The sequence below is a fragment of the Rhinatrema bivittatum genome, chromosome 2 (genome assembly GCF_901001135.1).
Source record: "Rhinatrema bivittatum chromosome 2, aRhiBiv1.1, whole genome shotgun sequence".
In the NCBI taxonomy this organism is placed as follows: domain Eukaryota; kingdom Metazoa; phylum Chordata; class Amphibia; order Gymnophiona; family Rhinatrematidae; genus Rhinatrema; species Rhinatrema bivittatum.
In genome coordinates this window covers 571,397,236-571,619,637 of record NC_042616.1, presented here as the reverse complement: position 1 = coordinate 571,619,637, position 222,402 = coordinate 571,397,236, and the positions used below count along the sequence as shown (strand labels likewise).

The following is a 222,402-nucleotide window of genomic DNA, read 5'->3' as shown; positions in this document are numbered from 1 at the left end:
TCTCTGCATTTGTTTGTGATGCATTATAGACTGGCTGTGTTTGCAAGTCTATAATGAAGGTACAGCTCCTGGCAAGACAGAAATTTGATGCGCAGAACATATAGCTACCAGGTACACCATTTTCAAGGTTAATAACTGCAAAGAAAGGCCATGCAGCGGTTGGAATGTAGGGCCTGCCAAGAAATCCAGCACCAAATAAAGACTCCACAATGGAACCGGTGGGCTGAAGATGCTTCACTCCCTTCAAAAAATGGGCCACATCCAGATGAGACAATAATCACCATTCACTGGGCCTCTGAAACAGACAAGAGCCACCACCTGTACCTTCAAGGAATTAAGGGCCAATCCTTTATTCAACCCATCCTGCAAAAAGTCCAGAATGAGCAGGATCTTAACTGAACAAGGAAGAATACTGTGCTCCTCGCTCCAGGCCTCAAACACTCTCCAAACCCGCACACAGGTTAAGGAAGTGGAGAACTTTTGAGCGCGGAGTAAGGTGGTAATCACTGCAGAAGAATATCCACGCTTCAACAGGTGAGCCCTCTCAAGAGCCAAACCATAAGACAGAACCGATTCAGATCCTTGTGAAGAACCAGTCCCTGCTGCAACAGATCCATGTGCAGCGGAAGACAAATGGGGAGTCCCCACTAGGAGTCTTCGCAGATCTGCATACCACGGATGCCTGGGCCAGTCCGGTGCCACCAGGAGCACTAAACCTCTGTGGTCTTTGATCTTGAAAATTATCTTGCCCAACAAGGGCCACAAAGGAAAGGCATAAAGCAACCTGTCGTCCGGCCAGACCTGTACAAGAGCATCTATATCCAGGGACCACGGATGTCGCCTGTGACTAAAGAATCAAGGAACCTTCACATTATGAGAAGTTGCCAGCAGGTCTAGAAATGGAAGGCCCCAGTGATCCACTATCAGCTGACACTCCTCGGCTGACAACACCAATTCTCCTGGGTCCAGACTCTCCCTGCTGAGAAAGTCTGTTCTTACATTGTCTTTTCCTGCAATGTGAGAGGCCAAGATCTTTTGTAGATGTTCTTCCACCCATTCCATAAGTTGGTCCATCTCCTGTGACACTTGCTTGATTTTGGTTCCTCCCTGGCAATTGATGTAGACCACCGTCGTCGTGTTGTCTGATATCACGTGGACCGCTTGACCCTGCATTTTTGCGGAGGTGGACTCTTGGCCCGAGGTGGAGTTGACGCTACCTGTGGGGAACCCCCCATGGGTCCCCACCATCGGGAGGTGGAGCAGAACAGGAAGTGGAGGCCGACTGGAGCTTCACCAATACCAGCCCTCATTCCCTGCAGGTTGAGCCCTTGGGTACCAGGGCCGGCTGATCTTAGACAAGCCTCCGCGTGGTTGATTCCGAGGAAGATGTTCAAGGTAGGGAGCCAGGAAGCAACGGAGACACAGGGTCCGAAGGAACTGAGTTCAAGACAGGGCCTGGATCCAGAAGCCCGGACAGACTGAGGCAGGCTAGAGAACAGGAACAGATTAAGTCCTGGCTTATAAGTAGGCAGGAGCCTAAGAAAGTCCAAATAGTCAGCTGGAGGCAAAGTCAGGTTCAAGCTGGAGTCAGGGCAGGTGGCTAGAGACAAGGTCAGATGCAGGCTGCTGGAGACAAGGTCAGGTGCGAGCAAGGGTCAGAGCCAAAGAATCCGTCCAAGGTGATATCAGGAACAAGCAAGGGTCAAAGCCAGGAATCCTTCCAAAGCATGGACAGGAACAAGCGAGGGTCAAAGCCAGGAATCCGTCCAAAGCGTGGTCAGGAACAAGCGAGGGTCACAGCCAGGAATCCGTCCAAAGCGTGGTCAGGAACAAGCGAGGGTCACAGCCAGGAATCCGTCCAAAGTGTGGTCAGGAACAAGTGAGGGTCAGAGCCAGGAATCTGTCCAAAGCGTGGTCAGGAACAAGCGAGGGTCAGAGCCAGGAATCTGTCCAAAGTGTGCTCAGGAACAAACGAGGGTCAGAGCCAGGAATCCATCCAAAGTGTGCTCAGGAACAAGTGAGGGTCAGAGCCAGGAATCCGTCCAAAGCATGGTCAGGAACAAGCGAGGGTCAGAGCCAGGAATCCGTCCAAAATGTGGTCAGGAACAAGCGAGGGTCAGAGCCAGGAATCCGTCCAAAATGTGGTCAGGAACAAGCAAGGTTCAAAGCCAGGAATCCATCCAAAGTGCGGTCAGAAACAAGCGAGGGTCAAAGCCAGGAATCTGTCCAAAAGGTAATCAGGAACAAGCAAAGGTCAGGAACAGGAAACTGGTACTGGAACTCAGGAATTGGAAACAGGAACACAGGACTGGAACGAACAAGCACAGAAGCAGGAACAGGAACAAAGGAGTAGCAACTAAGCACATGACAGAAGCATGGAGACCTGTTGCCAAGGCAAAGACCAAATGGTGGGGCCTGCCTTAAATAGCAGGGCCCAGCGACGTCATCATTCAGGGCCGCGGGAAGGTTTCCTGACGCGGCCCCTTAAAATTCGGGGAAGGCACGCGAGCCTAAGGCAAAGTAACTGGAACTATGTGATGGAAGTGTCTCCCCTCCGCGCATATGGGGAGACCCGACTGGGACCGGAGGAGGCCACAGAGCAGCCGGAGGAACCTGGAGAAGTGGTAGGAGTGCGAGCGCGTAGGTGGCTGCCTACCGCTGCCAAAGAGAAAGGGCCAGGTCTGGGACCCGAGCACCAGGGGGGAGTAGGGCCAGTCGCAGGCCTGCCGCAGCCGGGATATGCAACATGCATCCTCTGGCTGAACTGCAAGCATGCTAACCGGGCTTCCAGGCGATTGCTATTCCAGAAGGACTCTTCGGCATTCCAATGTCCTTGGACCATCAGCTCCTGTCAGTGAGCTCCCCAACCCTAGAGACTCACATCTGTCGTGAGTACCAACCAGGTCAGGGAGAACAAGGAAACTCCCTTTCTCAGATGAGCCTCCTGCAACCACCACTGGAGGCGAAAGCAGATTTCCATTGGCAAGTGGAGCCGAACCGAATAGTTCTGAGACTACGGGTTCCAATGAGACAGCAGTGAGCGCTGAAGAGGATGCATACGCACCCTCACCCAGAGCACCCCTTCCAGGGTTGCCACCATCAAACAGTGCACATAATAGATAGGACCACACTGACGAATGTATAGTGTTCACCAACTGACGCAACTGACACATCTCGGAATCCAAACTTCCAGAAGGAAAACTTTGCCCTGCCTCATGTCAAACCGAACACCCAAATGCTCCAAGGACTGAGATAGCTGAAGACTGATCTTGGCCAGGTTCTCCACCCAACCGAGCTCCTGCAATTCAGAGATCACCTAGTGAGTCACCAAGCAGCTTTCTGCCTGAGACTTAGCTCAAATCAGCCAGTCGTCCAAGTATGGGTGCACCAGGATCCCTTCTCAACGCCACTGCTACCACTACCATAACTTTGGAAAATGTTCTGGGGATGGTGGCTAGAACAAAAGGCAGTGCCCAAAACTGATAATGGTGCCCTAACACAGCAAAACACAGGAAAATTTGGTCTTCCAAACAGACGGGAATATGAAGGTAGGCCTCAAATAGATCCAGGGAGGTCAGAAATTCCCCCAACTGCAAGTCCATTATCACAGAGCGTAAGGTTTCCATGCAAAAATGAGACACCATTAAATGATGGTTGACACTTTTGAGATCCAGGATGGGACGAAAGGAACCCTCCTTCTTGGGCATAACAAAATAAATGGAATATCGCCCCATACTTTCTTGAGATGTAAGCATAGGAACCACAGCCCTCAGCCTGAGGAACCTTAGCAGTGTAGATTCCACTCCTGCCTCTTCTGAGGGGAGTGGCAAGGAGATGCCATGAACACATCCCAAGGAATACTGTGAAATTCCAGTGCATATCCTTCTCGTATCACCTCCAGGACCCACTGATCTGATGTGATCTCGACCCACCTCTAATAAGAGAGAGAGGCGTCTGTTGGTGTTCGTGGTAGTTGTCGGTGGATCCTTGGGCCGGTGGCAGATGACCACGCCCCTTGGGGAAGATCACGAGAGGGACCACCGGTCAGGCTCAGAGTATGGAGACAGACACACACCAGTTCTTTCATTAAACTGTATATTGAACCACCAGAGGTGGCAGTAGTGAGCTGGAAGTGCCCAGCTGGGCTGTAGTCCCTCAGATTCTGGAACAGCAATCCTGGATAACTGATCTGTAGAGAAACTGAATATAGTGAGTAGGTAGGGTATGCAGAGTTCAGGAACAGAACCTTGATGGTAACACTCACACAATAGTCTCTTAGAAGCAGCCCAGGAGCTAGAATGAAGTAGGCCCTCGAGGAGCGAGTACCTGGATCCAGGGAACACTCTCAGAGAGAGATGGTAACTCACTGGTGTTGTAGGCAGCGATGACTTCCTGGCAGAAGTGGTATTCAGTAGCAAGTCCGGGAACGTGGGCCCTCAAGGAGCGAGTACCGGTTCCAGACTGCGATCTGAAAAGCAAAAGAGAAAGCGAGGCCCCCAAGGAACGGGTACCCCTGGTAAGTCTGAGGAGGCAGAGTAACAAGGTATGCGGAGAGCGAATCCCATCCGCCGATACCTGGAGGAAAGCCCTTGCTAACTCAATTTGTTAGCGATTTCAGAGACCTTAAATATCTGGTGAGGATGATATCACCTCAGAGGGATGCCCCTGAGGTTCGCGCCACTGCTGGTACTTGAGTTGGGGCCACGTGCACACCCTTAGGCTGCTGTGAAACATGGCGGAGTGCAGCGTCTATCCGGTCCGGGGACGCCGGAGGGGAATGGCATGATGATGCTGCGGCAGCCAAACTTCCAACAGGCAAATAGGGAGTCGCCAAAGAGGTAAGGTGGGCGTAGTGGAGACATCGGGCAGAGACAGTCGCAACAGTACCCCCCTTCAAAGGGCGATTTCCTCTTTGGGATGCGCAATTTCCTCTTCGGGTACGCGATTTCCTCTTCGGGATGCGAGAGGTAGCACTGACGAAGCATCTCTTTGTCCAGAATATTGGTCTGAGGCTCCCAAGAGTTTTCTTCGGGGCCAAAACCTTCCCACTTTAGAAGGTATTCAAAAGTATTGCCTCTTTTACGAACATCCAGGACCTCTTCGACTTTGAATTCTAAGTCGTCTTCTGCATTGATGACAGGTGGATCTTGAGGTTTGGAAGAAAATTTGCTGAGTATGAGTGGTTTCAGAAGTGAAACGTGGAAAGCGTTATGAATATCAGCAGCAGTGGATTGAGCTGCTGGGACGTCACTGAGCTTCAGTGGAAGTGGCGGTGTTGGGAAACGTCCATAGCCCACTTCAAATGATGACACAGTAGTGGATCTTTCAGCTTCATGAGGGGACTCCTCAAGTCTTCCACTAGATGTCTGAGAATGAAGTTGCCTTCTGCCCTTGAGTCCACCGGGGCAGGAGTCTGAACCGTGACCGATCCGTAAGCCAAAGAGACTGGAAGAGAAAGCAGAGGCGAGGACCCAGTATAGCCTAAGAACAGTCCTCCTGCAGGACTTAGGCCTGTCCGTTTTCTGGACGAATGGAGCATGTAGAGACATTATGGTCGGGCTGACCACAGTACATGCAAAGGCCGCGCTTTTTCCGAAGTCTTCTTTCTTTGGAAATTAAACGTCCATAACCAAGTTGCATTGGTTCATCTTTATCAGTAGCAAGAATTACTGAAACCATCCAAGGTGCAGATATATAACTAGCCTGTTTCAACCCAGGTAACACTTTAGGCTGGAGTTCCTTCACCTTGTCCCGGAGCTGGTGATCAATCCGAGTGGCCAAGGCTACTAATTCGTCCAGCGAGTCAGGTGTTTCGCGAGCAGCCAACTCGTCCTTTAAACAGGTATCCAGGCCTCTGCAAAAGAGTGTCTTGAGACATTTAGGGTCCCAGCAAAGTTCTGCCGCCAGAGTTTTGAACTTAATGGCAAATTCAGCCAATGATCTGTTGCCTTGCTTCAATTCCACCAAAGCAGAACCAGCTACAGCAGTTCGAGCAGGGTCATTGAAAATGGATTTAAACAAGTCCATAAATCCTTCTATGTCCTGCAAAATGGGGTCCTTGTGCTCCCACAAGGTAGATGCCCAAGACAAGGCCCTAACATCCAAGTATGAAAGGATGTAGGTAGTCTTGGAAAGAGCCGTAGGAAATAAAGATGGCTGCAAGGCAAAATGCATGCAGCACTGGTTTAAGAAGCCCCGGGCCTTCTGGATTTCACCGGAAAAGCGGATTGGAGCCGAGAGTGGTACAGCAGTTTTTAAAGTTATCTCCTGTAACTGACCTTCATGGTTGGAAGCTGTGCCTTGAAACTTCTGTGTGTGTAGCTGATGAAACGCTGAAGTAAGTTTCTCCAAGGCATCTTGCTGCTCCACAATGCGCTGGGCCAGGCCTGGTATGGCCTGCAAGGCATTGAGTTGTGCCAGATCCATGGAGTTAGCAATCTGTTAGTGTTCGTGGTAGTTGTGGGTGGATCCTTGGGCCGGTGGCAGATGACCACACCCCCGGGGGAAGATCCCGAGAGGGACCACCGGTCAGGCTCAGAGTATGGAGACAGATACACACTAGTTATTTTATTAAACAGTATATAGAACCACCAGAGGTGGCAGTAGTGAGCTGGAAGTGCCCGGCTGGGCTGTAGTCCCTCAGATACTGGAACAGCGATCCTGGATAACTGAGCTGTAGAGAAACTGAATATAGTGAGTAGGCAAGGTATGCAGAGATCAGGAACAGAACCTTGATGGTAACACTCACACAATAGTCTCTTAGAAGCAGCCCAGGAGCTGGAATGAAGTAGGCCCTCGAGGAGCGAGTACCTAGTTCCAGGGAAGGCTCTGAGAGAGAGATGGTAACTCACTGGTGTTGTAGGCAGCAATGACTTCCTGGCAGAAGTGGTATTCAGTAGCAAGTCCTGGAACGTGGGCCCTCGAGGTGCAAGTACCGGTTCCAGTCTGCGATCTAAAAAGCAAAAGAGAAAGCGAGGCCCCCGAGGAGCGAGTACCCCTGGTAAAGTCCGAGGAGGCAGAGTAGCAAGGTATGCGGAGAGCGAATCCCATCCGCCGATACCTGGAGGAAAGCCCTTGCTAACTCGATTCATTAGTGATTTCAGAGACCTTAAATATCCGGTGAGGATGACATCACCCCAGGGGGATGCCCCTGAGGTTCGCGTCAATGCTGGTACTTGAGTCGGGGCCGTGCCGCGCGCACGCCCTTAGGCTGCTGGGAAACATGGTGGAGTGCAGTGTCTAGCCGGTCTGGGGATGCTGGAGGGGAACAGCATGATGACGCCGCGGCAGCCAAACTTCCAACAGGCAAAGAGGGAGTCGCCAAAGAGGTAAGGTGGGCATAGTGGAGACGTCGGGCAGCGACGGTCGCAACAGCGTCCCCCTATCTCTTGTTCCTGAAGGTGGGTTGGCAAACCTTCATTAGGAAGCTTGGGAAGATCTACCACCTGAGTCTGCTCCTCTCTTAAGCTGTCTGGGATGAGGCCGAGTCCTCTGAAAGGTTAATCCTTTGTAGGTTCGAAATCACTTGGAACCCTGGAGATGACTCCTCATACCAAAGGGGCGCTGCAATTGCTTCTTATCCTCTGACAACTGAGGAACTGGGGATTCGCCCCACTTACTGGCCAGTTTCTCCAACTCGCTCCCAAACAAGAGCAAGCCTTTAAAAGGCATTTTCGTAAGATTAGCTTTGGAGACTGCGTCAGCTGACCAATTTTGCAACCATAGTTGATGCCTGGCTGCTACCATCGAAGCCCTCCTCTGGTCGAGGTAGGGACAAAATCACAGCTCATATCTGCTAAAAAGGCAGCAGTGGGTTCCATAACCGCTCTGGAATTCATTCCAGAATCATCAACTTCCTGAGAGTGAAGCAGACAAGAGCATTCTACAAGGGCACAACAGGAAGCTATCTGAAACTAATTGCTATTGCCTCAAAGGCTTGATTAAGGATAGCCTCAATCCTCCTATCATGCATATCCTTCAAGGCTGCTCCTCCTTCCACAGGGATAGTTGTCTGCATAGAGACAGCACAGACCAGTGCATCCACTTTGGGAAAATGCAATGTTTGACCCCCTTTGAAATTTGCCTCTGGGGCATCCCATTCAAGGTCAGTCAATTCCTGAATGGCTTCCATAACGGAAAAAAAAAAAAGTTTTATGCAAGAAACCAAAATGGGATTCTTCTTCAGCTCTGACATGGAATCCATACCAGGAACATCCAGCATCTTCAAAGTCTGGGAAATCAGGGCCGGCAGTTCAACTTTATGAAAGAACCGTAACATGGTCCAATACAGTTCCAGTCCCGGAGGAATTTCCCCATCTTCCAGGGAAAAAGGATCTGCCTCATCCTCAATGCCATCCGGGTTCCGGTCAGGATTACCTGCAGCAAACTAAGGTGTGTCCTGGTGCTTAACTATAGGACTGGAAGAGGGAGGAGCCACCGTCTGAGGGTCTAGCCTGACAGGATTGGGTGAAGCTGAGGACTGCACCTGCAGAAAGGCTTGTAAACACTGAAAAAACTCCACCCAAGAAAAAGCAGCTGGATCCAGGCCAAACCCAGAAGGAACTGGAGCGGAGCCAACTGAACTGCCATTAAGAACATAAGAAAATGCCATACTGGGTCAGACCAAGGGTCCATCAAGCCCAGCATCCTGTTTCCAACAGTGGCCAATCCAGGCCATAAGAACCTGGCAAGTACCCAAAAACTAAGTCTATTCCATGTTACCATTGCTAATGGCAGTGGCTATTCTCTAAGTGAACTTAATAGCAGGTAATGGACTTCTCCTCCAAGAACTTATCCAATCCTTTTTTAAACACAGCTATACTAACTTCACTAACCACATCCTCTAGCAACAAATTCCAGAGTTTAATTGTGCGTTGAGTAAAAAGAACTTTCTCCGATTAGTTTTAAATGTGCCCCATGCTAACTTCATGGAGTGTCCCCTAGTCTTTCTACTATCCGAACGAGTAAATAACCGATTCACATCTACCCGTTCTAGACCTCTCATGATTTTAAACACCTCTATCATATCCCCCCTCTGTCTTCTCTTCTCCAAGCAGCGAAGCCAGCAGCGAAGCCAGTCAGAGGAGTACCAAGGTCTGGCGTACCTCCAGACAAAGCCGAAACTAGACAATCAGGATGGAAGATCCAGGCTTAGCAAAATCCAAGGAAGACAACTCTCCCTGAGCATCCAAATAGTGCTGACACATGTTAGAATATATATTCAGGCTTCTCAGCTTCACCTGACAGGCAACACAAAGAGAAAGGCGCTTAGGCTTCTTGCTCACTGGTGCCATCAGCGGCAGTGAATGTGCATCCAAATGGCTCGCACTCAAAAATTTATGTGCACAAAAAATTAAGTGCCCCAAAAATAAGCGCCGCCAAAACACACACAGAACTTGTGTGCCAAGGCTTAAACGTATCGCCACGCTAAAAACCAGTGCACAAAAGGCGCTCCCAACACTGAGCATACAAAGCATGTGCAGAGCTGACGCACTATGGGGCGGATTTTAAGAGCCCTGCTCGCCGGTGAGCCTATTTTACATAGGCCTACCGGCGCGCGCAGAGCCCCGGGACTCGCGTAAGTCCCGGGGTTTTCTGAGGGGGGCGTGTCGGGGGCGGGCCCGAACCGCGCGGCATTTTTGGGGCGTGTCGGGAGCGTTCCGGGGGCGGGCCCGGGGGCGTGGCCGCGCCCTCTGGACCCACCCCCAGGTCGCATCCCGGCGCGCTAGCGGCCCGCTGGCGTGCGGGGATTTACGCCTCCCTCTGGGAGGCGTAAATCCTCCGACAAAGGTAAGGATGGGGTTTAGACAGGGCCGGGTGGGTGGGTTAGGTAGGGGAAGGGAGGGGAAGGGAGGGGACGGTGAGGGGAGGGCAAAAGAAAGTTCCCTCCGAGGCCGCTCCGATTTCGGAGCGGCCTTGGAGGGAATGGAGGTAGGCTGCGCGGCTCGGCGCGCGCCGGCTATACAGAATCCATAGCCTTGCGCGCGCCGATCCCGGATTTTAGCGGATACGCGCGGCTCCGCGCGTATCTACTAAAATCCAGCGTACTTTTGCTTGCACCTGATGCGCCAGCAAAAGTAGGCCAAATCGCGCGGTTTGAAAATCTACCCCTATGCGCGCTGACATCCTGCAGAGGGCAGTAGAGCATGCACAGAAGCGCATGAAAATGCTGCCGTGGCCTACCATGTGGCACACAGGCAAAAGCCTAACTGCAGGGCCTAGCCCACTGGGCCGCTGCTGCCCGCTTACCCTAACCTCCACGGTAATGGGAACAAACTTCGTAACGGCACACCAAGCACGGAGACCGGAGGAAGTCCTAAAAAAGCCCCCTGTTTGTTTCTGAAGGTAAAACTTCCTTTTTTTTTTTTTTAAACTTACCTGAGCTCAGCTCTTCCCAGCTGAGTACAGAGATGGTCTCCAGCTGTGGGGCGAGAAGGCTTCTGCCATCACTGCTACACTCAGTCTTCTGCACCCGCTGCTTTTAAGCTGTACAATCAGCTAAGTCCACGCCGGGAAACCCAGCTACTGGACCAAGGCACGCATCTGAGGGACCACAGAAATCACCTCAGAAATTCTCAACTGGGGAGGGATCACTAGGTATCACCGCAGGAGAGCAGGGCTTTTCTTTATTTAATTTAAAATTCTCCTTCCAAAATCTGTAGCAATTCACATCCACCATCTGCTGGAGACGGAGAATACTGGCAGGCTGGGGGTCACTGCAGGAATATATATACTGTGACATCAGCTTGCTCCGTCTCCATCTGCTGGCAGGGGAGCATAACTCACTGGTCCTAAGTCCATCTGTCTACACACTAAGAAATTGTTGATGGAATGGTGTCAAATGATATTAAAGGTATTTTTGCTAGGAGGCTAAAACTGGCCAGGGATTTCTTTATTGTATATTGGTCCCTTATGAGTTTTTCCTGTAATGTCTCATAGCTAAGCTGCAAAATACAGGTATTGGCAGGCCAAGCTATGCATAGTCTTAAGGGTGTGTTCTACGTTTTGGTTATTTAGGAAAAATGTTGTTATTTGAGATAAACTTTCTAGATTACTAATCTATTTTTAGTTTTGCATTTCATTTCAACTACGAGATTTGGATGTAGGCCAATCATGAAAAACATCATCTTCAAGACTATCTGCAAACTTGACAGGAAAAGCATTGAAGGCAAGCTATGTTATGGTGTTTCAAGGCTTTTTTTCCATGCTATATACGTATGTGAAAAAAAGCAATAGTAAAGCAAGCCCTTAGGGTAAAACACTTGCAGCTGGCAGTTGCTGGATCGTTGCTAGCAAATTCTCTGCTGTTAGCTCTCTGTATTTCTATAACATCTCTGTATTTCTATAACATCTCTGTATTTCTATAACATCAGCAGATCTCGTCAAGAACCACTTCCAGAGTTCTTTATTATTAAAGGGGGATTGTTAGCAAGGTCACAGAGAGCTTGGACTGTTGTTATTGCCGCTACTGGCAGAGGTTGGTGCCTTTGCCCTCCCCACCCCCCCGAGTTGCCAACTTTCAACTGTGAAAATTCCAAACATCCCTCACAAGAATGATGGAGGCACAGCAGCCCCAACAACACACATTTGTTGTTGCTGTTTATAATAAACTGCTTTGAACTTACAATGGATTTGTGTAAAATAACCTTCTACCACAGCCCTTGTACATCTTTCCCCCTCTCTATCCCCACTCTAGGCACAGTATTAGTATCCTCCCCCACTCCATCCTGCATTTACAGAACAAAAGCAAACATTTTTTTCATTTTCTATCGCGTATCACTGGATCACACACCATCAATATAAATGAGCCCAAAAATCTCCAACACAAACCACATTTTACGTGCTTTCTGAAATAAAGATAATCCGATAAATATGAAGGTAACTGGGCAGGTAGCCCCACAAATTGTAAGCTACCCATGAGAATGCTTTTTTCCAGGTTTCATCTTTTTAAAAGAAGGAGCTACCAATAAACCTTCTTGAGAAGACCCAAGTGGCTAAACTGGAACATGAGGAGACAAATACTCTGGGTCACCATTCTTTAAAGCCCAAAAGGTGCTCATAAAAGTCTTAAACATGGAGTGGAATCCCACTGGGAGCCACCATCACCTATTCAGTGCTGGAGTAACATGATTATGCAGACAAAAGTTCAATAGTTCGTTTACCACTATTAAGAACTGAGAAAGTTTAAGATAATTTTGAGGGCTTGTATAATTAACTATTTGTTTGTAAGTATTAGAATTGTGAGTTTGTAAAGGTCACTTACTTCATCTGAAAACGTGAAAGTACTGTTTTTTCAGCAACTAGTCGCTAGTTTGATTCCCACCTGCCCCAGGCTCTTTTTCTGTTAAACATATAACTTCCACCCCCACCCCCATCCAGTGAGGAGAAAAATCTTCAAAATAGGATTCAATTAGCAATTTTGAATAATATACAATTAACCCTGCATTAAGTGATTGGCTAATTTTAGTCTTGTTCTTGGTCATTCATGAACTAGCATAAGTCACTTAGGGCCTCATTTTCCAATATCGCATTGGTATCGCATGCAATACCAAAAAGGGGTGTACCTTATGCTAATAAGCATGTGTGTCGCAAATTGCGATATCAGCTATGCGATACATGAGACGTACGAACAGAACAGTGGTCTCTTGTGAAGATTTGATGACCTACGGAGTGAGGAAACTCACTCCAAGATGAGATTTGGGCAATGTTCTCTCCACCTAGCTTGTTGTTACCCAGGTAGAGAGTCCATCAAGCTAGGTGGAGAGAACATTGCCCAAATCTCATCTTGGAGTGAGTTTCCTCACTCCGTAGGTCATCAAATCTTCACAAGAGACCACTGTTCTGTTCGTACGTTAGCAAAGCAGATTAGGAGTTCTGGGAAATTTTCCCTCACTTTTTTCCTCAGGGAAGAAAACTTTTTCAGTCACAAATTAATTATCATTGGGTCTCCCTTCAACATAGTTTCGGTGAGTACATTTTTTTAAATCAATTTTCGGTCGATTCTGGTCACCCTCACTATTGGTACCCACCGGTCATCGACTGTTATTCAGCCTAGAGTTTTATCATGGCCTCCGGATTCAAGAAATGTCCAGATTGTAACCGGACTATGTCGATTACCGACCCCCACAATGTTTGTGTTTTGTGCCTGGGATCAGGTTACGATGTCTGGGCTTGTCCAACCTGTGCCCACATGACACCAAAGGGCAGGCGTGCCCGTTTGGACAAGATGGAGAAATTGTTTAAGAAAACCCCATCGTCCACATTGTCTCCAAGAATAACACCTCCCTCGGTGGCAAAACATCGAGGAGAAAAAAGGACCGGTGACCGTCCGTCACCGACTCCATCGGCGTCCTCTATAGCGCCTTCCTCGGCATCAAAGGAACATTGGGAAAAAAGACGCCATTGACATCGGTCCATCAATCCATCAGATGGAAAGACACAGCCATTGATGTGAAGGACAACGAACCGATGCCAAAACGAGTCCGGGTACTGGAACCAACATTTCCTACCGTACCCAAGGAACCGAGGTGCTCTCCACCAGGCTCAGTGTTAGAGAATGTGCCACCACGCTTAGTTGTGGAAGTGCCAGTAGCACCAGTCTTACCTTCCCCGGTGACAGTGGACCCAGTCCCAGTTTCCAGGGAAGAGGTGACTACCATGGTCCAGCCAACTTATACATGTCCGAGTTTGAGGAAAGTGGGTATATCATAACAGTTATGAAAGTCATATTAAACTTTGGAAAAGATTTATAGATGACATCTTTGTCATATGGCAAGGAGAAGAGGAGGAACTGAAACATTTTGTACAATGGCTAAACAGTTGTAATCCACATTTACATTTCACAAGTCAGTATCACAAGAATAGCATTCCATTTCTGGACATTCAAATTAGGCTCACAGAAGAAGGATTTCAATTTACCATATACCGAAAACCTACAGACAGAAACACACTGTTACACTACTCGTCTTTTCATCCAAATCACCTCAGAAACAACTTACCAGTAGGGCAATTTCTTAGACTGAGGAGATTGTGCTCAACCCTTACAGAGTTCAAGATACAAGCAGAAGACATGACAAGAAGATTCTTGCAGAGAGGATACCCAGCAGCAACAGTAAAAAAGGCATACAAGCGGGCTAGATGGGCCAACAGAGAGCTGCTCCTCCAACCCAAAATCAGCACTGAAAATAAGAAATTGATTTGTGTGTTACCACACACACCACAAACGCACATATTAAAAAAAAGCATTTTAAAACACTGGTCTATTTTACAAGTTCATCCGAATCTGAAGGAGAAACCCACATTCGCCCTCACCAAAGCACAAAATCTGAAGGATTTGATTGTACATTCCAATTTACTACCCGAACAAATTCGAAGTCAAGACACGCAAAGAGGTCAAAAAATATGCGGGAAATGCAGTGCGTGCCAATTCATGCATGAGGGCACAGAGTTAATCTTCCCGGGACGGAGGAAATACACCTACAGAGGTTTCTATACCTGCAACTCAACAAGAGTTATTTATGCGCTCTGGTGCACCTGCCACAAGGTATATATTGGCAAGACAATGCGTAAGGTTAAAAACAGGCTTCAAGAACATGTCAGCCGACTGAGACACAAAACTGAAGGGGCTCCTTTAACAGATCACTGGCAACAAATGGGGCATCCACCTGAAGAGTTTAAAGTGGCGGTCCTTTTTCAATTACAGGAACATCCGAGGGGAGGCGACCTGAACTCGAAATTAATACAGATGGAACAGAAATACATATACACATGGGACACAGTGGCTCCGAAGGGACTTAATCGGGAAATCGACTGGTCAGTCTTTTGGTGAGATTATCAGGTCACCATTAACAGTGAAGATGGAGGATAACATCGTGGAAAAAGACCTCCACCACGATTTTGAGCCAGGGACACCAGTGGGCCATGAAGGTCTAGCCATTAGAATGTAGCACAGCTTTAAGAAGAAGGATCACATTTTTAATAATCATAAATTCAAGAGAGGACAGCAGCAGTTGATTCCTCACATTAAATATTGGATTCATGCATCATCATTATCCAGGATCACTTCTAGGAACAGGGGGCATGCGTTCCCCAATAGGTTAGCCAAACGTTGAATAAATGCAGTAGTAGCCACACAGGCTCTATGGTAGCCACACAGGCACCATGGTAGATGTCTTCAGGCAAAAAATACATTATAAGCCGTACAGATACTATGGAAGATGATCTTAGGCTAAAAAGAGCACTATAAGCCTTAATATTTGCACAGGTGGACACAACAATCTTTGCAGAAATTGTACATCTTGTAGAAATTGAACATCTAGCATACCAGAAAAGTAGCTAACCTACAGATCGGCGCGGCTTTTAGCCCCGCCTGGGAAACGCCCTCTGCCCAATTTACGACGCCCTCTAAAAGAAAAAAAACCTCAGCAGCATTAGCGGACGTGGCAAACACTAGTTTTCCACCAGGTCCGCCTCATACGGAGAAACACAAGATTCATCAGAAGTAGTTCACCACAGGTCCACTAGCGCCGGCAAGCAAAAAACAGATAGGATCTGGCAGTAGTTATAAGAGCGGCTCAGCAGATAATAACAAGTTTCAAAATATTATCACGATTTGAACACATATAAGGACATACATTTAGAAGAGGCAGAGCATTGAGAGAAATGGAAAGGTTTTTTAAATTCATAGACAGGCGCGGCTGTCAGCCCCGCCTGGGAAACGCCCCCCACCAAATTTGACACGCCCCTCAATAGAAAAAATTATAAGCGGCTAGCCCCGCCCGGAAAACGCCCTTAGTCTAATTTATGCCGCCCTCTGAAAAAACAAATAAAAAACAAATGAAGCATCAGCGGACGTGGTAGGCACTAGTTCCCTATCAGGTCCGCTCCATCAGGCAGAAACTCATTGTTGATTAAATGCAGTCCTCAGTCAGGTCCGTTATTGCCTAAATACAAAGAATTTATTTAATTACAAGCATCTGAGACAGCCTCGGTCTGACAAAGAGGAGGAGGTGGCCCCCTAGGCAGGCTTATATAAAGAGTCAGAACAGTTCCGACGCCCAGACAAGCACAACAGGCGTCGCTCGTAAGACAAAAGAAGCTGAACACAAGTAAGTTATTAAAGGCAAGGTGGGTCTTTATTCAAGTATTATTAATGACTGTGAAACAAAGTATGCAGAAGACTTTGCTGTTTAAGATTAAACTTCTTTATACATTGAAGGTTTACTACACGCTGTGAACCCTTTATTGGACACGGCATACTCTCCCATAGTCCCTGAAGCAGGCACATCGTGCCGAAACATGGCCCGTGTCGGACAAACAGCTCCATACCCATAAGACACTACAGAGGCGACGTCCCGATAAGTATGAAATAGGACACCAGTGGGGCGGAAAAGCAGCAGGGGAGACGGGATTTTTAGAAAAATTGAAAATTAATAAAAAGAGTTCGTGAGATGTTGTTCAACTTAATAAAAGAATAATAGACGGAGGTTCACCAGAGGATAACTGCAAATCGGTTACCCTCATTGAATAACCCCCGTACAAGATTACCACCAAGCAAATATTCCCTTGCATGTTTATGTTGGAGTATTAATTGCATCAGTAGCATGGGATCTTCTTAGTGTTTGGGTAATTTCCAGGTTCTTGTGGCCTGGTTTGGCCTCTGTTGGAAACAGGATGCTGGGCTTGATGGACCCTTGGTCTGACCCAGCATGGCAATTTCTTATGTTCTTATGGTCCATCCAGTCTGCCCAGCTGGTGGTAACTGTTGCGCCATGCAGGTTACCCCCATGCTTATCAGTTTTCCAAACCGTAAATGTCAGGGCTGTCGGTTTCTGTTTGAATCCAATTCCCTGTTACCCCCATGCTTATCAATTTCCTAAACCATAAAATTCAGGGCCCTCATTGGTTGCTGTTGAAATCCAGTTCCCCATTACTTCTTGCTGTTGAAGCAGACAGCAATGTTGGAGTTGAACCACAGCATCAGGCTTATCGGTTGAGGGTAATAACTGCCGCATCAGCAACTTACTCCCATACTTGTTTCCCCAGACCATAAAAGTCTGGGGTCTCTTTGGTTGCTGTTCAAATCAATTCCCCTTTTCCCCCTGCCATTGAAGCAGAGAGCCATGATGGAGTTGCATCAACAGCATGAAGACTTATTGGTTAAGGGCAGAAACCGCAGCACCATCAAGTTAGCCCCATGCATTCTTTTCTTTATTTCCATTCTCTAGCCTTTAGGGATCCACAGTGCTTATCCCATGCCCGATCAAGGCATCTAGTTTGTTCAGCAAAGGCTGAAAAATCGACGGATCCGATATCGATGCCGGGGTCGGCGTCAGTACCAATGGTACTGTAGGAGGCTGGAAATTTTGAAAAGCTTCGACGATGGCCTGCTGGACCATGGTAGTCACCTCTTCCCTGGAAACTGGGACTGGGTCCACTGTCACCGGGGAAGGTAAGACTGGTGCTACTGGCACTTCCACAACTAAGCGTGGTGGCACATTCTCTAACACTGAGCCTGGTGGAGAGCACCTCGGTTCCTTGGGTACGGTAGGAAATGTTGGTTCCAGTACCCGGACTCGTTTTGGCATCGGTTCGTTGTCCTTCACATCAATAGCTGTGTCTTTCCATCTGATGGATTGATGGACCGATGTCAATGGCGTCTTTTTTCCCAATGTTCCTTTGATGCCGAGGAAGGCGCTATAGAGGACGCCGATGGAGTCGGTGACGGACGGTCACCGGTCCTTTTTCTCCTCGATGTTTTGCCACCGAGGGAGGTGTTATTCTTGGAGACAATGTGGACGATGGGGTTTTCTTAAACAATTTCTCCATCTTGTCCAAACAGGCACGCCTGCCCTTTGGTGTCATGTGGGCACAGGTTGGACAAGCCCAGACATCGTAACCTGATCCCAGGCACAAAACACAAACATTGTGGGGGTCGGTAATCGACATAGTCCGGTTACAATCTGGACATTTCTTGAATCCGGAGGCCATGATAAAAATCTAGGCTGAATAACAGTCGATGACCGGTGGGTACCAATAGTGAGGGTGACCAGAATCGACCGAAAATTGATTTAAAAAAATGTACTCACCGAAACTATGTTGAAGGGAGACCCGATGATAATTAATTTGTGACTGAAAAAGTTTTCTTCCCTGAGGAAAAAAGTGAGGGAAAATTTCCCAGAACTCCTAATCTGCTTTGCTAACAGCAAGGCAGAAAAAAAGAGACTGAAGGGAGACCCCTGTGGCTGAGAATATCATGGCATGCTGGGCTTGCTCAGTAGGCTCAGTGTGCCAGCCAAAAGTTTCTAGAAACATTTGACAGAAGTTTTCCGTACCAGGGCTCCATCTGATGATGTCACCCATATGTGAGGACTATCATCCTGCTTGTCCTGGGATAAAATTTGTACCAGGTATAGTACTGTCCCATTGGTTATCCTCTTTCCACCATGTCTCTGAGATGCCAATTAAGTCTGTCATCATTCACTGCTGTACATTCTAATTCTCCCATCTTACTTCTTAGGCTTCTGGCATTAGCATACAAACATTTTAAAGTGTGTTTTTTGTTTGTATTTTCATTCTGCTTTTTAATTGATAGGGATAAGGTAGTATTTTTTAGCTCATGTGAGTTTTTAGTTACAGGCACTTGGACTACTTTTCTTATTATTGGAACCTCACTGTTGGGATGCCCTAATTCTAATGCGTCATTAGTGTCCGTTGAAGATACCTCCCTCTGAACCTTGCGCTGCTGAGCGACTGTTGGCTTTCCCCTTTGTTCTAGTTTAAAAGCTGCTCTAGCTCCTTTTTTTTTTTTGAAACTTTCTTTATTCAGATTTTTCAAACGTTAAGCAACAAGCATTTAGACAACAAGGAAATACTTCTTCCCAAACGCCCTTGGACAGTGAACAAGAAATATAATAAAAACAAGGAAACAAATAAAAGAAATATTATAAGAAGAACGGTGCCCCCCCCCCCCCCCCATATGGAGTTCAAAGGTTATATCGCTGTTCTCCACGGAATTCCCGTAATAAAAGTCCAGGGTGGAAAAATGTCGTTGCTTCCCCGTCCTCGACAAGAAGAGTGGCAGCTCGTCACCCAGGTCCGTGTGTTAGGGAGAATCAGGTTCGTACAGTCTAGTGTATCAAGCCGGTGAGGTCCCAGGCCAGGGATCCCAAGTAGTCCCTGTCTTCGGAGTCAAATATTTTGTAAAAGCAGCCCAAATATGATTTATGAGTACAGATCTCTTTGGCATCGCCACAGTGAGAAGGGCATGCTCCATTGAGCATAATCTAACCATTTTTTGAAACCAGCGCTCATAACAGGGGGCAGAAACCTCCAACCACGTAGCCAGTATTATTTGCTTTCCCACCAACCCCGCTCGGCATATCAGAAGTCTCTCAGGGTCTGAGAGAGGCACCGGTAGGCAATGCACCGACCCAAACAACCACAGATTAGGGTCTGGGGGCAAGAAACGCCCCATACAGGACGAACAGGCTTTACACACCTGGTTCCAGAAATGCGAGATTTTGGAGCAATCCCAGAAACAATGGAAAAAAGTACCGTTGTCCTGTCCACATCGACGACAGTGGGAGGATGGCGCTATCTTCATTTGATAAGCCCTGTGGGGGTAATGTAACTAAGCCATAGAAATCTGTACTGGGTTTCTTGCAATAGTACATTTTCAGATAACAAAGGTATATCCTTAAAACAGGCCACAAATTCCTCATAGGTTAAGGAAAACAAAGCCCATTCTCCCCATCTCTTATGAAGCGTGGCAATCACATCTACTTCCGAATATACAAGCAAGTCTTTGTAAAGTTGGGAGACTCTACTTTTGTGTCTGGTCCCCATTTGCACCAAATCTCCCAATCCTTGGACAGCTGGGGCATCCTCCAACCGGGGCACCCTTGTACGGAGGAAGTGGGCAATCTGTAAATAAGCAAAATAATCACTGCTAGGCACGAGGAATCGTTGTTGAATAGTGAAGAAGGAGAGGATAGTTCCCGTCTGACTATCATATAGATCGGAGAAATAATTGAGCCCTAAGCCTTTCCAACGTTGAAAAGCTCCGCCCCCAGACCCCGGCGGGAAGAGTTCATGCCCTGTAATCGTTAAAAACATTGGTTGGACCGCAGATAGTCCCCCCAAGGTACATAATAGATTCCATGACTTCCTGCACAATCGTAAGAGAGGCTGTGACGTCAAATAATGGGGGACCATATGAGGAGGTATTTGGACTAAAGGATTTAGTGTCCGGACTCCATACCATTCCAGCAAATGAGTGTGGGGGGTCCAGGAGGATAATCCCGATATCCAGTCTCTAATATGGCGTACCCCGCAAGCTAGATTGTAAAGTGCCAAATTAGGGCACCCCAGACCCCCCTTCACTCTGGGGCGCATGAGAACCTCTAATGGAATTCTAGCCTTCTTATCCCTCCAGAGAAAGGAGCGCAAGGCCCTATGGAATCGGAGGAGATCGACTTTTAGAATCCAGAGAGGGGCCAACTGTAGAATATAAAGCCATTTCGGGAGGATTATCATTTGAAATAAGTGAATACGTCCCAGGAGAGACAAAGGCAAAGAGGTCCAGCGTTTGAAGGTGGCCAGGGTGTTGGTAAGCAGAGGGTGAATATTGGCATGATAAAATTTGTCCAGACTATGGGGTATATAGATACCTAGATATTTTAAAGTGTCTGCCGCCCATTGGAAGGGAAAAACACCTGGCCAAGTATCCCGCAAAGTGCCTGTAACATCCAGGGCCTCGGATTTACCATAGTTTATTTTGAGGCCCGAAAACAGACTATATTGAGCTAATAGATCCAGCATGTGGGGAAGCGAATACCGGGGTTGTGTGAGGTACACCAACAGGTCATCGGCAAAGGCAGCAACCTTAAATATATATTGAGGCCCACCAAACCCTTTTACCTCTCTACTCCCATCAATCTTTCGCAGCAGGGGGTCCAGTGCCAGAATATACAGTAGAGGGGATAAGGGACACCCCTGCTGGACTCCCCGCTGTATGGGAATTTCCTCCGATCGACAGTGATTGGCTAGAATGCTGGAAGTCGGGGTCTTGTAAAGTAAGGTTATATAAGTCAGAAAATCTCCCCCAATACCAAACCTCTGTAAAACAGTGAAAAGATACGACCAGTTAACGCGGTCAAAAGCCTTTTCAGAATCCAGGCCCACTACTATTGCTGGTATCTGTTGAGTGCGACAGATGGTCATGGCAGTGAGCAATTTCGTAAGTGTCCCGTTCGGTTTCCGGCCCCTTACGAAACCTGTCTGATGTTGGGAAATTAAACATGGGAGGAAAACCTTTAGGCGTTCCGCTAAAATTTTTGCAAGAATCTTAAAATCACAATTTAAAAGAGTGATGGGCCGGTAAGAAGATGGGCATGTTGTGTCCTTGCCCGGTTTCGATATAAGGGTAATATGTGCATGATTAAAAGCGGCTGGGAAGCTATCCTGTGCCAGGCCTTCTATAAAGTACTTAGTTAAGGTCTCACTAATGTAAGGCGACAGGATTTTATAGAAATCATAGGAAAACCCGTCAGGGCCAGGGGATTTCCTCGGCTGAGCAGCAGAAATAACCTGGGAGACTTCATATACCTGAATAGGCTTATTCAAAAATTCTCGTTGGGCTGCTGACAATGTGGGTAAGCGGACATCCCGAAAAAAGGCTTCCTCCCCCCCATCACCATCTCCCAACTCTGGGCTATAGAGGGTTGCATAATAGTGTTGGAATGAGGCACAGATTTCCTGCTCCTTTACCGTATCCTGCCCGGATGGAGTCTTTAATCTCGCTATAAACGAGCGGGGCGTTTGATTTTTAGTTAATCTGGCTAACAACCGACCCGTTTTATTACCAAATTTGAAAAGTGACTTCTGTCCTCCCCACAAATAGAGGCGGGCTCGGGCGTCGAGTAAGGTGTTTAAACGTCCCAGAATACCATAAAACTCCACTCTATGCTCACCAGTGTTATGAGAGGAAAGGAGCCGCTTCGCTCTCTTCAACTTGGTCTCAAGATCTAAGATGGACTGGTTAATACGTTTACTTCGAGAATGAACATAGGAAATAATCTCTCCACGGAGTACCGCTTTGGCTGTATCCCAAAAGAGAAGAGGAGTAGTGGCGTGTTGTTGGTTATCTGTAGCAAAAGTCTTCCACTTTTCCTTCAGAAAGACTTTAAAAGCAGCCTCGTCTTTCAGAAAAGATGGAAACCGCCAGAGCCTCACCCGATGTTCCAATCCCGGGGATCGTATATGAATGGAAATAGGGGCATGGTCAGAGATTGCCAAGCTTTCTATATTTGCCTGGGAAATCGTAAAAAAATCGTGTTGAGATACCAATATGTAATCAATTCGGGACATCGTATGATGAGACCGGGATATATGCGTATAGTCTCTCTCACTTGGGTGTAGTGTGCGCCAGACATCAAGTAAGAGGAGCTGGCGGCACAAATAGGCCACTCCCTGCTTCTGCTCTCCCGCTTGGCGGGGCTGTGGAGTATTTCTATCCAATATGGCCTCATGAACACAATTAAAATCACCTGCGACATATAGTGTACCTTGACTGTGCTGTTGTAATAGGTTGCCCAGTTCCACAAAAAATGCGTGACTATAAGCAGTCGGGGCGTAGATATTACAAACTGTGACCGGTTTGTTGTTCCAGACACCCATTATGATAACATAGCGACCTTCCTCGTCAGCAAGAGTATTATGAACCTGAAAATTAGCATTCTTATGTATTAAAATGGCAACTCCACCCTTCCTGCGCACTGCTGCTGCGAAGATACAGGTGCCCACCCAGTCTCGCCTGAGTTTGCGGCTTTCCAACTCAGTAAGGTGGGTCTCTTGAAGACAGGCAAGGTCCGCCCGCAGTCGCTTCAGATGAGCCAACACCTTGGTTCTCTTTACCGGTGTACCGAGACCATTTACATTCCAAGATATCAAATGAGCCATGATAATTGAAAACCCTTAGGCTCCCCATACAAATGTACATCATATAGAAAACATGGGTGGGCACCCAGCCTTGCCCTCCCACGATAACCTCCCCTCCAAGCATGTAGTCTCCCACAAAACCGTATGACTCCCATTAGCCATATTATATGCCACCCATAGCCGTGGACTAAGAAACTCATTCCCCATAACAACGGCAATACCAGTGCTACTCCATCATTTCCCAAAACCCCCTGCCCCCTCCCCGCTTCCCATCCCCCCCTTATCCCTCCCGTCCCCATCCCCTCAATACCACAGTTGAGAAGTAAACCCCCATCCAACTCCATGGAGGTTTAGAGATCCCGTTGATGTGTCCGGGCACATCCACTCCGCATCAACATTATGGTCCGAAAATCCACAAGGGCAAACTATATACAGAGCCAAGCCAGATTTACCAGCCATGAACAGAAGTGAAGTGATTCAAAGGAAGCGGTCCACGCAGAGCAAATAATGGTGAGGAGGTCAGAAGAACAGCAGCACGCCATATCACATCGCCGCACCTGAGCGAGGCGGGCATGCCACACAAGGCCTCATACGCGGGTCAAAACACAAAATAAAACCCCGAATGTAGGGTACTAGACACCGGTGGTTGCTATTTGGCTAGGCACACCGCTGCCATAACTTCGCCGTCCCATGCTCTCGTCGAGGGGAAAAGTTGTTGGGCCCGCTGCGATCCGAGCCGGCGCGGCAGTTGACGGGTCCCTAATCACTGGTTTAGTCATATTTGGGAAGTCCACCCTCCACCAAGCAGGCCGTCTCCGTTCCTGTAGAGTTAACATCATGTCTTTTGTAGTGTGGCGTGTTATGGGGTGTAATTTAGGGTAGCGGATAATTTTTTTTTTTTTTTTTTCTATTTCATGTTAATCTGCATACTGTCCCTCACGGTGAGGCGTCAGCCAATTTAGCAAGAAAGGCTTTCGCTGCCGCCGGGGTCTCAAACATATGCACCCGATCCCCTTGCCACACTTTGAGGCGCGCAGGGAAGAGCAGTGAGAATTTAACCTCCTGATTATGTAGGGAGGTACAAATGGAGGAGAATCCCCGCCGGGCCTCCGAAACTGTCGCGGAAAAGTCTTGAAAAAGACGAATCGGCTGACTCTGGTACTGAAGATCGCGTTTGGACCTGGAGGCGCGCCAAATCTCCGATTTATGCGAGGAATTAAGAATCTTCGCGATGACCAAGCGGGGTCTCGCATTGGCCTCCCTCCGAACCCCTAAACGGTGGGCTCTCTCCACCACCAGTTTATCCCGGAGGTGAGGCAAGCCCAGCGCCTCAGGGATCCAGGCTTCCAGTAAGCCACAAAGCGTTTTCTCTTCAATATGCTCAGGAAATCCCAGAAAGCGGATGTTGTCCCTCTGGGCCCTATTTTCCAGTTCATCGATTTTTGCCTGCAGGAGTTTCAGCTGCTTGTTTGTGTCCTCCATTTTCCGTTCGGTCTGCAGCGCCTCGTCTTCCACATTTGAAAGTCGTGCTTCTGCCTGATCAATACGGGGAAGAAGCTCATGTAGCGTTTCTTTGACTTCCCCCAATTGCTGGGTGATATGATCCAACTTGTCGTCAAGGGCCTCTCGGATAGCATCTTTGATATCAGTAATTGTAAGCCCCGGGGAGCCAGAATCGGGCCCTCCTTCTCCCGCGGCAGCCATTTTGGGTGTCGCCTTCGGTTTTTCTTTTTCTCGGCGCCCGGCTTTGGTAGTCATCGGAGGTGTTAGTTTATTCATATATTTGATGATGGACATAAGCCCCGTCACAAGCTGATGTTTTCGCCGGATTAGAGGCTGAATTTGAGTAAGATTTCCTCGCGTTAGGCGGAGTGGGTCCCGGAGCTGATGAGGAACACAGCCTCTCAGCTCACCACATCACGTGATCTCCTCTAGCTCCTTTTTAAAGGTTAGCGCCAGCAGTCTGGTTCTACCCTGGTTAAGGTGGAGCCCATCCCTTCGAAAGAGACTCCCCTTCACCAAAAGGTTGCCCAGTTCCATACAAAACTGAATCCTTCTTCCTTGCACCATCGTCTCATCCATGCATTGAAACTCTGGAGCTCTGCCTACTTTTGGGTTCATGCACGTGGAACAGGGAGCATTTCAGAGAATGCTACCCTGGAGGTTCTGGATTTAAGCTTTCTACCTAAGAGCCCAAATTTGGCTTCCAGAACATCCCTTCCATATTTTCCTATGTCGTTGGTGCCCACATGTACCACGACAGCCGGCTCCTCCCCAGCACTGTCTAAAATCCTATCTAGGTGACGCGAGAGGTCCGCCACCTTCGCACCAGGTAGGCATGTTACCAGGCGATCCTCATGCCCCTTAGCCACCCAGCTGTTTACATTTCTAATAATCGAATCACCAACTATGACGGCCGACCTAACACTTCCCTCCTGGGCAGTAGCCCTTGGAGACACATCCTCTGTGCGAAAGGACAATGCATCACCTGGAGAGCAGGTCCTTGCTACAGGATCCTTTCCTGCTGCAGCAGGTTGATGCTCTCCGATCATGAGACCTTCTTCCTCCAAGGCAGCACCAGTGCTGCCAGTCTGAAGTTGGGACTTGGCTACTATGTCCCTGAAGGTCTCATCTATATACCTCTCTGTCTGCCTCAGCTCCTCCAGATCTGCCACTCTAGCCTCCAGCGATCAGACTCTTTCTGAGAGACAGGAGCTCTTTGCATCTGATGCACACATACAACTTTTCACCGGTGGATAAAAAAATCATACATGTGATACTCTATGCAAAAGACCTGGAGGCCCCCACTCTTACTGTTGGACTGCTGCCTTCATCTCAAATTTGTTCAGTTCCTAGTTAAGTTTTAGGTTGCTATGGGAGTAGGAATGTGTCCAATTGACGACCTTTAAATGTATTAGTGTATTCACTATATGTCTGGTAGTGGCCTACAGGGGAATGATCAAACTCTCAATAAGGTGTGGGGAACAGCTTTCAAGAACTAGAGAAGGGATCCGAATGAAGAAAACAGGAAATGGCACCAGCACTGGCAAGATAGATACAAAGCATTGATAAGGGAGGCAAAGACAGAATTTGAAAAGAAGCTTGTTGTGGAAACAAAAACCCATAATAAAAACCTTTTCAGGCCCATTTGAATTAAAAAGCCTGCAAGAGAGTCAGTTTGACCATTAGATGATCAACGGCTAAAAGGGGCACTAAGTGTTACGCTTGGGCTCCGGTCAGGAGTCGTGAACACCACCCAGCAAGGTGGCTCCAGGTGGAGAGAGACAGGAAAGGCTATAAACAGTGTCTGGGTCCAGGCTGGGTCAGGGCAGGCGGCAAGTAACAGTGTCTGGGTCCAGGCTGGGTCAGGGCAGGCGGCAAGTAGCAGTGTCTGGGTCCAGGCTGGGTCAGGGCAGGCGGCAAGTAGCAGTGTCTGGGTCCAGGCTGGGTCAGGGCAGGCGGCAAGTAGCAGTGTCTGGGTCCAGGCTGGGTCAGGGCAGGCGGCAAGTAACAGTGTCTGGGTCCAGGCTGGGTCAGGGCAAGGCAGGTCAGAAGGCCCGTGGGCCACACACACACACAGAAGGCCCGTAGGCCACACACAGTAAGCAGGGCAAGGCAGATCAGAAGGCCCGTAGGCCACACACAGTAAGCAGGGCAAGGCAGATCAGAAGGCCCGTAGGCCACACACACACAGAAGGCCCGTAGGCCACACACAGTAAGCAGGGCAAGGCAGGTCAGAAGGCCGGTAGGCCACACACACACACAGAAGGCCCGTAGGCCACACACAGTAAGCAGGGCAAGGCAGATCAGAAGGCCCGTAGGCCACACACACACAGAAGGCCCATAGGCCACACACACACAGAAGGCCCGTAGGCCACACACAGTAAGCAGGGCAAGGCAGATCAGAAGGCCCGTAGGCCACACACACACAGAAGGCCTGTAGGCCACGCAAGGCAAGGCAAGGAATAAGGCCCGAAGGCCACGCAAGGCAACGCAAGGCAAGGCAAGGAATAAGGCCCGAAGGCCACGCAAGGCAAGACAAGGAATAAGGCCCGAAGGCCGCGCAAGGCAAGGCAAGGAATAAGGCCCGAAGGCCGCGCAAGGCAAGGGAAGGTCCAGGGACCAAATGCACAGCAAGCAAGGAAGGCTAGAGCAGGGAGCCCAGGTGAGCTCGATGCCGAAGCCCTGAGGGAACTGTCAGGCAGGGTTATAAGGGACAGCCCAGAACATAGAGAGGAGAAGGGAGATGGACTGGGCCTGTCAGGAGAGCCAGCACTAGAGGGACCCCTGGTGGTGAGGCGGTTGCACAGCAGCCATAGCCGTAACACTAAGGGAGAACAAGGCAATAGCAGAGAGATTAAATGTATGCTTTGCTTCAGTCTTTACTTGTTGTGTTTTGGACATTGAAGCGTGGGCCCTTGGTCGCTGTAAGAGATGGCACCTCCCATAGGGTGGGGCCCTGTGGGGACTTGCAGCGATGGGCTAGCTCAAGGCAGAGATGGACACACAGAATTAGCTTTATTGTACTGCAACGTAAATGGTAACCTGAGGAACGGGTGATGACTCCAGGCAAGAGAGGAGGAACCAGATGATAATGTACCGTTAGTAGATTGCAGGGTGGAAAAGGCAGTTCCACAGTCTCACCAGGTCCCAAGAGGGAGAAGGGTCCGGTAGTGGTCCATGAAGCGGGGTAGGCCGAGAACCCAAGCTTAGATGGAGAAGTCAATAGATCCGGTAGTGGTCCGTGGTAGGCCGAGGATCTATGGAGAGAGGTGAGACAATGCAGAGATAGAACAGGTGTGGCAGTAAACACTCTGATGCTGGTAGTTGAAGTGGAAAGGAACCCCCGAGGAGCGAAGGTCCCAGACTAACAAGGCCCCCGAGGAGCGGGTACCGTAGGCGTCCTGGTATTGAGTAGGCAACCCCGAAGGGTAGGTAGGAGCCCGGCAAGACCCCCGAGGAGCGGGTACCTTAGGCGACCTAGTTGGTAGGAGGTAACCCCACAGGGAAAGAAGGAGCGAGTAAGGCCCCCGTGAAGTGGGTACCTAAGTCATACTGGAGCGAGAGTACACAGAGCAGGAGTGTCTGGTAACGTGGAGAGATCAGCATAGAGGATTCATTGCTAACTCGTAGAAGGAATCGTGAGCAGAGATTAAATACCAGAGCTAGTGACGTCATGCGGTGGGGCCGCCCCCGAGGTTCCCGCCATGATGCACGTAAAGGACGGGGCTGCGCACGCCCAGGTAACTACTGGAGAAAGGTGGTGAATGCAATCGCCCATGCCGGACTGGGGACGACGGAGGGTATGGTGAGGAGAAGCGGAGGCAGCCATCTTCCCGAAATGAACTGAGTCAGGTAGAAAAAAGGTGAGTAATAGAGGGTGCAGCAGTCTGCGACTGACAGGCGCAACATTACTGAGAAAATTATAAAGGCAGATACCCATGTCAGAAATGATATTTAAAGGTGATTTTTCAGTGGAATTGAAACAAATTTCTGTGAACCTGGGAGATGTACTAGGGCAAATTGACAAACTAAAGAGTAGTAAATCACCTGGACTAGAATGCTGAAAGAACTGAAAAATAAATTGCAGACTTATTATTAGTAACCTGTAAACTATCATTAAAATCAGCTACAGCTACTTAAGACTGGAGGGTGGCCAACTTAACACCAGTTTTTAAAAAGAGTTCCAGGGGGTGATACAGGAAACTATAGACTGGTGAAGTCATTGCTGGGAAAAATGGTTGAAACTATTGTAAAGAAGAAAATTACTGATCATATAGATAGTCATAGTTTAATGGGACAAAGCCAACATGTATTTAGCCAAGGGAAGCCTTGCCTCGACAATTTGCTATATTTTTTTGAAGGCATGAATAACACATGTGCATAAAGGAAAGCCAGTTGATATAGTATATCTGGATTTTCTGAAAGTGTTTGACAAAGTACCTCATGAGAGACTCTTCATGTAATTAAAAAGCTATGGATAGGAGGCAATGGTCTATTGTGGATTGGTTAAAAGGTACAAAGCAATTTTATCAATGGAGAAAGAAGAATAGTGAAGTGCCCCAGGGATCTGTACTGGCACTGCTGCTTTTTAACATATTTATAAATTACCTAGAGATGGGAACAATGAGTGAGGTGATCAAATTTGCTGATATAAAATTATTCAGTTGTTAAATCACAAGAGGATTGCAAGAGAAATTACAAGAGGACTTTGGGCATCCAAATAGAAGATGACAAGTGATACACATAGGGAATAGCAACCCAAATTCTAGCTTCACAATGCAAGGTTCCACACTGGATGTCACCACCTAGGAAAAAGATATAAACGTCATTGTGGATAATATATTGAAATTCTCTGCTCAGTGTGTGGAGGTGGGCAAGAGTGCAAATAGAATGCTAGGAATTATTATGAAAGGCATGGAGAATTAAAACAGAGATATCTCAATATCTCTGTATCGCTTCATGGTGAGACCCCACCTTGAGTATTGTGTGCAATTCTAGTCACTGCTACTCAAAAAAGATATAGTGGAATTAGAAAAGGTACAGAGAAGGGTGACCAAAATGATAAAGGGATGGAATGATTCCCCTATGAGGAAGAGCTAAAGGGGTTAGGGCTTTTCAACATGGAGAAGAGGCAGCTGAGAGGAGATATAATCGAGTTCTGCAAAATAATGAATGGAGTGGAAAGGGTAAACAAGAATCGGTCATTTACTCTTTCAAAAAGTACAAAGATTAGGGACATGCAATGAAATTACTAGGTAATATGTTTAAGACAAATAGGACAAATATTTTTTACTCATAATTCAGCTCTGAAATTCATTGCAGGAGGATGTGGTAAAAGTTGTTAGTGTAGCTAGGTTTAAAAAAGGTTTTGACAAATTCCTGGAAGAAAAGTCCATAAACCATTATTAAGGCTAACTGGTAGAAATCCACTGCTTATTTTATGTGCCCTTGAGTGGGGTTTTATAAGGTTTTTAAACTGAATCTCCCAGCTCATGGTGGTGTTTATTGGGTAAGGGTATGCTTTTTTTTTTTTTGTTGCCATAGATGCCAAATTGCTTAGCTTAGGCTTGCCTTGTCTCTCTTCCCCAACATATATATTCCCCCAATTTTCTCCAGAGGTTTGCTACTAGAGCCAACTTCAGAAAAGCTATCCACTTTTCTTCTGGCGCCCTGTAGTTCTCAGTGGGTTTTGAGTTGCATGGTGCCCGAACTCCAGTGTTATTCTCAAAAGGCTGAGAACTGTATGGGAGTTCAGACACCGCACAGCTCAAACTCATTGAGAGTCATGCAGTATCAGAAGAAAATAGAACAGCTGCTCTTTAGGTAGCAACTGCAGCAAGTGTATGGAAGTGGAGAGAGATGGCAGGGAGACGCTGCGGCAGCCAACCGTCCTTCAGACCTGGAGGGAGTCACCACAGAGGTAAAGAGGGCAGAGTGGAGACGTCGGGCAGCGACGGTCGCAACAGATGGGGACAGGATGATGGAGACTAACTGGTGTGAGTTGAGACTGGCTGGAATGGGGTTGGTAGAGAGAATGTGTTGGGAGAGATGAACTAGAGAAGAGTGTGTGTAGGAATGAGACAGGCTTGAGACACTGTGGGGAAACAGATTTTAGTTATATGAGATACTCCAAATGCACCTGAGCAAAAAGGGTAGCCATCTCACCAGTATGGAGGGGAATGAGTGGAATAGACTATCTCTATGCTCCACCACTAGGAAAATAGTGAAGATCACTGCTCTAGGGCATGTTGCCGATGTCCCTGTAGATGTCTAGGAAGTGTAGCTTGGTGGCTCTGATAGAACCAGGGCTAGGATCTGGTGCCATAAGCCTTCATTCACAATGATCTGGGGATTTTCTGTTAAAAATGGGTGGGTAAGAATGGGTGAACAAAGTGAATAGTGGGATGGGAGTAGGTAAGAAGATGTGAATGCTAGTTAACTATCTGAGTAGACATTTAAACTTATTTTATTTCCTACGTTCCCTAAGTGCTAGATAGTCACACTTGAAAGGAATCTTCAGACTTGCCCTTGTATGTCACATATAACTCAGAAGGAATACTAAAACGTTACGAGTCAGAATGGCATTGTTTCACATGACAAAGTAAAAACATGCAGGGTTTGGACTGGGAAAAGGGACGGCTTATCTTAACATATGGGTAGGGCTACAAAATCTACTGTCTATGGAGTGGGCATGGCATGGGTGTGGCCCGCTTTGAGAGCTCAGTTCTACTTCTTGATATATCACTTTTAGAATAACTTTGCCATTGATTATTATAAACCAAGTATTTAATTTAATATAATAAAATATACACTCTTAATTTATTCACACTTTTTACATAAGCATTTGTGTTCCTTAATTGTTGTTTTAAATAACACATTTCAAAATATTACAATGATGCTTACTTTAGAGTAACACAAAACAATATGGGCCTTCAAGAACAGTGGTGTCCATTCACATAAAATGGTCACACGAAACACATAGCTAGTGTGCAGGAAGCAAGCATCACCTCATACACTGCCACATGTATCTGAAGTGCTGAGTACGAGGTGACAATAACTCTTCTTAATTTAACACCCATCTAAACGTCAAAATGATAAAATCTATTTAGATAAAATTTTTAAAAAATCATTGTGCTCTTTGGTGGTTTCTTCTGTGGAATCCATTTCTCCGGTCTCTCAAATGCCTCATAAGGCTCTGCACTTGCATTATAGAACAGAGCGGTATTTGCAGGCAAACATGATCCATACGGCACAAGCAGACTCTGGATATGCAAATGCTCGCACACGAACTGCAAGACGCATTTGATCTCCACGACAACATATGATCTCTTCACAGAAAGAAGACCTAAGGAGAGAACAAATACATTAAAACATCATTAAGAATTTCTATCTAGTTTTTATTATTAATTTTGTATTAACATAAATGCAAATCAAACATTTCAATAAAATCTAATGGAGTGCACCAGGAATCTGTTCTGGATTTTTAATATATTTATAAATGACCTGGAAATGGGAACAAGTGAGGTGATCAAATTTGCCAATGACACAAAATTATTCAAAGTTGTTAAATCACAAGAGGATTTTGAGAAATTGCAAGAGGACCTTGCAAAACTTGGAGACTGGGCATGCAAATGGCAAATTAAATTTAATGTGGACAAGTACAAAGTGACGCACTTAATGAAGAGTAACCCAAATTATGGCTATACAATGCAAGGTTCCACATTAGGAGTCACCATTCAGAAAAAGAATCTAGATGTCATCATTGAAAATACGTTGAAATCTTCTGCTCAGTGTGCAGCGGCAGCCAAGAAAGCAAATAGAATGCTAGGGATTATAAGGAAAGGAACAGAATGCTAGGGATTATAAGGAAAAGAATGGAGAATAAAACAGAGAATATCATAATGCTTCTGTATCGTTCCATGGTGCGATCTCATCTTGAGTACTATGTGCAGTTCTAGTCACCACATCTCAAAAAAGATATGGCAGAATTAGAAAAGATACAGAGAAGGGTGACCAAAATGATAAAGAGGATGGAACGATTCCCTTATGAGGAAAGGCTAAAGAGGTTAGGACTCTTCAGCCTGCAGAAGAGATGGCTGAGGGGAGATATGATATAGGTTTATAAAATAATGAGTGGAATGGAACAAGTAAAGGTTAATTAGTTTAATTTTTCAAAAAGTACAAAGACTAGGGGACCCACATTGACATTACCAGATAATACATTTAAAACTAATAAGAGACAATATTTTTTTACTCAATGCATAATTGCCAGAGGATGTGGTGAAAGCTATTAGTGTAGCTGCGTTTAAAAATGGTTTGGACAAGTTCCTGGGGAAAAGTCCATAAACCATTATTAAAGTGGAGTTACAGATATCCACTTCTTATTTTTGAGGTAAGCAGCTTGGAATCTATCTACCTCATGGGATCCTGCCAGGTACTTGTGACCTGAATTGGTCACTGTTGTTAACAGGATACTGGGCTTGATGGACCCTTGGTCTGACCCAGTATGGCAAGTCTTATGTTCTATTAAAAGGAACTTTTTCCCACCCCAGCAATTAACTCCTGCTGCTTTGGGCTTCCAGCTCAATCGTATCTAGGGCTGGGAGCTAGTGACAGGAGCCTTCATTTACAACTAGCAGTGGCTTTCTCACCTTATAAACATCACTTGCCCAACCATGAGGCACAGACACTAGTTTTCTCCAAAGACAAGCAAGATGGCAGTCCTCATACATGGGTGACATAATCTGATGGAGCCCAGCACGGAAAACTTATGTCAAAGTTTCTAGAACTTTGACTTAGTCTCAGTGAACATGCCCAAGCAAACATTATGCCACGTGGGGGTCCCTTCAGTCTTTTTCTACAGAGCCCAGTGGTCATGGTCTCTCTCTCTCATTCAAGTCTCACTCTTTTTTGAGGTTTTTTTTTATGCTTCTTTTGCTGGTTTTTCCAGGGTCCTGCTCTTCTCATAGAATCACTAGGTAAGTTATTCAGTCTTTTTTTTTTTACAAATTTCCTTTCAATGTCAGTACCCGCTGGCCATCGGTAGGTTGCCACCCTCAAGTTCAATTCAGCATCCCTTTTGTTTTGAACTGACATGTCATCCGGGTTCCAGCGATTCCCCCTATGTACGAGGAACATGTCTATCACAGATCCCCAATAATAGATGTGTCTTCTGCTTGGGGGCATCAGATGACTTCCGGAGTTGCCGCAAATGTGCTCAGATGACCCCCCCTGTCTGGAGATCATGGACTGTCTCTTCGGGCACCAGAAGACTGATTCATTGACATTGACATCTGAGGCATTGATGCTGCACCAATAGCCACTGGGTCATTGGCATCAGGCAGCCTTCGGTTCCCTCGGCATCAGTGGCTGGTGGGGATACTGGAGACAGAGCATCATCCAGCTCTTCCTGGTCTAAGAAGACGTCGGATTCCTCCTCTTTGACCTTGGCACTGGGGAAAACTCATGACGAACACTGAGGGAAGCTGAAGAATTGGCATTGGTCTCCATGGATGCATGTTTCTGAGCACAGGGAGGGTCTAGCTTTGGCTGAGAAACCCCAAAGCGATTCCACAGTGAGGATTGCTCATCCTCTAAGTGACTTGGGAGTTTGCCATGATCTCCATCAGTCCTGGTGTCAGCCACCCATCCTCCTTTTGGTTCCAAAGAGAACGTGGTCACTCCTTCTGCCTCCCAGTCTGTGTTGGCATTGACAATGTTTGAGGAGGAGTTGGAGAGAGTACAGCTTGCCATGGAGAAATCACTGCAGGGTCTAGGTGCTGAAGCACTGATGGCACCAGCCTTCATCTAACTGCTAATCAACTTCTTGCAGGTGGTCATCTTTGCCTGTGAAGGAGCCAATGCCCAGAGGGGCATTGGAGTTGGTGCCAGCCATCCTGATGGTTATCCAGGATTCCTCAGAGGAGGAAGGTTCCCTGATGGAGCAGGAGGCCTCGGGATCCAGGCTCCATCAGCCAGCCACTCTGGTGTCATACTGCTAGCCAAGGACCAAGCACCCAGTGATCCTTCCCCCACTGGTTGCACTGGGGAGAAATCTTAATATTCCTGGGGTTATGGATGCTCCGATGGTGGATTGGATGATGATGCATTGGACAGTGTCCCATCCAAACCTCTCCTCCACCTGGCAGAAGGAAGTCCCTACCTGTGGACCTCTCTTTTGAAGGGTTTGTTAGGATGATGGCAGAAGCCTTTCCATTTAATTTGGAGAAAGAGGAAGATACCTGGCACAAGATGCTCGATATCCTACAGTACATGGAGACTCCTAAGGTGATCCCAGTCCCAGTTCATTAAATCCTTTAGGAGTTGTTGTTGTTGAGGATGTGGGAGAACCTCCTCATAGTGGCTTCTGACAATAGGAAGGCGGAAGTGGTATACCTCATCTAAAAGGCTCGCAGATTCGAAAAGCATCAACTCCCACACCAATTGGCGGTGGCTGAATCCGTTCTCAAGAAGACCAAGCATTCTCAGACCCATTCCTCGTTGCCCCTGGGAGGGATCCTAGGGCAATGGACACTCTTGAGAGAAAAGCTTTTCAGGGACTCCTTAAAACAGGAAAGTCCCGCTCTACTGTTCCATGTACAGGGCATGTGGCAAGCTAGCCTCGGATGCCTTTGCCTTTCATTGGGGCCAGGAGCTGCTGTATATGTCTCTTCCAATTTCAGTGATAGGGAAATCTTTACTGAAGCTCAAGGAGGACAAGGGGTCTATGATTCTCACAGGCCCCAGTTGGCTAAGACAAATTTGGTTTCTGCTCCTTCAGGAGATATCTATCCGGAAACCGATCAAATTGGGGACTTTCCAAACTCTCATCTCTCAGGAACAAGACTGGTTGCGGTAGCCCAACCTCCAAGCCCTAACACTCACAGCTTGGATGTTGAGAGGCTGATTTTGCAACCCCTTAATATTTCCAAGGATGTGTCTTGGATCCTCTTCGCTTCTCAAAAGCCTTCCACCAGAAGGTCCTACAGCCTAAAGTGGAGGAGGTTTGCTGTGTGGTATGAGCAGAAGACCCTAGACCCTTTTTCCTGCTCAACATAGAAGCTGCTTGACTACCTTCTACATCTCTCTGATGCTGATCTTAAGACCAACTCAGTAAGGGACCATCTTAGTGCGAGTGGTGATATCATCACCATGTAGAAGGTAAGCCCATCTCTGTACAGCCTTTATGCGGGGTCCGCTTCATTTGAAGCTTCCAGTGAGACCTCCCACTGTGTCATAGGACCTCAATGTGGTCTTGACCCAACTGAAGAAAGCTTTCTTTGAGCCACTACATTCTTCTGATCTGAAATACCTAACCTGGAAGGTCGTGTTTTTGGTGGCAGTCATGTCAGAGCGCAGGGTCAGTGAACTTCAGACCTCAGTAACTTATCCACTTTAAACTAAGTTTTTCCATGATAGAGTGCTCTTGTGTATACACCCTAAGTTTCTGCCTGAAGTTGTGTTGGAATTCCATCTTAACCAGGCTATTGTCTTTCCAACATTTTTTTCCAGGTCTCATGCTCACCAAGGTGAACAAGCCCTGCACAGTTTGGACTGCAAGAGAGCTTAGCTTTCTGTCTGGAATGGACAGAATTTCATAGAAAGTCCACCCAGCCTGTTTCCTTTGATCAGAACAAACTGGAATTTGCCATTGCCAAACAGGCTACCCCCCCCCCCCCCGTTGGTATTTGTTTTGTTGTTCCCTTTTTGTTGGTGAGCCTCCTGTAGCTAGGGATTCACCCATGTGAGAGAACTGCCATCCTGCTTGTCCTCAGAGAAAGTAGAGTTGCTTACCTGAAACAGGTATCCTCTGACGACAGCAGGGTATTTAGCCTGCCCTTCGTTTGCTAGCAAATCGAGTTAGCAAGGATTGGACTTGCCTCCGGTCTAAGCTACTCTGCTGCTTCCGTGCTGCCACTGGAAGCTCTCTCTGCCCTTCGGGGTATTTCATCTAACCTGGGTACCCGCTCCTCGGGGGGCCCTTCCTTTCTTTCAGGTGCCTATCTGGGATACCAGGTACTCGCTCCTCGAGGGCCTGCTCTCCCTGCCTTGCTGCCTGCAATCCAACTACTTCTGCCTGCTGGGATCTACATCTATACAGCTACCAACTTAGTGAGTAATTTAACCTTTCTCAGTCTGTCTCATCCACAGCTCAGCACTGGGAACCTGCAACCGGAACTTCCTATACTACAGTGTGCTGCTAACATCTACCATTGTGAGACGGGTCTCCTCTGCCAAGGGACCCTGGACTGCTATCACTGGATCACCTCACTACTGCCACCTCTGGTGGTATCATCCAGCTGTATAATTAAAGACAAATCTCTGTGTTTGCATGTCTCGAGTCTAGCCTAGTACTGCGGATCCTCACGGGGCTTCTCCCCATGGGAGTGGCCATAACCACAGTACCCAAGAATCCACTCCAACACCTCAAAACCATAACACTTCACAGTGCACATCAAAATGGATTACATTCAGGTGCTATAGGTATTTCCCTATCCCCACAGGGCTTACACTCTAATTTTGTACCTGAGGCAAAGTGACTTGCCCAAGGTCAGAAGGAGCGACAGGAAACAGAAGACTGATAAAAAGAATAGAGCTACAAGCAGCAACTTAAAAGGAAATAATCCAGAAAAAAGCAGACAGCTATTGAAACAGAAGATGGACTATTTTTCTATCAATGTGTTATTCCAGAAACCCACTGCTCTATAGCAGACCAATTAATTGTGCCTCTCATTTGAAGCAGCAAAAAGACAATTATTCTTCCCTAGTCACAAAATAAGTTTTTTTCCAGTCTATAGCAGGGGTTCTCAACTTAGTCCTCAGGACACACCTAGCCAATCTGGTTTTCAGGATGTCCACAATGAATATGCATGATATAAATTTGCATGTAATGGAAGACATGTATGCAAATCTCTCTCGTGTATATTCTCTTGGTGGATATCCTGAAAACCAGACTGGCTAAGTGTGTCCCGAGGACTGAGTTGAGAACCAAATGTCTATATATAGTATGAATAAAATTCTCAGCAGTCCATATCTTGAAGAGTAATGATTTAAGATTTGTGGACCCTTGTGCTGAGGTAAGGTTGGCTCAACATACAGGGAAGTTCCTGTAGATCCTTACCGACAGCTGGCAGAACTATGTTGGGAAGAGACAGATCAGGAGCTACACCTATACCAACTCCTTTCCCTTTAGGTTGAGCCATAGTTCAGGGGGCCGGCAGATCTTAGGCAAGAGTCTCTAAGGATGAGGCAAGGGCATAGATCCAGTATTAGACTAGAATCAGAGGAAGGTAGCCAAATAGGAGAGTCAGTGTTCAGGCTAGGGTTGGTGGCAGCCAGCAGGCAGTAATGGTCAATATCTAGGTGAGGGTCAGAAGCAGGCTGCAGGCAAGAGTGGTCAAGGTCCAGGCTAAGGTCATTTCCAGTTTGATAGTAGGTGGAGGAGACAAGGAGAATGACTGACACACAAGGATAGGAAGGAGGCAAGGACTGGATAAGGACAAGATAGGCTGGGCTGGGGAGATGAGGCAGGCACAGGATCAGAAGGCAGGAGAAGCAACTCACACAACATACAAGATATAACCGACCTGTTGCTGAGCTGTCTAGTCGTTGCATGGCTGGGGTCTAAATACCCATTCATGTGACATCATTTCCACGAACTGACAGCAGAGGTTCCCACCGTGGGTCCTGTAAGAGTAGGTGCGCACCGCATGCATATGGAAAGTCCTAGAGAAAGCATGGCGGCGGTGTCCTGGCCACCAAAAAGAAAAGAGCCTTGTCGGCAGGTCACGGGGTGAATGTGCCGGCTTACAGGGATGTCCCGCGAGCTGGCAAACGTAACAAATGGCTAACAAATTTGAAGAGTAGATTTGAGACCAATTAGTTTAAACAGGGCCCCTCCCCCAATAATATCAAATCTAAAGAAGACTTCTGCAAACGTTCCATACTCTAGGAGAGATGGTCTAGGATTAACGTATTGTAAAAAAGCAGAATATATGAATTCCACTAAGAAGAATAACAGAACTAGGAAGCTGGAATACAGACACAAAGTAAGTGCTGTAAGGAAGTCAGATATTGATCATATTACTCATTGATAGAATTTATTTGACCAACTGGTTAGCAAAAATATGTTTTAACTAACACACAAAAAGTGTAAAAAACCAGTACTGATGTTATCAACACACTTTAAGAACATTTTCACTACAGCTCCAAAAGAGGCCATGTAGGCAAACCAGGAATATAGGGCCAGATTTTAATACCTACGCGCGCAGGGTACATTTGTGCGCACTACCCGTCGTGCACAAATGTACGCCCGATTTTATAACATGCGCGCGCAAGGGGGTGCACACTAGTGCACCTTGCGCGCGCCGAGCCCTAGGGGAGCCCCAATAGCTTTCCCCGTTCCCTCCAGCCCCCCTCCTTCCCCTCCCTTCCCCTATCTAACTTGCCCCCCAGCCCTACCTAAATCCCCCCCTACCTTTATTTTGTAAGTTACTCCTACCGGTCGGCTGCCAGCGCGCGAGCCCCTGGCACGGCCGCTGTGCCGGAGGCCTCGGTCCCGCCCCCACCTGCCCCTTTCACAAAGCCCCGGGACATACGCGCGTCCCGGGACTTTTGCACGTTGCCGGGCCTATGCAAAATAGGCTCGCCGTGCATAACCCTTTTAAAATCTGCCCCATAATGATTTCTGCATTTTGTCAGAAGAGCAGTGCTTTATATTTTCATGGAAACATTTTCCATTATGGCCAGACCCCCTTATGCTTAAGCTCTCCTTCCCAAAGTCCAGGCTCTAGCTGTATGTGCTCTAGTCCTGCTTCAGGTGATACTGCGATACCGCAAAAGCTTCTGATTGGGGTAAGCTCTGCAGTTCTGGATTTACTTCACCTTGCACAATGGTAGCTGAGGAGGAGGAGGTACTTTCAGATTAAAACACTTTTCAGGAATTAAAGTAAAAGTAGTACAGAAGAGGAAATGTTATTTTAACAGCAAACGGAATTATCTAAAAAATGTTTTCACTTTCAAAGTAGATATTCACAAAAATTGAAAAAAAAAAAATCAAACTTTGAAACTCTTTATTATATTTGAAAAAAAGGTACTTCCAAATGTTTACTTCGGTGTTGCTTCCTTCAGAACATTTTTAACATGTAGCTTACTTAACATTATACCACTTAACTCACTAGTGTAGTCATGCAATTGGTTGGATGAAAAGGAGATGACTAGTCCATAGTCTAAACTTCTTATTGTCTAAAAGTTAACTTTAAGGCAGAGGAAGGCAAAAATCAAAACCACTCTACATCTGTAGCCATGTCTGAACCACTGTGAAAAACAGAATGCCTTGCCAACTTCAAACAGGATGACCTTCTCAATCTGAATAACAAGTTTACCAAAAAAGTAGTTAAAACTGAACAACATGAAATTTTATATCTAATTTTCAATTAAAATGGAAGCTTAATCTAGAACTAGGTTTTATTCAGGCTTAACTAAATGTGAGACTTCAGGAAAAGTCCTGTAACCCAGTAAAGCATATGCTAAATTTTAAGATTTTTGAAAAATGTGTTCAATTACCTCAGACAGGTAGCAAATGCTCTCCTTGCATTTCTATGTAGAAAATGGATGGGGAACCCTTTAAAGGTGTGGCCATCAGGTACTGCTCTCCTGATAGCATCTTGAAACTCTTCGTTCCCTGCAGAGATGCCAGTTGTGCGTTCAGTCTCATACGCTGCCAAAGCTGGTGACAAGAGATAGGAAAGGTGGTCTTCCCAAACGGTGGTGAGGCCCAGGTCCTTTAGAACAAAGCAGAGGGAGAAGAACTGCATGAAGAACAAAGAAGTTTACCTGGAACAGGGGTTCGCTGAAGACAGCAGTTCACCAGTCAGATATAGGTGACATCACTACTGATTGAGAGGTCTAGAACGGGTAGATGTGAATCGGTTATTTACTCTTTTGGATAATAGAAAGACTAGGAGGCACTCCATGAAGTTAGCATGTGGCACATTTAAAACTAATCGGAGAAAGTTCTTTTTCACTCAATGCACAATTAAACTCTGGAATTTGTTGCCAGAGGATGTGGTTAGTGTAGTTAGTATAGCTGTGTTTAAAAAGGGATTGGATAAGTTCTTGGAGGAGAAGTCCATTACCTGCTATTAATTAAGTTGACTTAGAAAATAGCCACTGCTATTACTAGCAACGGTAACATGGAATAGACTTAGTTTTTGGGTACTTGCCAGGTTCTTATGGCCCGGATTGGCCACTGTTGGAAACAGGATGCTGGGCTTGATGGACCCTTGGTCTGACCCAGTATGGCATGTTCTTATGTACCTTTCAAATTATTTGTAAATCGATGTGATATGTAAATCGAACACCGGTATATAAAAACAAACAAACAAATAAATAAATAAATTGACATTTCCAGAGATTTCCAGGAATCTTCAAACTCTCTTTAGGCATGCTGCATCAGTTCTGTAATCAAGCTGAGCTTAACTCCAGAAGAGGAGGGAGAGTTCATATGACTGGTGAACTGCTCTCTTCAAAGGGCACTTGTTATAGGGTAAGCACCTTTATTTTATCTGAAAACAAGTGGTTCATAAGAAAAGCAGAGTTGCTTACCTGTAACAGGTGTTCTCCCAGGATAGCAGAATGTTAGTCCTCACATATGGGTGACATCATCAGGATGGAGCCCATCACAGAACACTTTTGTCAAAGTTTCTAGAACTTTGACTTGGCACACTGAGCATGCCCAGCATGCCACCAACCCTGCATCCAGCAGGGGTCCCCCTTCAGTCTCGTTTATAATAAAAGTACGAGCGAAAAATAAAATAATAAAGCATAAGCGAACCCAACTCCGCGGGGTGGCGGGCGGTTTCGTGAGGACTAACATCCTGCTGTCCTGGGCGAACACCTGTTACAGGTAAGCAACTCTTCTTTCTCCCAGGACAAGCAGGATGGTAGTCCTCACATATGGGTGAATAGCGAGCTGAGGATGCCCGAGTAAATGTACCAAAAGCACCCAGTGACATGCAACAGGCACAACAACAGGGGTGGGTTTGGTTAAGAGGGCAGCCTGAAATTCCCAGTGGGCTGCTGGAAGGAAGTTGGTTATTAAGCTGAGAATAAATTGCGCAGAACAGACTGGCCAAAAATGGAATCTTGCCTGCCAGCCTTGTCCAGACAATAATGAGCTGCAAAAGTATGGAGAGAACTCCATGTAGCAGCCCTACAGATGTCAGTAAGAGGCACCGAACAGGGTGCGCTACTGATGTTGCCATGGCTCGTATAGAGTGCGCTTTTACGCGTTCTTGTAGTGGAAGGCCTGCTTGCTGGTAGCAGAAGGAAATACAGTCCGCCAGCCAGGAGGATAGGGTTTGCTTGCCCACTGGAACTCCCAGTTTGGTTTTATCGAAGGAGACAAACAGCTGGGTGGACTTCCTATGGGCTGCAGTGCATTCCAGATAAAAGGCTAGCGCATGTTTGCAGTCCAAGTAATGCAGCGCTCGCTCACCTGGATGTGAGTGGGGTTTTGGAAAGAAAGTAGGTAGTACAATGGATTGATTTAAATGAAATTCAGATACTACCTTTGGTAAAAATTTGGGATGAGTGCAAAGCACCACACGATCATGGAGAAATTTTGTGTAAAGTGGGTATGTAACTAGCGCTTGTATCTCACTGACTCTGCGAGTGAGATAATGCAGCTCGCAGGAGTGTAGAGGCTCAAACGGAGGTTTCATGAGCTGTGATAATACCACACTGAGGTCCCAAGCAGGGGCCAGAGGACAAAGTAGGGGCTTTAGATGTAGTAAATCTCTCATGATGCACGCTACGAGGGGTTTATTTATTTTATTTATTTAAAAGTTTTTATATACCGCACAATAAGGCATTTATATGTCTGTCTAGGCGGGTTGTGTCGATATCGAGACATCCCCTATGCCCTTGTGGTAAGCGGCTATGGCACTGACATGGACTCTGATGAAAGAAGTTTGTAGACCAGACTCCGATAGGTACCAGAGGTAGTCTAGGAACATCATTGTGGGGCAAGTAAAGGGATCCTTTGACGTGCACCATAAAGAAAACATTTTCCATTTGGAATGATAAGATTTCCTAGTAGAAGGTTTTTGTGAAGCTACCAGGACTTGGGATATAGTGTCCGAGAGGTTTAGAGATTGTAGAATCAACCTTTCAACATCCATGCTATCAGAGACAGGGCCTGGAGGTTTGGATGATGCAGTTGTCCGTTGTTCTGCATTATAAAGACGGATCTGCTCCCAGGTGAATTTGTTGCTGGACTGAGAGGTCGCGAAGGATCGGAAACCACACCTGACGCAGCCAATAAGGGGCTATGAGAATCATTAAGACCTTGTCTTGTCGTCACTTCATGAGAGTCTTGCTGATGAGTGGAAGTGGAGGGTAAGCATAAAGGAGACCCTTTGACCATGAGAGGGCGAAAGCATCCCTTGGGGGTGTCCTGTAACTGCAATTTAATGAGCAGAAGTTTTCCACTTTGTGGTTGTGAATTGATGCAAAGAGATATGTATGTGGATAGCCCCTCTGCTGGAAGATTTTCTCTGCTACAGTGGGATTTAGGGACCATTCGTGGTGATGAAAGGTCAGACTCAACTTGTCCGCAATCACATTGCCCATGCCTGCCAGGTAGATTGCTCTCAGGAACATGGAGTGAGAGAGAGCCCAGGCCCATATCTGTTCTACTTCCTGTTTGTTCCACCCTGTTTGTTGATGTACCACATTGCTACCTGGTTGTCTGTTTGGACTAGGATTGTCTTGTTGGATAGGCAATCCCGGAAGGCCATTAGGGCATACCTTATTGCCCTGAACTCCAGAAAATTTATCTGCAGTTGTGATTCCACTGCAGACCAGGTTCCCTGAGTTTGCAGGTTGTTGACATGGGCTCCCCAACTGAGGTTGGAAGCATCTGTTGTCAGGGTTATTTGAGGTTCTAGAGATTGAAAAGGTAGTCCTCTGAGAAGATTGGACTCCTGAATCCACCAAGCTAGCAAGAGACGATGATGCCTGGTGATGTGAACAATGCTGGACATTGGATGGTGGGCCTGAGACCACTGGCACTTTTGGGTCCATTGTGTTACTCTCATGGCCAGACGAGCCATTGGAGTAGCATGAACCAAGGATGCCATGTGACCCAACAAGGTTAGTAAATGACAAGCTGTTGTGGATCGACGAGTGTGTACTAGTTTTGCAAGGGTTGCAAGAGTGTGCGCGCGATCCCTTGGGAGAAAGGCTTTTGCCTGTATGGTGTTTAAGTCTGCTCCAATGAAGGAGAGGATCTGTGATGGAGTCAGATTGGATTTCGGATAGTTGATAAGAAATCCCAATGACAGTAGTAGCTGTAGAGTTAGATGAAGGGAGTTTAGAACTGCCTTCTCGGATGGAGCCCTTAGCAACCAATCATCTAGGTAGGGGTAGACGTGGATGCTCTGTCATCTTAGGTATACTGCTTCTACTGCCAGGCATTTCGTAAAGACTTGAGGTGCTGATGCTAGGCCAAACGGTAGTACCCGATACTGGAAATGTCAGTGTCCGACTAGGAAACGGAGGTATTTTCGGTGAGACGGGTTTATCGCTATATGCGTATATGCATCTTATAGGTCTAGAGAGCAAAGCCAATCCCCCTTTTGGAGAAGAGGGAGTAGGAAGCCTAAGGTTATCATTCTGAACTTTTCCTTTTGCAGACGTTTGTTTAAGGCGCGAAGATCCAGGATTGATCGAATGCCCCGTGATTTTTTTGATATTAGGAAATATCGAGAATAGAACCCTTTCCCCCTCTATAGAGTGGGCACTGGTTCTACGGCATTGGATTGGAGGAGGGTTGTTAGTTCCTCCTCCAGAAGCAGTGAGTAATCGGTTAAACCCCACCCCGGACGAAGTGGGGAGTCCAATGGTATTGAAAGGAAGTTGAGATGGTAACCTTGAGCCACTACAGAGAGGACCCATTGATCTGTAGTGATTGTGTGCCATGATTTGGTAAAGTGGCACAAGCGGCTGCCCACTGGCAGAGATGATAGAGGTGGAAGTTGACACTTGCTCTCTAGCAGGGAGTCAAAACCCCAAAGCAGGGCCAGGCTGCGGAGCTGGCTGGGTTTTTTTGAGGTCTGGATTGACGGGCTTGACCCTTCTGGTATGGCGTGGCTGGGCGAGAGCGAGACAGGGGAGGATAATACCTACAAGCTTTATAGGTTGTCCTCTTGGACTCTCTTCTGAACAGCCGTTTAGAAGTAGAGGAAAAATCAGAAGGTACAGCAGAGAGCTGGCGCAATGTCTCATGGTGGTCCTTGAGTTGTGCGACAGTCTCTTGTATCTTATCCCCAAATAAATTATCGCCTGTACAGGGGAGGTCCGCCAACCTCTCCTGAACTTCCGGTCGTAAATCTGATGACTTCAGGCATTCCCATCTTCTGTCACTTATTCCTGCTGCAGACACTCTAGAAGTAGTGTCAAAGATGTCATATGCAGCTCGGACCTCGTGCTTACCAGCATCGAGGCCCTTCTTGAGGATGGAGTTTAGCTGTTCCTGAAATTCTTCTGGAAGGGACTCAGAAAAGTCTTGCAGCAGCTTGAAAAGGTTTCTTGTGTACTGCGTCTTGTATAGCTGGTAGGCCGCTATACACGAAATCAGCATGGAGCCATGGAATACCCTACGTCCCAAGGCGTCAAGAAATCTCTGTTCTTTCCCTGGAGGTGTAGAAGAATGGGGCAGAGGCCTTCTTGCCTTCTTCTGAGCAGACTCCACTACTACAGAATGGTGAGACAGCTGGGTCTTTTGGAACCCAGGAGCTGACTGAACCAAGTAGGCAGCGTCAGTCTTCCAGTTCACTGGTGGTACGGTGCCTGGATGCTCCCAGGTATGTTGTAGAAGTTCAAGGAGGACTTCGTGAACTGGTATAGACATAACCTCCTTGGGGCATCCACAAATTGGAGGACTTCAAGCATCTTGTGCCTGGAGTCTTCTTCTGTTTGTAGCTTAAAAGGAATGGTTTCTGACATTTCCTTTATAAAGCTAATGAAGGACAGATCCTCTGGAGGGGAGCGTCTTCGCTCATCAAGAGGAGATGGCTCCGAGGGGATGTCATCAGTGTCCTGAGTGTCTGAGGTATCATCACTCCAGGGCTGGTATAGTTGATCACCAGCATCAGGTGGGCCTCCTGATAGAAGGAAGAGGCCTATTCCCGCTGGATCAGGTCGTGGTACCGATGGTATCAGAGGAGGCACCGATAAGAGTCGATGCGGTACCGAAGACGGGGGAGGCACCGATGGAATCGGTGACTTCGGTGGATGTTTCAGTGGAAAAATCCCCGATGGTCCTGGAACTGGGTCTGGCATAGATGATTCCTCATCCTCAGATGACAGGGGAATTGGTGTTGATGGTTGTGGACATATCAGCATTTTCGGAGGAACCGGTGGAAGCAAGCCGATGAGCGCATCCAGCCTGTCCAGTAATGGAGCCAGCACCGTGGGCATTGGATCCGTGTTTGCGATCGGAGTCGGTGCCAGTGCCGATGGAAGCAGAAGTCCTTGAAGTGCTTGGATGACTGCCTCTTAAACCATCCGGTTTAATTCCTCGCGGAAAGCTGGTGTTTGAAAGACCAGTTCCGGAGTTGGAGGCTGCACGGGCGTCGCCGGAGGGTCCACCGGTGAGAGTGGAGTCTCAGTTCCCGGCACCACTGAAGGGGTGCCTCGGTGTCCCGGGCATGGAGGAGGCCTTCTTCCTCGGTGGCTCTGTTGATGCCAACGTCGAGGCTTTGCCTGGACCAGCGGACGGAGCTTTCCTATGTTGATGTCGGTGCTTCTCCCAGTGTTCGGCCCGGTCTTTCTCCGGCACCGAGGACAAAGAGGTGGAAGTCTTCAAGGGGGATCCAGCCGACTGAGAATCGCCGGTGTCCAGCCGGTGCCGAGGAGTTGAAAGCGACGGCGCCGATGACGTTGAGGTCTTCGGTGGAGCAGGCTGCTTAGTTTGGAACAGAAGCTCCATTTTCTGTAAGCAGGCCCGGCGGCCCTTAGGGGTCATTTGGGCACAGTTGGTACACGTCACGACGTCATGGGTAGCCCCCAAGCATAGGACACATACCTGATGCGGGTCTGTGATGGACATTGTCCTTGGACAATCGGGGCACCTTCGAAAACCCGTCACCATACTGGTTAAAGACAATGTAACCGCGGTGCGGTCGGTGGCCATCGGGCCTAGAAGTAGAAACGTTGGTAACCGACCGCGAAAACAAGGTAAAGCCTTACCTAATGTTAGCGGATATCGATAGAGGGACCCTGGATGGGGTGAAATTTGTCAAATTTTTTAGAAAAAATTTTGTGAGGAAATTCCTGTCAGGAATATTTGCAAGAGCTCCTCAACCTGCGTGGCTATTGCCACGTGGAAAAAAAAAAGAGACTGAAGGGGCACCCCTGCTGGATGCAGGGTTGGTGGCATGCTGAGCATGCTCAGTGTGCCAAGTCAAAGTTCTAGAAACTTTGACAAAAGTGTTCCGTGATGGGCTCCATCCTAATGATGTCACCCATATGTGAGGACTCCCATCCTGTTTATCCTGGGAGAATATTTCTTCACTGAGAGGTGGTGGATGCCTGAAATGCCCTTCTAGAGGAAGTGGTGAAGACTAAAACTGTGAAGGATTTCAAAGGGGCATGGGATAAACACTGTGGATCCCTAAAAGGCTAGAGGATGGGAATAAATAAAAAAGCTTAACCAGCACGGAGCGGCAGTTACTACCGTTAAGAGAAACATAGGGGTAACCTGCATGGAGCAGCAGTGACTGCCTTGGGAAGCTTGCTGGGCAGACTAGATGGACCATTTTGTTCTTTTTCTGCCGCCATTACTATGTTACATACATGAGACTTTCTAGCTATGGGTTGTCTTCTAATAAAGCAAGGGAAGCAGGAGTAGCCTAATGGTTAGAACAGCAGACTGTGAACCAGGGAAACTAGGGTTCAAATCCAACTACCAATCCAACCAGGGAAACTAGGGTTCAAATCCAACTACCAATCCTTGAGAGCACCAACCAGGTGCATCAGGAAAGGATCCTGTAGCAAGGACATGCTCTCCAGGTGATGCATTGTCCTTTCGCACTGAGGATATCTCCCCAAGGCCTACTGCCCAGGAGGGAAGGGTTAGGTCGGCCGTCATAGTTGGTGATTCGATTATTAGGAATGTAGATAGCTGGGTGGCTGGTGGGCGTGAGGATCGCCTGGTAACATGCCTACCTGGTGCGAAGGTGGTGGACCTCACGCGTCACCTAGATAGGATTTTAGACAGTGCTGGGGAGGAGCCGGCTGTTGTGGTACATGTGGGCACCAACGACATAGGAAAATGTGGGAGGAAGGTTCTGGAAGCCAAATTTAGGCTCTTAGGTAGATAGCTTAAATCCAGAATCTCCAGGGTAGCATTCTCTGAAATGCTCCCTGTACCACACGCAGGTCACCAGAGGCAGGCAGAGCTCCGGAGTCTCAATGCGTGAATGAGACGATGGTGCAAGGAAGAGGGATTCAGTTTTGTTAGGAACTGGGGAACCTTTTGGGGAAGGGGGAGTCTCTTCCAAAGGGATGGGCTCCACCTTAACCAGGGTGGAACCAGACTGCTGGCACTAACCTTTAAAAAGGAGATAGAGCAGCTTTTAAACTAGAACAAAGGGGAAAGCCGACAGTCGCTCAGCAGCGCATGGTTCGGAGAGAGGTATCTTTGAAGGATACTAATGATGCATTAGAATTAGGGCATCCCGGCAGTGAGGTTCCAATAATTAGAAAAGTAGTCCAAGTGCCTGTAACTAAAAACTCACCTGAGCTAAAAAATTCTAACTTATCCCTATCAATTAAAAAGCAGAATGAAAATACAAACAAAAAACAAACTTTGAAATGTTTATATGCTAATGCCAGAAGTCTAAGAAGTAAGATGGAAGAATTAGAATGTATAGCGGTGAATGATGACATAGACTTAATTGGCATCTCAGAGACATGGTGGAAAGAGGATAACTAATGGGACAGTGCCATACCGGGGTACAAATTATATCGCAATGACAGAAAGGAGCACCCGGGAGGAGGTGTGGCGCTTTATGTCCGGGATGGCATAGAGTCCAACAGGATAAACATCCTGCATGAGACTAAATACAAAATTGAATCTTTATGGGTAGAAATCCCTTGTGTGTCAGGGAAGACTATAGTCTTTCACCTGGTCAAGATGGTGAGACGGACAGTGAAATACTAAGAGAAATTAGGGAAGCTAACCAAATTGGTAGTGCAGTAATAATGGGAGACTTCAATTACCCACACAAAATAATGACAGTTAGTCTCAAAACACAACGAGCACAATTCTCACTATAAAACGTCATGAAACTCCAATCTTTCCTTATTCAATGTGCTGTATGCAAATATATAGGATTTTAATATATATTACTTTATAGGTAGGACCATCATAACACCTGCGGGCATACCAGCAGTATTCGCTTGAGGTTTTGCCACATCAGGTCGTTTTTAATCATAGGTCCGAGTCCTTTATTATTTCCTATTTTTTTGCTTTTTAGTATTTTTGTTAAAATAAATTGTGGGGTGATACCTCCCTTGTGCGTTACTCAAGGCTTATCGCACTTCTTGCGACCAATATTTTCAGAAGACCATTATTTTCAGAGTCCAGTCCGACGCGCGTTTCGCATTGCTGCTTCAGGGACTGTAACAAATCAGGTAGCTTCTGTGTTAGTCACTGACAGGTAAGTTCATCACTGCCACACTTGCTTTTTAAATTATTTCGAACCTTGCCGCCTTTTCCTCTTGTCGGCGTCGGATACCAAATCATTGCCAGGATCTGCCAAGTACACAGCTCCTGGCTCCAAAGGTGGAGAATTTTCTCCAACTCTCCCTGAGCATCTTGCGCTAGACACAGCCCAGATCTTGCCACACTACAAAAGCATATGGAAATTTGAAGAGCCATGCTCACAACTTCAAAAGCCTGTTAAGCACAGACTCTATATCTTTCTGTCCTGCATATCCTTAAGAGCCACCCCATCTTCCACCATAGTCACTGAGCATACCAATACATTCACCCTGGGAAAACAAATTTTTCTTTCCTCTGAAGATCCAGCAGAGACAGCTCGGCAATGGAGTACCTCCCTTTAAAATTAGTCTCTGGAACTGCCTATTCCAAATCAATTAAATCTCATCTGTCTGGTGAAGCGGGAAGAACTTCCAAGACTTTCTTAAACTGACCATAATAGGATCCTACTTGAATGTGGAGGTCTCTTCTTTTTGTCATCTGTAGCCTGTAATGTGCGCAGCAACTGAGAAATCAGAGACATCAATTCATCCCTATGAAAGAGACACAGCACAGAATTGTGATCCTCTTCCTCAGCAAGAACCTCATCTTCCTCCAGTTCCCCCTCTCTATCCATCTGAGAGAGATCTCTTAAAATCTTCCAGGGAGTCGTCTAAGGCAGACATTTCTTCCTCTATGACTCCCTTTCCCATGACCAACCTGGTTTTCTCTTTTCCCAGGGACTCTACATGTGTAGAGGGCACTGGGAGCGCAGGCATAGAGGATGCTGGGAGGGCAGAGGTAGTCCTGTCAGCTGTACCTTGCCCCATGCAAAAGGCCTGCAAACCTTCTAAAAATTCCTGCGAGATCAGTACCCAGGATAAAGAGGAAATATCCAGTGCAAGGGAAACAGACACTGCTGCACCAGAAGCAGCCACTGACTTCTGACCTGATGTAGGGCTGCCCATTGAGCAAAATAGTGGCACTAGGGTTATTATAAAGCACTTTTAGCCATTGAAGAAAAGCATCTGAAATCCCATATCTCTGCAACGCCCAAAACAAATAGTCCCATGACAGGGAGTCAAAAGCCTTCTCGGCATCCAGACTGAGAACCAATGCTTCTGCCTCTGCTTTATAGCTAAGCGCCGCCAGGAGACGACGCACGTTACAGTCCCCCTGTCTTCCTTTGACAAAGCCAGTCTCATCCTCATGAAGAAGAGAAGGTAGGACCTTATTAAGTCTGGCCGCAAGAAGAGCAGCTAGGATCTTTACATCTACATTTAACAGTGATATTGGCCGATAAGAGCTCACCTCCAATGGGTCCTTTCCCGGTTTGGGAAGAACTACGATAACTGATTGATTGGATGCCGCAGAGATACCCCCCGATACCAGCAAACTGTCATAATGGGTACGCAGTGGGGACAAAATCAGAAACTTTAATATCTTATAAAACTCCGAGCCCAGTCCATCTTGACCCGCTGCCTTACCCAATTTAAGTGTCTGGATCACAGCATAAATTTCACGCTCAGTAACAGGATTATTAAGGGAAGCAGTTTGCTTCGGTATCATTTTAGGCCACGGAAGGTCACAGAAGAGAGTCTCCGCAGCCTCCACACCCATAGGTTTAGGCCCATACAAGAACCTATTTGCGATGGCTGCGGGCGTAGTGTGTTGCGTCCCCTGACTGTCCCAAATACCCACCACCGCTGTTCGCCGACCTCTAGGTCTGATAAGATGTGTCATAAGTCGACTCGCTCTATTACCGTGTTTATACAACTGGTAGCAGTAATACTCCAGTGACTTGGACGCCCTTTGATGAAGCAAAGTATTTAAAGCTTCTCGGGCTCGATCCATATGAAGCTTAGCCTCGGCCATCATCCCCACCAGATGCTGCTGTTGAGCCATCTTAAGCACCGCGGTCAACCGTAGTATTTCTACATTACGCATTTTATTTTGCCTAGCGGTATAGGCAATGATGGCTCCCCTCATAACCGCTTTTCCTGCCTCCCATACTGTCGTGGGAGTGACATCTTTAGTAACATTAAGCTCAACATATTCTTTCCAGCGTTCCTGTAAATAGGTATGAAATGCTTTGTCTTAATAAAGGTCAGGTCGCATGCGCCATGAGTACGGGGGTCGGGCTTGTAGACCACATTGCAACGTCATCGTCACTGGGGCATGGTTGGACACTGAAATAAGACCAATGCTCGCGTCTGCCACCTTGGAAAAACATTGATCTGACACAAGTAGGTAATCTATTCTAGAGTAAGTCTGGTGACGATTTGAGAAAAATGTGTATTCAGAGTCGCCCGGATGTAAAACCCTCCATATATCCATAAGCTGCAGTTCTTGACAAAGCAAGTTTATGCCCCTCGTTTGATCCCTCAGAGAAAATGCCTTGGAAGGGCGGTTGTCCAGTTCCTTTAATGGCAACCAAATTAAAGTCCCCTCCCACCACCAATCCACAGTCGGAAAATTCCGCCATACGATTTATCAAGTCAGTGAAAAATACTGGGGAATACACATTAGGTGCGTAAATATTGCAAAGAGCCAATTTCTGCTGATTTAACTGACCCACCACAATAACACACCGTCCCTCAGGATCTTGAAAAGTCTGCGCAGGCTGAAATGGCAAATTCTTGTGAATGAGAATGGCCACACCCCGCTTCCTAGCATTATAGGATGAGTAAAAACATTGGCCCACCCATTCCCGCTGCAGCTTAGCATGCTCGCTGTCCCCCAAATGGGTTTCTTGGAGAAACACTAGTTGGGAGTGCATATGCCTAAACATAGTAAGTAACTTAAGAACATAAGAACATAAGAACTTCTTCCGTTTAATAGGGGAATGTAGGCCATCCATGTTTAATGAAGTGATTTTAACCTGCGCCATAACATACCAGTAAGGTGTGAATTATTGCAGTAGTACCATAATGTGAACACTCCTCCGGGGCCCCCCAGCCTGGGCTCTGGAGACAGCAAATTCAAGTTATAGTGACATCCAGACACATCCAACCTCGATCCCTAGAGAAATCTCTGACATTCACCCCCACCCCCTCCCCACAACACACATACCACACCTGCCTACATACATACCACACATCCAACCCCCACACACCCAAAACACTACTACACACCACCACTCCCAGAGGTTCAGGGCCCACCGCAGACCACCTAACGCCATCGTGGTCTTAGGACGCCCTCCTCCAGTCCCGCTCCCTTCCTTCATTCCTAGATCCGTCCCCTGGTTTTAGTGCAAGGATCATACATTCAAAGTCCTGAACATGCTCAGTATGGCGCTTAGAGCTCCCTGTAGATGAGCCAGTCTCGTGTAAAGCCTGGGACCCCCGGATAACACAGGGGTAAAGGACTTCACAAAATTACTTCAAATGTTAACACTCTCCAAGCCTCTTCCCCTCTGCAATAAACAATAAACAAAGGGGCAGTACTTCCTCTCTCGCCAGCCACCAGGCCCCAACACGCCATTTCATGGCTTAGAGTTAAATAGAAGAATACTCAGTGAGTCTTGCTGTCTACCGTTCCGTAAACGACCGGGTGCCATATGTAAAGCAGCTGATTGCCGTCTACCGTTCTGTAAACGACCGGGTGCCATATGTAAAGCAGCTGATTGCCAAATGAAAAAACAACTGAGCCCTTCGAACTGAACCAAACCCAACATCGTGCGCCAGAGATCATGGATTCAACGTCTTCGAGCTCACACTTCGCCGTGTCTCGGCAGGTTCATTATAAAGCGATCAGCTTCCTCCTTAGAGGTTAAGAAGAGGACTTTATTATCGTGATGAATACACAATTTAGCTGGGTAGAGCAAAGCGAATTGGATGCCTCGTTTGTGTAGCTCCGTACAGGCCGGGGCGAGAAATTTCCTCTGGGCCACAGTACTCGCCGAGAAATCGTTGAATAACAAAATCTTGCTGCCACTGTACTCCACCTCAGATTTCTTACGGTAAGCTCGAAGCAATTGGGTTTTATGCTCCCAATTCAAGATGTGGGCCAGCACGGGCCATGGCCGACCACCGCCTTCCCGCACCGGGCCCACCCGATGCACCCATTCACATTGTAGCTTCTCATTACCCAATTCCAGGCCCACCTGCTTCGGGAGCCACACTTCCACAAAATCCTTCAGTTCTCCCTCCTTCAGCGTTTCAGGTAGGCTGATGATTTTTAAATTGTTTCGCCATCCCCGATCCTCTTGTTCCTCAAGTTTATTCAGAAGCTCTCGCTGCTGGCTCCTTAAATCCGCCACATGGAGCTCTGACTCCACTAATCTGTCCCACAGGTCCGACAAGATAGCTTCCGCCGTGTCTAATCGCTTGGAGTGGCCCTCCACGGCTGACTTTATGTCCTCCATCGCAGTTTGAAGTTTGATAAGCCTGCCGTCTAACGCCTCACTAACCCTCTGGGAAAATTGTTGCAGCGCATCTTCTGTGAATGAAGCTAGTACCTTGTCTCCTGCAGGTACCTCTGCCATCTTGGAAACATGTGGCCGTCGGGTACTGCGGTCTGGGACACAGCGGGAGCCCTGATTTCTCATGCCCTTCGTCCCAGCCGCGAAGCAGCGCAAATGAGCAACTCTTCTGCCTACATGGTCCCAGCTCAAATCCCGGCTGCTCCCGTCTGGCGCACGCAATGAGTAATGGGCCGCCATGCTCTTCAGCAGCAGCCGCGGCAGCCAGAGTCGCGGGGGGGGGGGGGGGGGACGACACACAGCGGCTTATTTTCGTGTGGTTTTGCCGGCTCAGCGTCGGGCAGCCACTGATCCCGGAGCCGGCGGCAAGTGCCAGGACCCGGTGCGAGCGTCGAAAATGTATATTTTAATCACTTTTCGGGAGCGGGGCCGCGGAGCTCTATCCCGGCACTTCCGTCTCCCCTACGTCATCGCCGGAAGTCCAACCATAAGGTTTTCATCCTGAAATTGTTAACTTGTTTCAGGTCCAAAATGGGGTGAAAGGATCCCTCTTTCTTCAGAAACACAAAATAAATGGCATAACGGCCTAAACATTCCTGGTGCTTCAGCACCAAAATTATCACTCTTAAATTGAGAAGTCTCTGTAGCCCCTTTTCCAGATCAAACAACAAGAACAAAACATAAAAGCGTCAGAAACTAGGTAAGCACAGTCTATAGCATAACCATTTTTTTTTTTACAATTTCCAGCACTCACTGAGTCATCGTGATTTAGGCTCATCTCTGATAAAATAGAGACAGATAGCACCGGAGATAGGGCCCCCAAATACTCACTATGTCACCCTAAAGGCACTGGATCCTGCAGATCCATCCTTGCCTCCCTTTCCTCGAATAAAAGGACTGGAACCCAGAATAAGGCCTAGACCTCTGTCCCAAAGAGCTCCAGACCTTGTCTGAACCTTCTGGAGTCTCCGAGCAATGGTGATTGCCATCAGGCACCATCGACCATGAGCGCCACTGGGCACCATCTGGTGACATCAGATGCCTGGTGCCATAGGGCACCAGGCATGGAGGGAATCAACATGGGTGAATCAACATGGGTGAAATACACAATGGACCCTGCCAGCATCATCACAGGGCAGCATCACAAGCTGACATTGAACTAATGTCTGGTTCTGCTTTGTTGGGTGCACCTGTGTCACCTGCAAGGTTAAGCACCGCTGCATTGATGCAAAGCAATACAGACACCATATTATTTATTTAGCCAATTTATATTTCGCTGATCTATAAATCTTGGTGGATTACAACTCACATACATTATCTTACAAATAACCATCAATTAACTTAACATACAAATTAAGACAAATTAACATATAAAATATAATAAAAGCGTTGATGTTGAGTGTAGCTGCACTATGGACAAGCAATATCACTAGTGCACTGACATCACCGATGCACTGGGATAGCTTTGCGGTGAGTCTCTTACATACATGAGTGAGTTCCTACTCACTCCTAGCTGAACCACCCAGTTGGGGTGGGTAGCGGGAGAGTAGAACTAGGAATTGGAGCCATTTTTTTATCTCCCCCATGAGGAGAAGAAAGGCCTCCAATTAATCTCTCCTATGATAGCTTGCGACCTGTATTCCCTGTCACTGAGGAATTGCCAGGGTTTATACTATCTGTTCTCTTGCAGGGGCTATGGCTGATAATTGTTGTGATGGGCCTCGAAAGGCCTTGCATTCTGTTATGTTCGGCCTCGAAAGACCTTGCATTCTGTTGCAAATCGGTGGTTTGAGTGTACCCTTGGGCCTCAGCCCGACCCAGGCCATCCAGGGTCGAACCAAGGGTTGACGGTGGTCCCGCATGGCTGAACACTCTACCCTCTGCCAGGCCGGCAAGCTCCCATGGCCAAACATCCGAGGATGTTGGAAGATGAATGGTCCTCCGACCATTCCAGGCCCTTTCGGACCTGCTGCGAGCAGCATGGAGCAGCAGGCCTGGCCTGAGGTTGAGGGCAGACGGGCCTTGACACGAAGACACTGTGGTTGATGCAACGGCATCACATGGAACAAAGACACTTGGCTGAAGATATGACACCAGGGCTATGAAGACATAACTGTGGATTGATGCAACGGCATCCAGGAACAAGACACATGGCTGATGCGACGGCATCCAGGAACAAGACACATGGCTGATGCAACGGCATCCAGGAACAAGACACCCAAGGGAGGCAAGACAAGGCATGGACATTGGCACTGTCTCTCAGGGCGCCCTACTCAGGCCACCCGCGGGACTGAGTCGCGGACCACCCTGTCCGTTACGCGCCCTACACAGCCCCAAGGCTGGTCGCGGACCACGACGGGAGCGGGACAGCACAGGAAGACACATCAGGACCAGACGGCTCAGGAGCACAGGACCACAGTCCACCGGCAGGCAGCCCACCCAGGAATACTGCATCTGAGGGACTCCTGGCCTACCGGTACCAGAAGGCTCAAGAACAGAGATGAGGCATGGCGTAGGAAGGAAACATCCAGGAAGGCAGGAACACCAAGACGAAGGCTGAAGAAACCTGGACATGGACCTCAGGCGAAGACATGGAACATGGAACGAGACATCAGGGTGCGGAGCTCCGAGAAGAAGACCTTACAAGGGCCCTGGCAGGCAGGAGCCTCCAGGGTGAAGACCAACGACAATGCAAGGCAAGGAACAATGAGCGAAGCAGCCCTTTATAGGGCTCAAGCAGGAAGTAGTCCACAAGGTGGGGCCCAGACACTTCCTGTGTCTGGCCCTTTAAGTATTGAAGAGAGACGCGGCCGCGCGTCTAAGGAGCAGGAGCAGGGCTGTACAGGACCCTGGACAGTGGCCTGCACAGCGTCTGCACGCCGGCAGCGTCAGACGCTGCAGAGAAGACAGGGGAGAGCCTGAACGCAGGCTCCAGCGTCAGCAGCGGCTCCAGCCGCTGCAGGAGGCCCCGTGGGCAGCTCCTGCCGCTAATCGAGCCCGGGGCTGCGGCCTGGACGCCGCGAAGATGGCGATCGCGTCGGGGGCGTCCGTGCCCCATGGGAGGCCGCGGCTCCGACCGCGGAGCGAAGAAGCAAGCAGGGCGGCCTCCTGACCGCGTGGGCGGGCCGATGGCGGCGTCCTGCCGCATCGGCGAAGAAAGCTGCGTGGTGAGTCCGTGCCTGCTCGCGGGGGAACCCGCAGGCAGGGCAATTCCTAACAATAATGGTGCAGCCTTTGTCAATCCTGGGAATACAGCAGCTTCTTACAGGTCACCTATATGGAGCTGGGGAGCAAAAAAGTAGGGGGCCTCCCTCTTCCATCTATCCACCTGTTAGCAGCTGCTTCCCACTCTTGTGAAGGGATTCATTGCCCAGATCCTAATATCATCGCTGTATTACATCCTGGTATTTGGGGTGCTGAGAGTTTTTAACTCAGGTTGTCAAAAGCAGAGTATCCCTTTTCGATACTCTTCCCATTGCTTCTCAGTTTCGACGGCCATATCGAACAACTTACATCACACGTAGGGAGGGGATCTGATTGTAGCTGACCCTCTAAAAGTTGAGAACTTAGTCCCATCCTGAATTTAGGTGCATTATTTAAGACCTGGTTTTTCCCTCTGCATCTTACTTCCTTCTTAGGGAAGGGCGTATTTTATTCTCCCTTCTCCTGGTGAATTTGCTTCTGGGTAATTGCTTTCTACCCCAATTATCCTCAGTATCCTGCTAGATTCAGGGAACTGTCTGGGGAGAATTCACACCATTGCTTCATGCTGGCATATAGTCCAGATATTGCAAGACATGCGGGAGGTTGTCGCAATATGTGGCATCTTGCAATATTGGTAACAGATTTCTCTAGCATTAGGTAAGGATTTTTTTCCAAAGTAAGGGGAGTGCATTTCAAATAGCTGCTGTGAAAAATGATGAATATGCTGCTCTGCGACCATTCCAGACAAGTCACTATCATGTTTGAGTTGTGCACAGTCTCTAAAGGAAGGGTAGCCCATCCACTCTGTATTGTAACTGACATCTACCCATTCATCCACAAGACACTTACTGTCCTGTTGGCTGATTCATTCTAAAGTTGTCTACTACAACTTACACTAATCATGGCAACATGCATCCTGGATTTGGAATCTTGCATAAGAGGCTCCACACCCAAGGTGGAGTCACTTAGGGATTTTCATTTTCCTCCTTCAGTGGTGAGCAATAAGAGTAAACCTGAAAGTGAAGAGGGTTCATTGGCTGGCTAAGTGGTCCTTGTCCATACAGATATTAATTCTACCTCGTTTAACAGGAGGTTGTTCTATTGAAGAACGAGGCTATCTTTAGCAGTAGGACTTCGAGTCCTATGCCAAGTGGGCGAGGAGTCTATCCTGATGATCAGATTGAACTTGGGTATAACTCTATCTGATCTGAGTCAGGGGCGGAATCCAGATTTCCACAAGTGCAACATTCTATAAATTACTGTTTTCCATTTCTTTACAGAGAAGTTTCTAGACTTCTGCCTCACGATATTGTTTCCTAGAGTGGAGCCTGTTTTTTTTTATTAGATTTTATTTGTATCACTCAGTTTACATGCCCCGATGTGACACTGCGTTTGTACTGCAAGGAGGCATTGGAGTCTGCTCCTGATACACTTCCAGCAAAGAGACATGAAAAAGCTTCCAATACACTAAGAAGACATTGGAAATTCACAGATGATCATGCTACATTTAGCAAGCTGTTAATTAACAACAGTTGAAGTCTTGAGACACTGAATTGGCAAATCGACATATAAAGGTTAGACAAATGTTTGCTTAAAAAGATTGGTTTGAAAATTCTTTTATACAATAACCAGATGCAGGCATTAATACCAATATTGTGTACAATATTTAATTTTTCTAGTAGAATCAACAATAAGAGATCAAATTCTCTTCACAAAATATAGTCCATGGTATAAAGGCAAGAATAGTTATGAACCATATTTTCCTCTGAAGAAGCCTGAATGGTGAAACAGAGGCCTTTGTAGGGACAGAGAGAATACAGGATACAGCAGAAGTATAACAGAGACGACAAGGGATATAGAAACATCATTGGGATAACATTCCTGTGAAACAATTACAAAATATCCTTTCTTGTGCACTGTGGTTCAACTGTATCTCCTTTTTAATGAAAGTGTCATTCATGTGACTCATTTGAAATTCACAAACTATCTTTCTTGAGTCCAGCTCTATTGCAAGCACTCTGTATATATTTTGACAATGTTTTATGTGGATATTTATACATGCTATAAATGTGTAACACTAAGAGAGTTTAGAAGTGGTGTGAATGAGGAATGATTGACTAAGGCAGGAGTTAAGTATATGTGTGTGTTATTGTGCCAATTTTATCTTTTGAATAGTTTTGAAATTCATTCCCTGTACGTACCAGGATCAGTCCAGGACACCTGGGTTGTGACTCCGCACCAGTAGATGGAGACAGACTAAAACTTGTGGGCGGAGCCATATATGCTCCTGTGCCAGTCACAGCCCCTCAGTCTTACTCTGTCTCCAGTAGATGGTGCAGGTCCAGTCACAGCCCTGCCTGACCTGATTCTGGTGGTTAGTCAGGTTTGGTTTTTTGGGTTAGTTTTGTTAGGCCTAATGGTTTGTATACTAAATTGGGTTACCATGCGTCCCATGCGTCTCCAGGGGGTCGCGGGGGCCCTTCCATCAGGGCCCCGTCTGGTTGCAGGATGCGGATCCCTACTGTCTCGCGGCATGGCGTTTTGAGTGGCCTCGGCTCCAGAGGAAAGGTTACTCTGACGCGGTGGTGGCTATGCTGCGGCGGTCCAGGAAGCAGTCTATGTCCTTGGCGTACGGCCGGGTCTGGGTAGTCTTTGGGGAATGGTGCGTGTAGCGGAGTGTGGCTCCCACTGCCGTTTCGGTATCTGGTCTTCTGGTTTTCTCCAGGCTGGTCTGGCCAAAGGCTTGGCATGCAGTTCCTGCGGGTCCAAGTGGTGGCGCTTGGTTGCTGGCGAGTCCTGATGTCTCCCGTTTTCTCCGGGGGGGCTAAGCTTTTCCGTTCTCCGTTGCGTTTCCTCTGCCCGTCCTGGAACCTTATTGGGTTCTTCCCACCCTGTGCACGGCACCGTTTGACCCTTGAAGCATACAACTCTTAGGGTCTTCGCATTAAAGACTGTATCCCTGGTGGCGATTGCCTCGGCGCGGCCCTTCTCAGAGTTGCAGGCTCTTTCCTGTAGAGATACGCCTCGGGGTATCCTTGCGGATGATCCCTTCCTCTCTACCTAAGGTCGTTTCGTTTTTCATCGGCATCAGTTAGTTGAGCTGTCCGCTTTGCGGCCGGGAGCTCCTCTGTTCCTTAAGCGAGGGACTTAAAGAGGCTTGCTGTGCGAAGATCCCTTCTACGCTACCTGGAGGTCACGAATTTCTTTCCGATAGCGGATCATTTGTTTTCCTTTTCGGGTCCAAAGAACGGGACCGCAGCATCCCACACGACGATTGCCCGTTGGCTAGAAGAAACCATTGGTTCGGCATACCTCGTGTGGGGAAAACCGATTCCTGGGGGCCTCAGGGCTCACTCGCCACGGTCTCCAGCGACTTCTTGGGTGGCGTCTTCGCAGGTGTCGCCTCCAGTGATTTGCAGGGCGGCTACCTGGAGGTCGTTACATACCTTCATTAGTCATTACCGGTTGGAGGTTCAGGCTACTGATTCCGGGAGTTTTGGAAAGTAGGTGCTCTGAGCGGGACTCTCTGCTTCCCACCCTCGGTAATTTAGCTCTGGTACATCCCAGGTGTCCTGGACTGATCCTGGTACGTACAGGGAAAGGAAAATTAGTTTCTTACCTGATAATTTTCGTTCCTGTAGTACCAAGGATCAGTCCAGGATCCCGCCCGCAGTGCTACGCTGTAGTAACGAAGAGTCCGCTCATTGTTGTGTTTCAGTACGCTGACCCCTTATTTAGTCACTCTCCCGGTTGGGGTGCCTGGTTCCTGTAGGGGTGTTGGAATTTTTTTCCGTTTAAATAGCAAGTTTGTTTGGTTAGCTATGGTTACCTTATGGAATTTTTCTACTTTGACATTACGTATGACTGAGGGGCTGTGACTGGCACAGGAGCATATATGGCTCCGCCCACAAGTTTTAGTCTGTCTCCATCTACTGGTGCGGAGTCACAACCCAGGTGTCCTGGACTGATCCTTGGTACTACAGGAACGAAAATTATCAGGTAAGAAACTAATTTTCCTTTGCCATTGTGTAATAAAGCTTGCAACATTAAGCATCTTTCAAATAATTTAAAACATTAGTGGTGTTACTTACTCTGAGGCCGATGCAATATAAAGCCCACAAGGGCGCCATGCAATACCTAAATTAGGGGGTCGCACTAACAAGGAGGCACTAAGGTCGCAATCCCATTGTGGCTGCCGGTTATGAAGACCGATGCCGGTAAACTCGGTGTCTGTTTTCATAACTGGCCGTCTGCCAGTAATAAAAACAGACAGCGAGTTTACCAGCGTCCGTCTTCATAACTTGGCGGTCTGCCAAGTTATTATTTTTTTTATTTTTTACTTAAGAAAAGAGATGCACGTTTATCTTTTTGCATGCAAAGTGAATGAGTAATAGCCTCATTCACATGCATTTGCATGTGATGAGTGCTATTACATTCACTCCGCGTTCGACACGGGTTAAATAGGCACTAATCCCCCTATTGCATTAGGGGGTGGATTAGCGCTTATTTAACCCACGTTGGAGTGTGGGTTATACAGTGCGTGCGGCTGAGTGCACTGTATTGCATCGGCCCCTCTATTTTAGGATTCTCTGACGGATATACCATTTTAGGTACCCACATGTCATTTTTATTTAAAGCCTAGATCCAATATATTATATTATATATATATATATATAGCAAGAAGAAACTAGATCCTATTGGTTTATATGGATTCTGTAAAAGTTAGGTTGGAGAATTGTACTTAATCTACAATTTAGGGGCTGCTTCTCTAACTCTGCAGCCCAGAAATCTGTCTACCAATATGTCTTCTATTTCTCTGGCATCCAGAAAGGATTTTGGGCGGGGAACAGGAGAGGAAGGAGGAGCAAGCTGTGAAAAGAAACGGTCTAAACGTATGGCTTTGGGAAAAGGTCCATAAACCTGTTCAAAATGCTTTCTTCATTTTCATGTGTCAATAGATTAACCAATGCATTTCACTTTTACTTGGGTGAAACTGGTGTTTATCCTACCATGTGGTAGATAAGTCTTTCAAAGAACGACCTTACATGTGCTTTAGTCAAAGCTCACTATTGAGCCTTCTGCTGTGTCGTGGGATCTCAGCACATTGCTTCCCAATGGAGAAAAGTTCATTCGTGCCTTGGCACTCTTGCTAGCATAATATCTTTCCTGGGAGGTCACTTGGCAGGTGGGGGTCTACCTCACCTTCTTCAAAGTTTTTTCCAAGTATATTGTTTTATGCATTTTGCTAGTCATTAGCTAATATCATGCATAACCATGTGAAGGCAATCTTTTGTTACTCTTTTGATACTAGTTAACCCGAGCCTTTCCAAAGGAAAAGCCAAGAGCTCACTTCACCATGAGGTGAAAGCTCTGTGGAAAAAAAAGAGACCAAAGAGGGACCCTGCGTGGATGTGTGGTGTAGGCCATGCTGGGCATGCTCAGTGTGTCAAGTCAAATTTCCAGAAACTCTGACATAAGTTTTTCGTGCTAGGCTCCATCCGATGATGTCACCATGTGTGAGGACTACCATCCTGCTTGTCCTAGGAGAATGCCCTTTCTGTCACCCAGTAGTGCCTGGGTCTAGTGGGGCATGTCAAAGCTCACTCTGTTGGAGCTCTGATTGCATCAGTTTCTAAGTGGCAAAGTGGGATTTTTACCACACTTTTACAATGCACTCCTGTTTTGGCAGGAGCTCCAGACATGAAACTCAATATTTAAACACTCTGTCCCTAAGGAGTCTCTTTGAGAAGAGATCCCAACTCCATTCCTTCCAAGAATCCGCTACTGGTCAAACTGCCTCAAAAAAAAAATGGGGCAGGGGAAAAAATATTTTATATGAGGTTGGTCTTTCACCACCCAAAGCAATAGTGCTTTGGGTGGTGAAACTTTTGTTTGAGGCACTTTTGTTTGAGGCAGCATATAGTTTGGGAGTCCCCACTTGTGAGGGCTGCCATCCTGTTTGTCCTCGGAGACAATGAAGTTACTTACCTGTAACAGTGGTTCTCCAATGGACAGCAGGATGTCAGTCCTCATGATACCCTCCCACTTCACCTTGGAGTTGGTTTCTTTTTCCATATCTTAGCTTTGTCATGGACTGAGGGGCCCTGCCTGGGAGGCAGGGAGATGACTAAGGCTGCACATACTCAGTAGAGCACACTCAAAACTTCTAGAAGCTTTGAAATCAAAATTCCATGCTGGGCTCCATCAGATAACGTAACCAACTTATGACTATTGCCATCCTGCTGTCCATTGGAGAACCACTGTTACAGGTAAATTCACTTTTTCAGGAAATTCTTTACATTCAAAATTTTATGTAATTTTGTATTTAGAAAACCAACTTAAATACAAAAAGAAAAAAATAAGAAATTACACCAGTATACTGTTTAAACTTTTACCATCCTGTGCACACTGAGGAGAAAGATTCATTTCCAAGTTTCTAAATGGTGAGGGGAGACCCACTCCACCCAGAAATTATTTTTGAATGTCATTCTGGATTATTTCATCATAAAAAGCTCTGGACAAAAAGGCTTTTCTCATTTCTTAGCTAATACTTTTTTTTAAATCAAATAATTTTTTTTATACAATGATTTTCCATGGCAATTGGCAAAGTGAATTTAATCCTTTGCATTACTGGTGCACATTGTTTAATAAGGCTTGTCTCAAAAGTACAATCACGAAAATGACTCGGAGTAGTTTCACAATGAAGCAGAATATATATTCTTACCTTCCTGTGCTCGGACACCAGAATCCTGAGCTGCAGTTCCATTTCGTTGCTCACAGCTGCCGCGTCAATCATGGCAGCACAGAGAGGAGGAAAAGGTGGAAGGGATGTGGTGGAGCCTGGGCTGCACACGGATTTAATCGCCTCTTCACTCATGGGCTTCCACTTAGACTCATTGTTCAAGTCAAATGTGCAGAGCTCTACTGCATCTGAGGGCTGGCAGTTACCCAGGAACCTCTGATGGTTGAAGACACAGCCAATTGTGCGATAGGGATACAGCGGCTTGGGCTGTTCAATCAGTGGGGGATCATCGGGATTTATGGGTTTGTGGATATACCTGGAAAAGCATAAGAGCTTTAAAAGTAAGATGGCACAATCTCTGAGCACTGCAAAATAAAGTGGCTCAAAATCAAACTTCCATGGGAAACCCTGCTCATTGGTGGCTGCTGAGAGGATAAACTAGGGAGCCTTCAATTAGTGAACAGCTACCAGGGGACAAAGACACAAAAATGGCCATTTACTTTATTAGACACTTTGCAAAAATAGTTGGCACAATATACCGGTAAGTTATCAAAAAATGTAAATTTAAATAGCCTACAAAATACATCAACCAAATTGTAGTCCTATTTTCAGGAGTTGAAATGTTGATGACTCATCTTGTGAGCTAATCAAATTCAATTTTACTTTAATAATATTTGGTGTGCCAGTTATTTTTGCCCTATCTTGAAACAGTGATTTTGGTGGATTGGGGACTCTGGGATTCTGAGTGCTTGTTTTGATGAAAGAGCAAAGCAATATTTGATGTCTGTTATCTGCAGTCACAGCTCTATCTCATTCACTCTGTTAGCCCAGCACAGCCCAGACTCAGCTCTAAAGTTTCTTCCCCGTCACCTCTTACACTTGCAAACATGGACGACAACAGAGAAACTGCTTCATTTCAAAAAGTGCCAAGTTAGCAGAAAAATGTTTAATGGATAAAAAGTGGAGATTATGGCAGGCAACACGTACTTCATAATCATCATCATGTATATATCTCAAGATAGTTCAAAGTGTGTAACAATAGGTTAAGTAAGTTACAGACACAGTACTGTATATGGAAAACTAGTTTATACAATACATAACAGCAGGAAGCTACAGTGCAACATCAAATTAAAGCAATTTCAGAGCGAGTGGAGTAGTACTGGATTGTAGTGGGATTTGAGAATGTGTTATGCTCTGCTGGTGGTCCAGGGATTACCACATATACAAAGGAGTTATTTACAAGCTCTGCACATGGTCACATACTTTAAAAGAATGGTAATTTCATCCAACTTTTTAATGACTGCACATTTTACACATGGAGGGACTTTAACGAGAAATTTGAATTTAAGGGTTTTCCTTTCTTTACAGTCTTTCACATTTGGGCCTTTGAGACTAATTTGGTGCTATTGAGGCCACCCCCTTCAACCCCCAATGGATAAAGTTATCTTCTCATCAACAAGTAATAACAAAGGTGTATCTACAAAGCAATTCAGCCAGCGCTGGATTTAAAAATCCCTTCACTCTTCAACATACGGAATCAGGAAATTGGTTGTTTCATTGAGGTAGAAGAGTGGAAGCCAATTCTAAGCAAATTGTGAACATATTTCTTATCAGCTGGATCAGCAATTTAGGGTCTTGATGGGAGCTTCTCTTATCCCAGCAAGGATAAACGCAATTGATAACACATCTGAAATGCGCTGGAGGGACTGTAAGGAGGCCACCTACCCATATCAAATATTCAGATCCTGTAATTGCAGAATATTGAAGGAAATTGTTCTTGCACAATGAATGTGTGGAACACATTCATTGTGTAGATCAGTGAAACAAACTCCTACTTTAATTCATTTTGATTTGTAAATGTTAGACAGCAGAATGTGAAAATGTACAAAGAAGGCTTTTGCAAGGCACTCTATCTTGTCCAATCTATGAAAGGGACTTTACTGATTAATTAAAAAGACGTTTTTGGTGGAACATAAAGTGTTATTAGTAAACTAAAGAAACAGTAATGCACCATCTATGGAGCAGTGGTACACAATGTTTAGAGATGATGGAGATGGAGGTTTTCTCAGCGGTTATTAGAACGACACTCAAAAATGTCAAATGGCTATAGGAACCTGCATTGTATCTTATAGGAGGTCATCTTTAATATTATAAAGTTGGAGTGTGGTGGAAGAGAATGTTTAGTGCACTGTCCATTCAGCAGTTGGGATGGGGTGGGAGGAGGAAGAGGATTAAGGGACTGGAGATAAGGGGTATTGGGTTTTGACTGTATTTATCTACTTAAAGCTAGATGTTGCAGCCTCGAGGCCTTGCATTCTGTTTTGTTGAATGGCCTCGAAGGCCTTGCATTCTGTTACACTCCGGTGTTTTAGTGTGCCCTTGGGCCTCAGCCCGACCCCAGGCACACCCAGGGCCGACCCGAGGGTTGACGGCGTATTCCAGCGTGACTGGCGGGCTACCCTCCACCAGGCCTGCAAGCTCCCACGGCCAACAACAAGAAGATGTTGGAATGTGAATGGTCCTCCGACAATTCCGAGCCCTTTCGGACCTGCTGCGAGGAACAGCATGGAGCAGCAGGCCTGGCCTGAGGTTGAGGGCAGGAGCTGGACTGAGAACTGGAACCAGACTAGAACTGTAGCAAGACTCGGGTACTGGAACCGGTGGGGATGCAACGGCATCACAGACGAGGGCTAGTACGAAGACATCACAGAAGACACATTGCACAGTCTCTCAGGGTGCCCTACTCAGCCCACCCGCGGGACTGAGTCGCGGACCACCCTGTCCCACTGCGCGCCCTACACAGCCCGAAGGCTGGTCACGGACCACGGGAAGAGCAGACATGCGCAGGGAAGATCCAGGTGAGGAGGAACTCCGATGTCGGGACCAATGACATCCGAAGCTCCAGAGCGCAGGGACGGATCTCACCTGTTGGCCACTCCAAGGCCCAGCAGGTCAGAAGGCCAGGAGCAGATACGAAGACGCAGGGAAGAACATCCGGGAAGGCAGGAACATCAAGACGAAGATCAGGACAAGAACATCAGGATGCCTGGACGGGACATCTAGACAGGGACCTCAAGCACAAAGACAAGACTTGACATGGCGAAACAACAGGAACTCCATGGAGAAGACAAGAAGGCCTGATGGAGCTCTGGCAGGCAGGAGCCTCCAGAAAGAAGACACTCCAATGCAAGGCAATGAACAGACTGACGGGCCAGCCCCTTATAGGGCTAAAGCAGGAAGTCCACTTAAAGGTGGGGCCAGCACACTTCCTGTGCCTGGCCCTTTAAATCTGGCAGAGAGGTGCGAGCCGGCGCCTAAGAAGCAAGCAGGAAGCTGTGCAGGACGGCGGACAGCGGCCTGCACCGACATAGAGACGCTGAGAAGGCAGGGCTGGCCTGAACGCAGGCCCTGACATCGCCAGCAGCTCCAGCAGCTGCGAGGAGCCCCGGGGGCGGCTCCAGCCGCCAGACCAGCCCGGGGATGCAGCCTTAGCGCCGCGAAGATGCCAGTGACGGGGGCAGTCTCGGCCCGCGTGAGGGGCAGGAAGGCCGCAGTTCCGACCGCGGGGGAGAAGAAGATCCAGGGCGGCCTCCAGGCCGCGTGGGGCAACCGACAGACCGTGGCTCCAGCCGCGCAAAAGGCCCGACGGCGGCGTCCTGCCGCGTCGGGTGAAGAAGGGCAGCATGGGTGAGTAGTTCTGTTCGCGGGGGCCCTGCGGGCAGTAGGTCATAACACTAGACTCTTACTAGGGACAAGGAAATTTGACATTACCCCCTCACTGATAGCAGCGCACTGGCTTCCTGTACAATCCAGAATTCATTGCAAAGTATTAACTCTAATTTTCAATATCATCAACAATAAAATCCATGCTTATTAGGAGTGTCACTTCAACATTACACACCATACCTTAAGATCACAAAAAAGGACTTCTAAAGGTGCAGTCTATTCGGAACACACACCAAATGCAAATAAAAGAACAAATGTTCTCAAAGCGAGCCCCAAGTTATAGAACTGTCTTCCAGAGTCATTTCGTCGAATTACAAATTTAAAGAGTTTCAAGCATGAGCTAAAAACATAGCTCTTTAGAAATGAATATGATTTAATGTAAATTCCCAAAATGCTGATAACTGCAATGCCAGTACCAGAGACTATGTTTGCGGAGCGAGCAATAAGGACCAAACAACGTAAAATGTATTGTTATTAGATTCAGAATCTGTAGTTACTGTTATGTCAATCTAGAAAATGTATGAATATATACTAGATTATATATTTGCTGATGCGTTGACCTAGAATACGTATGGACATGAATGAGAATATAATTTTGCTGTTGTGATGACCTAGAATATGAAAGCCGACAAAATGTGAATGCTGACCAAGAATTCTAAAGCTGACTTTGTAAACCGCTGTGATCTTCTTTTTGCACAACGGTGTATAAAACACCTAAATAAATAAATAAAATACATACTTATGAAGCTGAATTAGCCAAATATATTGCCTGATTGGTCATTTGTTCTGATTATAAATTTAATAAGAACACATTAAAAAAAAAAGAATGGTCATATCCAGTCTATCTATAAAAAGGCTGAGTGAGAGGGCAAAAGCAGGCCGACAGTTACCAACAAGGGCCCTGAACTTGGTGGTCGGTGAAACAGAGAAGTATGGGAAAGTGTGGGAGCTTGCTGGGCAGACTGGATGGGCCGATTGGTCTTTTTCTGCCGTCATTTCTATGTTTCTATGATCCCAAGCATTTTTTTTCTACACCCAAAATGTTGGAGAAGACGCAGTACGTGGGGCCACAAAGTCTGGCACTTTCTTCTTGGTGACAAAGCCTGAGGAACGCCAATTCTTTTTTATATGATCATAAAAAATGTCATGCTGAGAGGGTCAATCAAGTCCAGCATTCAATCTCTGAACGGTGGCCAGGCTGGCTTGCTTGGAAGTACCCAGCAGATCCCAAATAGGAAAGTCCGTTTCATGCTGAAAATTCCCAGCTGTCAGAGTTGGAAATTCTTACATTATCTGGTTAAATAATGGATAATGAACTTTTCCTAATATCTAATATCTGATTCTAATATCCAAATCTTTTTTAAACTCTGCTAAATGATTAGTCTTGACCACATTCTTTGACAACAAATACCATTGTTTAAATATGCACCGACTGAAAAAATAATTACTAGAATTTGTTTTAAATTTGCTACTAGTTAGGTTCACAGAGTGTCCTCTAGCCCTAGTACTATAGGAAAGAGTAAATGACCATTCCCTATGAACTTGTTCCTCACCATTCATGAATTTGTAAACCTCTCTCATGTCTCCTCTCAATTGTTTCTTTTCCAAGCTAAAGAGCCCTAACCTTCGTATGCCTCACTTTACTTAAATCTTTCATTACAGCTAATTATGTTGCACTTCCTGGCATCTATATGCCCATTTATTATTTCCTGTACAGAATGGGGGTGGCAGGGGAGGGAAATATTTCCTAAGGATTATACCATCAGCCTCTCCCTTGACTGCTATTGCTCTGGGAAAGCCCCCAATCTTTGTGTTTTACTGTATGCACTGGATTTTTCTTGCTGTTAAGTTTTGTAACTGTTAATATTAAATTCTTCTATACTTTACGTGCCTAAGGGCTATAATTTTACACTAACAGAGCATGCACAGGGAAATGAGTGAAACAAGTCACATTACTCTGCTTTGGACACTATCCCCACAAGCACATTTGCTTCCCATACACCGGGGCTCATTTTTACCTGTGGCCTGTTAAACTCTCCCAAAAGGTAATCGTTCCATCTGTGCCACAGGTCATCACCCACGTGTGAGGAACACCTTTAGCCTTTGTCCCTACACACACAAACGCATCCAGCCCGTATCCAAGGAGAAGGCTGCACAAAAGGTTACTATGGTCTTCACAGTCCCCCTAGAAAGGAACACATACTGTGACAGGGTCTAGTCAGTAAAAGACATAACATGTTGCATAGGGTTTTCCATTCAACAAGTTCCTTCCAGGGCCACAACCTTAAATAATTGTCAGGAAACCAAAATGTGCAATTTACCTTGATCACTAGAATACATGTGGCCCTTGAGGACTGGACAGAACCCCAGATTTCCTGCAGCAGATTTGTCAAGATTCTGCAGACAGAGTTAGCAAATTCTGTTCAATTCTGTGGCAAATTTGCATAATTTTGCATATATTTGAAATCTAAATAATGCATTTTTTTCTTTATGAAAATAAAAGTAATTTTCTAACATTTCTGTGGCCAATTAATTTAGTTGGTTCTTTATTACAGGAAAAGGGATCTTAGTGCTGAGGCCTGCGAGGAAGGAGGGGAAGGGACTGGGAAAGAGGAGAGAGGAGATATCAGACAAGGGCAAGGAGATGTCAGAGGATGGAAATGAAGAAAGAATCTTAGGCAGGAGGGATAAAGGGATAAGGGATGGAGGAGGATAGAGGCACACATAGGGAGGAGAGGATGGGGGAATCAGGGGGGATAAGGAAAGGAAATAAAAGGAGGGGAGAGAAGAGGAATCAGGAATGGGGAAGAGGTTGTGGGAAGAAAGGGAGTACAGTGAATGGGGGTAGAAGAGAAGGAGAACTGAAGATAGGGAGGATTGGGATGAAGTGGGGAAGATAGGAACCACAGCCCTTCAGATTACATCCCATCCCCTTTCCCTTATGCCCCGCTTCAAAGCCTCTGATTCATTTACACCTCAATAGCCCCTCCAATTCTCTCATTCACATCTTACACCCCCTCCAGTCCAGTCTCCTCACACATGGTGATCCCCTCATTCACTCTCCACACCCATTTCAATCTCCTCACACTCTCCGCATTTCCTCCCTCACTTTCACAATGGCATGCTCTCCCATGCCCCCACAATTTCTCTGTTCCCTTCTTCTCTCACCCACGCTTCCCCTCAGTCATTCTTTCATCTAGCTCCAAGATACCCTCACTCATTTTCCCTCATTTACTTTCTCCTGTCCCCTCATATTCCCTTATTCACTCTCTCCCCTCATTCGCTCCCCTTCCACCATCACTCATTCCTGCTTGTTCACTTCCTTTCTCCACCTCCTCAATGTCTGTCATTTACTTCTCCCCACCTGATCCCCTTCCTGGTTTACTTCTGTTATCCCAATCTCTTCCTTCTCCCTTGTTCACTCCCCCTCCTTCCCTCCCCTACGATCCTCCTGCTTACTCTCATTCACTCCTACCCCATGACGATCCCCTCACTCACTGTTTCACTCCTATTATCCCCCACTCACACTCCTTTACTTCCCTGATTCATTCACATTTTCCCTTCCCCCTCCTTCACACCAACCCTCCCACTCACCCTCCTTCACTCCCTCCCCACCCATGATCCTCTCATTCACCCTCCTGTCAGGAAAGAGGAAGAGGATGGCAGCCTTGCAGTGCATCAGGCCACTTCCTCCTTCTTCACTACCGGGTTCAAAGCACAACTCAGGCCCCAGCAGCAGAGGAAGAGGCCGCCGTCCTCTTTCGCTTTCCCAACAGGAGGGTGAATGAGGGCAGTGGCAGCAGCTGGGATGGGTGGGACTAGGAATAAGTGTGCTATCCCACTGCCACCAATGACACTTCTTTTCAGGGGGGAGGTTGTTTGTGGACAGGACGGAAGAGGAATGCGCCATGTCCCGCTGTTGCATATGCCAGTTTTCTTCCAAGTAGGATTGGGCCCCTGGTCTCCTGCATCAATTTGGCCAGGACTGGCCAATTCCGCAGGAAAGGCCAAATTTTGCAGCCCTTACTGTGGCTGCGGGATCACAGGAGACCAGGGGCCTTGGGACTGGAAATGAATGCCCTTGGATGGTCACAGAATGACTATAGATCTTACAGCAAGAACAAGAAATAAAAAAGGCTCAAATTGCAAGTGAAAGCCTGACAATATTGGAAAAAACAGCATAACCTACAACATCTGAACAACTAAACAAACATTAAACCAATAAATGATAAAATATCAGTTGTGAACCATTCGTAAGAGTTAGCTCATGAATATTAAAAGGAACAATGATAATGATACTGTCATCATAGACCAGGGGTGGCCAACTCCAATCCTCGAGAGCCACAAACAGGCCAGGTTTTCAGGATAACCACAATGAATATGCATGACATAGATTTGCATACAATGGAGGCAGTGCATTCAAATCTGTTTCATGCATATTCATTGTGAATATCCAGAAAACCTGGCCAATTTGTGGCTCTCAAGGACTGGAGTTGGCCATCCCTGCCATAAAAAGTTTTGTTTTGTTTTTTTTTACTTGTGTTGAAAAGATGTGAAACAGAAAATTTGTTAAAAATAAACTGAATACTAAGCCCACAAACCAATAAAACATCTGAAATGGAGCACTAGCTCAGCAAAGCCAGAAAACCTTGCTGGTACTGGTTATCCCATAATCAGACCAGGTGGTAAAAGGTATCAAGGAGAATCCAAACCTGTATTGATGCTGGGAAACCACTGGCATTTACCTTTTCTAAATTTTTTTGCACCCCTGTAGTCAATGAGTTGGGTTAGCAAGCTTTTAGAAGGCTAAAACAGAGGCTGGGAATGGGCAGATCGGGGAGGAGTCGAGTTGGCTGGATAAATGATCCAGCTAACTTGATATTCAGAATTAGTTGGCTGATTTATCTGGATAAATCTGGTCAGGTCAAAGATTGCTGCGTATATTCGGAGAAGTGACTGCGTCATGGAATATATATAGCATCAGTCAGCCGGTTACGTATAACTGGCTGGCTAATGCTAACAAACAGCCCAGTTATACATAACCGGCTAACTAGCAGAGCCAATTGACAGCTGAATATTGTTTTATTGTATGAAAGACAGCTATACAAATTTATACAATATGGACCTCTAAATAATTATACTATCACAAAATATTCACAAATTGGACTAAAAAGGATTCATGGAGAAGATGGTTTTTGAAAGAAAAGTCTCACAAACCATAAAGCATACAAATTCTTCTTAATGTTAGATTTTGGCTTTTTTGATCATTTTCTGATGCTTTGACTGGTTTACCTGTAAAGTACAATATAATGGGAACAAGAAGATGACTATCTCAGAGGCTGACATATTAAACTGTCAATAGCTTTGCATACAAGACTGTGTATGGAAAAACAGCAAATACCACACAATCGTGTTTGTGAATTTTTATGGGCACTAGTTTCTGGTTTTCTACATGTAATTTTGCATTTGAGAAGCTGTTAGCAAAAATTATACAAAATTGCTAATGCATAGAAAAATCATATATACCAGCTCAGCAATTTCGCTATAACAAAATTACACGAGCAAAGTTGTGGAAAATGATTTTCGTGATGACTTTATCCTAAATATAATCACCATGAAACCCTCTGAATATTATTTAAAAATGAGCCAGTACTAAGAAAAAAACATGTGTGGTACTGGCTCATTCTTGCAAACCTGTGCACGGGTTTACTACATTGGCCTTTTACTTTGCAAACCCCTCAAACTCCCATAATGCATTATAAATGATGCTGCTGCTCAAAAATGTAGGAGATGTATATGAATGTTGTGATCTGAAGAGACACAAAATTCCAATACACGTGACATACATGTAGGGTAAAAAAGAAAATTGGTTCTTACCTGCTAATTTTCGTTCCTGAATACCACAGATCAGTCCAGATCAGTGGGTTATGCATCGCCATCAGCAGATGGAGTCAGAGAAACAAAACTTTGAGGTTCTGCTACTTAACTGAGAGCGCCACCTGTAGCCTCTCAGTACTGACCTGTACCTAAACCAAGATAAATCTACTGGGCCAAAAGGCTAGAAAACCCCAACAACAAACTGTAAACGTTCACATCCACAATGAAAAAACCAAAACCAAAGGATAACCAGAACATCACAGATACTCTTCTTCTCGGAGTCCAAAGAGTTGGCAGGCAAGATCAGGCTTTCAGAGTCAATGGGGGTGGGCCTCTGGACTGATCTGTGGTATTACAGGAACGAAAATTAGCAAGTAAGAACCAATTTTTCTTTCCTGCACATACCCAGATCAGTTCAGACCAGTGGGATGTACCCAAGCACCCCTACACTAGATGGGAATCTGAAAGACCAGTGCTCAGGACACTCTCACCAAAAGATGACTTATCCTGCGCCCTCACATCCAATTGATAATGTCTGGTGAAAGTGTGAATTGAGGACCACACTGCAGCCCTACAAATCTCCTGTGGTGAAAGAAGCTGATATTCAGCCCAGGACGTGGCCTGCGCCCTTGTAGAGTGAGCCCACAAACCCACAGGAATTGGTCGACCTTTACAAATATATGCTGAATAAATCACCTCTCTGAGCCAATGAGAAATGGTAGCCTTAGAGGCCTTGTCTCATTTCTTCACTTCGCCATACAACTCAAAAAGATGATCAGGATTGGTGACTTCCAAATAGCGTAAGAGTCCTATGCACATCCAAAAGATGCAAATCCCTATCCCTAGGGGAATCTTCCAACCACTCCAGAAACCCCGGCAAATCCACTGTCTGACATGAAAAGAAGACACACCTTTGGCACAAAGGAGGGCACTGTTCGCAACAAAACCCTATCGCTGTAAATCCACAAAAATGGATCCCTACAAGACAGGGCCTGCAGCTCTGAAATCCGCTTGGCTGAACAAATGGCCACGAGAAAAACCGCCTTCAGTATCAAATCTTTTATGGTCACCCTCCTCAAAGGCTCAAACAGAGGTCCATAAAAGACACGAAGAACCAAGTTTAGGCTCCAATTTGGACAAACCTTTCTTACTGGAGAACACAAATGCTTCACCCCTTTCAGGAACCTGGTTACATTCGGATGAGCGGCCAAAGCTTGACCACGGTACTTGCCCCTGAGCATCCCCAAGGCGGCGACTTGTACTTGCAGCAAGTTGTATGTCAACCTTGAAGACAGTCCTTGCTGCAGGAACCTCTGCCACCAGGGGGTTCAATGCCTGCTGAAGGCACCAGTTCTCAAAAACCTTCCAGAGCCTGACACACACCATGGACGTAGCCGGTCTCCTAGCCTGAAGAAGAGTGAAAATAACTGGTTTAGAGTAACCCTTCAAACGGAGTCCATGCCTCTCAAAAGCCAAGCCGCAAGACAGAAGTGATCCTCCCGATCTGAGAACATAGGTCCCTGATGCAGCAATCCTGAACATGCCCCAGTAAGGTGTACCAGATCCGCAAAGCACAGCCGCTATGGCCACTCCAGTGCTACCAGCACCAAAGAGCTGGGATGCGTCTCTATGTGTCAGATGACCCGTCTTATGAGGGGCCACGCAGGGAAGACGTACAGAAGGATTCCTGTCGGCTATGGACACACCAGAGCATCTAGTCCCACTGAGCTGACCTCCTTCCTGCAGCTGAAGAATCTCTCTGTCTTTGCGTTGACACACGTTTCCATCAGATCAAGTTGGGGAACACCTCATCTGGCACAGATGTGATTCCATGCCTCGGGAGATAATTCCTATTCTCCTGGATCCAGCTGTAGCTTGCTGAGGAACTCCGCCTGCACATTGTCCACCCCTGCTACATTTATTTTATTTATTTATTTAAGTTTTTTATATACCAACATTCAAGACAAAAGTCCCATCATGCTGGTTCACATGAAACAGGAGTGCAAAATAAACTTAAACTTGAACAATAGTGCGGAAAAGCAGTTACATGTAACAAGGAAAAATAGAACTTGGAGTGAGAAGGAAAAAGGAAAGGAAAACCAGCTAATTACATATAATTACATTGTAAGAGGTAGCTAATAGTGATATTGATGGTGATGTGTGTTGATTGTTAGGAGTTAAATAATATTGGCGTTAGGAAAAGCCTGCATGAACAGCCAGGTCTTGAGTCTTTTCTTGAAGGTTGAGAGGCTGGGTTCCATGAGATGCTGTGAGACCCTCGAGATATCGCTCTACCCAAACAGCCAGCCTCCGAGCTTCCAGTGCCATGACATGGCTCCTCTTACTGCCCTGATGACTGATATATGCCACCATTGTTGCGTTGTCCGAAAACACACTAACCATCTGGCCCCTGACCAGAGGCAGGAAAACCTGCAGAGCTCGACAGACTGCCTGCGTCTCGAGCCGATTGATGGACCTGGCTTTTTCTTCCGGAAGCCAGAGCCCTTGCGCCAGCCGGCCCAAGCACCCTGCCCCCCCCCCCACCCTAAGAGACTGGCATCTGTGGAAACCACCACCCAGTCCAGGGGCTCCAGATCCACCAGGACAGACTGAATCTGGACTCTTGGAGAAGGGGCAAGGGAAGATGGTTCTGCTCTGACAATAGACTCCACCTGGACCACAGCAAGCATTGCAGAGGTCTCATGTGACTAAAGGCCCAGGGAACCAAATCTAACATGGAAGCCATGGACTCCAGAACTTGCAGATAGTCCCACACTCTCGGCACCACCAACCAAATGAGACACTTCACTTGGGACTGCAACTTCACTACCCTGTCCACTGCCAGGAAGACTTTGCCCTTCCGGTTGTCAAAATGGGCTCCCAAGTACACTAAGGACGGGGTGTGCTCCAAGTGACTCTTCTGTAGATTTATGATCCAGCATAGCACGCGCAAGGTGAACAACACTGTCTGCAGAGACTGATCGCATTCCTCTTTTGACTTTGCTCGAATCAGCCAATTGTCCAGGTATGGATGTACTAGAATCCCGTCCTTGCGAAGAGCACCTTGGTGAATGTGCGAGATGGTGTCGCCAAACCAAAGGGAAGGGCCTGGAACTGGAAATGCTGGCCGATCACCATGAAACGAAGAAATGTTTGGTGGTCCTGTTGAATGGGAATGTGCAGATATACCTCCATGAGATCCAGGGAGGCCAAGAACCTCTCCTTTGAGAACTGCGGCTACCACTGTGTGCAGTGTTTCCATATGAAAGCGCGGGACCCAAAGGAAGTGATTCACCTTCTGCAGATCGAGAATGGGCCGAAAGGTGCCTTTCTTCTTGGGTACCATGAAATACACGGAGTATCTTCCCTGCCCCCGCTCTGCCAAAGGAACGGGAACTATGGCCTTTAAATCGAGCAACCTCTGAAGAGCCCCCGATACCGCTTCCTACTCGTTGCTAGAGGATACATGGGACTCCACAAAGGCCTTCCTTATGGAGCAGGAAAATTCTAGTGTGTAGCCCTCTCTTACTACCTCTAGGACCCAAAGGTCCGAGGTAATCCGCTCCCACTCCTCGTGAAAGCTGAACAATCTACTTCCTACAGCTTCTACTCAGGAGTGGGGAACACTGGCTTCAATGGGCCGTCTTTCTGCCTCCGGAGCCCTGACCAGTTCCATCTCTGACCGACCGGCAGGATCCATGAAAGGACTGCTGGCGTCTCGAACCCTGCTTTGCTGAGGAAGGAGTAGTGGACTTGCTGGCCTGAAACCTGCGAGAATCTCAAAAACGAGCTCGAGCTGGGAACACCTTCCTACTGGGTTTCCTATCCTCAGGCAGCCTGTTGCTCTTCGACTCCCCCAACAGTTTCATCAGCTGATCCAAGTCCTCCCTGAACAGGAGCTTCCCCTTAAAGGGGAGTTTACAAAGCTGGGCCTTGGAAGATAAATCCGCCTACCAATTGAGGAGCCACAGGACGCCACAGATGAAACCATGCTACATGCCTTCATTCACACTAAGTTATACAGCGCGTCAGCCACATAAGCGATACCTGCCTCCAGACGAGCTGCTTGTAAGGAATCGCTGTTTCCGGAAGACGCTGCATCCGGGGCCTTCTGAACCCAACACAGACAGGCCCTCTGCATCAATCTGGCACAAACCGCCACACGCAGACTCAACGTGGAGACCTCAAACATCCGCTTCAGCTGAATCTCTAGCTTGCTGTCCTGCACATCCTTCAAAGTTGCAGCCCCAGCCACAGGGATCGTTGTGTTCTTGGTGACCGCCGAAACATCTGCATCCACCTTCAGGACCTTCAGGAGATCTAGGGTCTCCTCCATCAAGGGGTAAAGTTTAGCCATTGCTCTGCCCACCTTCAGACTCGCATCCGGGGAATCCCACTTCCGGGTAACATACTTCCGGATCTTCATTGGCAAAGGAAACGCGATTGTTGGTCCCCGAAGACCATCAAGGACCAGATGCACCCCTTTACTATCAGACTCCTCCTGAGAGACCTTCACACCCAATTCCTTCAGGACCTGGGGAATTAAGGGCCATAACTCCTCCCGCTTGAATAGACGCACTACGTGCGGGACGTTCCCCTCTAGAACCGGAAATTCGTCCAGATTGGGGTCATCCCTGGGCCCATCCACCGAATCGGGGTTCGGAACCACCCCCGGCTCCGCTGTATCTAGATCCGTCCCACAGGGATCAGAAGGATCCCCCTGTGGCTCATCCAAATCGTCCCCCTTCCCGGAGGACAACGCATTCGCTCGCTGGAGACCCAGGTGCTGCAGGATATTCCCAGCTCTCTGCGAAATCATTTTTGGCTTTGTAGCAGTGGGATCCAGCAGTCTCTCAGTGGGCCATTTGGCCCTGGCAGCTCTCCTGGCCAAAAAAGGCCTTGTGTAGCAGAAGCATTAATTGTGGGGAAAAATCCTCCGGATCCTCCTTTCCCAAGATAGGGGGACTATCACAGAAATCCCCCTCTCCACTAAGGGCACCCATCCCCATAGGAGAAAGGGGGGGGGGGGAATCGCGAGCTCTCCCTGCACTCTCACATGGGTCCACTTCAGCGGGAGCAGTCACCGGCCCTGCCGATCAGAAAGCTCGAGTGCTAGGCTGTGCAGAAGTCCCTTTGTGTCCTGATCTGAACGCCAGGCAGAGCGAGCATCCAGTTGGCCCACCGCTGTACACGCAGCGCACAAGACACCGGATCTGCTGCCCGGCAAGAGCGGTCAATACAGTTCCCCTCACTGGAGTGTGGGGCAGACGGCCCCGCAGCCTCCTTCCCGGGTCTGTGCCTGCACCCCACGCCACCCTGAGCCACAGCCCCGGACTGCCGAAGGGGAAATAACTTGCTCCTTCCCTGCACACTGGTCCACAGCCCCCGCTACCCAGACCCACCAGAGAGGAAGACCCCAATTGCCTTCCTATCGCTCTGACTGCCTTTGGACTTGAGCTTCTTTTTTTTTTTTTTAACACAAAAAAACTTTATTTCCTGCCCAAGAACTTCCCTGCAGGAACAGTGGTGTCTGGGAGAGCAGCCTCGGAGGGCCGAGGGAACAAGATCCCTTGGCTATCGGGCCCTCCGGAATGTTGCGGGCGAAACTCAGTCAGGGGCATTCAACCCCCAGTCTCCCGGCTCCAGTTGAGGGATGGCCCACGAAGGTGCCTAACGCCTCAGGGAGCTCCTCTGTCGTCCACAAAACTACAGCGAAGTTAAACAATCCCTTTGTTCTTTTTTTTTTTTTTTAACTGCCAACTAGACTGCAGGTTTGCACCTCTACCATCTGCTGGAGTCAGAGAAATACTGAGAGGCTGCAGGTGGCATTCTCAGTTAAGTAGCAGTGCCTCAAAGTTTTGTTTCTCTGACTCCATTTGCTGGTGGGGATGCATAACCCACTGGTCTGGACTGATCTGGGTATGTGCAGGAAAGGATAACAAGAGTTCATCTTTACTTCACTTTTTTTTTTTTTTTTTAAAGCAGAAACCACCAGTGCTGCCACTAAGAGATCAAGACTAGATATGGACCTTCAGGAGTGAAATGAAGGTGATTATGATCAGAATATGGCCTAAGCAGATTACAAAGAACAGTAGGAAAATAACGGGAAAAAAAACTATAATCAATGCTAGATGCTACTCAAGTATATAAAGCAAAAAAAACCAAACCCATTTAGGTGAAACCTTCCCTTTAAGCATCAAAGATCTGAACACTAAAAGCAGGCCCACTTATTAGAACAAGGGAAACTGTACGTTATCATTCTATGAAAGTAATGCTAGACATCACAAAATAAAGATTTCAGCATTCATTAAACTACTGGAAGTAAATGGCTTTCTTGTTAATAAGATGTACAGTAATCTCCTCAATTTTAATTACCAGTAGTAGAAATCCCTGGAAACCTGGTAGCCAAATTCATAAACACTGCAAATTAAGTTAGTGTGGTCAGCAATGGTCACAGTGATTTTCTATCACATTGGCTTTGTAGCATGGTAACATGTAGCCACCTACTGAGAAGAAATATTTGCTACATTGGTTTCTATGGTTGCCCCCAGGTTTCAAAGTGAAAAAAAAATGAAGTGTGGCATTCTTTCCTTCCATGTACACTGTAATCCTATTGATTATATAAGCATAATCCCCTTGTACCTTATTTCGACACAAAAAGGCCAGCAATGTGCACCACTGTTCCTGTTTCCCACCGCCACCAACCACGGGGGCTCGTTCATAGCCCAGGACATTGACAAAGCGTGCAGCTTGCCGTGGAGTGTCTAGGAGCCGACCTGCCCGAAGAGGTCTGACATAGGAACACACTGGTCGATTTATGCAGTTCTCATCCTGAAAATAAAATGATCATTGTCACGTGAGTATCTTATCTTCTGCTTGCATATCACACCAAATATAATCCTAATTTCAATCACAGATCGTCAAGCACAGTAAAAGCGACAGAATGAGAAGTTTCATAGCTGTGAGCATCACTGAAGCACAAGACAGCCAATCACTGTCCACACTATGACTATTAACAGTCAGTGGGATCTGCATCACAAATTGCTTTGGTGTGAAATAGATCCTGTTCTCTAAACCACAAGGTACTGCAGCAGTATTTCGCCTATACACAGGAGAAAATGGAAAGTATAGAAGATCATTCAAGATGGTGCTTTGATAAAAGATGAGCAATTCTTTTACTACCCTGCAGTGAAAAGCAGAAAACTCCGTTGAGATTTTCAATTACAGTGCAATTCTATTATAACAAATGTCTAATTTTCATTCTAAAGCCTCAGTTCCTTCTTGTGAATTTCCACAGCACAAAACTTTTATCTCAACTCAAAGTTCTGTTCTAGTAACCTGTTGTTGCGGAGCGCACCCTCAGGCCCTGTTAGGAGCGCGGAGGCGCAGTCCATCTCTAGGGAGGATGTGAGCTCTTGGATCATGGCATGGCTCAGGGAGGAGCCCCAAGACACACCGCGAGAGGTGAGCAGATACGAGCACGGGTGGAGCAAGAGCAAGGCTGGACTGAAAACAAGGCGAGGATTAACCGGAACAGGAAAAAGGCATGCTCAGCCCTCCACTGGACCTAGACGCACCAATGAGACCCAGCAACACAATGCTGTTCTCAAGAGTAGCCCTTCGGCCACTCGATAGCCCTTCCAGACCTGTCACTGTGGAACAACGAGTGTGTGAGGCCAGATGGAGGCTGACGGCAGGAACATGAAGATTCAGATGAAGACTCAGGATACTCAGAGGAATCAGACATAGACGTGGATACTCAGAAGATTCAGACGAAGACTTGGACACTCAGGAGACTTGAAGGACTCAGATAAGGACTCAGGTTACTCAGAAGACTCAGACAAGGATTCAGGTTGCTCAGATGTTTCAGATAAGGATTCAGGAGTCAGGCGAAAGTACTGGGTGAGAACTGCATCGCAGCGCACCCTACATAGCCACCCATGGCTGGTCGCGGACCACACTGAACGTGAAGCAGACTCCAGGCGAAGAAGTGGAACTTGAGACTGGAACATGACGAAGATTCAGAAGAGGCCTGCACCGGGGTGCGCCCTACACAGCTGCCTGTGGCTGGTCGCGGACCACGCTGGAGTGGAGCAAGTTCTGGCAGAGTCTTAGGCATGGACGGATGCAGGCACAAGGAAATCCGAAGACCGGGACAGGATTCTCAGAAGTAAAGCATTAGAGACAGAAGTCTTCCGGAGGCTTGCGCTGCAGACAAGAAGGAGGCCTTGTACCATGAGGCGCCCTACACAGCCCTACACGCCAGGAGAGGTGGACAGACAAGGGACCTGGGACCTGGACAAAGAGCTGAAGATGAGACGGACGAAGTCAAGACAGGAACATCAGACATCAGGAACATGGCACATCAGGACACGGGACATCTGGACACAGAACATCTGGAACATGAGACAGGCGACGAGGGAGCTCTGATGAGGGACAAGACCAGAAACATCAAGGAGACGAAGTTCAGGAACATGAAAAACACGGAACGAAGATCCATCAAGGCACAGGAAGACCACGGAAGACCTGGATCCACAGAAGACCACAGATGCTGTGAAGACTGGATCCAAAGGCCCTGAGGAAGAGCAGCAAGGCCCTTTTATAGGGCTGATCCAGGAACAGGTTGATATCATCGACGAGGGCTTTTCCAGCTCTGGCTCTTTAAATGTACAGGAGAGGCGCGCACCTGCGCCTAAGAGGAGCTGGAAGAAACAGACACGTCGGTGGCATCCCTGCCGCGTGGGAAGCTCAAGGAGAAGCAGCTCCCTGCCACGAAACGGGAGAAGAGGAAGGCACCGGCAGAGACGGCTTCCATGCCGCTCAAGGACCCCAGCAGCGGCTCAACCTGCCGCGAAGAGCAGAAGACAGCTGTGGCCTCTGGGCCGCGGAGGATGGCATCTGAGGCGGCCTGCTGCGAAGAAGGTAAGAGACTGTCTGCGGGACCACCGCGGGCAGGCTCACAACACCTGTATTGTCCAGCAATTTTCAGTTTAAGAACAAAACTATCTTGTGAGAGAAAATAATTTTGGGCGGGGGAGGTGTTTAGATTATAGCTGTGGTCTTGCTAGATTTCATGTCTATGTAAATGTTTTGTGATTTTATTCTTTATAAGTTTCCACGATTTTTCCCGGCACTGAAATCATCAGTCGATAGTTTCCCAGATCACCCCTGGAGCCCTTTTTAAATATCGTGGTTACATTGGCCACCTTCCCATCTTCAGGTACAATGGATGATTTTAATGATAGGTTAAAATTAATTGTAATAGGTTTGAAATTTCATTTTTCAGTTCTTTCAGAAACCTGGGGTTTATATCATCTGGTCCAGGTGATTTACTACTTTCCAGTTTGTCAGTCTGGCCTACTACATCTTCAGGTTTACCGTGATTTGGTTCAGTTCATCTGAATTGTCACCCTTAAAAACAGTCTCCGAAATGGGTATGGTTATGAAGGCGATAGATTACCACCAGCAAAAGGGGAGCAAGGAGCTGTTTCCATGCCTTTGCCAATTCACATCGCGGAGCTAGGTATTCCCAGAGACAGAAGCGCTGAATGTGTTTATTAAGCCCATCCACTGGTAAGTTCAGTAGGATGGGGTGCGGGTCCAAAACCACGCTCTCACCCACTGTACAATTTGTTTCCAAAAAGAAACGTCCACTGGGCAGTGCCACCAGATGTGATAATAGGTTCCCATCTGACCACAATTTCTCCAGCATTTATCTGATAAAGAAGGAAAAATACTATGGAGTTTTACTGGGGTCAAGTGCCACCAGTATAGCACCTTGTAGCATTGTTCTTACAGACTGGCGGAAATAGAGTATTTTGCCTTGTGGCTGAACAACCCAGTCTTCATCACTTAACGGTTCTCCTATGTCCACTCTCTGATGTGGTGATAATTCTCACTAGAGTGTTTATTAAGGATATCATATATTTTGGAAATTAAGCCCCACATCTTCTCAGATTGTTCACAAAAATTTTCAAATAAGGATTTAGTTAGGTGAATAGTTCTGGCTCTTAATAAGGAATTTTAAAAATGCTGAATCTGAGCACACACTAAGAAATTCCCGGAGTCTATACCATATCTTTCCGTTAAATCTCCAAGACTTAAGAGGATGACCAAAGCATATAATGCCCTGAGCAGCCCAAGATGAGAACATCTGTGACAACATGCCGGCAGGAAATGTAGAATTATGGAACAAATGTGAAAGGTAAAAGTAAGTGGTGCTACCAACAAGACAGGATTTCCATTGAAACTAGGTTCGCAGAGTGTTCTGGAGGGAAACAGGGAAGTATGAGAGAGACCGCCATGTGGATTTAGCCTGCCATGGTAATGCTTGAAGAGGCATTATACCCAGTAAGGCTTGCTCCAACAGAACCCATTGTTTCAATTCAACCTTTCTATGTAACTCCACCAGGGCCCGAAGTTGGGCAGCCGCAAATTACCACAACAGCAGTCAAAAAAGCAAACAGAATGTTAGGAATTATTAGGAAGGGAATGGTTAATAAAATGGAAAATGTCATAATGCCTCTGTATCGCTCCATGGTGAGACCACACCTTGAATACTGTGTACAATTCTGGTCGCCGCATCTCAAAAAAGATATAGCTGCGATGGAGAAGGTACAGAGAAGGACTACCAAAATGATAAAGGGGATGGAACAGCTCCCCTATGAGCAAAGGCTGAAGGGGTTAGGGCTATTCAGCTTGGAGAAGAGACGGCTGAGGGGGGATATGATAGAGGTCTTTAAAATCATGAGAGGTCTTGAACGAGTAGATGTGAATCGGTTATTTACACTTTCGAATAATGGAAGGACTAGGGGGCATTCCATGAAGTTAGCAAGAAGCACATTTAAGACTAATCAGAGAAAATTCTTTTTCACTCAATGCACAATAAAGCTCTGGAAATTGTGCCAGAGGATGTGGTTAGTGCAGTTAGTGTAGCTGGGTTCAAAAAAGGCTTGGATAAGTTCTTGGAGGAGAAGTCCATTAACGGCTATTAATCAAGTTTACTTAGGGAATAGCCACTGATATTAATTGCATCAGTAGCATGGGATATTCTTAGTGTTTGAGTAATTGCCAGGTTCTTGTGGCCTGGTTTGGCCTCTGTTGGAAACAGGATACTGGACTTGATGGACCCTTGGTCTGACCCAGCATGGCAATTTCTTATGTTCTTATGACTCACTCTATCTCTGATCTTCTTCCTCCCTCCACCACTAAGGTTTCTATCTATCCCATGCATCACCTTTGCTAGAAGTCTGTTCCACTGATATCTGGCCTTTGGATTTCTGTATCTCAAATGCATAAGTTTGTATTTTTGCATTAAAGTATAGCTGCCATACCTTTGACCATTTTTCAAATCATCTTTCATATTAGATACCTCTTCTGTCATGTCTATTTTGTTGAAAATTTTCATATCAGCAACAAGCAGGGGAATTTTGTCACTCTTAAACTCATTGAGGAGGACTGAGCACAGCAGCGATTCCTTTAGCATCCCACTGGCCACTTTCCCTTCACCAAAGTGGACTCAAATGCCCACTATGCTCTGAGTCCTGTTGCTCATCCAAATTTTCACCTGTTTTTCATTTTTTTCTAACTCCCAGAATGGCTAGTTTACTCCAGTGTTCTATGTAGAGTTCTGTCAAATGTTTTACTCAGATCTAGATAGGACATATCTGCTAAAGCTCCCTGAGCTACTGCTCTGGTCACTTCAACAAAATCAATCAAGTCTATCTGGCAACATTTTACCCTTGTGAAAAACAGTAGTTCCAAGGGAGAAATTCAAAGCCTAGGTCACCCACAGGTATGCTAAAATAAAGTTCTATTCCTTTTCACAGGAGAATTTGGGGCATCACTGAAACAACTGTGACCACTGACCCTATCGATAGAGCTCCCCATGTCATGGAAATGGCAGAAGTGTCTGGTACTGTATCACAATGCTTCTATTTTAGTGTGAGCTCAAGAAAAGTATAGATGATAAAACGAGGCAAAAGATGAAAGGATTTTTTCAAGTAACAGGCACAATCAACAAACCTGTGCAAAGATCTTTACCAGCCTGGTATTGTGTGAAGGTCGGATCTGCAGGTATTCTCTCCACCATTGCTTAGCATATACCAGAAACAATCGCTCCTTCTCTGCTGTTCTCTGGCGTTCTAAAGAAAACTAGCAATTAAAATGTTGTTTACTTCACTTTAAATTCCTGATGCAAGTCACAGCATTTTCTGTTCTAAGGTGGTCCCCATTTTACGGCAGTGACTTTACAAGAAGTATTAGAAGGAGATGAGAGCAATAGAGGACCCACTCCGAGTTCCAATATCATTTAACAGGAATCACCTATAGCACCAATAAGACTAATGTGCTGTCCTCTTTACCATGTAGATGTGAATCCTGCAGCAAGCAGAAGACTACTTACAAATTTCTATACCAAGATCTGCATTTCTGAAACTTGTGCCACAGTTTGAATCTCATAGATTCCACATCGCAAAGAATTCGAGTTTGTCATTTTTTTAAGATGACTTCAAGGAGAAAAGCCAGGCCACGTGTTTTATTTCAGTGATGTGCAGCTGACTGCTGGGCTCCTTGTGTGCTCTGTACCTTATTCCACCCACAGCTTGGACACAGGCACTAGGGATTTGGTGCAAACTGGAACACACTTGCAATACAAATTACACTGTAGACATCCCTCTATTTCTATCAAATTATTTTTGCTACTTAAAATTAAAAAAAAAATAGTCAGTGGGAAGACTGCATGAAAGTATTTACACCATGCAGTCACAACCATTTTTCAATTTACAGCTTTATTTTCTAAAATTATTGATAAGGTAGTATAAAATGAATTTAAGAATCACTTACTTGTGTCCTAACAACTTCTTGGGAGAGAGTCTGATTGACCCGTGGATATAGCTCTAGTTTAATGTTCAGGATTCCAACAGACACTTTGCATTCTGAACCTGGGAACCAGAATATGGTGCATTATTAGTCTGCAATGAATTTATTTTATTTTATTTATATATTTAGAGCTTTTTTTATACCGGCATTCATGATACAATCATATCATGCCGGTTTACAGGTAACAGGGGGTGCAATAACCTTGTACATTTAACAAGTGCATAGGAAACAAAAAAGTTACAATAAAACAGGGTTGCTGGAACTGGGGGAGGAAGGAGACAAGAGTAGAAGTATCTTTACAGAAGTAATTATTTACATTGTGCAGAAAGGTCTCTTAATGGATATTAGTGACTCAGTTAGACTTGGGAAAGGCTTGTTTAAATAACCAAGTCTTAAGCCTTTTTCTGAATGTTAATAAGCATGGTTCCAGTCTGAGATCAGGTGGTAAGGTATTCCAAAGAGAGGGTCCCGTTGTAGAAAAGGCCCGCTCTCTGAGTGCTAGATAGTGTGTGGATTTGGTTGGGGGAACTAGTAGGGAACCTCTGTAGGCTTCTCTGATGGGTCTAGATGACATGTGTAGTCTGAGGGGGATTTGGAGGTTAAGAGGGGCTTGGGTATGAATGGATTTATGGATGATGGTGAAGGACTTGTGTAGAATTCTAAAATGTATTGGTAGCCAGTGTAAATTTTTGAGAATGGGAGAGATGTGGTCTCTTCTTCTGGAATTTGTCAGGATTCTGGCTGCCGCTGAATGACAGAGCTTGGCCTTTCTCTTCCTTTGTGTTGCATCCCCCACAGAATGCAGCAGTTCAGCATATTTCAGCTTCCTCATGGGTGTGCAGTAGTGCTTTATATCATATGATAATGAGAAATTACTACTTACCTGATAATTTCCTTTTCTTTAGGACAGACAAATGAATTTAGAACCAATGAGTTATGCACCTCTACCAGCAGATCGAGATGGAGCAAAGTTGACATCACAGTATATATACTCCTGCAGTGACATCAGCCTGGCAGTATTCTCTTCAAACGCCAACTGTGGACAGAAGCAAAAATTTGATTACTAACAGATAATCATTTCAATACTTAGCCAACAGGAAACACTGAGTTCAGACAAAGAATGTATCAGCACTAGTCTAGAGACTGGACTAATAATTACCAGTAACCCCTGGAATACGTAGCTATGTAGGAGGACCATAGCACAATCATTCAGCAGCCAAGGGCGGGAAGCTGAATTCATCTGTCTGTCCTATAGAAAAGGAAATTAGCAGGTAAGAAGTAATTTGTCATTTCTTAGCGTCCAGACAGGTGAATTCAGAACCGGTGGGATGTACCCAAACTCCTCCCGAATAGGGCCGGAGGCTGCCAACGGTTCTGTCAAAATCGCATTTGCAAAGGCTGCGAGCTCCCAGGACTGCACATCCAGACAATAATATTTAGAAAAGGTGTGTAAGGAGGACTATGTTGCAGCTAGCAAATATCAACGGGAGGCAACAATCTAATTTCCACCCATGACACTGCCTGAGCCCTAGCGGAATGCACCCTAACCTGACTAGGTAACGGCTTTCTAGCATCCACATATGTGGCCATGATTACCTCCTTAATCCAGCGAGCTAGTGTAGCCTGTGAAGCCAGCTCGCCCTGTTTTCCTCCACCATGGAGGACAAACAGGCGATCCATCTTCCGGAAAGTTTTAGAAACCTCCAGATACCTCACGATATGTCTCTTGACATCCAAGGATCGCAATAGGCAATATTCCTTCGCATCTCTTTCCCTATCCAGAGATGGCAGGGAAATGGACTGATTCAAGTGAAAATCTGAGACCACTTTTAGCAAAAAGGAAGGATCAGTACGCAGCTGAATCACCTCTGGAGTCACTCGGAGGAACGGGTCCCGGCAAAACAAGGCCTGCAGCTCGGATATTCTACGTGCCGAACAAATCGCTACAAGAAACACTGTTTCCAAGGTCATTAACCTCAAGGAGAGGTTATGCATAGGTTGAAACGCAGGGCCCGCTAAGAAATCCAAAACCAGATTAAGACCGGTAACCGCAAGGGAGGACGAAAATGTTTCACTCCTTTCAAAAAACAAACCACATCTGGATGAGCCAATAAGGATCCACAATTCACCTAATCCCTGAAACAGGCAAGAGTTGCCAACTGCACCTTTAAGGAATTAAAGGCCAACTCTTTATTCAATTCATCCTGCAAAAATTCCAAAATGAGCGGGAACTTAACCAAACGAAGAACACTTCGATCTTCACACCAAGCCTCAAACACACACCAAACCTGCACATAAGCTAAGGAAGTGGAGAACTTTTTCACTTGCAGCAAGGTGACCATCACTTGAGTAGGATATCCATGCTTCAGCAAGCAATCCCTCTCAAGGGCAATACCATAAGACAAAATTGAGTCGGATCTTTGTAAAGAACAGGCCCCTGCCACAACAGATTCCTGAGTGCCAGAAGCCAGAGTCTACCAGGAGCCTTCGCAGATCCACATACCATTGTCTCCTGGGTCAATCTGGTGCCACCAGAAGCATCATCCCTCTGTGACCCTCGACCTTCCGAACCATTCTGCCCAACATGGGCCATGGGGGAATGGCATACAGCAACTTGTCCTCCAGTCATTCCTGCATGAAAGCATCAATGCCCAATGACTTTGGATCTCTCCTGCGACTGAAGAATCCTGGAACCTTCGCATTGCAAGAAGTCACCAGCAGGTCTAGAAACAGAAGGCCCCAGCAACCCACTAGCAGCTGAAATGCCTCATCTGACAACACCCATTCTCCTGGGTCCAGACTCTACCTGATGAGAAAGTCTGCTCTTACATTGTCTTTTCCTGCAATGTGCGAGGCTGAGATCTCCTGAAGATGCACTTCCGCCCATCCCATAACTTGGTCTATCTCCTGCGATACTTGCTAGCTCTTGGTTCCTCATTGCCGATTGATTCAGTTTGGCTCTGCTCATTATTACGAATATATAAGCCAACAAGACAACTTCGATCAATGGACTAATGTATCCTGGAAGTACCATCCATAAAAACAGCAAGTTTAGCATTAACACGCAAACGAGCATTCTCTGTTGCAGGACCCATCCTCTGGAACTCTATTCCTGAAGAACTTTGATTGACAGCCAATAAGAAAGAGTTCAAAAAATCCCTAAAAATGTATCTCTTTACCTTGGCTTACTTTAAAATTCAACTGATTTTGTATCACTCCTGTTCCTCCAACAGTCCCTCATTAGTCAATGTTGGAAACGTAGTATATGTTATGTTTTATTTTATTGTTATTTTAATTATGTATGTTAATTGTAAACTGTCTAGACGGTCAGAATTCTGACCAATTCACGGTATATAAAAACTTTTAAATAAATAAATAAGCAAATAAATAAATGTAGGCCACTGTCGTTGCACTGTCTAACATTCTCTGGACCGTTCGACCCTGCAACCTGTCACCAAACTGCAAGCATGCCAACCAGACTGCCCGAGTTTCTAGCCAATTGATGTTCCAGAGAGACTCTTCTGTACTCCAGCACCCTTGCACTGTCAGTTCCTGACAGTGAGCTCCCCAACCCTGGAAGCTCGCATCTGTCATGAGTACTAGGGAGATTTTAGGGAAACCCCCTTTCTTAGGTAATCCGCTTGTAACCACCACTGTAGTTGAGAGCAGACCTCCATCAGCAAGTGGAGCTGAATTGAATAGCCCTGAGACTGAAGGCTCCAACGAGACAGCAGGGAGCGCTGAAGAGGACACATATGCGCCCTCGCCCATGGCACCATTTCCAGGGTCGCCGCCATCAATCCGAGCACCTGTATGTAGGACCACACTGTCGGGCGTATTGTGTTCATCAACAGACGCACCTGTGCTGACAACTTCTGAATATGACCGTTCAGTAGGAAAACTCTGCCCTGCTTCGTGTCAAACCAAACACCAAGATACTCTAACAACTGAGAAGGCTGAAGACTACTCTTGGTTAGGTTCATCACTCATCCGATGGATCATCTTGCGGGTCACCAGGCAGCTCTCTTTCATAGAATGGCCCGAATCAACCAGTCATCCAAGTACAGGTGTACCAGGATTCCATCCTTTCTCAACTTTGCTGCTGCCATCACCATAACCTTGAAAAGATTTCTGGGCACAGTGGCCAGACCAAAAGGTATGCTCAGAATTGATAATGACGACCCAAGATCATGAATCGCAGAAATCGTTGGTGCTCTAGCCGGATGGGAATATACAGGTACGGCTCAGACAGATCCAAGGAGGTCAGAAACTTCCCCGACTGCACGGCCATTATCACTGAGCGCAAAGTTTCCATGCAAAAATGAGTCACCCGCAAATGACAGTTGACCCTTTTGAGATCCAAGATGGAACAAAAGGAGCCCTCCTTCTTGGGCACAACAAAATTAATGGAATATCGGCCCATATTTTCTTGAGATGAGAGCATTGGAATAACAGCCCTCAGACTGAGGAGACTTGACAATGTACACTCTTCTGTAGGGAGTGGCAAGGAGACACCATAAACACGACCCGAGGAACACTGAAACTCCAGCACATATCCATCTCGTATCACCTCCAAGACTCACTGGTCTGACATGATTTCGACCCACCTCTGATAAAAGAGAGAGAGGTGACTCCCTATTTCTTTTTCCTAGCATTGGGTCAGTATACCTTCATTGGAAGGGTCGGGAAGTTCCACTACCCGAGCCTGTGCCTCACTTGGGCTGTCTGGGACAAAAGGACTGAGACCTACTGAAAGGCTGAGTTCTCTAAAAGGTTGCTCCTCTGTGAGGTCGAAAATGCTTGGATCCACTAGCATGACCTCTCATGCTAAAAGAGTGCTGGGTCTACTTCTTATCTTCCAGCAATCGAGGAATCGGAGACTTGTCCCACTTTTTGGCCATTTTTTCCAACTTGCTCCCAAACAAGAGCGAGCCTTCAAAGAGCTTCGTAAGTTAGCCTTGGAGGTTGCATTGGCCAACCAATTACTCATCCATAACTGATGCCTGGCTGCTATTATCAAAGTGACCCCTCTGGCTGAGATGTGGACCAAATTGCAGCCCTCATCTGTCAAAAAAGGCAGCTCCTGGCTCCATAACTGCCCTGGAATTCAGTCTAGATTCATCAACCTTCTGAGAGAGAAGTAAACAGGAGTGAGCCACCAGGGAACAACAAGAAGATGTCTGCAAGGTCATCGCCACCGCTTCAAATGCTTGCTTAAGGATGGCCTCAATCCTTCTATCGTGCGCATCCTTCAAAGCCTCTCCTCCCTCCACAGAGATAGTCGTCCGCTTAGAGATGGCACACACAAGTGCATCCAGTTTCGGAAAATTTAACTGCTCTCTCTCACCACTGGATCCAGGGCTTTCCAAGTCTCAACCTCCTTTAAAATTAGCCTCCGGGTCACCCCACTTAAGATCAACTAATTCTTGAATGTCCTCCATAACTTGGAAAAAACAAGAGGCTTTATGCAAAAAACCAAAATGGGATTCTTCTTTGCCTCAGACATGGAATCAGCCCCAGGTACCCCCAGCATCTTTAATGTCTGGGAAATCAGAGCCGGTAACTCATCTCTATGAAAGAACCGTAACATAGTCCTAAACAGTTTCAGTCCTGGAGGAATTTCCCCATCCTCCAGAGAGTAAGGATCAGCTTCATCATCCGTGCCATTTGGATTCCTATCAGGAAGACCGGCTGCCGATCTAGAAGTACTTCGGTGCTTAACCACAGCGTCCTGCGTGCAGGAGGTCACCACCTGAGACTGTGACCTGGCAAGATTGGTTGGGGCCAAGGAATGTTCCTGAAGAAAGGATTGCAATCCTTGAAAAAATTCCACCCAAGAAAAGGCAGAAAGATCCATGCCAAAACCAGGAGGCACCTGTCCTATGTCCCCTGAGCTATCTTCCCCTGCTGACGAACCAATTAAGGGAATTCCAACGACAGGCGTCCCTTCTGACACGTCTTTACCCAGGTCCTAATCAGACTGGGAAGAACCGGGATTAGTAAAATTAGACAAAGGCAATTCACCCTGAGCCTCTAAGCAGCGCTGCACAAGTTAGAGGGAACGCCAGACTGAAATGCCCAAATATGACAGGCAGTACAAAGGGAAAGGTGCTTAGGTTTCTTAGCTACAGGCACCATCAGTCTGTTAGTACGCTTAACAGGCAACTGAAAAAGTGTGCGTCCAGCTGAATTCGTGCTGTAAAAATATGCATCCAAAATTTAGGCATCCCAAAATTTAAGCGCACAACCCTGTGTGTGATGAGAGCCCAAAATGAGAGCACCCTAGCCCAGATCGTGCGGACAGGCAAGCTCGCGCTGAAATCAGACACTGCTACCAACTGGTTGCCTAAGCAGGCATCCAACTAAGCGTACCAAAAATGGGTGCAGAATTTGGATGCACAGCCAGACGCACTTGCACAAACCGACAGTCCTGAAGAGGGCAGCCTAACGCGCAGGAATAATGCACGAAAACGGCCACCGCAACCTACCACGTGGTGCACAGAGAAAAGCCTAGGATCAGGGTCTAGTCCAAAAGGGCTGCTCAACCGGCCAGGTTGTCCACATCCCTTAGACTCTCTCAGGGGCGGGAACAAACAGTGGATCGGCGCGCCGAGCACGGAAACCGGAGCAACAAGGAGGCCCTACAAAAAACCCCGCCTTCTCGTTTTTGGTTTGTTTTTTTTAAACTTTACCTGAGCTCAGCCCATCCCAGCTGAGTACAGAATCAGTCTCTGGCTGCAAGGGGAGAGGGCATATACCATCACTGCCACACTTGGCTTCCTGCACCTGGTGCTTCTCAGCTGTTCAACAGTTAAGTACATGCCAGCTGAAAAACCAGCTACTGGACCAAAGCACTCATCTGTGGGACAACAGAAATCACTTCAACTGGGGGAGGGACCATTTGATATCATCGCAGGAGAGCGGGGCAAATTAAATTTCCTTCTTTTTCTTCTTCTAAAACTTAAAGCAATTCCCAGTAGGGAGATGCATGTTCACCATCTGCTGGACACAGAGAATACCAGCAGGATGATGTCACTGCAGGAGTATATATATACTCTGATGTCAGTTTTGCTCCATCTCATCTGCTGGAGGAGGTGCATAACCCACTGTTTCTGAATTCATCTGTCTGGATGCTAGGAAACTTTTTTGCCTTTTTGTTACCTATACTGTCTCTCTCCTGTACGACTCTGCTGAGAGCTGGTAAGTAAATTCTTCCCTGAAACTCAACCTACCAGCCCTTCCATTAAGCCTGTAAATGTGCCAAAAGAGCAGAAATCATTCTTGGGTTATTTGGAACCCATCACCTCAACGACATACCTACATCCTACTGACCCTGGAAAGCAGGCAAACTGGAAATGTGTGGTGCTATAGGACTGGCCCAGCAATAATGGTTTAATAAAAATGGAGCTCCTTTTTAATGCTGGGCCTTCCTTCCAAATGCTGAGCAGCTGGCTGTCTTTTAACTCCCAACTAATCATAAAGAGTTGTTGGGAAAGATTGAAAAATTACTACTTACCTGATAATTTCCTTTTCTCTAGTGAACATAGGCTAAAGAAGTGGAGAACTTCTGAGCTCGAAGCAAGGTGAAAATCACAGCAGTATAGTATCATGCTTCAGCAACCAAGTCCTTTCAAGGGCCATACTGTAGGACAAAATCAAATTGGATCTTCCTGAAGAATAGGTCCCTATCATAACAGCTATCATTAGACCGGTAACTGAAGAGGAGAGTCCAATAAGAGTCTCTGCAGATCTGCATACCACGGCCTTCTGGGCCAGTCGGGAACCAACAAAAGTACCATCTCCGTATGCCTCTTGATCCTCTGAATCAACCTGCCCAATAAGGGCCATGGGGGAAAGGCATACAGATGTTTTCCCTTCAGCTACTCCTGTACTAAAGCATCGATGCCCAGAGACTTTGGATCTCGCCTGCGACTGAAGAAACGAAGAACCTTCGCATTGTGTGATGTCGCTAGCAAGTCTAGATAAGGTAGGCCCCAGCGTTCGACTATGAGCTGGAACGCTTCGTCCTACAATTCCTATTCTCCTGGATCCAGACTCTGTCTTCTGAGAAAATAGACTTTCACATTATCTTTTCCCGCAATGTGGGAGGCAGAGATCTCCTGGAGATGTACCTCCGCCCATACCAAGAGCTGGTCTATTTCCTGCGACACTTGTTGACTCTTGGTGTCTCCCTGGCGATTTATGTAAGCCACTGTTGTCTCATTGTCTGACATTACTTGGACCGCTTGACCCTGCAAGCAGTCGATGAACGCAAGTATGCCAACCAAATGGCAAGTGCTTCCAGACGATTGATGCTCCTCTGCACTTCAGCATCACTGCACCATCAACTCCTGACAGTGAACCCCTCAACCCTTGAGGCGTGCATCCAATGTGAGCACTAGCCAGTCTGGAGCTTGCAAGGAAACGCCTTTTCTTAGATGATCCGCTTACAACCACCATTTCAGTTGGATGCCCAATTTCCATCGATAACTGAAGCCATATCGAGTAGTCCTGAGACTGTGGATTCCATCATGCAAGCAGTGTGCACTGAAGAGGATGCATATGCGCCCTTGCCCACGGAACCACCACTAGGGTGGCTGCCATCAAATTGAGTACCTGAAGATAAGACCATACTGTCGGGCAAACTGCTTCTATCAATAGTCTCTCTTGAGCCATTAGCTTCTGAATGCAGACCTCTGGCAGAAAAACCCTGCCTTGCTTCATGTTGAAACAAACACCAAGATACTCCAGCGTCTGAGATGGCTGTAAATTGCTTATGATCAAGTTCACCACCCACCCTAAGTCCTGCAGCAAGGAGACCACCTTCCACGAGGCTTGAATACTCTCTTCCAAGCTTTTGGCCAGAATTAGCCAATCTTCTAGGTACGGGCAGACCAAAATGTCATCCTTTCTCAACGCCGCTGCCATCACCACCATGATCTTGGAAAAGTTCTGGGCAAGGTGGCCAAACCAAAAGGCAGCGCTTGAAACTGTTAGGGTTTTGAGGTTTTTGGGTGGATTCTTAGGTACTGTGGCAGATGACCACGCCCACGGAGAGGAGCCCTGTGGGGAGCCACAGTACTGGGCTAGACTCAGGACGCACAAACACTGAATTGTCTTTTATTAACCAGTTGATGTAAGCCACCAGAGGTGGCAGTAGTGAGCAGGTTCTGAAGTAGCAGTCCAGGGACCCTCAGCAGAGGGACCCTTCTCACCAAGTTGGTATAGGGAGCTTCCGGTGTAGGTTTCCCAGCACGGCAAAGCTGTAGATGAGATAGACTGAGAATAGATTACTCACTAGATGGTAGCTGAGATGTAGAAGGTTTCCACCAGGCAGAAGTAGATGGTTCCAGGCACCGAGGCAGGGAGAGCAGACCCTCGAGGAGCAAGTACCTGATCTCAGTAAGGCACCTGAAAGAAGAAGAAGGGCCCCCGAGGAGTGGTTACCCAGGTTACCCAGGTTCTTGTGGCCTGGTTTTGGCCTCTGATGGAAACAGGATGCTGGGCTTGATGGACCCTTGGTCTGACCCAGCATGGCAATTTCTTATGTTCTTATCCCGAAGGGCAGAGAGAAATCTTCCAGCGGCTGCACAGAACGGGCAGAGTAGCGTAGACCGGAGGAGTCAAATCCAAAATCCAGTCCTTGCTAACTCGGTTAGCTAGCAAATGCGGGCAAGCTAAATACCTGGATGTTGTGACATCACTCGAGGGGACGCCCCCAAGGTTCGCGCCATAGTCAGAATAAAGATGTGGGTAGGACACCCGTGCGCGCACCCTAGTAGGCCCTTGGGAGGAACATGGCTGATTCTCTCCTGGCAGCTAAGTCCATGCTGGAAATCCAGTTACTGGACAGAGGGAGGGATCACCAAATAACATCTCAGGGAGGGAGGGAACACAAGGTAACACCTCAAGAGATGCAGTGCGTGATCAATCCTTCTCTTTCTCCTTAAAACAAGCAATCCCCAGTAAGAGATGTGCATCGTTTTTTGTGTTCATGTCGTTCTTCGTTTTTCGGCCGCCATGGAAAATGTCGTTTTTTTTTGGTTTGGGTCTTTTTTTTTGCAAAAAATCGATTTTTAGTTAGTGCGCGCTAACTCCCCGTTAGCGCGCGCTAACTCCCCGTTAGCGCGCACTAACAAAAACCGTTAGATTTTGTTATTTTTTGTTACTTTTTGTTAGTTTTTGTCAGTGCGCGCTAACGGGAGTCAGTGCGCGCTAACGTTAGCGCGCACTGACTCCCGTTAGTGCGCACTAATCGGAAAAACGAATGTTTGCGAAAAAATGGGAAAATCCTGATTTTTTCGGGCTCCCTGAAACATGCCGAATTGGACAATTTTGTTGCAATTTTCCAATTCGGCAAAAACGAACGCACATCTCTATCCCCAGTAGGGAGATGCATGGCTACCATTTGGTGGAGATGGAGAATACTGGCGGGCTGATGTCAGAGCAGGGCTATATATACCGTGACATCAGCTTTGCTCTATCTCCATCTGCGGGTAGAGGTGTATAACCCACTCAGGATGTATGCATGCCATGATCTGTGGCCCATCACAGCACTGTCTGGATTATAGAGAGGAGGGCAAGGAAATAAAAACAGAAAATGCCACCCAACTAAGAATGAAGGCTCCTGGTGCTGGAGTCCTAGCAGAGGCTAGTTCTGATTGAGCTGGAGGAGGAATAGCCTAGTGGTTAGAGAAGTGGGCTGTGAACCAGGAGACCAGGGTTCAAGTCCTGCTATCACTCCTTGTGACCTTGGGCAAGTCACTTTACCCTCCATTGCCTCAGGTACAAACTTAGATTATAAGCCCTCTGGGGAAAGGGAAAATACCTACAGTACCTGAATGTAAACCAATGTGATGTGACAGATCAAATGTCAATATATAAAAATAAAAGGAGCAAGAGGGAGCTCCTAGGCCAAAAAGTGGAAGTTGCCAGGAGGATCACAATTTCCCTGATAGTCTTAGCTAAGGTTTAGAGGACTGTTGAAAAAGGAACAGGAGGTCACTTGGTGCACAGAAAGATTCTTGTAAGTTGTAAAGCACAAATATTCACATTAAAAAGAAAGCAGAATGGGGGTGCTGTTGGCATCTGATGTGAGAGGACACGTAACAGGTTGGCTCTGCTTCCCACAAGCCCTAAACCCCCCCAAACTGCTGAATTTCACCTGAATTTAAGGTGACCAAACACCTGAAAAACAAAGCCAATACATTTAGGAAATCCGGATGACTTCCAAGCGGAAAACAATGGACTTATGCCAGTTCTCCTACGGGAAAACTTCATCGGAGCCTGGCCAAGATGGCGCCGAGTCTCCAGGCCCGATAAAGAGGAAGCAACAGCAATGGCAGAAAGCACGCATGAATCAGAGGGCCCCGATGCACTGACTCTGGTGTCCCTGCTTACTCGGGAGGAGGCCAGGCAGTGGTTTATAGATTTAAAACAATACAAATCGGACATAATGGCATTGGTGGCGAATTTGAAAGAAGATTCTGGCGGCCCTTGGGAACCGTGTGGACGACACAGAGGTACGTTTAGAAGGGCACGGAGACGCACTCAATACCCTGGCTGCCCGGCAGGAATCTTTGGCCTCCAAAATACAAGGCCTTCAGGCCAAGGTGGAAGACCTGGAGAACCGGAGCAGGAGGAACAACTTACGCATTAGGGGAGTGCCGGAAGCCCCTGAGTTCGCAGCAGTGTCGGAAATGGCAGCCCAAACCTGCTCATACATATTAACACAGGGAGGAGCAGGCCTCACGGAGGGCTTAGAGGCTAGGGATGTGAATCGTTTTTCAACGATTAAAATTATCGTCCGATAATGTTTATATCGTCTTAAATCGTTATAGAACACGATACAATAGAAATTCTAACGATTTATCGTTAAAAATCGTTAAATCGTGTTAGTGCGCACTAACTCGAGTTACTGCGCACTAACTCCCCGTTAGTGCGCACTAACTCGATTTAGTGCGCACTAACTGAAAATGATACAAATAAACACTTTCCAGGTCACTGAAGGTCAGTTAGGAATGAATATGTGTTCCTATTGGCTGGCTGCCCTCTTATCTATTGATGTTACCAAGGTTACCACTGAGGTGATGGTTGGGGGGATGGGAAATGGAACTGGAAACTAACGAACACCAACAGAAAATGAAACAAAGTGTTCACACTTCCCAGGTCAGTAAAGGTCACTTAGGAATGAATATGTATGTATGTATTCCTATTGGCTGGCTGTGCTCTTATCTATTGATGTTACCAAGGCTAACACTGAGGTAATGGTTGGAGGGATGTGAAATGGAAACAGTTGGAAGCTTGACAAAAAAAGTAATGTAATGATCAGCACTCACGTGACTAGAACTTGTTTGTTTATTATTTTTGTTAGCAGGCACCTGAAATGCTAGTGCATGTTGAATTTGCCAATCACTGTGCATTTTAGAAAGGTGGTCCTGGCTGGAACTGTACACAGTTCAAATATATGTAATTGATTGTTGGTAAGTGTATTTTTTAAGTAGCCACACTGGCACAAGTATGTTTACTTTTCCTCCTACTTAACTCACTAGCTCAGCTTTGTAAGAAGGGCTTCTCTGCTTGTGTGTTGTTTTTGTTTGGTGTGAGGAGAGCAGAAACATCAGATCTTTATTCAATCTACTACAGTCATCTCTTACAGTGCCCTATCCCTATTAATACCAGGAGTGTTGTGATCTTCCTGCACACAGTGCCCTAACCCTGATACCAGTCTGAGACAGCTCCCTCCCTGCATTACTAGTGAGAGACTGGCTTCACAGACAGGGGGGAGCTGCCTGACCCTCACTCCTGACTTCCCCCATGTCCCAGCTAGTGAATGGTGTGTGGGTGAGGGGGGGGGAGGATGGTGAAGTCTGAGACAGCTCCCTCCCTGCATTACTAGTGAGAGGCTGGCTTCACAGACAGGGGGGAGCTGCCTGACCCTCACTCCTGACTTCCCCCATGTCCCAGCTAGTGAATGGTGTGTGGGTGAGGGGGGGGGGGAGGATGGTGAAGTCTGAGACAGCTCCTTCCCTGCATTACTAGTGAGAGGCTGGCTTCACAGACAGGGGGGAGCTGCCTGACCCTCACTCCTGACTTCCCCCATGTCCCAGCTAGTGAATGGTGTGTGGGTGTGGGGGGGGGGGAGGATGGTGAAGTCTGAGACAGCTCCCTCCCTGCATTACTAGTGAGAGGCTGGCTTCACAGACAGGGGGGAGCTGCCTGACCCTCACTCCTGACTTCCCCCATGTCCCAGCTAGTGAATGGTGTGTGGGTGAGGGGGGGGGAGGATGGTGAAGTCTGAGACAGCTCCCTCCCTGCATTACTAGTGAGAGGCTGGCTTCACAGACAGGGGGGAGCTGCCTGACCCTCACTCCTGACTTCCCCCATGTCCCAGCTAGTGAATGGTGTGTGGGTGAGGGGGGGGGAGGATGGTGAAGTCTGAGACAGCTCCCTCCCTGCATTACTAGTGAGAGGCTGGCTTCACAGACAGGGGGGAGCTGCCTGACCCTCACTCCTGACTTCCCCCATGTCCCAGCTAGTGAATGGTGTGTGGGTGAGGGGGGGGGGAGGAGGATGGTGAAGTCTGAGACAGCTCCCTCCCTGCATTACTAGTGAGAGGCTGGCTTCACAGACAGGGGGGAGCTGCCTGACCCTCACTCCTGACTTCCCCCATGTCCCAGCTAGTGAATGGTGTGTGGGTGAGGGGGGGGGGAGGATGGTGAAGTCTGAGACAGCTCCCTCCCTGCATTACTAGTGAGAGGCTGGCTTCACAGACAGGGGGGAGCTGCCTGACCCTCACTCCTGACTTCCCCCATGTCCCAGCTAGTGAATGGTGTGTGGGTGAGGGGGGGGGGGGAGGATGGTGAAGTCTGAGACAGCTCCCTCCCTGCATTACTAGTGAGAGGCTGGCTTCACAGACAGGGGGGAGCTGCCTGACCCTCACTCCTGACTTCCCCCATGTCCCAGCTAGTGAATGGTGTGTGGGTGAGGGGGGGGGGAGGAGGATGGTGAAGTCTGAGACAGTTCCCTCCCTGCATTACTAGTGAGAGGCTGGCTTCACAGACAGGGGGGAGCTGCCTGACCCTCACTCCTGACTTCCCCCATGTCCCAGCTAGTGAATGGTGTGTGGGTGAGGGGGGGGGGGGGGAGGATGGTGAAGTCTGAGACAGCTCCCTCCCTGCATTACTAGTGAGAGGCTGGCTTCACAGACAGGGGGGAGCTGCCTGACCCTCACTCCTGACTTCCCCCATGTCCCAGCTAGTGAATGGTGTGTGGGTGAGGGGGGGGGAGGATGGTGAAGTCTGAGACAGCTCCCTCCCTGCATTACTAGTGAGAGGCTGGCTTCACAGACAGGGGGGAGCTGCCTGACCCTCACTCCTGACTTCCCCCATGTCCCAGCTAGTGAATGGTGTGTGGGTGAGGGGGGGGGGGGGAGGATGGTGAAGTCTGAGACAGCTCCCTCCCTGCATTACTAGTGAGAGGCTGGCTTCACAGACAGGGGGGAGCTGCCTGACCCTCACTCCTGACTTCCCCCATATCCCAGTTAGTGAATGGTGTGTGGGTGAGGGGGGGGGGGAGGATGGTGAAGTCTGAGACAGCTCCCTCCCTGCATTACTAGTGAGAGGCTGGCTTCACAGACAGGGGGGAGCTGCCTGACCCTCACTCCTGACTTCCCCCATGTCCCAGCTAGTGAATGGTGTGTGGGTGAGGGGGGGGGGGGGAGGATGGTGAAGTCTGAGACAGCTCCCTCCCTGCATTACTAGTGAGAGGCTGGCTTCACAGACAGGGGGGAGCTGCCTGACCCTCACTCCTGACTTCTCCCATGTCCCAGCTAGTGAATGGTGTGTGGGTGAGGGGGGGGGGGGAGGATGGTGAAGTCTGAGACAGCTCCCTCCCTGCATTACTAGTGAGAGGCTGGCTTCACAGACAGGGGGGAGCTGCCTGACCCTCACTCCTGACTTCCCCCATGTCCCAGCTAGTGAATGGTGTGTGGGTGAGGGGGGGGGGGGAGGATGGTGAAGTCTGAGACAGCTCCCTCCCTGCATTACTAGTGAGAGGCTGGCTTCACAGACAGGGGGGAGCTGCCTGACCCTCACTCCTGACTTCCCCCATGTCCCAGCTAGTGAATGGTGTGTGGGTGAGGGGGGGGGGGGAGGATGGTGAAGTCTGAGACAGCTCCCTCCCTGCATTACTAGTGAGAGGCTGGCTTCACAGACAGGGGGGAGCTGCCTGACCCTCACTCCTGACTTCCCCCATGTCCCAGCTAGTGAATGGTGTGTGGGTGAGGGGGGGGGGGAGGATGGTGAAGTCTGAGACAGCTCCCTCCCTGCATTACTAGTGAGAGGCTGGCTTCACAGACAGGGGGGAGCTGCCTGACCCTCACTCCTGACTTCCCCCATGTCCCAGCTAGTGAATGGTGTGTGGGTGAGGGGGGGGGGGGGGAGGAGGATGGTAAAGTCTGAGACAGCTCCCTCCCTGCATTACTAGTGAGAGGCTGGCTTCACAGACAGGGGGGAGCTGCCTGACCCTCACTCCTGACTTCCCCCATGTCCCAGCTAGTGAATGGTGTGTGGGTGAGGGGGGGGGAGGATGGTGAAGTCTGAGACAGCTCCCTCCCTGCATTACTAGTGAGAGGCTGGCTTCACAGACAGGGGGGAGCTGCCTGACCCTCACTCCTGACTTCCCCCATGTCCCAGCTAGTGAATGGTGTGTGGGTGAGGGGGGGGGGGGAGGATGGTGAAGTCTGAGACAGCTCCCTCCCTGCATTACTAGTGAGAGGCTGGCTTCACAGACAGGGGGGAGCTGCCTGACCCTCACTCCTGACTTCCCCCATGTCCCAGCTAGTGAATGGTGTGTGGGTGAGGGGGGGGGGAGGAGGATGGTGAAGTCTGAGACAGCTCCCTCCCTGCATTACTAGTGAGAGGCTGGCTTCACAGACAGGGGGGAGCTGCCTGACCCTCACTCAAGCAGAGAAGCCCTTCTTACAAAGCTGAGCTAGTGAGTTAAGTAGGAGGAAAAGTAAACATACTTGTGCCAGTGTGGCTACTTAAAAAATACACTTACCAACAATCAATTACATATATTTGAACTGTGTACAGTTCCAGCCAGGACCACCTTTCTAAAATGCACAGTGATTGGCAAATTCAACATGCACTAGCATTTCAGGTGCCTGCTAACAAAAATAATAAACAAAGAAGTTCTAGTCACGTGAGTGCTGATCATCACATGTCAAGCTTCCAACTGTTTCCATTTCACATCCCCCCAACCATTACCTCAGTGGTAACCTTGGTAACATCAATAGATAAGAGCACAGCCAGCCAATAGGAATACATATTCATTCCTAAGTGACCTTTACTGACCTGGGAAGTGTGAACACTTTGTTTCATTTTCTGTTGGTGTTCATGAGTTTCCAGTTCCATTTCCCATCCCCCCAACCATCACCTCAGTGGAAACCTTGGTAACATCAATAGATAAAGAGGGCTGCCAGCCAATAGGAACACATATTCATTCCTAACTGACCTTCAGTGACCTGGAAAGTGTCTATTTGTATCATTTTGAGTTAGTGCGCACTAACTCGAGTTAGTGCGCACTAACGGGGAGTTAGTGCGCACTAACTCGAGTTAGTGCGCACTAACGGGGAGTTAGTGCGCACTAACTCGAGTTAGTGCGCACTAATCGGAAAAAACGATTTTTAACGATTTTTCAATGAAATAATCGTGCCAAACACGATTTTCTTCTCCTGCCACACGATTTCTATCGTTAAGACGATATGGAAAACGATTCACATCCCTATTAGAGGCCCCCCCTGAAGTGCGATTTGAGAAGGCGCATTGCGCTCTCGGCCCCCGGAGAGATCAGAGACCCAGGGACATTGCCTTATGCTTCACCAGCTTCCCTTTAAAAGAGCAAATATATGCCCTGTCTAGACAGATGAAGGACATTACCTGGCGTAATCACCATTTATCGCTATACCAGGATTTGGCGCAAACTACGCTCAAGAAATGCTACGACTTAAGGGAAGTCACTGCTGCCTTACGGGAGAAAGAAATCAAATATCGCTGGACCTACCCTTTTGGCTTGTCTTTCCAGGTACAAGGGGTCTCGTATAGGATCATGAACATTGAGGAGGCTGAGGCGGTCTTTCATAAAGCACAGCTACTGGTTTCTTTTCAAGCACCCAAAATGGCAGCCTCTGCACCACCACGAGATGTGGCTCCCCGATGGCAAAGAGCCAGGAAAGGGAGTAAGCGGCTCCGACGTCAACCCGAGCACAGCCGCTCCCAAACACCGGATCAAGACGGAGGGGGCACCTAACTTTCCGAGAACCTTATTACTCAATGGGCTGTGAAGGTGCATTTACGCCTGGAGGAGGTTTGCCAGGCAGACAGGTCCGGACATGAGGCGGGTTGTTCTTTGCTGATGTTCCTGCAAAGTTATGTGGTTATTATCGGGTTTTGCAATATGTTATGTTTACACTGTTGGGGGTTAAAATTTTCATGATTGATATACATGCTTACTCATGGGGCTCATGGGGGGGGGGGGGGGGGGGAGGGAACGAATGCATCCGGCTCTGTATGGGATGTTACAGGCCTTCTGAAGAGGTGTACCCACAGGAGGTATTGGGATACTATAGGATGCAAGGGGGACACGAAATCTATAGCTTTCCTCACTTTTGTTGTGAAAGGGGGAGATGGGAACTTTTTACTAAAGGGAGGGGTCTATGGGCAAAGGCTTCCTGGTGGAGGGGTGTATGCAACATTAGGGGGTGACTGGATGAGGGGTCAGCTGGTTTTGAGAGGCTAAATTTATTTATTTATTTATTTATTTATTTGTTTGTTTAACACTTTTATATACCCATATTCATGTAAGAAATTACATATCACTTCGGTTTACAATATAACAACAACTAGCATATACGAATGCTTTTACATTTAACAAGGAATAAATAACTTGGAGCAATGGAACAGGTATCAAAACAACATTTAAATAGTGAGGTCTTTCATGATGCCAGAGAATAGCTGGCAGAAGATCTGAGGGCATAACGAAATAACTTAGGGTTAGGGATAGGAACACAATAGGAGAATCATCTGCAAGGTTGGGGTGCTGACCAAAGCGCTAGACTGTTGGTATGAAGGTAAAACATACTAAGAAGAACCCATGCGTAGATGAAAGGCTTGGCCGAACAGCCAAGTTTTGAGTCTCTTTTTGAAGGTCAAGTGGCAATGTTCCTGTCTTAGATCTGGGGGAAGAGAGTTCCATTGAGCCGGGCCTGAAGTGGACAGAGCTCGTTTACTTAAGGAAGTTTTAATGGGTGGGGCCAAGAGGGTATTTCTGTAAGCGGATCTCACTGGTCTGGAGGGTAAATGTGGCTGAAACGGGATGTTGAGCTCCAAGGGCATGAGATTGTGAATGGTTTTGTGAATAGTTGTTAGTACTTTGTAAATGATTCTGAATTTAATTGGGAGCCAGTGCAGGTTCATCAGGATGGGAGTAATATGATCTCTTTTGTTGGTTTTAGTCAAAATCCTGGCCGATGCATTCTGAAGCATCTGTAACGGTTTAATGGTGTTTGCTGGAAGGCCGAGTAAAAGTAAATTGCAATAGTCAATTTTAGAGAAGATAATTGATTGTAGGACAGAACGGTAGTCTTGGAAGTGGAGTAGTGGTCTCAGCCGTTTTAGAACTTGTAATTTAAAAAAGCCTTCCTTTGTGGTGTTATTGATTAATCTTTTTAGGTTCAATTGGTTATCCATTAAGACTCCGAGGTTTCTGACTTGTGAAGAGAGGGATGTTTGTCTAGTGAGGGGCGAGTTGGAAAGTGCATAATTGCCATCCTGTGCGATGAGGAGTAGTTCTGTTTTATTTGTGTTAAGGATTAAGTTAAGGCTTGTGAGGAGGTTGTTGATATCTTGAAGGCAGTTGTTCTAGAAGTCTAGGGTTTTTTGTAGTGATTCTGTCAATGGAATGAGTACTTGTACGTCGTCTGCGTATATGTAATGCGTTAGCTTTAGTTTAGAGAGGAGATGGCAAAGCGGTAAGAGATAAATGTTGAAGAGGGTGGGGGATAAGGATGAGCCCTGAGGGACTCCCAGTGAAGAACTGACAGGGTGAGATTCTTTATTATTGATCTTGACTTTGTAAAATTTGTTTTGGAGGAATGATTTGAACCAACTGTGTACAGTGCCTTTGATACCGATGTCAGTAAGTCGCTCCAAGAGTATTGAGTGGTTCACTGTATCGAAGGCAGCTGAAAGATCGAGGAGAATGAGATGACAGGGTTGGGTTTTTTCAAGATTCAGAAGTAAGGTGTCAGTTAGAGAGATTAATAGGGCTTCAGTACTTCGAGTTTTCCGGAAGCCAAACTGCGAGTGGGTTAGGATTTTGTTGTCTTCTAGATAGTCCGATAGCTGTTTGTTGACTATTTTTTCTAAGACTTTAGAGATAAAGGGGAGGTTAGCTATGGGGCGGAAGTTGGCCGGGTCGTCAGAGGACAGGTTGGGTTTTTTTAGAAGATGTTTTAGAATTGCGAGTTTCAGGAGGTCTGGAACTATGCCTTGCGTTAATGAGCAGTTAATGATCTCTGAAATTGGTTTGGCGACAGTTTTTGGAATGGAGATGAGCAGGTTAGAAGGGATCGTGTCCGTGGGGTGCGAGGCCGGTTTTACCTTCTTTAGTACTGTTTCGATCTCAAGGGAGGATGTCAGTTCGAAGTTTTCCAAGCTAGAGGTATGTTGGATATATGTAGAGAGAGAGGGTGAAGGAATAGGACCAGTATAGGTTTTTACTGGTGTGATCAGATCGGTGATTTTTTTCTTAAAGTAGGTGGCGAGTTCTGAGGATTTGCTAGCTGCTTGCTCGTCCGGAATGGTCGAGGGGGAAGGTTTGGTGAGGGATGAGATGAGTGAGAATAACGCTTTCAGGTCGAAAATGAAGTGATGGATTTTTCGTGAGAAGAAATCTCTTTTTGTTCGGAGGATGGATATCCTGTAGTGGTGCATGAGAGATTTATATGCCTCCTGATTCGTAGTTGAAGGATTCTTTCGCCATAGGTGTTCACAGCTTCTAAGCTCTTGTTTGAGGGTTTTTAATTGAGGGGTGTACCAAGGTTTCCTGTTGTCAGAATTTGGGTGAAGAGCTTTAGTGGTTAGTGGACAGGTTGTGTCTGCAACTTCCTTGGTGATCTTGATCCAGGAGGAAGAGGCTGACTCTGCGTCAGAGAGGTCCAGATGGTCTAAAGCTGCGGAAAGGTGCGAGCTAAGGATGTCTGGGTTGCATAGTTTCCTGAATTGGATGATGGATTTTTGTCTCGGTTGGCGGATGGGTTGGAGGTTCTTCAGAGTTGTGGCAATCAGTCTGTGATCCGACCATGGGACCGGAGAGCATGTCGTAGGTGTGGAGGTGTATGTCGTAGGTGTGGAGTGTATGTCCTGCTTTGTGTGTCGGGTCTTTGATGATTTGTTTGAACCCCATAAATTTAAGCGTAGTGAGAAAGGTTTCAGTTGGAAGATTGAAGAGTTGAGTCCACATGGAGGTTGAAGTCTCCCATAATGATAGCAGGGGTGTCCGAGTTAATGTGCTTAGCTATTAGTTCTATTAAAGGGGATGGGTCCGATTCAAGGCTTCCAGGAGGGGCATATGTGAGGCCGATTTGTAGGTGTCTGGATTTGAAAACCACAAATTCAAGGGAGGTTGAGGAGTTTGTGAATTGAAGACATAGGCCTAGTTCTTTTTTTGCTGCTAGTAGCAGACCGCCGCCTCTTTTTTTGATTCTGGGGATAGAGAAGATGTTATAGGAAAGAGTCGGGAATTGGTTGATTAATGCAGTGTCTTCAGGTTTCAGCCATGTTTCGGTAATCGCGCAGAGGTCTGGTTTTGCTTCAGTTAGGTGGTCATAGAGAAGGTGAGTTTTTTTCGACAGGGATTGTGCATTAATTAAGGTTAACGAAAGTATAGTGAGGCCCAGAAATTGGTTTAGAGGTGAGGTCATGATTGGGATAAGTCTTTTCTGTAGAGTGTTGGGAGGAACTTGGATTTTTGAGATGTTTCTCCGCTGGTGGAAGATGATCGGGATAGTGAACGTGGGCATGTTGAATATGGTAAGGGGAGAAAAAATTGAACTACTGGGAGGTGCTCACCAGAAGGGGAGCTAAATAGGGAGATCTTAGTAGTAAGGGAGCCTTCAGGAGCTCGGGTCTGGGGCGGTTATCTGTATAATGTATTCGCTGGTAAGTTAGAAAAAAGGAACAGATTTCTGGCTTACCCTCCGGGGCTGCACGAAGGGGCGCACAAAGGGGCCTGCAATTTAATCTTTTGCGGTGTCCTGCCATTGGCTGTCCGGGAGGGCTGTCCGGGAGGGCGGGACCAAGTCTCGGTGTCGGTCGTCCTCGTCGGGCCTAGCGATCGCGGTACTGGCGGTCGGAAGCAGATGGAGGAGAGAGCGAACCTCGCGGTCGGCGCCTGAACGGCTGCGGGTAAGAGGCAAATTGAATCGGGCCTTACCCTGGCAGGTCTGGGCGCTGAAAGCGCAGGCCTACCTTCTTCCTCTCACCCTTTCCCGCCGTGAAAAGGCGGGAGAGGGTGAGAGGAAAATCGCCGTTAAATGGCGACTAAATTATTTTCTCTGAATCTTAAGGGCTAAACACTCCACGGAAGCATCTGCTTTTCAAGAGGGAACTCCATAGGAAAGCAGCCGGGATTGTGTTTGTCCAGGAGACGCATGTAAGGAAGCATCATGAGCGTCTTTTAGTCTTTCCGCAATTCCCTGCTTCCTATTGGGCTGCCAGCACAAAGGACAATAGGTATGCTGGGGTGGGAACACTGTTTTCTTCGTCCTTTGTACACGAACAGCTTTCTTATGTGAGAGACCCAAATGGCAGGTATATCCTTGTCAAAATTAAAATAGGCAAACGAATTGTCAGACTTCTCAATGTGTATTTTCCAAACACATACCAAGCTTCCTTTATTAGCCAGCTCCATAGGCTGTTAAAACAACAGTTGGAGGTGGATCTCATTTTGGGGGGGGGACTTTAATTTTGTGCTGGATCCTCCCAAGGATTCTAGCTCAGGCGCTAACTCTAACCCAGCAGGAAGGAGGACCTGGCGAGAATTTATGGATAAACGGTGTTTAGTGGATATTTGGAGGACTAGGCATACTTACTCTTGCTCCTACACGTTTTACTCCTGTCCACACACCACATATTCTAGGACTGACTATATTTTTATATCCTCCAATATGCAGCCCAGGATCCAAATAGCTGACATTGATAATATCACATGGTCCAACCACACTCCCGTGTGGGTGGTCTGTTGCCTCGGAGACTCGGGAGTGGGATTTCATACCTGGAGGCTTAATGACAGCCTTTTTAAGGACACATCTTTCACTATTAAGGTAGGGAACCAACTGAGGGAATATTTTAGGATAATCAGATGGATGGCATGTCCCCCTTAACACTTTGGGAATATTCAAAGGCAGTGATTCAGGGATCCTGTATAGCGCGAGCTGCGCATTGTAATAAGGAAAGGGATGCCCAACAAACATGCTTACTGCTGGAACTCACAACCCTAACACAGCACCACAGTAGTACTAAATCTGAGGCATTTTACCGGAAAATACTGGCAGTCAGGGATTAGTTGAGATCTCTAGAGGATACCGCTATTAGTCATTACCTTACCATACTCAAACAGCAGCATTTCGAAGGGGGTAACAAGGCGGGGAGGTACCTGGCAAGGCAACTGAGGGCGGCCCAAGCACAAACGGTTGTAGCTAAGGTGTTTAACCATCATGGGCAGTTGGCTACCTCGTCAGAGGAGATACGTCAGTCTTTTACTGATTTTTATTCCCAACTCTACTTTCAGGACACCTCCATCTCAAAGGGGGCCATCCAAGTCTATTTACGGGAGACCTAGTTGCCCCAGATCACGCCAACACAAAAAGAGTTTTTAGATAAGCCCATTGAACATCAGGAGGTGCTTGCAGCTATCAAAAAATTAAAATCTGGAAAAGCGCCAGGAATGGATGGGTTTACGGGCACTTATTACCGTAAATTTGCCACGATTCTCATGGACCCTCTAACCCGTGCCTTTAACTCACTATTGGAGGGCTCCTCTTTTACTAATGATGCCAACACCGCTGGTATAACCGTACTGGCTAAACCAGGTAGAGATCCCACCAGATGCAATTCTTACAGGCCAATTTCCTTAATTAACCTTATTTTAAAAATTCTGACCAGGGTAATGGCAGCTGGCTAAACGGGGTTCTGCCTGGTCTGGTTCACAATGATCAAGTGGGATTTGTTCTGGGCTGCTTGGCGGCTCATAATGTCTGCCGAATTGTAGACATCATAGATCTCATGCACCAAGATAGTATCCCTGCTGTTCTCCTAACCTTAGATGCCGAAAAGGCATTCGACTCAGTCCACTGGGAGTTTCTGTTTCAGACCTTACAATACATGTGGTTCGGGGTACCTTTTATCTCCAGGATTCACAAGCTGTATGAGCACCCATCAGCTAGGGTAAAGGTAAATGGAAGCTATGGGACGACCTTTGCAATTCAGAGGGGGACTAGGCAGGGATGCCCACTCTCCCCCTTGCTGTTCGCTTTATTTCTTGAGCCCTTTGCAATCAGAATAAGGGGGGCAGCTGGTATCCACGGGGTGGTTCGGGGGAATGATCATTTCAAAATATCCTTATTCGCAGATGACATTATGTTTACTCTCACCGAACCAGAGCATTCATTGCAGGGCGTTATGGATGAACTGGGCAAGTTTACGGCAATATCAGGAATGGAAATCAACTTTGAGAAGTCGGAACTTCTCAACTTGACTTTCCCCCCCCCCAGTAACCAATGAGCTACAACAACGATTCCCCTTTAAGTGGGCTACCACTTCCCTTAAATATTTAGGGGTGCGCTTGGGCCCGTACACTAATCAACTGTTTGACCTAAACTACCGGCCTTTAATAACTACTATTCAAGCTAATCTGGACAAATGGCTAGACTGCACCCACTCCTGGCTAGGGAGACTGGCCATTATTAAGATGAATATTCTCCCACGATTCTTATATATTTTTACTACGATACCTATCCATGTTCCTTCACTTTTACTTAAACAGTGGCAACAAATGCTGTGTGAATTTATTTGGCGTTGGATGCCCCAAGGATTGCAAGGGTTACGTTATATCAGCCTAAAATTAGGGGAGGCCTGCAGCTACCAAACTTGGCGTTGTACTACTGTGCAGCACAATTACGAGCCTTGATAGTGCTTCACCGCACACATGACATTCCACAATGGGTGAGGCTGGAGCAGGCGCAATTGGGGCGCTTTCCAATTGATGCGCTCCCCTGGCAGTCCCAGACATCGTGGGGTGAGATTCACTACCTTCCTTTCACAATACAGAATACTCTACGGGTTTGGCGACTCTGGAAACCTATTCTGGTTGGGCCGGAGTAATACTCTTTGATGACCCATATATTTTCCAACTCAATAGTGCCAATCTCTGACCATTCCAAAGTTCATCAACAGTGGGAAACGACTGGCATACAGAGGCTAGGGCATGTTTATCAGCAAAATGCTATGATGACTAAAGATCAGTTGTGCGCTAAATATTCCCTTGCGGATACCGATTTCCTTATGTACACTAAGGTCTACCACTTTATCCACAAGGTGCTTAGGGAGGATACTCTAAGGACTCAGGGCACCCTATTTGAAACTTTTTGTAAGAATGCCTCCTCAATTAGGGGAGTTATTTCTAAAATCTACGCTTTTATTAACGGTCGACGCTTAGGGGTCCAGAGGCATAGGCTGTTATGGGAAGCTGATTTTCAGGCACCCCCTGGAAGATCAGGATTGGGAAAGGATATATACCGTGGCTCACAAATGTTCTATTTCTGTAGGGCTTCAAGAAAACTGTTATAAATTGATATATCGATGGCATTATTCACCTGTTGCCCTCCATAAGTTTGTTTCTACTATACCTGATACATGTTGTAGGGGCTGTAGGAACCTGGGCACGTATTATCATATATGGTGGGAGTGACCTAAGATCACTGAGTGCTGGCAGAGGGTATTTTGATGGGTGGCTCAGGTTATTAATGAACCTGTAAATGTGAAACCCTGGCATGCTCTCCTTGGCCTCCCGCTCCCAGAACATAACAAGGACATGAAGAAACTGATTTTACAAGTCTTTATTGCAACAAGAGCGGAGATTGCGCTACATTGGAAAAAAGCCAACACACCACCTCTGGCCAATATTCAACATCGATTACACACCTACTACCAATTGGGCAAACTTACAGCTATGCACCAGGATCGAACGGAAGCCTTCCAGAAGATATGGGACCCTTATCGACTTTGGATTGATGTTCAAGGAGCTACAGTGGTAGAAATGACTTCTAACATTGTTGGACGTGACCAGTTTGCCCTGTTGGACCCTATATAGCTCTCACAGGTTCGTATAATCACCATCCTCTGCTGATCCCGCACATACTTGTTTGATCAACTTCTGGAGACTGCAAAACTCTATTTTACAAGGGGTTGTGACACCCCACTCCACTGCATCCTTTTCCTGTCTTATCCATTAACACCACTGTTGTCTTTGCAGTTGTTTCTTCTCCACTGTATCATGCTATAACACCTTGTGTTCCCACTTCCAAATGTACTGCTACTATAGTCGTGTGGGGGGGAAGGGGGGGAATAGAATACTACATATGGGTCATAAAATTGGTGACTATGGTTGATCTTAATGCTTTCTGGATGGTATATCTCTAGTATATCATACTGTTACTTATTTGTTTGTTATTTGATCAGATGTGTATCACCTCTTTTTTTTTTTGGTTGCCAATAAAAATTGTTAAAACACAAAAAAAAAAAAAAATGAAAGCAGAATTAACTTATTTGTACAGAAAAGCACTTTAAAGGCCACAGAACCAAATACTAAAAGAAAATCAGCAATGTTAGAAATGAAAAATGTAGTATCTGATGCGTAATTCTATGACACTATAGAAATAATTGCAAGTTTTCACAGTGCAGTATTATATACAGTATTTATTTTATAATCCAAGGCCACTTATTTTCTCAGACTATGATGGCTGTAAACACGCTCCTTTCCTTACTACAATAGCTAATAATAAATGTAAACTAAATAAACAAAAAACCCCAGCTTGGAGCCAATCTGCAGAACAGAAACATAATCAAAGACTGAGGCAAGAGAGAAGACTAAATGCTAAGGTTAAAAATAGGATTATGATTTCTGTGTTTTCCAGGTAAATATATATTATTCAAGTTTCAATTTCATTTGTATTTAAGGCTTATCTAAAAAATGCAAATTGCTAAAAGGTATGGAGAAGAACTGCACACAGTAACTGAGGGATGCAAAGCATGTAAAAAAAAAAACCAAAACCAAACTAGAAACGGAGAATGTGACAAACTTTAAAGGCCACAAGATCCACTTCATCTGCCATTTCCCTTCCTGGTGCTATTCCACAGACCTTTCTTGATCTCCGGCTTCCTGTTGCAATTGTCATAGACCCACAAATGATCGCTGCTTCATTTCCCCACAATTAAAGACTCTCTGAGCTTAACCCCAGGCTTTCATGAATTCTGTTATTTTTGTTGCCTCCTCCAAACTGAATTTGAATATTGGGTTGTTATGCTGCTGAACCATATGCATGCAGTCTTACCTATTGCAAACCCAAATGTAAAGACTGCACATTATCAGCATGCTGTTACACAAATAAGTTTTGAAATTATTGATTAAATTCATAACATGCTCCCACAATGCCTTTTTTATGTGTGCTATGAATGTAAGCATGTACTTTTAGGTGGCTGAAAATCCACATGCTCATAATGCTTTATTTTTCCCAGTACTTTCAGACTCTTTTTTTAGTGTGGATCGTCATGCGCATTAATCATTCCTTCTCGTTCTTCCTATTTGCCCTTTAGTTTACACTTACCAACACCTAGAAGTTCCACGGGAAGATTGGCTATTCCATTCTCCAAGCCAAGGACAGATCGCCACTCCAGAAAGTAGGAGGCTACTAGCATGGTCTCGCCAGATGTGTCCGTTCTGATCAGAACCAGATGTACAGGATCACATATTGAAAGCATAGATGTTGCATCTGCCATCTTGCTACCATCACCTGCCAAAAGTGTAACCCAAACCAAAAAGAACAGGCTCTGTGTTAGAGAGGTTTTTGAAGCAATCATAGAATGGGGAAAACCCTACTGAGAACTAGGTCTCTGGTCAAAATTGAAAAGGGAAAGCAATACTTTCCATGGATTTTTTCCTAAAATGAAACCTGGGGTAACTTCCTGAGCTCATATTTAGCATCTAGGGCTGGCCAAGGCTGGGGATGCTGCAGAGGCAGTGCTAATATCACCTGGAAGGAAGGAATCTTAGCAATCCCACAGCGGCAGCACATAGTGGCCAAATTCAGGGTGCACACAAACTAGATTCTGGAGGGAGTCATGATATGTGCCTCTGGCTAAGAATGGTTATTCCAATGGCAAGGCTAGATAGAAGTTTTAAAAAGGGGAAAAACTCTACGTAGTTGCAAATGAAGGCTTATGGCTCATTAGTCCAGTATAAGCCAGTTCTGATTGAACTGGAAGCCCAAAGGAGTAGGAAGAAACTGCTGGGCTCAGAACACCACAAGGCTTGTGTCAGTGTAAGGGATGAAAATGAAACAAAAACCACTGCTTCTTGCTGGAAGCTGCTAGACTGGCATTAGCCTCCAAATGGAAATGTATTGATTCATCCTCCTCATTACAGCAGCATGCTAAAGTTTGGAGAACTATGGAGATGGCTTTAATTTAAGGATGCCTACACTCAATAAACAGTACCGATTTCCTTTGTTCTCTCTCAATAGTGAATACCCGAAACAACAAAAAAACCTTGCTTTAAGCTCACAAATTTATCAAATCTGATACAATCTTATAATGTTTAACTTATTTTATTTTATTTCATAATTCAGGTTGCAAAAAACTTTTTTGAAAATACATAATTTCATAATATTTTCACAAATTTCAATTATTCACTCACACTACATTCACACAATCCCTGTAAACCCCCAAACTCTCCCCTAAACCTCTATTAAAAATACATGAATGTTTTCAAATAATAAAAACATCCTAATTTATCTGACACCCAAGGACTTTCTACTTGTGCACATAATCAAATTCTTTAAAAATGTCCCGTATATGTCAAACCTCCTTTTTCATATACAAATTTCACATTCCTCCGAAGCAGCATATTATTTATATTTCTCTCTGTGTGGTCTTCCACTGTTCCTTCAAATGCCCAACCAAGTCAATACAGTAAGGAATGTGAATGTAGTGTGAATGAATAATTGAAGTTTGTGAAAATATTATGAAATTATTTATTTTCAAAAACATTTTTTGCAACCTGAATTATGAAATAAAATAAAATAAGTTAAACATTATAAGATTGTATCAGATTTGATAAATTTGTGAGCTTAAAGCAAGGTTTTTTTGTTGTTTCGGGTATTCACTTTAATTTAAGGATGACCTTGTCTTTTTTGACAGCCTTTTTGAAATATGCAGAGAAGCATGCAATATAGAATGCATCTTCTTTATGTGTAATACCTTCCTAGTAAACATTTATCTAGGAGGTAGACTGATGTACATTTGTGTTAGGATGAATATTTAATAAGAATAACAATGAAGTTTGAAGTAAAACCATTGCTTCTATATAAACAAAATATTTCATCCATCACTGGATGACTACTGTTTACTCTAGCACAAACTTAAGCATCAGTTATTCCTTTACCAGGGAATGACACTAAACCATCTCCAAATATATCAGTGGATTTTGTATCTACTAAAGAGGAGCAACCCACCTCCTTACCTAAGCTATCTCTGTGTACTTCAAGCAGGAAGCCATCATGGAAATCAGGTTCACAGGCACATGGAATGGGTTTGGACCGGAAACGCTGGTTTCGGAAATGTAAACAAAGGGTGAAAGTGGAGCAAACCTGCCCAGGTAACATTTCAGGCTCTTGCAGGTGTTCCAGGAAAGCTTTTCCACCCAAAACCTGAAGATAGAGGTACCTTCGTGAGGGGTCAATGTTAGCTGCAATGAAAATGAATGAACATCTTCATAATATCAACATCCTTGAGATGGACAGGAAATACGCTTTTTTTTTTTTAAAGTTTGGCATACATGAAAGTTTATTTAAACTCTATATAATACTTGGCTTGCTGTTAAGTTCAGTCTCCCGTCCTTTGGTGGAGGTGGGGGTTGGGAGGAAGGAGGGTCAGATGTACCACAGATAGCTCTTCGTTTTTACTAGGATGGAGCAAAGCGGAGTGTGCATTGGTAAAGTAAGAGCAAGTTTGCTTACCGTAAACGGTGTTTTCCGTAGATAGCAGATGAATTAGCCATGTTATCTGGGGACATCCTCCGGGCGTCTAGGTGGCGGAGCTCTCTTAGAACACTGAGTCTTTTCAGTGTAGTCCGCCTGCGTGGATCTTTCCATGCTGCCCCAATCTCCTTCAGTCCATATCCAAGCAAGAGGAAATGGAACAATAACTGTCCGGGGAGGGGGGAGGGTCAGCATGGCTAAATCATCTGCTATCTACGGAAAACACCGTTTACGGTAAGCAAACTTGCTCTTTTCCCACAGATAAGCAGCTTGAATTAGCCATGCTGTCTGGACGTCCCCAGCTGATGTTATGAGTGCAAAATCTCTGATCACGTCCTGATGATGAGTTGTGGTAGTGTGCTCAAGACAGTAGAGAAGAGAGGCGGACAGTTCTTATTTGTTGTCTTCGCAGCTTTCAAGAAGTGCCCAATCTGAGAATCATTTTGCCCATGTCTGCGTCAGCTGCGGTCTGCTTGTCTAAACAGTAGTGTGCTGTGAACATGTGCAGAAAAGACCAGGTGGCAACTTTGCAAATGTCCAGAATGGGCACCTCATGAAGGGGAGCTATTGAAACAGCTATACACAGACTTGGTGAGCCTTAGTGGAGGTAGACAAGGCCTCCGAACGCTTTTGATAGCAGAACTGTATGCAATTTGAGATCCAGGATGAAAAGGTTCTTTTGGAAACTGGAAGTCCTGGGGCGTTAGGGTTAAATGAAACAAAAAGCTGGGAGGCTCTGCGCTCAGTGTGAGTGCGGCATTTATAGTAAGTGAGTGCCCGCTTTCAATCCAGTGTATTTAGTTTATGCTCTCCCTCATTGCTATGTGGCTTTGGGTAAAAGGTCGGAAGGGCAATGGATTGGTTGAGGTGGAAAACTGAAACCACTTTAGGAAGGAAGGCGGGATGCGTACGCAGCGTAACTTTGTCATGATAGAACTCCAGGTAGGGTGAGAAGTGCACCAGGGCCTACAACTCACTGACCCATCTTGCAGAGGTGAGGGCGACCAGAAAGAGTACCTTCGAGGAGAAGAACCTGGAATGGCAAGTGTCCAGTGGCTCAAAGGATGGTAGCAACAATTGCTCTAGCACCACATTTAAATCCCATGGAACTGGAGGTTTCCGAATCGGAGACCGGAGGCATAAAACCCCTTTCATGAATCTTGAGATCAGCGGGTGACAAGAGATTGGGGCTTCATTGTGCAGAGAATGGTAGGCTGCTATGGCACTGAGGTAGACTCTGACAGAAGCCGTGGCTAGTCCTTTCCAGTAGAGCAGATGGAGGTAATCCAGTAGTCGCTCAGGCGAACGGGTCTGTTCCATTTTCTGAGCACCAGGAGAAATAACGGGCCCATTTCCTTTGATAATTTTGTCTTGTGGAGGGTTTCCTGGAGGTAACTGAAATATCCTGAAGCTGAGGGGAAAGGTTCAGGTGGTGGAGTACCAGCCTTTCAATCTCCATGCAGTGAGATTCAGAGATGAGTAAAGCGGATGAAGCAGGGAGCCTCCCTCTTGGGTGAGGAGGCTTGAATTACTGCCCAGGGGAATCGGTCGGTCCACCGTTAGTCGAACTAGATACATGTGCCACGATTGCCTGGGCCACGCTGGAGTGATGAGAATCAGGTCTGCGTTGTCCGTGATGCATTTCTGGACTGTGCGAGAGATTAGAGGTAGGGGGGAAGGCGTAGAGTAGACACCCCCCCCCACCCCCGTCCAGTCGATGAGGAATGCATCCTGTTCTAGTCGTCGGGAACTAGGATTCACCGAGCAGGTCTGTATCTTTCGATTTTGTTCTATAGCAAAGAGATCTACGTGTGGTAGACCCCAGGTTTGAAAGAGTCTTTCCGCCATGTCCTGATGGAGTTCCCACTCACGGGGATGAAAGATTCTGCTCAGTCTGTCAGCTCTGGGGTTGTTGATGCCAGGTAGGTATGTGGCCTGAAGGGTGATGGATTTGCTCTCTGCTCATTCTAGGATCCCCACAGCCTCCTTGCAAAGGTTCCAGGAACCAGACCCTCCTTCCTTATTGATGTAGAACATGGCGACTTGGTTGTACGTGCGGACCATGGCTGTCTTCCCTTGGAGCGCATGTTCGAAGGCTCGAAAAGTGTTTCGAATGGCACGGAGCTTCAGGAGGTTGATCTACTGTGATTGTTCCCAGGCAGACCACAGGCCTTGAGTCTGAAGGTGGACTAGGTGAACGCCCCACCCCTTGGAGGAAGTGTCTGTGGTGAGGACGGTGTGATGTACTGGGGGCCGCAGAGGTGCTCCTATCGTGAGAGCCGATGGTGTCAGCCACCACTCTAAATCCCGTTTCATGCTGGACATGAGGGTGATACCAGTGGAGAGAGGACTGCAGAACTAGCTCCCGTGGGACTTCAGACCCCATTGTAAACAACGCATGTGAAGGCGAGTGTGGGGAACGACATAGATAGATGCTGCCATGTGGCCGAGGACAGTCAGGATCTAGCGGGCAGGGGCAGTGGTGGCCTCTTGGAGGTGGCCGGCGAGCGATGTCAGGGCAAGGGCCCGGGATTCCGGGAGGAAGGCTCTGTCCCAAATGGTGTCAATATGAACCCCAATGAATTGCAAGACCAGAGTGGGTTGCAGATTTGATTTCTCGTAGTTGGCAAGTAGTCCTAGGTTGTCCAGGCAGTATAAGGTTGCAAGAAGATTGGTCTGTAGGAGGGACGAGTTGGGGGCCACCAGCAGCCAATCATCCAATCTGAGTGCAAAGGCCTCCTCTGCCAGCTGCCTTTTCCCTTCCCTGGATCTAGGGTCCTTCGGCTTAGGAAGTCTGCCTGCTGTTGTCCGTTCCTGCAATATGTAGTGCTGATAGGCCTTTGAGGTGATCTTCTGGCCACTTCATTAGCAGCATCACTTCTTTTACTGCGTGTACCTCTTTGTCTATTTACATAGACTACTAGTGTAGAGTTGTTCAACAGAACTCTGACTGCCCTCCCTTTCACTTTTGGCAAGATTTTCATAAGAATTAACTTGATCGCTCTGGTTTCCAGCCTTTTTATTGGCCACTTTGCTTTCTTTGGGATCCAGTGCCCCTACACTATCTACCCTTCACAATGCACTCCCCATCTCCTCAGACTTGCATCTGTTGTGACCATAATGCACTCTAAGGGTCCAGACTCACCCCTCTCCACATATTGGGTTTGGTCAGCCACCTCCTGACTTGCTTCAACAGCACTGTAGAGGTAAGCCATTCACCTTAAAAAGCGAGTACAACTGAATTAAACTTTGCAGGCTTGAGCAACATAAGAGGGAAGTCAAACCATATGATGGCCTCTGCAGTTTTAATGCCTGTGAGAACTCTACTGAAGCGAATAAGCTGCTATTGTTCTTCATACCCACTATTCTGTCTTCACCTACAATTCTGCAGGTACTGCTAGACAGAAATTTGCTGAGTATGTGGCCTTGACAAACTTTGTATCCAGTCATGAGTTGTTCTCCAGATGTTTTCTGACTCACATTACCATTTCTTGTGAGAATATGCACATATGTACCAGTTAAGAAATCATATTGGAAGCCCACCAATCCTACACCAATGGATTGTGATAATCTCCAATCAATATCAACTTTTGGATCCTATGCATATGTATGAAGTCCTGAGAAGAGAAAAGACTTAGACTTAGAGATTCAGAACCGCACTGCACTGTTTGCTGCCATTCACGCAAACTTTACATTCATCAACTCTGCACCCGAGACCTTTCATGAAGCTCAAGCTAAGCTTTGAGACTGGGCTCCCAGCTCAGCCCAGCCCTGCTTCATTAACTGTGGAGAACTAGCTGATCTCATTCTTGCCTAAGCCCTGGCAAGGCAAACCAATCTTTGCCCTGTCCTTTGCTAGCATAACCTACAGAGGCATCTGTTAGCACTCCAAGTCTGCCATCCTGAGACGGTGGCGTTAACCTGTAGTTTTCCAGGTAGTGGTCCAGCTGGCTGCCCTTTGCATTAATCAGGACTGTCATTCTCAGGAAGAATGACCTGACTGCTGTGGAGGGTGAGATTAACTGGCTAAATTACTTTTTTAAACTAGGTAGTTTAACTGACAGTGCAATTTAACTGAGTTAAATGCAGGGGATTTTTTAACCTATGTAACAAGGATGATCTGCTCTGTTAAACCAAAAACAATATCTATCATATATAAAACCAATATATATTTTATGCTGCTACAATAAAACATATATACCTCTAAAAGGTGTAGATATTCTGCTTCCTTTGCATGAACTTGAGACACTGCTATCTGATTTAAATGGCAGATAATCCAGCCTTGTAGAATCCCTTACAGCACCAAAGGTTGACCAAAGTCTTGACCTGGGGAAGACCCCTGCCCCAGTAGACTTTTTGCAAAGGATGCATATGACCTCTTGTCCAGGGAATCAATTCTATCGTTACTACCATGGAACACAGTGCCTGTAAACACACCCAGGTTTTGGGTGCCTGGACTTCCTTAGCTCTCTTACTTTTCTTTGTAATTTGACAAACCTCTCGGGTGTCATGAATATTTTCCTTGTCTTTGTGTCGAAGCGGGCTCCCAGATAGACAAATGACTTGGAGGGCTGAAGTTTACCATCCAGTCCAATTTTTCCAATACTTGTAGAAACCTGTCTGTGGCCAATGACTCTCCTGACATGATTTGACTCCAATAAATCAGTCATCCAGAAAGGGTGCTCCAGAATGCCTTCTCTGCGCATGAATATTGCTGCTACTTTGATAAAAATTTGGAATGCTATGGCTAGATAAATGATAGGGCTATAAATTGATAATGTTTTCCTAAAACTGTGAACTGGAGAAACCTTTGATGTTCCTGCCTAATAGGAATATGTAGGTATGCCTCGGTCTTGTCTTTTTGGCCTTTTTAAGAGCCAATTCAATGACTATCAATTGATGAGGGAACTGGTATTCCTGGGGGAATTCTGTGCTACTGCGGGGCACAGAATTCCTCTCTTGCACAGAATTTTAAGCTGCTCAGTTAGCCAAGAGCAAAGCCAATCCTGCTCGTGGCCAAAGTGGAAGGAAGCCTGTCGGGCTGTGAGCAGAGCCCATGCTGCTTGCGGCCAAAGATGAAGGAGGCACCAATGGGCTGCAAGCGAAGCCCATGTCGCTCGTGGCTGAAGACAAGGGTGGTGCCAGTGGGCCGCAAGTGGAGTCTATCCCACTCATGGCCGAAGTTGAGGGAAGTTCCAATGGGCCGCGAGCGGAGCCCATTCCGTTGCGGCTGAAGCAGAAGGAGGCCTGGCGGGCCTCGAGCACAGCCCATCCCGTTCGCAGCTGAAGACGAGGGAGGCTCCCATGGGCCATGAGTGGAGCATATCCCGCTCACAGCCGAAGTGGAAGAAGGCACTAGTGGACCATGAACGGAGCACACCTGCTCATGTCTGAAGACGAGAGAGGCGCTGGTGGCCGGGAGTAGATCACAGCCAAGGAGCAGTGAACAGCTGACATCAATGTGACCTGTGAGTATGTGTGAGAGCAGAATGACAGGCACAAGAGGGTGTGTGTGATTTGGAGCCTGTGTATGAACTAGAAATTTTGTGAGGGCGTGAGTTTGTGTGTGAGAGTGAGCCATATGAAGGGGTGTGTGTAAGTGAGAGAGCGAGCCTATGTGCAGGGGTATATGAGTGTGCAAGAGAGAGAAGGAGCCTGTGTGAGGAGGGAGGGGTGTGTGCAACAGAGAGAGGGAGTCTATGTGAGGGTGTATGTGTGTGCGTGTGTGAGAGAAGACAGAGGGAACCTGTGTGAGTGGGTGTATGTGAGAGAGAGAGCTTGTTTGAGGGGTGTGTGTGTGTGCGCGTGCAAGAGAGAGAGCCTGTGTGAGGGGGTGTATGTGCGTGAGAGAGAGAGCCTGTATGAAAGGGTGTGAGTGTGTGATAGAAGGACAGAGAGAACCTGTTTGAGAGGATGTTTATGTGTGTGAGGGAGGAATGGAGGAAGGGCACCTGTGTGAGGGTGTATGTGTGTGAGAGAGAGAGTGGGACAAGGACAGAGAGAGCCTGTGTGAAAGGCTGTATGAGAGAGTGGTCAAATTCTAGGAGTGAAGGACTGCATGGTGGAGATAGTGGAAGGGGTTGAGCTTGGAGGGGGAGGGGAGAAAGGCTGGAGAGCAGAGAAGTTAGAGCCAAGAGAGCAGACTGAAAGGGGTCTGGCCAGAGGAGTAGGGAGAGAGAGTAGAAGGAATACTCCCACAGTGTACTTCTAGGGAAATTCCTTTCAAAATATTTAAAATTCTGCATCTTTGAATAATTTTTCTGTATCACATTTTAAGTTAATTACTCAAAGACTGGGATATATATTGTGTTTTTTGACCAGTATAAAGTATGCAGAATTTTTAAATGTTGTGCGCAGAATTCTTCCAGGATTAAACTGGACTACATGTACCATGGTGATTTCTGCATGCAAAATTTGAGGTCCAATTTTCTTGCGGCTGTTACAATCAAAGTTGGAGTCTCTCACATTTTAATCTAGAGATTATCCAGAATGGCATGTATGGGAAAGGCCCCTAGTTTAGAAGGGATGTCAAGAACGAGGAGAATGCTCATGATGCCTGCCCATGGGTCTGGATCTTTTTGTACATGGATGTTAAGAGACCTTCTCATTTTCTCTACGAACTTCAAGTAGGAAAGATCCTCTGGTAGGCATGATTGGCTGGTAGTTGAGACAGGTCTGACAGGATCCCTGTCAAACTGCCAGGGGATTCCCCTGGTGACAGATCCATGGATGATGAAGGAGAGGGCAACTGTGGAAACAAAGGAGCCAATGGCGAATAGGTTGGGAGACATGGTAAGGTTGGATATATGTTTCCATCCTCTCCCATTGGAGAGCTGCAAAGAAGTCATGGTGCCGGAAGTGTTTGCGCTCCTGACATCAATTTAGGAGGAGATTGTGCCAGAGCAGTGTGTGGTAGATAGGTAGGAAATGGCAGATGCATCAGTGGAAAAGTCAAGATTACTGGCGAAAAGGTAGTGAAGAAGGTCTTCACTATAATCCATGAATTGCGCCAATGATGATTGAATTTGTTGTGTGAGATATGGTGGTGCCGCATCTTCTTCAGGCACTAATGTGTGTTCTGCCTGGACTACAGGAGGTCAATTGGATGCTAGGGGTATGATGGAACAAATCAAATCTGACCCCTGCATTCTCAGTTCTTGTTCAATAAGAAACGAGACTGGCATGATTCTGAAAGGTGGCAGATATCTTAAGGTGTCCTGGAGAAAGTAACAGGGAGCGTTGCCTTCAGGATGTGCAGTTCCGCTCCTGAAAAACCGTCAGGGTACTTTCTTGGTTGGATAACTTTCTGGTCCAAGCGCCACGTAAAGATGCAGGGGAGAGCATATCCTTTTCTTCAGACGTCTGTCTCATGGAATGCGTCCATAAAATAGGAGATGTTAGAGGAGTATGCACATGCTTTGGTTACTTCAATGTGCCAAGTTTGAGGTTCTGAGGCAATTTGCTCAGTTGTTCTGAAACTCCATGGCTGGTATGCTCTGGAAGAGCATGCTCCGAATGTTTCAATACTCCATGCTTCAGGTGCTCCTTCATGTCGTGCTTTCTGCGCTCCACTGCACCATGCTTTGAATACTCTGATGTTCCTTTCTTCAAGCGCTCTGACACACCATGTTTCGAGTGCTCTGATGTCCCATTGCTTCAAGCGCTCTTACACAATATGGTTCATACACTCTGATGTGGAAAGCTTCAAGCTCTCTGGCGCACTCTGCTTCAGGCAGTCCAATGCATCCTGCTTTGGTCAGTCTGAGGTCAATGCAGTTTGCTTCAAGGGATTCACTTGTATCGAGGGTACGTCTAGCAGTACCTTCAACACCGACAAGACTTTGTTTCTTCAACGCAGATTGCAATTTGTTAGGCTGCTTCTGCTTTGTGTTCCAAAACAGGCCAGGCACAGGTTGCTACAAGGGAGGTGTTTTGACAGATCCTATACTCACTTCATTTCGTAGAGAGGGTAACAAAGTTGCGCTTCAGGAAGGGGTCAGAGCGTAATCATCCTAGACTTGACACAGCTCATCTATTTTAGCAGCTCTGGCTCCACAGAGACATCCTGCCACATGCCAGACAATTGGGCTTATTGTGGTTTGAACCCAGACAACAGTAACATTGTTCATGAGTATCTGTGATTGACATTAGCTGACTAAAATCACAGGCCTTGAAGCTACTCATCAACTTTTTCTTTGCTGACATTCTAGAAGAATCTCCAAACTTCAAAGTCTTGGAAATTTTTTATTTATTTGGTTTTTTTTTCTGGTAGTATTGCAGAGTGCTATTGTGTCAACCAACTTGAAGAGAAAAAATTTAGAAAGAATCTGAAGAAGTAAGAAAATCTTGAGGCAAGAGAGAGACAGTCTGTTTTTAGCTCAGACAAAAAAAAAAAGACTGAGGAAGCATTGAGGCAACACCTGTATGGGAACTCCCATATATGTACACCCCACAACTTAAAACCCTTAAACAAGAACTAAGACGGCTGGAACGTGTATGGCGAAAAAACCCTTCCACATCTAACCTGGGGGCTTACAAATCTCTCATGCACCGATACCAAATATCCATTCTACAAACAAAAAGAGAATTTTTCTCACAAAAAATTCACCATTTCATATTCGACCCTAAAGCACTTTTCGCTATCGTCTCATCCCTCACCAAATCCCCACCCATTTCCATCCCGGACGATCAAGCAGCCAGCAAAGCTTCAGAACTAGCCACATTCTTCAAGAAAAAAATCACCGATCTGATCAGACCATTAAAGGCCAACAACGCCAACCTTCCTCCTTCTACCTACTCAACACATACTCAACTGAACACGAGTCTTGAATCCTTCGAACTGACTTCTTCTATAGAGATCGAAACAATCCTTAAGAAAATCAAACCTGCATCTCACCCTTCAGATGCTATACCCTCAAATCTACTCATCGCCAGTTCAAAAACCGTCGCCAAACCAATCTCAAACATCATTAACTGCTCTCTAATGCAAGGATTAGTCCCCGATCCACTAAAACTGGCAATTCTGAAACCACTTCTGAAAAAGCCGAACCTGTCTCCAGATGACCCGGCCAGCTATCGCCCGATCGCTAATCTCCCCTTTATTTCCAAAATTTTAGAAAAAATAGTTAACAAACAACTTTCAGAGTACTTGGAAGACAACAATATATTATCCTCCCATCAGTTCGGCTTCCGAAAAGCTCATAGCACAGAATCTCTCCTTATCTCTTTAACAGATACTATTCTACTAAATCTTGAAAAAAAACAACCCGGTCTACTCATTCTCCTCGATCTCTCTGCCGCATTTGATACCGTCAACCACATAACACTACTAGATAGGCTATCTGACATCGGAATGAAAGGCACGGCACTGAACTGGTTCAAGTCATTTCTAATCAACAGATTTTACAAGGTCAAAGTAAACAATAACGAATCACACCCCGTCCACACTTCCTTATCCCCAACCCTCTTCAACATTTATCTTTTACCGCTCTGCCAGCTCCTTTCCAAACTAAATCTAACCCACTACATCTACGCTGACGACGTACAAAAATTTATTCGGTGACCGAATCCTTGCAAAAATCACTAGATCTCTGGAACAGCTGCCTACATACTATTAACAACCTGCTCACGAGCCTTAATTTGATCCTCAATTCCAGTAAAACAGAAATACTCCTCATCACCCAAGACGGCAGCCAGGCAATAACTAACACACTCACTACAAGAAAATCATCCTTCTCCTCTCAAGTCAGAAACCTCAGAGTCATAATGGACAATCAACTCAACCTCAAGAGATTTATTAATAATACCATTAAAGATGGTTTCTTCAAATTGCAAGTCCTAAAAAGGCTCAGACCGCTTCTACACTTCCAAGACTATCGCTCAGTTCTACAGACAATCATCTTCTCAAAAATAGACTACTGCAACTCACTCCTACTCGGACTCCCAGCTAGCACCATAAAACCCCTACAGATCCTCCAAAACGCCACAGCCAGGATACTGACTAAAACCAACAAAAGAGACCATATCACCCCCATTTTGAAAAACCTACATTGGCTCCCGATCAAGTTCAGAATCTCTTACAAAATCCTTACCATCATTCACAAATCTATCCACAAACTCATCCCACTGGAACTCAACAACCCTCTTCAACTACACATTACCGACAGACCGGTGAGAACAGCTTACAGGAATACCCTCCTTGCCCCAGCCATCAAATCCACTTTAAACAAACGAACTCTATCCAAAGCAGGCCCCCATCAATGGAACTCACTACCCCCTGAACCCCGACAGGAACAATGCCCAATCACCTTCAAAAAGAGACTCAAAACTTGGCTGTTCGAGCAAGCTTTCAATCTACACCAATAATCTCCCACTACTCACTTCCTTCCTTAGTTACAAAGACTCCTTTCAGACTATACCAATATTATCACTCCAATTAGCATGCCTACTTGCAGCTTATCAACTCGCAGTTTGTCTAGTCTAATCCTTATTTAGCTTTTGTTTAGATGATTACATGTCTAACTATTGTTTAGCCTGTTACACAAAAAATATCACTCTATTTATTGTTTGGTTTATTATAATACCAGTTCTCCCAGTTTTAGTTGTTCCAAGTCAAATATTCCTTGTTCTATGTAATAGCATTCTTACATGCATGTTAATGTTAAAATGTAAACCGAATTGATTTGTAACTCTGCTACATTAACTTCGGCATATAAAAATGCTAAATAAATAATAAACAAATATGCTCAGTAGAGTTCAAAATTCTACTGGATTGGAGAGATGAGTCCGTTCAGTGCTATCAGATGACATCACCTAGAGATGATGACTAATTCAGCCTGTTTATGGACAAAAAAAAATACTTAGTATTTTTTCTGAGGTCAATATGTCTGGACTCTACCTCTACAAGTAGCCCGCTTGATGACATACAGCATAAATATTGTCTGCAAATCTGGTTACCTCATCTCAAAAAAATTATAGTGAAATTAGAAAAGGTAGAGAAGGGTGACCAAAATTATAAAGAAGATAGAATGATTCCCCTATGAGGAAAGGCTAAGGAGGTCAGGGCTCTTCAGCTTGGAGAAGAGATGGCTGAGGGGAGATATAAAAAGGTCTATAAATGAATGAGTAGAGTGGAATGGGTAATTGTTAATCGGTTATTTATTCTTTCAAAAAGTACAAAGACTAGGGGACACGCAATGAAGTTACTAGGTAATACATTTAAGACAAATAAGAAAAAATATTTTTTTACTCAAAGCATTATTAAATTCTGGAATTAGCTGTCAGAAGTTGGGATGTGATGTAGCTTGGTTTAAAAAAGGTTTGGACAATTTCCTAGAGGAAACGTTCATAAACCACTATTAAGGTGGACTTGTGGAAATCCACTACTTATTTCTGGGATAACCAGCATGAAATCTATTAACTTTTTAGAATCCTGCCAGATACCTGTGACCTGGATTGGTCATTGTTGAAAACAGGATACTGGAAATTGACTTTTTGATCTGATCTAGTATGGCAAATCTTATATCCTTATGTAGTACAATATTGTTTCTTAAATGATTATAATGTTATAAATATGTAAAACATACTTTTCTTTAACACTCTTGGTTCTTTGTCAACAAAGTGGGTAGAAGGTTTTGGAGTGGATGTAACTTCTTGGTGGGCCATCTCCTAGAAAGACAAAGTACATAATATGATCCATGGAACCTTATGCCACAGTATTGCTTTTATGTTGCACTTTAAATCAGTGACAAGAAGCAGTCCCTCTAGGAGTATTTTACAATTCAAGTTATGACTGGCACTAGTTGGTGACCCAAAGAGACAGAGGACAAACTATACTGACCGGTGAGAACCCTGCGCTGAGCCTCTCAAATGCTACTAGACATTCCTTCATTAAACAAGTTTACATGGATGAATCAAGAGAACGTCTATTTTACATATAGGGACCAACCCTCTGGAACACTGTTCCGCTACAAATAAAGAGTGAAGTAGCAATAATAACTTGTAGGAAAATGGTGAAGGCATTCCTATTTGAGCAGGTTTTTAGTTTACACACCTAGCAGAAAGTCCTCAGTAGGTTACGATCTTTCTTAGCATCAACAGAGCCAATTGAATTGCCCCATTATGTTTTATTATGTTAATATATCAACTAGATAAATGAGGCTTGACCGACATGCCGCAAATGCACAGTAGAGAGCAGCTCTACTGCGCAAGCGCGAGAGCACGTCGGTCAGAGGGGAGCAACATGGCACTGGGAGCAAATGGAGCAGTGGAGGGCTGTCTTGGAAGCGGCAGGTAGGAGCAGCGGCGGCAGCACAGAAGGTCTCCGGGGGTCTCTCTCTCACGCAGTGAGAAGCGGTGGCGGCACAGACACAGCAATGAGAGGTCTCCGGAAGTCTCTCTCTCTCGTGCGCCTCATCACCGAGCGTCTGGCGGGCTAGTAACGAGCCCGGTGGAGAGGCGCGCGCACGAGAGAGAGACCCCAGAGACCTACCATGGAGCAGCGGCGACAGTATCTAAGCATTGGGCGGGCCAGCAACGAGCCCGGTGGTGAAGCGCGCATTCTGGATAAGAGAAGAAGAGGGAATGGAGGAGGGCTGAGGGAGAGGGACAGAGTTGTGGAGGAGGTGGGAGGGGAAGGAAAAGTATGTGATTAAGTGGAAAGGGTAAAATTGTGGAGTACAGAAAAAGGGAGTGGAGGAGGGTTGAGGGAGAGGGAAGGGGTTGAGGAGGTGGGAGGGGAAGGAAAGGGAAGATGAGAGGGGATGGAAGGAAGAGGATGTGAGTAAGTAAGTGGGAAGGGTAAAGTTGTGAAGTAGAGAAAAAGAGGGAGTGGAGGAGGGCTAGGGGGAAGGAAAGGGAAGGTGAGAGGGGAAGGGAAGAGGATTTGACTGAACAAGTGGGAAGGGTAAGAAGTTCTGGAGAAGAGAATAAAGAGTGGAGGAGAGCTGGGAAAGGGATGGGGTTGTAGATGAGGTGAGAAGGAAAGGAAAGATGAGAGGGGATGGAAGGAAAAGGGAAGTTGTGGAGAACAGAGCAGCTCTAACCATGCCGATCTGACCAATGAAATCTCGCCCGTTTTAACGGGCTTAAATGCTAGTCTTATTATGTTGTATTATGCTTTATTATGTTTTATTATGTTTTTTATGCTTTATTATGTTTTATGGTTAGGTTTCTACTATGTTTTCTGTTTAAGTTTTATTATGTATGATTTGATTGATTTTGATTTATCATGTTTGTTTCACCAATTTATGAATGCATTTTGTAAATTGCTTAGAAATGTTAAGCAATACATAAATTCATAAATAAATAAATCTGCAGCTAATGTGCCAACTGACCTCTTTAACTCAGTACAGTCTACCTAGCACCAGTGCACGCGTGTGTGTGTGTGTTCCCGTGTGTGTGTCTGTGTAGGCAGGGCAGAGGCTCACCATCCTCTTGCCCAAAATGCTTATTTCTTCAGGAATGTCCTGAAAAAAGCTTGAGATTTCTTATTCTGCACCGAGACCTTTTTGTTCCTTAGTAAGTCTTCCTTTCCCTTGTAATCACTGAACTGATATGCAAGTGGCAGCCAAATAATTGCTGTGTTCTTTAGTTTCTTGCAGCCAGGATGGAACAGATTAACTTGCCAGGTACAGCAGAGTGAGGCTTGGAATGCATACTTCCCCAGTTTCTACGATAGTATAATATTGCAACATTTTGTCTTGATATTGGTTACGAAGCTGCATCTTGGACTATAATTGGTTATTTAGCACTAGCTTCGGAGTGTCTTAGTCCAGAATTTACTAGAAATCTCAGTCTTGGCTGGAACTGCAGAAAAACCAGAACTATGCCAAGGCTCTGTTTCACCTCTACACATCTTTGTGTGGACAGACTCACTTGAATCTCCACAGGCACTAACTAAGTACAATGAAAAATGTCTAGTTAGTATTAACTGTATGGATCCTGGTTATTTTACCGGATGCTGTTTGCAAATTAAATCTTTTTTCTGTTCATTTTAATTACTATTTGCTGCTAAACCTTTTAGTTTGTTAACTCTGTCCTGTGACTGATTGATGAACCCTGTATTTTTTGTATTTTGTTTGTAGGTGCATTTCTAGGTTGTATGGCATCAATGTCCCTGGAAACCATCAGGAGATAATTTGCAGGTAGGGTACTTGCCCAGAGGCAAGGAGAAACCCATTGGTGGTGTTATGTTTTGTAAGGTTTGGGTGGATCCTTGGACACTGTGGCAGCTGACCACGCCCACAGGGGGGAAGTCCCGTGAGGGACCACAGGTCAGGCTCAGCTCTGGACACACAAACACAGATTATATCTTTATTTAGACAGTTTATGAAGCCACCAGAGGTGGCAGTAGTGAGTAGAAGATGGAGCCCAGCTAGGCTAGTATTCCCCAGGGCGCTGGAACAGCGTTTCCTCCAGTAGCAGTGCTGTAGTGAAAAGAACTGACAGAATGAGTACAATAAGACATTCACAGAGTCCCCAGTATGGAGAAGCCACGAGGAGCGAGTACCAGATCCCTGGGAGCAGAGACTTGTTGGCAAGTACTCATGCAGCAGTTCCAAGTAGGAGATGGCACTGGCGCTGGAATGGAGGCAGGCCACGAGGAGCGAGTACCAGATCCCTGGGAGCAGAGACTTGTTGGCAAGTACTCATGCAGCAGTTCCAAGTAGGAGATGGCACTGGTGCTGGAATGGAGGCAGGCCCTCGAGGAGCGAGGACCTGGTTCCAGGGAAACAGCTCTGAGGAGTAGATGGTAGTACTCACAGATGGTGTCTGTAGCGAATTCTTCCAAGTAGAAGAGGAGATGGACACAGGCAGCGAGTCAGAGAACAGGGGCCCTCGAGGGGCGAGTACCGGTTCCTGATAGCAACCTGAAAGAAGCAGAGAGGCCCCCGAGGAGCAGGTACCCCAATAGCAGCAAAGAGTCCAATAGAAGTTGGAGGCAGAGTAGCTGGGTACGGAGAGCAAATCCCATCCGTAGGAAATCCCTTGCTAACTCAACGGCTAGCAATAAACTGTAGGCTTAAATATCCGGGCAGCGTGATGTCATCACAGGGGGACGCCCCTGAGGTTCACGCCATAGAGGAAATAAGAATGAGGACTGCGCGACGCGCACACCCTAAGGTACCTGAGGAGCATGGCGGGAGGCAGCGCCCAAGCCGGTCCGGGGATGCCGGAGAGGACAGCAGGCAGACGCCGTGGCAGCCAGACATCCACAAGGAGCAGGAGGAGTCGCAGAAAAAGAAAGGTAGGCAGAGTGAAGCCGTCAGGCAGCGATGGTTGCAACAGGTGGCTGGGAGGTTGCCAGTGTAGGAGTGCATACAGGTGCAGGCAGGCCTGGGCACTGCTTGTCAAGATCTTTCCAGTGTCCACAGGGTTAACCGTGAGTTGGTGTGAGGGGTAGTAATAAAGTGTTACATGACATGAGCTGTCCCTTTATATAACAGTTCTCTTTAGGAGTAACAAGATCAGGCCTACTGGTGCAGCTCCATTTTCAAGCTCAGTGCAATTGGTACAGTTCTGCAAATGGGAGAGGGGGGGTTAAGCACCTGTGGGAATTTCTCCCCCACAGGCTCTATCTCCTCTTTACTTTTCTGACATTTGGGTGCAGTGGTGGATTAAGACCCTCTAAGGCTTCTAGGCACCAAGACTTTGGGGGCTCTTCTCCCCTGTAGGATGACTGTTATATATATAGCAGTCAACTTTGGAGGGCCCCATGACATGTGTCAACTTTGCTTATTGAGTAATTTGGCACTATGTGGGTATGCCTTTATCTAACCTAGCCAAAGATTTACATAAGCCTCTCACAAACTGGATAGAAAGTCAGGGAACTGACTGTCCCTGCAGTTCAATCTCCCATGATCTCTTTCTGGGGTCCTCCTGAATTCTGGCCATGGCTGTCTCTCACTACAACACATGGATCACAACTTTTCTTCTCCATTTAACCCCTCAGATACTGATACTGCTATGGACCTACCACACTGCAACACTGCAGCTGCATGGATCTCAACTCTGACTGCAGGCAACCTATTGATATTTGGCATAGCACATTGCCCTGCTTTGCTCAAATAAAAGACCCATACACACAAACCTGTTGACTTCTCCAGGAGGCCTCAATTTAAATATTTTATACAACTATACAGAGGGAACAGAGAAAATTATAAAACATAAGGTCCTGGTCATTTGAATTTATGTGCCCCCAAAACTAATTAGATAACCACATCTTTCCATAAATCCTATACCACTCATAGCATGGGTGCTGCAACTTGGGTCTCCATGTTTTTTTTCTCAAAGTGGTGGGAGGGGTAAGTGTTGCATTCCTGCTGGTTTTCACCCCCCATCCCCAGCTGATGAAGGCCAGATGGGTTGTCCTCCTGTAGCCAGGAAGAGTCATCTATGCTGGGTGTAACCAATAGCTCTCTCCAAAGCACAAATCAATTATCCTTGCAATGATCCAAAACTCTTAGTTAAATGCAGGACCTCATGTCTGCTGCCTCAGAGGACTCAAAAGTTGAAGGGAGTTCCTATCAGCTTAATAGCAGAGAGGAGCGAGGTACTGGGATGGATAAATAAGCAAGTTTGCTTACCATAAATGGTGTTTCCGTAGATAGCAGGATGAATTAGCCATGCTGTCTGGGAGCGTCTCGTGACCGGTCAGTAGGCAGAGTTTTCTCAGTTAGTACAGAGTTTTGAACTCTGTACGGCTGCGCGGTGAGCTTCCCGTGCAATTGCCTTGTTACCTCAGTTTCTTGTAGCCAAGCGAGATGTACGTGGAAATGTTTTTTGGTAGAATCTGTAGACTGTCTAGGGAGGTGGGAAGGGATTGCATGGATAATAATCTTTCCTACCCATCTATATTTTATAATTTTATACATATTTATTAATTGATACAGTTGGATAAAATGTTAATATTCTTTCTTTAATTTCCTCCCCTTTCAGATCCTAGTTATTTTTCCTTGTTTTTTTGTTTTTTGTTTTTTTTGTAACTTTCTCACATCCTAAATATTGTTACAATGTTTTTATTTGTTAAGTTTCTTATTATATTTGATGTCGAATTGGGAAATGTTTCTACCATGTTACTCTCTGCAGTTATTCACATTGTTAATTGTAAACCGGGTTGATGTGATTCATATCATGAAACGCGGTATAATAAAAATAATAAACAAATAAATAAATAAATAAATAAATAAATAAATAAATAAATAAAATAATTCATCCTGCTATTTACGGAAACACCGTTTATGGTAAGGAAACTTGCTTTTTCCCGTTGATACCAGGGCTGAATTAGCCATGCTGTCTGGAAGTCCCAAGCTCCCGAGTTGTGTCCATATAGTAAGTTTTTATGATTTGCTGTCCGATACAGTAGTGAGATGTGAAAGTATGAAGCGAAGACCAAATTGCCGCTTTGCAGATGTCCAGTAGCGGAACTTTTCTTAAATGAGCTCTTATCTAGTGCGCTTTTGGTTTGTTGCTCAAAACAATGATGAGGTTTAGGTTTGAAGACTGGCAATGTAATTGACTGATTTATGTGGAAAGCCGATACTACTTTAGGAAGGAAAGTAGGATGAGGCCGAAGAGTGACCTTATCATGGTAAAATTCTAAATAAGGAGAATAGTGAACCAAGGCTTGTAGTTCATTTACTCTCCGTGCTGATGTGATGGCCACTAGAAATACCGTTTTCCATGTGAGGTATTTAATGTGGCATGAATCTAATGGCTCGAAAGGAGGCAGCATTAGCTGTTCAAGGACTATATTGAGATTCCATGGTATAGATGGCTTTGACATGGGTGGCCGTAGACGTAGCATGCCCCGCATGAATCTGGAGACCAGCGGATGGTTGGAAATGGGAAGTCCATTATGAGAGTGGTGGAAAGCTGCAATAACGCTAACATGCACACCAACGGAAGTTAACGCTAGACCAGCAAGGTACAGTGTATGGAGATACGCTAGAAGATGCTTGGCTGTTGATGAGAACGGATATAGTTGTCGCGGTTTGCACCATTCTGTATAACGATGCCACTTCCCTGCTAATAACTGCCACTTCCCTGCTAATACCAGGCTAATAACTGCCTAGGATAAACCTATGTTTTTGTATCTTACAGTTTTTGTTGATTTATATATTTATCTCTCTCTAATTGTTTCTTAGTTTAAACTCTGTACTGTCTTCCATTGCCCAGGTTTTATGCTCCCTGTTTAATGTAACTTTACTCTCTACCTTGATGTTAATTGGTTTCCCCTCAGTTACATTGTAAACCGGTACGATAAGACCTAGTCTTGAGCATCGGTATAGGAAAAGAAATTAAATAAATAAATAAATAAATAGTTACGTCTGGTTGAAGGCTTCCTGGATGCAATGAGAATGTATTCAAGTTGAAATGGCAGTCCCAGGTGGCTTAATAAATGCCTTTCAACCTCCAAGCTATCAGGTGGAGGGAAGGATGCATTGGATGAAGGAGGGACTCCCTTCCTGAGTTAACAGACGTGGATGGTTCTCCAGTGGAATTGGTGGATGAATGGAGAGCCGCATGCGTTACGGATACCAGGGCTGCCTTGGCTATGCTGGAGCTATGAGGATCATATCCACTGTGTCTCGGATGCATTTTTGAATTGTCCTTGATATTAACGGAATGGGAGGGTAAGCATAGAGCAAGCCCTCCATCCATGGGATGAGAAAGGCATCCAGAGCATGACGAAGTTTGCTTGGGTAAAGGGAGCAAAATGTTTGTGTTTGATGGTTGCTCTCTGTGGCAAAGAGATCTATTATTGGGTTGCCCCAGCGTTGAAAAATCCTTGTTGCTACTTCTGGATTCAAAGTCCATTCGTGTGGATGAAATATTCGGCTGAGGCGATCCACCGTGACGTTGTCTAAACCCAGAAGGTAAATGGCTTGCATTGAAACTTTGTTTGCTATTGCCCATGTCAGTATTCGAAGTGTTTCCCGACAGAGGATCCATGAACCTGACCCTCCTTCCTTGTTTATGTAGAACATGGCGACTTGGTTGTCTGTGTATACCATGAGATGCTTGCCCGAACTTGAGGGGAGAAGGTTTGAAGCACTTTCCAGATGGCTCGAAGCTCCAGGAGGTTGATCTGCTGTGTGCTCTCTTGAGGAGACCAGAGACCTTGAGTCTTTAGATTGCTCAGATGGGCTCCCCAGCCCCTCCAGGATGCATCCGTTGTGAGCATAAGTTGATGGGAAGCTAACCGGAAAGGTGCTCCCGAGGTCAGGTTGTTGGTGTTTTTCCACCATTGAATGTTAATGCGCATTTGAGTAGTAAGTTGAATCCTGGTTGAGAGGGGTTGAAAGTATTGAGACCATGGATTCTTTAGTCTCCATTGTAGGCAGCGCATGTGTAGTCTGGTGTATGGAACTACATGGATAGCTGCCGCCATGTGACCCAGTAACTGAAGGACTTGACGTGCTGAAGTATATGATCAGTTGCATAGATGTCGAGCTAGTGAGGATAGCGTTTGAATCCTGTCCTGAGGAAGGTACGCTCTCTGTGTTGTATCGATGAGTGCTCCAATGAAATATAGTGTTTGGGTCGGTTGCAGGTTGGACTTCCCGTAACTTATTATGAAGCCCAATGTCTGAAGGCAATTGATTGTTTGGGACGTGTGATTCCGTAGAGTAGCCTGATCCGAGGCTATTAAAAGCCAGTCGTCCAGATAGGGAAATATCTGGATTGACAGTTATCTCAGGTGAGCCACCACCACCGCTAAACATTTTGTGAACACTCTTGGGGCCGAAGATAGGCCAAAGGGTAGAGCTTTGTATCGACAGTGGCTGTTCTGAGCTTGAAAGCAAAGGTATTGCCAGGAAGAAGGGTGAATGGATATATGGGAGTACACATCCTTCCAGTCTATGGAACATAGCCAGTCGTTGGGCTGTAGGAGGGAAAGAATAGTCTTTAGAGACGTCATCTTGAATTTTTCTTTCTGAATGTGTTTGTTGAGATTCCATAGGTCTAAGATGGGTCGAAGACCTCCGGACTTTTTTGGGATGAGGAAATAATGGGAGTAGAATCCCCGATTTTCCTATGATATTGGAATTCTTTGAATGGATTTTTGGCTTTGTAGATTTTGTAACTGTTCTTGTAGTTACAGTGAGTGGGTTGATGTATTCTGGGGGGAGGGAATATGAGGGAGGCATGGGAGTGTTACAAAATTTATCTGGTAGCCTTCCCTTATGATGTTCAGCTCCCAAAAATCTGAGGTAATTGCCTCCCAAATGGCATAGAATAGCCGGAGGCGACCTCCTATGTATGGTGGTGGAGGTGGCTCGGGATAGCTCAAAAAGATGAAGTCTCCTCCCTGAGCTGCGCCGTGAGCCCTTGGATCACGGCGCAGCTCAGGGAGGAGCCCCAAGATACACCGCGAGAGGTAAGCAAGTAAAAGCACGGGCAGAGAAGGAGCAAGGCTGGACTGAAGACAAGGCAAGGAATGCCTGGAACAGGAACAAGGCAGGCTCAGCCTTCCACTGGACCTACATGCACCAATGAGACCCAGCATCGCAATGCTGGTCTCAGGAGTAGCCCTCCGGCCACTCAGTAGCCCTTCCAGACCCGCTGCTTGGGAAAGACGAGTGCGTGAGGCCAGACGGAGGCTGAGGGCAGGAACAAGATGAGACATGGAACTTGAACAGACAACTCAGGATACTTGGAAGACACGGATAAGAGTCAGTGTATTTGGAGAACTCGAACTGAGGACTCAGACGAAGACTCAGGATACTTGGAAGACATGGACAAGAGTCAGTATACTTGGAGGACTCAGACTGAGGACTCTGATTAAGACTTGGAAGACTCGGGGTACTTGGAGGACTCAGACGAGGACATGGAAGACTCAGGGTACTTGGAGGACTCAGAAGAGGACTAGGAAGACTCAGATGAGGACTTGGAAGACTTAGGGTGCTAGGAAGACACAGACAAGGACTTGGAAGACTCGGACGAGGCTTAGTGGAAGCTGGGAGTCTCAGGCAAGGATTCAGGATAGTACTGGATGAGTGCTGCATATGCAGCGTGCCCTACACAGCCGTCCATGGCTGGTCACAGACCACACCGAAGGCGAAGCAGACTCCAGGCGAAGCAGTGGAACTTGAAACCATTACTGAGGCTGTGGGCAGGAACAAGACGAGACATGGAACTTGAAGCCAGGACGGAGGCTGAGGGCAGGAACAAGATGAGACATGGAACTTGAACAGACGACTCAGGATACTTGGAAGACACGGATAAGAGTCAGTGTATTTGGAGAACTCGGACTGAGGACTCTGATTAAGACTTGGAAGACTCGGTGTACTTAGAGGACTCAGACAAGGACTTTTATTTATTTATTTAACATATTTTTATACCGGACTTCATGAATGGGATTCATATCAGTCCGGTTTACATGGAACTAGGGGATAACCAGACTTTGAAGACTCAGGGTACTTGGAGGACTCAGATGAGGACTAGGAAGATTCGGAAGAGGACTTGGAAGACTCAGGGTGCTAGGAATACACAGACGAGAACTTGGAAGACTCGGACGAGGTTTAGTGGAAGCTGGGAGTCTCAGGCAAGGATTCAGGATAGTACTGGATGAGTGCTGCATATGCAACACGCTCTACACAGCCGTCCATGGCTGGTCACAGACCACGATGAAGGCGAAGCAGACTCCAGGCAAAGCAGTGGAACTTGAAGCCAGGACATAACGAAGATTCAGGAGAGGCCTGCACCGGGGCGCGCCCTACCCAGCCACTGGTGGCTGGTCGTGAACCATGCTGAAGCGGAGCAGGTTCTGGCAGAGTCTTGGGCATGGACGGAAGCAGGCACAAGGAACTCCAAAGACCGGGACAGGATTCAAGACTCAGGATTCTCGACATTAAAAACAGGAGCCTTCCGGAGGCTTGTGCTGCAGACGAAAAGGTAGGCCTTGTGCCATGAGGCACCCTACACAGCCCCCCAAGGGCTGGTCACTGACCACGACAGTGGCATGCCAGGAAACGTGAACAGACAAGGAACCTGGGAACTGGACTAAGAGCTGAAGATGAGGATGATGGAGTCAGGACAGGAACATTGGACATCAGGAACATCAAGGCATCTAGAACATCAGGACAACTGGATATGGAACATCAGGACCACTGAACATCAGGACATCTGGACACGGAACAACAGGACCACTGGACGTCAGGACATCTGGAACAACAGGAACAAGGAACAAACGACTATGGAGCTCCGACGAAGGATGAGACCAGGAACATCAAGATGAAGGAGACCAGGAACATGAAGAACATGGAACAAAGAGCCATTAAGACACAGGAAGACCACGGAGGACCTGGACTGGAAGGAAGACCACAGACCACTGTGAAGACCAGATCCGAAGGCCCGGAGGAACTGAAGCAGGGCCCTTTTCTAGGGCTGATCCAGGTAAAGGTGGATGATGTCATCGGTGAGGGCCGCGGGGCTTTTCCCGCCGCTGACCCTTTAAAAGAACAGAAGAAGTGCACGCCCGCGCCTAAGAAGGTCAGAAGAGCAGGAGGCAGGAAACATCAGCGGTGTCCCTGCTGCGTAGGAAAGGAGGCAGGCAACGGCAGCGGTGGCAGCACCCCTTGCCGTGAAGAGGATGAACAGGCAGCAACAGCGGTGGCTTCCTGCCGCTCGTCCAGAGGACCCTGGCGGTGGCTCCATGCTGCAAGGGAGGTCCCGATGGCAGCGGTGGCCCCGGACTGAAGGTGAGGGACTGCCTGTGGCTAGGCCTGCAGGCAGGATCCTAATACTGATCAGAGAGCTTCTTTGTGGAAATGGGGAACATACAGGCTTCTGTTCACACTATTTAAGTCTAATATTGGGGGGAAACTACCATCCTTCTTGGGAATAACAAAATAAATCACATAGCAACCTTGTCTCTGATCATTGGAAGATACTGGACAAATTGCCTGTAAGCTTCTCAATTTGGCGAGGGTTGAATGAATTGCCTGTATTTTTGATGGAGAAGAGGCCAGTGAAATTACAAAAATTCCTCTCACAGGAAACTGGAATTCTGGGGAGTATCCATTTCGAATAATATCTAGGACCCACTGGCTCATTGTTATTTGGATCCACTCCTTGAGAAAACCTTGTAGTCTTCCTCCTATAGGAGTAATCAAGGAGTGAATCCCCTGGGCCTCATTGTGAGGACTGACTGGAGGTTGAAGGCTGCGCCGAATCCCCATGTGGCCCTCTTGCCTCTCGAAAGGAACAAGACTTTCCTTTCCCTTTGGCAGGCTGTTGCAGAAATCTCCTTGAAGACCTAAATCTTCTTGCCTCACTGTATTGACTGTGTCCACAAAAAGATAGGAAACTTGATCTTGACCTGTCCTCTGGAAATCTGTGAGATTTGGTCTCTCCTAAACTCTTCACCAATCTATCTAGCTCCTCGCCAAAAAGATAAGGGCAATCTTCTTAGTCAAGCCTTGGCAAAAGAGTCTGCTGCCCAGTTACGAAGCGAGAGCAGACTGCTGGCATTGACAGAAAGGGCTAAAGAATTTGCTGACATTCTAATATCATATAATCCATCTGCCAATTAGGCAGTTGCAGACTCCAACCAAGCCACATCATCGTCCTATGACAGACAGCTGAATTCAGCCTAGCAACGCTCTCATCGTATAGCTAGTACAAATGGCTGCTTGGAGTGTGATAGAATTTGCTAAAAATAGGGGGCGCTGTTGCGCATCGGATGAGAGCAGTCGCCTGATTTCAGAGCTCCGCTCCCCATAAGCAAACAAACCTTAGTAAATACTGCTCCTGCAATTTTTTTTTGGCTTAATTCACCAAAAGCAGAGGTACTTAGAGGTCCGGCACGCCAGGAGATGGCAACGAAGCGCAAGACTGCCGATTTGCGGCAGTACTCTTATGAAAAGGCAGCGATCACCTCGGGCCTAGAAGATGGCGGCCATGCGGCGCCCGAGCTGGAGACAGACCATGCGGCTGCAGCCACGGAGGCTGTCTCTGCTGCTGGAGCGGAACCCTCACAAATACCGGTACCACTTTCCCGAGACGAAATTAGGGAATGGTTTATTACGCTCCGGGCAGATATGAAAAAGGATAAGGCAGATATTATGGCTGCAGTAGCTGATATCAAGGAAGATATCGCTGCATTGGGATCTAGGGTGGATGACATGGATATCCGGGTGGAAGGCCACGGAGAGGCTATTAATACCTTAAATACCCAGCAGCTAAATTTCAACACTGAACTTGTGGACCTCGAGAACCGTAGCAGACGATGCAATCTGCGAATTAGGGGCGTACCTGACACGGGGGAGTATAGCAAAATTGCTTACCTTGTAATAGGTGTAATCCCAGGACAGCAGGATGTAGTCCTCACATATGGGTGACGTCATTCACGGAGCCCTTAAGCGGGAAAAAACTTCTGGCAAGTTTCTAGAAGCTTTTGGTTTGGCTGCCTGAGGCTACTGAGCATGCCCGGCATGCCATGATATTCCCTGCCACAGGGGTCTCACTCCAGTCTTGTATGTAGCAATAAGCGTTAGCAAAATAAAATAATAAAGTCTGATGCCCAACTCCGCGGGGTGGCGGGTGGGTTCCACGAGGACTACATCCTGCTGTCCTGGGATAACACCTATTACAAGGTAAGCAATTTTGCTTTATCCCAGGACAAGCAGGATGCTAGTCCTCACATATGGGTGATTAGCAAGCTAGAGGCTGAGTCATTGTCCATGCAGGTAACCGGAATGCTTTGTTGAAGAAATGAGTCAGCCGAAGAATATAGCAGGATGGATGTAGAAGGAGTTGGGATTAAACTGGAAACAAGTTCTTTAAGACAGATTGTCCATAGGCTGAATCCTGTCTTCCTTCCTTATCCAAACAGTAATGAGCTGCAAAGGTGTGAAGAGAACTCCATGTTGCTGCTTTACAAATGTCAATAATTGGCACTGAACGAAAATGTGCTACTGAAGTTGACATGGCTCTTACTGAATGTGCCTTTACTCGCCCTTGGAGAGGAAGGCCTGCTTTTTCGTAGCAGAATTGTATGCAATCTGCTAACCAATTGGATAGAGTATGTTTTCCCACTGCTTTACCTGGCTTATTTGGATCATAAGAGACAAAAAGCTGATTGGATTTTCTAAGGGATGTAGTGCGATTCAAATAAAAAGACAATGCACGTTTACAGTCCAAAGTGTGTAAAGCTCTTTCCCCTTGGTGAGAGTGAGGCCTTGGAAAGAATGTGGGTAGAACTTGTAGAGTATGGAGGCATAGAACACACTTGAGACAGCTTTCATCGCAGGCAGGAAGAGAGAAGGGAAGGGCTGAGCCCTCACGAGGCTCTTCTTTTTATTGTACATTCATACAAAGGCAGATGATGTGTCATTACATGATTGGCTACTTTCCCCATAGCAACAGACGAGTCCCTACACTATTGGCTTTGGCTCAGGGGGTGTGCACGGATCATCTCATTGGCTGCTGAAATCTATACCTCCTGACTTTGTCCTGCCTCTGACTAGGGAACACCCAGCCCCTCCCCCAGGAATTCAGGGCTAAGCACAAGCCAGAGAAATACATGAAGTCAGGTATCCTTTCCCAGGCAGAGACTTAAGCACAAGTGATGCTTTTATTCAGGCAAAGGTCAGGGAGAAGGGAAGTTAATGTTTAAACCCTGATGAAATGGCTTGCTGGCAAAGCTTATATTTCCCACAGAACTATCGTTTGATTTAAGTGGAATTCCGTAACTACCTTAGGAAGGAATTTTGGATGTGTTCGGAGAACCACTCTGTCATGGAGAAACTTTGTGTAAGGTTCGTATGTGACAAGTGCTTGTAACTCACTAACCCTCCTAGCTGATGTGATGGCTACGAGGAAAATAGTTTTCCATGTGAGAAATTTAAGGTCACAGGAATCTATGGGTTCGAAAGGAGTATGCATTAACCTTGTTAAAACCAGATTCAGGTCCCATTGTGCAGCTGGAGGCCGAATTGGTGGCTTAAGGTGAGTGAGACCTCTCATGAATCTAGTGACGAGAGGTTGTGTGGATATAGGTGCATCTCCTATCTTGTTATGATAAGCTGAGATTGCGCTGAGATGTACTCTGATTGATGATGTCTGAAGACCAGAGTCTGAAAGATGGTACAAATAGTCTAAAAGAGAAGTAGTGGGGCAAGTGAAAGGATCAATATGGTTCTGCTTGCACCAAAAAGTGAACCGTTTCCACTTGTAAGAATAATTGCGTCGTGTGGAAGGTTTGCGGGAAGCTATAAGTACCTGAGAAACATTAGTTGAAAGATTAAGGGATTGTAGGATTAAGCTTTCAACATCCATGCTGTCAGGGATAGGGATTGAAGGTTGGGATGGCGCAACCGACCCTGATCCTGAGTAATGAGGTTGGGAGCTACTCCCAGGCGAATTGGATCCCTGACTGACAGGTCTAGCAGTGTGGGAAACCATACTTGTCGAGGCCAATACGGGGCTATGAGTATCATGGTCCCCTTGTCCTGTTGTAGCTTCACCAGTGTCTTGGTGATAAGCGGTATTGGAGGATATGCATATAGTAGGCCGGAGTTCCAAGGGCGAGCAAAGGCGTCCTTGGCTGGGTGGTTCTTCTGTTTGTGCAGAGAACAGAAGTTGTGCACCTTGTGGTTCAGATGCGACGCAAAGAGATCTGTTGATGGTTGTCCCCACCGTTGGAAGATCTTGGTCGCAATGGAGGGATTCAGAGACCACTCGTGTGGCTGGAACTGGCGACTGAGTCGGTCTGCTAGGACGTTGTGAATCCCTGCTAGATAAGTGGCCTGCAGGAACATTGAGTGGTCTAGGGCCCAGTCCCAAATTTGTGCTGCTTCCTGACAGAGGAGATACGAACCCGTACCTCCCTGTTTGTTGATGTACCACATGGCTACTGTATTGTCCGTTTGGATTAGCACAGTCTTGTGTGAAAGGTAGTCCTTGAACGCATGCAGCGCATAACGTATAGCTCGAAGTTCTAGAAAATTGATTTGATATGTGGCTTCGAGTTTTGTCCAAGTTCCTTGAGTTTGAAGAGTGTGTAGATGAGCTCCCCATCCCAAGGTGGATGCATCTGTAGTTAATGTTATCTGAGGGATCGGTTTTTGGAAGGGTAGGCCCTTGCATAAATTGTCCTTGATTATCCACCATTGTAGCAAGGCTCGAAGTTGGTGGGTTACCTTGACTTGATAATATAGCGGTTGAATGGCTTGGATCCATTATGATCGTAGAGTCCATTGGGTGAGTCTCATGGCAAGTCGTGCCATAGGAGTGACGTGAACCGTGGAAGCCATGTGGCCTAGCAGGATTAGAAACTGATGAGCTGTCACTTGTGGTTGAATTGATATATAGTACGCCAGCTGGGACAGCGTGTGCGCACGGTCCTTTGGAAGAAAAGCGTGTGCTAGGTTTGTGTTTAATTCTGCACCTATATATTGGAGTAAATGAGACGGGTGCAGGTGGGATTTTTGATAATTGATGAGGAATCCCAACTTGTGTAGTAACTGTATTGTGCAATGAAGAGAAGTTACTGCTCCTTGTTGTGACTGACTTTTTATGAGCCAATCGTCGAGATAAGGGAACACATGAACACCTTGTTTGTGCAAATGTCCCGCCACCACAGCTAGGCATTTGGTGAATACTCGTGGAGCTGAGGCTAGGCCAAACGGCAAGACTCTGTATTGGAAATGGTGATTTCCCACCTTGAATCTGAGGTATTTGCGATGAGGTGGGAAGATTGGAACATGAGTGTATGCGTCTTGAAGATCCAGAGAACAAAGCCAATCTCCTTGTTGTATGAGTGGAAGCATGGTTCCTAACGATACCATCCTGAATTTTTCTTTTCTGAGAAATTTGTTGAGATTTCTGAGATCTAGAATGGGACGTAGGCCTCCGGTTTTCTTTGGAATGAGGAAATACCGGGAATAGAATCCTCTTCCCTTCTGATTGTGTGGTACATGTTCCACAGCTCTTGCTGTCAGAAGAGCAGATAATTCTTCTTGTAATTGAGGATTGTTGTCTAGATAGGAGTTTATTGGTGGTAACTCCTGAGGGGGAGATGTGAAGTCTAGTTGGTAACCTTGACGAACTATTGATAAGACCCACTGATCTGTTGTAATGTTTTCCCATTGCGTGTAAAATTGGGAAATTCTTCCCCCAACTGGTAACTGTGGATGAGGGTTTGGTAGTTGGCAGTGTTCTCTGGAACGGTTTTCAAAAACCAGAGGTTGAAGTTGTTTGAGGTGGTGGCTGAGGCCGTGCGGCTCGTTGCTGTCGCTGTTGAGGACGCTGTTGGGTTCTCGCAGGCCGTGGTCTAGTGTTCTGTGGATAATATCTCCTTGGCCTGTAGAATGGACGCTTTGTGTCCCTACGGGGCGGCCTTCGTGGAGGATGAGATGATGTATCATGTGACAAAGTGGAGAGCTGTTTCAGAGTGATCTCTAAGTTGTGCCACAGCGTCTTGCACTTTTGTGCCGAACAAATTGTCACCCTGACACGGCAAGTCCACCAATTTGTCCTGAACTTCTGGACGCAAGTCCGAAGCTTTTAGCCAGGCCCATCTTCTTGCAGATATTCCAGATGCTGCAGTCCTAGCAGAGGTCTCAAAGGCGTCATATGCTGCTCGAACCTCATGCTTTCCAGCATCTAGGCCCTTTTGGACAATCTGTTGAGTTGCCTCTTGTTGTGACTGAGGCAGGGAGGGTATAAAGTCCTCTATCTGCTTCCATAAATTTCGTTGGTGCTGCGTCATATATAGTTGATAAGCAGCAATTCTGGAATTGAGCATAGCCCCTTGATAAATCTTTCTGCCGATGAGGTCTAGAAACCTGTTATCCTTTCCAGGGGGAATAGAGGCATGCGTTCTGGATCTACGTGACTTCTTTTGGGCAGATTCCACCACTAGGGAATTGTGAGGAAGCTGAGTTCTTTCAAATCCTGGTGCAGTTTGGACCAGATAGGTAGAGTCCACTCTTCTGTTGACTCCAGGGGTTGTGCAAGGGTGTTCCCAGATTCTTTGCTGGAGCTGCAGCAACACCTCATGTACTGGAATAGCCATATTATGTTTTGGGGGATCTACGAATTGTAGGATTTCCAGTGTTTGTTGTCTTTCGTCCTTTTCAGCTTGGAGTTGAAAAGGAATAGATTCTGACATCTCTTGGATGAACGCCGAGAATGATAAGTCCTCTGGAGGGGACTGTTTCTTTGCTTGAGGAGGAGTATGTTCAGATAGGAAATCCTCCGAAGAATGGTCAGATTGTGTATCTGACCATGTATCTGATATGGGCTGGTACTTATGAGAAGTTTGTACTCTAGATGGGGACATCCCAGATGTGCCCTGCAAGGGATCTTGATGGTCAGGTGAAGTGTCACTTACTTCCATTTCTCTCTCTATTTCTTCCTCTTCTTCAGGCCCAACAGGCAGGGATGCCAAAAGATCTTGGTATCGCTTCGTGAGGATTGCATGTAATTTCCTTTCAGAAGAGATGTCAGGGACAGGTTTGGAAGTGTGTTTAAACTTCCCTGGTGCCTTTTTTGAGGAAGAAATTAGGCCGTGTACAGGAGGTTCAGTTGAAGCTATTGCATAGTGAGGTGTTACTGTGGAAGTAACTGGTATGGAGATCGGAATCAGTGAAGAAATAGGCCTGGGAATCCATGAGGATGCAGAGGTCATCGATGCCATCGATGGCTGCAGCTGGATCGACGATGAGGCTAGTGATATCGAATCGGTAGCCCGTGTCGTATCTGAGCAGGTCGGGAACGTTGCCGGTACAGATAGTGTTGTTAAAACATCCGTTGATATCGGCATCGTCATCGAGGTCGATGGTTGTAGAGCCATGGAGATGGATGGTGGCATCGACATCGAAATCGATGGCGTCATCGACTCTGTAGTCGGCATTGACTGGTCCTTCGGCATCGGCTCGATGGCCGGCATCGACTGTAAAGTCGGCATCGACCCGGTGGTCGGCATCGACACTGAGGTCGGCATCGGCGATGACGCCGGCATATTCTCTTTGAAGGCATCCGTAACTATTTGCTTCATTAAAGCCGTTAAGTCAGATACGGATGTCGATGGCAGCGATTCTGTAACGCTGGTCGATGACTTTTTTCGGCGTTTAGGCACCGGTTCCTCTGGCGGTGGAAGTGGAGGAATTAAATGATGTCTACGGTGCTTATGCGGTGGACAAATGTCAGACGCCGATTTTGTCGACGATGTGGATGGGGTTGGCGAGGAGGCGTCCCCCGATCCTTCGGTGAGGCGTTTGGTTATCACGTCCCCCGATCTTATCAATAACTTTTTTGTTACGCCGGCCAGCGAGGATTTAGAGGAAGTTATCGGTGATGGCGGTGTTTGAATTTGAAATATTTGGGCCATCTTTTCGTATCTGAGTTTCCTACCTTTCGCCGTCATTTCTTGGCACTGGGTACAGGCCGCGATGTTATGGTCCTTTCCCAGGCAGCGAACGCACTCGACGTGCGGGTCTGTAATTGACATAGTCCGGTTGCAGGCCGGACATTTTTTGAACCCTGAAGTTCTGTCGGTCGACATCCGTCGATTGATCGGTGTTTCTTTTTGAAGAAAAAATTATGGTGTTTGTCACCAGTCGGTGACAAACCGAATGAGACCCGGTAGGGTGAAAAAAGTTGTAAAAAACTTGTAACGTTGTGAGGTAATCACAGGTTCCTAAGAAGAACGCGATGCAGTCAGCAGCGCGGAAAAAAGAAGACTGGAGTGAGACCCCTGTGGCAGGGAATATCATGGCATGCCGGGCATGCTCAGTAGCCTCAGGCAGCCAAACCAAAAGCTTCTAGAAACTTGCCAGAAGTTTTTTCCCGCTTAAGGGCTCCGTGAATGACGTCACCCATATGTGAGGACTAGCATCCTGCTTGTCCTGGGATAAAAGGATGTTACTCACACTGCGCAACAGATTTGCTCACATATTCTCTCCCTCTCGAATGTGGACTCCTCCAACTCAGTCCCACAACCGTCAGAGATCCGTTTAGAAAGAGCGCATCGGGCCTTGGGGCCTAGGAGTGATCAGCGCCCCAGAGACATTGTTCTTTGCTTTCACAGCTTTGTCCAGAAATCTCAGATCGCTGAGGCCACTAGAAATTTAAAAGAAATCAGCTGGAATAATCATACCATCTTTATCTACCAGGATCTTGCCCCTGCAACTCTTAAGCGGCGTTATGATCTCCGGGAAGTCACTGCCAGTCTCAGGTCCTCTTCTATCCGCTACAGATGGACATTCCCATTTGGATTGCAGTTCCAAGTGCAGGGCATCAGGTACCGGATCAAAACTGTTGTGGAAACGGTGGAGGCCTTCAAGCAAGCACAAATAGCTGTCACCTTTCAAGCACCAAAGTCGGCAGTGCCACCAGCTAAGATGGATGTTGTCCCGCGGTGGCAGCGTGCTGCTAAGGGCGGCAGAAGACTGCGGCGCCAGACCACAACTAAAGCATCAGCCTCTTCAGAGCTGGGCTGAGGTGAACCTCAGTGTTCTGATTCAGAGTGATGACAGTGTTCTTCTCTACACATCGCTAGCGATGCTATGGTATCACTGATGAGTGGGTTCTTGCCCCTCTGAATTGCCTCTATTAGCTGTACTGTACTTTACTGCTTATTTTCATATTACTGCAGGTTGCTTGGCTGGGTTTGTTTCAAATCTACTGTTGGTTAAAGTTACCGTTGGGCTTATGGGGAGAGGGGGGAGGCGGGGGACTGCCTTATATCTGATGAGTGCACCCCGTTGGAGTGTGTTATCCCACCGAGGAGGGGGGGCACACAACTGGACTAATGGGGAGGTCAACTGGTATATTTGTTTCTTTGCTGATGGTCTTCATGGTAATAATTTTCTCTTTTTATGCTGGCAAGTGGTTTTTACCTCTTTCTCCCACTGGCTAATGTTAGGGAACGGAGGGGGGGGGTCCATATTTTCATATATTATGGCACACAAAATTGTCTCTATTAATGTGAAAGGCCTTAATACTCCACGCAAGCGCCTATTACTAAAGAGGGAAATGCAGAGTCAGGGGGCCACTATTGTCTTTGTTCAAGAAACGCATGTGCGCAAGCACCATGAAAGACTTCTGGTATTCCCATCCTATTCTCAGTCTTACTGGGCCGCCAGTACAAAATCATCACGTTATGCAGGCGTGGGAGTCCTTGTCTCAAATTCCCTGACACATGAGGTCTTGGATAAACATCATGATCCTCGTGGCCGATATCTCTTTCTCAAATTAAGGGTGGGATCTAGCGTCATTACCCTGTTAAATGTTTATTTTCCCAATACTTCACAAGTCACATTTCTTCATGAGATAGATCAATTGCTACTGACCTATGGAGAGGGCGACCTGGTGATCGGAGGTGACTTTAATGCAGTATATGAACCGTCTTTAGATAGCACAGCGCGGACGGTAGCACCTCCTGGGATGCGGAAGGAATGGCGCTCCTTTTTAGATAGATGGAGTCTGGTGGATATATGGAGACAGCGATTCCCACGCTCTCGCTCCTATACTTTCTTTTCCTCCCCTCATGGTACATACTCCCGTATTGATTACCTGTTTGTATCCTCACATCTGCAGAACACTGTCAGTGAGGCTGGTATCGAACCTATTACGTGGTCCGATCATGGGCCTGTGTGGATAACTGTTCGCTTGGGTGATCGAGATAGAGGGTTTAAACCCTGGCGTCTCAACGATAGCTTGTTAAAGGATAAGGATTTTATAATCCGCACTGATGCCTATCTAAGGGAGTATTTTCCCAACAACAATAAGGCCGACACTGATCCTGCCACAGTGTGGGATTGCTCTAAGGCAGTGGTTAGAGGGTGGTTTATTTCTAGGGCAGTTCACTGCAATAGGGAGAGGGAAAAAGAGAGTTCTCGCCTTAAGTTAGAGATTACTACATTAACTCAACAACATATATTAGATGGTTCTAAATCTACCTACACTAAATTGACTAGGGCCAGGGATGCTTTGAGATCTATTGAGGATACCGCCATTAGTCATCATCTTCTTATGTTGAAACAACAATTCTTTGAAGGTGGAAATAAAGCCGGGCGATATTTAGCTCAGAAGCTCAAGGCTGCTAGGGCTCAAACGCTTGTGGCAAAGATTTGCAACACGCAGGGCTCTCTTGTTACAACATCTGGGGACATTCGTGACTGTTTTTCGGCGTTTTATGCCCAGCTCTACTCAGGGAGTCCGAGTATTAAGGAGGAAGATATCTCCTTGTATTTGGATTCCGTACCCTTGTCTACCCTCACGCAGGCACAACAGGAATTCCTGGATAGGCCTATAGAACTCATAGAAGTATTAGAGGCAATTAAGAGCCTGAAGCCTGGTAAGGCTCCGGGACTTGATGGGCTTACTGGCTCTTACTATCGCAATTTTGCGTCTGTCATTGCGGAACCCCTTACTGATATGTTTAATTTCCTACGCCATGAGGGACACATAGCACAAGACAGTAATACTGCAGGCATCTCGGTCATAGCCAAACCGGGCCGTGACAACACACAATGCGGGTCCTATTGACCCATATCACTGATAAATATTGATTTAAAATTACTTGCTAGGGTTCTCGCTGCTCGGCTTAATGGGGTTTTGACTAAGCTTGTTCACTCTGACCAGATTGGATTTGTACCTGGCAGATTGGCAGCTGATAATGTCAGGAGGACTGTTGACATTGTCGATTATGTCCAGCATTATAAAGTGCCCGCTATCCTCCTCTCCTTGGATGCCGAAAAGGCATTTGATCTTGTCCATTGGCCCTTTTCGTTACATACCCTTTCTCGCATGGGCTTTGGGGGCAGCTTTCTTACGTGGATTGAAAAACTTTATGAACATCCGCAGGCACGAGTCAAAGTCAATGGAACATATGGGACACTTTTTGACATAGGTCGGGGCACCAGACAGGGGTGTCCGCTTTCCCCCTTACTTTTTGCGCTGTTTTTTGAGCCTTTCACCACCAGAATTAGGCTCGCTAGCACAGTTACCGGAGTCCGTGTGGGTGGCCATCACTTCAAAATTTCTCTATTTGCGGATGATGTGATGCTTACTCTCACTGACCTGTCGCCTTCCCTCCTGGGTATTATGCAGGAGCTCACTCAGTTCACTAAGGTCTCAGGACTCAAGGTCAACTATGACAAATCTGAAATTCTCAATCTTACGCTCCCAGAGCCAGAAGTGAGACAACTTCAGGGTCAGTTTCCTTTTAAGTGGGCCAAAGGAGCGATAAAATATTTGGGAGTGCGGATTGGGCCTAGATCTGATCAACTATTTCAATTAAATTATGCCAAGCTTGTCCAGTCCTTAAAGACGGATTTAGATAAGTGGAGCCGTCACACCAACTCGTGGTTGGGGCGAATTGCCATTGTTAAAATGAATATCTTACCCCGTTTTCTCTACTTTTTCACCACCATTCCTATTTACATCAAGCCAGAAATTCTTAACTATTGGCAACAAATTATTTTTGGGTTTATTTGGCGCAAGCAGCCACCACGGGTGGCACGAACTACTCTATACTTACCAAAAAACAGAGGCGGATTAAGTGTTCCTAACCTCAGCTGGTTTTATAGCGCAGCACAGTTAAGGGCCTTAGTGGTTATGCATAGATCGCAGGAGCTGCCTCAATGGATTCTCTTGGAGCAATCTATGGTTGGCGATATGCCATTATCAGCGCTACCCTGGCAGCCCGGAGGCACTTGGGATCCATTTTTATATTATCCCACAGCCTTGAGGACCACGGTCCAGGTGTGGTTGCAATGGAAACATAGACTAGTTGGAAAGGAAGACTATATGCTTCTGACACACCTTTTTACTAACTCCTTACTGCCTCGTACTGCACATTCGAAGGGGGTTCCTGAGTGGCTCACTGCAGGCATTATACTCATAGAACAGTTACAGGTGCAAGGGGCAATATTGTCCCGGGAGGAGCTGGGCCGTCTTTATGACCTATCTCCCATTGACTTCTTTTTATATGCTCAGATCTACCATGCCCTCCACCGTGCGTCCCAATTGGGCACTCTTAAATTGACTGGCTCTCTTTTTGAATCTTATTGTATGAATGCTCATCTTATGCAAGGGGTGATATCTAAGATCTATGCGTTACTAAATGGGCGGCAGCTTAGCTCCTTTCACCAACAAAAAGCGTGGGTTTCTGACTTCCAACGGGACCTAACAGATTTAGAGTGGGATGATATATTTACCAATGCCCACAAGTGCTCTATTTCAGCAGGTATTCAGGAAAATTGTTACAAGATGCTATATCGTTGGCACTATTCTCCTGTTCGTTTGCATCGTTTTCACTCGGCCTTTTCCGAGATGTGTTGGCGAGGATGCGGAGAACCTGGTACTTACTATCATATATGGTGGAGCTGTACTCACGAAGCTCAGTATTGGATAGCTGTTGCGGCATGGGTCTCAGATGTTTTGGGCGTCCTGATCAGGGCTACCCCATGGCATATCCTTTTACCCTTGTATATTGCAGATTTAAATAAAGATCATCAAAGGTTTGCACAACAAGTTTTTATTGCAGCACGTACAGAAATTGTGTTACACTGGAAGCAGAGCGCTGTACCTAGTATGACCAGGGTGCAAGCTAGGTTACATAGTTATTATCAGCTGAGTAGGCTTACAGCTGTGCATAATAACCGAATGGGGGCCTTTACAAAAACTTGGGAACCATATCAAACATGGCTTGCCTCTCATCAATAGTTTGCACAGTTTATTTCCCCTTAATATAGTGTTAGGAAATCCTGGGTCCCTGAAAGTTGGCGGCTCCTCCTAACACATCGTACAGGGCCGCACGCTTTTTGGTATGATGGATCTAGGATTATGGCACCAGGGTATTTTGGTTCCTGTCTTACTAGCTTTCTCAGAGAAGGACCAAAGCATTTTCTTTTTCTCATGACAATTGTACCCTCCTTGAGTTGATAACAATAGTGACGATTGCTTTACTTGCCCTTGTTTTTTTTTTGTTTTTTTTCTTTCACGAATGATGTTACCTCAGCATATTCATGTGTCTTATCTTATATCTTACCAGTTGTTTGGGGGTGGGGGGAAAGTTTGACTTTTTTACATTTACAAAATGGAGTATGAGGTTGTTTATGTTTTATGCTATGTATTTGTAAGACATATCCTGTGCCTAGCTTTTATTATGTATCTTGCTCTTTGGATATGTATGTTTTGCACCTCATGCCAATAAAACACTCTTAAATACAAAAAAAAAAGAATTTGCTAAAAATATATATTTGAGAATCAATTCTATCCTTTGGGCTTGTGTATCCCTTAAGGCAGACCCGCCTTCCAAGGGGGGCTGCCTTAAGGGATCCTAGCTACAGCTGCCACCATTGTATTCACCTTTGGCAATGGAAAGAGGCATTCCTGCAATTCCACAGGTAATGGGTCAGCTTGCTAAATACCCTTGGGCGTCTATATCCTGCTTCTGGCAAGTCCCATTCAGCCAGCATCATGGTCTCAATCTCTGAATGTAAAGGGAAAGAAGACAAAGACCTGCGTGAACCCTTTAAAATAGTCCCAATCAGGGTACGCATCAACCCTTTCCTCAGTCAGTCTCAAAGCTGACATTTACCTGAGAAATCAGGGCAGACATTTCCTCTTTATGGAACAGCCTAATGGAATTTTCTTCTTGCCCACCAGAGTGGATCTCTCCTTCTTCCAAAGAACCTGGGCTGCTAACAGTAAAATCCTCCTTGGTCAAAAATAATGAAGGATAAAAATTTGCCTGTGTATTTGAGGAGAGTTCTTAAGTATAATGAGTCTGGGAGGTACAGTATATCCTTATACACTGGGGGTGTTTTGCTGTGTATTGGGATGCTGGTCTTTACTGATTGGGAGGACGTTGCTGTTAAACGTCCTCCCAACAATCCTGTTGGGAGGACGTTTAACAGAGAAATATGATACAGCACTAAGCTAAGTAAACGACGAGAAAATATATTTAAATAATTAAGGAAGCATTTTGCTACATTGAAATAAATAAAAACAAATAAATGGGATTTTTAGATTTTGAATAAAAAAACAGGATGTAGGGTGGAATGTCAATGATTAAACATATGAACCAGACCAACATTAACTCAATGGATTTGAAGTCAATTGAGAGGGTCACTGAATGAGTCATCCACCTCCATCTTTAAAAATTTTTGTTTGAAAAAATAATAAAAATATATATTGGTAAAGTAAATAGAAAAACAGAAAAAACAAAGAAAAAATTGGTATCCCATAGAGATAGCTTTATGGATAATTTAAGAATAAAAGAGTTGAATGGGTATTTAGTACGGTAGTATAAAATGGGAAAGCCCCTTTGAGTACAGATTTAAATACAATTGGTCTTTATTGTATAGCAGGCCATGGTATTAAGCGACAGGTTGTAATGCTCATATTTTGCTCTGTGGTTTAAAATGAACAGTTAAAAGAAAAAAAATTAGCCTGTGCACTTGGATCTGTCTCCTTTGGCTCAGGCTCTCTCATCTTCTGTTTTTTCAGGCCAGTCTGTGCAGCAAAAACCTTTGCTTCAAAGTCATCTGAATCCCCTTTGGTTTGCATGTCTTGGAAAGCCTGGCGCAGGAAGTCAAAAACCTCAGGAGAAAACTCATCCCTTGATGCAGACTCACAGTTTTACGCAGTGCTCTGCTGAAATACTTCCTCTGGAATTAACTTCAGAGGGCTCTGTGATGAAGGTAAACTTGCTCTGCTTGCCTCAGCTGTCTCACACAGTGGCTTCAAAATGGCCACCACATCCCTAGTAACTGCTGAACCAGCATTCTTCTTCTTTGCTACATATGAGCATGGTGTCTTTGTTTAAATAGCCCCTGAATCACCAGAAGCACCTTTCTTAGGGAGAGAAGCACTAGAAGAGATCTCAGTCTCCATCGATGGTGAGAGGGAGCAATAACAGCAACTGCTAAACAATGTAATCACTACGGGAGTCAGAACAGCAATTAAAATGCAACACCAAAAACACCAGGGAACCCTCTGCTCTATGGTACAAGACCTTACCTCAAGCAGGCATAGAAGAATAAATATGGGAGTACTGGAAATTCAGCCTGATGCTCCCTTTTTAAAAAAAGAGTGCTTAGGAAGTACTCAATAAGCATCAATTGCTTTCATCCGAAAGTGAAAGAGTGAACTGATTTAGAATGAATGGCACGCTTCACTGCAGGAGAGCTGAACAGAAGGAGCATGGCCATGAATTAGAGGCAAGTGTAGAGACTTAACATAAAGAGAAAAGAAATGAACCATTATTTCTTAAAATTAAAATAAATTGGAAAATCCAGTGTGCTTGTGCTAACAACTAACCGTCCAGTAACTGGAGGCAGAGAACATTGGCTTTCTGAGATTCCATGGATGACATCCGTATATGATGTCATCAAACGAATTTACAACTCTGACTCCAGGAGGTGGATGAAGGATGATACCCACATGTTTCTGGACTGGTGGAGCATAGGACAAGGAAACTACAGATGCACTGAGCAAAAACAAGACAAAGAAGCAGGATAAGTCCCACTCCTTAGTAAAGGATTGGAAAAATATAGTCAACATGTACCACAGAATAAGCCTAGCTTTCCTAGTACCAAATGTATGACAACCATAAAACAGAACCCCTTATGCAAATCTCATTAGAGACCGATATTAAAAATGGCATTTAGCCACCTAAATGGTGCTATGGTCCAGCTATAGTCAGCAGGTGCCACTTAGCCACCTATGTGGCTTAGCTGGCTATGGTTTTAGCCAGACAAGTTAGAGGCGGGGAAGCACAGGATTTGGTGAGAGAGGTAACGGTGGTAGGGCCGCTTGGCCATAGTGATCATAATATGATCAAATTTGAATTAATGACTGGAAGTGGGGGACAGTAAGCAAATCCACGGCTCTTGTGCTAAACTTTCAAAAGGGAAACTTTGATAAAATGAGAAAAATAGTTAGAAAAAAACTGAATGGAGCAGCTACAAAGGTAAAAAGTGTGCAAGAGGCGTGGTCATTGTTAAAAAATACCATCCAAGAAGCACAGTCCAGATGTATTCCACACATTAAGAAAGGTGGAAGGAAGGCAAAACGATTACCGGCATGGTTAAAAGGGGAGGTGAAAGAGGCTATTTTAGCCAAAAGATCTTCATTCAAAAATTGGAAGAAGGATCCAACAGAAGAAAAGAGGATCATGCATAAGCATTGGCAAGTTAAATGTAAGACATTGATAAGACAGGCTAAGAGAGAATTTGAAAAGAAGTTGGCCATAGAGGCAAAATCTCACAGTAAAAACTTTTAAAAATATATCTGAAGCAAAAAGCCTGTGAGGGAGTCAGCTGGACCGTTAGATGATCGAGGGGTTAAAGGGGCACTTAGAGAATATAAGGCCATCGCGGAAAGATTAAACGATTTCTTTGCTTCGGTGTTTACTGAAGAGGATGTTGGGGAGATACCTGTTCGGGAGAAGGTTTTCATGGGTAATGATTCAGATGGACTGAACCAAATCACGGTGAACCTAGAAGTTGTGGTAGGCCTGATTGACAAAATGAAGAGTAGTAAATCACCTGGACCGGATGATATACACCCTAGAGTCCTGAAGGAAGTCAAAAATGAAATTTCAGACTTATTAGTAAAATTTGTAACCTATCATTAAAATCATTCATTGTACTTGGAGGGTAGCTAATGTAACCCCAATATTTAAAAAGGGATCCAGGGGCGATCCGGGAAACTACAGACCAGTTAGTCTGACTTCAGTGTCAGGAAAAATAGTGGAAAGTGTTCTAAATATCAAAATCACAGAACATATAGAAAGACATGGTTTAATGGAACAAAGTCAGCAAGGCTTTATCCAAGGCAAGTCTTGCCTTATAAATCTGCTTCACTTTTTTGAAGGAGTTAATAAACATGTAATAAACGTGCTCCTCCTTGGCCTTCCAGCTGCCTCAACGAAACCACTACAGATGCTTCAAAATGCCGCAGCAAGGATCCTTACTAACTCTCGGCGCAAGGACCACATCACACCAATCCTAAAAAACCTACATTGGCTACCTATCGACCACAGAATAATGTTCAAGACCTTATCCATCATCTACAAAAACATATATCACCGATCTACTCTACAACTCAAAATACCTCTCGAACTTCATGTGTCCACAAGACCGATCAGATCAACTTACAAAGGATCGCTCCATGCCCCCCCTAATAAATCCACTAGTCACACTTCCATCCAGAAACGAACCTTGTCCACGGCCGGACCGTATTATTGGAATCTTCTTCCCCCGGAACTTCCACAGGAACAATGCCCGTTTTCATTCAGAAAGAAACTAAAAACGTGGCTGTTCACCCAAGCCTTCCCTTAATGGACACCATACAAACAGCACAGTTATGCAATCCATTCTAACAGATCCCCCCCTCCTCCTCCCTCATTCGTGCCTGCAGCTTTATAGACTAAAGACTAATCTATTGTCTAAGCTTGCTACATTCGTTCCTATGTTAAACTTCGTTATGTTAAACTTAGTTATTTATAACTTATTATATTAATCGTATGCTTTTGCTCTCTACTCTCCCATTCTGTAAACTCCCTGTTCATTGTAACTTCATCTTCATAGTTAATTGGTTACCCCTTGTTTCAATGTAAACTGGTACGATAAGACACTAGTCTTGAGTATCGGTATATCAAAAGTATTTAAAATAAATAAAAAAATTTAAATGTAGATAAAGGTGAACCCGTAGCTGTAGTGTACTTGGATTTTCAGAAGGTGTTTGACAAAGTTCCTCATGAGAGGCTTCTAGGAAAAGTAAAAAGTCATGGGATAGGAGGCGATGTCCTTTTGTGGATTACAAACTAGTTAAAAGACAGGAAACAGAGAGTAGGATTAAATGAGAAATTTTCTCAGTGGAAGGGAGTGGGCAGTGGAGTGCCTCTGGGATCTGTATTGGGACCTGTACTTTTCAATATATTTATAAATGATCTGGAAAGAAATACGACGAGTGAGGTAATCAAATTTGCAGATGATACCAAATTGTTCAGAGTAGTTAAATCACTAGTGTATTGTGATAAATTGCAGGAAGATCTTGTGAGACTGGAAAATTGGGCATCCAAATGGCAGATGAAATTTAATGTGGATAAATGCAAGGTGATGCATATAGGGAAAAATAACCCATGCTATATTACACAATGTTGGGTTCCATATTAAGTGCTACAACCCAAGAAAGAGATCTAGGTGTCATAGTGGATAACACATTGAAATCGTCGGTTCAGTGTGCTGCGGCAGTCAAAAAAGCAAACAGAATGTTGGGAATTATTAGAAAGGGAATAGTGAATAAAACGGAAAATGTCATAATGCCTCTGTATCGCTCCATGGTGAGACCGCACCTTGAATACTGTGTACAATTCTGGTCGCCGCATCTCAAAAAAGATATAGTTGCGATGGAGAAGGTACAGAGAAGGGCGACCAAAATGATAAAGGGGATGGAACAGCTCCCCTATGAGGAAAGACTAAAGAGGTTAGGACTTTTCAGCTTGGAGAAGAGACGGCTGAGGGGGGATATGATAGAGGTCTTTAAAATCATGAGAGGTCTAGAATGGGTAGATGTCAATCGGTTATTTACTCTTTCGGATAATAGAAGGACTAGGGGGCACTCCATGAAGTTAGCATGGGGTATATTTAAAACTAATCGGAGAAAGTTCTTTTTCATTCAACGCACAATTAAACTCGGGAATATGTTTCCAGGGGATATGGCTAGTGCAGTTAGTGTAGCTGGGTTTAAAAAAGGATTGGATAAGTTCTTGGAGGAGAAGTCCATTACCTGCTATTAATTAAGTTGACTTAGAAAATAGCCATTGCTATTACTAGCAACAGTAACATGGAATAGACTTAGTTTTGGGGTACTTGCCAGGTTCTTATGGCCTGGATTGGCTACTGTTGGAAACAGGATGCTGGGGTTGATGGACCCTTGGTCTGACCCAGTATGCATGTTTTTATGTTCTTATGAGTTGGCTGGATAAATTAACCAACTAACTCAATATTCAGAGTTAGCTAGTTGATTTAACCAGCCAACTCTAGTTGGGTGAAAGGGCTGTCATAAAGTTTGCCAGTTATACATAACTGGATAACTTTAAGATAGACAGGTATATTCAGCGGCGCAGCTGTGCCGCTGAACATACAGCACTAGTCAGCCAGTTATGTATAACTGGCTAACTAGCAGAGCCATGTGATGGCTGAATATGGACCTCATTAATATTCATTGTGGATATTGTGCAAATAAAAAGAGTCTGAGGTCCCAGGGACTGATATTTGACCCTCTTGCATTTGTAATATTGATCCATAAAAAGGAAAAAAACAAATGAAAAATGAAAAAAATTACAAAGAAATGTAGAAAGATTTTACTGTGGGAAAAGACTTTGCAACTTGTTTGGCTAGGGCTGAAGAAGATGCATCATTTTAGGAAGTATAGACACTTTCATAGTCAATACAAACATCCAACTGTGCCATATATTTTCAGCTTGGCATTAAGGGTTAAAATAAGGGCAACTAAATTAAGCATATCTGCAAGGAATAGGTGGATTTCTAGAATGGAAGAATTTCCTCTGTCCTAGAAGGATGACAACTAGAATTCTCTTCTCTTCCTCAATAAAGTACTCACAAAATTAAGCTGTTTCACAACATCGTCAATGATTCCCCGCCGTCTCAGGGCCTTCAGCAGATCTTCCTCCGATAAATGCTGGCTTTCTGGCCCCAGTTCTTCATGCAAAGTTTCAGCCAGGACCTCTCGAATCCTGCCGTGGACATCCATCTAAGCATACCAACACAGTTATAAGCCAACTCTAATTCTCTTTCATACAGAAACATGACACCATCTCTAAAGCCCCCATAGTGTAATAACATCTGACAGACAAGGTCCCAGAAACCAAGCACAATGCAAATCTGCTCACCGACATTTTTTCTTTGTAATTCATATATTTGAAATTTGTGCTGAGACTAAGAATACTGAAAGCTAGTGAAATATGTATCTTACCCGGGTATAACTTATCCAGCAAAGTTGCATGGGATATTCAGCAGCATGGGTATGCCGCTGAATATCCCATAAACGTTGTTACTTAGCCAGTTAAGATAGACCAGTTCTGTGACAGGTCTAATTTATCTGATTAACTTAACCAGATAAGAGTGAATATCACTACTTATCTGGTTAAGTTAACTGAATATATAGAGCAGCCCCATCTGCTCACTGCCCACTACTGACTATCAGATAAGTGACTTATCTAGCTAAGTGGCGGCTGCTAAGCATAGCCATAAACTCAGCAGCTGTCACTTAGTCGGTTAAGTTAGATTTATCCAGCTAATAAGTGCTAAATGCGCTCTGAATATTGGCCTCAAAGTATATAGGAGGCAAGTTTCAAATATTTGCAGGTAGTTGCAAAGTTCACAGGTACCTTCCCTTTGAAAACTGTCTAAGGAAAAGGTATGCATAGACATTTGCACCTGAATTTTTCAGATACTTTCCCCTGTAAAACCCCTGTAAAACATACTTTTGACTCCCTGCCTGCTTTTCCTATGGGTAAAAGTACTTGCAATGTTGATCCCTGCATGTCCTTTTACAAAGGAAAACGTGGGGAATTTTTAGAAAGCCAGTTTACCCAGGCAAATAGCCATTTATCCAGGCAAAAGGTGTAGGAAGCCTTGCAGATTACTGAAAGGCCTAACTGAAATTATAACAGAAAAATAACTGACATGATAATGCAGAAGATGAAATTCCCAGCCTAAATTCTAGTGAAGAGAGAAAAACTGCCATATAAATAAAATGATGGAATTTCTTCATAAGGCTTTTTTTTTTTGCACTCATATCTTTATTAAATTTTCAATTAATACAACTTGATTTCCTTCTTTTGAAAATTCCCCTCATAGCAGCCTAGAATTTTTTTCAGTTACTTATATACTGCCTTTTTTTGATCCAGCAGTTTCCTCCTGCTACTTTTCAATTCTAGTTCATTCGGCAATGACCTGGCATAATCAGCCTTCATTTACAGTTACCCAGGGATTTTCTCTCCTATTTTATACCTCCTCTGCCTCAACAGACCTATTCTGGTCATGGCAACAAGAATCCTGGACCCAGGAAACAAAATGGAAGCCGATCCAAAGTGGCACAGTAGCACCCAGGAAACAAAGATCGGTAGAAGCAAAGGGGCGGATTTTCAGACTCCGCGAATAGGCCTACTTTTGTTTGCGCTCCAGGCGCAAACAAAAGTACGCTGAATTTTAGTAGATACACGCGGAGCCGCGCGTATCTGCTAAAAACCTGGATCGGCGCGCGCAAGGCTATCGATTTTGTATAGCCGGCGCGCGCCGAGCCGCGCAGCCTACCCCCGTTCCCTCCAAGGCCGCTCCGAAATCGGAGCGGCCTTGGAGGGAATCCTCTAACGCCCTCCCCTCACCTTCCACTCCCTTCCTCTACCTAACCCACCCGCCCGGCCCTGTCTACACCCCCCCCTTACCTTTCTCCGGGGATTTACGCCTCCCGGAGGGAGAAGTAAATCCCCGCGCGCGAGCGGGCCTCCTGTGCGCCGGGCCGCGACCTGGGGGCGGGTACGGAGGGCGCGGCCACGCCCCCGGACCGCCCCGGGCCGTAGCCACGCCCCCGTACCCGCCCCCAAAACGCTGCCGACACGCCCCCGAAACGCCGCGACGACCGGGCCCGCCCCCCTCGGAGAACCCTGGGACTTACGCGAGTCCCGGGGCTCTGCGCGCGCCGGTAGGCCTATGTAAAATAGGCTCACCGGCACGCAGGGCCCTGCTCGCCTAAATCCGCCCGGTTTTGGGCGGATTTAGGCGAGCAGGGCTCTGAAAATCCGCCCCAAAGATTCCTTTATTGATTTAGTAGCAGTAGGAGCCCGACTCTGGCCAAGTTTCACTCATTGAGATGAGCTGCCTCAGGGGCTACAATGATTTTTTTTTAAATATTGTTTATTAGGGATACTGTAGCAAAACAAATGACAATGTTCAATTAACATACACCGATACAGTACTCCTATACATTTTTCTATTATAACTTCCCCCACTCCCCCTACCCCCCCTCCCCCCCCGGGAGCTGGAGCAGAAAGCTAAAAAAAAATGGAGAAATTACTTACCTGATAATTTCGTTTTCCTTAGTGTAGACAGATGGACTCAGGACCAATGGGTATAGTGTATTCCTGATAGCAGTTGGAGACGGAGTCAGATTTCAATCTGACGTCAGCCTACATATACCCGTGCAGGAAGCTCTGCTCTTCAGTATTCTCCTCGAAAAGCAATTGTGGATATATGTGTGTTTTAATAACTTGATTAATTTAGCTAACTTGATTAACTTGAATAACTTGACAAATTTTCGCCTGGTTGAACTTGTTTCCAACTGGAGACCGCCAGTGCACTCAACCGAATAATGCCGACAACCGGCAACTATGGGTGTTTTAAACTAGGGGCAAAACCTGGCTTACCCGTGCTAGTCTTGCTTTCGGGGATTGTCCCCCGAGGTATCTGGATTTTGGGGCAGCCGTGGGCGGGATGCTGAGTCCATCTGTCTACACTAAGGAAAATGAAATTATCAGGTAAGTAATTTCTCCATTTCCTAGTGTGTAGCATATGGACTCAGGACCAATGGGATGTACAAAAGCTACTCCCGAACTGGGTGGGAGGCTGCCTGTGGCCCACTTAGTACTGCCCTTGCAAATGCTGTGTCCTCCTGGGCCTGAACATCCAGGTGGTAGAACCTCGAGAAGGTGTGAATGAAGGACCACGTCGCCACCCGACAGATCTCGGCGGGTGACAGCATCTTGGTTTCTGCCCAGGATACTGCCTGGGCCCTTGTGGAATGGGTCTTGACTTGTAGAGGTGGAGGCTTTCCTGCCTCTGCATAGGCCGTCTTGATTACTTCTTTGACCCAGCAGGCTATGGTTGCCCGAGAGGCTGCTTCCCCTTGTTTCTTCCCGCTGTGAAGTACGAATGGGTGGTCCGTCTTTCTTACGGATTCCGATCTTTCCAGGTATCGGACTAGGAGTCTGCCAACGTTCAGATGGCGAAGAAGGTGTGAGTCTTCCAAGTCCTTATGCTTGTCTGGAGATGGCAGGAAGATGGTTTGGTTTAGATGGAAATGAGAAACCACCTTGGGAAAGAAGGAGGGGACAGTGTGGAGCTGTATGAATCCCGGTGTGAATCTAAGGAACAGTTCCCGACAGGATAGTGCTTGAAGTTTGGAGATGCGACGGGCTGAACTTATTGCCACTAGGAATGCAGTCTTCAAGGTCAGGAGCCGTAATGACAGACCGCCTGTGGGTTTGAACGAAGCTCCTGCCAGGAAGTCTAGTACTAGATTGAGATTCCATAGGGGCACTGGCCATTTTAGTAGTGGTCGGATTTGCTTGACCCCTCTCAGGAAACGGGAGACGTCTGGATGATAGACTGATGCCATCCACTTTGGCTCTGAAGCAGGCCAGCGCGGCCACCTGAACCTTGAAGGAGTTGAGAGACAATCCCTTCTTCAAGATGTCCTGCAGAAATTCCAGGATCATGAGGATTTGGCCTATCGGCGGAAGAATGTCGCAGTCCTCATACCAGGCTTCAAATATTCTCCATATTCGTATGTAAATTAGAGACCTGGAAATCTTACGTGCTCGGAGTAAGGTGTCAATCACTGCCCCTGAATATCCGCTCTTCTTCAGGCGAGTCCTCTCAATGGCCAGACCGTAAGAGAGAATCGAGTTGGGTCTTCGTGGAGGATCGGACCTTGCTGGAGCAGGTCCCTGTGTGGGGGTAGACACAGAGGGTTCCCAGCCATACGTCTTTGCATGTCTGCGTACCATGGCCTTCTTGGCCAGTCTGAGGCCACTAGAAGTACTAGCCTCCTGTGGTGTTCTATCTTGCGGATGATCCCACCCCGTAGAGACCATGGGGGAAAGGCGTACAGCAGATCTTCCTGTGGCTAGGTCTGGACGAGGGCGTCGATTCCCTAGGATTGTGGTTCTTGTCTGTGGCTGAAGACCTTGGGTACTTGGGCGTTGGACCGGGTTGCCAGAAGATCCATGGCTGGTATTCTCCAGCGGTTTACAGTGTCCGTTCCCCTGGGTCTAGACTCTCTCTGCTGAGGTAATCCGCAGTGATGTTGTCTTTTCCCGCGATGTGGGCAGCTGAGATCCCTTGTAGGTTTGCTTCTGCCCACGCTATTAGGGGACCTATTTCCAGGGACACCTGTTGGTTTCTGGTTCCTCCCTGGCGGTTGATGTAGGCAACTGTTGTGGTATTGTCCGACATGACTCTGACAGATTTGCCCCGGAGTCTGGACTAAACCGAAGGCAGGCTAGTCTGACTGCCGGGGTTTCCAGTCAGTTGATGTTCCATCCCGACTCTTCTTTGTCCCATTGCCCCTGGGCCTTCAGTTCCTGGCAGTGGGCTCCTCATCTTTGTAGGCTCGCATCTGTGGTAAGCAAGACCCAGGTCGATGGGGATAGCCTTACTCCCTTGCCTAGATGGTCTTCTTGTAACCACCATTGGAGCTGGGTCCGCACCTCTGCTGGTAGCTGGAGGCAAACGGAGTAGTTCTGGGACATCGGGTTCCATCGTGACAGTGGGAACGTTGTAGTGGTCGCATGTGGGCCCTTGCTCATGAGACGACTTCTAGAGTTGATGTCATGAGGTCGAGGACTTGGAGGTAGTCCCATACCTTGGGGCGAAAACAGGTCAACATGTTTTGCAACTGGTCCATCAGTTTCCTTCTCCTTGTAGGGGGAAGAACGACCTTGTCCTGTTTGGTGTCGAACTGGACTCCCAGGTATTCTAGTGATTGGGAGGGCTGCAGGCAACTCTTGGTTGTGTTGACGACCCACCCAAGATTCTGCAGTAGATTCTTGACTGTGGTGGTTGCCTGGTGACTTTCCTCTGGAGACTTTGCCCTGATCAGCCAATCGTCCAGATATGGATGTACGAGGATTCCTTCTTTCCTCAGTGTCGCCGCCACAACCATGATTTTGGTGAATGTCCGAGAGGCAGTGGCTAGTCCGAAGGGTAGCACCTGGAACTGGTAGTGATGGTCCAGTATTGCAAAGCGTAGAAAGCGCTGATGCGTCATGATGGTCGTGATGGACCGGGATGTGGAGATAGGCTTCTGATAGATCCAGAGAGGTCAGAAATTATCCCGGCTGTACTGCCCTTATGACTGAGCATAGGGTTTCCATGTGGAAGTGTGGTACCCTCAGGTATCAATCGACGGACTTGAGGTCCAGGATGGGCCGGAATGTTCCCTCTTTCTTGGGGACGATAAAATAGATGGAATAGTGCCCAGTATTTTGTTGGTGCGTGAGCACCGGTATTATCGCCCTTAGGGCGAGTAGTTTTGTCAGTGTGGTTTCCACTGCCGTGCTCTTGGAGGGGGAGTGGCACGGTGATTTCATGAATTTGTCTGGAGGGATACTGTGGAAGTCCAGATAGTATCCCTCTCGAATAAAGGTTAGGACCCACTTGTCCGACATTATCTCGACCCATCTTTGGTAGAATAGGGCAAGCATGCCCCTATGGCTTTTTACTATGGATGGGTCTGTTGATTCTCATTTTGGGGTGTGGCTGGGCCTTGACCTGAGCTGGCTCCCCTCTTGTTGTGTCTGTTCCGAAAGGACTGGCCCCTGCCTGCAGGGCGAGGTGCTTGGTATGTGTTTTTGTATGGTCTAAAACGCTGGGATCCTCTGCCCTTGGATCTTTGGGGAGAGGGGCGTTGGTTTCTTTTGTTTCTTTCCTCCGGTAACCGAGGTACTGGAGATTCGCCCCATTTGTCGGCTAACTTCTCCAGTTCGCTTCCAAACAGGAGGGCTCCTTTATATTTGTAGAACATATATTGCATTAAACATAGCATTAAATACATACAAATCATGGTGGAACATGAAAGTTACAGATAGTTGGACCCATTGGCTACTGGCAACAATTACATCCTAGAGTACTGAAGGAACTCAAAAATGAAATTTCTGATCTATTAGTTAAATTTATAACCTATCATCCATTGTAACCTATCATCTATTTCTGATCTATTAGTTAAATTTGTAACCTATCATTAAAATCATCCATTGTACCTGAACACTGGAGGGTGGCCAATGTAACCACAATATTTAAAAAAGGCTCCAGGGGCGATCCGGGTAACCATAGACCAGTGAGTCTAACTTCAGTGCCGGGAAAAATAGTGGAAACTATTCTCAAGATCAAAATCGTAGAGCCTATAGAAAGACATGATTTAATGGAAAACAGTCAACACGGATTTACCCAAGGGAAGTCTTGCCTAACAAATCTGCTTCATTTTTTTGAAGGGGTTAATAAACATGTGGATAAAGGTGAACCGGTAGATGTAGTGTATTTGGATTTTCAAAAGGCGTTTGACAAAGTCCCTCATGAGAGGCTTCTACGAAAACTAAAAAGTCATGGGATAGGAGGAAACAGAGAGTAGGATTAAATGGTCAATTTTCTCAGTGGAAAAGGGTAAATAGTGGAGTGCCTCTGGGATCTGTACTTCGACCGGTGCTTTTCAATATATATATAAATTATATGGAAAGGAATACGACGAGTGAGGTTATCAAATTTGCGGATGATAAAAAATTATTCAGAGTAGTTAAATCACAAGCAGACTGTGATACATTACTGGAGGTCCTTGCAAGACTGGAAGATTGGGCATCCAAATGGCAGATGAAATTTAATGTGGACAAGAGCAAGGTGTTGTATATAGGGAAAAATAACCCTTGCTGTAGTTACACGATGTTAGGTTCCATATTAGGAGCTACCACCCAGGAAAAAGATCTAGGCATCATAGTGGATAATACTTTAAAATCATCGGTTCAGTTTGCTACAGCAGTCAAAAAAGCAAACAGAATGTTAGGAATTATTAGGAAGGGAATGGTTAATAAAAGGAAAATGTCATAATGCCTCTATATCGCTCCATGGTGAGACCACACCTTGAATACTGTGTACAATTCTGGTCGCCGCATCTCAAAAAAGATATAGTTGCGATGGAGAAGGTACAGAGAAGGGCAACCAAAATGATAAGGGGGATGGAACAGCTCCCCTATGAGGAAAGGCTGAAGAGGTTAGGGCTGTTCAGCTTGGAGAAGAGACGGCTGAGGGGGGATATGATAGAGGTCTTTAAGATCATGAGAGGTCTTGAACAAGTAGATGTGACTCAGTTATTTACACTTTCGAATAATAGAAGGACTAGGGGGCATTCCATGAAGTTAGCAAGTAGCACATTTAAGACTAATCGAAAAAAATTCTTTTTCACTCAATGCACAATAAAGCTCTGGAATTTGTTGCCAGAGGATGTGGTTAGTGCAGTTAGTGTAGCTGGGTTCAAAAAAGGTTTGGATGAGTTCTTGGAGGAGAAGTCCATTAACGGCTATTAATCAAGTTTACTTAAGGAATAGCCACTGCTATTAATTGCATCAGTAGCATGGGATCTTTTTTTTTTTTTTACATGATTCTGCTTTCTGTAATTCCTCCTTCTTAATATCGTGATGATACTAATAGGAGGAATCACAGAAAACAGACATTTTTGTTTTTTCCAATGAGCCCTTGAGCATGGCAGACCTTTGGCTGGCGTAAAATTTGCTGCACTGCAATGGGCGCACTGGCTTTATGGGAAATTTTTTGAATTGTGGGAATTAACTAATAGCCTCATCTACATGTACTTTACATGTGATGAGCGATATTAGCTACACGTTTGATTGGACACGCATTTTGGATGCGATAATCCCCGTATTGCATTGAGGGTTACAGATGCATGTCCAATCGTGTGTTAAGCCGTGTGCTGGCTGCAGTGCATGGTATTGTATCAGCCTGTCAATCATATGAAACCGCAGAGTCTAAAAAGGGGAGACAAAGCCAACTTGAACACAGCAAGGACTGTAACAAGTTCCTAAAAAATCACCCAAAGTGAAATGGCAGCAAGATTTGGTACGTTCTCAAATATAATGGGGGTGGTGACCAGTTTCCTAGCTCCAGCTGCAGGCTGACTTTGCTACACTTCCTTATCTGAGAGCAAAATGGAAAAGGAGCGATCTCTGCAAGCGGTCAAGTGACAGTTGTGTATTCCTTAGTTACAGCTCTGTAGTCTGGGGCAACCGGGCAAAGTGCGTGGGCCAAATGGTCCTAATATGCGATCATCTACTTTGTTATTCTGTAAGGGGTAGGTGACCGCTTTTTATTGATCTTCATATACGTCTGACATGCATGCAACTTCATCATCTCCCGAGGGAGGAGACGAGGTCAGGTGGATGGATGTGTTCGGGGAGTGGGAGTTCCTGCTTAGGGCGCTAATCGAGACTCGCCTTGCACAGCTGCTCATGGATCATCTGCTTCAACTCCGAGGCTTTCTCTGGCGGCAGAGACATGGCGGGGTAAAGCCACGAACACCCGTGGCTATTTCTCCTCTCTCCCCTTCTCCTCTTTCCTCCTTTTCTTTTCTGTTACTTTCAAATTTCGGCGGAAATCCCGGCGCGAAGCTGCCCCAACTATTGCCTTGCAAGGTTCGTCGAATAAACCGAGCACTATGTTTTTCTTTGTATAAAGACTCGATTTTTAGTCATTATTCAACCACTGTTCCCGTTTCCCATCCCCTTGAAAAAAAAAATCACAATGAATTCACAACTGCGGGGCGCAGACTCCGACCAGGCACCTATTCAGCTGCTTCAATGTAGGTAGTGTAAGGTGGCGTCTAATTCTGCGCTGAGGATCCAGAAAGGACCCCGACCCGTCTCCCAGGCAACGGCCCTTCCAGGAGGCTCGGAGGAAAGAGAAGAGCGGCGCCTGACGTCGGCAAACCGCGACTCGAGAAGTATTCGGGCCCTCTGACCACGGAATATCCGGAACACGCTCCGTGCCATTCTCTCTTGTTCTGCGACGATGTTCGTGTCTTGTAGTAACAGCAGCCCAGATTTCCGGGGCTTCACCCTTATCCTGGTGAGTGGCGGTCTGCTCCCTTCTGCTAATCCTATCCTCGTCATTAGTTTCAGGCTGCACTGTCAGTCGTAATTAAGAGAAGCCTACAGCTTCCATTCATAAATCCAGTTGTTCGTATTTATTTATTTTAAACAATTTATATTCTGCTGATCCACCAGTCTCAGAGGATTACAAGTAACAACTTATACAAAAGTATATGACAGTAATAATACAGCATGAAACAGCAACTAATTACAGAACAAATAGTGGAAAACCAATTGATTTAGGTATACACAATAGGCTGGAAAAATATTTTATTTTAAAAGGTAAATGTTTAAAATGATACGTTTCCAATAAAAATTGGATTTCTCACATCTATTAGACTTATGCCACTAGACTTTGGAGCCAGTGGTGTACTTGGAACCTTTTGAGTTTTGGTCACACTGAGATTGGAATGGATTAACAGCAGGAGCAGGGAGTGTACATGTCAGCTTTCTCACGCTTCCCTTCCCCTCAATTTATTTCCTATTCCCATCTCCAGCATCCTAACACTTCTTTCAACCTAGTTCCAGCATTCTCTTTTTCTCAATCCAGTTAAGCTTTATGTTCTATTCCCTGCCTGTCCCCCCTGGCATTCAACTTTCTCCTCAGCTCCTGAACTTGTACCTATATCATGCAACCCCCAGGCATTCATCTTCTCTCCCTCCTCACAAATCATTGACCTGTGTCACAGCTGTGGTCTGCAGCTGTTTCTCTTCAGATATCCTTGTTTGCAGCGGACAGTTTCTGGAGGGCAAAGAAGACTAGATGGTGGAGCTGACACAGCAGCAGGGAGACTGGAGCAGGGGCTTTGCTTTACATTTATGTCCTTGTCTTCTCTCCCCTTATGAATCTGAATGACCACCAGAAGAGAGGGGCTCTACTCTTCCTATTCCTGCATATTTGTCCTCCTCTTATTGCTGTTTTATGTTATGCCTTATTGTTTAACCTTATTTCCTGCTCATTGTACTTTTTGCAGTGCTGTTGTTATTGGCCCAGTAGACTTGCTACTATGTAACACATTCTGATCTCTTCCATTGGAAGAGTGTGAGATAAATGTTGTTAATGATCAATTTCAGGCTCATCCCTTTCTCTTCTGTTCCCTGCAGTCTGCCTGGGAGGGGAAACTGGGACATGAGCCCATGTTTAAGGATGCCCTTACTGAGAGTTTTCTGGTATTTCTGTGGAGACTCAGCAATTCCTGGTGTCTCTGGGTGAAATCTGGGGAGTTCCTGGGTATGGTCAGAACTGATGTCACACTTTCCCACCCCCTTCTCTCAATATGAGCCAGTCCCACACAATATGATATTTGAATTACATAATGGAACGCAGTCTCATGGAAACAGTCTGGAAATCTCAGTTGTATGAAGTGACTTTTTTGTTGTTCTTGGAGGCCTCTTTTTATTTTAAACATCTCCTTTCCCCTTCATCATGCAGACCAATCCAGACAAGTAGGATTTGTCCTCTTTACCAGCAGATAGAGGCAGAGGGCAAATATTTGACCTAATGTCCCTCCCTATATAGCTGGATGAAGCTGGGAAGGTAACGGTAGTTCTCTGTCTCCAGCAAATGGTAGGCAAAGTCCAGTGCAGCAGAGGAAGTAGGCTCCTGGGTCAATAGTCTCTCAGGCTGCTTTCCCCAGAGAGACCTTGGCTGAGCTGGGGGATTGGAATTCAGGATGACAGTCAATGAAGTGGCTAGGTCTTCCCTCCTCCTAGGGCAATCAGAGCAGGAGATCCCTGTATTTCTCATGGAGAACAAATGGTAGGATCCCCCGTAAGAAGAAAAACAAAAAAGACAAGGAAAAGGAACGTCACTAGAAAGTAGCAGCCCATGGCAGTAACTCTGTCAAAAATTTGCAGCTGAGAGGAAATAACATCATCCCTGTAAGATAGCTGCTTGATTTCAGTGCTCCCAGACATATCATAAAGTGCATCTAATGTTGGTTTAAGCTAGTGAATTGCTCTTAATAATCATGTGGAGGCAAGCAAAAGATGATACCAGATGTCCCATCAGAAAAAAATCAATAGACCTGTGTCAATTTTCATATGATTCCTTAGTAGATCCCATTTTGAGGCCCTCTGCAGCAAGGAAGAGCAGGCAGAGGGAAGTTGTGATGAGGCAAGTCCTGCAGAGGAACATTTGCCAACAAGTGTAGGTAAGAAAGATGTGCTTAGCAGGGAGGATTTTCGCAATTGGTTCTGGGACATACAACTGGACATTAAATCTTTAAAAAAATGAATTTCAGGAGACCTTTTTATAGCTGCATTCCAATTTATCTGAGGTGGGGAGGTGAGTGGAGGAGGTGGAAGTAAGCATGGAAATCCAGACTGTGTTGCTGACGCAGTTACAGAGTACTATAACCGAACTGCAGGAGTCTAACCATTCTCCAGGGATGAGCATATCAGGATCTCTCACCTGGCATGCTCCACAGACAGAGAACATTACAAGCTGTAACTGTAGTGCTTAGGAAAGAGAAGATAAAGTATCGCTGGCTTTCACTGTAAACGGTGTTACATCTAGGATTAAATCGGAGGCACTGCCTATTCTTAAAGTGGCCGGCATTGCAATGGAAGTAGTGGATAAGCCGCGTCCTGGCCTGTGGAAGTGGAGAAGCCCAGATTGCAGTGAGTTAAAAAAAAGGTGGTCGCAAGCTTTGCAGGAATTCAGAAGGAGCGGCCTCACAGTTATCTGGTCCAGCTTGAGGGAGATGGCTTTGAAAGTGCTGAATAGCAGGGAGTGATTTGTCTGTTACTTTAAGGTGTTTCTGCTGGTGACTTTCATACATGTTGATAATTTAAACTGGAAATATAATGGATGAGTGGATGTTAGGACAAAAATGTGTAGCTTGTTTTGCCTTTACTATTTGCTGTAGTGCATTTATGATTAGTAAAGAACAGTGTATGTTATGCACATACGGATACAGGAGGTTGTATGGTGAGGATGGGGTGGAAGAATGGGGCGGAGAAGTGATGGGGCAGGGTATTGAGGGGAGAGTGGCTGAGGGAGATGTGGAGGGTTGGAAGGGAAGGAATTACTGAGGCCAAGCTCAGGCCTCTAGGGTTCTCTTGCCTGGGAAGTGTAATCTAGGGTGTGAGGAGTCACAGGGGGTCTAGAGATATGGAATGTAGATAGGGGTCAGGGGGTTGATAACTGAAAGAAACTAGAGTACTCCTGCCTAGAATAGTTACTGTGTAGGTACATCCTACTTGTCTGGACTAGTCTGCAGGACAATGAGAGAGGTTCAAGTAGATCTTAGTTGCTAATTGTCTTTCCATGAGTCCTGATAGATCAGTCCAAAACCCACCTTGAGAAGTGATCAGGGGACCAAAAAAAAGAGAGAGAAGCAGTGCTAATTGTGAATATAAGGGTCACAAGTAAAATAGATGGACAAAAAGAAGTAAGCAGAGCACTCCCTTTTTTTTTTTTTTTTTTGACCCTTTGCCTTTTCTTCCTTGAAAGACACAAATGTAATGCTCAGTGAGAGAGAGAGGTTATGCTCATTCCTGTTCTGTTACTGTTCGTTGGTTTTTGAATATCATTTATTATATTTTTATTTTGGAGTTTCAGAAGAATCTGTTTACCCTTCAGCTTGGGCAAAGAGACTACCAATGCCTTGTGTTAATCCTGTTTCTTAAATAAACAGTTCAGGCAGTCTTTTAAACTTAAGCAAAACGCTTTATTAGCGAGAGATGTAAGAAAGCACTACAGAAATGTTATATACAAACTAAATAAAATCAATCAGGCAAAGTACAAGATAAGATTCTGTAGGGACTAATTTTCAATCTGCTATGCTGTCCAGCCAAAAAGTTAGCAGAAGTGAATACCAGACACTGATCATCTGCTTCAGTCACACCTTTATACCTTTTCTTATCCTGAACACACCAGCATTTCTTCTTTGACCATATAAGGTATTTCCTCTGCCTTTCTTTGTATATTACTTTCTTGTGTCCTGAGTACACAACCATCACAATGCTTGATATCTTATGTGTTACTTGGCATATGCATATCTTAAGGAAGGAAGTCTCCTGATTGTTCAGAGTCTGAGGTTCAATACACAACCCGTAAGCATTTCCTCATTAGGAACAGATAAACAATACACAACTTATTATTCCTCATTTGCAAGCTGCATCAGGATATATAGAGAGGGACATCAGGTCAAACGTTTGCCCTCTGCCTTCATCTGCTGGTAGAGGGGACAAATCCCACTTGTCTCAACTAGACTGTCAGGACTCAAGGAAAGACAATTATCAGGGAAGATGTAATTGAACCTTTGTCTAGAAGCAGGAGACAAGTCTGGGAATTGTACCGGAATGTCTCGTGTGCAGTGCTTCTGCTAGATTATTGAGCCAGCCTCAATTAACTGAATTTATATTCTGGTTTAAATTTTTTCTAAAACAATCCTACTTTCGGAAACAAAAACGCATTAGACTTTTTTTCTTGTTTTCTATAAGGATTATCTTATCGTTGGCAAATTTGAATTCTGCTGCCAGTAGGAGCACTGCTGCTTTAAATATATTTGCTCAGGCAGACATTTATGTTTGGACAGTTAGCTTAACGGTATAATGTTTGTCTGCAATTTCAGCCTGCTGTATCTGTGGGGAATGTCGGTCAGCTTGCAGCAGATCTCATTATTTCTACACTGGACATGACTAAAGTTGGTTACATCTACACTGACTGCTTAGTACCTGTAGTTGGAAATAATCCATATGCAACGAGTGAAGAAAACGCACCAGAATTGAGTATAAATGCAGAAGGTGTGTCTTTATGCAGTACCAGCTTCAATCAGTATTCTTGGCTTCTTTTCATGATTTACGTGTTAAATGATTTTATAAGTGTGTAATGCAGCTTGATCTCTGTTGGAGGAAAATCTAAACATGCTCAAAAAAAATAACAGTAGGACCAACCAGCAAATAAATGGCAGGCTGAGCAGTTTTCTGTCTGGATACTGTGTGAGAGGAATGTTCCTCTTCGTCCTGCTAGACCAGTCCAAACAAGTGGGATTACATTTGCTCACCCGCAGATGAAGGGCAGAGAATTTCTCCCTTTTTTTGATGTCATACATTCCTATATATTCTGGGATAGCAGGATATGAAGTCAGTAGTTCTCTGTCTCCAGCTGATGATGGCTTGTTTGGGATAGCACGAATAAAAAAAAAAAGAAAGTCAGTTGCAAAGGGACAAGAGGCAAAACTGTTCTTCCTCGCAAAATCCAGTTTCCATTTGGACCTGGTTGGATTTTTACCCACTGCCTGCATAGAGCTGGGCCAAAAAAAAAAGAAGAAGAAAATGGAAGAGCAGCAAGAGAGAAACGCCAAGTGTGACGCAGTGGTAGCAGCTTGTATTCGCATCACCCCCACCCACAGATGTCATACAGGGGCAGGAAGTGCCTCCTTAGAAACACAGAATCATGACTGCAAAAAAAGATCATATGGCCCATCCAGTCTGCCCAACCATCCAATTAATTTAGCATTGGAATTCTTATCACTTCTGTATTTATCCCATGCTTTCTTGAATTCAGATACTGTTTTTGTCTCCTCCATTTCCACCAAGAGGCTGTTCCTTATACCCAATATACACTATATGAGAGAGAGAGAGATATAATTTAATCACCACATTACTGAAATAGACGAACTCCAAAATATGTATTACAAAATATATCAAGGTGCCTCAGTACGAAACATCATGAAAACAACTTACAATATTCGCAATACAATATACAAAGTACAAAAAATGTCACACAATACAATATTATAAACCCTTATTACAATACCCACCAGTATATGGCCCACTCTACACTCATACATACACAATTAAAAACCTATCACTCATCCAAACATTTATACCAGACATACCAAATACCCATTCATATTCACTAAAATCATAATAAGTCAAAAATCAATCACACTTCCATAAATTTGAACATTACCTATTACAAAAAATATTTTTACAGCAAAACACTGATGCTATACTCTTCCTTAATCTAATAGGCGATTCTAATTTGACAATGAATCTTAAATTTCCAGTAATACCCAGATCCAAAATACTGATATTATGCTCTTTTTTAATCCAATAGACTATTCTATTATGACAATGAATCTTCAGTTTCCAGTGATTTTAATAATATCCAGGTCCTTCAATTTCAAATATTTCCACAATGAATCTTCAATTTCAAATATTTTCAATAATATCCAGATCCGACAAGGAACCCTCGTTTCGCCCTGCTGGACTTCTTTAGGGATATATCACAACTTTATGCTGTAATTGAACCTGTGTGCACCAAATTCAACCATAAACATATATAACAGTCACCCAGTATATTAGATGGCTATCTTGAACTATTGACGGCATTCAAAACAGCACCAGCGAGAGAGAGTTCACAAATTCCAACATCAAGCACGGTAAATGCGCTCATAATCATACCACAAACAACTCATTACAAATGGAAGGATGTCAAGCGGAACCAGACGCCGACATCATCCTTACACCCACCATCTTTTCTATAAAGAAATATTTCCTAAGATTACTCCCGAGTTTGCTCCCTTTTCAACCTCATCTCATGACTTCTTGTTCTAGAGCCTTCTTTCTGTTGAAAAAGCCACACCTCTTATTAATGGAAAACTTGTGTTATTGCAAGCAGAGCTCACTAGCAGGCTCGTTTTCATATGAGATGCAATGCACCGGAATCTTCCAGGGGCAAGCAAGTATGACGGAACACTGAAGGTCGTGGTTGCTGCTAGAAACAACACACATGAACTGCTTTTTACAGTGAAAGCCCTAATCTTTCCTGCCAGAACTCCCCATACCTTCCCCTTGCTGATTCCATGAATACTCTGAATCTTTTGCTAACTTTTTTTTTTTTTTTTTTTTTTACTTCCAAAGTCTCTAATCCATATTTGTCTTTTTCAAACTCGAATGTGTTTTCTGTTGAAATAATACTAAGGTTATGACACTATGGGATCAATTCACTGTATTTCCAAGACTGATACTTCATATATTAACTCTTTATTGAAGACTACTATTTGTATATTCGATCCCTGTTCAACTATTTCTTTGAAATGCTGTCAATATTATATTGTTTCATCCATTACCAAAATAATCAGTCTTTCACTACTTCTGGTCATCTCCCTTCAGTTCTAAAGAGAGCCTCAGTCAGGTCTATTCTCAAGAAGCCATCTCTTGACCCCTCTTAATTTTCACACCACACCGGATCAGCACCAATTTGGGTTCTGGAGATTCCACAGTACATGGACACTACTTATTTCTACAGTTCATCATGGATTTGATTCTTGATCTTGTTATATGTTCATCTTGTTAGACATCACATCTGGGGGAGTGGAAGGCGGCCAGAGCGCTGGGAGGCACCCGTTTTAGTTGCTGAAAAGCAGTAAAGAGACATAGCAACTTTCACTTGAATGAGGTGAGAGAGAGCCCGGCCCGAGTGGGTGGACCTGCTTGTGACATCAATGGGCGCCATCGGGACACTATAAGATCGAGGGCCCTGGACGCGCAGCCGAAGGGGCGCGCCCCTGGTAAAAAATTTTTTTTACTGGTTATAATAATGGGTAGGAAACGGAAATCTAAGAACTTTGCTTCCTCTCCAATAACATCTGTGCCAAGAATGATTGGACCCATTGACTCCCACATTGTTCAAATGGGTGAGTCCATTGGTGAGGACGTTTTAGAAGGAAACTCTCAACTGGGAGTATCCTTAAGTCCTAGGTCCTCACAACCTCCTATACAACCAAGAAGGGAAGTACATCTGAGGTCAGTATAGTTATAGACCCTTTGGGAAGTGCTGTATTAAGGGGGGAGGTCACACCAGGAGGGAATATACAAATCGACACATTAAATATGGGAGGGGAGGTTGCAGCTGCTAATACAATAGTTCAATGTCCAGGTATAATTTTTGATCCAAGTAATGAAGTAATAGATAATGAGGTAGAACCAGAAAATGTATCGTTACTAGATTTATGGCAGTTGATAACTAAAATTGATAAGAAATTATCTAGTTCTATTACTAAAATCCACACTTTCTCTGTGGAAACCAGAGAAAGGTTTGTGGATCTAGAAGATAGGACTAACAAAATAGAAATAGCAGTTGGGAACCTGAACCCCACGGTTAATAATCTTCAAGCCATCAGTGTATCATCCATTAAGGATAATCTTATACTACATAATAGAATAGAATTACTTGAAAATGAGTTGCGATCATGTAATCTTCGATTGTTAAATTTTCCTATTTCTAGATTGATTTCCCAATTTGAATTATTTAAAAAATATGTAGTTGAGATTTTATCCTTTGAGTCTGTGCAAATCCCTAAAGTTTCCAAGATGTACTATATACCAAAAGGAAGAACATTAATGGCACAAGAATATGGAATGGATATAGAAAGTCCAGGGGTCTCTACTTTTTTGGAGGACTCTATGGACAATATTTCCTCTAGGGCAACTTTGCTAATATCTTTCTCTTTAAGACAAGAAAAAGACCTGTTCTTCTCAAAGTACTTTCAAAATAAAGATCAGAATTTCTGTGGACAGAAGATACAGGTCTTTCCTGATATTTCTCGTGCTACACAAGCACGATGAAAGCAATTCTTGTCTTATAAAGTCTTCAAGCATATCCAGCATAGCTCTCTGCTTCAATGGCAGGGGGAATGAAGAAAAGTGGATCTATATACAGACAACCAACAAGGATTGAATTCCATAGTCTGGGTAAACAAGCATGGGTGTAGCTTGCTTATTGCGGCGGTTACTACCCCTAACTAATTAAGCTAGATATTTCATTTAGATGCAGCTCCAACACTGCTCTCTACATTAATGGTGGGGGTGGAAGGGTAATAGAACCAAAAGGTTACTAAGAGCCAAGAGAAATGGATAAGTATGGAAAAAAAAAAGTGTGAAACTTGCTGGGCAGAGAATGTTTCAGAATAATAAGTTCGTGTTTATCGATCCATTGCATTTAGAGCGTTTCTTAAGGGACACGACATCGATAAAAATATGAAAGCTTGTATATGAAATGGTTGTAAATAGAAAAGTATCAGCATATCTATCCTTGCATTCCCCCTAGATGTGGACTGGTTATCCTTAACTGTGGGTTATGATAATATTCAGAGAGAATTGTTTTCTTTGGAATTCTTGATTATATCATTTTGTTTTAAATGTTATAATTCAATAAAAATAAAATTAAAAAAAAAAGACATCACATCTACCTTTGAAACTATAGAACATAACATCCTTCTCTCTCCTCTACAGAGAATTGGGATAGCTGGCTCAATCTTTGAATGGTTCCTGTCTTATCTTTCCAACTGCTCATAGTAGATATAAATTGGCTGCTCCTTTTTCTCATGTTTTTCATTCACATTCGGTATCCCTCAAGGTTCCTTCTACTCTGCTGTTTTATTTAAGATTTACCTTACTTCTGTGTGCCTTCTTGCCCATCATATAAATTCTATGTCGATGATACATTTCTTCTGATTAAAATCCTCTTAGTCTTCTATTCTTCAGTTCACATCTCTATGCTGCATTTTTGTTAGAACCTGGCTTCAGCACAATGTCATCTCCAAATATAATGAAAACAGAGGCCATTGTTCTTGGTCAGCCTTTTCCATACTCGGTTCTCTCCTCTTTCCTTTTTGATGGTAATACCATCTTGCTATCTCACAACGTGAGGAATTTGGGTGTTATTCTCAACCCAAGACTATCCATGAATCCACAAATCTTTCTACATTAAAATTACTATGTTATCTGAAACTTTTGCTCTATGCAACTAATTTTTGCCACTGTACTACAAGCCCTGATCCTCTCAGGTATTAACTACTGCAAAGATTCTATTGGAAAATACAGTCTGTATTTTCTGTTAAGCCACCTTGAAATTCAAAAATATATGCTGTCTTGAAGTAATTGGAGTGTTACCTTGGTTACTCAGAACAGCAATACTCATTGAACATAAGAACATCTTGTTTTAACTCTTGAACAGTGATCATGACTGTCCCCTGCCTTCCCCCAAAGGGTTGGGAACACTGCTTCAGGAGCAGCCCCAGCTTCCATTTTAAAAGTTGCCTACAAAGTACGGAGCTTCAAAATGTCTACACGCTTTACACCTATTCAATGTATGTGTGGGTAGGAAGGAAGCCAAAAGGTGTGTGTACACTGGAAAATCTAAATGAAATGTATGCACATTGTTTACTCCCCCCAACCCAGAAATGCTTTTTAAAAAGAAATAGCTTTATGTTTATTGCATTTTAGAAATATAGAAAGCTAGACACCTTGCATAAAAAAAAATTGAGGGAGGGAGAAGAGGAATTGGATTCAGAAGACAACCAACATGAGCCCTGACTTTTCAGTCTGAGGTGCTGATCACAAACTCAAGTGAAGAAGCACAGGACTGCTTCTATGGCCAAGTCCATGAGCAAAGCATGTCAAGCAGCATTGTCTGAATTTTCACGAAAGCTCATCACCCAGTAAAATAAACATGGGGATAACCTGCACGGTGCGCAGATATTACCATAAGAAGCTTGCCGGGCAAATTGAATGGACTATTTGGTCCTTTTCTGCCGTAACTACTAATGTAATTCCACTATGTAATTCGAAAGGGAAAAAAAACATCAATAAAAAGAAACCTAACAATAAGATATAATGCTATTCCCAAAATTATACAGCAAGTCACTGGGGTAGAAAATAAGGAGACATAAGGAAAATCAAATTACATAAGCAACTAGCATAGCATGACTCAGACTGATTTAAAAAAAATAAAAATCAGATCAATAAACTAGACCTGAAGAAGATGATAATGTACTTCTGGAGTCTAAAATGGGCTTCATTCTTCTGGTAGAAAAAAACAAAAGTCATTATGATTTCTAATGACACAATTGCAGGTATATCGAAGTACAATAGAGTATCTTAAGGGGATGGTTTCTTGCCTATTGCAAGAAAATCATTTCTTTTCTCTTGAGTAGCATGAGCAAAAATGGGAAAAATCCGAACCAATTTGCCAAGAAATAAAGAAGATATTTCTAAAATATCTTTTTATTACATCACTTAGATCATGCTGAGAAATACAAGAAACAAGTAACATAGAGCACTCAATAATTGCCAGGCCTGAATTTTCAAGAAAATCTGTTAAATTATTCCTAACATTGGGGAATTGCACACTGTGAGATTGTCGAGAATTAATTTGAGCAGATACTGGTAAGAGAGAAACTCTATTAACAGAGGGAACTTTATCACAGTCAAAATGGAAAACCTCAAAAAAAAACTTTTTTCAGAGTAAGATATGGCATTTCTCCCATCACATTAGGAAAGTTCAGGACACGAAGGTTCAGATGTCTAACATGATTTTCCAGAGATTCAATCTTCCTAGACAAGACATTCTGATCCTTTACAACAGTGGAATTGAAGGCCTGTGTATCCTTAATAGCTGTCTCCATAGCCAACCTTTTGGTTTTAATATCTGGAAGTCACATTTAGACCCCATTGGCTCAGGTTTATTAATTAAAAGATCTGTCTTCATGGTACAGTCATTTAGAGATCTCCTGAAGCCCATCAGTAACTCCCATATAGTCTAGAGTTAAAACTGTCGGCTTTGCTGGCAAATGGAAGGAGTCACCAGGGAAATCATGATGTTTTCTCCATGAAAACCAATGGGCACAGATCCGGACACAGCTGCCAACTCCCTACTACCTTCAACAGGGGAAGAGGAGACCAGACACATGCTGAAACTCTCCCGGAGTTTTCTGAAAACGAGGAAGATAATCGTTGTACAAATGCCGACTCTCCACAGGATCCTTCCATCTTGGTTGCTGGTACAGTGTTGACATCTGCTGCCATGGACTGTTAGGGTGAGGCGTGTCTTTCAGCCAGTGGGAGTCTCTGATGCAGGGGACTGAGTGAAACGTCTCCAGACAGTTCGGGTGCTCCCTCACCATGAACCGCAACAGAGCCTTCAGTCCCTAGTTGCACAGCCGATCAGGACATAAAGGATAAAATAGACTGCTGATCAGGTAAAAGTGGGGTTTCTTAGCATCCTGTCAGATCAAGCCAGAATAAGTGGGTTATGCATCTCTACCAGCAGATGGAGATGGAGCAAACTAATGTCACAGTATGTATACCTCTGCAGTGACAGCCTACCGGTATTCTCTGTCTCCAGCAGTTGGTGGATGTGCATCTCCCTACTGGGGACTTCTTTGATTTGAAAAAGGAGAAATGAGGAAAATAAATTCACCTGCTCTCCTGTGGTGATAGCTAAAGGTCCCTCCCCCAGTTGAGAATTCCTGCAGTGGTTTCCGTGGTTCCTCAGATGAATTCCTTGGTCCAGTAGCTGGTTTTTCAGCCTGCATGAACACAGCTGAAAGCAGTGGGTGCAGCAAGCCAAGCGCGGCAGTGAAGGCATATGCCCTCTCCCGCAGCCAGAGACTGTCTTTGTACTCAGCTCAGGTAAGTTTAAAAAAAAAATACAGACAGAGGGTTTTTTTTTTGTTTTTTTTTTTATGAGAACATAAGAATATAAGAAAATGCCATACTGGGTCAGACCAAGGGTCCATCAAGCCCAGCATCCTGTTTCCAACAGTGGCCAATCCAGGCCACAAGAACCTGGCAAGTACCCAAAAACTAAGTCTATTCCATGTAACCATTGCTAATGGCAGTGGCTGTGGCTATTCTCTAAGTGAACTTAATAGCAGGTAATGAACTTCTCTTCCAAGAACTTATCCAATCCTTTTTTAAACACAGCTATATTAACTGCACTAACCATATCCTCCGGCAACAAATTCCAGAGTCTAATTGTGCGTTGAGTAAAAAAGAACTTTCTCCGATTAGTTTTAAATGTGCCCCATGCTAACTTCATGGAGTGCCCCCTAGTCTTTCTACTATCCGAAAGAGTAAACCGATTCACATCTACCCGTTCTAGACCTCTCATGATTTTAAACACCTCTATCATATATGAGAAATATCATATATATCAGTCGTCTCTTCTCCAAGCTGAAAAGTCCTAACCTCTTTAGTCTTTCCTCATAGGGGAGTTGTTCCATTCCCCTTATCATTTTGGTAGCCCTTCTCTGTACCTTCTCCATCGCAATTATATCTTTTTTGAGATGCGGCGACCAGAATTGTACACAGTATTCAAGGTGCGGTCTCACCATGGAGCGATACAGAGGCATTATGACATTTTCCGTTTTATTCATCATTCCTTTTCTAATAATTCCCAACATTCTGTTTGCTTTTTTGACTGCCGCACCACACTGTACCGACGATTTCAATGTGTTATCCACTATGACACCTAGATCTCTTTCTTGGGTTGTAGCACCTAATATGGAACCCAACATTGTGTAATTATAACATGGGTTATTTTTCCCTATATGCATCACCTTGCACTTATCCACATTAAATTTCATCTGCCATTTGGATGCCCAATTTTCCAGTCTCACAAGGTCTTACTGCAATTTATCACAATCTGCTTGTGATTTAACTAATCTGAACAATTTTGTGTCATCTGCAAATTTGATTATCTCACTCGTCATATTTCTTTCCAGATCATTTATAAATATATTGAACAGTAAGGGTCCCAATACAGATCCCTGAGGCACTCCACTGTCCACTCCCTTCCACTGAGAAAATTGCCCATTTAATCCTACTCTCTGTTTCCTGTCTTTTAGCCAGTTTGCAATCCACGAAAGGACATCGCCACCTATCCCATGACTTTTTACTTTTCCTAGAAGCCTCTCATGAGGAACTTTGTCAAACGCCTTCTGAAAATCCAAGTATACTATATCTACCGGTTCACCTTTATCCACATGTTTATTAACTCCTTCAAAAAAGTGAAGCAGATTTGTGAAGCACGACTTGTCCTGGGTAAAGCCATGCTGACTTTGTTCCATTAAACCATGTCTTTCTATATGTTCTGTGATTTTGATGTTTAGAACACTTTCCACTATTTTTCCTGGCACTGAAGTCAGGCTAACCGGTCTGTAGTTTCCCGGATCGCCCCTGGAGCCCTTTTTAAATATTGGGGTTACATTTGCTATCCTCTAGTCTTCAGGTACAATGGATGATTTTAATGATAAGTTACAAATTTTTACTAATAGGTCTGAAATTTCATTTTTTAGTTCCTTCAGAACTCTGGGGTGTATACCATCCGGTCCAGGTGATTTACTACTCTTCAGTTTGTCAATCAGGCCTTCCACATCTTCTAGGTTCACCGTGATTTGATTCAGTCCATCTGAATCATTACCCATGAAAACCTTCTCCATTACGGGTACCTCCCCAACATCCTCTTCAGTAAACACCAAAGCAAAGAAATCATTTAATCTTTCCGCGATGGCCTTATCTTCTCTAAGTGCCCCTTTAACCCCTCGATCATCTAGCGGTCCAACTGACTCCCTCACAGGCTTTCTGCTTCGGATATATTTTTAAAAGTTTTTACTGTGAGTTTTTGCCTCTACGGCCAACTTCTTTTCAAATTCTCTCTTAGCCTGTCTTATCAATGTCTTACATTTAACTTGCCAATGTTTATGCTTTATCCTATTTTCTTCTGTTGGATCCTTCTTCCAATTTTTGAATGAAGATCTTTTGGCTAAAATAGCTTCTTTCACCTCCCCTTTTAACCATGCCGGTAATTGTTTTGCCTTCTTTCCACCTTTCTTAATGTGTGGAATACATCTGGACTGTGCTTCTAGAATGGTATTTTTTAACAATGACCACGCCTCTTGGACATTTTTTACTTTTGTAGCTGCTTCTTTCAGTTTTTTTCTAACAATTTTTCTCATTTTATCAAAGTTTCCCTTTTGAAAGTTTAGCACGAGAGCCTTGGATTTGCACACTGTTCCTTTTCCAGTCATTAAATCAAATTTGATCATATTATGATCACTATTGCCAAGCGGCCCCACCACCATTACCTCTCTCACCAAGTCCGGTGCTCCACTGAGAATTAGATCTAAAATTGCTCCCTCTCTCGTCGGTTCCTGAACCAATTGCTCCATAAAGCTATCATTTATTCCATCCAGGAACGTTATCTCTCTAGCGTGACCCGATGATACAATTACCCAGTCTATATTGGGGTAATTGAAGTCTCCCATTATTACTGCACTACCAATTTGGTTAGCTTCCCTAATTTCTCTTACCATTTCACTGTCCATCTCACCATCTTGACCAGGTGGACGGTAGTATACCCCTATCATTATAGTCTTCCCTGACACACAAGGGATTTCTACCCATAAAGATTCAATTTTGTATTTAGTCTCATGCAGGATGTTTATCCTGTTGGACTCTATGCCATCCCGGACATAAAGCGCCACACCTCCTCCTGAGTGCTCCTCTCTGTCATTGCGATATCATTTGTAGCCCGGTATAGCACTATCCCATTGGTTGTCCTCCTTCCACCATGTCTCTGAGATGCCAATTAAGTCTATGTCATCATTTACTGCTATACATTCTAATTCTCCCATCTTACTTCTTAGACTTCTGGCATTAGCATACAAACATTTCAAAGTTTGTTTGTTGTTTGTATTTTCATTCTGCTTTTTAATTGATAGGGATAAGTTAGAATTTTTTAGCTCAGGTGAGTTTTTAGTTACAGGCACTTGGACTAGTTTTCTAATTATTGGAACCTCACTGTCGGGATGCCCTAATTCTAATGCATCATTAGTATCCTTTAAAGATACCTCTCTCCGAACCTTGCGCTGCTGAGCGACTGTCGGCTTTCCCCTTTGTTCTAGTTTAAAAGCTGCTCTATCTCCTTTTTAAAGGTTAGCGCCAGCAGTCTGGTTCCACCCTGGTTAAGGTGGAGCCCATCCCTTCGGAAGAGACTCCCCCTTCCCCAAAAGGTTCCCCAGTTCCTAACAAAACTGAATCCCTCTTCCTTGCACCATCGTCTCATCCACGCATTGAGACTCCGGAGCTCTGCCTGCCTCTGGTGACCTGCACGTGGAACAGGGAGCATTTCAGAGAATGCTACCCTGGAGGTTCTGGATTTAATCTTTCTACCTAAGAGCCTAAATTTGGCTTCCAGAACCTCCCTCCCACATTTTCCTATGTCAATGGTGCCCACATGTACCACGACAGCCGGCTCCTCCCAGCACTGTCTAAAATCCTATCTAGGTGACGCGTGAGGTCCGCCACCTTCGCACCAGGTAGGCATGTTACCAGGCGATCCTCACGCCCACCAGCCACCCAGCGCGCCGTTACGGCATTCATCCCACTCCGTGGGAGGTCGAGGGACATAGGCAGTCTGACGGGTTGAGCAGCCTCTGGTGGCTAGGTCCCGCTCTGAGGCTTTTTCACTGTGCGCCGTGTGGTGGGCGTCAACGGCATTACATGCACTTTCTTTAGGCTGCCGTCTACAGGATTGTCTGTTGTGTGTGTGCATCTAGCTATGCATCCAGGTTGTGCGTCCAGTTCTTGGGTGCTTAGGTGGACCTAGTAGTCTGTGCATCCAAGTTAAGCAGTGCCTAAGTGATCGTCCGCTTATTTGTGCGCACAAGTTGAGCATTGCTGTGCGCTTAAGTTTTTATGATGCCTATCCTAGGGACACCTAAGTCTTGGATGCCTAGCCATTGGGATATCTAGGTGTGAGATGCCTAATTTTTGGATGTCTTAAAAAATAAAAATCTAGACGCACGCCTCCATTCGCTGATCAGCACGTTGCCTGCATAATGGTGCCTATATCTAAGAAACCTAAGTGCCTTTCTCTTTGTACCACCTTTCATATTCAGGCATCTCAGCCAGAAGTGCCCACTGCCTTGTGCCAGTGCTATTTGGAGGCTCAGGGAGAATTATCTTCCTCTGTTTTCACTAAGCCTTGTTCTTCCCAGCTGGATGTAAGCCTAGGTAAAGATGTTTCAGGTGGGGCACCTGATTTTGGAACTCCCCTAACTGGTTCTTCAGCAGGGGAAGGTAGCTCAGTGAGTACATCTCAGGTATCTCCTGGTCTGGATACATCTACATTTTCTTGGGTAGAATTTTTTTTCCAGGGATTGCAATCCTTTTCTGCAGACACACAGTCATCAGCCCTGTCCAATGCTTCCAGGGCAGAGTCGCAGGGGAGAACCTTGCCTGGACCTATGGTTAAGCACTGGAGAACTCCTAGAGTGACAGCAGGACTGCCTGATAGAGATCCGGATGGCACAGATAGTGAGATTTCTCCAGGATTAGAACCATATAGGACTATGTTATGGTTCTTTCAAAGAGATGAATTACCAGCTCTGATTTCCTAGACCTTGAAAATGCTTGGGGTTCCTGGGACAGATTCCATCTCTGAGCAAAAGAGAAATCCCATTTTGGTTTCCTTGCATAAAGCCTCTTGTTTTTTCCCTGTGATGGAGGCTATTCAAGAATTGACTTATCTTGAGTGGGACGTCCCAGAGGTTAGTTTCAAAGGGGGTCCATTTTTGGAAGGCCTGTACCCCTTGGATCCAGTGGTAAGAGGGCATTTACATTTTCCGAAAGTGGATGCACTTGCGAGTGCAGTCTCCAAGTGGACCACTATTCCCGTGGAAGGAGGAGTTGCCGTGAAAGATGGTCATGATGAAAGGATTGAGATTATCCTTAAACAAGCATTTGAAGCGGTGGCAATGTCCTTGCAGATTGCTTCTTGTTGTTCCTTGATAGCTCGCTCTTGTTTGCTTCTCTCCCAGGAGATCAATGACTCTAGGGTGAACTTCAGGGCAGTTATGTAACCAACTGCTTCCTTCTTGGCAGATGTGGGCTAGGAAGGGTGGCTGTAGTAGTAGCGGCCAGGCATTAGTTATGGCTGAGAAATTGATTGGTTGATGCAAACTCCAAGGTTAACTTCACCAAATTGCCCTTTATAGGATTGCTTTTATTTGGGAGCGAGTTGGAGAAGCTGGCCAGTAAGTGGGGCGATTTACCAGTTCCTCCTTTGCCAAAGGATAAGAAATAGACGCCGTACTCTGGTGGCGGCCTTGCTTGGTCGGGGTTTGGTTTTCCTCTTTGCCGCCACGGGGATGGGCTCCGGTGGCGGCCTTGCTTGGTCGGGGTCAGGTTTTCCTCTTCACTGCCACGGTGATGGGCTCCGATGGCGGCCTTCCTTGGTTGGGGTTCGACACTGCCATTCCTCTCAGCCCACCCCTGGGCTATGCGATGCCTGCCTCACCGTCCATCAAAGGCTTCCTCTCTTCTTCCTACTCCCACTGGCAGGTAGAAGGGAGGAGGCTTCCGATTGGCCTGCGTGGGGGCAGGCAGAATGAAGGAGGCTTCCCATTAGTAGTGGGGGTAGGTCGAAAGGAGGTTATTGATAAATATATTAAAAAGCAGTGTTCCCAGAGCAGACCCTGGGGCACTCCACTGCCTTTCTCCATTTGGAAAAATTACTATTTAGCCCTACTCTCTGTTTTCTATCTTTTAACCTGTTGACAATCCACAATAGGACACTGCCACTTATCCCATGACTTTTCTAATTTCCTAAGAAGTCTCTAATGAGGGACTTTGGCAACTGCTTCTGGAAATCCAGATACACTATATCAGCTGGCTAAACTTTATCCACATGTTTGTTTATGCCCTCAAAAAAAATGTAACAAATTTGTGAGGCAAGATTTCCCTTGGTTAAATCCATGTTGCTCTTAGGGAAGATAAGGCCATTGCAGAAAGACTAAATGAATTCTTTGCCTCCGTGTTTACAAATGAGGATGTTGGGGAGATACCAGTTCCGGAGATGGTTTTCAGGGGTGATGAGTCAGACGAACTGAACGAAATCACTGTGAACCTGGAAGATGTAGTAGGCCAGATTGACAAACTAAAGAGTAGCAAATCACCTGGACCGGATGGTATGCATCCTAGGGTTCTGAAGGAACTCAAAAATGAAATTTCTGATCTCTTAGTTAAAATTTGTAACCTATCATTAAAATCATCCATTTTACATGAAGACTGGAGGGTGGCCAATGTAACCCCAATATTTAAAAAAGGCTCCAGGGGCGATCCAGGTAACTATAGACCAGTGAGCCTGACTTCAGTGCCGGGAAAAATAGTGGAAACTATTCTCAAGAACAAAATTGTAAAGCATATAGAAAGACATGATTTAATGGAACATAATCAACAAGGATTTACCCAAGGGAAGTCTTGCCTAACAAATCTGCTTCACTTTTTTGAAGGGGTTAATAAACATGTGGATAAAGGTGAACCAGTAGATGTAGTGTATTTGGATTTTCAGAAGGCATTTGACAAAGTCCCTCATGAGAGGCTTCTACGTAAAGTAAAAAGTCATGGGATAGGAGGCGATGTCCTTTCGTGGATTACAAGCTGGTTAAAAGACAGGAAACAGAGAGTAGGATTAAATGGTCAATTTTCTCAGTGGAAAAGGGTAAACAGTGGAGTGCCTCAGGGATCTGTACTTGGACCGGTGCTTTTCTATATATATATATATATATATATATATATATATATATATATATATATATATATATATATATAAATGATCTGGAAAGGAATATGACGAGTGAAGTTATCAAATTTGCAGATGATACAAAATTATTTAGAGTAGTTAAATCACAAGCAGACTGTGATACATTGCAGGAGGACCTTGCAAGACTTGAAGATTGGGCATCCAAATGGCAGATGAAATTTAATGTGGACAAGTGCAAGGTGTTGCATATAGGGAAAAAAAACCGTTGCTGTAGTTACACGATGTTAGGTTCCATATTAGGAGCTACCACCCAGGAAAAAGATCTAGGCATCATAGTGGATAATACTTTAAAATCATCAGCTCAGTGTGCTGCAGCAGTCAAAAAAGCAAATAGAATGTTAGGAATTATTAGGAAGGGAATGGTTAATAGAACGGAAAATGTCATAATGCCTCTATATCGCTTCATGGTGAGACCACACCTTGAATACTGTGTACAATTCTGGTCGCCGCATTTCAAAAAAGATATAGTTGCGATGGAGAAGGTACAGAGAAGGGCAACCAAAATGATAAAGGGGATGGAACAGCTTACCTATGAGGATAGGCTGAAGAGATTAGGGCTGTTCAGCTTGGAGAAGAGATGGCTGAGGGGGGATATGATAGAGGTCTTTAAGATCATGAGAGGTCTTGAACGAGTAGATGTGACTCGGTTCTTTTCACTTTCGAATAATAGAAGGACTAGGGGGCATTCCATGAAGTTAGCAATTAGCACATTTAAGACTAATCAGAGAAAATTCTTTTTCACTCAACGCACAATAAAGCTCTGGAATTTGTTGCCAGAGGATGTGGTTAGTGCAGTTAGTGTAGCTGGGTTCAAAAAAGGTTTGGATAAGTTCTTGGAGGAGAAGTCCATTAATGGCTATTAATCAATTTTACTTAGGGAATAGCCACTGCTATTAATTGCATCAGTAGCATGGGATCTTCTTAGTGTTTGGGTAATTGCCAGGTTCTTGTGGCCTGGTTTTGGCCTCTATTGGAAACAGGATGCTGGGCTTGATGGACCCTTGGTCTGACCCAGCATGGCAATTTCTTATGTTCTTATGACTTTGCCCTATTAAATTATGCCTATCTATATGTTCAGCAATTTTGTTCTTTATGATAGTTTCTACCATTTTGCCTGGCACAGATGTCAGACTCACTGGTCTGTAATTTCCTGGATCACCCCTTGATCCCTTTTTATAAAAGGGATCAAAATCCGAGATCACCTATTGATCCCTTTTTATAAAAGGGATCAATAGGTGATCTCGGATTTTGTGTACGCTTTTAATTAAAAGAAGAGATATCGAGAATGTATTTTCTGTGAGGCTCATTTGTTGCCTTAATTCTGTTGTTGACTGGTGACTTATCTAGTTTTGTTTGTGATTTATTTATTTATTTATTTTTTAAAGAATTCACCATAACTTGTCAAAACTTGTTTTGACTGGACTGACGACTTCTCTCATATCTTTTTCTTCTAGTGTATTCATTGGCTACAAAGAAGCTTGCTGTCATCCAAATCAGGTCACCCATTGTAAAGGTATGCATGATACACAGGGATACCAGAACCTTTCTCCTCTGGATCACCAGTTCACATCAGGCCTTTGTTTAAAGTCCAAATGAAAGTTCTTGCCCCTGAATCATTTGGTCATTTCTGTGAAAGGAATTGCTGATCCCAATCCATTAGCCACTGGATAAATGGTAATATGTTATCAGAAGATGATCATAGTAGACTATAATTTGTACTGTGGTGGTCAGTATTAGTAGAGAAAATGAAGATGGAATCAGAAAACCAAATTCCTTCCTCGCTCAAGCACATGGCTGAATCAGACTGTCTGAGCAGTGTGCATAAGCTTGCACTAGTATGGTCTGGGAAGCCTCTGTTCTGTGGCTTAATGGAGAAACCAAGCAATATACTTATCACTAATTCATTGTACAAGCAGAAGGCTGCATTGTGGTTCCTGTTCCCTTGGAATGCATGTCCCCAGTTGCAGATGATTGAATTAAACTTTTTTTTTTTTTTTTTGTATCTCTGCTGCTTCTTGTAGCCCTGCTTCTAATTATGCTATTAATGCTTCGTTCTCCATGTTTAAACAACATTGAAACAATTGATGAGCTCCTGCTAACTGTAGAATTTGAAACTCATCTACAAATGTAATACAATTCGTTTCATAATAATTTTGTGGCAGAAATTCCTGCTGAATTGTAACTGCAAGAAAGCAAAGCATAGTGAGGTGAACAGTGAAGTGCTATGCCAATTTTAAACTGAAGTTAATAGTAGTTTTTAGCGACTTTTTTGTTCTTTTGCTGTTGTTTTTTACAGAATAAATCTAGATCTTTCTGCCAGCTGTTGATTTCCTGGGTGAAGAAGAATGGGTTTGGCAGGGTAGTTCTCCTCTCCAGCAGCCACGCATATCAGCGGGATGACCAGCAGCTGGCTGGGTAAGTTTCAGTGCAGAAGGCTCCAAAGAATTAGATTTTGGTTTTAATAAGTTTCTATGCTTGTGGTATCCCTTAGCTAGCCTCAGTTACTGTGTCTGTATAGGTGCATAGATATACACATACTATGTATGCATAAATATATGTATTGGAGAATATGAGAGCAGTTGGAAAGTGTTCTAAACATCAAAATCAAAGAACATATAGAAAGACATGGTTTAATGGAACAAAGTCAGCATGGCTTTACCCAGGGCAAGTCTTGCCTCACAAATCTGCTTCACTTTTTTGAAGGAGTTAATAAACATGTGGATAAAGGTGAACCGGTATATATAGTGTACTTGGATTTTCAGAAGGCGTTTGACAAAGTTCCTCATGAGAGGCTTCTAGGAAAAGTAAAAAAAAGTCATGGGATAGGTGGTGATGTCCTTTCATGGATTGCAAACTGGCTAAAAGACAGGAAACAGAGAGTAGGATTAAATGGACAATTTTCTCAGTGGAAGGGAGTGGACAGTAGAGTGCCTCAGGGATCTGTATTGGGACCCTTACTTTTCAATATATTTATAAATGATCTGGAAAGAAATACGACGAGTGAGATAATCAAATTTGCAGATGACACAAAATTGTTCAGAGTAGTTAAATCACAAGCAGATTGTGATAAATTGCAGGAAGACCTTGTGAGACTGGAAAATTGGGCATCCAAATGGCAGATGAAATTTAATGTGGATAAGTGCAAGGTGATGCATATAGGGAAAAATAACCCATGCTATAATTACATAATGTTGGGTTTCATATTAGGTGCTACAACCCAAGAAAGAGATCTAGGTGTCATAGTGGATAATACATTGAAATCGTCGGTTCAGTGTGCTGCGGCAGTCAGAAAAGCAAACAGAATGTTGGGAATTATTAGAAAGGGAATGGTGAATAAAATGGAAAATGTCATAATGCCTCTGTATCGCTCCCATGGTGAGACCGCACCTTGAATACTGTGTACAATTCTGGTCGCCGCATCTCAAAAAAGATATAATTGCAATGGAGAAGGTGCAGAGAAGGGCTACCAAAATGATAAGGGGAATGGAACAGCTCCCCTATGAGGAAAGACTAAAGAGGTTAGGACTTTTCAGCTTGGAGAAGAGATGACTGAGGGGGGATATGATAGAGGTGTTTAAAATCATGAGAAGTCTAGATCGGGTAGATGTGAATCGGTTATTTACTCTTTCGGATAGTAGAAAGACTAGGGGCACTCCATGAAGTTAGCATGGGGCACATTTAAAACTAATCGGAGAAAGCTCTCTTTTACTCAACGCACAATTAATCTCTGGAATTTGTTGCCAGAGGATGTGGTTAGTGCAGTTAGTATAGCTGTGTTTAAAAAAGGATTGGATAAGTTCTTGGAGGAGAAGTCCATTACCTGCTATTAAGTTCACTTAGAGAATAGCGACTGCCATTAGTAATGGTAACATGGAATAGACTTAGCTTTTGGGTACTTGCCAGGTTCTTATGGCCTGGATTGGCCACTGTTGGAAACAGGATGCTGGGCTTGATGGACCCTTGGTCTGATCCAGTATAGCATTTTGTTATGTTGGGGGGGATATTGGGGTTTTCATTTTTTTTCCATTGTGATGGGGTGGGGGAGGTCTTTTCCAAAATATTGGGCTCCACATTAACCAGAGTGGAACCAGGCTGCTGGCACTAACCTTTTAAAAAGGAGAGAACACAGCTTTTAAACTAGATAAACTAGATGATGGGGGGAAAAGCTGACAGTTGCTCAGAAGGCTAAAAAAACTAAAATGATAGGATGGATCAAATTAGTGGAGGGCTGGTACTATATGTGAAAGAGGGCATGGAGTCAAACATGATAAAAGTTCTGCAGGAAACAAATGCAATCTTGAATCTTTATGGATAGAAATTCCAGGTGAAAAGGGGACTAAAATAGTGGGGGTGTATGACCGTCCACCTGGCCAAAATGAACAAACAGACAAAGAAATGCTAAAAGAAATTAGGGAAGCTAACAAAATCAGCAGTACAGTAATGGTGATTTCAGTTACCTCAGTATTGATTGGGTGAATGTCATATCAGGACATTCTAGAGAGGTAAAGTTCCTAGATGAAATGAATGACTGTGTCATGGAGCAACTGGTACAAGAAACATAGAAATGACAGCAGAAAAAGACCAAATGGCCCATCCAGTCTGCCCAGCAAGCTCCTACACTTATTTTTCCATACTTACTTATTTATTTATTTATTTATTTATTTATTTTAAATTCTTTTGATATACCTATGCTCAAGACGAAGGTCTTATCGTATCGGTTTACAGCATAACCAGGGGTAACCAATTAAATAGAAGATAAAGTTACAATTAACAGGAATTTACAGTACGGGTGAGTTAAGAGCTTATCTGTTTCACCGACCACCAAGCTCAGGGCCCTTGTTGGTAACTGTTTGTTTGAATCGAATTTCCTGCCACCCCCTGCCGTTGATGCAGAGAGTAATGTTGGAGTTGCATCAAAAGTGAAGCATAAGGCTTAATGGTTAAAGGCAGTAACCGCCGCATCAAGCAAGTTACCCCCGATGCTTGATTACTCCATATACTGAGGAGCACATTGCACGTTGTTTCATTCAGATTGCTTCATCCTAGTGAGAGTTATTACAGAATATTTGGGGCCTCTTTCGAGTGAATCTCCCTGTATCATAAAGAACAAAATTGCTGATCATATAGATAGGCATAGTTAAATGCGACAAAGCCAATATGATTTAGCCAAGGGAAATCTTGCCTCATCAATTTGCTACATTTTTTTAAACTCTTTGTTTATTGAACATTTTATGGCATAAAACAAGAAAGAGAAAAGAAAAAAAAAAGTCTCCTTTTTCATATAGAAAGAATATTTAATAAGGTGAGTTCTTTGTCTATAAAGTCAGCATAGCTAGAGTTTTTTACAGCATATTCCTCAGTAACAAAAGAAAATAAGGAGAGAAGCAAGAAAATATTGTTTCATAGGACAACTAGCTAAGCAGGCATTTAAGAGCCCTTTAAGTACTCCTGATATGGATCCCAAATATTAAGATATTTAGCATGTTCATTTTTAAGCTGATACCTTAACAATTCAGTATCTGCTGTATCACTTATTTGTGAGCGCCAGTATTCAATATTCAGGCGTGCCTTCCTAAAAATTGCTATAGTGAATCTGGCAGCCTGTAGAAGCTGCTCCACCAATGCCCTATGTTTGACTGGTACTAAAGACCCATTCCATCTGCCCAACAGTCCTAGTGCGGAGGACACTTGAACTGGAGCATTATGGATATCAGCAATTTCTTGTAAAACCTGCCTCCAGAAATGGGCAACCTTTGGGCAAAACCTTCACATGTGAATATACATGCCTACCTAGCCACAGCCCCTCCAGCATTGAACCCCAACCTCTGGAAAACGTTTTGAGTAAAATACAGGGTACAATATTTTATTTATTTGGGTACATCATGCTGGTTTACAATATAACTGAAGGAGGAAATTACAAAAAGCCAGGGTGGGGGGAGAGGGAGCAGATAGGAAGAGAGAACTTCCTCCTGTATTGCTCCAAAACTCTAAAAGTGTGGCCTGAACACATTTGTTTATGCTGATTCTCCAATTCACTAATCTTGGCCAACAATATGGTTTCCTTACATTCTTTTGAAGATAATTAACAAAATTAATGTTTCCCCCTAAACAAGGCTTTAAACACTTTCCATCTCAGAGTTGGCGCATAGCCCCCTCTGGGTTATGAGTATCAAATTCTTCTATAGCTTCCCTAGCAAGGTCAGGAAATCGCTTAACCTCTAAGAGGGAAGTATTACGTCTCTATGTAAAGTTTTTAAAAGGGATATCCTCAAAAGTTAAGCAGACATCAACAGGGTGGTGATCTGACAGAGTGCATGACAAAATATTGCAGCCATCTAACTTAGACAAATTTGGAGTGCAGCGGAAGTAATCTATTTGACTATACATTCCATGTCTAGAAGAATAGAATGTATAATCTTTTTCAGTTGGATGCAAATGCCTCCAAGTGTCAGTTAAATGTAACAACTAAATCTTTAAAACCCAGATTGGCAGGAGTATTAAATCCTGGCTTGGAAGTTTAGTTAATGGACGGGTGTGGACATATATTCCAGTCCCTGCCAATGCATAAATGCTCAAAGCCAAATATAGCTATCTTATCAGTGAAAACATGGAAAAACTGATTGTTTTGCATTAGGGCCAATCACATTTACTAGCACAAAGGGGACATAATGCAACAATCAATCTAGTATATCATATCTACCTTAAACATCCACTGACAAATGCCAGACTACCAATAAGAATACAGACTCCCCTACTCTTAGATTTATATGAGGAATAGTAAATTTGCCCCACCCAACCAACTTTAAGCTTCTCATGTTCTTGATCAATAAGTTGCGTTTCCTACAACAATAATATATGTGGCCTTTTGCGATTAGCAAATTGGAAAATCCCTCTAACATTTTAATAAAATGCATCATACAGTCATGTCACCCCGAAACACTGTGAAATTTAGACATAAAATCCCGAAAGAGGTTGACCCTAATGGGCTGCCTTTTAAGATATCTCACATCTCAAAATTGCATCTTACATAAGACAATGTCAGAGAAATTAAAAGAATTCCAAAATCCAGTTAGCAATATGCTAGTAACCCACAATATGAACACAATAAAGACTGTATGCCATTTACCCCACCCCACCCTCTGACTCAGGAATTCCTTAGAAAAGAACCTTGTCCTCCCTCCCCTCTCTCATACCTTCTCAATTTTCAAAAACATTCCCAACCATTCCCCCCATTCCTTCTACTATTCCTTCCCACTAGTTCTTCCCCACCCACTAAACCCTCCAAACCCTCAAGACCAAAATCCTTAGAACCACTCAGTGAGAAAACTATAGGGACCAATTGAGGCAATTTATGAAACCTCTGACCCCTATCCCAACCAACTCATCCCCAAAACCCTTACCCAACCTAAACGACCCAGTATGAGCTTTAACATAAAGGAAACTGACCAACCGGGTAATACTTTGAAAAATATGCTAAGCAGAAAGCAAGGCTGAGATATTCAAAAAGACCCCCCTAAGCAAAAAATAAAACACAAATAACACACAAAAAAGGATAAAGCAAGGCATTGACGAAAAATCAGAGTGCGCCACACAGCAAAGATAGATACTCTTCTGCAGCCCGAAGTGAAGTTATACCGCACCATATTGTCAATAAGTGAAGTGCAAAGGTTCCTGGTACAAAAACTAAAAAGCACAAAAAGGAAAAGAAGAGTTGACGTGGGAAGCCATGAAATCCGCCCAGTGAGACCTTCTTCGCCTGTCCATATTAATAATGCAGGCATCAGGCCAGAAGCACAGGTACTGCTTCCAAATCTCATGAAACATTGCTGCTGGATCAGCTCAAGACAGTATGCAACAACAATTCGAATGGAAAAACCTGTGGCACCTGCACACAGAAATATTAAAAAAAAAATATATATATACACTTAGAAAAGAAGAAAAGCCCTGTTCAGCCAAGCATGTCAGTGGTTGCTCATTGCAAGAGGAACCTCGATCAAGAAAAACAGTGGCATGTTGTTGAAAACACACTTTGCTTCAAACGCAAGTACCAGATCCTGGTCGAACTCCCTGCCATGCGTTTTGGAGGCTCTTGACCTGCATGCTGTCCAGGTATGCCTTCTGGGAAGGGCGATTTAAAAAAAAAAAAAAAAAAAAAAGGAGCAAGATTTAGGAGTTTATTTAAAAAGGACCTTTTCTTATTCTTTGCCTATCTGGAAAAAATATTTATTGAATAAAGCCCTTGGAGCACTAACAGAGGGAGAATAGGATAAGGAGGAGAATGCATGGAAGACCCAGAGAGATGAGATGAAAGTCTCTTTAGGTTGCTGAACCGGCTCTGGATGTAATGGACTTCTGTTTCATGTGTTTGTTATTCACTAGACAGATCAGTGCTGAGTTCTGGTTGCTGCAGTGACTCAAATTTAGTAACTCTTGGCCTTTGTGAATTTCATTATTTTACTGCTGCTTGAGTGCAGTCTTTGAGTATCTTTTTCTTCTCTTCTACTTTTGACATCTGCAAGCCTGGGCACCTTACTAGAGTACAGCAGTGGAGTTCAGCTTCTCAGAATCGACAGTGTCGGAGTATGAACAATCCTTGAACTCTCTGCTCTCTCCTACCATATTTCAGATCTCTCCCGGTTGCCCTCACCCAGCTGATCGGTGCCCCGGCCGAGGTCCGTGGGGCACGGCTCTGTGCAGCTTAGCTGACAGGAAGGTTGTACTGAGTATGGGAACTGTGGCAGTCCTGCTGCTTCCTTTTTAGACAGAAATCCCTTGGGGAAAATGAGGCCACTGTGGGGAGTGTTAACCTAGGACGGCTTAGTCCCCATGCTCGGTACAGCCTTCCTGTCAGCTGCACTTCATATAGCTGTGTCCCCACACCTCTGCTGGGGGACAGCCAAGGCCACAGTTGCAAGTCCATACTACTTACAATTTGTGAGCTTGCTACTGACGTTCTTGAGGTTTGAGTATGAGAATGATACAGATATGTAATGGACATGTTGTTTTGTTTTGTTTTTTAATCCATGAGAAGTTTTGGTAAACAGTAAATCCTCTTGATCTGAAACTTGCATGCCAGATTACCTGTGTGTAAGAGTAAAAGAGGGTGTTGACAAGCAGGAGTGCAGTGTTGTGCTTTCTCTTCATTTAATTCAGAGATTCACATTACATACCTAAGACAAGGACTGTACTGCTGACTGTGTAAAAACTTAGGATTCTGACACAATAAAATTATTTTTTTTTAAACACATGCTGGTAGTGATCTCATGTCAAAGCTAGTTTCTCTCCCTGTCCTTTATCAACTTGGGCATATAACTTTCAAAATTCTGTGCCTCTTGGCATTTTTGCACACAGAACAGCAGCATCTTTTTCATACAAATGCACGCAAACTCAAGCTATCTCTCAAATACACACACATACACAACCTCAACTGCATAGAAACTGCCTCCCTGTCACACAAAGAATTACCCACAATGCTTTCCTCTCTCACACATGCATCAATCTCAGTCTCACTGATGCATACAAATATAACCCTCCCCATGTCTCTTATATACACACACACACACACACACACACACATATATATGAAGTTTTCTTTCAGTGTACATAATGCTTTTTGGAAATTTTGTGTACAGCATGGATTACTCCTTTTCTGTCTTGTAGTATTCCAGTGTCTCAACCTAGCAAACATTTTGAGATGGTCGGGATGAAGGACCTCTCTAAGAGTGGCCTCCGTTTAGATGGAATACACTGGATGAATGACTGTCGCCTGTGCTGCTTTTCAGTGCATTTTCTTATTCTACTATTTGTTGCCAGTACTCCTTTTCGCTACCTGTTGACACCAGCCCTGCAGAGTACCGTGGGGGATCTGATGCAGAAGCTGGACTGGAAGTTGCTGGAAAGCATGGTGGCGTTCCCTGGTGTAAGTGAAGCTGAGAAATGCATCATTATCCCTGGAGGTGGCATTACAAAGAGGTTGTACACTGACAGGTCAGTCTACTCAGTCTTGCTAGGGACTAACTGTCATAGCTTACTCACTTTACTGATATCTACAACCTATTGAACTTCTGCCTGCTGTAGTCCTAAGTGTAACTGGAGCATATGTGATTATAAAAGCATGAGAAATAGAATGATAACCTACTGAGCACAACTAAACACAGGAAGGGAAGTGGTTTATTTCTTGCCATGGATGATTTCAGCTTTTAGTGCATTTTTCCTGAAGCCTGTATCAGATAGTGCTTTATTGTCACAGCACAAGGGTTTTAGTGTTTGTGTACTCTGTGGAGCTGAGGTATAGGAGTGGGTATGATGGGGTGCCATAGGTTGCTCATTAGCAGGCTGATGCAATAATCTGTGCGTTAAAACTGTGCACTAAAATCGTTTAACTCCCGATGCAGTAAACTAATGCTATGCTAATGCATCTGGAGTTAGGAAAAAAAAAAGGGCACAGACAGCAAAATGTGGGTCAGCACTGGATGAATGCATATTTTAACTCAGGGGGGAGGGGCAGAATGATAGTTGTGTGTAGTCTGAGGTGAAATCAGTGGACCGGGGGATGGATCAGTGATGATTTTATCCATAAGGGAAAGCTCCCTGCCTGATGGATCCCCTCTCGCCATCTTCCAGCACCTCCAGGCAAAGGTGGGGGGGAGAATAAAGCTGTCCCAGAGGATGGTGTGTGGATAGTCCCAGTCTTCCCAAAATGTGATGAATGGAGCCTGCTCTCCGCCTCTCTCACACTGGATGTGTTTTTAGGTTGTGAAGAAAACTTAAGACCTGGCTTTTCCGCCAAGCCTTCTCAGATACCCATGACACACAATAGTCGACAGAACTTCCTTCAGGAGCAATGGATCTCCATATTACCCATGTCCAGAATAAGAGCCCCCTGACTCTGCTTTGTTTATACTAATAATTCCTCCGCTATCTCAAGCCTTTCCTTCCTTCCAGCAGCCTATGCTTCCAAGTTTAATTTCCCTGTTAAATGTAACTTTGTTTTTTCATGCTCAACCTATTGTTTTTGGTTAATGTTCTTGGTTCAGTTCCCCAATTCGATGTAAACCGATCTGATATGGTCTCTACCATGAAGGTCGGTATAGAAAAGTGTTAAATAAATAAATAAATAAGAAAACAAAATCTTGCCGACAATTTGTCCTTTGTGGCAGGTGTTGTAATTTGAAATGGGGCGTTCTTTTTGTTCTTGTTGTCTGCACTCGAGCTTTGCTCTGGTTTAGCTGCAGGAGTGTGTTTGGAAGACATTCTGGTTGGGGGGTCTGGTTTCATTTTTTTTTTTTTATTTATAGCTTTATTAGAGACACCAATAAATACAAAGAACATGGAACAATACAGATTAATGATATTGTCTGAATAACAATCTTGCAATGAGACCAAAAAACTGTGGGTACATCTCATAAAAGAAGTGTAGAGAAACATCACCCAGATCCTGAAAAGTGTATGAGATGAAATTTGGTTACAATAAAAAGCTCCAAATCAAAACAGAGTATCATGTCTTGTTTTTCCATTTTAGTTCCCCATAAGTCCACCCTCCCTATCCCACTTCCCCCGCCCCCCCCACCCTACCCTATTCTTCCCTGAAATAAAGCTAAAATAATGTAATAGAGATGATATGTGCTATTAATCTGAGGTCGATAACGAAAGTTCGATTATCAGGTAATTGCTAGTTTATCCGCCCCTATGTATTATCACTATAACTTTTCTTGCCATGTTCGATAGTTCTGCCATGTTTTTTGGAACCGCCCAATTGACTCTTATTTGTGTGCTGTGATTTCCGCTAAAATATAGATTTTCCCTAATTGGCGTTGAATATCCCCTAATGTAGGTGAGATGGGTGATTTCCACTTTCTGGCTATTTCAACTCTGGTAGTTGAAAAAATATAATTAAACAATCTGTTACTACAGTCCAAATTCGGGGAAAAGTGAAACTCCCAGTAAAGCATGTTGTGGGCTAATCGCTACTGTTGTCTTGAATAACTGACTGACCCAGGACTCAGTCTCATGCCAGAGACGTCAGATCTGTGTGCAATCCCACCACATATGGAGATAATGTCCTACCATAAGACAACCTCTCCAACAAGTGTCAGATATAGTGGGTATCATTTTATGTAACTTAACCGGGCAGTAATGCCATCTAAAGAGCAATTTTAATGAATTTTCTATCATAGAGGCTGCAATCAATCCTTTTCCCACTCTTTGGAATATCTCCTCCCATTCCTTCAGGGAAAAACTTGTCTGCAAATCAGTTTCCCAATGCCATCATATAATTGGACTTGGTGAACTCTTCCCATTCCAGTAAGGTGTAAATAATCGATAATAATTTAGTGGCTCAATCAACTTTCTGACACAACAGTTCAAAGTCAGACTTCCCTTGTTGTAAATGTCTGGTTTCATTTTAATCCTCTGAACTCTATAAGTGAGCAAGAGGTGAGGAACGGGAGCCAGTGGACACCACCTTTTTGATTTTCATAAAGCAGACTGGATCGGAAGGTCAGCTGGAAACTGTACTCCATCTCTAACGAGGATTAAAGTTTTTCTGTTGATAAGCATTCTGAATTAGCCATGCTGCATGGGTGTGACATCTTAAGGTGGCACAAGTCAGTGCTGTCTCTCAAAGCTTGTAGAGCTTTTAGCTCTACTGGGCATGCATGGTTCTTCCCGTGCAAATCCGTGTTGTTCCAGAAGCCTCCTCAATCTGTTTTTGTCAGCGCATAGCACGGACAGTTAAAACTGTCTCTCATATTTTTCTTCATCTTCTCTATATTACTTGCATTAGCGAACTCCAAACGGCACTTTTTAGTGCTACTATGCTTCAGCGAAAAACCTCTGGGTTTCAGTATTGTTGGCATGGCAATATAATGTCTATCACCAACAACCACAACTATTATTTGTACCTGGGCCAGGCCAACTATATAAAACCAGAACTAGATGGTGGCTCAAACCAGGACTGCTAGAAAGGAATGCCCCTCTTTAAACCAGCACTATATCAGATTTCTCTGCAACCATTGCCTCCCCCTTAGGGGTGGGGGCACACCTTCACCATTTAAAAACATGGAATCTCTGGTCTGAAAGAGAACATTCCACATAAATCTTCTGGAACTAAGAGCAGTGCGCTATGCGCTACAAGCCTTCCAGCGTTTCCTTCAGGGAAAGAACATAATGATTCATAGGGACAACCAAGTGGCCATGTTTTATGTGAACAAACAGGGGGCTGGGCTCTTGATCTCCATGTCAGGAAGCCTTTCAAATTTAGGACTGGGTAGATCATAATCAAACAACTCTGCAGGCCGCATATCTCCCAGAAATAGCAAATATGGAGGCGGACAGACTCAGCAGAATTTTCTGCCCACACAAATGGTCACTATCACAAGAGGTGAAAGACAGATTCTTCCTGCAGTGGAGTTGCTCTTAGATAGATCTTTTTGCAACAGAGAAAAACAGAAGAGTATAACGCTTCTGCTGTATTCATCCCAGTCCGAACAGAGAGGCACCGAATGCCTTCCTACTCTCACGGAAGAAGGTAATTCTCTATGCTTTCCCTCCAATTCCCAAAACTGTCCAAATTGCATGCAGGATTGGGCCAGGATGATCTTGGTGGCCCCAGCATGACTGAGACAACCATGGTATGCATATCTCATACAATTTTCAATAAGCCCCCCACAGAACTTAGGATGCAGCCTCTGCTAAACCAAGTAGAAGGCTCCTTCCTCCATCCACACCATCCTTTCCTTAAGGAACATACGACCATAGCTCATTTAGACCTACAAGATGATATTCAAGAAATTTTGCTATCGGCCCAAAAGCCTTCCACATGATGAGATTATGCTCAAATGGAATCGCTATACAAAATGATGTGGAGAACATTCCATTAACCCCCTTACCTGTGATTTTTGTCATTTACTAGTATACCTGTCTCACCTTTCTAGTACAGATCTTGCAACCTCTTCAGTTTGGGACATATTAGCGCCATAGTGGCTTATCACCAGCAATAGAACGGATTCCCGATCTCTATGCACACACTAATCTCCCAATTTATGAAGGGCCTCCTACATCTCAGCCCCCTCACGGAAACTGCCAATACTCTGAGACATTAACATTCTACTTGCAGCACTTGAATCTCCAAGCTTCTAGACACAACTGCCCTCAAATACCTGAAATGGAAGGTGGTATTTTTGGTAGCAGTTACATTTGCATGAAGGGTAAGTGTACTGCAAGCATTAGCCCATTTCCCTCCATATTTACAATTTTACCATGACAAAGTAGTCCTATGTACACACCTGAAATTCTTACCAAAATTAGCATCAGCTTTTCACATAAACCAAGCCATAACACTTCCAACCTTTTTCCCAAAACCACAAGAACAGGAAAAATGCCTCCATATACTGGATTGCAAGAAGGTCTTGGCCTATTACAAATGCAGGGACACAGATGTTTGTTTCCCCCTGTTGAGCTGCTCCTGGGGTGATAGTATTAGGGCTTCCTCCCTAGTTGAGATTAGTCTTTCGACCAGGAGGCTTCTATTGCAGCAGGGAGTTTGTACTTAAGCTGTGAAACCACCTCCCTCTTTCTCCAGTCTACAGTTGGCTTCTCTTTGTTTTCTATGGCCTCTCCTCCTTTTGTAAGATTTTTCTGTCTTTATTAAACCAGGACAGCAAAAGAAGAGAGAAATAAAATTTATAAAATATATATGTATATCTGAAGAAGCTGCTGGGAGAACACAAGTGACTGAGGCTGTCCAAAGCAGGAGATCAGGTATTTAGAGGTTGGAGTAGGTTTATCTTTGGCAGGGCAGCTAAGGGGGAGAGCAGGAGATGCAGCTCAGGAGCAAGGGAAGAAAGTTCTTCTGTGCTCTACATGTAGAGTGCAGAGAATTGGGTTGAGGAAAGAACTTCTAAAGGACCTGCAAGGTTGAAAGGGGTAGATAGCAATGTCAGAATCCAACATTTTTTGGGGAGACCCCATTGGTGAGGTCATCTGGCCAGGCCATTTTTACCAGCTGGCTTATGGCTGTGGCCATCTTGGATCCATGGGAAGAAAGGAGCTGTGGTCTCCCTCGTTCCCTGTGATGTTGGAACATAAGAAATTGGCATGCTGGGTCAGACCAAGGGTCCATCAAGCCCAGCATCCTGTTTCCAACAGAAGCCAAACCAGGCCACAAGAACCTGGCAATTACCCAAACACTAAGAAGATCCCATGCTACTGATGCAATTAATAGCAGTGGCTATTCCCTAAGTAAACTTGATTCATAGCTGTTAATGGGACTTCTCCTCCAAGAACTTATCCAAACCTTTTTTGAACCCAGCTACACTAACTGCACTAACCACATCCTCTGGCAACAAATTCCAGAGCTTTATTGTGCGTTGAGTGAAAAAGAATTTTCTCCGATTAGTCTTAAATGTGCCACTTGCTAACTTCATGGAATGCCCCCTAGTCCTTCTATTATTCGAAAGTGTAAATAATCGATTCACATCTACTCGTTCAAGACCTCTCATGATCTTAAAGACCTCTATCATATCCCCCCTCAGCCATCTCTTCTCCAAGCTGAACAGCCCTAACCTCTTCAGCCTTTCCTCATAGGGGAGCTGTTCCATCCCCTTTATCATTTTGGTTGCCCTTCTCTGTACCTTCTCCATCACAACTATATCGTTTTTGAGATGCGGTGACCAGAATTGTACACAGTATTCAAGGTGTGGTCTCACCATGGAGCGATACAGAGGCATTATGACATTTTCCGTTTTATTAACCATTCCCTTCCTAATAATTCCTAACATTCTGTTTTCTTTTTTGACTGCTGCAGCACACTGAGCCAACGATTGTAAAGTATTATCCACTATGATGCCTAGATCTTTTCTTGGGTTTTAGCTCCTAATATGGAACCTAACATCGTGTAACTACAGCAAGGGTTATTTTTCCCTATATGCAGTCACAGGATCTCCTGCAGCTCTGGGAGTGGCAGCAGGAAGTTTTTCTGCTGGGCCGAAGCCAGTTCCTGCTTCTTTGTAGTCTGTGCTGTCAGTTGAGTTCCTTAAATGTCTTCATCAGACTTTTTGTTTGAGGAAGACTTGGGACCTGCTGCCTCATGCCTCATTGCAGTTACCTCAAATGGCTTTGCCTCTCAGTTCTGGCCTTAAGAGGATTAGAAAAGAAGCAGAGGAGGATCTGGGGGATGAAGGGTCTTCTGGGTCAGATGCTTCTTTGTTGGCTGTTAAGACAGCAAAGAGTAGTACTAGTGAGGGAGAGTTGCAAGAGGGAGAATATTCCTCCAGAAGGCAATCCTCCAGTGATTTGCCTCTTTCAAAAGATGGCACTCCTTTCCCTGATCTTTCAGTCCCTGGTGATTCTAAATATAGCAGAGGAAAAGGAGGGAGAAGTAGCAAATTCCACAGAGGATACTATGATAGCGGGGTTAAGGAAACCACCCATACAAAGGCTTTTCTCTACACAAATCAATTAGAGAATTAATCTATGGGGAGTGGGATTCTCTGGAGTCCAGTTTTAAGGGGGGAGAAACTATGGCAAACTTTATCCCATCAACATTTAGAAAGGGGAGAAGCTCAAGACTCCTAAGGTGGATGCAGTGATTTGTACGGTCACTAGGAGGACCACTGTTCTCATGAAGGGGCGCATTTCTTCAGGACGTGTGGGATAGAAGGGCTGAAGTGGCTTAAGCAAGCCTTTGAGGTAACTGGTCTGGCTTTCCAAGTGGCAGTTTGCATTGGGATTGCAGCTAGGGCTGGTTTGAGTTTTTTGTCTAGATGCATTCAAAAGAGTTTCTTAGAAGGAATTTATTCTGACTTGGATGAAGCAGCTCATACGGATCTGGGGGCAGCCTTTTTGGCAGATGCCTCTTATGATTGAGTTTGAGCCATGGCTAGAAGTATGGCTTCTACTGTGGCAGCATAACATTTGTTGTAGCTGCGCAACTAGTCAGTGGATTCTATTTCCAAGACTCAGCTAATTAAGTTTCCCTTTATGGAGATTTTTTTGTTTGGTGAAGATCTAAAGAAGACTGTGAAGGCCTTAGAGTCCAAGGTGCCCAGATTGCTAGAGGCTAAGGCCAAAGGATCATCATGAATAGTTTTGGCTGAGAGTTGTTTTTGGGACACACTGCAGTCAAGAAGGGGAGGTTCTCAGGAGGCCAGGGATGGTGAACTCCAGCCTTCGAGGGCTGCAAACAGGCCAGGTTTTCAGGATATCCACAATGAATATGCAGAAAGATCTGCAGGCACTGCCTCTACTGGATGCAAATCTTTCTCATGCATGCTCATTGTGGATATCCTGAAAACCTGGCCTGTTTGCGACCCTTGAGGACTGGAGTTTGCCATCCCTGATGTAGCCTCTATAGTAGATTTCATTCCTTTAGGAACAATAAGAGAGGAACTAAGAATGCAACTTCTGGCAGTGTCATGAGCAGTCTGTGCTCATAATAAAGGTTTGGGGACCCACTATTCTGTTTAGGAAATAGGCAGAAGGTGGTCAGCCTTTTACCAAAGATGGATCCAGATTACATCAGACAAGTGGATTCTGGGGGTAGTCAAGGATTGCTATGCTCTGGAATTTTCTTACCTTATTCCAGTCATTTTTATGTAATCCTCTTGTTCCGCATGGAAAAGAAAGGCAGTGCGAGTTATGCTTTTAGGTGCAGTTATTCTGGTTCTGGCCTCCCAGAGAGGTCAGGACAGATTATTCAATCTATTTTGTGGTTCCAGAGAAGGTAGGGTATTTTTTTCATTCCATTTGGATTTAAAGCAGGTCAACAAAGCCTTGAAGGTGATTCACTTCAAGTTGGAAACTTTTTAAAGTTAATTATAGTGACGGTACAACAAGGAGAATTCTTAATGTTCTTGGCTCTGATGGAGGTGTGTCTCCATATCCATATTTATGTTTATGTTAATAATTTAACTTTTATTAATGTTATTTAGCTTTTTGCTTTGTTTAAAATTATTTCATTATTGACGTTTAAATGTATTAGACTAAGGAATTTTACTTCCTGCTCATTCTGTTTCATTGTAAACCGGTTTGATATGCATTTTATGCAGGAAAATCGGTATTAAAAAACTTAAAATAAATAAATAAATATCCAGATAAAGGAAGATCATCAAAGGTACCTTCATTTTGTGGTTCTTGGAGTGCTCTGCTTTTTGGTTTGGTCACTCCCCAAGAACGTTTTCTACGATAACTGTAGTAGTAGCAGCGGCTTTTTGTCTGGAAGGTATTTTGTTTCATCATGGTTGATGTGGGTGAAATCAGCTCTAGAAGTTGAGTCAGCTACAACCAGTGTAGTTAATTTCCTTCAGGAGATGGCTGGGTTGTCACTTTTCAGAAGAGCAAGCTGGTCCCATCCAAGATTTTGGAATATCTGGCAGTCTGTTTTGACACAAGGAGAAATGTGTTATGGCTAATGGAAAAGAGGATTCAGAAGCTGCAAGATCAAGTTGAAAGCCTTGTTAGTTTTGGAGCCCCTCGGTCTGGAGTTACTTCAGGTGTTGGATTCCATGGCAGCTATGTTGGGCTCACATGAGACTCTTACAAAAGGGCCTTACTCTCAAGATGGACTCCTCAGACTCATGTTTATTCCAAGAAGCTGGCATTGATGGAGCAGGCCAGGAGCTGTTTGGATAGGTGGTTGGTACCCAGAAATCTGAAGATGGGAGTACAACTAAAATCTCCCTTGTGGATTACAGTGACAGGTGATGCCAGTTTCTTTGGCTGGGAGTGCATTGCCAGGATTTAGTGGCGCAGGGTGCCTGGTTGAAGAAGGAGGCCAAGTGGTCTATCAATTGTTTGGAAACTAGAGCGAATTAAGGAAAGTACTTTTACATTTCGCTCTTCTCCTAAGGGGACAGGCAGACCAGATCTTGTCAGACAACAATGGTAATGGGGGAACCAGAAGCCCTCAGGTAGCGCAGAAACAGGCCAATTGATGAAATAGGCAGAGATGCATGTGAGGATGATTCCAGCAGTTTATATAGCAGGAGTAGAGAGTGTTTTACATGGGTTTTCTCAGTCAGAACTGTTTGGATCAGGGAGATTGGTCTCTGTCCCAGGAAACATTTTTGTTGATAGTGAACAAATGGGGAAAGCTGGTGATTGCATTGTTGGAGGAAATCAGGAGGTTCTTCATTTGAAGCAAGCAACTAGGATCGTCTGAATTGATTGCCATGATTCAAAAGTGGCCTGTCAGAGGGCTTCTCTGTATTTCTGCCATTTACCCCTGTTGGGCAGGACTTTGCAGAGAATTTAGGAGCTTTGCGGTTCTGGTGGCCCCAGATTGGCCAAAACACTTCTGATATACAGCCCTGATAAGAATGTTAATACGGAATCCTCTTGTATTTCCTCAGACCAGGGGGCTTTTGGTTCAGGGACTAATAGTGCACAAAACTCCAGCTCAATTTTGTCTTACAGTCGGGCTCTTGAGGGCTCAAGAAGGATTACTCACAGAGGGTGGTGAATGTACACTTTTTCATGCCAGAAAAGTATCCACATTATTGGCATATGTGAGAGTCTGGAGGAATTTTTGAGTATTGCTGTTTGGGCACAGGTGTATCACATAGGCGAGCCTTGGTTCTGTCCATCTTGGATTTTCTAAAGGAGGGTTTAAGTAAAGGCTTGGCTCTTAATTCTTTGAAAGTGCAGACAGCGGCTATTGCCTGTTACAGAGGTGGTTTGAAGGGTAGATCCTTGGCTGCCCATCCAGATATTTAGCATTAAATATATTTGCCTGCGAGTAAAGGAGCTCGTTCTCTCCTAGGATCTGAATCTCGTCTTGAGGTTTCTGAACGAACAACTGTTTGAGTCAATGAAGAAAGCTTCAATTAAACATAATCACTCTCAAGTCAGTAGCAATTTGTTCCACCAGGCGTATTTCAGATCTGCAGGCCTTGTCATGTAAGGAACATTTTCTGAGGTTTTCGGATGAGGCAGTTCATATCCGAATGGTACCATTGTTCCTTCCCAGAATAGTCTCTGGCTTTTCATATCAATCAAGTGGTCTGTCTGCCTTCTTTCTGGAAGAAACTGTGTTGGGATAACTTTCATCAGTTGCATTGTCTTGATGTCAAAAGGATTTTACTCCAGTATCTGAAGGTGACCAATAAGTTCAGAAAGTCTGATCATCTTGTTGTTTTCAGTGGCCTCAGGAAGGGGGAAGCAACTTCAAAAGCAGCGAAAGCTAAGTGGATTAAGGAGACTTTAGTTGCAGCCTACTTGGATAGGGGTGTTTCCCTCCCTAAGAGGTTAAGAGCTCACTCTATTAGGGTGCAGTTGGCATCATGGGCTGAGCTTCATTTTATGTCACCAGAAGAAATCTGCAGGGTGGTGACTTGGTCTTCTATGCATTCCTTTTCAAAGCATTATTGTCTAGATGTCCAAGTGCGGGAAGAAGTGACCTTTGGCTTGGACTTCTTCAGAGCAGGATTGGCAGGGTCCCACCTAGTTGAAGGGTAGCTTGGGTACTTCCCATGTATCTAGACTAGTCTGACTGGATAAAGAGGAAGTAGAAAATTTATCATCATCTGATAATTTCCTTTCCTTGAATCCAGCCAGGTTAGACCAGTCCAGAACCTTCCCTAATTGCCAAAAAGCTGTTTATTGAGTGTTAGTTGAAGACATTTTACCATGGATTAAGTTTTGAGGGAACCACATTTTTGGTTCTTCTCAAGGTGAAGAAATTTAAGTTCCTCGTATACTGGTATGGATGTTTTGAGGTTTGCCTGTTTTTATTTCCTGAAAGTTCTTTGGGTGTAAAGCAGGGTAGATGTTACATAGAATACTGGCAGGCTGAGTGCAGCATTGGCCCCTATAAGGTGTGATGTCTGCAAACCTGTTCTCTGTCTTTATCTGGTGGCTGGGGAACATAACCCATGCATCTGGACTGGTTTGGCTGTAGTCCAGGAAAGGAAAATATAAGGTAAGAATACATTTCTCCATTCTCTCCTTTAAGTTTCTGAACTCACATCTGCTCTCGGTTTTTCTCCCAGCTTTTCCTGTAACTTTTGCCTCTCTGCTCTCTTGCTACGGAACCATGTTCAGTCTTCCATCTCTTCCTATGTCAACCTCCTTACCCTTCAGACTTTTTTTCAAACCCATCTCTCCTCATCCCCACCACTCCAATTGTGGCATGAAATTTTCAGGTTCAGTAGCACTATAGAAAAGGAAAGAAACTTTATCATTTTTAAAAATATATCATTTTCCCTGGCAACAAACATTTTGGTGGATGCCCAAGTTTTCTAAATATTTTTTTTTCACAACTGACCATTGGTGTTAACTTCATAAAGCAGAAGATTGTGTAGGATGTCACTGGCTCTGGTACAGGTCAGTTAGAAGGTGCTATCTGAGTTTTGGGCTTCCAGCAAAGAAGGAATGCCTTCCTATCTTATCCAGTTAGAAAGTAGGGCTTTTAGGGCAAGTGGATGGGTAAAAGGAATTGGCATAGGGTTAATGGGTTCTTTCACCTGTTGGTCACTGGTTCAGGGTGGTAGAAACTTACAAAGGTGGCCTCTGTGAAAGGAAGTGGTACATTCAATTAATTAACAGTAAATTGGTGTCCATATCACTGATAGAAAAGCCACAGTTTAGCATTAACCGGGATCACGGTTGGCAGAGACGCTAATAATTGCACATGCCTGGAGAACTGAATTACCCTTGTACCTAGAGCGGGGCTGAAGTATATTGGAGGGCAATGTAGGGAGGCTTGCACCGATGCTGTACATAAATGGAGATCTTTGGTTTTCAGTGCTGATAGATTGGCACTATGTTTATTAGATAAATGTGAAGATATTTAATAGAGAAAATGATCAATTCTAGTGACAAGGCGTATCTGAATATAAGTCCAGTCTGGTTGATATGGCAGGGCTAGTAGCTGTATGAAAATTGTCAGCAGCCCCGTAAGCTGAGGTTGTAAATAACTTCCTCGGGCCCACTTCAGTTGGGAACTTTGCTCCTGTCTTAAGTCTTTGCTCTGTGGCTGTTCTGGAGGGGAGGGGCCAGGTCTCAGGCACATGCATGGATCTGATACCAGAGCTTAGGTTCTGATGTAATAAGGCGTTTCTCATATTTTTGTATCTGGAAAGAAAATGCAGACCACTAGATGGCCTAATTGACAACTGAATGTATTCTTGGGTTTAAACTATCAGTAAAAGAATGCTATTTTCTCTCTAAGTTTAGATCACAGTGGCCTTCTGCAGCATATATTCAATTGTACATCAGGAAACCATGTCATTTCATTAAAAAGTTGAATTTGGTTGCTGGATTAGTTGTATCTAAACTTGACTTTAACATCAAAATGTTTTCTTTTCTCTTTTCATTTCTGTGATATTGAATAATTGTTTTATGATCACCTCTTTGTAGTTGTACAGAAGAAATTCCACTGGCTGTTCTGCTGAAATTTTGTTCTGAAGGTGACAATATGCCGGATGCATTTGCTCTTGTAAATTATCTGAATGAATGGCTGCAGCTGGTACAATGTACTGTAAGTACTGTTTTCTCCAGTAACCTCATTCCATGGGTTTAGCGGGCAGGTCTTCTGGCTTTCTTCCAGGCTCTTTTTTTTTTTTTTTTTGCCAGGCTGGCCCAACGGTTTAGTAGGCGCCTGATCCAGGTTTGATTCCTATGTCCAGCTGCCAAGGACTGAGAGTGCTGTGGAGAGGACATTCATAGCTCCTGGACAAGAAGTCTTGGCTATTGCACAATGACAACTAGTGGCCAGGGGGTTATTTTCCAGCTTGCATTAACGCATGTGAAAAGCACCATAACGTATGGTGTGATGCTAATTTGGAAAAGGGGGGAGGGGTTTGGGGCAGAATATCTGTCAAAGTGGGCTGGCTTCGCAGTTTGCAAAGCCATATGGCACAGTTTTAACTCTGGAAATAACTACACTTGTTTCATTTGCGTTAAGCTGTGCGATATGGCTAAGAGCGTACTGTTCTGTTTGTACGTCGCCCTCTGCATGTCAAAGTGGCCCCTAAACCTCAGCTTGAGATACCAGGTGGGGCTCCTATAGAGGTATAAATACCAAACCGCTAGAAGGGCCTTATAGCTTTTCTCTCTCTCTCTCTCAAACCAGTATGCTCTTAAAGTAAATTTTCAAAATCACAATTGATTTTCTCTGTATTTTTTTGTAAAATAAAATTAAAAAATGAAAAATGCTGCTTGAATAAGTATTCAACCTGTTCAGACTAGTACTTGGTAGAACAACCTTTTGCTGCAATAACAGCTTTTAAGTCTGTTGGAGTAGTTTCTACCAGTTTTGCACACTGTTTGGGAGTGATTTTTGCCCATTCTTCCTGGCAGATTTGCACCAGGTTGTTCAGGTTGGTTGGATGACTCTTATGGACTGCAATTTTCAAATAGTGCCACAGATTCTGGATTGGATTGAGACCTGGACTTTGACTTGTCCGTTGTAGAACATTCACCTTTTTCTTGTTGAACCACTCATGTGTTGCTTTGACCTTGTGCTTGGGTTCATTGTCCTGCTGAAAGGTGAACTTTCTCCCAAGTTCTAGTTTTTTAGCAGACTGAAGCAAGTTCTCTTGCAGTATCTCCCTGGATGTTGCACCATCCCATCCGTCTTTCAGTTTTAACAAGATGCCCACTCCCCACAACATAATGCTGCCACCCCCCTTCTTTACTGTTGGGATGGTGTTCTGCTGAGGAATGGGCAGTGTTAAGTTTGTGCCACACATAGTGTTTTAAATTTTGGCCAAAAAGCTCCATTTTGTCTCATCTGACCACAAGATCTTATCCCACATTTTAGCTTGGTCACTCTGATGCTTTCTGGAAAACTCCAGATGTGCTTTGATGTGGTTTTTCTTCAGTGATGGCTTTTTTCCCTGTACGTACCCAGATCAGTCCAGACTTCTGGGTTTGCCTCCCTGCCAGAAATAGAGACAGAGAAAGTTTCACTGACACTGTATATAACCCAGTGTGCCACCAGCAGTCCCTCAGTATTTCTCTGACTCCAGCAGATGATAGATGGTGTAAAACCTGCAGTCTGGAGAGAGAGGAAAAAAAATGATTAAAAGACAAAATTTATGGATCCTCCCAGGGGGTTGTGAGGTCTTGGTGGTGCCGTCCCACCCTGGTTTGAGGTGGATGAGCAGGGGGTTGGTGACCCTTCTAATAGCTCGGTCCAGAGGTCAGTGGGGTAAACATCTGGTGGTCCAGATCCCTCATGAGACAGTGATGGAATCTACTTGCAGTTCTGCACTGCAAACCCAGTGGAGTAGGGATGTATTCCTTTTATAAAGGAGACTGATATAGCCAGTGGTCTGGCTCTTTTCTGACCTGGCTTGCAGCCTGTGCTCCTGGAACCTGAACCTCTACACCAAAAGAAAGTTTCTATGTATCTTTATTTATTCTCAAAGTTTAAAAAAAAAGAGAATAATATGCTAGTTAGAGGAATCTATACAGCAGCGAAGTTCCAGGAGGGGGAAGCTACCTTAGCAGCTCGAAGAGCTCAGCGATGGGGTTTTTCAGCAGCTTCTCTGCCTGCAGAGAAAGACTGGGTGTTGGCTCCATGGTGCTGAGAGACTGTTCCCCTGCTTGCTATTGAGTTGCTGATGGTGCCCCAGGTACACAGAGGAACAGTATGTGCATGCAGCAGAAGCATTCGGGTGGGGGGGGGGGGTCTGTGTCAAGCATGACTACACTGGTAAAACAAGCATCTTGGGTGACAGGATCTAACGCTGAAACGGTGGCCATTTTTTATTCCCTAGCAGTGTCTGTGGGAGAGGCAGGGGAATCCCCTCATCAACTATTGCTGATGGTTTCCTGTCCCGCAGAGGTGCAGAGAGGCCCTTGCACCAAGGAGTCTCAGGTTCTGGTAGAGGTCTTCTGCCGGTTTTAATTTGCTTATGAGCAAAGCGTGTTTAGCGAGATCTGGCTCTTGGCCCCAGTCTCCATGGATTCTCAGCCAATCAAGAGGCCTGAGCTGTTGAGGAGCTCTTCAGGCTGATGATTTTCAGTGTCGGATGTTAAATGGATCTGGACCTAAACTCATTGAAGGTACAGGCACGCTTTACTTAGCTGTGTGGTAGGCTACTGCAGTGGTTCTTTTCTTACATGCATAGGCGTGCGTGCACATTCGCACAGCGTGGCAGTTGCACATGCTGAGACCTGTGGGTGTAAGGCCATGGCCTAGATTTGAGCGTTTACGTCTGCGACCTAGACTTGAGCACATATTTGCGTAGGTACTTGTACTTGTGCACGTAAGGCCGTGGATTTGTGCATGTAATTGTGTGTGTACGACCGCTTCATAGTCTTGAGCGCATATTTGCACGGGTCCTGGAGAGGTACGTGTGTGTCCAGGTGGCATTGGTGTGTGCACAGGAGGTCGGCTAGAGCCGAAGTTCAGGAGAGCTAGGCGCTGGGGATGAAGAAGTCCAAGCGCCTTGCTATCTGTGAGGCTTGCCATCTGATAGCAATTCAATCCTCACTCTCCCTCTCTGTTTGTGTCAGCGCTGTTTAGATGCCCAAAGCGATTTGACTACTACAGCTTTTGCCCATGTTGGGACATCCCCTCAGCCTGTGGTATCTCTGGAGAGGGCACAGAGTGGGAGGTGAAGCAAGGGTCAGTTCTCCTCCCTTGTTCCCGAGGGCACAAGCTTCCCCAAGAGAGGATGGAGAGAGCAAGGTTGGGCCTATGGGCTCTGGTATAGATACATACTCCTCCTCCAGGGTGGAATGTTTCCAGGGCCTGCAGGGGTGCCCACTGAAGCAAACTACTATGTAGGGATCACATGCTCGGGTCTCCCATTTGTCAGGCACAGTGGGCAAATGCCACAGGGAGGCTGCCCCTGGTAGTATTCAAAGGAATGTGGATCATGAAACATCGGAGGATTCTGATGGGCAATTTCTTGCTTATGATTGAGAGATGCTTTTTTCTTTTTTCACAGAGATGTCTTGCTGAGTTTGTTGCCTCAGACCCTGAACATGCTTGGCATGGCCCAAGTCTGTTGGTTGAGACCCTGAACAAGCTTAGTGTGGTTGGAGGTCAATTTTAAATTAAGCATCCTGTTTCTTTTCCCCCCTGTATCTAATTCAAGAGATATTGGATTTAAAGAAGGTAAATGCAACTCTCAAGGTTCCCTGTTTCTGCATGGAAACTCTGAGGTCCATCATAGCGGTGGTATACAAGGGAGAGTTCTTGGATTCTCCCTCACCTTGATAAGCGGCATATCTGCACATAGACTGGAGGGTGGCCAATGTAACCCCAATATTTAAAAAAGGCTCCAGGGGCGATCTGGGTAACTATAGATAGACCAGTGAGCCTGACTTCAGTGCCAGGAAAAATAGTGGAAACTATTCTCAAGATCAAAATCGTAGAGCATATAGAAAGACATGATTTTGCATACACTGCCTCCATAACATGCAAATTTTCTCTCATGCATATTCATTGTGGATATCCTGAAAACCCGACTGGCTGGGGGGGGTCCCCAGGACAGGGTTGAGAACCACTTATTTAATGGAACATAGTCAACATGGATTTACCCAAGGGAAGTCTTGCCTAACAAATCTGATTCCTTTTTTTGAAGGGGTTAATAAACATGTGGATAAAGGTGAACTGGTAGATGTAGTGTATTTGGAGTTTCAGAAGGCGTTTGAAAAAGTCCCTCATGAGAGGCTTCTAAGAAAACTAAAAAGTCAAGGGATAGGCGGCGATGTCCTTTCTGGATTACAAACTGGTTAAAAGACAGGAAACAGAGAGTAGGATTATATAGTCAATTTTCTCAGTGGAAAAGGGTAAACAGTGGAGTGCCTCAGGGATCTGCACTTGGACCGGTGCTTTTCAATATATATATATATATAAATGATCTGGAAAGGAATACGACAAGTGAGGTTATCAAATTTGAGGATGATACAAAATTATTCAGAGTAGTTAAATCACAAGCGAATTGTGATACATTACAGGAGGACCTTGCAAGACTGGAAGATTGGGCATCCAAATGGCAGATGAAATTTAATGTGGACAAGTGCAAGGTGTTGCATATAGGGAAAAATAACCCTTGCTGCAGTTGCACAATGCTAGGTTCCATATTAGGAGCTACCACCCAGGAAAAAGATCTAGGCATCATAGTGGATAATACTTTAAAATCGTTGACTCAGTGTGCTGCAGCAGTCAAAAAAGCAAACAATGTTAGGAATTATTAGGAAGGGTGGTGGCTGTTTGTTCAACCAGGAGAATTTCGGAGCTATAGGTGCTGTCATGTCAAGATCCCTTCCTATAGATGTCTGAGTCGGGGGTATCTTTATGCATGGTGCCTTTTCTGCCTGAGGTAGTCTTGGCATTCCATAGAGCTTCCAGCTTTCATGGATTTTGGATTCCTCTATGCCTCATGCGTGGGAGCTTATGCTCTTAGATTGGAGGCATGCATTATTGAGGTATCGAAAGTCACTTATGATTTCCATAGATCGTATCGCCTCTTTTCACTGTGGAGCGGTCCAAAGAAGGGGAAATAAGTCGTCTAAGGCTACAATTGTGTGGTGGTTGAAGGAAGCGATCGAGTCAGCTTACATTTCTAAAGGGTGCCCGATGCCGGGAGGTTTAGGGGCGCATTTTCAGGCGACTTCCTAGGCTGAGTCACAGCAGGTGTCTCCACATGAAATTTTATTTATTTGTTTGTTTGTTTTTATATACCGACATTCACCCAAGGGTATCACGTCGGTTTACATAAAAATCTGGTGAGATAGTGTGGTAACAGGTCATATTATCTTTACATGGATACATTGTATAATTACATTGAGACATTGTAAAATTACATCAAGTGAGGTTTTGTGATGCTTAAATTATAACATTGTAAAATAAAGTGATTTGTTATCTTAACAATATAACAGCTAACATTTAAATTGACTATTGAGCGTTCTCATTGTGGGATATGTGTGGGGTTAAGGTTCTGCTTGGTATTGGTTGTTGGGGATGACAAGGGATTATAGCTGTTGGCTGGGTAGGCTTTTTGGAATAGCCATGGTTTTTAGTGATTTCTTGAAGTTCTGTGATGAGGGTTCCGTTCTGAGATATGCTGGTAATTTGTTCCATAGTGCGGGGCCTGCTATTGAAATTGCTCGTTCTTGTGTTGAGGCGAGGTGGGCTATTTTGTTGGATGGGATGGAGAGTAGTCCGGTGTTACTGGATTGTAGGTTTCATTGGGAGGTGTATGGCTGTAGGGTGTCCCTTAGCCAGTCTAACTTTTCGTTAAGGGATTTGTGGATTAGGGTAAGGGCTTTATATTGAATTATGTGTGTTATGGGAAGCCAGTGGAGTTCTTTCAGTATGGGGGTGATGTGTGTGGTGTGTTTGCTGTTTGTGAGGGATCTGGCTGCCGCATTTTGGAGTAGTTGGAGGGGTTTGAGGGTGGAGTTTGGTAGCCCAAGGAGGATGGAGTTACAATAGTCAAGTTTGGAGAATATGAGGGCTTGGAGTACTGATCAATAATCTTGACTGAGTAGAAGTGGTTTGATTTTTTTTTGAGGACTTGTAGTTTGAGGTAGCCTTCTTTTATTATGGTGTTGATGTATGTTTTCAAGTTGAGCTGGGTGTCTAAGGTGACACCTAGGTTTCTTGCAGTTGTAACAAGATGGTTCATGCTTTGTGTGGAAGGTCCATCTTGGATATTCCATGCTGGGGGTTTGTTAGAGATGTGTAGGATTTCAGTTTTTGAGTGGTTCAGGGTGAGTGCTATTTGGGATAAGAGTTTTTTTGTATTTGTGTGAGGATGACTGTATATAATCTTTCGTGGGGATAAGGATCTGGACATCATCAGCATAGGCAAAGAATTGGAGGCCCAGGTCAGTGAGGAGTTTGCAAAGTGGGAGCAAAAGCGTGGAGGAGAGTGATGAGCTTTGAGGGACGCTGTGCAGAAGGGGGAATTATTTTGATTCCTTGTTGAGGATTACTTTGTAGCTTCTGTTCGCTAGGTAGGAGCTGAACCATTTGATTGTGGTACCATCTAGTTCAATTTCACTTAGTCCGGTTAGGAGAGTGTTGTGGTTGATGGTGTCAAAGGCAGCGGATATGTCAAGTAGTATGAGAAGGTAGGCTTGGCCGGCGTCAATTCCTCTGAGTGCTGAGTCGGTAAGAGTAAGTAGCAGTGTTTCGGTGCAGAGTATTTTTCTGAATCCGTGTTGGGATGGGTATAGTATTTTTTGGGTTTCCATGAGTTCGGAGAGTTGGTTTACAGTTTTTTCAAGGATTTTTGAGATAAGAGAGGTTCGAAATGGGTCTGAAGTTGGTGGGGTCAGTGTTGTCAAGGTGTGATTTTGTTTGAGTATAGGTTTGATGATGGCGCATCTAAGGGCCTCGGGGAAGTTTCCTTGCTCTAGTGATATGTTGATGATGTCAGCTAAAGGTTTGGCTATGGTATCTGGGATTAGTTTCAAGGTTTTGATTGGTATAGGGTCAAGGGGGTGGGTGGCTGGGTTTATTTTTTGTATGATGGTTTTTATCTCTGAGGAGGCTGTGGGTTCAAAGGTGGTCCAAGTGGGGAGAGTGGTGGGTGGGGGTTCAGTGTTTCTTTAGTTGCTTGAGGGTTGGAAGTTATTATTTTGGTGGTTTTGTCCAGAAAGAATTGTGCTAGCTTGTCGCATGTTATTGATTTGATCTCATTGGAGGGTGGGGTTTGGATGGGTTGAGTCAGCTTGGTGACTAAGTTGAAGAGGGCTCTTGAGTTGAACTGGTGTTCGTGGATTTTCTTTGCGTAGTATTCTCGTTTGGCCTTGTCTATATCAGATTTGTAGATGTGGAGTAATGTTCTGTATTTGTCCAGGTGGGGTGGGGTAGGATCTTTTCTCCATTTCTTTTCGGCTTGGCGGAGTAATTGCTTTCTGTTTTTCAGTTCGTGTTTGTACCATGGCGTTTTATGGATGCTGTCAGTTTTGATTTCTTTAGTGATGACAGGACATTTTGATTTTGTGATTTCAGCGTTGATGTGGAACCATGAGTTTGTGGCTGTGTTGAGGTTGAGATCTTTTAGGGGCGGTGGGGAGGACTTCTGCGATGACTTCACTGGGGCATGGTTTGGGGAATGAGATGTATTTTTTGTTGTTGGTTTCTGTGTGGTTGATTTGGAGTTGTAGTGTGATTTGGATGAGTTTGTGATCGGACCATGGGATGTTGGTGCATGCTGTTTTGTTGTTGATAAATATGAGGTCAAGGGTGTGATCAGATTTCTGAGTTGGTGTGTTTACTATTTGTTTGAAACCAATGGTTGACAAGGTGTCAAGTAGTAGTTTGCATGTGGGATGTTGTGGGTTGGAATCTATATGGAGATTGAAGTCGCCTAGGATGATTGCTGGTGTGTCCCTGTTAATGTGTGAAGGGATGATTTCAATGAGTGAGGATAGGTGGAGGTCCAGGGATTTGGGTGGGGCATATACCAGCATGATTTGAAGGTTTTTTTGTTTTAAAGAGGCCTAATTCTAGGGGTGGTGGTTGATTAATGCATTGTTGTGTGGATTTGAATTTCTTTAGGACTAGGAAGAGTAGTCCACCTCCTTTTCTTTTTGGTCTTAGTAGTGAAAAGATGTTGTATGCTGAGTGGGGTAGTTGATTGATTAATGCTGTGTCAGTTTTCTTGAGTCAAGATTCTGTGATACAGAGGATGTCAGGGCGGTTGTCTGTTAGGAGATCCTGAAGTATGGGGATTTTCTTGGAGATAGATTGTGCATTAATCAGGATGAATGATAGGAGGGATAGTGTTGTCATGTGATTTTTTTGGTTTTATGGGGATGTTTGAGGTTTCTTGGTCGTTGGTGTGTGTGTTGGTTGTGGTGTTTGTGGTTTGTGTTGAGTGGGTGTGTGTAGCTGCCTGTGTTATGGGAGGGTTGGTTGTGTGTTGGTAGGGATATGTTGTGTGCGGGGGGGGGGGGGGTGATAGTTTGGAAGTGCATTCTTGGGTTGCTGGAGTGTGTGGGCTGGCTGGGTGAATTGGGGGTTGGTGATCGGGTGGTGGTTATGGGGGCATTGGTTGTAGTTGAGGAAGGTAGCAGGTGTGGGGATGGGGGATTTCTAGTTGGGGGAAGGGGGGGCGTTGGGTGGGGCACAAAGGGGCAGGCCCCTTTGTCGTGCTCCTTAGGCGCGCGACGCCTGGGAGTCTGTTCAGCCCTTTAAAGGGCTCAGTCGTGCTGCCTCGACATCAGGGTTGGTGGGCGGGACCTACCGCCTCTTGATTGGGGTGGTTCAAGCGCCAGGAGTTGATCGATCGGCCGCATGGGGTCTGTAAGTAGGGCCCCTGACCCCGGTGGGTCAGCGCTGTTCGCGCAGGGCTTGCAGCAGAGTGCAACGCCTGGGAGTCTGTTCAGCCCTTTAAAGGGCTGGGTAACAACTGGGAAGTCGTTACCCACTTTTGCTAGAAATTATTCCTTGGATGTCAGGGCTCCAGCTTCCATGTGCTTTAGTGAGAATGTTCTATGAACGGAACTCTCCAATTCCAAAGTTAAAGGGAGCTTAGGTACATCCTAGGAGTCTGAATTGATCTGAGTACATACAGGTTCTTACCTGTATGTCTGAATTGATCTGAGTACATACAGGTTCTTACCTGCTAATTTTCTTTCCTGTAGTACCACAGATCAGTCCAGAGACCTGCCTATTTACTGGGGAGGGAGAGAGTTCGCTGTCTTGTGTTTAGGGCAGAGTTGGTAGAGGTTTTTCAATGCTGATCACTTTGTTAAATTTTGGAAACAAGCTTTCTATTGTCTTTTTGGGCAACTTCACCTTCTTCCAGCTTGTTGGAGGAGAGCGAGTTTGCTTAGAAGCTTACTTGGAAATTTATGGTGGTTGCTGTCATCTTGGTTTGGGCTGAGGAACTGCAGTGTCAGTGAAACTTTCTTTGTCTCCATTTGCTGGCAGGGAGGCAAAACCCAGGAGTCTGAATGATCTGTGGTACTACAGGAACGAAAATTGGCAGGTAAGAACCAATTTTCCTTCCTAGCCACGCTCCCATGCAGGCCAGTTGTATACAGAGCTCTTGATATGGTTGACTGGTGCCCCTCAACTCCAGTCTCTGCCACTGAACTCTGTAGCTCCTTCAAAGTGATTGTTGGCCTCTCTGTGGCTTCCTTCACAAGTCTCCTTCTTGCTCTGCTGAGTTTTGAGGGACGGCCTTGTATAGGTAGTGTCTGGGTGGTATGATGCAGCTTCCTTCTCCTCACAATTAAGCCAACAGCTGGGATATCCAAGCACTTGGATATTATTTTGTAGCCTTTTCCTAGCTTGTGCATGTCTAAAACTTTGTTTAATTTCCTTAGAATGCTCTTTGGTCTTCATTTTCACATTTTTCCTTCCAATTCACAGTCTGACCAATGATACTAGAATTAGGGGGTCTTTGAACTTTTTAATGATTCACAGATAGACACCATTTGTTAGGGCAATATCTTTCATCTGTGTAAACTGGGAACTTCCACAGCACAGGGGTTGAATACTTATGCAAGCAGCATGTTTCAGTGTTTAAATTTTATTTTACAAAAAATGAAGAGAAATAATGAATTGTGACTTTGAAAATTATTTTTTAGATTTGACCTAGAACTATTTATATTGCTATTTTATAATTTAGTTTTTGATTATTAGGTTATTGCTTTGTTTTTTTTTCTGTTTTTGTTTTATATCTGTATTGTATTGTATTATTTTCTCTATTCTTGTCTGTGCTTACAAATTTATGCAAACTGTTGTAATGGTCCTTGAACGACAGTATAGAAAATTATTAAATAAATAAATAATTTACTTTAAGAGCATGCTGGTTTGCAGTAAACATACTGTCTGGAACAATTTGTGTAATTTGTAATCCATGCAAATCTGCTGACTTTTTAGGGGTTCAAATAATTTTTCAAGCCACTGTATCTACAAATTGAGACAATCAGACTGACTAAACCTGCTGCGCTCTATGGACATGTAAAGCTGTAATCAGGAAAGGAATTATGCCGCACCAGAGATCTTCTGCCATGAAATGCAGCAAGAAAACAGAGCAGAATGTTTAAAAAAAATTTTTTTAATTGTATATAAAAAAATTAACATGATGCCATGACTCTTTAGACATTTCTTTCCCATTCTAGCAATTGTCACAATGCTCAAGACTCGGCATTAGAAGTAGCACATCCTGATCATTGCTGCCCAGTGTGATTGCTGTTACACAAAAGGCTGAGTGTTAGCCCTTGTGGCTCAGTCATGGTTGACAGTTTATTCTCCTAGGAGAAGCAGGATGGTAGTCCTCACATATGGGTGACATCATCCGATGGAGCCCGGCACAGAAAACCTTTGAGCATGCTCAGCATGCCACTTTCCGTGCGTCCACACGCGTTCTACCTTCAGTCTCTTTTTCTGCAGTGTGGTTGCCTCGCGGTTCTTGGAGCTCTGCTTCTATTTCGTTTTTCTTGTGTCTAAAATTGTTGGGTCCCCCTTCGCGGTCAGTGACTCTCCTCGGCGAGGTAGATAGAAAACATTTTTCCTTCCCTATCGCAGTCGATTCCCAGTATCCCACTTCTCAGTGGCCACCGGTCATCGAGCACGCACCAGTTATTTTTCATGGCGTCATCTGGCTTTCACCTGTGCCCCTAGTGCCCACGGACCATGTCTATCATGGATCTGCATGAGGTTTCCATCCTCTGCCTGGGGACCTCGCACGATGTCAGAGGTGTCAGCTGTGTGATCAGATGACCCCCAAGGCCGTTGTGCATGCCTGGACAAAATGGAGAAAAATTTTGGTTCCAAAGTGTCTGCTCCATCCACACCCGCATCGGATTATTCAACACCCAGGGGTTGAGGGGAACCACTCGATATGCTCCCTCTCGCTACTTCTCTGACTACATCTTCACAAGACTGAGGGAACGGTGATTGGTCTTCCGTGATCTCAGCAGTTTCCAAGACATCGGGATCCTTTGCTTCCTTGGCGCCAGGGAAAGACCGGGCCGAACACCATGAGAGATCCCGCAAGCATCGACACTGGAATCTCGCCCACCTCCCTGCAGAATTGGGTTCTCCTATTTTGTTTTATTTTATTTTTTCACTCGTATTTTTTCTCTGTTATGAGACTGAAGGGGGGGGTACCTCGCATGGATGCACGAATCGTGGCATCCTGGGCATGCTTAGTGTGCCAGTCAAAGTTTCCCATGCTGGGCTCCATCAGATGATGTCACCCATATGCGAGGACTAACATCCTGCTGTCCTAGGAGAACACCTGTTTACAGGTAAGCAACTGTGTTTTTTCGTGGTTGGGCATGACAGAGTTGTGTAGTTTTTCAAATATAGCAACTGAAATGTATTTTTGCTTGTTTAATCCTACAGAACAGTGATGGCACGATGGCCTCTACCAAATGGAAAGTTCCCAGCTCGTGGAGGTTACTCTTCGGCAGCGGGCTTCCACCTGTACTCTTCTAAGCATTCTCGCACTTACAGGGATTTATGCTCTGAAGCACTGCAGCTCCAAGGATAGAACAGACCGCTGCTAACAAACATTATACTTGCCAAACAAGTCCTGAGGGTCTTTGGTTTCCTTTGTGTGGATTAACTGATGTTATTTCATCACCCGTAAGCTGTAGCACACTTTGTTCAACAAGATTCTAACAGTCTTAATTGTGTGTCACAAACCTACCACACAGTCAGGGTGCCACTTTGGTGCATGAAAGATTCCAGTCAGAGAGGAGAAAGAACACATGCGGTCTGTCAATCAGGAAGAGGCACCACATGATTCTTTGCAGGGAAGCTGTTTTCCTTTGGTTTAATCATAATTGACAAAATATAAATGTCCTGGATGTTCTCTTCTCACACTCTGCTTAGGGAAAAACCCTTTGAATCAGGCTCTAAGGTTTTGCTATATATACTAATCAAGCAAGACTGCAACAGAAATGAAATAAAAGTAAAAATAAAATATTCTTTCATTTTTTATCAATTTAATTTTCTTCTTGGGAAAAGTTCTAGTAGTTTCATTGGCCCTAATGCCAATCCAGTCTCCACTCTGCATCTGCTGCTGACCCCTGTTGCAAGAATTGCTACCCCATAATGTTCTCTAGCTGTAAACTAGGCCTCAAAATCTGGTCCATCTTTAGGAGCCACCTTCAAAATTAAGGCAGCAGAATAGATACCAATCCCCTTCACCCCAGAAGGCACGAGGAGAGTGAAGCAAAGTATTTACTGACTGCTGCTTCTGGTGCAGCTGTTAAGAGCTTTGTAGGCTGAAGAGCTTGTGCCCCAATTTACAAGGTAGGTGCTGTATAAACCATTGAAGAGTTGTAGGAGCAGCCAGCAAATGTTGCTGTGTTCTCATGCTGCTGCCTTTTAGGGGGAGGGAAGGAACTGGCATCAGTTGGTGCTACAATGTAATTTCTAAGCACCAATCCTAATGTAAAAGCTGTTTACAGCATTGCAATCACATCTGAAGAAGAGAACTTTGATTCTGAAAACCTATGTGCTACAATCTTTTTTTTTTTTTTTTTTTTAGTTTGTCCTTTTCAAAGGCATCACAACCTAAAAAGTCTCCCATTTAGTATGAATGGAAAACAGTCATCCTTAGTTCTCACGCTCCTGAGCTGTTCAGCTGAAATATCTGTTCGGACATGTCTTTCAGACAGCCATTTTATGTTTCATGTAGAGGGAAAATGAGGTTATTTATTTAAATTCTTTTACTATACCGATACTCAAGA

At 45.2% G+C, this 222,402-nt stretch overlaps 2 protein-coding genes across 3 annotated transcripts; one reads left to right on the top strand and one right to left on the bottom strand.

Moving 5' to 3' along the window:
- Positions 1–31,215: 31,215 nt before the first annotated feature.
- On the bottom strand, positions 31,216–166,945 carry CEP76 (centrosomal protein 76). 2 transcript variants are annotated; one of them, XM_029590954.1, is made up of 12 exons: positions 166,713–166,945; positions 158,036–158,185; positions 127,024–127,105; positions 114,922–115,146; positions 113,009–113,194; positions 86,026–86,123; positions 85,207–85,335; positions 79,825–80,013; positions 69,324–69,490; positions 63,562–63,895; positions 40,006–40,223; positions 31,216–31,786 (listed from the first exon to the last, which is right to left on the bottom strand). In XM_029590954.1, exons 1-12 carry the CDS (start codon positions 166,773–166,775, stop codon positions 31,648–31,650), a joined length of 1,980 nt encoding a protein of 659 aa, XP_029446814.1. In that variant the 5' UTR covers positions 166,776–166,945; the 3' UTR covers positions 31,216–31,647. The 2 variants fall into 2 exon arrangements, with proteins under 2 accessions (XP_029446814.1, XP_029446815.1); XM_029590955.1 differs by lacking the exons at positions 158,036–158,185; positions 166,713–166,945 and having other exon boundaries at positions 114,922–115,108.
- Positions 166,946–167,205: 260 nt separating this feature from the next.
- Positions 167,206–221,967, top strand: PSMG2 (proteasome assembly chaperone 2). The gene is made up of 7 exons (XM_029590956.1): positions 167,206–167,343; positions 171,947–172,118; positions 188,226–188,284; positions 189,068–189,186; positions 196,585–196,758; positions 209,128–209,248; positions 221,048–221,967. Exons 1-7 carry the CDS (start codon positions 167,287–167,289, stop codon positions 221,138–221,140), a joined length of 795 nt encoding a protein of 264 aa, XP_029446816.1. The 5' UTR covers positions 167,206–167,286; the 3' UTR covers positions 221,141–221,967.
- Positions 221,968–222,402: the final 435 nt, after the last annotated feature.

What these genes read in the sequence shown, in the direction of transcription:
- PSMG2 (XM_029590956.1), top strand. Translation starts at nt 167,287, where the DNA reads ATGTTCGTGTCTTGTAGTAACAGCAGCCCAGATTTCCGGGGCTTCACC. An exon ending in GGGGCTTCACCCTTATCCTG is followed by an intron (nt 167,344 to 171,946) that starts GTGAGTGGCGGT and finishes CTGCAATTTCAG; the next exon opens with CCTGCTGTATCTGTGGGGAA. An exon ending in AAGAGGTTGTACACTGACAG is followed by an intron (nt 196,759 to 209,127) that starts GTCAGTCTACTC and finishes ACCTCTTTGTAG; the next exon opens with TTGTACAGAAGAAATTCCAC.
- CEP76 (XM_029590954.1), bottom strand. Translation starts at nt 166,775, where the DNA reads ATGTCTCTGCCGCCAGAGAAAGCCTCGGAGTTGAAGCAGATGATCCAT. An exon ending in TCCATGAGCAGCTGTGCAAG is followed by an intron (nt 158,186 to 166,712) that starts GCGAGTCTCGAT and finishes TGGTATGCTTAG; the next exon opens with ATGGATGTCCACGGCAGGAT. An exon ending in TGGTAAAGATCTTTGCACAG is followed by an intron (nt 80,014 to 85,206) that starts GTTTGTTGATTG and finishes TTTTATTTTCAG; the next exon opens with GATGAGAACTGCATAAATCG.